The 288,358-nt window shown below is 43.5% G+C and overlaps 4 protein-coding genes, 3 long non-coding RNA genes and 1 pseudogene across 8 annotated transcripts in view; 4 read left to right on the plus strand and 4 right to left on the minus strand.

The window, feature by feature from the left end:
- Positions 1-2,029, minus strand: part of LOC121139171 — a 2,110-nt gene extending 81 nt beyond the window's left edge. The window contains exons 1-2 of the long non-coding RNA XR_005876015.1: positions 1,775-2,029; positions 1-670 (exon numbers count right to left, since the gene is read on the minus strand). The exon at positions 1-670 is cut by the window's left edge and continues 81 nt beyond it. This is a non-coding gene — a long non-coding RNA (uncharacterized LOC121139171). The remainder of the gene's footprint in view (positions 671-1,774) is intronic.
- A 22,895-nt stretch (positions 2,030-24,924) lies between these two features.
- LOC101822670 lies at positions 24,925-27,275 on the plus strand (annotated as a pseudogene).
- A 24,962-nt stretch (positions 27,276-52,237) lies between these two features.
- On the plus strand, positions 52,238-172,523 carry Galnt7 (polypeptide N-acetylgalactosaminyltransferase 7). Of its 2 annotated transcripts, none has more exons than XM_005075156.4 (12): positions 52,238-52,423; positions 116,604-117,064; positions 145,538-145,704; positions 151,064-151,194; positions 151,423-151,502; positions 153,485-153,667; positions 156,427-156,544; positions 158,242-158,364; positions 161,652-161,870; positions 165,470-165,568; positions 166,268-166,396; positions 170,086-172,523. In XM_005075156.4, exons 1-12 carry the CDS (start codon positions 52,298-52,300, stop codon positions 170,221-170,223), a joined length of 1,974 nt encoding a protein of 657 aa, XP_005075213.1. In that variant the 5' UTR covers positions 52,238-52,297; the 3' UTR covers positions 170,224-172,523. The 2 variants fall into 2 exon arrangements, with proteins under 2 accessions (XP_005075213.1, XP_005075212.1); XM_005075155.4 differs by lacking the exon at positions 153,485-153,667 and adding an exon at positions 153,806-153,988.
- A 4,872-nt stretch (positions 172,524-177,395) lies between these two features.
- Positions 177,396-180,048, minus strand: Hmgb2 (high mobility group box 2). Its single transcript, XM_005075154.4, has 5 exons — positions 179,911-180,048; positions 179,321-179,503; positions 178,622-178,767; positions 178,368-178,542; positions 177,396-177,920 (listed from the first exon to the last, which is right to left on the minus strand). The coding sequence occupies exons 2-5, from the start codon at positions 179,468-179,470 to the stop codon at positions 177,759-177,761; spliced, it is 633 nt and encodes a 210-aa protein (XP_005075211.1). The 5' UTR covers positions 179,471-179,503; positions 179,911-180,048; the 3' UTR covers positions 177,396-177,758.
- Positions 180,049-199,076: 19,028 nt separating this feature from the next.
- On the minus strand, positions 199,077-202,434 carry LOC121139149. The gene is made up of 2 exons (XR_005876001.1): positions 202,061-202,434; positions 199,077-199,845 (listed from the first exon to the last, which is right to left on the minus strand). It is a non-coding gene; the product is annotated as an uncharacterized LOC121139149 (long non-coding RNA).
- Positions 202,435-202,629: 195 nt separating this feature from the next.
- Sap30 (Sin3A associated protein 30) lies at positions 202,630-207,641 on the plus strand. The gene is made up of 4 exons (XM_005075153.4): positions 202,630-203,264; positions 204,881-205,006; positions 205,385-205,483; positions 207,319-207,641. Exons 1-4 carry the CDS (start codon positions 202,935-202,937, stop codon positions 207,439-207,441), a joined length of 678 nt encoding a protein of 225 aa, XP_005075210.1. The 5' UTR covers positions 202,630-202,934; the 3' UTR covers positions 207,442-207,641.
- An 8,368-nt stretch (positions 207,642-216,009) lies between these two features.
- Positions 216,010-227,097, minus strand: Scrg1 (stimulator of chondrogenesis 1). Its single transcript, XM_005075152.4, has 3 exons — positions 226,941-227,097; positions 218,973-219,225; positions 216,010-216,236 (listed from the first exon to the last, which is right to left on the minus strand). Exons 2-3 carry the CDS (start codon positions 219,212-219,214, stop codon positions 216,182-216,184), a joined length of 297 nt encoding a protein of 98 aa, XP_005075209.1. The 5' UTR covers positions 219,215-219,225; positions 226,941-227,097; the 3' UTR covers positions 216,010-216,181.
- On the plus strand, positions 221,588-231,192 carry LOC110341846. The gene is made up of 3 exons (XR_002383855.2): positions 221,588-221,631; positions 222,955-223,024; positions 230,949-231,192. It is a non-coding gene; the product is annotated as an uncharacterized LOC110341846 (long non-coding RNA).
- The last annotated feature ends 57,166 nt before the right edge of the window (positions 231,193-288,358 follow it).

The following is a 288,358-nucleotide window of genomic DNA, read 5'->3' on the forward strand; positions in this document are numbered from 1 at the left end:
GTTTACAGGCAAAAGGGAAAAAATTGGTAAATCTGTAGTTTTCATGGCACTAACTTAAGCCTGGCATAGGGGCTTACCTGGAATTCTAGAACTTAGGAAACAGAGGCCGGAGGATTACTGTGAGTGTAAGGCCAGTACCTGGCTGCATAGTACATTCAAAGCCAGTCTGTGCTATAAAGTGGGTTCTGAGCCTTTTCCCTGCCTTAAAGGGTGAAAAGAGTTACTAGAAATAGACAATAGTAAACAAAATAGGCTCACAGTCCTACACCCTGGGAAATCTTTGCTAAGAATTCTGGGTCTAGGGATACAGCTTAGAGCGCATAGACCAGAAACCAATCTATACATTCAATGCTTCCTAATCTTCAATGTTCATACATAATTTTCTACAAAAGTGGCGTCTCACCAGCGGACTGGTGAAGTTCCTTCGGAGAAATGCAAGTGTGGCTTCTCTTCAAACGCCTTCCTGCTGCTCTCCCGGGTCAGACAGGACATTTGCTCTTCATTTTCCTCCGCCCCCACCCCTCCAGGCTTGGTTTGCTTTCACGATACAGAGGCAGTTAAGTCCCGACGACAGGACTGGTTTGTCTGAGCTTGCTCGTGTGACTCAGGCTTTTCACTCAGCCTTGTCCGGGCTGATTTCTGATCTTCTCATCGCTGGGCGCAGCTACTGCTGAGGCACACAAAGAAATCACAAGTAACTGCCCCTCTCTGACTTAGGCCCTGGAGTGGGTGGATCCCTGACCTGCCTGGCACTGCCCCTTCTTGCTTGGGCATTTCTCATACACCTGGTAGTCACTAATTGACAAGATGGTGTAATTCGTATGACCCAACCCTGCCTTCCAGGAGGGGCAGGAAAAGGCAGAGGGGCAACAAAGAGAATGAAAGATAGCCTGGAGAAATTACGAACACAGGATTGTTCCATCCCCTTGAGATTCTAAAAATCTGTGTCTTTCTGGAAGAAAGCTATTCCTTTTTCATGATTCTAGAGGCTGTGTGTTTCTTCCTCAGTGTACTGAAAAGATAGGAATAGAACTTTAAAAAATGGATAATGTGGATTGGCTTCCCCAAATATTCCTCCCAAGATGATCTGAAACAGTCACCAACAGACAGCTGAGTAAGCACGCCATCTCTAGTATCTCACACACGAGTGGAGCTAACAGGCATCCAAGGCCACAGCAGAACTAACTTTCTGTAGTTTTTTTCTAATGGTATGGATTGAACAAAGGCTATAATGCAGAGAGCATGACTATGGCAACAAGGGTGGAATATGAATGAAATTCATTCCTTAGGACACAAACTCAGGCTGGGTAGTTAGTTGCTCATCTTCCTGTTTCCAAAACTTATTTGGCCAAAACAACAACAAAAAACAAACAAACAAAAAATGGTGATGGTGATGATGATGACGGTGGTGGTGACCTACAGAGTTGGTCATCTACAGACCTGAGAGTTGTAGATGATCGATTTGGCTTATGACACATAAATACTTTCAAATGTGAAATACATTGCTTGCAATGGGATTATGTCACAAAAATAAATTATAAGGTGAAAATACTGTAACTTGAACATGGGCCTAGCCCACAGGATCCCATAGCTCGGCAGCTTCACTATGTAACGGACATGAAGAGAATCTGATAGCATATTGTTAGCCCAAGAAACTATCAGCATTGAAAATCAGAACTGTTTGTATTAAATGTGCACCTCTTATGCACTATTGCCAAGTAGAAAAATCAGACCTAGAATTCCCAAGGACTTCGACACCATCTATGCTCCTTACCTCCTGAGAGCAGAGATATCACGGTCCTCAATTTCAATAAGGAATTTATCCTCTTGTAAATTATTTACAAATGCCTGTCACTTTCACAAGTGTGTGGGAAGGCATTGTGACAAGATTTTTCTGTGATGTGCCTTCTGTGCCTTGGTCTGGCTAGTGACATTCTCCAGTGCCGCTGCAGGGAAGCACTCCAGCAGGGAAGGAGGCTGGCAGGTGCCCGGGGAACAGAGGCGGAGCACAGCTGTTTGGCTCTGAAAGCAGCCGATAGGAAGAACACTCCTGCCTGCCACCGGCATCAGCTGGTGTATCTGCTATTCTTGCAGATTCGTCTATAGTGAGGATTCGGGGACTTAAAAAAAAGAAAAACTAAAAACGGTGCTGTGGTTTCTCAGAGTGTCTCCCAGCACACTCCAGTCATAGAAGCCCTTCTTTTCCCGCAGTCAGTCGCTTTCTGGGGCTAAAAAGGAATTTCCTCTAAGCAGAAAAGTCTTTTAGGAGTATTCTTCAAAGATCCTGGAGGCGAATTCATCTGCTAGCAGGAAAGAGGAGTTCAAGGGGCCTTCCGAGGCTACACGTATAGGAAAGTTCCTTAGGCTGTCAACGTGAGGGGAGGTTATCTTAAACAATGCATGAGACCGAGGGCATAAGTTAGAAATCCTACCCAGGAGCCAAAATAATAAAAAAAGCAAAAGAACTGTCAAAGAGTCAAGCTTATTAAGCAAAGGCTCAGAGCACACATTGGAGGTGTGCATGACATGTTACATGAGTATACCTAAGTTTATCGAGCACGTGTGCATACAAGTGAGTGTATGTGAATGCAGGTAGGCTCCCATACGCCAAGCACATGTGTGCAGGTCACAGAACAACCTCAGATGTAAGGTCTTCCATCCACCTCATTCGCAACAGGGCCTGTGGTTTGCTGCTATGTAGCTAGCCTGTGTGCTGGAGATAGCCCTGTCTTTGCCTCCCGTCTTGACATAGGAATGCTGGGATTTCAGACAGGTGCTACCATGCCCAGCTCTATGTGGGTTGTAGGTATCTGAATTCAGGTCCTCAAGCTCTCGTGGTAAAGCCCTTTCCCCACGGAGCCATTTCTGTAGCCCAGTACCTCAACATATCATTCAAGAAAGAGATCTAAAATATTTAATAGCTGCTTGTGTAGCAGAAGGTAGCTAACTGTCCTGGCATGTATTGATGCTAAAAACAACAACAACAACCATAGTGTTCATCTCAACAAGAATAAGATAATTTATTCTGGTGCAAAATTTGAGCGAACATGGCCCAGGAAATACAAAAATACAAAGCTACCTTACCTCAGGTTCCATGTTCCAACATGAAAGGAATTTCAAGGACTTTTTTAATTTAATTTTTTGTAGTAACAGTAACCGAACAAAGAAATTAACAAATCAAGTCAGCTTTACAACACACGGTGGAACCATCACTGAGTTGGTTACAGCAAGATTGAGGAGTCTCTCCTGCAGACCTCAGATGCTACACAACATTCCTGTCTTTCGAGTTGGTAGAAGCTAGTGGTCTGTTAAAACTAACAGATTCCAAAAGGTTTTAAGTATTTAGTCACAGGATGTTAGCTCCAACACAGTTTTTCTGGGAGCTAAAGATAGGTAGTTAGCCTCTAGACCTGCAACATCCCAACTTCTCCACACCAATGCAGTTCTAATCAATGAACCTTTACAGATGTACCTCCTTCTGGGAATACCTGTCCACATTTGTCTGCAGCTTCTGAGTTTCTTGGGACCTGGGACTGTTAGTGTTAAGTTGGAACACTCCTAGCAAACAAGGAGGTTGGTCACCTTAATGTTCAGATGCCAACTACCCCGGCCCACGTGGCCTTAATGACACACACCTGAATTCTCAATGCTGTCATTCTAGGATACAGCCTGGGAGTGAAAAAATGCTCATGTTTTCTCCTACCTATGACAGTTCCCACACCATTTTCTCCACCTAGAAAATCCATTTCTGACCTGGCCAGCAGCTGTCATTTCTTCCAAGAAAACTCTGGGATATTTCATGAACTCAATAGGTATTTTCCTAAAGCTCATTTCTAGGAATCTGTAATTTCTCCTGTATATAGAATTGTGGATGAGGAGTGAGGTAAAATTTCACTTTCAAAGAAGCAAACTTTCTAATCCCAATTTCCTTGTGAATAAAGATTGATGGATGGGCATGCCCCAAGTCTAAATCAAATGAATTTAATAACAGTTGGTGACATTCTCCAGGGAATTGCTAAAGTCACTAAAACCTATTGTTTGCTTGTGTTTGTTTTTTAAGATGTATTTATTTATTTATGTATGGCATGCAGGCCAGAAGAGGACACCAGATTTCCCCACAGATGGCTGTAAGCCACCATGTGGTTTCTGGGAATTGAACTCAGAACCTTTGGAAGAGCAGGCAGTGCTCCCAACCACCGAGCCATCTCTCCAGCGCCAAACCTTTTGGTTATACTTCCAGACTTCCAGGCAAAGTAGAAAAGAGCCTGTATCCCATGACTCTACGTACAACTAAAGCAGACTTGCTATCCCTGCAGGTGTGGGCCAAACCTGCCAATAAGAATTTTTTCTTTAGCCAAAAGAAAAACAAAAACAAAAACAAAGATTGCCCTAAGACTTTAGGTCAATTCATGTTGTCTTTGAGAAAATAATCACTGTACATCCTTGAGTCCTGTAGTTAGTCAAAAAGCCATCATTGAACCCACATCCCTGGGATGACTGAACCAGAACTACAGACCTGGAATTCCTGCCCTCCCTAGGTCCATGACACTGAGCAGAATCCTCCTTGAAATCACAGGATTCAGGAATAGGAACATTCGCTTCCCTTCCTGTGGCAGGGGGTTCAGTTTGTCCAACTACTAGATCCGGCATAAGTGTAAACCGAAGGAGAACCATGCCAGAAATGGGGCGCTCTCGAAGGGACTGCATCAATCAGAACAAAAGGCAAACTCAAAACAGGAAAAGTCAGAGTTGAATTAAGGGTTGATTTACAAAGATCTAGACCAAGCAGAAAGAAACCACAGAAGGCTTTTGTAATCCCTGGAGCTGGCAGAGCAAGCATTGCAAGCCTTCAGTCCAAGTGGTGAAGGGAAGGAGTGGTCACTAGAACACAGAGACAGGGGAGACTGCAGGGTAATGCCACCAGGCAGGAGCCGGAGGTAGCAGCCATCTGTCAAAGAGACAAAGAAGCTGACTATCAACCTCACTCCCTCCAACCTAAGGAAGTCCTATCCTTGGTGCCCAGAGCAAAAGGGAGCAATGCAGAGAAATTCTGGAAAACCAACAGAAGTTGCCCAATTCATGGATACTCCAAATGGAAAAAGTCCACATCATATGGTCATTTCCTTCAGATATACTAAGAAAATTCAATTTATTTAGAATATGAGCATTGCAGCAATTTAGATAATTAATAATAACAGCTAGCTTAAAATCCTTACTTCACCATGAAGCAACAAAGTAATTAGGGTAAGTTACTTCACCCCTCCAAGGCTCATATTTACTTAAGAAACAGGTGTCATAGCAATAATACTTAGGGTTGTTGACCTTCAGCAATACACCCAATATAGTTGATGCTATCAACAAATGTTTACAGTAATTTTTCTGTTATCATTACCACTTTTTAAAAGATTTATTTATTTTGTGTTTGTGTGCATGCTCGTGTGTGTGCATGTGCCTACTAAGGCCAGGAGAGGACATCAGATTCCTGGGAGCTGGAGTGACAGGAAGTTGTGATCTGCTTCATGTGGGTACTAGAACCAACCTCCAGTCCTGTCCAAGAGCAATAGCTGCTCTTAACCACTGAGCCAACTCTTCATACATCTCCTTCATGTCATCTGATATCTTCCTATTAAAGATGCTTCTGCCTCGAAGTGAATAAGGAGAAAGAAAAGGAACCTTTTCATTCCCATTCTTTTTTTTTTTTTTTGTTTTTTTGTTTTTTCGAGACAGGGTTTCTCTGTGGCTTTGGAGGCTGTTCTGGAACTCACCCTGTAGACCAGGCTGGCCTCGAACTCACAGAGATCCACCTGCCTCTGCCTCCCGAGTGCTGGGATAAAAGGCGTGCGCCACCAACGCCCGGCTTCATTCCCATTCTTGTAACACAAGCTCTAATAGGTCTTAATAATAAAAGCTGGGAGTCAGTCTGGGGGCATTGCCATCCCTGACTTCAAGCTCTACTATAGAGCTATAATAATGAAAACAGCTTACTATTGGCATAAAAACAGACAGGTGGATCAATGGAATCGAATTGAAGACCCCTGATATCAACGCACATACCCATGAACACCTTATTTTTGACAAAGATGCTAAAAGTATAATATGAAAAAAAGAAGACGTATTGAACAAACGGTGCTGGCATAACCGGTTGGCTGTCAACATGTAGAAGACTGCAGATAGATCCATGTCTATCGCCATGCACAAAACTCAAGTCCAAATGAATCAAAGACCTCAACATAAATCCAGCCACACTAAAATGGGAAATAAGTTTGAACTCCTAGGCACAGTGCACCACTTCCTAAATAGAACACCAGTAGCACAGACTTTGAGAAAAACAATTAATAAATGTGACTTCCTGAAACTGAGAAGCTTCTGTAAAGAACACAGTCAACAAGACAAAATGGCTCCCTACAGAATGGAAAAAGATCTTCACCAACCCCACATCTGACAGAGGGCTCACTTAGAGTAGAGCATAGCTCTTTGTTTAACTGAGCAGTGATAGGTTATGGGTGTGATTATAAAAGCCAGATTAAAGAATCTGGTCTTTATTGAGGAAACAGTGGGAGGAAGTTGGCAGAAAATTATCAAGTTATTTTTGTAACCGGTGAGGTACCTTAAGGGGACGGTTTTGGCAGTGTGGCATGGAAAATAAAAGAAAGAGGAAGAATAGGAGTTGTTAGTATTTAGGCATTTTTACTGGTCTGTGGAGTTCTGACAAGATGCACCCTCGGCTGCTGCCACCAAGAGCACCACCTGTGCCCTATATTTCCTTTTAAAGGGGCTCTGCCCACCTCCCCTCTCTCTCTCCCTGCCCCCCCTCTCCCTCCCCCCTCTCTCTCTCCCTCCCTCCCTCCCTCCCTCTCCCTCCCTCTCTCTCCCTCTCTCTCCCTCTCCCTGTCCCTCTCCCTCTCCCCCTTCCCACTCTCCCTCTCCCTCCCCCTCTCTCCCTCTCTCTCTCCCCTCCCCTCTCTCCCTCTCCCTCTTTATCTCTCTCTCCCCCTCCCTCCCTCCCTCCCTCCCTCCCTCTCTCTCTCTCTCTCTCTCTCTCTCTCTCTCTCTCTCTCTCTCGATCTCTGTTTCTCCCTCTGTCCTTCTCTCTCTACCTCTCTTTATGCCTCTTTCCTCTTTCTCACTGTTCCTGTGCCCAGAGGCCAGTCTCCCCCGCCCTCCCCTTTCCCCTTTTTACGATCCTTTTCCCTTAATAAAAAGCCTCTCCACTTGAACTCTGCTGCATGGTGTCTTTCTCTCTCAACTGCTTTTTAAAAATCCCAACAGGAGTAGAAATGCTGTTTAAAAGCCAACAGAACACTCCAAGTATGAAATAACAAATGTGTAGGCTACAGCTTCTAGTACAGGGCTATTTTACCCTTGATAGACGTTTGCAGACTCTGGAGTTATCTTTGGCTGGGACACAGGGGAGAATCCTTTGAGATCCATCCGGTAGAGGGCAAGGGTACAGCTAACCATCCATAAGGCATAGGAGAGTGCCCTGTCTCAAGGAACAGACAATTCACACCATCAGTAATGCCAAGGTTGAGAAAACTGGACCTAAATCAAGGAGAAAAAAGCAAATGACAGTTATCACAGTCATTTTCAAGGGAAAAGTGGCAGAGCTTGGTGCGCTGATCAGGTCTGAAGGCAAGAGCTCCGGAATCCATGAATCATAAGTCGCATAATTGACAAAAGTATCATGGCAACGTATTTTTAAAGAAGTCATAGCAAAGGTTGTGAGAGTGGGAGGGAGAGCTGCCTCCACACCCTGCGTTTGCTGTGCACCATGTGGCGGCCAGGGCAAGGGAAAGATGTCCCACTCTCCCCCACCCCCACCCCCAGCGGCCTGAGGCAGGTGAGAGAGCTGATCCTGCTCCTCTCCAACTGCAGCTTGGGCCCTGCCCCTTGCCTGGGCAGCACAGCAGAGCTGACCTTGCCAACGTGTGTGTGTGTGTGTGTGTGTGTGTGTGTGTGTGTGTGTGTGTGTGTGTGTGTGTGTGTGTGTGTGTGTGTGTGTGTGTGTGTGTGTGTGTGTGTGTGCGCGCGCGTGCGCGCGCGCTTGCTGGCCAGAGAACATTCGAGTGAGAGATCTGGTACTGCCCCTCATCTGCCGTGTGGTGGTGTGAGCAAGGAGGAGACGCCCTCCGCTGCCCAGGCACCTCTCACTGCCTGTGGCAGGTGGGAAAAGCTTGCCCCGAGGTCACAAGAATGAGAGAGCCGCCCTACCTTTCACCAGGTGCAGAACTTGGGAGAGCGGACCCTGCACTTAGCCTAGGCAAGGCAGTAGAGTTGACTCTGGTGATGAAGGTGTACCTGAGGGTCTGGGGCTTGCGATCAGAACTGGCCCTGCCCCTTGCTGCTTGCTGCACATGGGGAGCCGGCCCGGGCAGTGTCGGACAGTGCACCTTGGTGTTGAGGATGAGGGAAAACCGGTGGGCTGACCAACCCAGCAACAACCCAGGCCCAGAACCAGGGCCAGGAGTTAGCTTATCCCAACATCCCCCTCATCTGTGATCCGAAGAATGTCAAGGGGTCAGCCCTACAGCCCCAAAGTTGCAAGATCTCCATGTCTCAGGACAACAGGATATCCAAGAGGAGTCCCGCTGACAGCCCAGTATTGATAGTGTAGCAGAAACCAAAGGCCTCGAACCAGACCAATAATGACTCATTACAATAAACCCTTGCAAATAAACATACATGAACCAAACGGCTTACTGTGTTATTCACAGTGTCACACTACAGCTTCCACAATGAGACATGTCTTTTGTGCTTTTTAATTTAATTTAATTTTGTTTTCTCTTGGGGGGGTTGCAAGGGCAGAGGGCGGATGAGAAGGGATGGGGAGGTGAGTGGGATCAAGATGCATGATGGGTAATTCATAAAGAATCAATAAAAAGTAAAAAAAATCCTCTCTATAACTCCATATAAAGCTGTATTATGACAAAAATAAAGAAAAAGAAATCATAGTAAGAAGGGGGAAAGCTTAGTGAATATAGTAACGAATATGTAGCCATTTGTTTGTTTAATCTCTTAATTTCCCGTTCTGAAAAGCAATCTCCTCATCAAACTCGAATGTGATTTGAAGGAGGAAGACAACATTGCTAGCTACACCCCAAGATGCACTCTTTCTACCTGAGGCTGTCCAGTCAGGATCCACCCCTGAGGAGCACTTAGTATGCAGCCAAAGGTAGACATGTGATCCAGGCAAACCAATCAGAGCTCGGCTTCGATTAGAATATTTTCCTTGGAGTAGGACTTTAAAGACAGGCAGGGCAGACTGACAATACAAGGAAGAGTGAGAGAGAATGGGGGAACAGAAACAATTTGACAACATTGAAGCCTCAGATCCAGCTATACCGGAAACACAAGATTTAGACTAAAGCTGGGTGTGGTGGCACACCCCGGCCATCCTACCATTCAGGAAGCTGAGGGAAGAGTCTAAGGCTGGCCAGGATTGCACAGTAAATTGATCAGACTGTATGGTATATAATAGGACCCTAAAAAGGGGGGCCTCTCGAGTTTTCCAGTTAGATCAAGCCAACACCTTTCCCATTTTGTCAAAGTTAGTGTGTGTTGGATTTATGAAGTGGAGAATGGGAAAAATGGAGAAGACGAATTTAATCGAAGAGAGGGTGGGAGGGGCTAGAGAGATAGCTCCATAGATAACAGCACTGGCTGCTCTTCCAGAGGACCTGGGTTCAATTCCCAGCAACCACATAGCAACTCACAACTGTCTGTAACTCCAGTATCCAACGCCCTCACACAGACATGTGTGCAGGAAAAACACAATGCACACAAAATAAAAATAAACTGCTTCTTTAATAAAAGAAACAGAGAAAAGGAAAAGGGATAAATAACACTATAGATGTTTGTAAAAGCCTTAAGGAATCATACTAATTTATATTTACCTAAAATACATGTAATAAGTAAAATTCAAGGACATAGACATGTACACACACACACACACACACACAAAATCTATGAATGTAATTATATAAAGTTAGGCCAATTGTACTGAGAGTGTTCCCCATGAAAGCCATAAAAACCCCCGGCAACAGGCATGAGAAAACTCCTTTTGACTTACAGGTCAGAGAAGCTCAAGTGACTCACAAAACAAATAGACAATTGCTACTGCCCTTGGTTACTACCCAGAAGTTGAAGGTATTTCCATTGCTGAAGACACCACACACTTCAGACACAGGACTCGGGTGATGTAAGCTGGGTCTGACATGAAAGCCACTTCCCTGAGGTCTAGCTTTCACGGTATCAGACAGTGCTGTCAAGCTGCCAAGGGAGGGAGCAACCAATACTTCTACACAGTTGGGACACCAATGAACCACAATGACCAGCATGGCAGGATATCCCTAAAGGTACGTTAGTAGTGCTCTTCGGACTTAAGGCACACTCAACAGGAGGAAATCATTCCAGGTACTGAAGACCTAGTCAACTCTCCGAGGTCAAATGTCATGAATCTTAGAGAAGAACCTACTATTGCCTCTTTCCTATGCCAGCATAATTTCTTCTTTTTTTTCATTTTTTAATTTAAGTTAGAAACAAGCTTGCTTCACATGTCAATCCCAGCTCCCTCTCCCTCCCCTCCTTTCCCACCCCCCCTCACCAGGCCTCCCAGCCTTCCTCCCAATACTCACTCCCTTCCCCAGAGAGAGTGAGGCCCTCCATGGTGGATCTCCTGAGGCTGTCATTTCATCCAGGGCAGGGCCTAAGCCCTCCCCCTAGAGTCTAGGCTGAGAGAGCATCCCTCATTGTGGGATGGGCACCCAAAGTCCATTTGTACGCCAGGGATAAATACTACCCAAGGCTCTACAGATTGCCTAGGCCTCCTCACTGGCACCTACATTCAGGGGGTCTGGATCAATCCCATGCTGGCCTCTCAGCCATCAGTCTGGGGTCCAAGAGCTCCCCCTTGTTCAAGTCAGCTGTTTCTGTGGGTTAAACCAGCCCAGTCTTGACCCCTTTGCTCATCAGTCCTCCCTCTCTGTCACTGGATTCCAGGAGTTCAGTTCAGTGTTTAGCTGTGGGTGTCTGCCTCAGATGGATTAAGGTTCTGTTTCTCAGACTCTTTGGCAGTGGGATTGAAGGTTGGCACTCCCCTAATTCATGTCTAAAATCCATAAATGAGTGAGTACATACCATGTTTGTCTTTTCATGACTGGGTTACCTCACTCAGGATGGTTTCTTCTGGTGCCATCCATTTGCCTGCAAATTTCAAGATTCCATTGTTTTTTTCCGATGAGTAGTACCCCATTGTGTAAATGCACCACATTTTCTCTATCTACTCTTCAGTTGAGGGCATCTAGGTTGCTTCCAGGTTCTGACTATTGCAAATAATGCTGCTATGAATATATTTGGAACAGATGTCCTTTTGGGTATATGCCTAAGAGTGAAATTGCCAGCATAATTTTTAACTGCATTCTAATACTTATCTTTATGCCCACAGATAAGTGTAGCTCTCACCCCTCATCAAAGATACTTCTCTGTGCAGCAAACAAAGACCAGGAAACCACAACTGGTTATAATGCAGACATCAACAATGATCGTGTCCAGACCCAATAGATATACATGTGTGTGTATGTGTGTGTAACATGCATATTTATGCATATATACACATATGTAACTATATATATTACATATATAATATGTAAAATTACTCTTGCACCTAACCCTCAGGGATCATAGTGGAAGAAGAGACAGGAAGATTATAAGGGCCAGAGGGCCAGAAAGTCTGCTGTGGGATTGTGTCTCCTAGAGATGACAGGGACGAGACCATGACACTTCAACAATATGACTGCCTAAACAAGATCTGTACGATGATAAAAATCAATAGACACCCTAACATGGAAGGGGGAAATGTCACAGGGCACCCCCACCCTTAGACAAAGAACTACAGGCAGCTGAGGACTGCCGAGAAAGAGAGAAAAACTAGTCTTTCCCAGGGGTCAGATCAGTGCCCTAACTGGTTACGCAACACCAAGCAGTCTATCCTAAAGTCACTTACATACAAGCAACATTAAACAGATTCAGCATGCACGCCCCCCAACATATAAAATCAAGGAGAATCTTGCCTTCAGTTAGAGAGGAGAACTCAAGAGAGGGGTTGGAGGAAGGGGGCATAGGAAGGTAAGTCTCAGCTAAAAGGGAATAGAGAGATGGCTCAGTTAGTAAACCGTTTGCATTGCAAGCATGACAGCGTCAGTTAAGTCCCCAGAGCCCATGTAAAAAAATCTTAGCACGGTGGTTCACAGTTGTCATACCAGTACTGGAGAGGCAGAGATAAGCAGATCACTGCAGCTTACTGGTCAGTCAATGTAGACCACTAGGCAAGTTTCAGGACAGAGAGAGCATGTCTCAAATAAAATAAAATAAAAGTAAACAAACAAAAGACCAAGGTGGAATGAGGAATAATGTCTGACATTGTCCTCTGACCTCCAATACATAAACGTGTGTGTGTGTGTGTGTGTGTGCGCGCGCGCGCAACACGTACACATAAATAAAGAGTACATTCACACACATAAAAACACATGCATACGCAAACACACATACAAACTCTTAGCTGATAGGTAAAGTATAGAATTAGTTTCGTTACGTGTAACACGTCAGGTGTATAAATTCATTAAGTCGTTGCGGGAGGGCAAACAACTTAAAGGACTGGATGAAATTCAGGGATATATTTTAGAAATCCTTCCTTAGATGTGAGACATAGATACCAGAATAACTGCCAACCTTTAAAACAGGCCAAGGATACAAAGACAGCGTTCTGTCACTTCCTTCTGATGAAATAAAAGGAGCCAGTAGCTGTGGCTTAGGAAATCTGGATTGTTAAACCGAGGTCATTTGGAATTGGTGTTCCCAATAAAGACACACAAGTTCACGTTACTTCTGAGCGGTTTTGAGCTGTTTGCGGCTTTCCCATGTGTGGAACAGCTTGGATTTTATTCAGAGCTCCCCGTCCACGTGTCACTTGTTTGCACATGTGCTTTTTCTGTTTCCCGTCTCGCTCCGCACACAGAATTAATTGATCTCCACAAAACATAGCCCAGGCCTCTCTGCCAGTTGGTCTCTGTTTAGTTTGGCCACCGAGAGCCATTGGCAGGAGTGTAGAGCATAAGAGGCAGAAAGGAGCCTGGGTAAGCCCAGGAGCACCTCCCCTTTGGTCCCTGCCTTGTCTGGTGACTCCGGCAGTGGTGTGTGTCTATCTCCTTAAAGAGCCCAGGATTCTGGGTGAACCCTGCCCTTCATGACTGCTGCCCCCTGTGAACAACCTCAGCTCCAAACGCTGGGAAGACCACCTCCTTTCCTGGCCCTCTGGCCCTACAGTGCTGGCAGCTTCCTGAGTTTACTTATCCTGCTAACCCTTCTCTTCAGCATTTGCGGTTCACCACCTCTGCTCTTCCAACTTGTGAACGGTTCTGCACGCTACCTTCTTTCTGCTAATAACCTAGTTTGGCTTCAGTCTCTTTTTCTTCTCCTGTCTGTAGTCTGACTGATCCATTTTGTTAAGTCCCCAGTGTCCATCATATAGGAGGACAAACAAGGGAATAAAAGGAGTGCCTTAATTTGTAACCCTCCAATTAAAAACAAAATGAATTTAAATAGGATATACAGAAGTGTTATCTACCAATAGTAAATACAGATGCATGAAATGTAGCCCACAAGGAATATGTGCTATAAAGCCATACATAAAAATAAATAAATAAAATATGGCATAGAGGTCAAGGGCCGACACATTTGCAGGCTGCCAGCCAGGCCACCCTCTCCCTCCCAAGGAGAAGGCTTCCAGGGTTCTGCAAGCAGTCACCCTCTGGCAGGTCAGCTCGGGCAAAAGTACCACGCACCAGAGTACAACCTGAACTTTGACCTCCAGCATCTCTCCAGTGGCCACTTCATTCGGGAGACCCTCAAGGCCAACACCACAGTTGATGACATGACAAAGTGCTACCTAGAGAAAGGGCTTTAAGTTCTAGATCATGTGCTCACACAGCTAACGATGTCAGGGCTGCAAAGCCCAAGTGTAGGTGGACTTTTCTGTCCCGTCAGCCATCTCTGTCCCACCAGCAGGCTCCCAAATAACCACACTAATTATATTAGCAATTAAAAATCTCAACAAACAGCTCAGGCTAGTTAGTAACTAGATCTTACAACTTAAAGTAACCCATATTTCTTGTCTACACTCTACCACAAGGTGGTAACTTTTATCAGCAAGGTATATTCATCTTGATTCTCCCCAAATCTCCTCCCAGCGAGCTCTCCCCCTGTCCTTAAATCCCACCTAACCTCTTCCTGTGTAGCTACTGGCAATTTAGCTCCTTATTAAACCAATGAGAGCAAAACAGCTTCACAGTGTGCAAAAACATTGTTCCACAACACCCAGCGGCCACCAGTGGCTACTAAATGGCTTCCTGAGGAATTTGCTCCAGATGGAAGCCCTACCTAGCGTCTGTGATGTGGACCTAGTGGTCAGCTGGAACATTCCACCTGAGATCCTTTTGTGTGTGTGGGGGGGGGGGTGGGGATAGGATCCGAGACAGGGTTTCTCTAGGTAGCCTTGGTCGCACACTCTGTAGACAAGCCTGGTCTCAAACTCACAAGAGATCTGCCTGCCTCTGCTCCCAAGTGCTGGGATTAAAGGCGTGTGCCACCACCGCCCAGGAAACAAACAAACAAAAAAAAAAAAAGCAAACAAAACAAAAAAAGAAGACAACCTGGTCTACAGTCATCTGAGACACTTTAAAGAAAATCACCCAGGCAGCCAGTCCTATCAGTGTTGGCAAGATGACAACTGAACTCATGCTAATGGCCCTCAGTGGTTGCTTCTCTCTGGTGACTGTGTCTGACTCCTTCTCAGACATCCTGGTTTCTGATGACTATGTGTTCTCTCATCTGCCCCCTCTTTTCACAGAGTGTCCAATAATTCCAGAAGTTTCTGCATTTATCCTCTAGCCTCCTCTGTGAACTGGAAACTGAGCTGAGCAGAGGGACTTATTTTAAATGATTGGCTGGAAACTGAGCTGAGCAGAGGGACTTATTTTAAATGATTGGCTGTGGCTTCTCTGGGTCCACTCTGTACCTTTTATTGTGGAAAAGGAAATTCTCATAAGTCTTTGATAATTCTCAAGAAACAAGGGTGATGTTCACCTGTGGAAATGCTGACTGGTCGTATCTTCTATATAGAAGTAATAATCAGATCATAAGACATCAACGGACTAATGAAATGGTTACACTTTCTTAGTCAAGGCAATGTGAATATTGAACATGCTGCTAAATATTAGGGCTGACAGTGTTTTTCTCCTGTGAGTGATTGAAGCAGATGCTAAGTAGTCAGGAAGGGGAACAGAGCCTGGGGACTTTAGGAATAGGTTACACTAGCTGTGCCTTGCACCTACACTGAATATGACAGCTTTGCCAATAGAGAAACCCCAGATCTGTTTTTTTTGTCTTCCTGTTTTAAAAAAGCAGTCTATTGTGGTGATATATAATTATGATTTAACAAAGAGTGCCTGAAGTTTCAGGAAGCAGAGCTAGCCACAGGAGTTAGCTGTAGAACCTAGGCAGCGGTGGTGCACACTTTTAATCCCGGGACTCAGGAGACAGGCAGATGGATCTCTGAGTTCAAGGTCACTCTGGCCTATACAAGACTGAAGAGCAACAGAGCTCACACCTTTAATCCCAGCACTAGGGAGGTGGAGACAGGAGAATAAGCCTAGGAGGAGAAAGGAATGTAAGGAGGAGGGGGCAGGAATTCAGAGCATTTTGCCTCTGAGGATTCCTGGGGACAGGATTGCTATTTTGTCTGGGTAGAGGTAAGATCTACTGGCTTGGCCTCGCTGACCTTCAGCTTGAAGCTCATACCCTAATATCTGTCTCTGGGTTTTTATTTTGTGTGTTACAGTCTATGAGGGTGACCATAAAGTCCAAAAATGAAGATACTAATATGTTGTCAATGATTACATATCGAGAAAGCATTTGTGAAAAGAGGATAGTATAGATATAATTTAAATGGCTCAGAAAAGAGAAGGACTGACATGACAGCAGACATCAAGAGAAGGCTTTAATGGGAGAGTCAAGATTGGGGCTGAAACACACAGAATGGAAAACCGGGGAGGAGAGAGCAGAATCACAGCCGGGGAGCCCCAGCACAGGCAACGGAGCAGGGATAAATGCAGCGTGTAAACAGAGCAGGGATAAGTTCCCTGCTGAAGTGGGGGCATCAATGGGTCCACTGCCTTAAATAATTAAGGGAAGGAAAAGCACAGTAGAGACTTGCTTAGCATATCCAACGCCCTAGGTTCAAGTCCTAGCCTGGGGCGGGGAAATGAATGAATGAATACACCAATTAAGGCTTCACAAAAGGTCATACTGCAGAGGGTCACATTGCAACAGTAAGAAGAACATGTGAAGTCTCCTGGATCCCAGAAACTCCGAAGGGAGGAACGGCTTCCCTTGGAACATGAGGACTGTAGCGCCTTCTTTGTCAAGCTAATGAGACCCCAGATCTGGAGTCTGGAGGCTAGCCTTAGTGCCCTTCCCGTATCTGCTTCTTTAAGCTCTCAATGGTCTCATTGCAGAGGGGTTAATACTAAATAAGAGCCATCTAAAAATACAACGCATTTTGTTATTTTTCACTTTGCTAAGTAGTTTAGATTATTTTCTACATACTAATCTCATGCTAAGCCTAAGATTATAAAGCCAATCTTGTTGTTTTCAATATCCAATTTTTGCCATAATCATATGACTCTGGGTTGCAAAAGAGTAGTCAAAAAGCACATTTTTTTCTTCCAACAATTAGTTCTAGAACATACTGAATTGAGGGTAGCTCTGACATGAGAAAACCAAAGCACAGGAAATGAAGCAATACTTCTGACATACTGTACTAATTGCCTTTAAAAAGCGAAAGCACACATAAACTCAGAAAAGAGGCTGTCATTTGATGTTTGATGTGATTTTTTTGAGGAAATAAATGAAAAGAAACATTAATCTAAAGGTTAGAAATTATTTTAGAACTTCTAAGTGGGTTGGTTTGACAGGTGGCTGATGAAATACAATTCTACATCCCATTTCATATTAAAGTGAATTTGTTTTGTCATGTGTATTGCAATTCGCATTAGGGAAGCTAGTAATCACTCTACTGTTGCCTCCTGTTTGATTGTGAGAAGAACCCGCAGAAGCAGTGTCTGTCTGTGCTCTTATCCAAGGCCAGGAATGAATTGCAGTTGGAACAAACAAAAGACTTAATTATAGCCTTTGAGTGAAAACAGGAATAGTACCCATGGAACTGAAATCTCATCCAGGTCAAATTTTAAAAAGAAAAAGGGAAGAGGATAGCAGAAGCGAAGCTAGAAGGACCTTGAGCATCTGGGAAACAAACGCCAAGCTTTTACCCATCTATAAAACAATCGCTGGAGAAACTGAGTTGACATTTCAAGAAGCCTTGGAAGGGACTTGGAACTAACGCTGAGTCTGTCTTGTTAGTTTTGGTGCTGACAATGCAAATTGTTTCAGTAGCTACAGTCTGCCTAATTTTATGAAATGAAGACATGACTTAAGCATAGTTTACAAGACGTGTGATTTGATGTATGGCGTATGCTGCAGGCAAGGGACATAGAATGGAAAACCCATAGAGATCAACCTTTTAGCAGAAGGCAGGTCAAAAGTCAGCAGAGTCACATAATCATGTCTTTTGGTAAAATGAGCAGGGCGGAGAACAGGAGCACATTAATCCAAAGGGCGTTTTTCAGCTCTGAGCACCAATGTGGCAAGGAAGCTGGCTTAATTGTTACACTTCTGTGCCACAGTGAAGCTGAGCAGACTCCTGACTGTAACGAGGTTTTCAGCTAACCCTTAATTGTGAAGTCATTATAACAACTACTGATGTGTCATCCCTGCTATAATTGCTGTAGGCTCTTCTCAACACCTGCTTTGCATTTACTGTTAGCATTAAAAGACTTAACACGAATGTAAAATGAGACTATCATTTGTCAACTGCATGTATACATTTGTTACAAAGCATTTTTAAGTGTGTGTATGTACACACACACACACACACACACACACACAAAAGCATGGTGGGGATGTGCACCATCTATCTCTTAGCGTTGGGCTCCTGAACAGGTCTCCACGCGTTCTTTTGCAGAAGCCAAAGAACAACAAAGAGAATTCATGCAGTCGACCCCAGAGTGATTTCATTTAAAAATCCTTGCAAGGAAAAGAAAGCAGTTATTTCCACATAGCCATTTTTGTTAGGGAGAGGATTTCTTCACCTTGGTTCCACACCACCCAAAGAGCTTGATCCCTACTATTACTGCTACAGCCAAAATTGCTTTCATGTCAACTTCAGGGCATGCATGTGAACTAGTTGAAGGATCACAGAAGGTGGAGCTCTTGGATGCAGAGGGAGCCTCTCCCCTGATTACCTCTGCTTCCCCATCCTGCCATGGGTACCAGGCTAGAAACGTGAAGAAATGAAATCTGAGAAGCACTTCTTCACATTACATCGTTGGCCTTTATCCACAAGGGTTTAAGCTGAATCTATGAACAGAATTTATAGAAGTGTTTTGCTCAGTACTGATTAAAAGTAGAGGTTTATGGCCCCTGACTGTGGAGTTACAGTTCTTAAAGGCAAAATATTGGCTATTTGTAGCATTGAAGTAATGTATTACCATCAAGGTATTAAAAGTGCATGTATCAGGATGTGGCTATGAGGACCACATAGTTCTAGTCATCTTCTCTGCCCCATCTCTGGGGGGAAAGAATATATATCTTCAGTCTGAACTACACACCCTGAGGCTCATGACAGCATTTGTGGGAAATAACTGTTATATTTTGGCTGGAATGGCCCACAGGACATACAGAGTTACATCAGCCACATACTGGTTGCTACCTTCATGTTGATAGTGTACAACTCATCGTCTTTGGAGGCAAGAACCAGGAATCCTTTTAATGTCAAAATTACCCAGTGGCTCAGCTGGCCTCCTCAACCCTGAAGCCGAAGCCACCGGGCTGTCTAGCTGATGTTTCAATTCTCTCTAACAGAAAGCACAGTGGATTGATGGGCCTTCTGAGTCTGCCTGCAGACAGAGCTACCAACCAGTCCATGTTATCATCTCCTGAGAACAGTTTAGAAAATACACACCTTTAACAATCTAGGAAAAGAAGGGGTGAACATGAACAGCTGTGTGGAGGGGTTACATTAAAGAAAACAGAGGTTTTTAGTGGCTACTGAGCACCCTTGAATTTTTTTTTTTTTTTGGTTTTTCAAGACAGGGTTTCACTGTATTGTTTTGGAGACTGTCGGTCCAGCCTGGCCTCGAACTCACAGAGATCCGCCTACCTCTGCCTCCCGAGTGCTGGGAATAAAGGCATGCGCCACCACTGCCCGGCTGCATCCTTGAATTTTTTAATATTGGTGACAAACAGTAGTATGATGTAGCATCAGTCGTTAAAATCGGATCTACACAGACCCAGCAAATGAGGCCACAGCACAGTTGCTACCTGGAAGCAAATGAACACGGGAATCTTAAGACAGATACTTAAGATGAATAGAAAGTGTTCATAACAGTAAGTTAAGAGAATTCTCTAAATTTCTTTTTAGTCTGTTCCTACTACAGTAGATAAATGGCAGGGGTATATTTTACAGAGACATGAACTCCCAGGATACCTAGGGAATAAGAGAGCTGCCAAAGACTACGTAGCATGGGCACTTTGAATTTTCTAACCATATTACTGCAAGGTTGTTTTAGAGGTCATTTGATATGAAGGCAGGTTTTTTTTTCCTGCACTCCATACGCTGCTAGAGGAAAAAAGAATTCTACAAGATGTTCTGGAATAGGTTTAAGTGTGGGGGGAGGGATGGTGAGCACTGCTTGTTGCTGGCTCTAGCTGACTGAATGTCCTATGGTTTTGCTCCCTTAATGCTACAGGCCAGTAGAGGCTTGGCCCTGCGTATTCCCAGAAGCCAATTGGAAGTCAACAGCTGGCTTTCCAATGGCCTTGATAGCTACTTTCTCTGATCTGTGACTCTGTGATAGATGAGGTATAATTTCTAAGACAGGAATTTTATGGCAAACTCAGGTTAGAAGAGAGAAACAGGTGCTAAGTGATAGAAAGATGTGGAGATCAAGCTATACTTGAAACATCCTTTGAATTTTTTTTCAGTCGAAAGCCAAGAAAGGGGCTTACTTCCTACAAAGGGGAGCTTAGAAGATGAAAATGCAAAATCGTGGATTTTAGACTAAAACTGTCTCTCCGTTCTAGAAAAGGCTTGATTTTTCAGCTTTTGGGAGCCCTTAAAAGAGAGAGAGACCGGCCTTTGACGAAAGGCCTGCGAAGGTTATGAATCGTTAGGACCGAACAGTGTGGCAAAATTCTTTTGCTCTCTGTGAGCAGCGTGGAAAGAGCTATATAATTCTATCTGTGGACTTAAAGGGCACCTAAAGATTTATGACTTAAGATGAATGCAAAATATGAGTCTAGTAACATCTGCCTTTTTGCAGCTACTGGAGGGTCTGATTTACAAAACGCATTTGGTTGGGGGAAACACACGTTGGAATTTATCATCTAGCATAACAGCTCATCTCCCTTTTTATTCCATCCATTTCCTATACCGCTAACAAAAATGCACCGGACTTTACTCAATGACTTGTATTTGGGGGCAGAAGCAGATGCGTGGGCTGGAGAGGTTAGAGGTGAGGAGGCTTCACAGTACTGAATAGTGTCTTTCAGGATGTAATACTGCCTTAGGGCGTTACAAAATGGGCAACTGGAGAAGGCAGATTCCCATTTGGTTTGCTCAGCCAAGTACCGCAATACTTGATGGTTGGCATTGCCAGTACGCATGGGTAACTTTACCACATTTCTCTTGCTTCTGCTCTGATCTTATTTAATATTCCTTCATAACTTTCTCCTCAAAACACAGCTCAGAGATGTTAAAAGAAAATCATATGGGTACATAAATAATTCATATGTACCTGAAGGCATGGAAATCACACAAGACAAAAAAAACAAGTGGTGAGATAGGCGAACAAGAAGTTAAATGTAAATGTTATTGAGGAGCAAAATAAAACAGTGCAGGTCTAACTGAAGAATTCTGAAAACTAATAAAGAATGATACCGCTCTTTTAATGAAGATGTTTGCAACCTCATTCTTTGGTCCACATCATGGTGACCAAACTGATTCATCAGCAGTTGTCTCGAACCTGCATAATAGTGTTTAAGACACAGACCTGCCAGCTCAGTACAAAGAGATTTCCAACTCTACACAGTACTCTTCTTTAGTATTCTGCTCTGATGCCGCCTAGGCTTTTTAGCAACATTCACCAACCCACCTGCAAACCTCAGACAGTGGAGACTTTACCATTGATTCAAAGACAGTGGGCACCTTTGTAAAAGGGATGTGTAGTGCATATTTTGAAGGGGGGAATTTTAACCATGTTAATCATCTTTGGCTTAGGGAATGAAGGATGAAGTGGGTAGCAGCTATAGATTCAAACTCATGCCTGATTCATCAGGTTACAAGTTCATTGTGACACTAAATCCTGGGCCTAAAAGAAGAGACAAAAGCAGAGGAGAGGATGGTGGGAGTGACAGCAGTCTCTTCCCAGCTCTGCAAATGCTCTCTACTGTGCAGGGGCCACCACTGCGTTCAGTCCTGTCAGTCAGGGATGAGAAAGTTCTCAGAGTAGCCTGGGTCTGTAACTGGTATTCTAAGGGAGGATGTCAAATTGTATCCAGGAAAGGGTTATTCTCCTCCACCCACCTCCAAAGGCAGTAAAACACAGGCAATTTGAGAACACAGTCTTTCTGGATAAAGTCCGACTTGCCGTGCCTCCTGCGCAGCCTGTATCCGAGAATGTGGCGAGGTGGTCGAGATTGATGCCACAGAGACCAGTCGATTGCGTTAAGAAAACTTCATGCTCCGCAAATCCGCTTAGGAGAACTTCCCAAGAAAAATGCTTCCCTTCAGAAAAAGCTTCTGCCATCCATACACGCACAAATCTCCAACAGCCCTCTCACACACCTCTCACAGACCTCTCCTTCCTCCTGGCTGGTGGTTAAATCTCTGGCACCAGAATCTGGAACAGCAGGGAGCAGGAAGAAGTAGCTAGCCATGGGGGGGGGATCAAAGTCAGGGTGTTTCAGTGACCAAGCCCTTATCAGGAGCTTATGGCACTGAATTGTTTTCAGTAAACATGTTTTCAGTAAACATGTTTTCAGCCTGCTCCCAGGCTGATGGAGGGGTGGGTTTCCGGCCAGGGTCTGTGATCCCAAAAGTAATTTTGTAAGATCCTTCTGTTAGTTGGCAACATTGAGCAAAGTATCAGAGCATCATTGTGGCACTCTGACCCTGCTGGAGATGCAAGTTTTAGGGTGTATTTTGTTTTTGTTTTTTCCTAGAATGAATGGATTTCTGACCAGGCCATAGAAACTTGAAAGTGTTATAATAGTCTTCAAAGAAAGGTTTAATTATAAAACTACTAAGTCCTTTCTATTGAAAGTGGGATTTTTTTTATCTACATACAACTAGTGTAAAATAAAAAATTGCTCTTGATAAATATAAGAAATATATGTATATCTATATTTTATTTATTTTACATGTGCGTGCACACATATGCTATAGCATGTTTGGAGAAGTCAGAGACCAACTTGCTGGATTCGGCTCTCTTCTTCCACCACGTGTGTCCTGGAGACTGAACTCGGGTCATCAGGCTTGGTGGCAGACACCTTTACCCACTGAGATGTCCTCCTGGCCCTATGTTTTTATGATAGCATTTCATATAACCCAGAGTGCCCTTGAACTCACTCTGTATCAGAGGAAGATCTTCATTTCAGAGTTTTCTGCCTCTACCTATTAAGTGACAGTTTTATAGGTATGTGCCACCATGCCTGGTCTTATGTAGTGCTGGGGATCAAATCGAGGACTTTGTACATGCCAGATAATTACTTTACCAGTGGAGACACATCCTTAGCCCAAGAGAAAAATTCTTAACATAAATTTTCATGAATTTTATTAAAACATCACATGAAGAAAAAATTCTAACCAACTTCCTTATCCTGAAATAGTTTCTTCTTTGCTAATTACATACTAGACCAACCTCTGAGAATATAAAAAAAGTCTACCCTCTCAGCCACATAGCATTCCTTTTACATTTGAAGGTACTTATATACGTATAAAATCCTTATTGTTTTGCCAAAAAAAGTCCCATGATTTTGGGGTTCAGTCCTGGCTTTATATAACCTGGAAATGCTAGTGAGAGTCTAAGCCTGTCTCTTTAATGAAAAAACAGGAAATTACACCCATCTATAGCCATTATGTAGATTAAGCACGTTAATATATGCAGAATGTCTTTCATTAAAGGTATTCCATTAGCATAACTGCTTGCACTGTAGCTTTAAGTCTCGTCTTCGAGCTGAATTGGTTCTCTCTGGATGCAGCCGGGTTTCCCAGTTTGTCTGGCAAATGGTTTTGTTTTCTGCGGGAGTGATAACCTTTGTGTACGTGTGCACCACACACCATTCTTATGCTCTCTCCTGACCACCGCACCTCTTGCAGAATAAAAACAGTCCTCTGTGTTCATTGTCATGCATCACATTCCTTCATTATGAGCATGCAAACATCAACTTGTATGGGAAATAAGGGATCATCTAAGGGAAACTTGCTATTAATTAATTGTGCGAGGGGGGGCGTGCACCATGGTGAGGCTATGGATGTCAGAAGACAATATTTGGGAGTCAATTCTCTTCTTCCACTGGTCCTAGAGATTGACTTGGGACATCAAGCTCAGCAGCAAGGGTCCATACCTGACAAGCCATCTCAGGAGACCATAGCTGTCGATATCATGTTAGAACCCCTCCTTGAGCATAGCCTAGAAACCCCCTTTTCTTTTTTTACTCATTTGTGTCTTACAAGTATTATTCATTTTCTGAGACTACACTGTATAAAACCTTAGAGAAACATTACAAAAGAATTTGGTAATTATTGTTCTGTATGTGACCATGCTTAGCCAAATGTTGCACTCCAAACGGCTTATTGGGATGAATTCTAGTCATTTGTCCTAAGCTTCATGTTTCTAGTACTACAGCCTAACATGGCATTTGGATTTTGGAGAAGTTGCATGAGACTTGTAACTTGTTTTGACCTTGCAACTAATGAAAAACCTCGAGCAAAAAGCACAGGCATAATGTTTTTTTTTAATGCTCATTTTGATCCTCTTAGTATATGTTCCGTTTTAAGTTCTAGGGACATAGCTTTGAATAAGAACAATGAGGCCCCATCTTTCAGAAAATAAAAACAACATAACTTTAAATGGAATCAATAAAGTCTACATTTGCATTTGAATTTTTTAATGATAAAGATAACTCCTATGTTCCTGTCCCGGCTCATTTTTATCAAGAAAACAAATATCAGAGCTGAATGGGATAGTAATACATTGTTTTAAACAATAAACTAGCATTTGTCTTATTAATTTTAACATAAGTTAAATTCAGACAGATGTACCTTAGACTGCCCGCCATGGCCAGCATTCAGCTACTGTGCGTTCTAACAATGCAACATCTGCCCTCCATTTCACCCACCGTATCTCTGCAAACACTGTTAATTGGCACAATTTGGCAACGTTTTTCTCATAGCAACTACTAGAGTTCCCTTTGAAAAGCAAAGCAGAATGGAAACAGAGAAACTGTCTTTGTGTCGCCATTGAGTGTGATATTCAAGGATTGATCCTTGCATATTTCTGGCTACGGTATCATGACACAATAGGCTAGGTTATGACACCAACAAACTCTAAAATCTCAGTGGCTAAATGTGCAGATTTTATTTCTTGCTATGCTTTATTTCTGTAGCAGGTTGGAAGCAAGACTCTGCCTCCAGTAATCACTCAGCATCCGGGCTGGTGGAACAAGCTGCCATCGTAAATATCAGAGGGGAAGATGGATGTGGTGAGAGACAGGTCTTTAGCCATAGAAATCACCTGCCACATTGTGGCACAAGGAAGTCTAACCCTACCATATCCCGAGAAGAGGAGTGTGGGATTTGCAAACTACCACACTGATTACCACACTCCTGTGGTAATCTTTACTAATGACACTCTTTTCCAGAATGACATTCCTTCAAGGTACTCAGCATCTTACTTTGACAATTATGCTAATGTGATCCATTGTCTAATTTATAATAGTGCATTAAATTTAGGAAGTTCTTGGAGTATCTGTCATGTGTCGTCATAAATCTGGAATATATTCTCTAATTAGATACTTCACTCTCCTAATGTCAAAGAAGTAAATCATTTTGCACTTGTAATAGAGGGATTTGGCATAAAATACCTTCTGGATAAGTCCAAAATGATAAGGGTTTTCCACCTAGGGTTCAGTGGCTAAAATGGCATTAATTAATATGAAGAGTGGTTACCAGACAACCTTCGGAATTTCTCTAATTGACTTTCATCTGTAATACGCCTCCTCCGCAGTTTGTGAAGAAAAATGGCAAGACAGTATAGTGGTTCAGTATATTACAATTCAATGGTTTGTTGATGGTGACTTTCATTCGCCTGAACAGACACAATCGCAGAACTTTTGTGAACTCTTTCTCTTAGCGTTGTGTGTGGTATTTCCGGAGGCGGGGGGGGGGGGGGGTCTTGTTAACTGGACCAGTGTCTTTGTAAATCTTAATAAATAACTGTCTGGTCAAGTCTATCATTCATAAAAGTTCAGTTACAAATAGCACTGTTCTTCCTTTGTACTGTGCACATCCAAAGGACCTAATTTTGGTCCTCGTCCCCTGGCTTCTGGCAGACTTTCTGGCTTGTACCTGTTTTGTTTGTATTGATGCTCTATTGGGCGCATATCCGGTAGGAGTGTGTATTTTTCTACTGGTCTTTGTTTCATACAGAAGGCTGCACGGTGCACTCTCCTTGTCCTTGAATGCATTTCAAACGGTCTCTCAGAATTCGCACACAAGGACAATGAAAGTGGTTGGTAATTGTCGATGAAAGCTTTGTAACTTCTACACCATATGAGAAAATAGAATTGTTGAGAACAAAAGCTGGTCCTTCATTCTTCTTTGCATTCCGAGGCGGTTTACAGGAAACTCGGGTACAGCTAAGTATGCTATTCTTCCAACTTAGCAAACACAACGTAAGATAAAACACAATAAAAATTAACAAGATGATCTGACACATGGAGACTTGAGAAGGGGAATTAGTGTCTCCCACAGATGAGCTCCCTTGTTGGTTGTCCAGTATAAAGTGGTCAGCTTAGAACCACACGTACACAAACAATAAAAACAGACCTATCAGGCTGTGTTTTTATGTATTTGCCCATACATATCATATGATATACATATTGTGTAGCAATAATAGGAAGAAGGTGCTATCAGCCTGAGGTGGGGGCACAGAAGGGGTTTGAGGGAGGAAAGAGGAAAGGAGGAGGGAAGGTGATGGAATTCTCATTCAATTAAAAACATGAAAGCGATCCCTAAATTGGCCAAATGAATGAATGAAAGACCGAACCCAGTCACTTCTCAGTGTACTGCAAAGCTCAGCGCTGATACAGGTTGGAAGACTGGACCTCAACTGTAGTGGCTCAGCTGCTCCTTGGTGCCTCGAGGTCACCAGACACGCCAGGCTCGGTGAACCAGTGCCCCGAGCACGGTCCACTAACGGCGCTGGACACTGGTGACAAGGAGTCCCCAGAGCCCCACCTGGGCCTGTGGTACTTCATCGCCACCAAGGAAGAGCTGGCTACCTTCCACCCGGTGGCCAACATCGTCCTCAACATGGCTTCCGGCTCCGCCCCAAGGCCGCTCCAGCTTGGTGCTGCCACCGGCATGAAAAACGGGATCTGTGTGCCCCGGAAATGGACAGACCGCTTGACTGAAGGGAAAGGAAGCACAGGCCTCAGAGCTGAGGGCCGCCCTGACATGAAAACAGACCTCTGCTCCAGCTCATGCCCAGGAGGAACCATGCTGACATAGACAGGCTGGGGCTACCAGCGCTTCCTCCTCTAAAACCGATCTCCACACCCTCCAGAGAAGTGTGCGGAGGACTTCCAGGCTCTGACCTCCTGCTTGGACTTCCTAGTGACTCCCAGGAATGAAGGCTCCTGCCAATTGGCCAGCAAGTGACCCTGACTTCACCTATGTCCTAGACTGAGCTGCGGGGGGAGACGCTGGAGACCCTCCATCCCCACTAAGGATAATAAAGATGGTTTTTTGTCGCGTCTGCTGCGCGGCCTGTGTCCGAGAACGTGCGGAGGGTGTCGGGGATTGACAACACAGAGACTTGTTCAACGATGTAAAGAAAACTTTAAACAGGCTCCAAAAAGGTTCAAGAAAACTTCCTAAGAAAGGCTCCCACCAGAGAAGCTTCTGCTCTCTCCTCTCCCCTGGCTGGTTCTGCTCTGACACCAAAAACTGATCTGGGCGTGGCAGAAGAGGCGGTTAATCTTTGGACAAGGTCGAGGTCAGGGCGGTTTCTGTGGGCAGGCCTTTTCCAGGAACTTATTGCCCCCGGGCATTGTATTGTTTTTAGTAAACATGGTTTTAGTAAACGTTGTCTTACAGCTGCCTACAGCTGGGGTACAGCCGTACCTACTCCTTGTAACTGTAGATGTAAGGTGGAGAGGCCAAGCTTTTGGCCAAAAGTTTTTAGAGATGACTCACAAAATAGAACTTAAATGTAAACAAAAATTTCCATTCTATATACCTTTGTCTTTTTTTTTTTTACTTAATACCAGTACCTCTTTACTGTTACAAATTTTTTTTTTACCCATTTTTTTTTAAGTCAGGGTTTCTCTGTATTGTTTGAGGCTGTCAGTCCAGCCTGGCCTCGAACTCAGAGATGCGCCTGCCTCTGCCTCCCAAGTGTTGGGATTAAAGGCGTGTGCCACCACCGCCCAGCTTGTTACCAATTTTTTTTTCTCTGTATTATTTGGAGGCTGTCTTGGAACTTGCTCTGTAAACCAGGCTGGCCTTGAACTCAAGAGATCTACCTGTCTGTGTCTCCCGAGTACTGGGATTAAAGGCGTGTGTCGCCAATGCCCGGCTATTCAACCATTTTTAATCCAACTTTTAACCCAGGATGTTCCTTCATAAAGGCATGTTGGGATTAAAGGCGTATGCCGCTGGGATTAAAGGCATATGCCGCTGGCAATCTCTTGGATTCCCCTACTTCCTGACCCTAGTATCAGGCTTAGGAGGGGGAAACTCAGAATGTCTAGTTTCTGACTTTTTAATCTCATTGGTGGCAGCCGCTCCCAATGTATTATTGGTGTTATAAAATTTGATGAGCAGGGAGCTGGAGTGACTAACTGGCATCAACATGGGGGGGAATCCTCACCAACGCCCATATTTCCCTTACCTGAGTGTTCAGCAATGGTTGGATCATCTTTATCATGGTGAGCATTCCTAGTATCCGGAGTAGTATTGGAGTCGACATGCCTGATGCACCGTTCGGGGACCCAAATAGGCTTCTCACTTCCTGCAGGGAAAACACAAACAGCCCCTCGGACCCTAGCTAATAGGGGGGTGGCTGCCATTTTCCTGTAATCAAATCCTTCCATCTGACCCATCCCAAGGACTGGGAGGGTTTGTTCCAATGTCTCTCCATAGCAGACAAATTATTACGGTCTACGGTCAAAAAATTTAAAATGTAAAGTATGGTGGATAACTGAATATTGGGGGAGGTAACATACTCCCCCTTTTTTATTTTCTTAAAATACTGTTTGAGAGTGGCATGGGTGCGCTCCACAATAGCCTGTCCCGTGGGGTTGTGAGGAATACCAAAAGAATGGACAATGTGATGTTCCCTGTAAAAGGCAGCAAAGCGATTGTTGGCATAGGCATGGCCATTGTCCGTTTTTAGGGCATCGGGTACGCCCATGTAGGCAAAGGCCTGTAGGCAATGAGAAATAACATCTTTAATCTTCTCTCCTGAGTGGAGAGAGGCAAAAATCAGTTTAGAATACGTATTCACCGAGACATGTATGTATTTTAATTTCCCTGCCTGCGGCAGGTGAGTGACATCCATTTGCCAGAGATGGTTGGCCCTGAGGCCCCGGGGATTTACCCCCTCATTGGGAAAATTATGATAAGGGGCACAATCAGGGCACTGAGAGGTAATCTGTGTCGCTATGGATAAGAGGCACCCAGTGTGAAATTTAATGGAGCGGGCATTTAGATGATACCGCTCATGGAGCTGGTGGGCAAGCTGCTTCTGAGTAAATAAGACCCTAGGGCGGGTCAAGGAGTCAGCAATTTGATTGCCCTGGGCAAGGGGTCCTGGAAGGTTAGTATGTGCACGAATAAATCCCACATAAGCAGGGTGGATGTGCTGCCAAATAAGATGTTGGAGCTGAACTAATAAGGAACGAACCTGGGAGGTTGGAAGAACATGTGGAGAAGTTTCTAAAGGTCTAACAATGTTGGCAACATAAACACTATCAGTATATAAATTAAAGGGCTCTCCCTCAAACATTTGGAAAGCCATCAAGCAAGCAAACAACTCGGCGGCTTGTGTTGACATCTGTCCTATGGGTACCTTCTTCTGTATCTGAGAAGAAACCACCACCGCGAAACCCTTGGAGGAGCCGTCTGTAAAGACTGAGCGAGCTCCAACTAGAGGGTTTTCCTTTAAAATTTTGGGAAAGATCACAGGATGTTGTTTGAAAAAAGACATCAAGGGGCTGTTGGGATATTGGTTATCAAACTGAGCGCCTGTAGATGTAATAAACAGGGTCCACCCATCATGGAAGATCTGTAGATGTTCCACCTCCTCCTTACCATAAGGAAGGATAATTTTATCAGGACTCTTTTTAAAGGTTTGAATGTTAAACTTGTGTGCCTTCCACAACAATTGTAAAATGAGATCATAGTAAGGGGTCACTACCTTCTTAGGGGAGGCTGACAAATGTATCCAATAAATAGGACCAGTCTGTCAAAACACGGCAGTGGGTGAAAAGCTAGATGAAAGTACAACCAGAACAAGGGGCTGCCCATAATCTATACGCCGAAGGTGGGCTTGCTCTATACTTCTTAACAACAATTGTAGGGCTTCCCTGGCCTCTGGGGTAATCTGTCTAGGGGAAGTTGGAGCAGGATCCCCAGGAAGAATATCATAAAGCGCTTTAAGAGCCCCTGTTTTAATAGAAAGAGAAGGGCGAAACCATTGCACCTCTCCCAAAAATCTCTGTCAATTATGAAGTGTTTTTAAATTTGAACAATCGATCTGAAGTCTTTGTGGCCGGAGGCCAGTTTGTTGAATTTGATGACCCAAATAAGTATAAGGGGGTCTCTTTTGGATCTTTTCAGGAGCCAAAATAAATCCTCGGGCCTCCAGAAGCTCCTGTAGCTCTGCAAAGGCTATGTAACATTGTCTTTCTTCGGCCGCGGCCAAAAGAATATCATCCATGTAGTGGATAATGTAAAGGTCAGGGAACTTACGTCTGAGGGGATCTAAACAGGCAGCTACATAAATCTGGCATATAGTTGGACTATTAGCCATCCCTTGGGGGAGTACCACCCATTGGAAGCGAAGGGCAGGCTCCCTAAAGTTAATTGAAGGAAGGCTAAAGGCAAACCGAGGACTATCTTGAGAATGCAAGGGAATAGAAAAGAAGCAATCCTTCAAGTCAATGACAATCAAATGCCAGTCTTTAGGAATGGTCACAGGCACGGGCAAGCCAGGCTGCAGAGCCCCCATAGGCTGCATGGTCGCATTCACAGCCCTCAAGTCTTGTAGTAACCTCCATTTCCCTGAAGATTTTTTTATTACAAATATAGGGGTATTCCAAGGGGACGTGGAAGGAACCAAATGACCTGCCTCCAATTGTTCTTGAACTAGCTGGTGAGCCGCCCTTAGTTTCTCCGCTGGTAAGGGCCACTGTTCCACCCATACCGGATCATCTGATGGCCATGTGATGGGTATGGGGGCTGGCGGCGCAACAGTGACCCTCATCAAAAATGATCAAAACCCTTCCTATCCCCTGGGGCCCTGGTCTCCAAAGGGAGGGAGGCCACAGGGCAAACCTCTCCCTGTTCTAGTTTACCTAGTTCCCCGGGCTCCAGCCCCTCCCTTGCGTCATCTGGGGGCCCCTGCTTTTGGACTTGGTGCCTGGGTGGTAAGGACCACTCCCATTTCTTGCATGAGGTCCCATCCCCAGAGGTTAATAGGGAGGCCAGGCAAAACATATGGCTGGAAAAGCCCTGTGTGGCCCTCAGAGTCTTGCCACTTTAGGATTCTGAGGCTTTTTTGGGGCACAGCCTGTCCTATTCCCTGGAGGGTCACTGTCCCTTCCTCTTTCGGCCAGGCGGGGGGCCAGAATTTATCTGAGAGGACAGAGAAATCTTCCCCAGAATCTAAGACGCCCCTATCTTTAATGTAAGCTGGGGGCGGTTCTCCATAGTGGCTACCCAAAATGCTGCCGGGCCGGTACTTCTAAAACCTTGGTTGCCCCTTTTCTCTGTAATTTTTCTAGCCTCACAAGGAGCTGTAGGGAGAAGGAGTAACTGAGCAATCCGTTCTCCTGCAGGGATGGCAACAACCCCACTGCCCACTGATGTCATTATTTTAATCTCCCCCTCACTATCCTGGTCTATAACACCGGGGTGTACCTGGATGCCTCGAAGAATAGTACTGGACTGTCCCAAGAGTAGTCCGACCGTGCCTGGGGGCAATGGCCCATGCACCCCAGTAGGGAGGGCCTGGATCCCCATTTCCGGTGTTAGGATTGCCCGGGCAGAGGGAGCGAGGTCCAATCCTGCACTCCCCGAGGTGGCTCTAAGGAGGTCTGAGATATGAAGGGGTTGCTCTGGGGGAGAAAATGAGTCCTGCCACTGCCCAGAGCAGGGGTCATTGCCCCGTACACATTGGTTTTGGGGCCCCGGGGGTGGGGCCCTCCTCCCGTTTCCCTGATTATTATTAGCAGGAAGGAAATTTCCCTCCCGGTCAGTTTTAGAGTAGCAGTCATTGGCCCAATGATATCCCCTTCAGCAACGGGAGCATAAACCAGGTCTCTTGAGACCCGTAGTACTATTTTGAGGGCACTCTCTACGGAAGTGTCCCTCCCTACCGTAGCTGAAACATGTTTTTCTCCCTCCCAGAGTGGGTCTTTCTTTCCCCACTTGGGGCCGAATAGCAGCAGCTAACACTTGGCCCTGGATGAAGTTCCCATCAATGTCCCTACAGATCCGGATATAGTCATTTAGACTTTTATTACGATAGGGGCGAAGAGCCTCCTTACAGTACTTATTTGCATTTTCAAATGCCATCTGCTTGATGACTGGCATCACAGGCCCAATGCCCCCAAATATTCTTTCTGCTACCTGACTGAGACGGTCTACGAAGTCTTGAAAAGGTTTGGAGGGTCCTTGAAGGACTTTGGACAGATGATCCCCTCCTTCCTTGGAAGGCAATGCTTTCCAAGCCCCTTGGGCCGCTGCTGCCACTTGGGCATAGACTGCGATGTCATATTGCATTTGTTGCTGAATGGTGGCATATTGACCACTCCCGGTAAGCATCTCCACATTTCTCTGGGGCTGTCCGGCCTGTGTATTTCTTTGGGCTGTCTGGATGCATCTTTCCTGAAACTCACCTCTCCAAATCAAATAATCTCCCCCCGACAGAGCTGCTCTGCAAAGCTGCTGCCAATCGCCAGGTGTCAAATTAAGAGACGCAAAAGATTCCATTAAGGAAAGTGTAAGGGAGCCTGTGCTCCATAATTTAAAGTTGCCTCCTTAAGTTGTTTTATATCCTTAAAATTTAAAGGGTTATGATGCAGAATGACCTGTCCAGAATTGTTCGGGTCTGGAAGTTCCATTACTGGGGCCACCACCGGGCAGCATTGGACCCCTCCTCTGGGTCTTCCCTCCAGGTCCAAGAAGGACTGGGTTTTCTCATAGGAGGAGTCCCTTTTTTCAGAGTATGGGGAAGGGTTTCTCTCCCTGTCCTGTTTTTCCTTAATTCGAATCTTTTTTAGTTCTTTTTTAAGGGCCACGATCTCAGCAAGTAACCGTTCCTTTTCAGACTGTGACAAGTCTGAGTCTGAGCTACTTCCATTTTCTAGGTCTGATAGAGAAGGATATAACCGATTCTGACCGGAGTTCTTCTGTTTGGGTCGCGCCCGGAGATCTCTACCCGTTTTTTTGTTGTTACTAAGAGACTCCCCTTCATCCTCACTAACAATGGAGCCTCTAGTTTCAGTCAGGGTCCCTTTAGATGATTCATCATCACTCTCTGCCCCTGAACTCAAGGAGGCTTGAGTCTCAGTCTCTTGTAATTTTAAAAAAGCCTCTTTTGTGTCCTGAACTACCTGGCGGTGACGAACCTTATCTGTCAAAAGTGCTCCCCTCACTAATCTCCATAAGGAGAATGTCGTAGGGGGTAAGGACTCAGATCCCTCTTTTCGTAAAAGTCTATGAAGATCACGGCGAACCTCCTCCCAATCTGGAATATTTAAGTTTCCCCCAGTAATGAACCATGGACTGGCGCGTTCGATCGATTTTAGAAAGCCTTCTAGGGTTTTAGACTTGACTGCAGTCCCATGTTCTTTAAGTAACTTTTTTAGTTGATACTGCAATGATTCTAGCTTCCCGGAACTATTCCCCATAGTTTCTTAACCCCGTCCACTTACCTCGCTTTCACGATCTCGGTGGGACCTCCAATTGTCGCGTCTGCTGCGCGGCCTGTGTCCGAGAACGTGCGGAGGGTGTCGGGGATTGACAACACAGAGACTTGTTCAACGATGTAAAGAAAACTTTAAACAGGCTCCAAAAAAGGTTCAAGAAAACTTCCTAAGAAAGGCTCCCACCAGAGAAGCTTCTGCTCTCTCCTCTCCCCCTGGCTGGTTCTGCTCTGACACCAAAAACTGATCTGGGCGTGGCAGAAGAGGCGGTTAATCTTTGGACAAGGTCGAGGTCAGGGCGGTTTCTGTGGGCAGGCCTTTTCCAGGAACTTATTGCCCCCGGGCATTGTATTGTTTTTAGTAAACATGGTTTTAGTAAACGTTGTCTTACAGCTGCCTACTCCCAGGCAGAAGGGGAAGTGGGTCTCTGCTCAAGGTCTGGTGTTCCCACAGTTTTTCAATCCTCAAAAAAAAAAACCATGAAAGCTGGGGGTGGGGGGTGGTGGCGCACACTTGTAATCCCAACACTTGGGAGGCAGAGGCAGGCGAATCTCTGAGTTGGAGGCCAGTTTGGTCTATAGAGTTATTTCCAGGATGGCCAGAGCCACACAGAGAAACCCTGTCTGGAAACAACAACAGCAACAACAAAAACAAACAGAGAACACACATTTTTAAACTTTTACAAAAGATAGTACTATATGGCTGGAGTTTTAATCTTGAGATTCTAGTGTTTGGACAGTCCAGAACTTAATTGGTGGAAGAAAGCTTAGGCTATCTTTGTATTAATTGCTGTCACAAAGTCTCCATAAGTTTTGTTGCTTATTACTGAATTTTTGTATTTCTGAATGCTATTTGTTGGAAACATACACTAAATCTCATGGTTTATTCAATGTATTTATTCCCTGTTCCATTATTTCATTTGTGTATAACTCACAGTAAACAATAATTAATGTAATTTAGGACATAAGAAAAATATGATTGAGAAAAATAAGATTATGACCACAGTCAAAGCCATCTCACAGCCACATGGCGACTGTGCACTACTTAGGTTTACACCCAAATCATTCTGCCACCGAGCTATGGCCCATGTGCCTCCAAACTGGTATTTGGGCAAGTAGAGAAAGGACTGGATTGTGCTATATGCTGAAAAACATTGAGTAAGGTTGTGGTGTTATTAAAATTACCTGTAACCCAGTCTTGGGGATCGTAATAAATACAAGTCAAGGTAACTCTGTAAAGCATAAACATATATATTCAGAATACATGGTTTTTAAAAACATTTTCTTGTATCAGGAAGGTGTGAATTCTCATTCACAAAAACTTCCATTTCTTATATTCTTGGTTGTGGACCTGGCCTTTAATGGCTGAGCCATCTCTCCAGCCCCAGAAACTTCCATTTCTACAATCAACTTTTAAAACTCAATCAAGTAAACATTCATGCTTCAAGATTTATATATGTAACACCATGAATCAAATATACTGTCATTTAAAACCATCTGAGGAAAAGAGAAGTGTCATGCAGAATCCTGATTTGTGATGCTGTGGTATCAAAATTAAAGAAGCAAAATAAACCTAAAGTCTCAAAATCAACTGATTAGCTCTGCTCTCCACCATTGATTGACTTGTTTTTGCTATTGAGCATTAAATGACTTGTGAAATCAGACACCATAGATTGCTTTGCAATCATCTATTTGACTTATTCTTAGGAAATAAGGGTATTTCTACTCACTCTGTAGGTAAAATGATGAAATAAACTATCTCCTGTTGACATCATATCTGATTCAGGATGCTCACAGTTCTTGGGTTATGTGACGATTTGATTCAGGTTATACTGACTATTAACCTCCTATTTCCCCAAACTCAGTTGAAAATAGATTCTGATTAGCTTTATAAATCTATCTACACACCCTCACTCTTCCTTCTTCCTGTATTTCTGAAGTATTCTCCAAAACTTTTACTCCTGTTTTTCTTTTCCCATTATAGACTGTCACAAAGAACTTTGGGATATTTATATGAACTCACCCCCCATTGTTTTCCAAACAGAAGAATTCACTGCAGTAAATTTCAGCAATGACTGTTTCAACAAAATTAATGATGTAAGACAGTGTAGCATAAAACTACCTGAAATGTACCCAGAAAAAAGTCATACAATTCTACATTTTAAAATGATAGTTGAACTAATGAGATTTCCAGAGATCTACAAGGATGGCACCAATTGGCAATCTAAGCAATAGTGGAGAGGCTACTTTAAATGCGCTTCCCAGTTAATGAGATTGACTACCTTATATGCCATCCTAGAGCCTTCATCCAGTGACTGATGGAAGCAGAAGCAGACACCAACAGCGAAACACTGAACTGAACTCCTGGAAACCAGTGACAGACAGGGAGGGTGATGAGCAAAGGAGTCAAGACTGGGCTGGTGAAACCCACAAAGACAGCTGACCTGAACAAGGCAGAGCTCATGGACCCCAGACTGATGGCTGAGAGGCCAGCATGGAACTGATCCAGACTCCCTGAAAGTGAGTGTCAGTGAGGAGGCCTCAGCAATCTATGGGGACTCAGGTAGTAGATTAGTATTTATCTCTGGCGTACGAATGGATTTTGGGAGCCCATTCCACATGGAGGCATGCTCTCTCAGCCTAGACACATGAGGGAGGGCCTAGGCCCTGTCCTGGATGATATAACAGACTTTGGAGATCCCCCATGGAGAGCCTCACCCTCCCTGGGGATCAGAGTGGGGATAGGATTGGGGGGCTATGGTGTAGAGGAGGAGGAGAGTGAGAGGGAGCTGGGATTGACATGTGAAGCAAGCTTGTTTCTAATTTAAATAAATAAAAAAGACTTAAAGTTTTAAAAATTGATAGTTGAACAAGACGTTGGTGGCACATGCCTTTAATTCCAGCACTTGGAGGCACAGACAAGTGGATCTCCATGAGTTCAAGGCCAGCCTGGTCTACAATACAAGTTCCAAGACAACCATGACAGTTACACAGAGAAACCCTATCTCACAAAACAAAACAAAGGAAAAAATTGATAATTGAGAATACTAATAAAATGTGATCTCAATTTAAAAAAATAAAAGATGATAATGGCAAAGAAAACTTAAAAAGTAGCATTAATCATTCCACGCAGTTCTCCAGGCTATGAAACACCTTAGTATATTATTTAATTCTCAGTCGAGCAAACTAGTCAATGTTTGCAGAATAACTGCATCACTAAAGCCATGTATGAACAATTAAAGTCATGATAATGTCTCATGTTTTAAATAAAACCAGGAAGCTCTTCATGTTGAAATATGAAAATTGGTGTTCCATTTAAGCTTTGTAAGTGTTCTTACTACTAAGAATGAAAAGCAACCAGAGATTGCAACAGTCTTCCGCAGTTTAGAGACTGCTTGCTTTTCTTTAACCTGTGCTGACAGAACTGTCAAATCACATTACAAATGTCTCTCTTTGACTAAAAGTTTGACCTTTGGAATTTTTTGGAATGCAATTTGCTACTTTTTTTTGACCAAAAGTAGAATTGCCCAAACAGGAAGTGGCTCTTAATGTTTATATTTTTAGTAGGCATACTACTCTGGAAATTTTAGAAGAAATCAAGAGCCTACTGGATTTCAGCTATTTTATTTACAATTGTGTCATTAAAGCAGGGGACAACATAGCAAGTCCTTCAAGGACAGCCTGGGTTACATGAGACTCCTCTAAAAACAAGACAAAGAAGCAAAGAAAAAAAGTAGAACTGTGTCATTAGAAAAAAGATACACGTTATGTATTCCTTTCAGTTTCCTGTAGCAGAAGACCAGCTAAGAGTGGTTTATGGAGTTGTACACATTAGTCCCCTTTCTTCATCTCCCTCGCCATCGCCCTTTTTCCAGTCTGACTGCAAGAGGTGATGCATAAAAGGATACACTGACAAGAACAGAGACAGGGCCCCTCTCTGCTCACATCAGGTCTGGAAGGACACACACACATACACACACACACACACACACACACACACACACACAAGCTTTGGGAGAGGGCTCTTTTACTGGACAAGAATAGAGACAGGGACCCTCTCTGCTCACATCAGGTCTGGAAGGACACACACATACACACACACACACACTCTCTCTCACACACACACACACTCACACACACACACACACACACACACACACACACACAGAGTTTTGGGAGCTGGCTCTCCTTTCTTCCCGAGAGGAGCCTCGCTTGTTTTCACTTTTCAAATGAGAGGAAGAAGGGTTTTAGGAGCTGGAAAGGGTTTAGAAGCAGGGCCATTGCTTTGAGAGGGGTGGGTAAGATATCAGCCTGTACCATGGGAAACCTCAGCAGTTTGGAGGCTTAAGGGCGTTGAAGGTAGGCTCTAGTCTTCACAGGGATCTAGGAGTCCCATCTGACTTGTGACTTTCCTGTGTCACATTTTACTATGGTGAATTTCCTCTCGTATCTATAGTTACCACTTGTCTCTAGGCCTCTCAAAAGCCAGGAACAATGTCTTCAGTTTACGGCCACAGAACAATGACTGAATTATGGTGTGCACACACATATTTTTAAGCAAAAAGTAACTAGGCAACATGAAAGTGAAACTAATTCTGCATCTTTTTCAAATGATAACAACAACATATCCAAACTCTCTTATCTCTGGTTAATACCAGGCCAACTTGGCTGTTTCTGAAAACATTGAGTAGCATGCAAAACACCTAACTGTTGACAATGCACCACTTTGTTTCCTACCAGATCCCTGTAAGCAAGATCTTCCACCTCCTCTCTGGTCACAAGTCTGTGTAATGGGCAAGTAATCAGTCAATATACTGAGTGCACAAGGGTGCCGAGGGCACAGTGGTACATACCCATAACATATGGGAAATTTAATGAAGGAATTTTGAATAAATTGAAGGATAGCATCATGTAAGGAATCATGAGCTTTTCTTTCAGCCTGCTCGCAGGAAAATAATTACACGTGTATTCTTACCAGTATTGGATACCATGAGGAAAGGGGATGCAGTTGGACCCATGTGTATTCTGTGGTGTTTGGTGCTGATGTTCTCCGTGGCTCTTAACACAGAGAAGTTGATGGTCTAAGAAAATTGCCACTGTCTTAAGGACTAAGATATGATTTGGAAACAAAATGTCTGTGACTAAGGTCATCTAGTGAAAGCTTGATTCCCAGGCAGGGTGGTATATGAGGAGATGCTGGAAACTTCTTGGAGAGGAGCCTAGCTTGGAGGCTCGCTGGGGTCTGTTCCATACCCCACTTCTGCTTCCTGTCTGTGTTGAGATGGCATGTTCCTGCCATCTGAGTGTTCTGTGTTACTTCCAGCACATGGTCAACAGAGCCAAGGACCATGCGCTAGGTCTCTGAAACAGTGAGCTAAAGTAAACTACTCCCCATATAATAATGAGTGTTCTTTTCCATCTCTACATAGATTCAGGGATTCAACCAAGGCTGCCAGGTTTGCTGAGCAAGCACCTTTACGTACCGGCCCATCTCACCAGCTCCCCTAATATTGTTTATCTCATGTATTTTGTCATAATGACAAATGTCTGACTAATAGAGCTGGCCTCTAACATCCTTGGCTTGATCCAGGCATGACGGCGGTAGAGCTGTAACCCAGGATGCCTGTCATCCAAGCACTTGCAGCTAGAGGCGGGACGGTCATCCCTGACTGCATAGGATATATAGATAGTTTGAGGCAAGGGCAAGATCAATGAGAACTTGTCAAAGAAAAACAAAAATAGAATAAAATTTCTTGGCTCAGATGTTGCCTACTGTAGAACTCATTCCGGCCATATAGGATTCTATTTATTTTGTCTCAAACATTCTTCATGTTCTTTCTTACTCCGCCTCCTTTCATGGCTAATACCTACCTATCATTTGGTAGTGTCTTCTTGGGGTTCACCCCAAGAGATCGGATGTCATTAAGTACCTCTAGAACTCCTAGACTGAGATCATAAACTTCAGAGAGACTTTGGTCCTCCTGAGTGTGATTGCTGTTTACATAACATGGCTGAAAATACCCGCACCAGACCAATGGTCCTTTCCACAGAGCTGTCCCTGTGAGGACTGTCCCTGGATACGCAGTGGAAAATGCTCAAAGCGTAATGGGCTGGGTCTGCCAGTCTGCCTCTTGGGTGATTTTTCAGCTCACTGACCGGAAGGGGCCAAGAGGTACAACTGTCTGTTGTTTTTCCTGCAGTCCATGCGAGACAGAATCGTTTCTGTTATTTTATTTATGAATTCTAAGCATTACACTTCAGAGCCAAAACAACGGAATTGTACATTTGTGGCTCTCTGTGGTTCCCGTCTAATGAGGTCAGTCAAAATTGAGGCCAAATTCACCGTCTATTATTTATAATTTATATCAACTTCAAAACAGATGGGGCATTATAGGGTAATATACACAGGATACAATCTGTTTAAAGCATGTACTGAGACAGTGTTAGAGAGCATGGTAGAGTATGACATTCCATCCATGTGAAACAGGGTCACATGTTTCAAACATGAGAAACCTGGTGAAAATGTAACATTTTCTAATGCCCTCAAATCCAGAGTTCTTCATCTTCCTATTTCCCCAATCTTCCCCCTTTATCTTGACTAGAATAACACAAAACACTGGAAATTCTTGGGTGTCCTCTCTTCCAATTCCATAATTAAGACACACCCAGATATAGAATCATGTGATGGAATGACAACGCATAGAAACTCAGTGGCACCTTACTTGCAATAGTAGTCTATACAATGTGTTCAAGGTCATCAGTATTCACAAGAGGGCCCATCCCAAAAGCTTGTGGCCAAATGAATGGTAGGTATTCATTATTGGCTGTTGTTTTATGAGACCACATTCAGACTTTGTTGATGGGGGTTTATTCATATTTTTACTTGTTTTAAAAACAGAGGAAAAACAAATCTTATGAATTAACCCACTTGGTGAACCTGCTGAGTCATTTGGCTTAACAAATCCTTAGGTATCACAATGGTTAAATTGTGGACTTCAGCCTGTCCGCTATGGCTTCCCTCCTTTCTTACTACTTGCCTATAAGAATAAGACTTAATCATAATATCCACGAAGCCAGAAATAACCCAGAAACCACATCCGTACTCTCAGACAATCCATAAATCATCTCAAACAAGTTTGTGTTCTAAGGTTTTTCCCAGACTCTAAAATTTCCTCTTCTTCGTAAATGCTTCAGAATCCAAAGCTTGCCGTGTCGTTGACAAGCACAAAGAAGTCCTCATCCAAAATATAAAACAAATCATGTCTGTGGCATCAGGGTTATGATCTCAAACTTGAGTAGTTACATCATTCATTTGACTCATTTAGACTATGCCCAAAATCAAAGCATTCTGAACTTAAAAAAAAAAAATTGTTCCTGGGCATAGATAACTCAATAGTTACGAATGCTTATTGCTCTGCCAGAGGACCAGGTTGTGGTCCCAGCACCCACATCAAGTGGTCCCAAACCACCTGTAACTTTTATTCCAGATCTGGTTTTGGTCATCTGCGTACACATGGTTCACATAAACTCACACAATCAGATATGTGCTTTCAGGCACACACATGCACACAAGCCAATCCGTGTTTAGCTGTTCCAGGGAGCTTGGGAGATAGCTTAGTTACTAAAGTTCTTGCTGGGCAAGGATGAGGACCTGAGTTGGAGCACCTGCACAGAAGCTGGATGCATCGATGCATGCGTGCAATCTGGGTGCTGCATTGGGGAGGGGGAGACAGGATGCTGGGGGATTACTGGAGAGCTAGCCTGGAAGAATAGGGAAGATGGAGGTTCAGTGAGAAAACCTGTTGTGTCAACAAATAAGGTGGATAGAGATTAAGGGAGATCCCAGTGTGGAACACTGGCCTCCACACATACATGCATGCATACACCACACAATCACGCGTGCGCACACGCATACCTTTTTCATATAACATCTAAATTACCAAGTTTTTCAGTAGGAAAAATAGAAATATTCTACATTTCATTAGTGAACTTCTAATGTAATTGGGAGGTTGGGGAGAGGCAGAGAATTGATTTTTTTAAAGGCACGCCACTCTACATGCATAAAACATTTGTGCTTGGAACTTACACAAAAAGACAAATCACGCAATTAGATCCTACGTCATAAAACCAGATGACAGTGGGCAGGAGGTATATCTCAGAAATAGAAGGCTTGCCTAGCATCTACAAGGCTTTGGGTTTAATCTGCAGAATCTCAAAATAAACAGAGAGCAAACAAACAAAAACCTAGAAGCCCAAACAGTCACCATTTGTAATCCCCAAGCCATGCTTAATTGAACTTAAGACACCAAGTAGATGAATACAATGGTTATGAATCAGGTACTCCCAAGCTGTGGAAAAGTTGGGGATAAAAAGATGACTCTTTTTGGGGGGAGGGGCTTCAAAACAGGCTTTCTCTGTATTGTTTTGGAGCCTGTCAAGGCGTGCACCACCAAAGCCCGGCAAAAGATGACTCTTAAGAACCCCAAACACAAATACCTTTAATTATGAGAACTACGTGTATTTCCTTATACATGTATTGCTGTTTAGCACAGAGCTAGATTTAAGCTGATACAAAGTTAGGTTATTGAAGTACAAATATTAAACAATAGTATACTGCAACTTCAACCATGCCTGACAATGCTATAAACAATCCCAAATGAGTGATGCTCAGGGAACACTATCTCAGCTACTTTACCAGCATCTCTGCCACATATGCTATGAGGCTGAAATTAAGGGCATGGTGTAGAGAAAGTATGGTCCCATCCTTTGCCAGTTATGGCCTTTTAGATTGTGTAACCAGGGAAAGCGCTGTTGCGTAATGCTTCCGTTTTCAAGCATATAGATTCAGTGGTATTTATCAGGTATTTACTGCACATAATGATCTTTTCATGGGTAATTTTGAGGAATATGAAAATCTTTTTGAATTACCCCATTGCCTTTCTCTTGAAAACATTTATTTGGGTGAGGGGATGCTGGAGAGAGGGCTCAGTGGTTAAATGCACACTGGCTGCTCTTCCAGAGGACCTGAGTCCAATTCCCAGCACTCACTTGGTGGCTCAAAGCCATGTGTAACCCCAGTTCCAGGGGATCCAGCACCTTCTTCCAGCCTCTGCGGCTACCAAACATTTAAGTGGTGTACAGATATACATGGAGGCAACACACACAAATTCCATCAAAGCCTATAATCTCCAAGGGGCAGGACATTATTTGCTAGTGCTTTGAGACTGTACTTTCCAGGATGCAATAAATGGCCACTAAAGGTTTTTGCTGCAGAAGTGTGATGGAGCTTACATTTTAGAAAAATTCTGGTAGCACTAGAAATTATGGTTTTAAGAAGCAAGAGGGCTGGGTGTAGTGGTACATGCCTTTAATTAGCACTTGAGAGACGCAGGTGGATATCTATGAGTGTGAGGCAGCCTGGTCTACATAGCTCCAGATCAGCCAGAGCTACATAATGAGACCCTGTCTAAGAGGGTAAAAAAGGAAAAGAAACAAAAAAGCAAACAAAAACCTAGAAGCCCAAACAGACACCATTTGTAATTCCCAAACCATGCAGGCTTAATTGAACTTAAGACACTAAGTAGATAAATACAATGGCAATGTGGCAGGTATTCCCAAGCTGTGGAAAAGTTGGGGATAAAAAGATGACTCTTGATGGGTGGTGGTGGCGCACGCCTTTAATCCCAGCACTTGGGAGGCAGAGGCAGGAGGATCTCTGTGAGTTCTAGGCCAGCCTGGTCTACAGAGTGAGTTCCAGGATAGTCTCCAAAACAATACAGAGAAACCCTGTCTCAGAAAACCAAAAAAAAAAAAAAAAAAAAAAAAAGATGACTCTTAAGAACCCCCAAACACAAATATCTTTAATTATGAAAACTACATGCATTTCCTTATACATGTATTGCTGTGGAAACATGATGAAATTAGCAAGGGAGTCTGAATTACAACAGTGTAAACAAGCAAACTGAATGTCAAAGTCCAGACTATTCGGCACCAGAATCTGGAATGGAAGGAAGAAAACGTGGAGATGTCTTAGAAACTTCTTGTGTAGCCACAAAGTGAGTCAGGAGCCTAGGAAGAGCAGGTTCCATGAGAAAATAGAATTCTACCAAGGAAATAATGATATTGAAGCACCAAAGAGGCTTCCAAATGTTCTATGGGACATTTAATGATCAAAACAAAACAAAAATCTGTGCTTGGCTGGAGAGATGGCTCCAGTGGTTAAGAGCACTGGCTGTTCTTCCAGAGGTCCCGGGTTCAATTCCCAGCACCCACATAGCAGTTTGTAACTGCAGCTCCGGGGCTTCTAACCCCCTCACACGGATACGCATGTAGGTAAAACACAGATGAACATAAAAAATCCGTTCTGAAATTCGGGTGTACAGTTACTAACATAAGTGAATCCTAATGAATGTGTTAATTCAGAAAAATATTTAAAACTGAGGAAACAAAGTTGGACTAAACTTTAAATGACGGCCTCAATTTGGAGACAAGAGAATTGCAAAAACAGAAAAAAAAAAAAAAAAAGCAGGACTCCAGGAACCATGTGAAAAAGTTTAGAGAATTTGAATCTGCAATTCAACTAACCTATACTCTTTACAATTTTATTTTTTCCCTTCTGGAGTTTGAGTGTATTTTCTATTTTCCTTATATTTTCAGAGTTTGTTCACTTCTTCAAATGTCTTAAATGTCTTTCTATTGTGTCCCTAGCTGTAACTGTTATTTCTAAAGCACGGTATCTTCTGCTGCTGCCCATGACTCACAGGACACTGGGTGTTTAGGGATTTTCAAATGTCACTTTTTAAATAGACAAGAACAGTACTTTTTTTCAAAGCATGAAGTGATAGGGGTTCTTTTTGTCAGGTATTATTTCTTTGTATGTTTGTCTGTGTACCACATGTGTGCCTGGTGTGTGCAGAGGTCAAGGCCCTGGAACTGGAGTTACAGATGGTCTCAAGCTGTCATGTGGGTGCTGGGAATCCAACTTAAGTCGTCTGGAAGAGCAGTCGGTGTTCTTAACTGCTGAGCCATCTCTCTAGTCCCATGATGTGAGTTGTTCAGGGATAGATTTTATTTGGAGGAGGGGGCACACTCCTTTAATCTTAGCACTCGGGAGGCAGCGGCAGATTTGTGAGTTTGGGACACATCTGCATAGGTAAGCATGCAAAGGTACACAGACATCGTCTCTCACAGAGTTTTATTTAGGCCTGCAAGATGGCTCAGTAGGAAGTGGCACTTGTAGCCGAGTCTGACTTGAACTCAATTCCTGGAACTGAAAGTGGAGAGAAAAGCAACTCCAAGGTGACCACTGATCTCCACGTGCACGCCGTGGTGCACGCGCACACACTCAGTCCTAAATGGAATGTCTTTACTACCCCCTCCCCAAGGCTCAGAGATCTGAGCAGAAAGACTGTAATCACTGGAGGTGGTAGGTGAGTCCCAGGAAACAGCATTTTCCAGGCACGAAACAGCTGATGGACAGAAACTGACTGAGGCGAGCCTGCACAAGTTCACACCAGACCAATGCCAGCACAGAGCAAGGGCACCACGCTCCATCCCTAAGCAAGAAGCTACTTGCAATTGGCAGCTAATGGGAGAGGGAAAAATCAGTTTTCTTAACGGCTATCTCAGCTACACCCCAGGGCGGTCTTACGCTCGGCAGAAAGTGAACTCCATGGCTGTTGTACATTGGCTTTTTATTTATTTAAGAAGTTAGGAGAGGGGGAGAATATATTCAAATACGTTGTACGAAAAAAATTGCAATAAGAAAGCATGGAAGACTAGATTAACTTTTCAGATGCCTGATGACATTGGTCTGGGGCCACGTATAACTAAATGATCGTTTTTAAGGTTTTTCTAGCTGTCGGGTTGGCACTTGTTTTAACTGCAAAAGAGCATGAAGTCATGTATGATAGGACTCCCTAAATCATGGTTTGGATATGTGTACAGAGAAGTTTCTCTTCAAGATACCAGGCAAATAGGTTTTGCTCTCTCGCCTTCAAAGTCTCTGTGGCCTTTTGCAGATCTATCAGGCTTTCCAGTCAGGGGTCAGCTTGGGAACTGCTTTGTTCCTAAATCCATAAGTGCAAAATAAATGATATTCAGGTTAACTCATGTTTGGCCATGGTGCTTAATGTAAAAGCTGGGGAGGGGTAGTCCTTTGCTCAGATTGATCTTGAAGTTCTCTGTTCTATTATCTCATGGATGCATTTTTTTAATTTTAAAACATATTTTGCTGGCATTTTCAGTTGTTTTCATCATATCCATTAAGCCTGGCATCTAACCTGCTATTGTTGCATGGGAGATTTAATTAAATTGTTGAGTAATTGCTTACACGGTTTCTTTAAATAATGTGTTTTGCCAGAGTCTTTAAAAGAGTTGCTTTACAGGTTATTAATTTAACTGCTTACATTCTAGAAGCAAAACAATAAACTAAATTATTTGGAACCACAATTGAGGAAAAAATCAAATCCACCTATGGTTTGACCTAGTGCAATTACTGCGGTTATAATCCCAGTCCATGCTGCTGCCTGCAGTCTTTCACCTGGTTTTTTTTTTTTTTTTTTTTTTTTGGTTTTTATGAGACAGGGTTTCTCTGTATTGCTTTGGAGGCTGTTGGTCCAGCCCGGCCTCGAACTCACAGAGACCCGCCCGCCTCTGCCTCCGAGTGCTGGGATTAAAGGCGTGCGCCACCACCACCCGGCCCACCTGGATTGTTAAAACAGCCTAACTATATAACCTTTGCTTTCAGCTTTTGCCGCTCTGCATGCCGAACCCAGAAGCCAGAGGCTGTGGTCCAACTTAGATATGTTTAATCATGCTACCTCTGCAGCAAGCCTCCTAAGGCTTCCCATCTCACCCACACTGTGTGAGAAGAAACACTCCCGGCCCAGGGCCTTTGCATGTGCTTGCTGTTCCTTGTGCCTGGTGCTAGCTAGCTCTTCCTATTTAGATTTGCCCCAAATCTCCATTCAGGACTTGTTCAAACGTCATCTTCTCAATGAGACCCTCTCCAACTGCTTCAGATGGGAAGCCCTCCCCATGCCCACGCATTTCATATTACATTCCCTCCTTCTGTTTCACTCCATCGTGTCTGTCTTCTGAGACACAAAGTCTGTGAGTTAATCTTCATAGACTCTTGGCACACAAGCGAGGCAGCAGTTTATTTTGGTAACAAAAGTATAATGATTTACACGTGCAGTTTATTATCTGACTCCTGGAGGACAGGGGCTGTTGCTGTACCCCCAGTGTCTAGAACGGTGGCTAACATGATACATGCACAGAAAGTGCTTTGAGTAAATAGAAACAGCTATTACTATACAGTAAAGTGGAAAGGATTCAGTTCGTAAAGAATTGTTTTCTATGGTTTGAGAAACAGACAACATCCCAAAAGGCCAAGTCCTCAAAGGCTGCTCTCTACAAAAGAAATGTGATTAAAATTCAAATTTTGAAATTCTTTGCAATATTCCAAAAGGCACCTGTATCTGAATGACAGTATTTGGAACGCCCTGGAAGAGCAGTCCTTTTGGCTCACGAGTCCCTGGTGTGACTCTCCAAATAGTCATTTAATATAGAGCCATGCGTTCAAATAAAAGAGAGCATATACTTGTCCATTGTTCAGTTGTTAGAAACCAGCAGGAGAAAAGAGGAGATTTCTGTACACCACTGAGACACAGCACAGCATACGAAAGCAGCAGGGCTGAATCAAAGGTAATGAGTTCCTGTCCAGCCTCTAATTCCTGGATTTGGGATAATCTTCCTGCAGAATCTCTCTGCAGTCTGGCTTCAGATTTCTTTATTTATATTCGGCTCTGTTTATCTCCTGTGAAACGTCTAAAAAGGCTTTTAGGAATAGTTCATTACTAGGAATACCCCACTCTGGTTAAAACTAATCAAAAACATTGAAAGGCACTTCTGTGGTTCCCATCAGCTCCTGCAGAAGAACAGAGCACTGACCCTCCCTCCTTTCCCAAGACCCTGAGTATCAGGACTCTGCCCAATATGGTCTAGCCGTATCTCCCATTTTACAAATTCCAAGTGCCAGTTCTCTGGCTCCTTTCCTGACATCGTTTCTTTCTGCTCCTCTCGTAGAAGGGTGGCACTCTGTGTCTAAGAGATTATCAGCATTAACAAGACAGAGGCTGGTTTGTCTTGTAAGTACCAGCTATGCCCATTAAAGCCAGTGAGGTTCGGGGCATAGCTGAATAAGCAAGATCTCTGGAGGATGTGATAATATACTGACAGCTGCTTGAAGCTACCTGTCTGCTTGCTGAGGCAGGCGTTTCTATGCACACACTGTAACAGGATTTACAGTAATACCTTGACAAAGTTCAGTCATGGAGACTTTTTGATCACTTAACCATTCTGCTGAGAACCCGAGTAGAGCAAATCTGTAAAAGGATATTAGAAATTTAAGTCTAGTCAAACCTCCAGCTCCAAATGGCAGGGCGGCTTCTCCAAACCTTCTACTGCAAGTTTCTTCCCGTTCCACCCATTTCATAAAAAAACTTGGTGAGCCGGGTGGTGTGGCACACGCCTTTAATCCCAGCACTCGGGAGGCAGAGGCAGGTGGATTTCTGTGAGTTCGAGACCAGCCTGGTCTATAAGAGTTAGTTCTGGGACAGCCTCCAAAGCCAGAGAAACCCTGTCTCAAAAAACAAACAACAAAAAATTGGTAATTATCAGTACCAGTAAATACAGGCTACTTTTTTGTTTTGAGGGCATTGGGTCCTCAATTAAAGACCATAAGGTTCTGGGCAACGTATATTCATTTCAGCAAGCAGATTGTTAGTTTGAATGAACTATCAGTTTATCTGGGAATGATACTACATACGTTGGTTGGATAAGGTATAGAGCATTGTTCCCTTCTTTCCCAACTCTTTAAATAAGAGAAAAATTGATTTAAAAATACTTTTGCAAACATTCAGAAACAATCGTCTTTTAAGATATTAGTTTATAATATTACAGGATGTGTCCCAAGTTTTCAATGTTTTGCCAGTGAATGCATGAGCTACACGCTCTCTCATCCAATCTCACATTCTGAGGATGTCTTCTGTACAAAGCACTGTCAACATCCTAGGAACGCAATGCTAAATGACAACACAGTGCTTGCCCTTAAAAACTTGTTCTAATTGAGGTGACAGTTGAACAAACACAAAAGCTGAGCTCTTTTCAGAAAGGGACCTTCCTAGTCACTCTTACATGAAGCAGAAATTGCCAATCTAGCAAGGAAGTGGAGGGCCTATGGGAGTAAAAACTGAAATTTGAATGGTGATAGCGTTTTTTGGGGGGCAGGTGCTGTAAGAAGCACCAAGAGTGTTCTAGAAAAAGGAGTGATATGCACAGAGGTCTAGATGTGAGAGAGAACTTGAGCCGTTTGGGAAACAGAAATTGACAAGGCTGTAACTAAAATGGAAAATGGAGGCAAGGAAGTAGGTAAAAAGTCACAGAAGTCTTCAGGGAAAAACCAAGGTGTTCAGGATTAATTCTAAGAGGAACAGAGAGCTAGTGATGGGGTTTCAAAGAGAGACAAAATGTGTTTCAATGACCTCTTTTAAATACATGGCTAAGTTGTGGTCTCTGAATTATAGGTGATCCTAACAGTGTCCCGCTAGGAAGAGGTGGTATTCTATAGTATGAAATCAAAGGGGGCTTTAAATTAGCATTTTAGCCTTCAAAACACTACAGGAGATTGTTAATCTCATCAAATGGCAGCCCTTGACACGTTTCTCATTCCAGATGAGCACAACACAAGAATTATCCATTAATTTTATGAACTAGTCACCTATATTGGGGGGATCTGAATTTAAGTTTAAGTTCTGACTCTTAGTTCGAGCAGCCAAGTAGATTATCAATAAGCAAACAGCAGCTTACCAAATGACACTGTCTACTGTAAGACAATCACTGACCTAATGAAATAAAACCTCCAAAATTTTTTTCTTGCAAGAACAGCTTGTAGGTAAAGCACAATTGAAGCTGAGGGGCGCCTAAGTCCTCTTCTAAGCTCTCTTTTCCCTTTGTGTTTTTGATCCAATTATTTACTCAGTGTTCCACCAAAAATATTAAAGCCCTTCCTACACGTCAGACACAGGGATACAATAAAGTCCACAGATGTGTCTCCAGCATCATGATTTTACTTACAAGCAGAAATTAAGCAATCAAAGCAGAGTAGTGATTATTAGGAAGAAATGGAGTGGAAAGCAGGGTACCTGGCCAATGTCTTGGTGCAGAGGACACATGAGTCTAGAACAAAAGCTTTTCCAACTGACACTGAAGCTTAATGTTAAGGTGAAGAGAAATTCCTGTACAAAGGCCTGAAGTGACATTTAGAAACAGACCTCCAGCTTGGGTACAGTATAAGGGAGCATGCTAGGAGGCCCAGGGGAGCGCAGCCCCAAAGGTGGGCTTAGTTCCTTGTGTGTGTGTGTGTGTGGGGTTCCTCTTCAGCAGAGTTCATGTGGGGGTGGAATTCTGAAAGCATTTCTGTAATAAACATGAGGTGGAGAATACTGTTTGGCAAAGACTGAGTGTGTTGGCAAGATGAGAAAACCTGCTCTGAATTCTAAGAACATCTAACACCAGTCTTGGGCAATACAAAGCTGAAATGACATGAGTTGTTCTGTACAGGCTGCCTGCTCAGAAAGTTTATTTCTTTGCAATTTTACTTCTGAGGCCCTGGCTGGCCTCGGAGGTGAAGGCACCACGTTACCATCCACGTGTGATTTCATACAGTGCTTCTCTTGTTCATACTCTGTTTCTCCCCCGTTAGGTCCTAGTCTCTCTCTTCTTCAGTGAACATTACAGAAGGATGGACAAGTCAGAAACAGCTCAGAGTAACAATCCCTATCTGCAGTAATAGCCGTGGCGTTCACAAGAATTATGCCCATAACCACTAAGACGTACCCCACCGTATTATCTGCACTTTATATTCTCATGTGCACTTGGCCTCAATTAGTCCTTCTGACAATATTGTGAAGTATTATAATCAGGATTTTGGCAGATAAGGGCTCTGGGCTCAGAGAGGCTAAGTGTGACTTTTCTTGACCCAATCATTGAATGTAGCTTCCTTCTCATTTTCTAAAGCGTTCTCTACAAAGGCTGCCTGCCAGCAAATGTGGTGAAAAGCATGTACTTTTAGGTACACTTTCAGTTTCTCTTAAACAATGCTAAGACCTCAGAGGTACATGGGCTTTCACAACCGTATTACCTGTCCATCAATTTCTAATTCTTGACCTTTCATCCTTACTTCAAGTTGTGTGGTGGCAGGGTCTACTCAGAATGCTGACAGCGGAGGGGGGCTCCCATCACTTCAGCCACGAGGACCACTTCGCAACCCTGTATCTGCCCATCTATGCTCACACACATAAAGGCTCAGCTTCCTGTTTTCCTAATAATGGAAAACTATCTCTGACTCGATGAGAGCACACATAGCAATGCTGATCACTCAGGTGAACTAAAAAAACCAAGCTTCACTTGTTTAAAAGCAAAATAGACGCAAACGAGGCAATATTGGGATTAAAAAGGTCACTTTACACCGTCCTAAAACCTGCTATCAAAAAGCATTTGTTCAACAAATTGGGCGGTTTAGGAGTATGGCACACAGTGTTGACTGTGATATCAAGTGATTGACATTTTTGGCACAACGTACAAGAGAGAGGCGTGGAGCTAAACATTCGCCAATACCCTTTCCTGGAAAAATCAGCTGTGAGAGGAGCAACGGGGTATGTGTAAGGCTTTAAAAACCCGAAATCCGCTTTTCCCGGAGTAGGAACTTACAAGTTCATCAATGAGGATGGTATTGCGTTTTAGCTAGTCGACTTGGCTTTCTAATTAGCTCAAGAGAAAAGGTAATGCTCTCTTTCCTAGTGAGCTCCCTTTAGTTCTCTGGTATTTGCACATCTCACCTGGGCCTTTCGGTTGCAAATCCAACCTCCTTAAGGAGCCCTGCGAAAAAACAAGATCAATAAAAAAAAAAAAAAATCCAGCTATAAATCAGCCACGTGGAGCTACCGCTGCTGCAGCGGTAGCTGACTTCCTGGTTTGCTTCCTGCAAGCCTCACGCAGGGGGAGATCGGGCAGTGGGCTTCGGGAAAGGAAGGGCGACCTAAGTCCACCTGACGGGGCGACGGGTGGCAGCATCCCGGGAGGGCACGGGCGTCAAGGGCAGAGGCTTAGCCTACAATCTCTATAAAAGTTTGGGGCTCTGGAAGCTTTAGGAAGCCGAGCCGTAGGGCAAAGGCTCAGATCAGACCTGGGGGGAAAGTGTTAAGTTAGTTCCAAGGTTACTAGGGACTCGCAAGGGGGTTCTCGCGGTCGCGGGGGTGGGGTGGGGAATAAGAGGGGGGTGACTGCGGGCAGGTAGAAAGCGAGCCTGGAGAGCTAGCCCCTCCGGCCGGTCGGAGCTCTGCGGAGGCCGCCAGAGGGGAGGGGGGTGCGGCAGGCAGCAGAGCGCAGAGGCAGGCGCGGGGAGGGGGCGGAGGGGCGAGCCAGGGGAAGGTAAAGCCGAGGGGAGTTCCGGATCTGGAGCCGGAGAGGGCAGGCAGTGGGGAGGGCGGCGGGCGTAGCGATCCGGGTGGGGGAGAAAGGAGGAGGAGGAGGAGGAGGAGGAGGGCCGGGGGAGGGGGAAGAAGGGAGGGGAGAGCGGTGGCGGCGGCGGCGGCTGCGCCGGGCTGTGTGTCTCTCGCCGCCGGAGGAAGATGAGGCTGAAGATCGGGTTCATCTTACGCAGTTTGCTGCTGGTGGGAAGCTTCCTGGGGCTGGTGGTCCTCTGGTCTTCCCTCTCCTCGCGTCCCGACGAGCCGAGCCCGCTGAGCAGGATGAGGGTGAGTGAGTGACCCGCCCGGCCCCCCTCCGGCTGGCAGCGGCGACCTGCAACTTGTTTTGTTTGCGCGCGCGTGTGGCGGGAGCGAGGGGCGGCGGGGTCGCGGCCGCGTGGGCGCCGCAGCTCCGCAGGTGGTGCTGGCCCGGCGCCGGCCGATCGGGGGCGCCCAGCCCCACACCGCGGGGGACCCCCTCGGCCGCCGCCGCCGGCCCGCCCCCCTGGCCGCCCCTTCCTCCCGCGCGTCCCCGCCCCGGGTTCAGCGCCGTCACCCGCGCTGCGGCGCCGGCGGTGGCGGCAGAGGCGGACGCTCTAACGCCGGGACTGCCGGGACGGAATCGCGGGACGGAGTCGGGTCCCGGGAACCGAGGCTGCTCGGTGTCCGCCTCGGAGCCGCGCGACCCTCGCGTTGGCGGCCGGAGGACGCGGGGTTGGTCCCCGCTGCGGCCTGTGGCTCGCGCAGGCCTGAAGGAGGCGAGATGCCGCCGCCGCCGCCGTGGTCCGTTGGAGCAGGCCCCGCGGTGCAGCCTCCTCGGCGTTCCCTGCCCAACCCGGGTGCTCGCCCCCCGGGCGCCCCTAGCCTGTCCGCCTCGGGCTCCAACCCCCGGCGCCGCCTCCCCGCAACTCGCGTGGCCGGGAGCCGGGTGCGATGTGCCGCCGAGGCCTCTCCCGGCACCCGCTGTCCCTTTGATTCCCGGACACGGGGAGAACACGGGTCCCCACCCCGGATCGGCGTCCCCGCACCGGGACGCCAGGGAACCCCCGTCCACCCGCGGCGCTCCCGGGTTGTCCTGCGGATCCGGAGCGGGCTCCTCTCTCCCCGGCCCTGGGCTGGGCTGCTCCGGCCGAGGACCTAACTTGTGCCGGCTCCTGGCTGCCCCTCGCTGCCTGCACCGTGAGCCTGGGAGGCGCGCTCCGCCGGGACGCATCCGTCTGCCGCCCTCGGCGCTGGTGTTAAGCCTTGACAGTGCCTGGCTTTGAGGGTTTAGTCAAGCTGCTTGGAACTTTAGTTACCGGGACCCGGCCACTGCGCTACTGTCACCCAGCAGTTGGCGGCGCGGAACTGCACCGCTCGCACCTCCCCGGCTTGACCCACCCCCCACCCTCGGCCAGACGAACCGTTACAGACCCTTCGAGTTCCTCACTCCCACCCCCCACCAGCCCTCCATGCCCGCTGTCGAGTTCGGGGTCAGACGCAGGAGGGAGGAGTGGAAGACACCGAGGGTTCCGGGACACAGGCTGAGCAGCCGTGGGAGGAGTCTGTAGTCAGGTGCCTTTTGCCAAAGCAGCTTTGCATCTTCGTGATGTACTTTATTAACTTTACTTTTGGAAAGTTAGCGTCAGGGAATTGAGTGTAAAAGCTTGTGACTGTCCTAGAAGACTCCTAGGAGGAGGTTCCACTCATCAGTTGCTGCTTATGTCACAACATCATCTGTAAATTGGAGGACCTGAGGCTCACTTTACCAAAGTGGAGTCCCATCTAAGTCACCTAAATTGATAAAAAACAATTTTTCCTTTTCAGTGTGTTTTGAGTGATGGCTGATTTTTTTAAAATCGTTTCGCTCTTAAAGTGATTTGGTGAGATGAATATTGAAATTTATTTTTTTCTCAAGTCGTCAAATACCGTTTTATATAAAAGCGCTGTGTAGTGCTGGAAATTCTAGCCCCCATTTTTCTGAGAAGGAAATTGAAAATCTGTCGAAGCTAGTAGTATTCAAAATGTCCTGTAGCTCTGACCCTTTTAAATTGGGCCCTGCAAAGTGAGGCCTACCTGTAATCCCAGCGTTTGGGAGGCTGAAGAAGGTCACTCTTGGGCGTATATCAAGTTCAAGGCCAGCTGGGGCTACATGAGATTCTAGTCTCAAGAAGCTGGGCATGTCAGAACATCTTTCTAGATGGCTTATTAGTTTTGATATGTAATAAACTATAGTGCCCACCTGTCTATGAGATGAGCATAGCTTATTTTTTTGTTGTTGTTGTTCGCTGTATTTGATTAGTTTATCAGGGGATCTTATAACGTGCCATTTCTATACTTTGCCAACGATAGACCAAGGTTTACCAGCACAGTAATAAAAAGAATAGAAGCTGCTAATGGATTACCATCAAATAGTAACCTAAGGTGTCAGATGTCATAAGAGTATAAACCAGGGACTGTTACTTCCCTATAATAAAAGCCAACCTAAGGCTTCTTGAGAACCAGTGTTGGGGGGACAGGGAAGTCCAGCTAGGGAGGACTCAGGTGCTTACGACTGGGTTTCCTCTGCCTTGTGCGTTTACATTGGGCCTGCGGACACTTCCATCCATTGTGAGAAACTGCTGCTCTTGGATGTGGTCCATGCATGGCCTCTCCTGATCCCTCCAGAAGGCCTGAGCTAGGCCAGACTGACCTTAGCAAATGAGATGCCCCAGCCACCACCAGCCAGGGCCGCGTCTGTCTTGTACTGCTGCTATTACTGGAACTAAAGAGTCCTTTGAAGATTTCTTTGCTTTCATTTTGCGTAACAAGTGAGGTGAAGACAAAAATCCCCTCTTCCTTCTGAGCCTCTTGCTGTTTCTCTGGGGTGAATGGTATTTAAAATGACCTTACCACTTGCATTTGATTTATTTTATTTTATGTTCTGAGGCAGGATCTCTTGCAGCTCAGGCTGGCCTTGAGCTCTGTATGTAATGAAGATGACCTCGAAGCCTTTGATCTTTCTGACTCTACCTCCTAAGTGCTGGGATCACAGTCATGTGTCACCAGGCTGGGTTTGTGGTGCCCTGGGGAATCTTTGTGCATGGCAGGCATACATTTTGTCAACTGAGCTATATTCACAACTATTATATGATTATTTTTGTTGATATATTCAAACATCTGTGAATGCCTGCTGTATACTGAGTATGGTGCTAACTATTAAGGAAACACTTCTTGCTTGTGGCCAGCAGGGCATAACGAAGGTCAAGCCCACAGGAACCTGGACTAAAGGGACAAGAGACACAAAGAACAAAGAGCAGACAGCAAGACAGGCTTTCTGCAGAATTTTATTTTCTCACAAGGATTCTTATAGTCGGGGGGGCTAGGTGGGAAACGCTGTTGCTTTGAAGTAGGGAGCTTGGTCTCTGCAGGGTATGTTCCAAGGACACAAGTCTGTGGCTGGGGGAGTCTAGACTGCAGGCCTTGAAAGTATGCTGTACAGGAAGATAAGCTGACCCAGAGACATAGAAACTTAGCTAAGTGTTAGTCTCTAAGAATATAGTAGGAATACTAAAATGGCTTTTATTATGTTATCCTTATTTAGGGCCCTCTATAGCTGGCAATATTTTCCAGAGGTCCTATATACCAATGATCGCTCCCAGCAATTATGGGTCTTGCAACCTAGTGAGAAAAACACATGTTAGTCAAGGCTTCACAAATACACAAATACCATTGTGCTCTGGAAGAAACATGAATATGTACTTGTATTATGAAGGAAAGCCTTAGGAGGTAAGAACAGAGAGGTTTGAACATTCGAGTCTTATTTAGTAACCAACTTCTGAGCTGAAATCTAAAGATTTGAACAAGGGTTGTTGTTGAGCTGGGGGTAGGACAGAGCCATCCCCAAAGGAGCCACATATGACAAGTTTCTGGGACACGAGGTAACAAGGATAAGGTGAGAAACTGGAAGGCTAATGTAGGGGAAACATGGAGAGAGTAGACAGAGTGATACTACGCAGGGCTAGATCTTGTGGACCATGCTATGAGTTTGTGTCAGTGGGAAGCTACTGAGGGATGTAGGCAGGAGAAAGGCATGGCGATATTTGTGTTTTGGAAAGATCGTTGTAGCTCCCTGTAGGAAGTATGCATGTGCTTTTGTAGAGCAGAAAACAGGAGTCTCTTGATAATAGCCCGGGTCACATTGTTTATGCAGGTGGCTGTTGAGAGATGAAGTAAATTGATTCAAGAGCAGCTGAAGATGAAAAGGGCACCAGGATTTGGTGAATGGATGTGGAGGGGACAGTTTCAAGAAGTCTACGATGACAACTGTTTGTTCCATTAGGACAAGTTAAGAAGACAAGATTTATACATTCTATTTGTAGTTTATAAGAAGGTCATTTTAAAATGGATATTTTTAAGGTCATCATTTATTAAGATCATTTGTTTAGACTTGGAAAGTGCAGAACATCCTTTTAATTAAATAAAGCAAATTGTTTCAGGGTGACACCATTTCCCCCAGGTGTTACCCCCGACTGTTTGATGTTGAATCGTATAGGCTCTGGAAAGAGAAGTTTGTAGTGGAAATGTTGACAGACAGTTAGCTTTAGAGTTTCTATTCAAATGTTCAGCACTGAGGAGACCTGTGCACAACCTGATCTTTATGTGCATGCGTGCGTGCGTGCGTGCGTGCGTGCGTGCGTGTGTGTGTGTGTGTGTGTGTGTGTGTGTGTGTGTGCGCGCGCGCGCAAAGGTCAAGCCACCTAAATTCAGGGCATTAATGATAGGACCAATTTAGCAGTTATTCCTTTGCAAGAGGATTTATGTGATAAACACGAAGAGAAGATGAAAGAAATCTAGCTCAGTTGAATATTCCTGCTAGATTGGCTAATCTCAGCCATTTCACCTCAGTGGTGATGCGCTTCACCTGGAGACTTTGTCTAAGTACAGATGCCATTTGCTTGAAACTGTCACTTAGCAAAAGCACAAAGCTTTCAGTGGCCTTCTCCTAGTTACCCAGACCACAGGCCTTAGGAGGTCTTTGTTCCCTTGACCCCTCGCCATCTCTTACTGTCCAGCTCCCAGACAGGAAGAAAAACCCCAGGTCATTAAGTCTAAGAAATCCGAGTTCACAGATTACCAAAAACCTGCCCCCTCCCTCACTCTGTGTGTGTGTGGGGGGGGGTGGAGTCAAAGCCTTTTTTTACTTTTTTTTTTTAGCTTCAGAACCCTTCTTGTTCCCTGATCGTAGAGTATCTCTCCTCTCTCCTTGGTGCTGAATTTACGTGAACTGACGATGATGATGGTGGTGATGATGATGATGATGATTTTATCAGATAACAAAAGTGAGGTGCTGCCTCTGTCTGTGGCTTCTCTAGAAGCAGATCCCCTGAATCGCTACATTTGTTGGTTCTGTGGGATTGATTTCTATTGAGTGATTTAGCCGGGTGGGGTAGCACCCCGCTTTCAGCTGTCCCCTCATGTCCCCCTAACTTAGGCTCCATACAGGCTGCTCATAGTATACAAAGTGCAAGTCCACCTTCTCTGCTTGGCAAAAAGAAACTGAAGAAACAAAGCTGCTCCTTAACCCAGTAGCTATGTAACGAGAAAACGGGGCATCTCAAATAGCCGTGTCCCGGAGTGTTTCCCATTGCTGTGATAACACCATGACCAAAAGCAATTTGGCAAGGACAGGGTGTGTTTCGGCTTACACGTTATGGTGAGGGAAGTCAAGGCAGAAACTGAAGTAGGATCTTGGAGAAAGACTGCACTCCGCAGCTGCCTTACTCAGACCCCTAGGATCCGGAGCAGTACCTCTCAGTGGACTGGACACTCCGACACCACATTAATCTGTAGTCAAGAAACCGCCCCATAAACTTGCCTATAGGCCAACCCGATGGACAATGGAGGCTTTTTCTCAGCTGAGGTTCAAGGTCACAGAAAACAGAACAAGCACAAATCTAACCAGCACAAAATGTTTTGTTAGTAACAATGGGTGGAGAAGGCTTATAAATAGGCATTTTGGAGAGCGCACAGTTTTTAGGAAGGAAGGAATGAGAACTGTTGGACAGCAGTTGGATTTGGATCACTTCTCTGTCTGGTAGGCTGGCCATGTGGAATGGGAGATAAGAGGCGGTAGTGTGGATTTCTGTATAAGCTGTGTCATGCCAGCCTGTAGTACATTGGAGAAGGAGAAAGGGACACATCAGGAATGGAAAGCAAAATTTTTAGTTTGAGTCACTAGTGAACAAACTGTTTGCAAATTCTAACTTGGTGGTTATTTTTAAAAAATGGTCAGCAGAATGTGAATAGCTGAGTGCAGGGAAATTATGATCATTTGGCTTCAGAGTGGATAATTGTCTTTGTTCATATTTTGAATGCTAATTCTTACTCCTGAAGATTGAATGTACAGTCTGACAAAAGAAAAGCAGCAAAATAAAGAATTTAGATTTCTAGTGTGCAATTGATGAAGGCCATGAGTGGAGCAATTCTATAATTTTTTTTATTAAGGCACAATAGCGGGTAGGGTGAAAAAGTGGAGTATCTATTAATGTTGACAGATTGCTTTTGTAGGACTCGGGCGGCACCGGTATTGGAATAAGTGGGGATGGGAGCATGGAGATGTGCATGCTGTTAGATCCCAGGAAGATGAGTTGGATCAGGGACGCGCGCGTTGGGGTAGAAATGGGCAGTTTATTAAGGAGGGAAAAAGCCACTCTTCGCGGTTGCAGTGGTTTGGTGAACTGGGACGGACGGACGGACCCTCAGAAGCCCCGCCCCATGTCACTTCTGACCCTTGGCGTTGTCTACACAGCAAAACACCCGAGGGTGTGTGTTGTCGGCCCCCCATTCTCCCCCCCCCCCCTCCGTCCTGTTCGTTGTCTGTAGCTCAGGTGGGGAAGCAGTTCCAGTGTTTCTCTGCCAAGTACCTGTCTTTTCTCGTATGTCAATCCCGATATTCTTTTTCCACACCCCTAGTCTCCTGCTATAGTATTATAAACGTGGTCCTCATCCAATAGTTGTTTCTTACAGTTTTTAGTCTTTACTAAATGTTATCCATTGCTACAGGGGCTGGCGATGAAGATGTTTTTAAGTCTTGACCTGATAGCCACACAGAAATGTCCATAATAAATTAGAGATGTGTGTGTGTGTATGTTAGAGAGAGAGAGAGAGAGAGAGAGAGAGAGAGAGAGAGAGAGAGAGAGAGAGAGAGAGAGAGATTTAGGCCTCTAAGTACCTCCCAACCCCCAGCTTCCCATTTGCTCAAAATGATGTGTTGTGGCCTTGCTGCTGGATTGTCCTCTGGAGACAGAAATGACAAGGACATTGGGCCTTCCCTAAGCGACATGAGCTGTGTGGCTGTGACTGTGTAGCAGTCACAAAAAAGGAGGTCTTTAACGGCCTTAGTAGGTTAGTGAGAGTTAGGAGGGGAAACAGAGAGCATAGCATTTAGATAGCAGTAGACCGTCCGCGGAGGCCAGGTAGAGAGGCGAGGAAGGGATAGAGTGACAGGATCTGGTGAGACCAGAAAGCAGTTCATTTTTTATTGGTGACCAGTGGTTGCATGTGATTGGAGAAGTGAGTTCTGACCACGTTGTAAAGGGAATTAAACGAGAGGCTAAGGAACTGGGTGGGATTTTATTGGTTTGACCTTTGAAGTAAGCTTGGGAGGCTTTTGGAGTGAGATGGAAGTGATAGTAAACGTTTGCATATCAACTCCCGTTCAATTATTTTCTCTGGATACTTGAAATACTTGCTAACTGTCAGCTAAGAGCTTTCCATTACTTCCTTACTCTAGGCATTGGTCATACTGTACAGTATGAAGTAGTAACAACAGTAGTGGCTAACACGTATTGAATTCTTTGGATCAGGTGAATATTCTCTATGATGTGATAATTGTGACAGCCTTTGGATGCCAATTCAGTATAACCCGGCTTTATAGACGAAGCTGCCCCAGTTATTCGGGATCATTACCTTAGCAAGCAAGGGTCAGAGTTAATGCTGTGTCTGCCAGTCAGCGGTTTCATCGCTGTGACGAAACACCTGAGCTAAACAAGGAGGAGAGATTTCTTTTGGTTCACCGTTTCAGAGGTTTCAGTGTCATGGGACGGAAAACAGGTGGGAAGACTAGCTCACGCTGGGTCAAGGAAGCCGGGGTGCTGTGATACAGGTAGGGTCAGGCCCAAGATATGGCCCCCAACGGCATGCTACCCCTGCCCTGCTCCTCCTACCTAGGTGCTACCTCCTAGTTTTACCGTCCCCCAGTGCTGCCTTAATATTGTGCATTTGACAGGGAATTCAGGATTCACAGAGTTCCCCAGTTTATCAGTTGCCAGCCAACTCCTATACACAGGAGCCTATGGAGACACCCCATACCTGAACCTCAACCTGGACCCTTCACCCCTGACTTTAACGTCTTCAGATGGAGCATATGCACAGTGTGGTGTGCAAACTACAGCGTGATCACGTCAGACAAACACCCTGACACCTGGTTAGAGAAAACAATGCCGAAGCCTGAGACGTGGCATTTAAGCCTGTCTTGTGAATCCCAGGCAAGAGTGTTCCAGGCAGAGGGACACACAGTGCAAAATCGCCAAGTCTGGAACGAAGCTGGAGTGTTTGAGAAACAGCTGGAGCGTCCCTTTGAGGGAGTACAGTCCTTGATGGACTTAGAGGTGCAGTCAGAGCCCTGGCCTGGAGTGTACATCATGTGGTCCGTTGTTAGAGTGGCTGCTTATTTCAGTTTGTATTCTTTGTCCTTCAGCCATTACTACCCTTTCACTCTCAAGTGTCCTGAGTTGCAGGGAAAATGGATGAGGATCTCACTCACCAGATGCGGTGTTAGATAAATGGAATCTTACACACACACACACACACACACACACACACACACACACACACACACACGCTGCAACAGATTTGCAGGCCAGATGTAAACAACTGTAGCGACTGAGATGAGAACTCTATTAGCTGACCCGACTCGGGCTTGTGGGATCACAGAGAAACAGCTTCCACTTTAATTGGGGTGGATGTCAGCAGTGTGCTTGTTTTGTAAAGGGACAAGTTGAGAGTATGACCAAGGATCAGTGTGTGTAAAAACGTGAAAGATCTGGAGACCATAGAAGAATGAACAAATCTGAGCCCTGAAAGACTGAATGATATGTGTTGTTACAGCTGATGGATAAGGAAGAATCTGGAAAGAGTGTAAGCTAAACGCCAGTATGAGATAATCTTCTCTAGAGGCGGGGCACAGAGACTGAACACAAGGTGAGACTGTGGGAGTAGCATTGCTCTAGAGTGGATGCTTGATGAAATGAGAGGATGCCAGTGAATTGGAGACCACATCTGGAAGTGTAGAAAAGATAATTGAAGGGTCATCAGCAGATTCATCGGCCACTGTATTGACATGAGCCTGGTTAAGAAAAACACGCCAATGGCGGGGAAAGTGTTGCTCCCAGGATACCAGCCCTGTCCCGTCTCAGCCATGAGAGGGAGGGTCTGTGCAACATCAGGAGCAGATCTCGGTAAATGGTATGACTTGAAAACTGGTTCACATGAAGAAGTTCAAGTGGTAAATAGTTCATCCTGGGAAGTACATAGAGGACATGGAGTATTATTGGAAACCTGCTCCTTACAGTCGTAGAGGAACATAATGGTTGTATCTAATCTGTCTCCCCCTGCACGCTGTTGTGTACATATAGACATGTGTGCATTTTAGGTTGATGTGTAGTCTGTTATTGTGATTGCATGGTAATGCATATACTATCATAATATATATTACGCATTTTGTGCTTTGCAGCCAGAACTACTCTGACTTAACACTGTCTAAAATTTTTTAAGTTAGAAAAGAAAGTTTAATGCCAAGAATATAGGTCAAGTGTTAGTTTCTCAAACTTTTGTTTGGCTGCTGTGTTTTTTTTTGGGGGGGCAGAATAGAAACACTGGACTCAGCATTTCAGCAATCTGGGTTTCTTATTATTAATTTTTGAGATTATAACATAGCAATCTGCTTTTGAAAGATGGGATTTACCGTTTCATTCTGATTTAGTCCTGGGAGCTTGAAGGCAGCAGACAACTTGAACTGCAGCTGCCCAGGGTTTAGGAAGTCCTCTGGAAGGAGGAAGAACTAACGCGAAGTTACTTCATTTGCTGCGAATTCTGAATATTTCAACCTGAGGAATGTTCTGCTTGCTGCCCCGTTGTACTCTGCCCCCACCCCGCCTCCCCAGCTGCCTCACCCTCATAGTGCTCTCTCACATCACCCGGAGAAGCATTGGACATGCCAACAGGGAAACTGGTTTCAGCTCACCGAATACAAGAACCAGAACCCCGAAACTTGAAGGAACAAAATTAGCTTTGCATCATCTAACTGGGTTTATAGCTTTGCTGCAGAGTAGCCATGCTTCTCAAATCTAGAAGGTACAATTAACTGCAGTATTATATCAATACCAGCTAGTCTGTTAATAGGCAGCTCAGCAAAGCAATTGGAATATGTTATTATGGAGAATTTTTTTAACTGCTGAATTAAAATTAAATCATACACTACCGGGAACCATTCTGTAAGAGAATAGAGTGCTAATCATTTTTTTCATCTTTTAATTTTTATTGATTCTCTAGGTTTCAGGATACATTTGGCCTCAAGAGGCATGATACTCTCTTCAATAGCAAGCCTACACATTTAAACAATTGTCTGGCTTAGGTGTAATTTTAGCATTTGTAGAATTTTTTTAAAGTATGTGTATGTGAGCTCGAGTGCTCAAGTGCCTGACTGTTTTCATGTTTATTACATGTGTTCCTAGTTCCCATGAGGCCAGACAAGGGCATCAGATCCCTAGGTACTGTAGTTACAGGTGGTTGGGTGTTGGGAAGTGAACTCTGGTCCTCTACAAGAGCAACAACCTCTCTTAACTACTGAGCAGTCTCTTTAGGCCTCCATTTGTATTACTTTTAGGAAATTATTTTAAAATATGGCATAGCGTTTACATACTGACTTACACACTGCGTATGCTTTACCTAAGGGATGGTATTAAATGAGCAGTCACAGAGAAGCTGCCTGAGTACGTTTTGTTGGGGTGACATAGGACTAACCAGGGAAGAGAGTCTCGGTGGCAGGCTCTGTAGATCAGGTAGACATATAGGTATGTCTTTTGGGGGTTATCTTGATTGTCCTAATTAGCAGTTCTCAACCTGTAGATTGCAACCTCCTTAGGGGTCCCACATCAGATCCTGCTCATCAGATATTTACATGATATTCACAACAATAGCAAACTTAACCGTTGTGAAGTAGCAACCAAATAATTATATGGTTGAAGGGGTCACCACCACATGAGGAACTGTATTAAAGGGTCACAGCCTTAGGAAGGTTGAGAGCTGAGCCACCATCTTAATTGATAAGGGAAGAACCCAGCCTAAAAGCGGGCCATCCGGTCCCCTGGGTTTGGTTCTTGACTCGTGTGGGAATGGAGAAAGCAGGCTGAGCCTTCATGCCCTCATTCTCGCTGCTCTCCACTGTGGCTGTGCTGTCCTAACTGTTTCAGGTTCCTGCTGCCTTGACTTCTCTGCTATGATGGACTCTCCCCTGGGACTGTGAGCTAAAATTAACCCTTTCTCCCCTGAGACATTCTTTATCAGGGTTCTTCATCGCAGCAACAGAAACAAAGCTAGAGCTCTACCAAACTTCCTTTTGGCCATTCATGAGTGTGCAGCATTTCTGTTTACTGGACTGTTTGCATCCTCCTTTGATGTCTGATTTTCCTTTCAGTAAAAACACCAAAAAGGAAGCAAAAAAGGGAGAAGGGAGGAAGAAAAAAGACAACACCGAAAACATTAGACATTCCCTTTAATGATAGAAAGGTTTGCAGTTAGCTTACAGGTGTGAAGTCCTGCACCCCCACCCCCACCATTGCTCCCCCAGGAGTCCTTTATTTAAAACTAACCCGTTGATCCTGGCTATTAAAGCACAACAGTAGTATCAAACTCTTAGAGTAGCAAAAGAGGCACTTGGAGATGGTTTTGCAGAATTTTAGGAATTAACGATTGTAAAGAAGTATCTTTGTACTTGTCTGAGAATTTACATTTTGATATATTCCTTTAAAAGACTAAGTAATTTTTTTAGTACAGACTAATAAGGTGCAGTTACATGTTGTAAAGAATCGTCCTAAGATGTGTGCTTGCAGCGCACCAGAAGTCTTCACTAATTAACATTTACTGTTGCACTCTACATCAAAAAAAAAAGTTGGATTCGATGTAAATATTTTATAGACATTTTAAGAAGATTTTACCTTTTATGTGTTGTATGTGTGAACCTGTGCATGTGTATACACAGATATATGTGGGTACCGAGGAGGCCAGAGGAGGTTATCGGATCCTCCAAAGCTGGACCTACCACAGTTGTGAGCAGCCCATAAGAACTAAACTTCAGTTCTCTGTACGAGCTGCAAGTGCTCTTAATTGACAGGTTAGCATTTTTGTTGGCATCTACTGTCTCACAGACAATGCAGGCATATAACTCTGGGATGGAGCAGACTAGCAGTCCACGGAAGAGAACTGGGCAGGTGTGTGTGTGTGCAGATGCCTGGAGGATGTCAGGTATAGGGCACGACAAGGGGAACATGAGATCAAATCCTTATTCTTTTAGGTTTGTAGTTTGTCGTCAGTTACACAATTTTTTTACAATCCAGTGAGGTTAAGTCAACTAAGAAATTGTATTTGCTTGATGCTGCTGTGAAATGTGTATTTGTGAGTGATTTTTTTTTTCCTAGAAAAATGTACCCTACAGTATTTTATTTCGTGCTGGAATTATTTGTCAGCAGCAACCTGTATATATACAAAATGTGCACTCTGTGTGGCCATTGTTTTAAGACAGGATTTTGTGGATCATGCTGATCTGAACCCCAATGATGGTCTTGAATGCTGGTCCTCCTGCCTGTAACTCTTGAGTACTGAGATTACAGGCATGCCACCACACCTGCTTTCTATAGTGCTGGAGACTGAACCTGGGGCTTCCCACTGGTAGGCAGCCATTGTAGGAACTCAGCCCCAGGGCCAGGCCCAGCTCCAGGGCCAGCCCCAGCCCTAGCCCCAGCCCCAGGGCCAGCCCCAGCCCCAGCCCCAGGGCCAGCCCCAGCCCCAGCCCCAGCCCCAGCCCCAGGGCCAGCCCCAGCCCCAGGGCCAGCCCCAGGAGATGGGTTTTACTGTGCTGACTTGCAATGGCTGAAATGGGTACACAGCCTCTGCAATATGTTCCTGTGGAAAATTCAGTAGGTTGCCAGCAACTTTTGTTAGATAATTTGATTATGCTTCTTAAAACCCAGCTAATCCTACAGAATTAATATTTTAATCTCTAATACAGTGAGGTAAGCTATGCAAGTCTTAGTATTTGTTTCCTTTACAATCTGTTTGAAAGGTTTTACATCTTTCTTTCGAAAGAATCCATTTAAAATGCCCTGTTCAGACATCTACTAATTCTTGCCAGAATGATTTAAAATGAATAAAAAGTCCATTAGATTTTTGGCAAATATGTTCTCAAATTATGATGTAGAATAAATGACTACAGAGTGCTTTTTAGAGTAGTGGAATAGAAATGACTGAAATGTTCCTAATTTATTCATTACAATTTCTCTACTGTGGGAGATGTTCAGTTTTTTTTAAACTAAAAGATCACGAAGACTGGGGACTTTGATAAGTTGAAATCAACAATTTTATTTTAGCTTTTAAACTGTGGATTGCTAGCGTAAGGAAATGCAGATGTGTAGTTTAATTAACTGTGGTTCCTTGTATAATGGCCTGAGAGGAAATTCTAAGCCCGTGTCTGTCTGAGAAGGCTGGAGGAAGATGTTTCTATAGTGGTTGGCAATTAAATTTGCCTATTGTCCTGAGAAATGATGATGGTAAAGAAAAAATGCGTTTAGCAAATAATTTCCTAAAATTCTGTCTTCGAAAAGAGGGTAGTTTTTAAATACTAGTATTTTATGGATTGTTAACTACTATTCCTTTTGCTTTGTTTTGTTTTCTCACAATGCTTATTCATGGCCTATTATTTATCTAAATTATTTATTTATTTAATGTCCAGTGTGCAATTTCTCCTCCCTCCACTCCTCTCAGTCCCTTCCCTCACCCCCACTCTGCCCACGCCCATCCACACCTCTTCCATTTCTACTCAGAAAAGGGCAGATCTCCCATAGATATCAATAAAGCATTTGGCATATCAAGTTGCAGTAAGACTAAGCACCTTCCCTTGTGTTAAGACTAGTCAGGGCAACCCAATGTGAGGAGTAGGTTCCCAAAAGCCAGTAGAAGAGTCAGAGTCAGCTCCTGCTCCCAATGTTAGGAGTCCCACAAGAAGATCAAGTTACACAACTGTCACATATCTGCAGAGTGCCCAGGTCAGTCCCATGCATGCTCCCTAGTTGCTGGTTCAGTCTCTGTGAGCCCAGGTTAGTTGATTCTGTGGGTTTTCTAATGGTGTCCTCCAGCCCTCTGGCTCCTCTAATCCTTTCTCCCCTCTTCTGCAGGATTCCCTGAACTCTGCCTAATGCTTGGCTGTGGGTCTCTGCATCTGTTTTCACCAGTTGCTGGATGAAGCCTCTCTGATGACAATTGGGCTAGGCACCAGTCTAGTCACAGGAGATGGCCAGTTCACTCCTATTCTTATAGCCAACATTTAGACTCAAAACATAGCACACTTAACACTTATGTCTTAAAATAAATGTAGAATACATGAAAGCACAGTACAATTCTGAAGGGTAGTATCAATCTGTAGGGACAAAAGTACCACACCCTTCCCCAGACCTCGTTGCGTTCTTAGCTTGAGAGAAGAATTGATGGACCATGGAGTGTCAGTCGGAGTACTCACGTGTCTTGTGGTTAGTCTCGGTAGTTTTCCAATGTTATACTTGAAAATTGGAAGCGATTTCAATAAACACAGGTTCATTTTGTTTTCCATTCATTACTACCACAGAAACAATGCAGGCTATTCCCCTGGCTCCACTGAAGAAAATCCCAGCCAGAGTGTAATGAATAGATTCACTGTAGTACAATCATGGTTCATAAGAGATGGTTATATCATCCTTGACTTCTATTCAGTTAACTGGTTATGCTAAGCAAAAAGTGAATGGTAAAATCTCTCTAGGGCTGAGGAAATGGTTCAGTAGGGAAGTACTTTCAGGGCAATTATGAGGTTTTGGGTTTGGATCCCCAGAACCCACGGAAAACCAAGTCTGGCAAAGCCCACATTAGTCCTTAATCCCAGTTCTCTCGTGGTGAGGCGAGAGGCTGATGGAAGGCCTGCGAAGCTTGAGCTAGCTAGCAGGGGATTGTCTCAAGTCAGGTACAAGGCAAGGAGGACACGTGGTACTGTCCTCTGACCTCCATGTGACACTCTGACCTCCATGTGACCCTCTGACCTCCCTGTGACCCTTGTGTGTTGATACAAGCTTATGCTCTTTCCCTCCCTCCTCCTCCACCTACACACACACACACACACACACACACACACACACACACACACACACACCTGTACATTGGCAGTAATCACATTCTAAAGATAAAGTGAATGGCTTGAAACATTCCTTGTCATTTACATCTACTTGTAGCTTGTATGACAGGTACTTGTACTTAAAGGAAGTATATCTCACACATACTCACATAAGGGATAAGCCCTTTTTTGAAATATAGGGAAGATAATACGTATGTATTCAGTGCAGTTTTTGTTTTCTAATGGGTTGAAATACCTTTCCTGTTGGTCCCTCAGTAAACACGAAAACAACTGACATTTGTTTACCTAGTTCTTTGTTTCCACCCCTGGACAGATGATTTGTTTCTCTGATTATCCTGGCCTTTGTTGAGTGCTTGGTTAGTTTCTTGGGGTCCCAGTGTGTGTTAGATGTGAGAGGGAGACAGTCCTTCAAGGTCAGGCACTGGGCGAAGGTGTGCAGTCAGAACGGTACAAAGTCCAAACCTGCCACTGTCATCCAGTGTGACTCTGGGCACGGAGCCCGGCAGGCTACTTCTAAATGCCAAGCAGGCAGAGAAGTAACATCTTCGGATTATACCCAGTTCTCTCTCTTCTACCTGATTCTTTTTAATTAGAGATACCCGAACCTTATAACTCTGCTTATGAGCCAGTGCTAATGAGAGAATGACATTTCATTTCTAAAATTGAGGATAATGAGCCTCTTAGAGTTTTGCTGTGTGTAATCTCTGCATCTCCTTCACACTCCACTCATCTGACATGCCCCACTTAAAAAAAAAGACGCAAAACCCAGTAGTCTTAGGAGGTCTCTGTATCCTGTGAAATGCCACAGATTTGCAAGGCGCGAGTGAGTGAGTGACAGGAGTCTAGCATCAACTAGGAATGGCGGAACAATGGGAGGTGGGTTTTTTTTTCCTTCACACAAATTCTTTTTGTCAGAGAACTGGATTTTCCTGGGTTGACAAGGGTTTAATTTTATACTGCCTCGCATATGCAGCAATGAAAATCAAATCAAATTTAAATTTCTAAGTAGACTGTCTTCCTGATAATATTTTTAAAAGCTGACTTAGAATAGTACTGTTGGATCTTAGCTGTCCCCGCATTCTGGGGGCTGATCGCTGTGGTTGAACCTGCTTCTTTCTTACTGTCCGCCTCTTGTCACAGTTTCACTTAGGAACACCTGTTTTTTTTCCCGAGACATGGTTTCTCTGTGGAGCCCTGGCTGGCCTGGAACACACTCTGTAGACCAGGCTGGCCTCTAACTCACAGAGACCTGACTGCCTCCGCCTCTGCCTCCTTTGTGCTGGGATTTAAAGGTGTGGGCCACCCCTTTCCAGCTGGGAACTACTTTTCAAAGGGTGCGGAAAGATCAGTGAATACACATTGTCTCGTTAAGTCGAGTTCCTGACTTATTAATAGTGTCTCCCCCTTCATTTATCTGAGCTGCTTATTTCCAGACCCGTGAGTCAGTACTGGTATTTGAGGTCTTTATTTAGGATATTGAACATGTACGTTTAAACACGTATTGGTTGTAGACACCCCAGAAAGCGCAAACCAGAACAAAACCATACTGCTTTGGTCTGTGTGGAAGCAAAACACAAGACATTTCCTGCCCTTGATGGAAGCCGCCAGCATCTTACCTGTTCTGAACAGATGGGTTGATTGGCTTCTCATCCCTGCCTTGGGAAAGCATGCTGTGGGTGCATAGCCCCTTTCCTTGTGGTTCCTTCTGGGACCCTGAAAGGACAGCCTCTTGGACCGACGTTTAGCTCACTGCTAAGGCTGCCGATCAGTGGCAGGCAAGTTCATTTCGAAGAGTGTAAGCATTTTGGGCATTGTGACTTAGGATTTCTGTTTCCTATAGTTAGTTCCCTGACAGAAATCTCCGATCCTATAAAAATTGATTCTCTATTTATTTGATTTTCTCCTATTGCTAAATGCTTCCAGTCCCAGACAGCCTAATGATTTAAATGTGCTTGATATGCGGCCAAAGGGGCCTACAGCTCAGGAACACTGAATTTGTAATGTTACACGAGTTCCCAGGTTGTCTAATGGAGGTTCAGTTGTGTCTGCTAGGCAGGTTCCTTATTTCCTGGTGCGGGCCTTGCAGCCATCTCTTGGTTTTGCTGCTGGTGAACTGTATCTGTTTCTCTTATGGGAACTATATGCTATTCAAGCAAGAAGGACGAGCTCTGTGGAGGTTCAAGAGTCATAGCGGTGTTATGCTCCGTGGAGGTTCAAGAGTCATGACGGTTTTATGCTCCGTGGAGGTTCAAGAGTCATAGCGGTGTCGTGCTTTGAGAGTCGCATGGCTTTCTAGTGACTTTCTCATCACCGTTGTGCAGAGATTTTCAAAACCTCAAGCATGTCCATAATTAAGTCAAGCTGTCCCTCAGGTGATTACATCTAGCGTGGTGATAGGGGACTTTTAGGGTAGGGCAGGAGAATGATCTCTCAGACGCTGACAGGAGAGTGTGTGCCACTCCAAAGCAGGAGGGCTTTGTTGCACAGCACGAAGGGCTAGTCTGCTGTGGATTTTTGTTGATGATGATGTTGCTTTGGCCTTCTTTTTTCTTGCAGTGGTGCTTGACTGTGTAGCGAAGGCTGGCCTGGAACGGTATCCTCCTGCAGCAGCCTCCCAAGTAAACACTAGCTTTCAAGGCTGTCTCATCACAGCCTTAGGCCAGCCATTTGAATGGGAGTTGGAATGTAGGAAGATGGGGGGGGGGTCTATTATTCATGCATTTTTTTCCTCTTGAAAGAAAAATAATAGGGCCAGTAATTAGGAAGATTAACCATCATGAAGAAACCATGTATGTTTAACTTCCCTTACAAGCTGACAGATGGTGGATAAAAAAAGCTGATGTCAAGTGTAACATAGACTCTCGTGGGGTTAAAATGTGGCAGAGCCCCTGTTAATAACTTTATCAGCTCACCTTAGTTATTGATCTTCTCTGAGCTTTCTTTCCCCATCTACAGAGAAGATGAAAACATCGCTTTATAGCAAGGCCCTTTTTAAATTTTGTTTATTGCTGAAAGCAAGCAAAAAAAAAAAACCTTAACATTACCTGAAGAACTGTGCAAAGACAGTTATCATTGACTAGATGGTGCACTGCATTCCTTGCACAAAGATACTTACGTGTCAGCATACGTCACAGTATATAACCTGCTCTATGGATTGCCTTGTAGAAAATGTTTTCCTTCAGGATGTGATTCTTTCTTAAACGAACCCTCTTTAAATGCCAGTTTTGCATTGATGAGCTTTGAAAGGAAGAGAACATTAAAAAAAGAAAAGAGAATGGAAGGAAGGAGGAGGGGGAGAGGAAAGAAGAAAGAAAAGAAATGCCTGTATGTTGGGGGCCACATTGACTAAACCAACACATACGTACCACACTTTCAAAAGTATTTTCATCTGCCCTTGTAAAAATGCTTAGGCACGACTCCAAAGTTTATAGAACTTAAAGGATTTCATGACTTGCTAGAACTTGGTGCTTGCTGACCAAACCAGCAGCCAAGCAGATGAAGGAAAAGGGAAGTGATGGAGGGCGAGCTGGGGGAGCCAGTGTGTGGAAGGTACTGACCTCACATTCTCTTCCTCCCTTTTCACCCAGCACAGGCCACAGGGGACTTTGATTTGGGTTCTTATAAGACTTCAAAGCTGCTAAGCCTCTGCCCAGTGACTTGGCGCTGAGATGGGAGTCACTGCAGTTGGGTCAGCTATGAGGCTGAGTGCATGACTGTCCTTTTTATTTAGTCTGAGTCCATTGCCCCTCTTCCCTTTCTGCTGAGTTAACTTCAGCTACTAGGATTTTGTGCAACGTTTCCCTCTATAGTGTGAGCATTTAAAAACAAAACTGATGTCGTTGTGTAGCCGGCTACACTGACTCCACTACACAGCAGCGGGGCTGTCTTCAAAGGCTTTCTCACATGTATGTATGTGTGTATATGTGTGTGTGTGTGTGTGTATTTATTTATTGTCTTCAGAGTCTTATTTGTTTGTGGTACTAGCTCGAACCCGAGGTCATGTGCATGTTAAGCAACCCTCTACAGCTAGGCCATCTCTCTGGCTCCTTCTGGGACTATACGTCTCGTTTTAAACTCTAGTCAGCACACTTTCTGCGCCCTATCACAGATCAGCCGCTTCCCACTCAAGCCAGTTGGTAGCCTGAAAACTGAGATCATCAAGTACTATTAGTTTATCTTTTGCTTTCTTTTTGTTTTTTTTTTTGTTTGTTTGCTTGTTTTTTGTTTTTCAAGACAGTTTCTCTGTGTTTTGTAGACCATCCCAGCCTCGAACTCACAGAGATCCGGCTGCCTCTGCCTCTCGAGTGCTGGGATTAAAGGCCTGCGCCACTTCGGACTGTCAGGGGGCATCTTTTACTTCTTAACAGTACTATCTGCTAGACATGTTTATATACTCAGTGTTTTATTCTAACATTTTACTAGTGCAGGATTTTGTATTCAAGGTGGTGAAACCACATGCCCTAGACCCTACAATAATAAGATTAGAATTCAAAAGCAGAGTTCACCTTCTCAGGAAGGATTTGATATCACCAAGTAGGACTTCCTCAACCATTTTCTGTGAGCCAAGATCTGTTAGGCTCACATGTGCTGTTTTATTTAAAAGAGAGTCCTTGAGCCACTAAGGTTGAAAAATACTGCCTGTCATGTTACCCCGTCAGATACATAGCATACATTGACTGGTGTGTTAGCATCCGTGGAGATTTGTACAGCAAAGGACCTTCAGCACCGGAGCGCAGCGTCCATCCACTCTTTACAGAATACCTTGTCTTCTTTAAAGGAGTTATGTCTCCTGGAAGGATAGCTTGCTGATACCCACAGTAGTTGCAGGTTACCTAGGTGATGTTGTCAGCAGCTGGTGCTGTGTGGACAGATGGCCTCTCTAGGGAGGAGTCTAGATTCATTGGCCGATGAACTCTCTGCTTTTAGGACTCTCTCATGTCTATATTCATGGATGCCATTCCATCTTATAACTTCCTCAGTGCACTCAGGGTCTGCCTCTTTTCTGGCGTTGTCTCTGTTAACTGTACACCGTAGGGATGTATCTGCTCTCAGATAGGCTCCCAGGTGGCTCATGACGATACCTACTGTAACCCTGTCAGCAGGGAGTGTTTCCAGACTTGTCCCTAAGCTCCCAGAGGGCAGACATGTGCTGTCTAAGCTACCTTGCAGGTCATCTGCTGACTAGTCCCTGGCAGAGGGAGCCTCGAGCCTTGGTATGACTTTTGTCTACTTAACAGATACTCACTGTCTCCTTGGTCATACATCTGTGGTGAGAACTATGGTTCATTATTTTTTATTTTTATTATTTATTTATGTGTTTATTTTATTCACTGAGGGAAGGACACATTGAAGAGAAAACCCAGAGCCTCCAAACTCCAGAATGTTGAGCATGTGTCCAGTGAACTATGCCTGTGGCTGCTGAGATTTTTAAAAATTTATTATTTTGTGGGCATGTGTGTGCGTGTGTGTGCGTCTGCCTGCCTGCCTGTCTGATTTCCTGTCTTTGGGCTTCACTGGAGGTGAATGCTCTTAATCTTCAAGCGTCAAGAACTCATATATCCACCTTACACTGCTCTCAGCAGTTACTATGTCCCCTATGTTGTATTTCATTTGCATATCACTCATTGAGACTGCTCTGTTCATTTTAAAATAATTTCAGTTTGGTTGTTTATCCCCATTTACAGAAGGTATTTCACAGTTGAGAGGAAAGCCTCCTGATCGGTTAATAGGTTTCTTAGAATAGTCACTTTTGTGTGTCACTTCTGGTTTGCCCTATTGCCACCACAGTTCATGCAAGCTCAGGGTTTGTATTCAGCAGTTTCATTTGTATAAGAAGCCTCAATGAAGTCTGGTTCCTTGACTTTGGTTGGAAGTCAAGTGGTTTCAAGTATGACCCATCTTAGATTTCTGTTCCTGTAAAAGTAGGGAGATGTCTAATTCAAAGCACAGGAATATAGTAGAGCCCCAAACCAACTGACACATTGACAAGCATTTTCAAGCATGGTAAGCCAGAGACCTGCAGTGCATATTACATGGGAAAAGTTTTCTGCATTGGCAAAATTGAAGTATTAGTCTAATAACATTTGCCCTGCAAACAACACCTTTTTCTTTTGGAAACTACCTGCAGTAATCATGGATGCTCCTTCCTGTCTCCGAGTAAGCTTTGTGTACAAAATTAGCATCATTTGTCTTTGATGCCTTTGCTCAGTGTTCAGTGTACACACGTGCCTCTGAAGTCTGACACTGCCTGATGGGAAGCATTAGTTCCACCAGCACCCTAGCCTTTCCTGTGGAAATAGATGCTGGACTGACGTAGATTCAGTTGTCAGTTGGCTTGGTTGATGTGTTAATGGTAAGGGACGATAACTAAGTATTTGAGGCCTATATAAACTAGAATATAGGTCTGGATACTGTCAAGAAATCCAAAACATTAGCTTTTTTTCCACTCTCCTAAGACTCTAATTGATAAGGGCTGCTCTTCACAGTCCTATACGATGTCACAAGGATCCATGCCCATTACCTCTTATTCTGGCCTTCCTACAGTTCTACTCCCCTAATGAGCCAAGATTTCACTTTTGTCTTAGTTCCTTCTCTGTGGCTGTGACGAGACACCCCAGGATGAAGGCAACTTATAGAAAGAAGGGTTTATTTAGGGCTTATAATTCTGTAGGGGTAGGAGCCCATCACCATCATGCCGGGAAGCATGGCAACAGGCAGGCAGGCAAGGCATTGGGACAGCAGCTGGGAACTCACATCCTGATCCACAGACAGGAAGCAGAGAGCACACTGGGGATGGCAGGAGGCTTTTGAAGCCTTCGAGTCCACTCAGTGACACATCTCCCCCAAGACCACGCCTCCTAATCCTTCCCAAACAATTCACCAGCTGGAGACCAAGTATTTGAGCCTGTGGGGGCCGTTGTCACTCAGACCACCACAAGTGTTTTGTTCTCATTTTTCAGTGGGAGGAAGTCAGCAAGGGAAGTTTGCTGCTTCACCTAAAGGCATCACTTTTAACAGATTTCATTAGTGAAAATGTAGGCACGGGAGGAAACTGGGACTAGAACTTCATTCTGGTGACCACATAGGGTTGGTAAAAGACTGTCCACCCCCTCTGCTGTTGACCTGCAGGGGATTGTGGAAATGGCCATTGGAGATAAAAGCAATCGGTGTAAACTTTCGTAGAAGCAAGCCCATACACAAAATTCCAGCATGGGGAGGGGAGACGGGCACAAAGTTCCAACCCTAGTAGAGGACTTATTGGCAATTGATAGCAATTGGGTGTGGCAGAGTCAGTTTTCCTTAAGGGTGTGGCCTCTGATATGGAGATCACAGTTCAATAGATGTTCACACACCCTATAACGCCCAATAGTATAGGGAGAGCATAACTTAGACACAGTAGGTTTTAAAAATATGAGCATACAGCGTTGGTTCAGTAGGGAAGTAGGGCCCAATGGGAAGAGCTGGGAGAAGAGAGTGAATTGCTTAAGACACATTGGGCAAAATTCTCAAAGAAGTGAAAAAAATTAAAGTTTTTATGTGAAAAAATCAGGCTGGCAGAATGGCTCCGCTGTTAAAGGAGTGGATTTGGAGGAGGGAGTGAGTATGATCAATTTATAATATATGAAATTATCAAGTGATTAACAAAAATATTTTTAAAAGAGGAGCTTTACGTCATGTGGGATATATTGATGCACTGGGAGAAAACCTACAAACTATTGAGGAAACACAGAGTGAGTCTACGAGCAAGCATCCTAGACCTGAGGCAGTAGAGACAAGAGACCGTGGATGGATGGAGGGCTTCCTGTTGTGGCTCCAGAAGCCGTAAGGCTGGTTTGGGTGGTGGAAATGGGGTTGAACGAATGCCGGAGATTGGCCACTCCAGCTGCAGTGGCCAGCTGTCTTTAGCACAAGGACAGGAATCAACTTCTTCTACAAGATTCTCTGCCTTCCTGTCTCGGGGCTCCTGCTCCTGACAGGGCAGATTGACAAAGGAGAAATGCTTGAGAAGTTCCAAAACCAGTTTCCCAAAGCAGAGCCAGCAAAGGCGGGGGTTCAGGGTTAGTAACTGGCACATTACCAGGTTAGGGATTTCCTTGGAAAGATTTGTGCTATTATTATTTTTTTCATTGAACAGTATTGTGAGAGAAATCTGAGGGGTAGACTTGGACTGGAGTAATAGGAGCAGGAGGGTGTCCTCCATCTTGACAGGAGTAGACTGCCCTCTCCAAGAGCTGTTTCTTTGCATCTGAACACAACAGTGGTCCATTCACGCTTGTATTACATCTTCAGTGAGCCTTTCCATGGAAGAAAGCATAAATTCCAGCCTTCTATTTGTGGCTTAAGGATGCAGCCTATTGTTTCCTCTTTCCTTGAGGAAATTTCTAGGAGCTTTTATTGTATTAAAGATTTGTATTTTTAGCCAGGCAGTGGTGGCACACACTTTTAATCAGGCGACTGTATCTCTAAGTTCGAGTCCTTCATAGTCTACAGAATGAGTTTCAAGACAGCCAGAGCTACACAGAGAAACCCTGTCTGAAAAAATCGTGTGTGTGTGTGTGTGTGTGTGTGTGAGTGTTCTACCTATGTGTATGTATTATGTGTATGTGTGCGCATCTGCTTGTTTTGGTGCTGTGTTAAGGTCTTTTTTTTTTTTTTTTTTTTTTTTTTTGGTTTTTCGAGACAGGGTTTCTCTGTGGCTTTGGAGGCTGTCCTGGAACTAGCTCTTGTAGAGCAGGCTGGTCTTAAACTCACAGAGATCCTCCTGCCTCTGCCTCCCGAGTGCTGGGATTAAAGGCGTGTGCCACCAATGCCCGGCTGTGTTAAGGTCTTGAGGATGTAAAGTTGACTACCCTGTCCCCAGGGAGACCACGATCTAGTTTCACTACAAGCTAAATGTGAAGGTATTAATACTATTTTGTGTGAGGTTAAAATAGAATTTTCCACTGGGAAGTAGAAAATGGAAAGTTCTTGGAAGAGAGTCAACCTTTAAACTCATCTACCAAAGTAGAGCGTGGCCAGCCCGACAGAGAAGTGTATGTAGGTATGCTTGTGTAGAGGATGATGGAGAGGATGGGGAGAGAAACCAGAATCTAGCAATGTACTGCAAATGGGAAATAATCTGTTAAAAGGACACCCATGTAGCACCAGTTCTTATTTAGTAGTGTATTCATTCGTCCTAAAAATCTGGTGTTTTGATTTTAAGGTGTTCACATTTCAGAGATGTGAGCATTATCCTTGCCTTTGTGAGTCATATGATACTGTCCACCGTTGCTGCCACTATTGACCAGTAGATGTGTCATTAGCACCAGCTGTTTAACTGCCAAACTCCCAGACAAGGTACAACTATAGGGGAAGGAAGCCTCTAATCTCATCAGAATCCAGTCTCCGGAGGGGACGTGAAGGAGACTTCCTAGGTGAGACAAAAGATAATACAGTGAGGGTTCAACTGAAACAGACAGACAGACTCAGGGGACCTTCTCATTCCTATCACCTGCTACCCATTAGCATCCCTAACGCTTGTCTGAGTTCATGTAATAAATGCCATTTTCATTAAGCTAGCTTGCATGGGTTCTGTAACGGGCGCCAGATGTTCTGGAGGACATAAGTTCGTATTTTAACCTAAAGGAATTCAGTATTGTAGATACTTCATGTGTTAGGCAAAAAGGGAGACTTTTGAGCCGGACACTTGAAACTGTATATAAGGTCACTGTGCAGTTGCCTTGTGGACTCGTGTGTCTTATGTCTCCTCCAACGGCGGCTGTTTCTTATTTCTTTTATTTCTGAGGTATGACACAAAGAAAGATGAGGCATGTCTCTATGCCAGAGTAAAATTTATTTTTGTGTAATTTTGTTACCATATCTGACTTCCGGATCATCTTTTTTTGACAAAAAGAGTCTTTGATTGTGATCTGTATTATGAGAGAAATTTCTGTGTAGTTAAATAAGCCAGACAACAATGGAAGAGAAAAGGGGGAATTATTAATGTCCCAGATTGTTGCTCTTTAAATAATATAGTTAATGAGTAGTACAGTTGCATTCACCCAAAACTCAAACTTTATTTTTTTCCTAGTATTGTAAAGTGTCATTTTTTGCCACCGTTCTAAAGGATGCGCATCTAATACATTTGAATAAATTTTCATTTATCAATGAAGCATCCGAGTAGTTTATACAATAGGAAGCTAGACTGCCAGGGAAGGCTAAGTATGTTCAGCAGCTGACAGTAATAGTAATTTATTGGATTTTTTTTTCTGTCAGTTTTCAGTATACATTTTGCTCATATGGTTAGTGAAAGCAATTAGTCTTTAGTTTTCTCCTTTTCTGTTTATAAATAGATTAAAAGTCCTTTTGATAGTCAAGGAACCAATTAAATATTTCCTTAATGGTTCAACTAATTACTCCATGATCATTATTTATTTCACTGTGCTTGCTTAAGGTACAGAAAAGTAAAAAGCACTAAGAGATAATAGAGCGCCAAGGAGATTAATGGTATAAACTAATTGGGGTTCTTACTGTCGGGTTTAATGTAACATGTTAATATACAGCACTTACAGGAGGTGTGGTTTGAACATGCCTTGGGTTGTTTAAAGGGAAAATTTAGTTTTAAATAGACACTTTACTTATCAACTTGGAAAGTCAGTCTCATTGCCTGAGGGCTAGTTTCTAACCACATTGCAACTTTTAAAAAATATTTGGAAAGCTGCTGGGATCTTTTTTGCCAGTTATTCCCCATTTATAGAAATACTCTGGGTTTGAATGTAAACTGAGGAATTTATTATGTTCAGGAAAAAAGGGAAAGATGATGTTCACAGATAATACATAAAACTATTAGTTGTCTTGAACTCAAGCCCTTGTTTTGAGAGGTGGTTTGATGTACGCCCTTGATTAGTCTTGACTATTTTGCCTTATAGGAAGTTAGTTTAATGTGGTTTGCAGCTACAGAAACATACGAGTATGAATTTTGGAAATGTCCTCTGTACTTTTTATTGCTACTCAAGAAATCAATAGAAGGATTTGTAAACCTAAAATCTTTTGGCTTGGTTTTCTTTAGCTAAATTTCCATTTGGAATCAGTGGGTAAGTGGCAGGTGTTAATTTCCAGTGCTGGCTTAATAATAACTCAGTTTGTTCATTAGATTGTATTTCATATACAAGAAGTATTTATAAAGTCATTTATTTGCTTTAATTTCAAGACGAAAGTACAAAATCTGCCTGTGGGATTTGGAGTTAGTATTGAAGATCGGGCTTGATGAAGTGCCCCTAATTATCTGTCATGGCTCTTATACTGTTCATTATTTTTTTCTTGTTCATCCTCCTCTTTAAGCATTTGTGACAACTTCCCGTGTTGCTAAGTTTAATTATTTCTTAGAAGATGCAGAGCCTGTCCATAAAAACAGTATAGTCCTTTGAAGATTGAAGATGCTAAATCTACCTTCGTTTCACCTTTGGGACAGTTCTTGAACCTAATCCCTTCCATGCATTCAAATGCTTGAGTGACTGTCTAATTTCTCCAGAATCTTGGGCCTGTTGTGTAAAGGAACCTTAGTGGCATCGAATTCAACCTTCCCCTGGTGCCTTCAATACCTGAGTGTAACCCACAAACATGTTTTCTTCTCGAGGACAGTAGAATCTTCTAGTTTGTTAGCTTCAACTGTCAGCTCGACACAGCCCAAAGTTATCTAAGCTGGTCTCAAATGAGGGAGTTGCCTTAATCAGATTGGCCTGTAGGTGTGACTGTGCATTCTCTTGATCGACTGGGGTAATTGATGTAGGAGTGCCCAGTGGGTGGCACCAACCCTGGGCAGATGGGTGTGGGCTCTATAAAAAAAATGGCTGAGGTAGAACCTGGGAGAGAACTAATAAGCAGCAATCATCCATAGTTTCTGTTTCAATTCCCTGCCCTGTGGGAGTTCTTGCCCTGATATCTCTCGGGGATTGGCTGTAATCTGTAATATGAAATAAGTTCTTTCCCCCTTAAGTTACTTTGGGTCGTGGTGTTTTTCATACCAACAGATACCTACTTTATTAAAATTATGTATATATACATATGCATATATTTATGTGTGTGTGTATGTGTGTGTCTGTGTGTTTGTGTGGGTTTGTGCACTTGAGTGCAGTGTCTGAGGGGACCGGAAGAGGCCCTTTCCCCCTTGAGCTGGAGTTAACAGGTGGCTGTGAGCCTTACACCATGGCTGCTGGGAACTCAGGTCCTCTGCAAGAGCAGTGTATACTTTTGGAACTGAGGCATCCCTCAAGCTCCTCCAAAATTAATGAGGAAAATCAGTGTATATCATGATGTGCTGGCATTGATTGATTGACACTTTAAAGCCTAAAACTTAAATGTGCCTTAGTAATATTTGTTCTATAGTCAAGAATAGCCACCTTTAAGTTAATATGGACACAATAATCCTGTATGCTGCCTTTATTTACTATCGGATGTGGTAAATTAAAGCTATTTGGTAATTCCCCAACTAACAGGGGGAAAACTCTTAACACTTAGGCAATGGGAAAGCACTAGTTTCCTTGTTCAGATTTTAATAGTGAAAGGATTTAGTATTGAAATGTATTTGAGTTGTTTAAAATGGAAATGCTTCATATGCTCCTTAAGATCTGCGGAAAGGTCTTGGAATTGGAGCCTCGATCATCGGTATGATTTGGTATGAAGATAACCCATGTTTGGTTATCATGAGGACAAAGTAGTTTTGCGTTAAGGGTGCAGTGGTGTAGTGGCTGACCTAACCGGAGCCAATCCCTTCCCGCTGTTTGCTTTGTTACATAAGTGCTGTCTTTATTAACTTCTCTTGTTTAACCAGCAGGCTTATTCATGTAGAGATGAGTCCTTTGCCGAGACATCTGGAGGTCCATTTAAAAGTTTGATGTGTTTCAGAGAAGGTGAAGTTTTTAGATGACCTTATCCTCTTCCTTCCCGCCTGCCTCTTCCCCCTCCCCTCTTTCCTTTCTGGGTTTTTCCCGGTAGGGAAACAGAATGAACAGCCGTTTGGGCCTGTAAGGGTGCTGATGGCACAACTCTAACTCCATCCATGCTAGACCAGAACATTCTGGAAACCGGCAATTCCAGATTCACCACTAAACTGTATCACCACCACCCCCCTTTGTTAAATAAAAGAGAGCTGTTCTACGGGGGTTTCTGTAACCCGGATTGCTTAAAATAAATTTCTATTTCATCGAGATAGTGATGTATAGGACTGTTGGAATATGTCCTCTTTAAGAAATGGAAAGAAGCCCATGTCTATGAAGGCACAGGAAAGGCTAGGGATGGACTTGATAAACCCTGGTAAAACTGATTCATCCTTTCATTAATTCAGCAATAAGGACAAAAAGGAGCTTCTTTCAGTGTGTGTTGTGAACGAGTGTTTGATGGCCTGACTGGTAAAGGCTTTGCCCCTAAGTCTGACAGCCCGTTCCCTCCTGCCAACCCCCTCCAGCTTTGCCCAGCACACACAAACAAATACATTAAATGTCATTGTCCTCAAGTCTTATGTAGGAAAGAGATTAAAAATGTGTGCTTTGGTGACAATCAGAGGTGTTTCTGCTGTGTTAGGTAATTAGACAAGATGAGGTTCCATTACACTTCCTAATTGGTGAACAACAAGCTGTCACCATAGTTCATAGTCTAGGATTGTTTGAGCCACAGTATCAACACGTGGGAGAAAGACAGAAATAGTGTTCTTATTGCTAGTCTAGCTTTGCTGCCTAAACTCCACTCAAGGTCTTGCCCAAGTCCAGACCCAGATGCTCCGGCTCTACTTACAGAGAAGTGGCGGTCCCGAGAGGAAAATTGGTGGAAGATGACTTTGGGCCCAGGTAGTTCTCAATTTGATCCAGCTGTTTCTCTTAGAGCATGCTATTTAAGTGGCCAGAACCTCACCTCATCTGTGCAGTGGAAACTGCTACCTCTACAGGGCAGCCTTGAAGGCTAGGGTGTGTATCATATTTGGTCCTCGTGTCCTCCTATGTCTTACTTTTCTATTGCAATGCTAAAACACCAATTCAGCATCTGTAGAAGGAAGGGTCTCTTTGGAATGTTCAGTTCCAGAAGGATGGAATGTGGCAGGAAGCAAGGCGACAGACCGGCAGGCAGGGTGCTGGGACAGTAGCTGGGAGCTCAAAAAGGCCACACCCCCTAATCTCACACAAACAGCCATCGACTGAAAACCACATTTTTAAGTACCTGAGACTTACGGGGGGGGGGGCATCTCATTCAAACTACCAGGACCTGAGAGGGTGATTCAGCCTATTTTTACCTGGATTTACCTTCCTTAAAACCATTTGCCTAGTGAGGAAGATTGGGGACAAGGACACTTCATAAAACCATGAGCAGGCTCTCATGGTAGTTCAAACATTTCTTGTGGCCTTAAACAGATTCAGAGTATTTATTTGAGAGCCATTACAAATCGAAACAAAATTCTCATGACTGCCCAATTTCTATTACCGCCTAAGTTGGCAGAAGCCGTTTGTTATACTGATTCTTTTTTTTTAACCTTTTTTTTTTAAATTTTAAATTAGAAACAAGCTTGCTTCACATGTCAATCCCAGTTTCCTCTCTCTTCCCTCCTCCCCCACCCCCTCAGCCCCACCAACCCCCCACCCTATCCCAGCTCCACTCTCCAGGGAGGGTGAGACCCTTCATGGGGGATCGCCAAAGTCTGTCATATCGTCCCGGGGCAGGGGCTAGGCCCTCCCTATGTGTCCAGGCTGAGAGAGCATGCCTCCATGTAGTATAGGCTCCCAAAGTCCATTTGGATGCCAGGGATTAATACTGATCTACTGCCTGAGGCCCCAAAGGATGCTGAGACCTCCTCACTGACACCCACGTTCAGGGGGTCTGGATCAGTCCCATGCTGGCCTCTCAGCTATCAGTCTGGGGTCCATGAGCTCTCCCTTGTTCAGGTCAACTGTTTCTGTGAGTTTCACTAGCCCGATCTTGACATCTTTGCTCATCGCTCCTCCCTCTCTGCAACTGGCTTCCAGGAGTTCAGTTCAGTGTCTAGCTGTGGGTGTCTGCCTCTGCTTCCATCAGCCACTGGATGGAGGCTCTAGGATGGCATACAAGGTAGTCATTAGTCACATTATCAGGGAACGGCATTTAAGGTAGCCTCTCCCACACTTGATTCTTGATGATTCTCAAGCCTGAAAGCTCTTCAGGAAATATCTTTACTTGTTCTAATCCAGTGTTTCACAATCATATAGAAACAAAGTCTTTATTAGTATGATAGCCTGTGAATAATTGATTTGTTGAAATACCTAATACGTCAGAACTTGCCTGCCAGAGACCATTGTGTAGCACCTCAAACAATGCTGGGAAGCTACAGAGAAAGAGGTGAAAGGATTTTAATGGTGGTGATTTAGGTAATTACCGTAGTCTGAGGATAACTAGTGTGTGCTGGGGAGGAGAGGAGAAAACTACTCTCATTCATGTGGTCACAAAAGACCCTAGGAAGGGTATGACGCAAACAAAACCCTGCATCATCATGCAAGTGAAAGGCCCACAGATGCACTGGGGATGATGGAACCCTGTGGGCTGACAGGAAGAGCATCAGAGGAGTTCATTCTCTTTAGACCCGTCCTTTGAGGAAAGGAGTTAGAGTAAGATCCAGTATATGTGCAAGAGTGCTTCCTAAAGCCGGGCGTTGGTGGCACACGCCTTTAATCCCAGCACTCGGGAGGCAGAGGCAGGCGGATCTCTGTGAGTTCGAGACCAGCCTGGACTACCAAGCGAGTTCCAGGACAGCCTCCAAAGCCACAGAGAAACCCTGTCTCGAAAAACCAAAAAAAAAAAAAAAAAAAAAAAAAGAGTACTTCCTAGTCAAACTTTTGAGACGTAGGAATTCTTACTGATCATCGAGTGCTAGATACTGTGCCCGGTAGGCACCAAGGGCCACAGACACAGGAACAGGCACATTTGGAGTGGACTAAGTCAGAGGAGAGAGGCAACATTTAGGGAGTTGGGTAGTACACATGTGTAGTATATGAAGTTAAGCAGCTACTTAAGTTCACATCTCAGGTATGTCATTTGTTTGTTTTTTAACTTGGGGCAAATTGTTTAACCTTCGTGTTTGAACATTAGGCAACATCGTTGGCTTATCAATATATGCTAAGTTCCTAGCTAGAATAGTTCCTAGGCATGGAAGCCATTGTAAAAAACATGGTGGTGATCATGGTGGTAATAATACCTATCCTATTTCTTTAGTTGTTATGGTGCTGTCTACTGTAATGTAACCTAGTGCCATGGTTCAGTCTAGATGCCCCAGTGCCTTATTATCTTGTATGTGGGACTGCACCTTGCTGATGAGCTCCTCATGTCTTCATATGTTAGCTCCATCCCTACCCAACAAAGACTGAAACATGCCTCGTCTCCTCATGTCATCATGTTTGCAGCATCCCTACCCAACAAAGAAAAGATTGTAACATATCTCATCTCTTTTCTATCCATTAATTACCATCACCACCACCACCACCACCCAGCCGCCACCCAGAAAAAAAGGGTTCTTGAGGATTAATACTCCTCATTGTCTTCTCTTCTGAGTGGTGATGTGACAATAGGACTGAATGCAGGATAGTGTAAGTCAGATTCTGCAGTGAGCGTTTTCCGGGTTCAGTCAGATGGGAGCCGCAGTCTTGTCCTGATGCTGGAATATCATAGCAGTGGCCTTAGGACTCTTAGAGTTTTGCCGTGTTCTTTCACAAAAGGCAAATTTTTCTGAACTTGTTTTCATACATTATTGGCTTCTAGTCTTTAGAAACTGCCAGTCTGTTGTAGAGAGACAGGATGATAGCAGTTGCTACAAACGCTTAAAGAATCCGTTCCTCGCTCAACCTTTAGACAAAGGAGAGTTTATAAAGTCAAGGAAAGTAGTAACACGGTGTCAGTGCACCGGAGAAGCCGTTTAGCTAGCCAATTACACACTAGCTTCAGCGCCAGCCCTCTGGAATTAACCTAATTGTGTTCTTTTGAAAGTCAGTCACCTTTTGCACATGACAATTTTATGCCAGCAGAAAGAAAATGTCAGGTCTTTCTATTGCAGAGAACCACTTTTCCTCTAGATTGTCTGAAGCAAAACGGCGGCTATTCCGATGAGTCTGTTTAGAACCATATTCGGTCATCTGCATATATCACACCGATGTTGCACTCGAAGGCCTCCTTGCTCTGAGACAGTGCTTTCTGAACCCTACGGGGCAGCTCTTCAGAAGCAGATAAGTACCCAGTTGATGCACAGATATCAGAGAACTGGCAGCCTCCCTCACCTCATTTCTGGATGCCAGGTGCAGGACCGTTAATTTAGTTGGTTGGCTAGCACATGTTTCCCTTGTCTTTGCTAATAGCTGTTTTATTTGTCTTTCTTAAACTCTGTGCCTCTCAGGTCTTCGGGATATGCGAGGGAGTAGGAAGTGGATATGTTCTCACGGAGACTGTGGCCCCACATAGATTTCGCAAGAGTTAGTTTTTTTCCAATTTTTCAGTGATAAGATCCTATAGTCCTGAAATTCTGTATCAGAGATTGTGTTGTGTGTTGCTTTTTATTTCCGTGAGACCTGAGTAGTAATACGAATGCAGCAGTGTTAGAGCAGCATTTCAACAACATATACTTCTCAAATGCCACTTTTGAACTCCAGCTTACGTGAAATTTATCGCAGGAGGGAAAGAAGGGACATTTGTGGAGCAGGCACTGTGTGCTCTAGTGACGGTGCTGGCTGATCACACAGGCACTTCATGCTAAGCATTCAAGACTGGAATGGTGCTCCTCACTCGGAATTCTATTTGATCAGACTTGTAATGGTGTTGTAAATCATTGTTTGGCTTTGCTTTGTTTCACCGTCTATGAAGTTCAAAGTTTTACCTGTCTTTAGTCATGTATGAGACCCCTTAGAATGCTTCTGCCCTTGTACTTGCTATTGAACCTAGCCGGTCTTGTGCAGGCGAAGCACGTACTCTACCACGGAGCCGTCTCCTCGTCTCTGGAAGACATTGTGTAGCTTCCTCCCTTCTTTCCAGCCCAGCGTTGTGGAGTATGTATTATACTGCATGTCTTTAGGTATAATCACCTCATCCCCTCAGTATAATGAGATAGTAAATCGATGAATGAACTATTTACAAGCTTGGCCAGACTCACACAGGTGGGAAATAAAAGTCAGATATAAATATAGATTCAGATTTCATCGTACTTGCTGATCCTGTTGCGTTTTGCTGCCTATAGGAGATAAAAAACGAAAACTTTAAGTGCTTTGAGAAGGTTTGCAGCTATTTGTATGACTAGAATGTAATCTGTTTTAAGCAGAGAAGTAGGTTATATGCTATTTCTACATTGAGCCCAACCCGCCTGTTTTCCATCTGTAGGCTTCAGTTCAACTCTGTATTAACATTAAGGAAAATGCCAGCTCCCATTTAGAGCAGGTGACCAACAGGTAGAACCAGAGAGGACAGCTCAGAAAGAATAACTGCCTATATTTTAGTAGCTGCAGATTGTGTCCTACCACTTCCCATGCTAATTAGCTTGGAGCAAACTATTAGTGCTTCAACCCGATTGTCTAGAACCTCACAAATAGTTCTAGATCGTCTCTCATTAGGATATTCTTACCATGGCATTGCCTTTGTAGAACGGCGAGGACCCTTTGGTCTCTGTGCTTCTTAATGGGTTTTGAAGTTTGAGAACGGTGACAACTATCTTAAGTGTATTCTCATTACAGTGTCAAGTCTTCCCCAAAGAAAACTCTGAAGTCTGTCTGTGTGTCGTGTAGCATGAAGTCTGGTTTGTGTGAAAGGAGCCAAACTGGGTTAGATAAGTGATAACACGGACTTCTCTTTTTCCTGGTGACTACTGCTGTTTCAGAGCAATCTTGATAGCATATATTATTTTTATTTTACCAAAGGGAAACACATGCATAGTTTTAGAAATGGGAAGGCAAGTGGTATTTGAATCGCTTTCTCTGGATCTTTCCCAGTGTCTAGCTCATGGCTAAAGAAGGGAACTCAAAGCAGGGTAAGTGAGACTTTTCCAGAAGAGAAGTGTGTGTTACTGAGGGTCTGGTTCTACCACAGGCATTGAGGAAGCGGAAACCACGATCAGTACGAAGTTAGGGAAGTTAGAAGTTCCTGAACTTGGAGGACATTGGAAGGAGCTGGCAAAGCTGATTACCGTTATGTCTCACAAAGGTCATAGAGCCAAGTGAGGAGGCCTCGGCAGTATATGGGGCTTTAGGTAGTAGATCAGTATTTATCCCTGGCACACAAATGGACTTTGGGTGCCCATCCCACAATGAGAGATGCTCTCTCAGCCCTGACACGTGGGGGAGGGCCTAGGCCCTGCCTCAGATGAAATGACAGACTCTGGAGATCCCCCATGGAGGGCCTCACCCTCCCTGGAGAGTGGAGTGGGTATTGGGTGGGAGGCAGGGGAGGAAAGGAGGGAGAGGGAGCTGGTATTGACATATGAAGCAAGCTTGTTTCTAATTTAAATAAAAAAAGATTTTAAAAAAAGGTCATAGAACCAAACATCACAACACATTAAAGAAAAGAGAGCGCTGACCTCCTAATTTGGATATACCTCTGTTGAATCACTAATTCCACTCTTCTGCTTTTTCCTTATCCAGTTAAGGGTCCACTTCCATTGTGGTCCAGCTCAAATGATTTCTTTTCTTGCCCATTTCTAGCAACTGTTTGACTACACAACCTGAGTTGTGATACTGTTGGATCATGGACAGCGCTTGTGGTTCAGACTCGGTGTTGCCTGATGCCCACGACTTTAATTAACATTGAGTGAGAACATGCGCTTGTTTTTGCTCTGTGGCAGCCCTGTGAGGGGCTCTCCTTTCTCGCTTAGATACGTTCCCTGTCCCTTTAAGGCAAGACATTATTTTGGCTCACGGTTTTAGAAGTTCATGATTTCAGCGCCTTTTGGGGCAAAGGGATACAGAGTAAGTTAGACAAAACAAAATCAGGGCTGAGCTCCACGTGCAGAGGCAGGTTCTCAGCGGCTTGTCTTGGTCAGCAAGTTCCCACCTCCAAAACAGTGGCATCGGTTAAGGGACAAATCAGGAGAAAGTGGTGAGGTATTGAGCCTCTTGTGGCTACTTCTGTCTTAAACCGTAATGCCGTCATTACTGCAAATTCTTTTCTTATCTCTCCCTGCAAATCTATTTATAATGATACCCTCTTGATTACTTTATCTAGTGACTTTGACTCATTCTTTAGATTTTTGCTCAATTTTATTTGCCAGAAACAAGTACAAACACCCCAGCCTTCTTCCGGTTTCCACATCCAGATAATATTGTCTTCCAGCCCTTTGCTTTCATTGTGTTTGTATTTTTAATGTGAAGTGAATCTTTTATAGGTAGTGCTCCCTTTTAATACCGAGACTTCTGAATTCATTTTACTGTGTGAAAGGCAGGTCCCCACCTTCTCCCATCATTGTTCTTCTGTCTCAGAATATTGTCACCCGATGATGTGATTGTTCACTTCCCAGCTATAAGAGGAAAAGTTTGCTGAGTCTGCAGCAAGGCATCTGGTTCTCAACCTCCCTGATGCTGTGACCCTTAACACAGTCCCTAATGTTGTGGTGACCCCCAACCGGAAAATCGTTTTTTGTTGCTACTTCATAACCGTAATTTTGCTACTGTTGTGAATTGTAATAACTATCATGCAGGATATCTGACATGTGATCCCTGTGAAAGGGTTCTTTGACCCCCTCCACCCCCCCCAGTGATCCACTTTAAAAGATCATTCACTCTCTAAAGGGGTCGCGTCCCATGTGTTGACAACCACTGCAGCAGGGGTTTGACCAAGACGGGCTCCATCTCCCAGCTGTTCTTCAGTTTTCCCCGCCCGGGCACGAGGAGTAAAACCTTAGTTTGCTCCCAGATCTTGTTTTCACAGCCTTCTAGAGCCACAGTTGAAAACTGCAGTACTTGCTGATTCTGGAACTCACATCTTCACTGGACGTTGTGTGGAATTCCTTGGAGCCAAAGGAACCTAATCACTTAGCTAGATTTCACTCACAATATCACAGCAAGGCTTCCACTCACCAGGTACCTGCCAGTACCTGCCACGACTTCCAAGTCTCCCAAGCTGCTCCCTGTATCTCTGGCAATCTGACCCAGCCTCCATCTCTGCCTCCATTCATGTGTAACCAGGCCGTCTGTTTGCCACACTCTGTTTCCTGTCCCTTCCCCTCCTTCCTTGGCTTCTCTTATCGACACAGAAGGTTTCTGGCCTCTGTTGCCTCTGGCTCAGACCACAGATAGGGGCCTAGCAACTCAAGACGTACTTATTTAATTATGCTTAGGTAGACACATCGAAGCTCGCTTATGACAGGTTCAAGCCAGAAGAATGAGTGCTTGTTTTCTGGCAGGAAACATGCCAGAAAACCCATGCTGTGGATTCACCGTGGGCATGGAGCCAGTGTTTGAGGGAGATAGAATTTCAGCCTCCAGAAACTCACCGTCGTCAGCTGCTTCAAGCTACGAGAAACATGGTCGCCTTTTGCATAATCTCGGGCAGCAACCAAGCAGAATGGAAAGCATATTTATTTATTTATTTGTTTGTTTGTTTGTTTTCACATATGGGCTATATTAGTCTCATCCTTAATTCTTCAACAAAAAATTTAAATGTTACACATTAAATGGTTTCTATAGAAAACACTTCGTTGTAATTCGATTCCAGTACAATCTAGTAGAATCATAAAATAAATTCTGGTCCTAAGTGTAATTTCAACTTTACCAGCATTCACATTTAGATTTCTAAAAGCCAGGTAGACCAATTTTAGCATCTTACTGAACCCACTGTGTTCAGTGATACATCACAGTCTTTAAATGAGATGTTTCACATTCTTTTCTCTTTGAAGTCTGATGTGCGCTGACAGTGATAGCACATCCGTACACTAGGCATCTGTGAGGTCACCTTATTTCTAGAGCTTGTGTCGTCTTTTACTGTGTCCTGTTTTGAACCTCCACCTCCACAGAATTCACTGAAGTGAAAATCTCTGGAGGAGCATGGACATGTGTGCATTTTGAGAACAGTACCCAGGGCATTCAGACAAGCATCTCCTAATTAAAAACTACTGAGATAGTACAGTTTCTTCATCTTCAATATGACTGAACACCTCCAGCTTTAATACTACTGCATGGAGATTAATAATTCAGACTATAGCCTTCCAGAGAGAAACCTGCTGTGTTGTTTACTGTACACCACAGTTATTTCTGACACTGAATAAGAAAACCAGGGCAAGAATTTGTGCAGTTGTTTCTACAACAAGGGTTAGGCATAAGAATGTTTTTCAGGTTAATCCTTGGAAGTCTAAGAAAATTAAATGTGTCCTCACATGTGTCCCAACACACGAACATTGCATACATAGTTTTCTTAGCTGAATTTTCACTGTGATGATCATGGCTGGGCAGATTTTTCTGGGTTCTTCCATTGTCTTGATTTGATACCTTGTCCGACAGGCCTGGTAATCCAGTCGTTTTTGGAAACTCCTTAAGAAAATACTGTATCAAAATAGCATTTAAATGACCTGAATAAGGACAATACCAATAGACATGCTAAAATGGAAGGTGTACGGGCGTGCGTGCGTGCGTGCGTGCGTGCGTGCGCGTGTGTGTGTGTGTGTGTGTGTGTGTGTGTGTACATAATTAACAAAACAGAAGCCATGAATTTGAAAGAGAGCAAGGAGTACATGCGAGGGTTTAGAGGAAGGAAAGGGAAGGGGAAATGAGGCTTTATATAATTATATGTATAATTGTTTTTTAAAAATTGATGGCTAAAAAAAAAGTCGATAACTAACTCTCTAAATAAAAATCCAATAAATTGTTTTAGAAAAGTTAACAACAACAAATAATCAAGAGCTGTTGAAGTCACTTTAATGGATTTCTGGATACCATGAATTAACAGCCTACCATTTTTTTCAAGCTCCAGACCTTCAGGTTAACATTTCATGTTTAAGTAATGACAAAACTGCTGGAACCCATCCGGCGTCATGGCTGCCTACTCTGGGATTTTTAAGGGAATTCTTTGCAAGGTGAGTCACAATAGCTGTTCTTACCCATGGAGCTGAGAAGGGCCACACACATGCTCACTGAAAGGCAACAAACCTCAGAAAGGTCATCCAAAGGTCATTCAAAGATTATCCTGGACAGATTGAAAATATGGAGGTAGAGGTTTGCTTTTTAACACTAACTTTGTGACCAGTGAAGACATTCATGCCTATACTGACAAGAATAGCTATGTATTACTAATTGTGTATGAAACGATTCAAGTTTGATTATCCAGGTAAGCCAAGTGACTCTAACAACTGAATATTTTCATGATTCTTTATACCCATGTTTATGAAATACCAGTTAAGTGTATAGAAGTGTCAAGTAAAGCTTCTTTACCAGTCATTAGGATGGGTATGTGGTTTCTATTTAGAAGATGTTCTGGTTTGGATGATCCAGACTAACTCCCTTGAAAATGAAGAGTTCACCCTAAAAGAGGAAGAGATTAAGAAGCTGGGCTGGGTAGCCGAGGTTCCTTCCAGTGGTGGCCACCACTGTCTCTCACTCACTCTGCTGTCCTTTTTGTCTTTGGCTGTAACGACTCTTGCTAGAATGTAGTTATGTGGTACAATGCGATAATCTGCTGTAATAAAATGATAGCGGTGTGTTGACACGTATCTTCAGGCTTTACCAACCCAGTATAACAAAGGCAATACAAGTATGACTTCAGTGTTTCCATGCGTCCTGTGAACCACATGGCATTATGTACAGAATAATCATTTCTTCAAAAGTAGGATTCTTGGAGATGAAGAGCCAAAAATTTTTAATAGATTTTATGACAAATACTAATATTTGTAAACCACTTTCTCACGTGTGTTCTGTTTAGGAAATGATTGATGTGGGCAAATGGCTATAATGCACAGTGGGGACATGTTGCCCGACTCCTAGTTTACTAAATACCCAAGGAAAAATAGGCAGGTTTATATTTTATCAGTAGTATCACGGCCACCAGATGGCTAAAATGGAAGGCTTTGTTTTTTAATAGCCTTGTCTTAAACAAGGAAAGATGAATATACCTCTTTTTACATTCTCCTGTCTAGCTTTTCCTCTTCTCACATAGGACAATGTTTCTATTGTGAAACTAAAACTGATGGACCTGATCCTGAACTCTGGGTGCTATTCAGGTAGCATTAGTGAAAGCCAGCTAGCTCCCCTGGAACCTGGGTTTCCTCAAAGCTACTTTGTTATGGTGGCTGTTGGGCTTATAAGGGATTGCTAGCCCAGACAGTTGGAGAACTGGGTTAGAAGTACACATCCACATTAATGTTTGGGGAACTGCTCAGGCAACAAGGTAACCACCACTAAGGCTCCTGCGCTGTGATAAATAGTATGGACAGTGACACGTTGTCTATAAGAGTCCTAGAGAGATATTTTTATTATGTGTTATGCTTTGCTATTAAGGGATGCCATTTGCACATATTCTGAGAACTGTAATTTGATGACTATATGGTGATTATGTCTGAGTAATTTTATAGGTCTGTGAACTAAAAATGCTATAAAAATTCAGTCTTATGAAATTAAAGATTAAATTACAAAAATACTGCTACAGATAAATATTGAAAAAACTGACATGCATACAGCATAGCCTATCTAGTCATTTTCTGTCCATTATGCTTATACCAACTTTAGTTTTAAAAGTCTTATTTTCTCTCCTGGAGTAAATTATATGAACACCTTTTCCCATTATTACTCGAAAGGTTTCCTTGCAATTTCTTCTACCACATTTGATTTTAGACTGGGGGCTTTTAGGTAAACTTAAATGGACTTTTCCATCACACATATCTGAAAAGATCCCTGCAATCTAATGTATCTTTCACTTGATGAAGTTAATGTAGGGGTTTTTCTGTTGCTCCAGGCAAATTTGATAAAGCCCACCCAAGCAAGGGTCAGTTTGTCTCCAGGTTTGGTTTTTTGAAACAGGATGCCGCGCAGCCCAGGCTGGCCTCATTTTCTGTATAGCTGAGGCTGGCCTTGACCTCTCGATCCTCCTGCTCCTGCTTCCCAAGTGTTAGGATTACAGATGTGCTCTCAGAACGCAGCCGTCTGTGTTGTAATAGCCCTCTCAGCCTTTGCTTTCTGATGGCCTTGGCTTTATTTTGAGAAGTCATTAGCGTGTGCTTTAGTGGAGATCACATTGTTAAGGTCACAGGAGCTCCCAGTCTCTTGTCTCTAACTTGCCTGCCCCTTGGGACACAGAGTGTGTTATAGAAGGAAGGTCAGGATCTCAGTGTGATTAAATCAAGCCCACTAAATCAAGCCCACGGGGACTACGAGAACACCGGATTTTAAGAAGTCTTTGTACAGAAAAGGGATTGAAAGACTCAGCTCTGCCCTGGGGAAAAGTTAAGTGCTTGGGGCCTACATACAGTGGACACCAACAGAGCTCTTCCACCCACTGGTCTAAATCTGGGTTCCCAGGCCTGGCAGAATCAGATTACTGGTTTTTGGCACCAAGCCATTGTAGGACGCTTTGATGGAAAGCCTGTCGCTCCTGTCTTCATTTTACTCCCAGACTTAACAGCCTTATGGATTTCTTTTTGAAATGAGACTCTTTCGAACTCCAGTAGTTGGACAGCATTTCCCACAATGTTCCTCAGTACCTCTCAAATAGCAGAGGCAGTATCAACTCATCCTGGCACACAGCCCATGGTTGTATTTCAGGAACACATCCACTCACTGCCGTGGTGATGGCCATATGCCAGTTTGTGTAGCCAAGTTGTGGTTTGGGCGTGTGGACTCATTCCTTTCTGTAACCCTCTCGTAATCTGACTCCTTTTACTCCACTGGAATCCAAGCCGAGGGCAGATGTCGTGGCTTTGATTGCTCCTAATTCTAGGGCCAGCAGAGTTCGAAACTCTGTAGGTGCACAGAAAAAGTTGAAGCGGTTCTGAATGAATTCCCTGCCTCTCTGCTTTACTACCTTGGACCCTTTCAAATCCTAGAAGTGACTGGACTAACTCAGAGCTGCCCATTGCCAACCAAGAGACCTGGTTCAGGATACAGGACCCCATCCAGTGCAAGGAAGTTTCAGAGTACATATAAAAACCACTGTTGTTGGCTATAGAATACCTTTCTTATTTTTTCTGTAGCTGCCAAATGTGGAAGTCTGTAACTTTGCTTCCTCTTCATATTGATAGGAACATTTCTCATAGTCTTCCAGCAGAAGTCTGCTGTATTGGAACAACAATGGATTAAGCTGTTTTCTGAAATTAGGAGATTTGCAGTCTTTTGTTCTTACAGAATAAACTGTAAAAAACTGAGAAAAAAAACCCACCGTTGTTTGGAAACTGCTCTAGTAGCTAGGATTGGACTAGATGATACCAGTTTCTTTCTGCAAACATTCAGCTCCTAGAAACTGGCTTTAATCCAAACTATAATGTTATCTCTATAATGTGTCCACTCCAGTTTATTGTTCCAAACTCCAGTTGACATGAAAACTTTCTTCCTAAAAAGTGCACAACTAAACATAAATCTTACAGATCGTCAAGCATCTCAAAGTAGAATGTAAATGAAATATTTTATACAAAAATGCAAATGCTTAAAGCTCTTACGCGTGTAATTCTTGCTTGTCGAGATTTCAGGAAGGTGTTTGATATCAAAGATGTCTAGGCCCAAACCCTGGCTTTCTCATTTACAAATGACATTTTCCTAGACAAATTATTTCACCAGCTAAACTCCACTGCCTTCATGTATAAAAGCTATAGTTGTCAAGAAGATTTTTGTAAGATAATTATGTATGAAAGTGCCTAATAGCATAGGTTCACTTGGTATTTGGTAAACTCTTGGCATTTGGTTCCTCTATTTGACAAGTGTGTGATGGGCGTGTTCCCCAGCTGTTTGGTTGTGAGGGTTTCTGACTGAGGTTGCCATGCCTCCCGGTCTTGTGAATGTGTTTCTTGCATACTGTCTTGATTGTGTATTTGCATACATTTATCTATGGGATATCTGATTCTCATCGTTGGTCACATTTTCGTATCTGTGAGCCACTTTGAAAACACTAAAAGGAAGGCATGGCCAGTTAGCCCAGTTACAGAGGATTGTACCGTTATGGAGAAAAAAAGATCCATACAAATTGTGTAGGTGACACTCTCTCCTGGATTGATTTTTCATGTGCCACAGTCAACTAGAGTCATTACCCATTTTACATATGTGCCTCTGGTAGTTGGGACAAGTGTGTCAATGAGAATAGCTTGGTATACTAACCTGTTACTACTGTAAGAAAGATGCTCAACCCGGAAATTATGCATCTGTTATGATTTGAATATGAAGAGTCCCCTGTGCTTGCACACTTGGTCCTTAGCTGGTGCCCCTGTTTTGGGAAGTTGTAGCATCTTTAACACTACAGCCAAAGTTATCAGAAAGGGGTTGGTATAGGTGCGCCTTGAAAGCGCTATCTGCTCTGGTTCCTGCCTGAACTCTCTGTTTCCATGGAAAGGTAAAGGGCCAATGCTGAATGCTTCTGCTGCCATGGACCAAGCCCTGGGCTATGCCTTTCACACCATCATGTAGCCTGAAACCCTCAGCCTGAAGAATTCCTCCCCTCTGTAAATTGCTTCTGTTAGGTATTTGATCACAGCAGTAAAAGCTATGCAGCCTCCTACCCTCTTCTGTCAGAAAACATAAATTTCACTTCACATGGTAAAAGCCATTAATTTATCCAGTTAGTACCTCATACATTTTTAATATCTGTGAGAGATAGAGCTGTGTATTTTAGTTTGCATATTTTAATGTGTTTTGAGATGTAGTCTCTATGTGTGGCCCAGGATGGCCTGGGACTTGTGACATCCTCCCTCCTCAGTTTCCCTAAATGTTGGTTTTACTAGAATTACCACAAAATAAATTTCTGTTAATCCGCCAACAAGTACACAAATTACTCTGAATAGCTTTCATACTTAAATTGGGATTAGAGACTGTGTTTCTCCAAGGACTCGCGGTTTGCCTTGCACATTTCTTTGATGGTAAGGGGTGGTTTTGCTATTTATGATTTTCCTTAAACATCTTTAAGACATACAGGAATATGATGTTGGATTCTTATCAACTTCTGTGCAGATTTGGAGAGGTCAAGATACTTTTCAAGCCTGCCACCACTCTGCAAGTTATTAAAGGGTGGTTTGATAAACTTAATTTGTAGATGAAAACAATGTGGAGGGTCCTGAAAGGTGTTTGTAAAATACTGTCATAAACCATGGGACTCCAAAGAGTTCTCTGATTGGATTTCTTAATAACTTTAATTTCCCCTTGGCATCAGGAGACAAGGCAAGACAGATTAAATTTCAGTATTTCAGACTGTTCATTATGTGAGTTGAATTGCTTTAAAATTTAAATGGTAGTACAAAAACCCTGCTCACCTTAAATCTTACACAGTTGCTTCCTGTAAGGCAGAAGTCATTTCACTTGGGGTGACACATGGCTTCTGGTGCTCAAAATAATAAGCTTTACTTGATTTCCCCAGGCTTGTTTAAAAAAAAACCTTTTTAAATTATAAGATTGAGTGGGTGGTTTTATTCCTGTTACTATTCTAATGGAATGAAAGTGAGGAGGAATAGAATCTAATGGAATAAAGGTCTCTGAAAAGCAAAAGGTTTCCAAAAAGGATTTTAGAAATTATTATTTGGGATAACAAGCTAGTGTAACATCTAAACTTCTCCCTCATTATCCTGTATGTTTTGCCATGGAAACAACATCCAGCAGTGGCTACCGAGGAGTGTGTGTGCGCTTTTTAAAGGCTGTTCCATCCCTGTACACCAGAAGGAACAATTGGGTGGCTTTCTCCACCAGAGTTTTTTGTTTCTGTAGTTCAACCATTACTATTCACACGATGTTGAGCATAGAGAAATTAGCTATGTTGTCTAAATAACAACAGGGAAATAGGAATTCTACTCAGTTCATTTTAGAATGAAGATTTAAATGTCTTAAAGATAAGTATTCTTTCCAGTGTTGGTACTTTCCAGGGCCACCAGCCATTCATTCACTCTTACTTTATCCAGCAGCATTCTCTTCCTCTCCCTCTCCCTCTCCCTCTCCCTCTTCCTCTCTTCTCTCTCTCCCTCTCCCTCTCCCCCCCACCCCATATGTCCCTGCAGTTTCCAGCTTCTCAACTGGACTAGGAGAGCGTGCCTCATGTAGTATTCACAGCTCTCTTCAACCAGCCACCACTTCCAATGAATGCTCGCTCGTTTTCATTGTCTTGTGTTTTATTTATTTTCAGCAATGTTCTGTGCTGAAGATATAGAAATATAGTCAGAAATGGACAGGCGTAACCTTTTTCTTTGTGACATTGTTCTCTGGCTCAAGAAAAGTTAACATGAATAGAATAATTAATTAGTGCTAAGATAAAGTGTTCAAATAGAATAGAGCCATTAGCCAGACCAGTACAGAGAGACATAATCAGTCCTTTGGTGAAAACTAATAAGTAAATGAAATAAGAATTTGTTCTTTCTTTAAAACTAATGGGATAACCACCATTAGAAAACTACATTCTATGATTGCTTGACTGGTAGTCTTGAGCTCTTTCTATTTTTGTGCCAAGTCTGTAACACAGAGTCTCCAGCAAGTTCAACATGCTGTCACTGAACTAAACCTTTTCCACTTGGAAAATGCTCTGTGATTTACTGAGAACATTAAGATTTCAATGTCAAGTTATTAATATTTAAACTTTCTCTGAAAAGTTAAAAAGTAGTAGATATGGCCAATTTTTAAGCTCTACTCTGACTTAATGCTAAGTTGCTGTGATGTGTAGTTTATGACACAGGCAAAGACGTAAAGCAATTACAGTTACCTCGGTACTATGTAATTCTGTTTTATTCAGCTCTCCGGCACTTTAGTTCCTGCTGTTCGGAGGGACTGATCTAAAAAGATGTGCTTACATTTTATTATGGCTTTAGAAAGGAGCTGGGAACTTTGTTCTCGTTTCTTTAATCTCTGCAGTGGTTTCCTCCTTGAGCAGTAAAAGCACGATGTTTGGTGTGTGTGTGTGTGTGTGTGTGTGTGTGTGTGTGTGTGTGTGTGTGTGTACGAGCATGTGCGTGCACGCTTCGTTTTTTTTATTTCCCTTTGGTCACAAGCCGTTATCTTTACACAGTACAACAAAGATGAATTAGGAAGGTAAACTCTCGGAGGCATTGCAAGTCTTGGTGCTGAGTTTGGCTTCCTGTGCACAGTCCGGGATCCATTACAGTTCCCAGAGTGGAGCTTCTCCCCAGCGTCCCAAGACTCAGGGTCTGTGGCCCCTCAGTGACATGTGCAGGAATGCAGCATTTGTTTCACTAGAAGGATCTTGACATTGGTAAATAATCTATGCCCCCAGACTTATGGTTGATACTCATTTAAAGTCAGCAGTTTTGTGAAATTATGGGTCTAAAGCAGGGAAGGCAGACTTTCTATTCCAAATGCTTCCTTGGAATTTTAAATACCTGCACCTGGTTAACTGGTGACTTTTACATAAGATTATCTCACTGGATCCTCTTTGACAGCTCCACAGAGTTGGACACACTATCACCTCCATTTACCAAAGAATCATCTGCTATTTACCTGGAATGACATAGCCAAACAATGGAAGACGGAGGTGGGACAAGGATTTGTGACAACCACATTAGAGCCAAGATGAGTCCCTTTCTATCATCCATCGCCATCGTTGTCTTAAATAAAATTGCTGCTAAGGTTGCAGCAACACGTTGTTATTGGTAAAAATCTGCTAGTTTCTGGCCCTGAATCTTTTCTGAAAATAGAATAGTTTTTTTTTCCCTTACAGGATTTAAAAACAAATCCCAAATCCTAACCTCAGAACTTGCCTAAATCAGTTCTCAGAACTATCCCTACTTAGTTTCCCAAGGTTAAGCAACCATTGTGTTTTAATAAAAGATGAGCCCTTTAACAGCCATCTAATGAATAATTTCGAGAATCCCTGTCATCAATACTGATAGGAGTCAGCAAGCATCCACACAGGTGTCTGTCTTCCGCATTGAGCCCCACTCATTAGACTCCCCACCCCTTTTAAAAAGTGCCATATCCTGTTTTTTTTTTTAAAGATTTATCTTATTTTTAATTATGTGTTAGTGTCTGTGTTTGGGTGTGTGCGTGGGAGTGGGAGTGCCTGCCAAAGCCAGGAGAGGGCGTCCAGTCCCCCGGAGCTGGAGTTACAGGCGGTTGTGAACTGTCATGTGGGTGCTGAGACCTGAATTCAGGTCCTCTGCAAAAGCAGTACTGCTCTCTGAACCACTGGCATCTCCTCTACTTCCCTGCTTCGTTCTAACATATTAAATGTTCAATAAATTTGATGAATAAGTAGTACTTGAGAAATAAGTTTTTTATCAGTAAACCTTGAGTTATATATAATACCTTTCATATAAAACGTCTCTAACTCTGATGTAACTGTCTAGTAATTAAAATACTGTTTCTTTTATTTAAAATAGCTGGATACCACATTTTATAGTGTTTTTCCTTTAGGAATTAATTCCTTTATTTCACTTTTGGAATAAACCTGCGTCTCATAAAGAAAACCCCATGCTTTTCAAAGTTTGACAAGCTAATTGGTCATCATAATCACCTGGAAAGCTTGTTTCAATTTTTTTTTCCTGTAAGCTTTTTAAAGAAAAAATTGCTTTAAGTTCCCATCAGACTGTATTGTTCTGACTACCACGGTGAGCTGGCCTTTTGTGAAGGTCAGCGTTACCTCGTCAAATATAAATACGTTACAATTACTTCTGAAAAGTCAGGGTAAATACTTAATTCCTCCCTTTTACTACCAAGTTTCAACTAGGTCTTGCCAATCAGAGTTTTCAGTGGCGTTTTCTTTCCAACAGCCAGAGCCACCTACCTTATAATTTCTGCCTCTGACCTAAAATTGCCCAAAGGAGACTCAGTTCCCTTTGGTGGGCGACAGTATTTAGTAACTACGATCTGAGTATTCAGCGTACCTCATCTATTTGTATCATTGCTTCTAGGCTCTTCCAGTGTGCCTAGCAAGGACATGTGTTTGGTTCTTTTTCTCATGAATTCACATTGAGACTCCTAATTGAAATGTAATGTTAATTTTTAATCATATTTGCATCCCATGGACAATTTTACTTCTAACTAATGAATTGGTTTATTCAGTTTGAAAGTATAATGTTGACATTGTTAGTGCTAAGAATAAAACAATGAACAGAGCTTTAAGGTTTCTTTATGGTTTTGTTTAAAACAAAACAAAACATGTCTCTGGGCTGGGGGTGTAGCTCAGTTGGCAGAATGCATAGCGCCTTCCAGCACTGTGCAAGCTAAGCAGTGGAGGTGGTGGGACTTCAGGCACTGTGCAAGCTTGATCCCTCCATGTTGGGTGTCTCCAGCATGTGATGTCTTCAACAGTGGGATCTTCCCATCAAGTTCTGAAGGATGACCAAGAGCAATTATGGCCTGTAAGTCTGTATCGGGAGGTCTGTAGGACCACAGGCCTCTTGGTGTTTTAACCTTTACTTCCATGAAAGCAATGTCTTGAGGAAAACTGAACTGATGGTAGATGTAAAGTGAAGAACCAAGAATTTACCATCGTTTAACACAAAATTTGTGTTTTCATTTAAGACACTGTGCTCTGCACCTTGGATTTCTGCTTCCGAATGCCTCGGTATCACACGGTGAACTCTCTTTCTGCGCTTGCTGCGCTTGGTGTTTGATGTTTGAATGATTAATAGCTTACTTCACAACATCCCTCTATTTTTAGGCTTTTGAAAAAATTACTTAAAGAGATGAGAAGGAGGGTCAGGAAGAGTTCAAAGTCATCCTCAGCCTAGACCACAGGACATTTTGTTTGTGAACAGAGAAATGCATGAGGGTGTTGTTGCTTTTGAGTTTTATTGTTAGTTAGTTTGTTTTTTGTGGTGGTAGTTGTTTTTAATGCTGCCTAATCTTCTTAAATAAAAAAAAGGGGGTGGGATTCCGACCTTGCTCTGTCTGTGAACCTTGAGCCAAATGCTCCCTTGCTGGGCCCTTGAGCCCTCCTAATTGTTCATAGAATTGCTCTATTTTGGTCCTTGAATTTTGTAGGATGATCTTTTTTGGCAATAAATTGTACAGTCTACTGTGACAAAGAACTTCCTGGGGGAGAGGGTACTAGGGTTATTACATAGTCTTTCTAACAGGCCAGTTTTCTTCTGGATAAACAATTTTTAAAACAAGCTCAATAGTAAGCTTAGTAATTTAAGAGTTGTATAAGTATATTCAATATGGAAAATTAGGGAAGCTGAGCTAAAAGAAAATCAAATACTTGTAACTTACCGCTGGAGAAAGCATCGAACTTCTCTTCCTTCTGTTGACTTACTGTTTGTTGCGTATTTGGGGCCACATAGTATCAGCATTATGTGTAACCAGTGTATGTATTCTACCCTTAAAGTTAACAAAGACTTTTAGCAAAAATATTTTTGCTTCAATTTTTAAAAGTGATGTACTCTTCAGCTGTGTTAATTGTAGCATAATGTCTTGACTGTTCCATCCCCCCCTTTTTTTTTTTTTTTTTTTTTTTTTTTTTTGGTTTTTCGAGACAGGGTTTCTCTGTGGCTTTGGAGGCTGTCCTGGAACGAGCTCTGTAGAGCAGGCTGGTCTGGAACTCACAGAGATCCGCCTGCCTCTGCCTCCCAAGTGCTGGGATTAAAGGCGTGTGCCACCACCAACTGGCGACTGTTCCGTTCCTTTGGTGAACATTTATGCATAATGACACTTCTGAAATTAGATTTACCTTCCAAAAATGCACTTCGAGGTCTAAGATTTTATAGTCAAGAGGATTCAAGAGAGTAGAACAGTTAAGAAATGAGCCCTGAAGCTGGTGACCTTGTGTTTGATGCGGGTCTTTACTGCTTCTTGATAAGGCTTTCAGAGTGCCATTTATGAAGATTTATGGTATCTCAGTCAAGGGGTTCCTGGCAGGGATGAAGAGATAGGTGTTGGCTCTTGGGATGTAGGTCAGTGGGCAGAGCCACTTGCCTAGCGTGATCATGGTCCTGGCTTTCAGCAGGCATGCTCGCACACGCACACTCAGAAGGTTGAGTGATGTAACAGCGCTTGTTGCATTGCCTCTTCTTGACCCTGCTGCCTTATGGACCTGGCTTGATTCCTGAGGAATGGATGATGTGAATCCTGTTGCTCTTAAAATGCCCGAGTTTCCTGGAACAAACACTCCAACTGTGTGTAAGGTATCCTAGAAAGAAGTGTAAGTGCAATAAAATAGAAATATTGCTTTCCTATACCACCTAAAAGGTGGTAGTTGGCAAGGTTAAGAAAAAGAAATTAATTTAAAATGTACTGCAGCAAAATTTAAATGTTCTGATAATCTAAACAGAACCTGTTTACTTCCTAGGAAATCAGGCATTAAAAATCACCCTGAATCATTCTCTGTAAAAGCTGTGTCTGGTTTTGTTTTAGCTTGCTGCTGTTTTGAGATGGTCTCAGGTAGCTCAGGCTGCCTTTCAAGTTTCAGTCCTCCTGCCTCTGCCTCCTGAAAGCTGCCATTAGAGTGCTGTGTCCCTACACCCTGCAGACGCCTGTCATAGCATGTCCCCTCGCTGGTCAGCTCCCCATTGGGTTTTGGCTCCCCTGGATTTTTCACAGGGACCAAAGAATAGACCGCTGCCTGCATTTGGAGACAAGTATTCTGTAGAGTTTTTGGTTGGTTGGATGATTTGGGTTTTTATCTTTTGGGGGGTCAGGGGTCCTTTTGTTTCTCCGAATGGATACATTTTGCATTACAGGGGGAAAATAAGCAGAACTCGTGTTTGTTTGTTTGTTTTAATTACTTCTTTTATGTGCCTTGGTGTGAAGGTGTACATACCCTAGAACTGGAATTACACACACACACACACACACACACACACACACACACACACACACACACACACACAGTTGTGACCTACCATGTGGGTGCTGAGAACTGAACCCAGGTCCTCTGGATAGTACACTCAGTGCTCTTAACCCCTGATCCATCTCTCCAGGCCCCAGAACTCCAGTCTTAAGCACAGTTAGCCTGTCCTAGGAAGCAGCAAGCCCTTCAGGATAATGTAACGATCTTTCACCATCTTTGAGGAACCAAGTATTTGATGAGTTCTCTGTTCGAGTAGATGATGAGTGAAGCCAGAGTCATGGGCACACCTCTAGCCTCAGCTTCCTTCCGGTCATAAAAAGACATGGGTATTTTTTAGCTGTGGTTTGACAGTTCAAAATCCAATGTTCGGAACAGCCAGCTTAACATAGGACAAGAAACACTTTAGTCTTTAGTTTTGAGAAAGACTGATTTACTTCTTTGTGCAAAATTGCTGGAAATGTTTCCTCCTCCCCTTGTTTCGAGCGCTGTCAAGAGAAATTATAACCTAACACACTGGAGGGGCAAAGAAGCTTTGACGAGGCACATTGCATTCATTGTTCAGTGGCACGGTCGACTCTTTCTCTGGCGTGAGTGGATGCCAAAGCCAGACTTTATAATGTAATTAAAAATAGATGCAAGATAAATCAGTGATGTGCTAATTGGCTTTTAAAGGCTCCGAAAATTAATTATTTGTGTAAATTTCTCAGCTTCTAGAAAGTGTAAGTCATTCTTAACAGTTTTGGGTTTTTTTGGTTTTGGTTTTGGTTTTTTGAAATGCCTTGACCTTGTTGTTAAATGGTTATAAAAATGAGGATTCGGTGTTGGCGCAGGCCTTTAATCCTAGCACTCGGGAGGCAGAGGCAGGTGGAGCTCTGTGAGTTCGAGGCCAGCCTGGTTTACAGAGCGAGTTCCAGGACAGCAAGGGCTGTTACACAGAGAAATCCTGTCTCGAAAAACAGACAAACAGAGGGTTCAAATCTGATCAGGCACTCGTGCTGTGAAAAGGCTTTTGCTCTGGTTGGGGAAGGAAAACCTAACATGAAAGGCGGTTAGGGGGTTGAAAAGCACCGAGGAGAAATGAGGGAATTAACAAGGGGATTAACATCGCAGCAGGTGGGAGCGCAGATCTGTGTAGATGACACTGAGACACAACCTGGAGAGAAGAGGCGGAAACTGGACTTAGCTGTGCTGCTGACTGAGGTTGGCCTGAGAGACCGGCAGGAACCCTTGTCATTTTAAACAAATAAGCACAGAGGACTGAGCTTGCCTGAAGCCCCTGGGACCCTGGGTGGTCGTCTCCTTAGCTGTGTCCCTCTCTGCCACTCAGGTAGTCTCCAGCCTGGTTTTTCCAGGGCGGTATTCATAAGCCACGCGTCCATCGGTTCCAATGAACCTTTCGTTTTTGGAATAACTCCTTTGTTGGCCTGTGATTGCTAGGAGGTGCTTAAAAGGTGGTGTTGTCTACATATACAGGGTGTAGAGTTAGCTTGTATTTGCATCCAGGATGGAGCTGAATGCTGCTTGTAAAATGCTTGTCCTAGGGCAAGGGTCAGCTTGAATGCCTCTATTTCACAGTGTAGAGTAACAGAGCAGGGCTCAACCTGGACACCACAATCGTGCCCATACTTGTTAGGCCCTTTGGACACTCGTTTCTTGAGATTATCTCACACGGTCTGTCTTCTCTAGCATTTTGTTTTCTTAGCTCTCCAAACGCATCCTCATTATCCTCCGTGGTTGCTACACTGGAGCAGTCACTACCCATCTGCTTCGATTGGATGTGTACCGCTGGCGTGGTTCCACTCTCCAAGGGTGAAGCCTGGACCCCCTGACTGCTAAGGGGTCTCTTCCCCTCCCAGCTGCCTTGTTGCCTTTCATCATTACCCAGACACTCTATCCCCACCTTCTCTCCTGTCTCATACCAGTAAACCCACCCACCCTTCCATCTTGTGGCCCAAGACTACAGCTTTCCCTGCCGGAGGCCCTGCTTCCTTAGGTCCTGATTCCTCCCTACCTACAGGTAGAGTACCTGCCATAATGGAAAACTAAAATACATAATAGGAGAGATTTTAAAAAAAGATGCTTCGTGTGTTTTTTAATGTTGAATCTATACTAACTTGAAGGCCACAGGACACTTGGGACAAACTTAGAATAATTGGCCAAGCATTTCCTCCTGAGACCAGGCCTGTTGAGAGTTGAAAAGAAAAAAAAAAAGTCAAGACATTTATGTCATAAACAACCTGTTCTACATTCAGACGTATCGGTCTCACCTAATTATCTTTCTGTGTCATGCTCCCCTAAAACAGGTCCCAGTCATAACATGGTAGTAAGCTTTGGTCGGCTTCAGAATGACAGGTCTGCCCTACTCAATGAAGTATTTTCTTCCTTGGAGTGATTTTCTGCCCCCCCCCGATTTTCAAGAGGAGTTTACTTACACACCAATCGAAATGTACTTGTAGTTAAGTTCCCGTTGCAGGCTTTGTTCTGGGGCAGTTGTGAACCCCAGCCTTCAGGGCAGAGCCAGGAAGCACTAAGCAAAGACTGCATTATCCATGTAGTCCCTGCCATGGGGGAGCATTGTAGTCTGTTCTAGAATTTCTTCCCAGAGGGACAATAGAACATTGCTCTTTTAGTTTTCAAGAGGACATTAAGCATTCTCTCCCAACACAGTTGCCATGTTTGACTTCCTTCTACTCTAACTGGGTAAAGTGTTTCCTAAATGTTGTAAGGAAAATTGAGGATTCTGTTGGTTTCATAATTTGTCTATGAGACTTTCTGGGAGATTGTAAGTCAATATGTAGCTTCCCTGGACCTTCCAGATGGGAAGGGAGATTAAGGGCTAAATTGTCTGCTTGCCTTTCAGTGATACTAAATTATAAAATCGAGTGTTGTACTGGAAATAAGAGTCACAGGACGGACGGGGACACACACACACACACACACACAGGGGAATATGGTCTCCAGGGATAAATGCTAGGAATAGACTTCCAGAAGATGAGTTAGGAAGTGGAGTACAGGAGCAATCTTACTGAGTAATTCTAGGTAAGAATAGAGTTGATTAGCACAAGCTTAAACCAAGCTCTAACACATGATTCGAGTGGGCTGAACGGATGTGGCCTCATCTCCATCAATTCAGCCTTAAGTACATCCTCCTTTGAGTACCTGATGAAATGCCTTGATTGTTCTTCTGAAGCATCTATTCAACAGGGTTAATTTCTCTTCTTTCTAAGCTGTGTGGTCTTAAAATGTATACTTCCTCTTCTCATGTGCATACTTAATGTATATCCTTGCATACATTATTCATGTGTTTTAAACTCTTCACAGCTATTTCGTCTTAAAATCCCATTGCTTTGTTTTAATTTTCTTCCACCAGTCTCTTCACTTTTTCCAAGCATCTTTCTTACTTTTTAGACAGCTCATTCTGTCTAAAATAATCTGATGAGATTTACTATAAAATATTGGCAACTTTATTAAACTATTCTATGTTTCTATAAAGTGAAAATTCTACTTAGGAGCTTTCCTTGAAGATTCGAGAGACACTTGGCTTCTTCATGCAGAGTTAAAAAAAAATCTATGCTACAGCCTTCAATGGTTTCTAAAAAATATTGCAATTCTCTTTTGCTACCTTGAGTGAGGTTTTTTAATGACATTTGTATGCCTTGTATTTATAGCCTTACTCTAAAAGTCTGTGTTCTTGGTGCTAAAACGTCAGCATAAACTGACAAATATAATTTGATAACATCTTTTGAAATGTATTGTAAAATGATTGGTTGATCATTTATCTAATACTTGTTTCTTTTACTCCTAAAACTCATTTGAAATCAGCTAGCTAGTTAATATTAAATATTCACAGTAATGTCTTTCAACATGTGTGTTTGTGATTCATCTTGGGAATTAGAGCATGAATTGTCATGCAGTCCCTGAAGGTAAAATTATTGGAGTTTATAAATATTTTTAAATTGTTTGTATTCCATAAGCTTCTTGAGTATTTTTATTTTATTTTCAGTTGTTTAGACAGTGTTTTTCTGTGTAACTACTCTGGCTGTCCTAGAACTTGCTCTTTAGAGCTGGATGGCCTGGAACTCACAGAGATCAGCACCTCAGCCAGGAGTGCTAGTGTTAAGGACATATACCCCCACCACCACCAGCAGCAGAACTGCTGGCTAGCTTCCTGATTAGGTTTCCTTGATAATAACTTTGATCTTGGTCATTTAGGTCGTATTGATGGAGCACATTTTAAATCATAGCGCTTGGGAGGCTGAGGCCAGTGGATCTCTATTTAGAGTTCAAGGCCGATCTGATCTACATATGGAGCTCCAGGACAGTCAGAGCTCCAAAGTCTCAAAAAGTACAGTCTTATGAATAAAGGCAGAGGGTTTTTGTTGTTAAAATGTCAATGTGTTACTTGTGGTTTTCCTATCAAAAGATTAGCCATATTTTAGTATTTTATTTTCTCACATCTTTTTTTTAATTCCCTCTTGAATATTACCTCAGAGTTTTCTGGTTAACTTATAATCTCTAGAGGTGCTATTACTGTTTGCAAATATAAAATTTAGCAGGGTGTCACAAAATTGTGAGAGAAGTTAGTCTAAAAAACTAAGACTGGCATCAGTAGATTTACTTTCTCTCGTTTAAATAAAGTACTAATTTTTTTCCTGTGAAGCACCAAAATTTCAGTTGCAGAGATTTATCCAAAGCTGAACAAAATAGGAAACTTTAAAAAGGATTATTCAAATTTTAGATGTGTGGGGAAGACCCACTTAGAGTTGTCTCATTTAGATTCCCAAGGCTCTAGCTTAAAACAAGCAAGCATAAGATAATGTATCCACCGTCAGTTTAGATCCCAGGAAGTACTGTAATAACAGACCATCCACAGCTAGATGGTCTCCATGTACTCAGCCCTCGAGCAAGCACGCACTGGAAACCTGCTGTCGCCAGGCCTTGGGACTCACAGGTAAACACAGTTTTCTGCCTGACCAGGAAGAAACATGTAAATAGATACTAAAGCAATGAAGAATGATGGAAGTATGCCCAGGTCCCTGGGGAGAGTCATGGAGAACAGTTTCTGCCAGTTTATTCCTTAGTCTAAGTTGCTGGTTTGAATGACTGTGTGCTTATTGGAAATTTATTTACAGAACAGAATATTACAGATTGCAGAGTTAATATGAAGGGTTTAGCGGTAATCTCCTTTCAAGCTATAATTTTAATGTTGAAAATTAAAAGTTTAAATTACGAAGAACTCCACAACTTGATACTTTAAACATAACTTTTTTAAAAAGTTCAATTTTAGCTGAACATAGTGGCACATGCCTTTAATTCCAGCACTCAGGAGCCAGAGGCAGGTGGATCTCTGTGAGTTCTGTATAATGTGTGTTCCAGGCCAGTCAGAGTTATGTAGTGAGACTGTGGTTTTGTTTATTTATTTTGATTTTTGTTTTTAAAGCATAACTTTCATGAATTTAAACTACTTTAGTTTTCATTTGGATATACTAAACTTTGCTTAGAATTATAGTGTATAGTGTAGATTTGTGACCCATCCTGCTTATATTACTTCCAGATATACTTGCAAGCAAGGCCCAATCACTGAAATAATCTGAAATCCCAAAAGATCAAGCTTAAAACTTGAATTTAAAAAAAAACTATGACATAGTAGCACATGCCTATAACCCCAGCACTTGAATGTAGAAGAATTAGAAGTTCAAGGTTATCCTTAACTACATAGCAAGTTCAAGGCTAGCCTGAACCATGTCTCAGAAACCACCACCACCACCAACAAAAACACAAAGTAATATTCTTGTATTTCTAAAGGCTTTACTGTTGATGTTAATATAAGCTGTTATCTCTGAAATATTTTAAATAAATACATGTTTTGTAAATAAATGTATATTTGTCCATTAGGATTGAATTCTGATAAAGATAAAATAATCTTTTGCCAGTTCAAAAGTAATTTTCCTAAAACCCAAAGGAAGAGTTGCCGTCCCCCACACACAAAGTATCACAGTGTCCATGACATGAGGGAGAGTGTCAAAATCCTACTAAGGTGTCTCTTCAACGAGAGATGGCTCTGAGAACTGAGCATCGCCTGCATTCCTATAAAGCTGGAATAGAGTCATGCATAATTATTATCAACAGATAGAACAGATAGAAATGTCAGATATCGTGTGTGTGTGTGTGTGTGTGTATGTATGTGTATGTGTGTGTGTATGTGTATGTGTGTGTATGTGTGTGTGTGTATGTGTATGTATGTGTATGTGTGTTTGTACCTGTGAATGTGTATGGGTATACATGGGCGTATGCATATGTGCACTTGAGTGTGGAGACTAGAGGCTCATGACAAGTTTCTTCCTTGAATGCTCCCCACCATTATTTTTCTAAGATCTATTTATTTGTATAGTATGTGTATGAATGTTTTGCTTGCCGGGAGTGCTGGATTGCCCTGGATCTAGTTATATTGTCAGCTATTATAAGCTGCCATGTGGTTGCTAGGAACTGACCCAGGTCTTCTGCAAGAGCCCCAAGTACTCTTAACCTCTGAGCCATCGCTCCCTCCCCCCCCTTTATTTTTTTAGGAACCTAAAATGCATCATTTTGGCTGCGGTGGCTGACCAGTAAGCTTAGGCCTTTATGTTTATGAGGTGAGCGTTTTATCCACTGAGCCGTTTCCCAGGCCCGATGTCAGGCCTGATGGGTTTTTGTTTGGGTGGTTTTGTACCAAAGTCAAAAAAACTTGCTTAACCCTGCTTAGTTTCGTGGATGGTTTTAAATGCTTAGAGAGAGCATCGGTTTTTGCACTCAGAGCATCCAGGACTCATTATTATCTAGAGGAAAAGCCTTGGGTAGATTTGGAGCTCCTGGGATGTCTGCACTCTTGTCATTTGTTAAGTGGGAATCTAGTGTCCCGAAGGAGGTAGCTAAGAAATGTTTGGATCAGACATCAGAAAATGATGATAATTTTAGACAACTTTAGTGATCATCACTCCACTAGCTGATTATGGAAAAATAATGGACATTTTCCTACTGAGAATAGTGTTTTCAGTATATTTTATTTTTTCGTAAAGTCAGGAAAATCACAAAATTATCTTATCCTAACAATGAGAAAGAAACTGTTAAAGCCTTTAAATGTGCCATCCTGGGCTGTTTTGTTGTTGACGTGTGATGGATTACTCAGGTTACTTGAGAAAATGATCGTGTCAGTGCAGATGGATACCTCATTTAAGGACAACAAATGAAGCTGGGCTAATCACACAGGCCTGTAATTTCAGTGGCACTAGAGGCTGAGGGAGAAGGATTACAATTCAAGGCCTACCTGGTCTCCTGAGTGAGTTCCAGGCTCTGCTTGGGCAACTTAGTGAGACTGTATCTCAAAAAAAAAAAGAAAAACAAAACAAAACCAGGATCTCAGTGGTGGAGAACTTACCTAGCACGGGCAAGGTGCTAGGTTTAGTCCCTTGTCTTTTTTTTTTTTTTTTATTACTTTAATTTTAAATAGCTTGTTTCACATGTCAATCCCAGGTCCCTCTCCCTCCCCTCCTCCTGCACCCTCCCCACCAATCCTCCCCAGCTTCCCACCCTAGCCAAGTCTGGGTTTTCGAGACAGGGTTTCTCTGTATTGCTTTGGAGGCTGTCGTAGAACTCGCTCTTGCTCTGTAGACCAGGCTAGCCTCGAACTCACAGAGATCCACCTGCCTCTGCCTCCGGATTGCTGGGATTAAAGGTGTGCGCCACCAACGCCTGGAATCTGGTTCCTTTAAAATAACAAAAGTACACCCTGCTAAGGGAGTCCGTTTCTTTCCGTAAATGACTCCTCTTGTCATGATGTCATCCTTTATCTTACTACGTCACACCCAAAGATTGTATGGAATTTTTGTATTCACATAAATGAACTGAACCTAGAAGCACACCTCAGTTCTGCCCTAGTCCCCCACATAGACATTGCCATGGCAAAGTGTCCTCCTGGTTCAAGAGTTTTAAAATGTTTGGAAGTAGGGTCATTCCCTGCCAGACATGATGTCCTAGAGCAGTGGTTCTCAACCTTCCTAACACTGTGACCCTGTAATACGGTTTCTCAAGTTGTGGTGACCCCCCAACCATTAACTTATTTCGTTGCCGCCTCAGAACTGTAATTTTGTTGCTGTGATGAATCATAATGTAAATATCTGATGTGCAGAATATAGACCCAGAGATTGAGAACCACCGCCCTGAGATCTCCACTTAACCTTGGATTTATCAATGGTAAGCCCCGATTAAGCACAGATTATCCCCTTCGCACGTATGTGCACACACACACACACACACACACTATCTGGTGTCCAGCGGGGTCACAACTTGCAGTGCCACCAACCGTCAGTGCTCTTAAGGAGAAACACTGGCTGGTCTGGTCAGCATATTATCAGATGGGTTATAGAGTCCAGCTGTGTTAAACAGCTGTACAGGCTGAGCATTCTCCCCCCACTCACATCCTGCCACATGTGGATTAGAGACAGAGCGGCCCTGCCAACAAGCATACTGTTTCATTTAGAAGTGGTTACATCTCTTAGACTTTGACAGCCTCCTTGTCACTTTCTCTCCTTGTTTCTTCTGGTGTGAGTGGTGGGTGCCGCCCAAGAAAGAATGGGGGGTTTTCCAGGTAAAGGGTTGGACTTTTTGTTTTTGGTTTTTCCCCTTTGGTGTATGTACTTGCCTGTTTTGGTTAAGAGAGTTTTAAATCACTAAAATGTATCAGTTCTGTGGCTCATAAAGAACGTTACTGTTGAGCAGTGGCCATTTTCTTTAAACTGTTGTTTCCCAATGGGCCATGTGACTAAACACAAGCTCATTCCCGGGACCTATGATTTCACACCCACTCCGGACGACTGTTATTTGCTCTAAAGACCGTTTTTATAATCCTTTTAGATTAGTGTCATCTCTACTAAGGCGTGGTCATCCTGGAAAAATGGCACACATAAAAAGGATTTGGAGGTTTGTGGCAGGGAGCATTTTAAAAATGTAGAGACTACTCTGACCTCCGTTCTTTTTTACATTACCCTCTGGTGCTTTTATTTCTCTGTTCTTTTCCACCTTTGTGAATGTAACCATCCTACAAACCTACCTTCTGGGTCGCTCTGCGCTCCTAGTCAACAGTGATTCATTGACTTTGGCTGCACAGTAAGTCAGCCACTATTATAGTACCATGAGTCATGGAGGCTTCTGCCTCTCATTTACTCCCTGGAAGATGGAGTGCACAGCTTTGCTTCTCAAGGGAGTTAAGAATTACACTGCTTTAAAGCCCTGAGCTCTCGGAATCATCTAACCTTAAGAGTTGACATGATTTTTCCTAATTGATGTGGGGTTTGACAGACTATTTTAGTATTTGGTTCTACCTTCACAGTTAATGACATACGGGCTTTGAGAAGCCAGTAGATTCAATTTTTCTGGCACTGTTATATATCGTTAGAGCACACTATCATGCAGAGAGTATAGTTATGTCCCCAGTGAATTCATAAGATACTGCCAGTAAAGGTCAGCCTGCTGATCTCAGCCTGTGGGTTCCAATTCTATATCCTCCATTCTCTGTCTTTTCCTTTTCTTCTCTGTCTCTTACTACAAAAGCACATATTTTAGGATTCATTTATTCAGTAAATTTTTATTGAGGAATTCCATACAAAGACAGATACTGAAGATATAGTAGACATAGCCTTTGTCCCTTCACCAAACTTCCAGTCAAGTACAGGGGTTGAGGGACCTAATCCAGCCTCCTAACTGTCTTTGCATATAAAGTTATTGAGCGTAATTATTCCCATGTATTTACGTACCTATGACTGCTTTCACACTACAATAACTTGAATAGCTGGAAGAGAGACCCTGTAGTTTGCAAAGTAAAAGAAAAAAAAGTAGTGTGACTCTTAGATAAACTTACCTAGCCCCTGCTTCTTAGGTAATAATAGAGACATTATCTAAATGCAGCCTGGAGTGTAGATAATTCTTGTCAGTACTGTTAGAGAATGTCTACTGAGAACTGCGACCACAGGTAAAATAGAAGCGACCACAGTTAACCCTTGTGAGGGAGAAATGATGAGGGGAGGCTGTGAGAGCGTGAAGGAGGAAGCATGAGCATGGTATGAGGCTCAGGAACAGAGCTTCTTCAGCCCGTCAGAGTGCAGAGTGTAATTCTGCTCGGCACTGAATCTGGTCCCAGATAATTTGGTCAGCTCCTTCTGTATGATGATGACCATGCCTCATTCATGAGGTTACACAAGCTCATGTATGAGAAGCATTTGGAACACAAATGTTCACAATCATCCAGTCATCACTGGTACTCCTGTCATAATAATCTTCCCTAAAGAGGATTGGCCAAAATTAAGTAAATCACAGTGAGGATAATGGAAGCAGTCAAATTCAGTAGCTACCCAGGTGACAGAATTGACAGGAAATCATGAGGGACTGGATGTCAGTAGAACAGATAAAATAAAACAAGAAGTTGACATGAAACGTAGCTTTGGACTTCATCAGTCCAATAGAGGGTGGGTATCCCAGGGTCTGAGGTAGGGAAGGCTGCAATGAAACTTATGTGAGGCAAAGGGCAGGTTCTGTTAGAGATAATGCCGATAAATGGAAAGGTCCAGAAAACAGTTGTGTACATTATCTGGAAATCAGAAGTGCGGTGTGGCCTGGGGAAGTGGACAGAAGAAACATCAATGTAAAACTGGTCACTGAGCTTGGAAGAAAGTGAGGTAACCAGAGACAAAGACAGAACACACTTCTTATAGAACCCTAAAGAACACTAACAGCTTTGATCTGACAAAGAACCAAGTCAAAGAAAAAAATCAAAAGATCAAAACAACTTTTAGTGGAGGACACATGAAGTCAGACTCCACCTCTAGTCCATATTCTTCTGATTCTGGTTAGGTAAGTGCCTTATGTAGGGTTTCTATCGCTGTGAAGAGACACTATGACCACAGCAGCTCTTATAAGGAAAACACCTAATTGGGGTGACTTGCCTACAATTCAGAAGTTCAGTCTATTGTCATGGTGAGGAGCATGGCAGCCCACAGGCAGACATGGTGCTGGCTACATCTTCATCAGAAGGCAACAGGAAGTGGTCTGTGAAACTGGGAGGTATCTTGAGCATAGGAGACCTCAAAACCAACCCTCACAGTGACATACTTCCTTCAACATGGCCACACCTCCTAATAGTACCACTCCCTATGAGATTGTGGGGGCCAATTACATTCAAACTACCACAGTAAGTTAGTGTGTGGCATGTCTCTCCTGACTACTCATTCGTATCCAATGCCATTTCCTTTCCCAGCTTCTACCAACTGATAATATGAACATTGGAAGGGAGAGAAGTCTGCCTTCTTCTTAAATTTGGTTCACTATCAATAACTTTGTTCTCACACCCTGCAGTGTTTTCTAATGATTTCTGTTTGATTCATCTACAACACTGTATGCATTTGGAAAGAGCCAGGAAACAGATTAGAGAAAGTGGCACTCCGCTCATTGAACCACACGTTGGCTTCAATACTTGCCCCTCTGTTGCAGACTTAGTGGTACTTGGGGTGCATTCTTCTTATGATTGGCTGATCCTGAGGCACTCCCCTATCCCTCATGAACATTTTTGGCCAGGTGATCTTCTAGTTACTTACTTTTATTGTTTTAAGTTAGTGTGTAAAAGTAATGAGTTTCATTGTGGCATTTCTGTGCATCTGCGTGTGTGTGCAAGGGAGAGATCTTTCTGTGCATCTGCGTGTGTGTGCAAGGGAGAGATCTTTCTGTGCATCTGCGTGTGTGTGCAAGGGAGAGATCTTTCTGTGCTTCTGCGTGTGTGTGCAAGGGAGAGATCTTTCTGTGCATCTGCGTGTGTGTGCAAGGGAGAGATCTTTCTGTGCTTCTGCGTGTGTGTGCAAGGGAGAGATCTTTCTGTGCTTCTGTGTGTGTGTGCAAGGGAGAGATCTTTCTGTGCTTCTGCGTGTGTGTGCAAGGGAGAGCTCATACTTTGTTTTCCCATGTTCCCCTTTCCCACTGCCCTCCCCATGTCCCCTGCCAGCCTCTGGCTGCCACCCATCCCCACAGTTCCCCTCTTCTGCCTCCTTGCATTGCCCTTTCTTTTTCCAGTTGTTTGCCTCTGGCATTATAGGACTCCAAAGTTAGATTTAAGCGTAGTCTCTTCTACACAGCCATGGGCTCAGACACCTGATCCAAAAGCCGTATCTTCTGGAAGAAGGACATCACATTTATGCAATCAAGATATATGGCATCTTATATTTCATGTCTTGGGGACACCTGTGTGAAACTTTAAGGTGACCCCAAATAATGACTAGTGTATTTCACCCAGGTCTAGTTTGTACACTTTTGTTTTCTTTGGGCCATTTTACACTATTTACAAAGGATTCTTGTCCACTGAAATGGAAATTGGGTATAATAGAATACATTTGATTGCAGCCCTGTGTAAGCTAGTGTTCTTGACATTTTTTTTTTTTTTGGTTTTACGAGACAGGGTTTCTCTGTATTGTTTTGGAGGCTGTTGGTCTAGCCTGGCCTCGAACTCACAGAGATCCGCCTGCCTCTGCCTCCCGAGTGCTGGGATTAAAGGCGTGCACCACCACCGCCCGGCTGTGTTCTTGACATTTATGTACTTGTCGTTCTTTGAGTTTATCCTTGAAAGCACTGTAACATGTTACAGGCTCTTGTTAGTAGAATAACTAATGTCTACATTCCATATTAAAATCACTTGCTTTATAAACACATGTGTGTTCATATGCATCTCTGGAGAAATTCATAAGCAGTTGGTAGCTGTGATTTCCGTTACAGAAGGAAAGATAGTGAATCTTGCTTCTCGTTGTGTGCCTTTTGGATATGTAGCTTATTGGGTACTATAATATTACTCAAATAAATGGATAATTTTTAAATAAATCATGTTGAATTCTGTAAAGTCAATTCTTGTCATTCCTTACCTAGATTCCCATGTGGAATAACTACAGAAATTTCTGTCTCGTGAATTGCAAGTAGGTAGCAGCCTATACATACGGTTATACCCGGGGCTCTCATGTATTCTTTACAATGAAGTCTTGAACTTTAAATCTCGGGGTCATGTAATTTAAACATTTAAGGGGTGCTGAGCTAGCTCTGTTATTGACCTGCTAGGGAATGTTGTAATTGAAGCGTGGAGTGACTGGGCAGACAAGTTGGCCTACTTGCAGTTCACAGGGAGCCTTGTGTTACCCAGCTGCGCCGGCTCTATACCTCCTGTGCCCAATTACAGCTAATACTCTGCCTTTAAGCTAGTAGCTCTCAGTAGCTTTCAGGCTTAGGTGCATATTACAACCTGGGGTGCTTTCAAAACTCCGCATGCCCAGACCAATTAAATCACAGTGCCCGAGAGCGGGCACTTTAGTATTCTTTAAGGTCCCCTGAGACGGTGCTTTGTGAAAAGTACAGCAGTGACTTGGCAAAAGGTTAACATAGTCTACCTCAGAAGCAATAAATAGCACTGAGGGTTTCTGGCTGAAAGATCTGTGTAGGTGAAGAGGGTCCAAACTGAAGAGATAGCATCAAATATTCTTAATTGTCTTTATCATATTACCTGGATGTGGCAAAGTCAAGTACAGAGAGAAGTTTAAAGGCCATGGTGGCTTGGTTATAGTTATTTGTTTGGTTCGTTTGTGTAGTTATCCAGCCAAACTCTGAGTGAGTAGAAAATGCTGAGTTGGGACCAAATGCATACGTTTACCTTGCTCCTCTGCCGTTTTGGACACAAAGCCAGTTGGCTGATATGTGACATCCATCCGATATCATAGCTACCATACGGCTGTATTGCTAACGAAAGTCCTATTTGTCGTCTGTCAACTACGTGAAAACCACGGCTGTACCGTAAGACCAATTAAGTATCTGTCTCAGTCGTTGCGAAAACTTTTAGAGAGTTAAATTTATGAAGAGACAAGTAAAAATGTGTTCATTTATTTTGAAATAATAAGGTGAGAAAATAGCCTGTTTGATCCAATCTGAAAGATGTCTTTCAGTGCAGCGTTCTGATTAATGGTATCCTGTTTGCACTTCACATTTTAAAATGTTTTGTCATTGTCAGCCTTTTCTTGAACATGAAAGTTTGTGTCATGAATTCTGCTGTGGTTGGATTGCCTTCATGTACTTATTGTATATCCCCTCCCTCTTGTATAGGAAGACAGAGATGTCAATAACCCTCTGCCTAACCGAGGAGGCAATGGATTAGCTCCTGGGGATGACAGATTCAAGCCTGTGGTACCATGGCCTCATGTTGAAGGAGTAGAAGTGGACTTAGAGTCTATTAGAAGAAAAAACAAGGCCAAAAATGAACAGGAGCGTCATGCTGGAGGAGATTCCCAGAAAGACATAATACAGAGGCAATTCCTCACATTTAAGCCTCAGACTTTCACCTACCATGATCCTGTGCTACGCCCGGGGGTCCTCGGTAACTTTGAACCCAAAGAACCCGAGCCCCATGGAGTGGTTGGTGGCCCTGGAGAGAAAGCCAAACCATTGGTTCTGGGACCAGAATACAAGCAAGCAGTTCAAGCCAGCATTAAGGAGTTCGGATTTAACATGGTGGCAAGTGACATGATCTCGCTGGATCGCAGCGTCAATGACTTACGCCAAGAAGAGTAAGCACACTTTGTCTTCTTTCTAAACTTGGGGCAGCTACTGGTTTTATAGATCCTTCGGCTCAGGGAGGTTGTTAGGGATGATGAAATTATCTGTGTCTTTGTTTCAGGGAAAAAAAGGACCCTTGTTCAGTGAAATGGTCAGAAGGAGGAGGTCCTTCATATTGAAGATAGGAAGTGTTAATTTCTGGGATCTCCTACATTGGTGGTAGTCAAAACATGACCCCCAGACTAGCACCAGTCTATGAGTATTTTGTTTCCAATCCACAAAACATAAGTAAACTTGCACCAGAATGAAAATACACTATACTACTAAACAATCTGTGTATTAAGTAGCACGACCTGTGTGCTTCCATTCTGGGACAAGAATGTTTATCATCTGTGAAACAGTAGCAAATACTGATGCTGCGTCCGACATAATCAAGTCCATAACTGAATTTGTGCTTCCCATGACTTTTTCCCCTCCATAGTGAAACAGAAATCGAAACAGTTGAGTGTATGCAAGAGGGGTATGCAGAGAAAACTCTGGCCTACACTTTTAAACTCTTTCCATGTGTTGCAGTTTTCAAGTGAAGGATTTTCAGCTCTTAGCTTTTGATAGACAGTGATTATTGAGTGAATTCAAAGCTTTCTCTTCCAGTTTATTCAATAATTGTTTCGACTACTGTGGGATCTAAGTAGCTTTCATGAATGTGAATGCAAATTTAATTCACTATGACTAGAAAACTCTTTAATGGTATTCCTGATGTGCTGTTACTGTAATCTTTATTTTAAAAGGTTAACACAGCGGGTGCCCACATCACTATATCCACCCACAACCATGCATGCATGAACCAGCATTCTTTATGACTGTATGATAAAATTCCCAGTACAGTGCCATTCCTTAGATTTTGACATTCATACACTTTGTATTTAGACTGAGACGTGATGAATGAAATATGGAAAGAAAAAAGTGGAAAGGGAGGAACAGCTCTGGGATGGTGAGAGACATCCATCTTATTCAGAGAGGCATCAGCGTCTCATGGGGGCTATGAAGGGAGAGTCATAGGACGGTTTGTTCCTACTGGAGCCTGAGTCATAAGATTGCCAGATTCAACAGCTCAAAATACAGTCTACTTAGTTTAAGTCTGAATTGCAGATACATAATTAAAAACTTTAGAATAAATTGTTGTCAAACACAGACTTATCTTTTTTTTCTTATTGGAAATCCAAATGTAACTGGGCATCCCCTATTTTATCTGGCAACCCTCCCAGCCAGGTGTGAAGATGGGTGTGACAGAGCTTGTACCTGCCATGTAAATGCTCTTTAGCTCTGGTCCCAGGATCTTCAGGAAGCTTGAGTGTGTTCCTGTTATCTGAACACAGCGCTCATCTGTGTACGCCAGTGGTCTGTGTGTTCTAATGCCACTGTTGGGGGAACGAGGCTAGGGGGAGGGGGAAAGTGTCCATCATTTGTTGTCTTTCTCCTGCATGCCAGCTTGTCCTGGTATTCTGGAACTGCTAGAACAGTCCTCACAACTGCCCTGTGAGAGAAGTCTCACCTGTGCATATAACACCTAAGGCTCAGAATCATCTAAACCCAACAAAGTAGCAAAGGTAAGACTCACCAGTAGGCGTTTGTGTGTGACAGTATGTACTATGCATTTTTTTAAATTCGTGGTTTAAGACACAGGTGTAAGCATAGTTAATTTCTATTAAAAACACGTGGTAAAAATCACATCACATACAGTCCATAGAAGAGAGGCTTTTGGTTGCCACCACCAAAGGCATGTCTGATCACTCTCAGAACTGTTTTTTTTTATCGCCACCACCATTGTCTCTCTCCATCAGCCATGTCTCTCCTGAAATCGTGCAAAAGCTTGCCAGCTGCTCCCTCTATTTCTGTTATTGCCTGCTATTCACAGAGCGACCCGTGTGATTCTTTAGAAGCCCAAGTAAGGTTATTCTCTGCCTTTCCCTTGAACTTGACATAGCACAAACTTGTAACTTGCAGCAGCCCTTGCTCTGTGACTCGGCTGCAGCCCCCCTTTTGATAGCATGTTTCTCACCATGGCTCCTGCCTGTGTGGGCATCTCAAGACTTGTGTACGTGCCTCCTTCACTTGCTTTCTCCCCCTTAGCACTGCTGGGTTCTTCCCGTTCTTTATCTCCTACTGAGTGGGACCTCTCTGCCCTTGGCATCTGATTTGTAATGCCGAGTTCTAGTCCGTTCATTCTCCATGGCCACTTGGCTTACACTACTCATCAACTCTCAAAATTAGATGCCGGCTACTTTAGTTAATTGGCTTTCTTTCTTATCAGATGGTAAACAGAGGTTGAGAACTTTGTTTCCTTCACTAGGTACTTCTAGGTCAGTAGGGCCAAGGCAGTAAATATGTCCTGAGGGAATGAGTGAATGAATGAATGAATGAATGGAGTCTGCCAGAGTTCTGCCCCCAGCTTTGTTAGCAGAGATGAGATCTTTGATCTGCCATTTACCTTCTCTAACTTTAGCTTTTAATTCTTAACAATAGGTTTGACAGTATTGATCTGTCAGGGCTGGGATTAGAATTTAATGGCATAGTAAACCTAAGGTCTTTCCCTACAGTAGGTAAAACCTCAAGTATTATTGGCTCATTTGAGTGCTGTGGAGATTTCCCAGGACCTTGTCATCACATTTGAATGTGTTCAGTCACTGTTTAACCTCGATAATCTCCATCACTCTTCGGGGGACATTAATGTCACTACTGCATGATCTAACTATTTTCCCTCTATCTGCAATGTCCTTTCCTGTCCATCTTCACGCCTTCCATAGGCCAATTGTTTCCCATATTCTGTTCTCTTGCACAGCTGCAACAGAACCTAGAAATAACATGTGCTTTCTTTTCATGTATCATTCCTATTAAGCATCGCCGTTGCCCATCAAGTAAGATTCTCTGACATTCTATCTTTATGTCTGCTCCTGAGCCTTTCCTTGAAGTTTTTTAGTAATGATACTCCCTTCTTTGAAACCATATTTCAAAAGACTTAATATAATTACCATTAGGAACATCTTAACTGAATGCAATTTATTTTTGACTGACCCTTTTCACACATATACAGACACACACACACACACACACACACACACACACGTCAGAGCTGGGGAGATAGTTCAGGGACCAGAGTGGGTCCCTGACACTGGTGTAAAAGTCAAGCCGCTGTGGCAGCCTGCCTATAATCCCAGCACTTAAAGGGCAGAGACAGGAAACAGCAGGAGCAGGCAACTAGCCAGACTAGAACTGGTGAGCTCTGGGTTCAGCAAGAGAGATCCTGTCTTAATGTCCCGTTTTGGTGATGGAGAGCAACTGGAGAAGAAATGCAAACTTCTAGCTTCCACATAGACATGTGAATACCACATACAAGCAAGAACCACCCCTTCAAAAAAAAAAGTAATAGCTTTTACTCCTCTTTGAACACTTAAGACTTTAATGTAAAGTAACAAATGGTTTCGTAGATTTATGTTAGAATGTCAACTATCTTAAGAGCTTTCTCTAAAATGCAGTTTAAAATAAGAACAACCCCCTGGTTTTGCGTGTGATCCGGTGTGCCTATTTGTGCTTTTATGCTTTTACCGACAGCATGTTAACAACACGCACATTGCATACACCACCCTCTTGCACCCCCCATAGAGAATGTGCTTGCACCCCTTTCGTCGGAGACTGTTGGGTGTGGCTGATGCTCCGCAGCTGTACCCTTGCCTGTGTCATTCACATACGGGAGCCACGTGCAAAGCTTAGCAACCTGCTTCGGGTTGTTGGTCCAGCTGTGACATCCAACACTGTGGTTAATTTGCTCATTCTTGTGGCTGTTCCAGGGACTTCTCTGATGAATGTTCCGTACCCAAGCTGCCCAGTTGCCCTCGTGACTCATGGGTGTAATGCTTTGAATTGTGTGCACTGGCTTGGTAATTTACTGGCTGTTGATAACTTACTAAGAGGCTGACGGTATTTGGAGTGAACTGGAGCCTCCATCATTTTTTTTCAAACACTTGAGCCAAGAATGACCTTTCTTGCCTTCACGTTTATTTTTAACAATGAAGTATAATTTATTGTAATTCAATAAGTCTAAACTGGTATACAACTGATACATCCAGTTAGCCGGCCAGGGGATCCGACAATGAGAAAATAGTCTCTGTCCCCGGGAGGCCTACCATCTGTCGTCAGGGAAAAAGGAAAGAGTGTCCGGTAAGTGCTCGAACGGGGAGGGAGCAGTTAGTACAGGATTCAGGAAGAGGACACTGAGGAAGACCCCTGGAAACGGGTAGAATATTATGAGGAGGAAGGTACAGTAAATCACACGAAGGAGTGGTCCGATTTTCTTGAATCAGAAAGTATTTGGAAAACAACAACGAACAGAGCTGGTACCATAGGGAAGGCATTGGCAGTCTGTAATACCGTTCACAAAGTTTGTCTTGAGCTTGGAAGTCAGAGGCTGATGAAGAAAACTTTAAGACTGCTAGACCAGTGTCTAGGATGGATCTGGGGGTGGAAACCGGTTAGGGGGTTAGTGGTCGCAGACCTCAATAGAGGTTGCAGAACCAGAAAAACGGAGACAGAAGAAAACTCAGTGGGTCTTGGCAGGTGATGGATTGAAGGAAGAATCAAAGGTAAATTCATGACTAGCAAGCCCCGTAACATAAAAAATCAGCGCCCGCTACAGATAGAATTGGCTAAAACAAGCTTTTCTGCCCAAAGCCCATTTGCCTAAACTAGTTTATTCCCTGGCTTTAGTGAATCATGTAGCCAGCCAGCAAGAGGAACTCGTCTCTGTGAAGTGGAAAGTTCTGCTTGTGGTTAAGATAAAGTATCTTCTAATAAAGTTTGGGATTTGCTTTCCATTGCCGTGAACTGCTAATGCAGACACATGAAAAAGAATTCTGTCCCTTTTCTGTTCAAGAAGGCAACTAGTCAGAGGTATAGAATGAATCCAAGCTGGTTTTGTTTCAAGGAAATGAATTAAACATTTTGACTTGAGCAAATTCTTCTCCTTCTAATATTTAACCTTACCTCCCACTTACCAGCTTTTGCATCCCAGTGTATAAAGCTATCTTAGTTGCATTCACAAGCTGTAATAATAGATGTAAAGTGCCTTGAAAACTCTAAGAGCTACAGAAAATTTAATACGGTTGTTAATAACGTCCTTAGTTCTTAAACTTCTGCGGAACATGGAGGAGCTTTGAAAATATTTAACAATTATCTCTGTACCTTATACATAAGAATTCCTCTCTTACCAGATTTCAAAATAAATACTGATTTTATGCTCTAATTTTATATTTAAGGTGAAATATGATGGTAAGACTTTTCTCATTCTTTATTCACATTAAAGCTTCTCTTTTAATGACAGACTATGGACACCCCCATGGAGGGCCTCACCCTCCCTGGGGAAACGAAGAGGTATGGGGGGGTTTGGAGGGAGGGCTTGAGAGGAGGGGAGGGAAAGGGAGAGGGATCTGGGATTGACATGTGAAGCAACCTTGTTTCTAATTTAAATTTAAAATTAAAATTAGAAAAATAAATAAATCAAAAAAAATAATTTATAGATGATGAAAAAAAAAAAGGCTTCTCTTCTAGATCTACCTGTTTTTCTAAGATACAGTAATGCAATTTGGGAAATGGTTCGTATTTGAGAAATGTCAGTTCATTGAAACACTATCTAGCTTTCTTTTTGACTTCTCGAGGCATGATCTCAAGTAGTGAGCCAGACCCTTGAATCTTCTTTCCTTGTGCTGGGCTGTGGGATACGTCTATGCCCAGCCTTGTGATGTTGTTTTTAATTTCAGTTTCCGTTTACCATGACTCATAAGTTTCAGTTAGAGCAAACTAAAATTTGGAGCCACTCGTAAAAAAAATTAAAACATATATTTGAGTGATATATGTCTCATACTGGATGGTTCATGTACATGAATCACATTTCAGTACTCTGCCCCAGTTTGTATTATCAGAATATGTAATGGGTCTTTGTGAACTCCTGAATATGTGATGGGTTTCTATCAGAATATATGATGGGTCTACACTAAGAATAATTTGTAACTCACAACCCTTTTCTCTAATGAACTCGAAAACATGTCTCATTTGCAAATTTTAGTTTGGCAGTCTTTGATCTAACATATAAGTCTAACATATAGCAAGTTCATCTAAAAGGAGTTAGAGGTGAGCTGTGGTGGGTATTTTTCTTCTTGGAATCCCAAAGGTACTTTCTAACTAACTAGCTGGACATTTTTCACTCTTGGAAACTTCCAGTGTGTTTAGGGATTTTCCAGATTAACTTTGAAAATCAGTTCTGCTCTGCTGCCCTGCTTCTTGTTTCTCCAGTAAACACGCACACAAAGGGACACACAGGGACACACATGCCCTCGGGAATCCATCCATCCATATATTCCACCCCCCCACCCCCCCCACCCCCGGCTGTGGCCACAGAGCTGCCTTCTGTCTCAGGTCTGGCTAGCAGCCGCAGGTGTGTTTAAGCAAACCTGAGTTGTCACAGAAATCAAAAGGTGGTCTCAAGTCACCCTTATTCCCATACACTGAAGAGGGCACCAAATTCACAGCCTGAGGCTGCAGAGACTAGAGACGGTGGCAACGTGTTGCTCCAAGCTCCCATCCCCAGAGCACCAGAAATCTTAAACCCCCCCTGCCTTTCCCTTGATGCGCGCTGCGGGCTCACTTCTTCAAGTGGTGATAACTCTTCTACTGCTGAGACCTCATTCTGTCCACAAGCCTCTTCCCTTTGCAGGTGGCCGCCAAGTGGCTGTTCCAGGAGAGGTGGCTGTTTCTTCCAGTTCATAGCCTCATCTCATTCGGTCCCCTGTCTTATGGCATCACCCAGGGTGTCTGGTGAAGTTAGGAACGCCCATTGCTCAGATTGGCTCTTCCCAACCCTCTGCTCCCCAGCAGGGGTTTAGACTAGTTTTCTTGAAAGCAGTTAAAGATATTTACGGTGGGACTGGAGCAGTGGCTCAGCAACTAAGAGCAATTGTTCTTGTAGAAGACTCTGGTTTGGTTCCCAGTACCCACAAGGTAACTAACAAACGTGTAACTCCAGTCCCAGAGTATCCAACACCCTCTTTTCATCTCCATGGCACGACACACGTGTGGTACACAGACTTACCTGCAGGCAAAACACACACATAGAAATTTTTTAAATCTTTGAAAAATTATGTGTGGTGGCATTGCTAGGTATCCTTTGCCATTCCACTTCAGTGACAGACTCTCAGGTAAACATTGGTTTTGGTTTGGGTTTTTCTTTTTTTCCTTGTCTGACTAAGTTTCCTATTCTGGAGAGATTGTTAGAAGGTAAAATGCTTGCTTTGAATTATGAAGACTGAGTTAGAGCCCCTGCACCCACGTAAGTGCTGGATATACCACATATCCAGACATAAACACATGCCCATAACTCTAGTTCTGGGCTCCGAGGGAAACAGGCAGATCCCAGGGACTTGTTGCCTGGTCAGGGAGCTTTGGGTTCAGTGGGAGATGCTGTTTCAAAAGATAACGTGGAAAGCAACAGAAGACATCTGATGTTGACCTCAGACTTCCACATGTACATTTGCATAATACACACAACTTTAAAAAGAAAACCAAGTATGTTTCCTGCCTATCAGAAACACCAACGGGGACCCCGAGGGGTGTCCCCGAGGGACTCTTTTTGTACCTGCTCTTTCTAGAATGTCTCAGTCTGGAAGGCTGTCAATCTCTGCAAAGTAATTAGCCTTTGGCTTCGGCTCAAAGGTCAGTTCCTTGGAAGGAGGAGCACTTCTAATAGATGCAGACATTCCAGCCTTGTAAAGGACTACAGTGTGGAAACCCTAAGCAAATAGGAAGTGTTGGGCTGTCCTCCACGGCTTAGCATGGTTCCTCTGGGAACTTGCTGGCAGAGACTGAGCAGCAGCCAGAACCACTAGACAAAGCCGGTTTACAGCGTGTGATCTTGATTACGTGTGGGCTCTGTGTGTTTGGTAAATAAGGAAGTGGCATCGAGTTAGTATAGAGGACCTGGGGATTCCGAGGTTTCCTCCTGGAGGTTACTATCTGGTGATTTAGGGGCAGGCCCTCGTGGTTTAAGAGGTGGACATCGTGTAGCTATGAAGACCTTAAGGAAAAAGCCTTCTTTTTTGTGATGCCTTGTGGCTTCCAGACCCACTGAATTTGGCATGATGTTAGGCTGTCTAGGGAAACTTCAAGTGCATCCAGCAAAGCTGAAAGGGAGTTGATTGATGCGTAATGCCATCCTTGGATTGGGCTTTCCATTTTCCTTAAGTGTGCACTACTAGAACCTAATGTCTCCCAAACAAGGGAACACAAGCCTGTGGGTTCTAAGGCTGCAAAGCACGGACTGTGGCGTGAAGCGCAAGCGTCTGGGGTGTGATGGTTGTTTGCTTTTCGCTTTCCTTCAGGATTTGCTCCCACAGCCGGAAAGCCAGGGTTTCTAAGTGGTCCACTCCTGGCCCTCTTATGTCCTCAAGTCCTAAGTGTGAGTCATCTGATTTTATTCTGGTTTACCTTAAATCTGTTGTCTTGGTGCATGAAAATCTGCCTGGGAATGTGTGCGTGCCATTCTACCGGAAGTACTTGGCTGTAAAGAACAGTCAAAGCCAAACCACTGAGCAAATGCCATCGTATGGTATAGCTGTTAAAGGGAGGCATTTTCCTCATTGGGAAACAGTCATTTTGTGGAAGTGACTCCCCGTCACAAATAAGGAAAAGGAAGATCCCCTCCCTCTGCATTTATTCTAGACACACAGCTCTCATTCTGAAAAACAGCAGGCATTGTCCTTGGGCCCACACTCAGGAGCCACTCAGGGCAGTTTAGGGAGAGGGCTCACTGTTGCCAGGCAGGCTGTAAGACCCTGTGGTGACATCCTTGCCCCTACACTAATGGCTGTTTTTGTTCTTGTTTTTAAAGATCAGCGTTGGAGGAGGGACAATTTGTTAAAGTAGTTGAATCAGATTAAAGTCAATTAGGATGCTTTCTCTGTCTCAAGAGTAAGTGTGAGGCTGAATCCCAGAGGCGAAGGCAAGCTGTTGGAGAGACCTGGAGGCGGAACCAGCGCCATTTTCTTCAGTAGGGATTGTGGAAGCAGTAGCGTGTACAGTGTCTATATCCCAAGTGCGCTTTGAATAAGTTAATTATCTTTGCTCACTGGAAGCTAAATGTGTAAAAGATGGGTTATAGCATCAGCAGGATAGTTGTTTTGTCATTCCTACAATATATAAAGTAAATGTGCTAAAAGGTTTAAAAAAACAAATGCTCAGCACCAAAGCCAAGCTAATTACCCAAGTTGCAGTCATATAAATAACATACTTTAATTACATTTCAGCAATACCTTTTAGTGTGTCACGGGAAAATGGCCCATAGCTGTTTCTTCCTCACTGAATCATGTGGGAGATTCCATCTTCAAAGTGTAGCTAACACTAGGGAGGAAAATCACATTTTTAATGACCTAGTAACTTATTTTAGAGTGAGCAGTGTCATTTCAATCAAAGGGGAAAATATCTGCCCTTTGTTCAGAATAGAAAGTCCCGGTGAGAAAATCAAAAACTAGGATGAAGGGCTCTGGAGGAAGATTTGGGAGTCTCTACGGCACATTCCTAAGGCCCTGGAGATGAGCAACTGCCAGTGTAAAGAGAGTTGTGAGCCTCACTGAATGGAGAAGACAATCTCAGCCGCTCATCTTCCTGTAAGGCAAGAGCGCCTCCCAGAGCCCAGCACTACTGAGCTGCAGGCCCTTGGCCTCCTCGAAGGAAGATGTTTTCCATGGGATTGGAGTGGGGGTGGACTGAAAGCTTTTGGTGATGTCCGTAAAGCACAATGATTAAAGAAAGAACCAATAGGTCTTTGTTTAATCAGCTCCCCTATGCGCTCATTACTAAGAATTAGAATAACACTAGCTTTCCTTCTATTGCAAATTTCTGAACATCAGGAAATTTAATTATCCACCATAATTATTAGATTCTAACCAAACTACCCCAAAATCCTATTTATACTTTTCCAACTTTGTATCCTCCTGCCTCAGCCTTTGTTTTTTTGTTTGTTTGTTTTGTTTTGTTTTTTGTTGTTGTTTGTTTGTTTTTGTTTTTTGTTTTTATTAAAATAAATTTTGTCTTAGAAACATGCATTCATGCTTCACATGTCAATCCCAGCTCCCTCTCCCACCCCTCCTCCCTAGTCCCTCCCCCTGCCCCTCACCCCAGCCCCACACAATTCCCCAGTGAGGGTGATGCCCTCCTTGGGGGGATCTCCAGAGTCTGTCATTTCATCCAGGACCTAGGCCCTTCCCCATGTGTCCAGGCTGAGAGAGCATCCCTCCATGTGGAATGGGCTCCCAAAGTTCATTTGTATGCCATGGTAAACACTGATCTACTACCCAAGGCCCCAGAGATTTCTGAGGCCTCCTCACTGATTCTACATTCATGGAGTCTGGATCAGTCCCCTGTTGGCCTCTCACACTTTATTGTAATAGTTAATATTTGCTAGTGATTACTTTTGGAATTCAGGAATTTAACAAGATACCCAAAAGTATCCACAGTTCCTGAAGCTTAAAGATGGTAGTAGGATAAATATACTAAGTATTTATATGATGTCAACTTCTTATGAGACATTATTTCTGTGACCTAAATTCTAAACTTTGAATTCATGGCCTCAGGACCCTGGGTAGCTTATTCTATCCAAGGCTTTCTCTTTATAGCAAGTTAGTGAATATAAAAGGGGATATATTTTGCCATATGTATTATAGACAGACAGAAAATAATTTAAGTTTTTTAGAACCAGATTTTCAGCAGGAAACTTCAACTGGGTGGCATCATTTGCTCTTTTCATCCCAAGTTGCATTCTGATTTCAAAAGGAAAACATTTGTTGTACAGTTCCTAAGTAGTAAGGTTGCAGGCGCTCTGGTCCCAGACATGATCCTGTGGGACAATGCCAACCCTACAAGGTGGTGAAATCATTCTTTCCTCCCCACCAGTGGCCATCACGGGGTGAGATATGTGGGCACACACCTTGTGACATTATGGATCGGGTTTGTTAGGGTAAACTATGTGATTTCCCAGGGCTCTTCTTTGAACCCATTTCCTTATTTGTAAGAAGAGGAAGCAGTAGGCGCGTTCTCTGTGTTTCATCCACATGATCCTGCAGCTCCCCTCTGTGACGGTCTTTTTAGAAAACTCCGGACTTGCATTCTTTTCATCTTCTTGGAACCCTTGCTCCTTAAGCCATTCTAGAACTCACTGCCCTAGATGATCATCAGAAATCTCGCCCATATCAAAATGAACTCCTCTTCCTGTGTTCACATTCTCCATTAGCTTTCCTACCATGTTTCTCCGGATTCTGAAGCTGAAGAACCAGGGAGCTGGTGTTCGGCTGTCAATTGCTCAAGGTTGCTACAGTTTTCTCCCTTAGTGTTTGTTGCTTTTTCCTGTATTCTCGGAGATCTCAATGGGGGAGGGTTGGCAGTAGACGGGCTTTGGGCCACTGCTTGGTATCACAGCTCTCGTTGGAAGGTAGCAATGGGTGAGTGTCTAGTATGTAGACTGGGCAGCATCCTAGCTGAGACAGGGAATGCGCTGAGTTCTTCCCAGCATGCTAGCAATTTGCGCTCGTTTGGTAGAACGTGCACTCCAGTGCCTAGCCACTCGGCACTGTGTCCAGTTTGGCAGAGAAAGCATCAGTCTGGCAGCAAAGAGACCAGGTTCACCTTTCTTTCGTTTCCCCAAAGTAGGCAAGGGATCAGGACAGATTAGCTGAGAAGACAGTCAGTCACCAGTTGATACTGCCAAGCTCAACCCTGCTTGCATCTCCAGGATACAGGCCTGTTAGGGAAGCCTTTGTGTACACCAGCTCCCAGGATGGAGAAAGACCCCTTTGCTCCGTAAGTGAGAAGTGACTCGTTATCTAGCCCTTCTCCATGTCTAGCAGCAACCGCTGTCTGGTGAACATTTGTCATGGTCTTTTACCATGCATTTATACATGCCTGATTTTTAGGGCATAAGAACTAATTCTGTGTGCTGAGAAGGGGTCATTATCACTTATGTTTCCTTGTGTTTAAGCTCATCAGTCTTCCCTACGTGATGTCTGCCTAGAATACACAAAGCACCAAAATAGACCAGCTATTTACAGCCGTGATAGTGGTGTAAGCACCAAAATAGACCAGCTATTTATAGCCGTGATAGTGGTGTAAGCACCAAAATAGACCAGCTATTTATAGCCGTGATAGTGGTGTAAGCACCAAAATAGACCAGCTATTTATAGCCGTGATAGTGGTGTAAGCACCAAAATAGACCAGCTATTTATAGCCGTGATAGTGGTGTAAGCACCAAAATAGACCAGCTATTTATAGCCGTGATAGTGGTGTAAGCACCAAAATAGACCAGCTATTTATAGCCGTGATAGTGGTGTAAGCACCAAAATAGACCAGCTATTTATAGCCGTGATAGTGGTGTAAGCACCAAAATAGACCAGCTATTTATAGCCGTGATAGTGGTGTAAGGCTGCTTCTTCTCTGTCTTGCTCTCCTTTTCTCTCCTCTCAAGCGAGATGATATGGCCTTGAATTCCTTCCATGCTCCTATTCCTAGGGTTTCCTCTTTTGTCTGTTTGTTGCCTTCTTCTTCCTCTGAATCCACATCTTTGCTTTTATTCCACTTCTCAAATGCTCCGGATTATACAGTCTAGTCTCCATAGGAACCATGCAGAAGAGTCAATGTCACATGGTGGCTTTCAGTGGGTATCTGGGCACTTTCAGAATATTCCCACACAGTATCTTTCATAAGTCTCTGTAGACCAGCCTAGCCTCGAACACACAGAGATCTGCCTGCCTCTGCTTCCCGAGTGCTGGGATTACAGGCGTGCACCACCAACGCCCTCATATGTCATAGATTCATAGACGGTTAGAAGCTAAGGTGGCCAAGAAATCTTTCCATGTTATCATTACACACTGGGAATCTCCAAGTGACCACCAAAGTGTAGGTGGCTGCCCAGAAAGAATCCAAATTCTCTAGGATCTTTCACCAAACCAGCTGCCCCCCCCCCACACACAAAAGATGGGGAAAGTGTTTGTGAGAGTAGTTTCATGTGTGATTTTTGTGGCACATTCACAAAGCTCTTCTATAGTAATAACTGGAGGAGCAGTGATGAAGAAGAAAATATTAAGAGGCTAAGTGGGTAAAAGCACTTGCCACCAAGCCTGATTCCCCGAGCGTTATCCCTGGGAGCTGCATGGTATGAGGGTAGAACCAGCTCCCACAAGTTGTTCTCTGACCACACATGTACATACGTACCCCAGCCCTTACACACACATGCATCATACACTCACATAATGCAAAAGCCAAACAAATGCAATAAAAATGTTTTGAAAGCTTTACAAGATGCTAATGAGATCCATTGCTTTGTATACTCATGTAAGAAATGAGTTGAAAGTTTTTAACGTAAAAGCAAAGGAAATATGATAGCAATCCCAACCTGACTGCAGAAAATAAAGTTTAGGCATAAAAAAACAGTAACAGTGTATGTTTAAGGACTTCTGCTTAAACTTAAGTTGGAGAACTCAAATCAAGAAGAGGACAGAAAGGGACCCTCAAGAGCAGGGACTAAGAGGAGAGTTCTAAGGGACTAAGAGGAGAGTTCTAAGGTACTGGGGCCAGCCTAACCATCATGCCACACCTGTCACCTAGATTCCAGGTTCTTAGCTGTGAGTCACATATGGGGTCACATAACTAAATATAGGAGTTGTGAAAAATGAGCAGTAACAGCAAAAAAAAAAAAAAGGTTCTGAACATGCAGCAACCAAAAATTAATTCAGAATGAGTCAGTGCAGAACGAGCCCCAGGTGTTTCTGCAGCAGCATGCTCCCATTTTGTGTCGTGGGGCTCCACTGAAGCCTTGGTTCTGTGGATCTAGACACACAATATGCACACGTAACATTGTATACACCATTGTGCAGTGTAGGGCCCACAGAGACTGCCTGGAACACTCGGCTGTGATTGGAGATCAAGTATATGGTGACCTATGATATTTAACAATACATATGATTTCCCCCTTTCTTAGAAATACAATTAAGCCGCAGAAAACAAAGACAGTATTTTTCTATTGTCATTTATCAACATGTAAATACCAAATTACTGAGTCTTTGGATGGATTGCATTCAAATGTTTTGATTTTTTTAATGCTGTTCCGTGCTGGGAGAGTGCCTGCATGGGGACCCAAGTTCAAGTCCCAAGAACAGGAAAGAGAAACTGACTGTTGGAGTTTGAGTTACAGGCGAGTTTCCTAATAAAAAGAAATTCAATCGATTTTTGTTTAGGGATTAGGATAGAATTTCCAACAATCTCTGAACTGTCACTACCGGCCTGCATGTTTGTGTTAAGCAGAGTTCTCAGCCTTGGCAACTGTAAAATCAATAGGATAGGTGTGGAGCCATGTGCCTCTAACCCCGGGACTGGGGAGCCAGAGGCAGGCAGATACCTGGGATAAAGAAGTTAGACAGCAAAACCCTGCCTTAAACGAAACTAAACAGGATCTTGCAGAGCAGCAACCCTTTGCAGCAGAATGCCAACTTGGCAATCTGAGCCTGAGATCAGGGTACTTGGGGTTCGTACCTTGCAGCATCCCATGGAGATCCAAAGACAGCAATCAGGGACAGTTGTAATAAAGAGCCCAAAAGGTGTCCATTCCAGTAGTAACAGGAGTCCCACTGGTTGGAGAACGTGATGGTTAGGGACCATCTTTTCCCTAGGTCACAGAGCAGGGGCTTTTGCTTGTGATAAGACCCCTCTCCCGCTCATTGTGTAGCACTCACCCTTGTCCGATGTGTGCTAACCTCAGCCTCACCTTTCATCCTGCCAGCTCAGGAGAGGAGGGATGCTGAGACAAGGAGAAGACACAGTCCTGCACACCAACAGAGGGCAAAGAAATGCCTGCTTCTCTGTCTTTGAGAGTCCTGCACACCAACAGAGGGCAAAGAAATGCCTGCTTCTCTGTCTTTGAGAGTCCTGCACACCAACAGAGGGCAAAGAAATGCCTGCTTCTCTGTCTTTGAGAGTCCTGCACACCAACAGAGGGCAAAGAAATGCCTGCTTCTCTGTCTTTGAGAGGCCAGTCTAATTTGCATCAAAGGGAGTGAAGAAAAATGCATCATGGGTGTAGGGCTTAGTATTTCAGTGATATTAAATAAATGCTTCTTAGTAAAGAACACCTTTGCCATTTCTGAAAACCTAACCTATAATCTAGCTCTATAGTCCTTTTGGCTAAGCATCTTTGTAGGCTAACCTAGCATCTAGTAAAGAGAACACATTGTCCTTGCGAGGGTAGGTTGTCATAAAACAGGCTAATTTCTCTCTGACTGCTTCTTGGTTACTGCTGTTGCTAAGTGGCGAGGCCGCCCTCCTCATCCCTTGCTGTTCATTTGGCAGCTCGAGCTTGCAGGGCATTTTTGTATGAGCATGACTCGCCCTGACTTCTTTTAAATGAGTCTTTTGGTTATTCTCTGGCACACTGTAGATTTTATCAGAGCATACATTTCATTTTAATTGAGAAGATGTAACTCCATCTCTGTCTTTTACATTTTGTATTTGCCTGTGGGATGGAAATTCGTCTGTTAGGCACACTTCCCCTGACAGTGAGCAGTCCAAGAGCAGCAAATTCCATAGGTGACCCCAACTCCTGTTCCCCCCTCATTATGATACTAGGAGTTGAACCCATAGCCTTGTGTATGGTAAGAATGTGGCCCCACCTCCCAGGACATGGTTTTTACTAAGTTGCCCAAACTGGCCTTTATCTTACTCGGTAGCCAAGACGAATCTTCAGCTTCCCAAATATCTGTGATTGCAAGCCTATACCACCTAGTTTGGCTTTGGAGTTGACTTTTTAATAATTGCCTTTGTTAATGAAATGTCATTTTTGTGTCTCTGCATTTTGATATATAGTCAGTTCATTACAGGTCTGCTCTATAGTGACGGAACACTGTCTTCCAATACTGAACTATTGTTCCAAGGTGTCTTAGTTAGGGTTTATTGCTGTGAAGATACCATGACTACAGCAATTCTTATAAAGGAAAACATCTAATTGGCTCCAGTTCAGAGCTTTAGTCCATTATTGCCATGGTGAGAAACATGGTGGCCCACAGACCTGGTGCTGGAGAGGTGACGAAGTAGTCTACATCTTCAGGGAGCCATACTGGGCATAGCTTGAGCATGTGAGACCTCAAAGACCACCCCCACAGCGACACACTTCCATCAACAAGGCCATGCCTCCTAAGAGTGCCACTCCCTATGGGCCAAGCATTCAAACACATGAGTGTCTGGGGGCTACCACCCAATGACAAAATACAGGGTTAGGCTTTGCAAACTCCTGGTCACGACCTTCTCCAGTATTTAATTTTATTTTATGTATGTGACTGCTTTAAAACACCTCCCACTCCTTCTTTGAATATTGTTGAGTATTTGACAGAAATCATGACCATGGAGCCATAACTCAGGCCTACACAAACCTTACAGGACAAGATTTTTTCTGTAAGGCACAGCATGAAATCTTTATGCTTCAAAATGCCAGATAGCACTTTGGTATTACACGTGGAGCCATTTTAAACAACAAAATCTGCAACAAAAAGCATACAAATAATGGGGTATTAAGTAGTCTATAGCAAGGATACATTTTCTGTACAAAAGCAGAGACAATGAGAACATCATCTTGTCAGCCCGTCAGGTGGCTCCAGGTTCCGTCCTCACTGTGGACAAAGACTGAATAATAAAAATCCTCTAATATAGTAAATATTTTTATTTGGTAATTTATGCCAAAATAAAATCTGATAATGGATTATAGAAATGCCAAGAGTGAAAACGGGTAGAATATCAGTATTTCCATATAAGGAACAGAAACAAATTGGCTGGTTATTATTATTACTCCTGTATTTCGTCTTTCTTTTCTTCTGTCCCACACCTTTCTTCACTTTATTCCCATCTCCTTTTACAGATGTCTCTCTGCTAAAATGGGCTTGGGAAGGAAGCTGGAGTCCTGCCAAGCTGTACTTCCCAGAGGCTGCTGCAGTCCGGGACATGAGCGATGGAACTCTGGCAGCTTTCTGCACTGTTTGGAATATTTATTAGATTTGGTGCTGCCGCAGTGTAGTCTCTGTTGATTAGCCTATCTAATCAGCGTTCCAGAGGTGCTGATGACTGTGTCAACGTAACAGTGCCCTCCTCCTCCCCTGTATGAGAACATACCTTTGCTAACAGATGGCTGCCCTATTCAGTCTGCTCGGTTATCTTGTTAACTGGCCTCGATTTTTATCTGGCATTTTAATAGCTTTAGATTGTATCGCCCCCTCCTGCTCAAGAGAAAGAAATGAATTCCATGTAGCACATAAGCAAAAGAACGTTCTACCAATTTGTCACTTCAGTCTTGGCCTCAAAGAAATGTTACACAGAGGTCAGCAGACGGTGAAGTCTGCCTCTAGGAATGCAGGCAACAATTTGAAGTCTTGTGGCTTGTGTGATATGGAGAGCTTCATTCCTGGGGTGAGAAAGATCTGGTACAGGAGACACGTATGTAGAAGGAGATTTTTCCATCTATTTTGATCCCACTGAGCCCCACAGTCACTTAATGAAGTAACCATTCTGAGACATAGCATCAGTTACAGTTGTTTAGCCAATGGCTTAGGCTTCTTACTGGCTAGCTGTCTCTTAGTTACTAACCCATTTCTATTCATCTGTGTATCTCCACCTAACCTTGTCTTAACCAAAGAATGCCTGGGCTTCCTATCTTCCCGGCAGCTATATGATGTCTGTCTTTTGTCTTTCTTTTCCCTATCTCTTTGTTTGAAATTCCCACCTAGCTAAATTCTGCCTGTCCATTGGCCAAAACAGCTTTATTCATCAACCAATAAAAGCAACACGTATTTGCAGCATACAGAAGGATATCCCCATCACATGTGTTTTGTGTTTTTTTTTTTAACCTATGACAGTAAGCCTTACAAGTGTCTGTGCTCTCAGAGGAAAGACGTCACAGATAGACACCAACTTCAGAAAGTGTTCCATTCAGTATCCAAAGGATCCAGCCAAATTACCCATCACTCTTAAGTTTCAGAGACTGAAAAAACAAAGGCCACATTTGTTTTACATGTTTAGGGAAATTACAATACAGGAGAATTGATGTTCGACATTGTGGTATCTTCAGTTCTGAAGAAACTTCCAAAAAGACCTCTTTCCGTGAAGGTTTCCGTGCCTCAGTTAGCCACCACCAAACAGAAAAGATGGTTACCAAGAAGCAGTGTTTGATTCCATTTTTGTATGTTTAGAATCTTTTTTGTAAGCTCTTGTAGGTCTTATGTGGAAAATGGAGATTCCCTACCCTGCCCTGATCCTCATCTGCTTCTAAATAATCACGTAGAGGCTTATATTAATTATTAATGCTCAACCAATAGCTCAGGCTTACTACTGGCTAACTCTTACATTTAAATTAACCCATATTTCTGTCTATGTTTTGCCACGTGTGTGAAGGCTTGTTACCTCATTTTCTACATGTTTGTTTGGTGACTGGCTGGCATGTCCCTCAGTCCCTCCTCATCTGAGTTCTCAGTTTGCTTGCTCCACCTAACCTTATCCTGCGTGGCTACTGGCCAAACAGCTTTTATTATTAACCAATGAGAGGACTACATACTCACAGTGTAGAAACAGATCATCCCGCAGCATCCTCCCCCTCCTCTGCATGATTTCCCACGCTCCACCTAGTACTGGCTGTGGGACTGTACATCTGCTCCCATCAGTTGCTGGATGAAGTCTCCCTGATCTCTTTGATGAAGATTCTGCTAGACTCCGATCCCAGAACGCTGCAGGCAAGACAAACTGTAGGTCGAAGATTTTGTCACTAGATTGGTGTCCCAATACCTACACTTGAGGCCTTGCCTGACTACAAAAGATGGCTGGTTCAGGCTCTGTGTCCCCCATATATCAGGAGTCTTTGCTAGGGTTATTCTTGTAGATTCAATGGGGTTTCCACTGCACTAGGTTTCCACTTGTCCCCCAAAGTGCCCCCCAATTCCAGTTGTTTCTGCCAGTATTTTCTCTTTCCCTCCCCTGGTGTCTGACCCCCCTCCTATTCACAACTCCACCTGTCCCGAGTCCACCCTTGAAGAAATCTATTCTGTTTCTGCTTCCCATTGTTTCCCCTTCCCAGAGAGATCTTTGCTGCCCCAGCCCCCTTACACCCTCCTTGTTACTTAGCCTCTCTGGGTCTGTGGACTGTAACACGGTTATCCTTTACTTCATAGCTAATATCCAATTATGAGTGAGTACATACCGTTGTATTTCTGGGTCTGGGTTACCTCACTTAGAATGATATTTTTCTAGTTCCATCCATTTGCCTTCAAATTTCATGATGTCATTGTTTTTAGCAGCCGAGTAATATTCCATGTGTATCATATTATCCATTCTTCGGTTGAGGGACATCTAGGTTGTTTCTGGTTTCTGACTATTATGAATAAAGCTGCTATGAACATAGAGAGCAAATGTCCTTGTAGAAAGGAACATCCTTTGGATATATGCCCAGGAGTGGTATAGTTGGATCTTGAAATAAATTGATTCCTAATTTTCTGAAAAACCACTATGCCCTATTCATTTCCAAAGTGGTTGTACAGGTTTGTACTCTCACCAGCTTTGGAAGAATGTTCCCCTTACTCCACATCCTCTCCAGCATGAGCTGTGACTTGGGTTTTTGATCTTAGCCATTCTGGCAGATGTTAGATGGTATCTCTGAGTCATTTTGATTTGCATTTCCTTGATGGCTAAGGATGCTGAACATTTCTTTAAGTGTTTCTCAGTCATTTGAGATTCCTCTATTGAGAATTCTTTTTAGATCTGTACCCCCTTTTTTAATTGGATTATTTAGTTTGTTGATGTCTACTTTCTTGAGCTCTTTAAATGTTTGTTTTCTTTGAAGCACTATTTTCTTTTCTGCATACTAGGCATTCCTCTCCCTGGTTGGCCACAATTCATTTTGTTGGTTCTTTATTTTTGGAACATTTGGAACCATTTCTAGTTTCTCACTACTGTAAAAAATGTGATGGACAAGCCTGGGATGCAGTCTTTGTGCCCATTATTAATTATCTCAGTAGACGTCAAAGAACTGATGGCCATCTTTTGACTCAGTGGTATTTTTCAAATCTGGGGTCTCTGTCCATCGCGTTCCGGTTCCATGTTGCGTCTACATCATACAAAGTGGATTTGTTTGTCCTTTTCCCTTATTCCTTCCTTCCTTTCTGTTTGATAACAATCTCCTTCACATATTGGCTTATCTAAAATTCTATTCAAAATTCAGGGACTTTGAGGAGAAAACGCAAGTCCAGATCTACTCTTCCATGTGGCAGCAACAGCAGTTCACTCGTAATGTGGGCGAGCGTTAAGTCCTTGGGTCCCCTGTGAGGTTTTCAGTGACCTAGAATGTTTTCCAAAATCTTCAGCTTGAACCTTCATGGTACCTGCCTGCTTCAGAGTGAGAATTTACACACTGTCTCAGTGTATAGCATCCCATGAATGAAATAAGCTGCTTGATAACTAGCATCAACTCAAAGTGACTTGGCTTCAGAGGACATTCTGCAAAATTCCTGCAATGTAAAAGAAAAGTAAAGATAAGAAGCAGAGATGTACCTTAGCAGAGTCTTTTTTTTTTCCAGACAGGGTTTCTCTGTGTTGTTTTGGAGCCTGTCCTGGCTCGGTAGACCAGGCTGGTCTCGAACTCACAGAGATCCACCTGTCTCTGCCTCCCAAGTGCCCTTAGCAGAGTCTTACCTCCCAAGACATAAGCTCTGAGTTCAGTCCCTAGTGCCACATAATACTGGTGTGGTAGCATAAGGCTTTAATCTCAGCACTCCAGTGGTAGAGGCCGGAGGATTAGAAGTTCAAGACCAGCCTGGGATACATATGACCAGGTCTTGGGGGACCTGGAGGTAGGGAACAAACGTGTAAAAACTCAATGCAAGAAAAGAGGTAGACTCATGACTTCTTCAAACAGTATTATTAGATTTTCCCTTCTTTAATATTTATTTAATATTCCATATGTATCTGTTATGCTACATGTTAAGTGAACTACCTGGACCCTAGTACTTTTAGGAATATAAGTCACTAAACGCAGTTAAAATAGTCTCGTTAGCTGCAGAAGCTGACTGTTCTGTGAGTTAATAAAGGCTAGCCATTGTGTATTATGTGCTCTTCTCAACATCTGTAACCAAAATTTTGCAATAGAGTCTTTGAAAACTGATGTAGTGCACCCCTTCATTTTGCAGTTGGGGTCATTAGTATGAGTCATGATGTAAGAATCCATAACTAAACATTACACTGCGTGCCAGCTAACAATTCTGTGTTGGGAAATTAACCACAAACACCAACCTAAAGTTCCCATATCACCCCGTAAGCATCTACGTCTTCCTCAGCCATTAACAGGGTCGAAATGCACTTTTGGAAATGCAGGTCCTCCATGTGGCGGATGGGGTTTCCTTATTGTAATTAGAGCACCAGGAAGGCGTCTCATGGCTCAGAGTGAGGAAATGGGAAGTGGGAGATGACTCAGTAAACATCTGAAGGAATGTTTGCAAAGTGCGATCTTCACGTCCCTGTCCAACTTCACTTCCCGACCTGTTCTCTGCACAGCTGTTCTTAATGACTTGGTATAATAATGCCATTGTCACCGCTGAAGCCTTCATAAAAATATAGCCCAGCGAAGCTCATTGCTGTATGTACCTGCCATAAGGAGACCTCACGTTAAAACATACGTACAAACATACATAATACATATCTGGACTTCACATCAAGAACATTAAACACAGACCTAACCAGGTTTAAGTCTAGGAAATTCTAGTCAAACTTACAAACTGATATAGAGTAAAGATGCACCTTTGGCAGAATTCGGGGTCACACTATTTGTGGTGGATTCTTAGTGAGCAGTGCTCTAGAATTGTATGTACTGTCCGAGCCCTTAACTAGCTCACCGATGCAAACCCTGCTTTATTACCATTGATAATGAACACAGGTGTGTTCATCCTTAGCTCCTCTTCGTGGTTGATGTTTTAACCCAAATATATTGGTGTTTGATAAGCTGGCATCTCTGTAAAATTAGACTATCGCCGGGCGTTGGTGGTGCCCGCCTTTAATCCCAGCACTCGGGAGACAGAGGCAGGCAGATCTCTGTGAGTTCGAGACCAGCCTGGTCTGCAAGAGCTAGTTCCAGAACAGCCTCCAAAGCCACAGAGAAACCCTATCTCGAAAAGCCAAAAAAAACCAAAAAAACAAAAAACAAAAATTAGACTATCACATGTAAGCTCATACGTGGATTGAGAGTCCAGCATAGCTATAAACATATGGCTTGCTCTGTGAAATGTTCTTTTTTTTTTCTTTCCCAGGGAGTTTTGAAGAAATATACAAGAACATATGTCCTGTCCTAGAACTTACTGCCAGACTTTTTTCTTAATTGTGGTTTGAGATTTCAGATCATTAGCTGGACGCATCTGCCTGAGTATGCTTTTCTTTAAGTAAAAGAAAGGAGAAAAACTTTGAAGGCAGATATCCCAAAAATATAATTCAGCATTATTAGTTTTTTTAAGAAAAAAAAACTTTTAATATCCTCAACCCTTAAAGCCAGGCAGAAACTCTCCACACCAGATGCAGTCATTTTTGTTAGTAGCTATGCATTCCTTGTGTGTGGGTGAAAATATGGGATTCATTTTCCTATTTGCTTTATAAGTTTGTATTTGTGAGTGATGCTTATTAAATTTACGTTTTGGGGGAAAGAACTTTAAAAAGCTAGAACTAAGGGATTCATTTTTAAACTCACTGCTGTCATGAACTGACCGGGCAGGACATATAACCCAGTAGTCTCAATTCCTGTATGTAGAAAATGAATGATAAAAGCATCTCACTACCTTGCAAGATTACCAGAAAACTTGGATGAGATAATATATGCGGGAAAGAGTGAAAGCTATTAGAAACACATTTCCTGTGTGGGGTCAAATGAGCTGTGTACTTGATGTGAGAAGCACCAGCTGTCAGGCTCAAACATTTTCCACTCTGTGAGATTATTAACACCCTCAGACTCTTCCCACTGAGTTCCGAGACCCCAAGCCTGTTGGACAGCTGCTTGGTAATGGACGCTCTAAAATTCCTCATGGGCACCTGTGTTTCTGCCTTGTGTTCAGTGCAGTGCCGTCAGTCAGTTAGTGTCCTTTGCCTCCAGCCTGTGTGTCTCTGATGCCACCAGCGTCATCAACAGAGAGGCGTACATAGGTAACCACGCTTGCCCTCAGTCAGATGCACAGGTCTCTCCTGTCTTCCTGCGCAGTCCTCAAGAATCCCAGCTCCTCTTCCTGATTGGCTTGCTGGACACTTTAACAGAGCAGGGGCACCAGCTGGGTGGCTGGGGTGGAGCTGTTCTCATGCTTGGAGGTCCCTGACCCAGGTTGCTGCAGAGAATGCAAGCTGGGTTCTCCAAAGACGACGTCACATCTGACTTTTGAGGGGCTGTGAATTCTAACCCTACCGTGAATGTGACTCTGGATGGGGAGCTGAGGGAACGGAAGGATGGCATCATGACTAGTGACTGGGCAGCTGTATCACTCTGTGGGGTGACAGGACGCTGACTGCCTCACAGAGAGAATGGAAACGGACACATACAGGACCTTTTCTGCTTTTCATTGTATTTATCATTGGGGGCTCTGTGTGTGAGAGGGGGCATGGGCGTGCGTGCTGCACTTCATGTGGAGAGAAGAGAGGAGCTGTGAGGGTGTCTCTCTCCTTCCACCTTCATGCGGGCTCTGGGAATCCTCTGTACTTGCTGTGCTGTTGTGCTGGCCCGTGTCCCAATCAGCAGAGGTCCCAGTGCTCTGGACAGGCGACTGTTGCTCTGGGTTGTATAGCTGCAGAAGGCTATGGCTGTTTTTGACTGTAGTTTCTGTAGCTCTTAGTCTGCCATTCAGCCTGGAAAGGTTCTAGGAAACCTGGTTTACTCAAACAGCCCCCTCCCCTCTAATCCAGTGATGGTTTGAACATGAGCTAACCCTCCAAACCCCAACTCGGCCCCAGAACAAGACTTGAGTCCTGGTAATTGATGTCGTAATCTTGCTGGAGTTGGGGAACGTGCCTTCACGACAGACAACTGTCATTTATTGAGAGAGAGCTGATCTGAGGGGCAGGGCCAAAGCTCCCCACTGGCTTTACCTTCATACTTACTCTGGCTTCCTTCCAACTGTGGTACCATGTAGTAGACTCAAACAAGAGTTACTGTTGGCCACTGTACTTTCTCCGTTACTTAGTTTTCATATGACAGGTGATATACTTGACATTTTTCCCAGGCACAGCCATTAATTCTATGTACATTGACCTGATTTTCAATCTCCCCAAGAATGTAAGATTTATTATTCTCCCTGTCAATAATATCTGACTGATTAGCAGAGAAAAATGGATGGTGTTCTGTGATATCAGGCAACACTGGAAAAGAAGAGTAGATCTGAAAACATTTTTGAAATCAAATCAACAAATAAATGAGTATTGAATTGTCATAATCATGAAATGATTGCTATTTGGGCAGAACTGAGCTTAGCTTTTCTAATTTTCATTTTGCAGATAATAGGACGAGGGAGTTCTATTACTACAGACTGGATTTTGCCCTTCAAGGGAGGACTGACTAATAAGAACATTCGGGAAAAGTAATTAGTGTCTAGCAGTGAAGGAAAAGGCCACAAGCTCTTCATGGATGGATGTCTGAGAAAATGATTAGACTAAAATCAAACTGGAACTCAATTCCATTGTGCCTAGTCAAAAGAAATACTCTATTATTAAGAAAGGGCCAGTCTATATGGAGGCTAGAATAGGGAACCAAAGACACAATGATCACTAGCCCAGCCAGCTGTCGTTTAGAGAGCGATTGACCCTGAGTCATCCAGAAAGTCAGCTCAGTAGACCTTGCTGTGTCCAAGGAAGGCACCTTCAAAATGGTGACAGCAACCATTCTCACAGTCTACACTGGTCACAGGATCTGATTTTAGGTAGTTTTAGTGGTGACAAGACTACAAAACTTAAGGGCTTTTTTTTTCTCTTAAAATCTCAAATTATGTACTAATTAGATATCTACTTTGAAATATTTCTAATTTAGTTAACATATGTAACTCTCTAATGCTAATGTTCATCTATACAACGTGTTTTTAGGACTTACAAAGTGGTACCACCTGGAGAGGCCATCTCTAGCTCATCTTTCTGTAACTTTACCAGGAAGCTCTCCAATGTCAAATTGTAAGAGAAAATAGAAAACTTAGTTTACTGATTGGCTAGTGAAACTCTCTGAAGTTTTATTCTATGAACACATATACCTAACGAGCTGAAATGTAGTAAAAAAAAAATACTAAGGTTAACATGTTAGTTGTGGTAGTTACTTCAAAACAAATCTTTTGAACTAGCTAATCTAAAACAGGTAGGCCAAGAGGTCCTGTTGGATTGTCTCATGGAAACCAAGATCACGCAGGACATGTGAGAGTCATTGGAGATTCAGAACCAGGAGGGGGTAACTAAAGTGAAGCCATGTGTGTGTTAAGCATTCATACGCTTATCTGCACTTACTCTTATTTTTCACTTCTCCAAGAACAGCTTCTCTGTGTCAAACCTTTGTCTCACCATGGAAGTATAAATAGAAATTAAAGTCACTGGAGCTCAAAGTCCAAAATGAAAGACTCTAGCTGGCCCAGCCGGGACAAATGTTCCCTGCTAGTCCATTCTGCTGGCCCAGAGATGATGCTATATGGTCTCCTGCTGAGGCATTGCTAAGGAGACAGAACCATGTGGTGTGGCTGCTTTAAGCAGACACTCTAAACATGTATCCCAACATAATGCTCCCCTAAAATGGAGATTCTGTGTGAAATACAAATGCAAATAAATCAATTATTCGGGCATAGTATATGGTTTTAAATATGAGGGAAAAATAGACATACTATGTTTTTTTCCCTCATTGTAGGAAAAGAACTACATATTATAAAATTGAGTGTGAGCGTGTGTGTGTGTGTGTTTGCGCGAACGTGCGTGCATGCGTGCGTGCACGCGTGCAGGTGCATGTTTAATGGCCTGAAGAAGTTGGCTTTCTCCTTCTAGCACGTGGGTCCTAGGGATCAAACTTATCTAGCTCCTCATTCAGCGCTTCCAGCCATTAAGTCAGGAATCCAGTCCCAGCCTTCAAAGTCCACACGGGACCAGATACTGAGGAACTTAGCAGATGACTTCAAGTGGAAGTCTCATCACTCACCAGAGACACTGAAGAAAAGGGGAGGGATTTGAGGAGCAAATGTTTTCCAAAAGGGAGAGAGAGGAAGTTTGGTTCTAGAGACTTGACACTGATGTTAGACACAAAGACTCACCTTCACTAAATGGCAGCATGGGTCTGTGAAAAGAAGCCAACTCAAGCTCATACCTTTGTCTGAAAGCAGACACACGCTTACCCAGTTCACCAGGAGACCGTGATACCCAGTCATCTCAGCTTGGAAGGATAGTTTTGTAACGTCTTCAGACCTCTGTGATCAGAAGCACAGTTTGAGTGGCAGTGCTGTAGTGAAGTCGAGATGGATTTCTCACCACTCAGAGACAACATGTAGCTTTAACACAATACAAGATCTTACCGGTAGCTCTGCAGACAGTAGATGAAGAGATAGTGAGCATACTGAGCCAGTTTTCAACACAGCAAGCTGGGAGGGATGCTTACACACAACACAGAGATGATAAACCCATCCCAGAGATCAGGTCCTGCTAGAGTCAGCATCTAAGTCAATGTAGGAAATGCAATTACGTGTAAACCCAGAATGGGAGACACTGGCCTTGATAGTAATTTAGGGAGGAAAGTTCTAGGGATTTGGGAACTAGAATATGGTAAGATTACAAACCACAAAACAAAACTATAGGGCTCATGTAATTTTGGTTGAACTTAAGAAAGAATTTGACCTAAACGCTGCACCCTTTAGTGGATGAAGAATTGTTAATTCTTTCCCAGGACCCACACTGATAAAATTCATATCCAGAGAGTGGTAATAAGGAAGTTACGTTATTGAGTTTTTGGTGTTAAGTTCGGTATTTTTCTGCATCTGATACATTTGAAGGAGTAGCACTTACATTCTTGGGTGCTAACTCTGTATCACGCAACCCAAGTTGCACAGACACCACAGACTTGGTCAAAGGCCACTCCCCCCAGTCTGTTGTTCAGTTTAATGGCTAGAACTCTCATTTCATTGAAAATGGCACATTCCTTTAATCCCAGCAGAGGCAGGTAGACCTCTGTGAGTTTGAGACCAGCCTAGTTCCCGGATAGCCAGGGTTGTACAAAGAAACCCTGTCCCAATGCCCCCCCCGCCCCAAAAAGAAAATAGATATTTCTAAATGCTGTTGAATTTTATGTCTACATTGCTAATAGTTCGAGAATTTGGTGTAATTTCCATTTTAGGCAGATTCTAAGCATTTTCTCTTCCTTTAATTATTTAAATAAACAATATTTTCAGATGCAGCCTGGAAAAGCTCCATATTTATTTTTCAATGGAAAGAGGTAATTAATAAAAAAGTCATTGTTTCTCAAATTATGGGTTTAATTCCCCCTGCTAAATTTAGACTTCCTGCAGAATTAACAGACGAGAGTCTAAAGTTAGTCCTTATCAAAATAAAGACTTTGAATGACTAATCTAGAAATAAGTTGCAGCTCCTAAAGGGTGAAAGCACGTAACATCCGCACGCAAATACACAAGAGCGCACATATTGTACCGTAGATTAATGACAGTACATGTAAATCACAGCAACTTACAACCTAAAACTGTTGGCTTTTCAAAGTCTACTTAGCTACATGATATCTATTGGTTATCTAATTACAAGGTTTTTAAATGATTGTATTATAATTAGGAGTGTGCGTGTCTGTGTCTATGTGTGTTATGTGTGGCACACGGTGTGGGTGCCTGTTGGAGGCCAGATCCTTTGGAAATGCAGTAGGTCCAGACAATGTTGGAGCCGTACCCATTTACTAGTAAATTTTCCAAAGACTCCCCTGTGTCCCTGGTTAGCCTGCTTGATTTTTTTCTGAATATTTTTTATTGTCATATTAGACAACAGAATAAATCTCTCGCACCTAAAAGCTCAAGTTTCTAAAAGGAAAATACAGTGATATCTGTGTCGTAGAAAAAAAGCTGACAGCTGTAATAATATCTTTAGCATCCTCAGCATTGATTCATAAGTTATTTCTCTTATTACACAGTGTGCTGGTACCATGGAGCTGTATCTAAGAGTAGCTTTAAACACCAGCTTCTCTCTCTGATCTTACGTTTCTGCTGAGATCCAGAGCGCTTCCTACTGTTTCCTTAGATGAGCCAATAATATTTAATCCAATCAGAAAATTCAATCACAGAGACTTTGAAGCCAAGTGTTCTAGAGTCCCTCTAAATACATATGATGAAATTTTCTTTTTACAGATGCAAGTACTGGCATTATGATGAGAACCTGCTCACTTCCAGCGTCGTCATTGTCTTCCATAATGAAGGATGGTCAACCCTCATGAGGACAGTGCACAGTGTCATCAAAAGGACACCAAGGAAGTATTTAGCAGAAATTGTGCTAATTGATGATTTCAGCAATAAAGGTAATAATGGCTATAGACTTGACAACTTTGGCTATAATTCTGGCTAGAAATTAAGTCAATTATAAGTATTGCTAACATGTTATATCAAAATAATTAAGTTTTTAAAAATGAAGGGGATCTACCGATGTGTTACTATATTGTCACTGTACCAAGCACTATATATGTATGTCATTTTGTTTGGTCCTAACAGTAACTTTTACAATATTGTAATTATCTTTATTTTATACAGGGGGCTCAGAGAAACCTCATGACTTCCCAGCAATCACAGCGGTAGCAATTAACTGCTAGATCCAAATCCATGAGTCTGAGACTCTTCACGCATTGTCAGATGCTCTACCAAGTCTGTGGGACTTGGATGTCACAAAAAAAAAAAAAAAAGAGCTATAGGGATAACTCACTGAAAGACTGAAAAACAGGATCATGTATATTTTGCAATGTCACCTGAAGTTCTAGCCATAGCTCTCAGACTGAAACCCATGAACCTACAGTAGTCAGACTTGATTTTACCCTTGAACAACGACGCAAATTTTGAATTTGGCCTGAAAATGGGAGTGTGTTAGTTACTTTTCCAGTCGCTGTGACAAAGCACCCGACGAAGGTGCCTTAAGAACAGGGTCATTTTGGATCAGAATTTGAGAAAAAGGACGGAGATAAATGTTGGTGTTCCGCCCATTTTCTCCTTTTATTCGGTCAAGGACCCACATGGTGGGATGCTGCCTCCTGCATTCAGAGCTGGATCACATGGGAAACTCTTTTGTCCATTCATCTTTACTTGCAAACGTTCATTGCAATGGTCTGGTTAGAGGCTTCTGGTGTCTGCTACACCATTGGTGCTGGGACCTCTCTGGGACTCCTCTTGGTTATCCTGCTATTGCCCTGAGTCATGGAGATCCTGCAGCTTTGGGTCTACAGGTCTGGTCCCATGAAGGTTTTTTTGTTTTGTTTTGTTTTATGTTTTTAAGAGGAGAAAGAGAGAACGTGTGGGGACCCTTGTACCCCAAGCTAGCCTTGAATTCTCTGTGTAGCTGAGGATAACCTTCCTGTTCCTACCTTCATGCCTCCGCCTCCCGAGCACGGTCATCACAGCCTGCACCTGGCTAGCTCTTCGTGCTTTTAAAGGAAGCGGTTACAGGCAAGTGTTGCATCATCTTGGTTCAGCATAGCAAGAGAGTGATCAAGTGGTGTTTTTCGAGAGAAGTGAATTTATTGTTAAAGTTAATTGTGAATAATTTCTTTCAGTACGTTATTTTCCGCTAAATACATAGTCTTAGTTACAGAAATAGGAGATCTTGTCGTAGCCCAGATCCTAAGTCAACATGCAAATGAAAATGGCCTGTTGCTTCTTCAATGCAAATCTGCATGTTTATTTATTTCTGCTTGTCACGAAACAGTTGATGTGTTTTGAACTGACTGAAGAGCTCAACTACTCAGTAAGAACATTCGACAAACGAGATTCACATTTTTCTGTATAAGGCGTGACCACCAAATCTGATGTTAGGGTTGAAGATGGGACATTGGGCGCCATGAAAATACCTTTCAGAATAGCTTCCTAAATCGAGCTTCCTCCAGAGTGCAATTCAAAACTCTCCAAGTCTGGGCAAACTTTTGCTGCTTTTTCAAGGACGTGACCAGAATGTTAATGTGCTCACAATTGCTAGCACTAGAAAAAAAGGAAAATTAATTATTTATTTCCTTCTCTCACTTTTTTTGCAGCTGATAGCTTCTTTCAATTAATAATTTTTAATCACTCTAGATGTATAGCTTTAAATTTTCAGTAAATTAAATATATTGAACTGAGATTTCTTACCTTGGCTGCAGTTTTCTATGACAGAAATGCTTTTATCAAAAATATGCCTTTTTTGCCAGGGTGGTGGTGGTACACGCCTTTAATCCCAGCACTCAGGAGGCAGAGGCAGGCAGATAGATAGGTCTCTGTGAGTTTGAAACCAGCCTGGTCTACAAAGCTATTTCCAGGACAAGCTCCAAAGCCACAGAGAAACCCTGTCTTGAAACCCATGAACTTACACACAGGCAAGCAAACACTCCTACAGTAATTTTTAAGTCTATAAAAAAATCTCAATCTACAAAAATACTTTCTAAACTCTCCTGCCTTGGTAATGATTGTGGGAACTTTATTATTAATATTTAACCCACATTATAAAAGGAATAGATACTTACCATCCTGAAATAACTTTTTGGCCCCAAAACGGAAGGGGACCCTGCTGCCTGAGGTGTCTGTGGATCTCACTCTTCTCTAGCTGTTAGTGTGTCTCATAACTCTGACACTCAGGCAGGCCCTGTTTACCTCACAGTAGCTGGAAGCTTAAACTCTCCTGGAACTGGAGTTCAGAAGGTCCGTAATTAGTGTTCCCAGTCTCAAAACAACATTAAGATCTTCTGCTGCTAACTTCAGGAAAATTGTAGTATTTGGTTAATCAGGCCTGAATAAAAACTTGGCTTGCATCTTGCCCCAATAAAAAGTAAACCTTGAAGTTATGATTTTTATTTTAGAGGCAAAAATAATACAAAATCCCTTAAAGGATCTTACTACTCCTTTTTTTTGAGATGTATTTATTATAAATACAGTTTCTGCCTGCGTGTATGCCTTGCGGTTCAGAAGAGGGCACCAGATCTCATTACAGATACGGTTGTGAGCCACCTGGTGGCTGCTGGGAATTGAACTCAGGACCTCTGGAAGAGCAGCCAATGTTCTTAACCGCTGAGCCCTCTCTCCAGCCCCATAACTACTCTTCATAACCATTAGACATCCGGAAATGACCGTGTTCTCTCTTAGCCAGATTTGGGGCCTTTAAAAGATCAGGCTCCTCCCCCACGCTGTGTGTCTTCGGAGGAGGCTAAAGCAGTGGCGTCAGATGGAACAGCCCCCAGCCGCTTAAGGGTCTGAAGCAGCCCAGGGTTTTCTCTGTCCTGCCTTAGAGTTCTGCTGCAGCTCGGTCCTACATTAGGGTCTCCATAAGGTTTTCTCAGTCCTACACTAGGGTCTGCAGCAGCCCAGGGTTTCCCATCCCACTGGATCTGGTTCCGGGCATCCCTGTCTCTGCTTCTCACATGACACACCTACACAGTAGCGTCATCTGGAGAAAGCAGCAGACGGGAACACTAGTGGACTTACGGCTACTGCTCACAAGCGACCCACGGTCTTTCTGCACGAGCCCGGGCCATGGACTGTTACAAACCCAGCCTGGCCTACCCGGTTTGTAAAAAGGCAATATTCACCTAGAAAGTGGCAGAGGGTGCTTTGAGGTCCAAATACAGTCAGTCTAGCACAGTGTGAGATCTCAAAGAAGTCGTTTGTCTTGATTGAGAGTCTAAATTTGAAAGAACAGGTCACTCACTTCTGTACAGTAAGATGGATTTAAGTTTATGTTTTTAAGAAACATGTTCCAAAGACAGCCCTAATGGAATTACGAAAGACTGCAGGGAATAGTAACATAGGACTGTACCAAGCCTTGAAAGAAAGACAAGACTTCTTTTACAAAGAAAAAAACAACCGATTTTGAAAGGGAAAATCCCCAGGTGGTGTCAATGTATGCCTTAAATCTCAGCACTCAGGAGGCAGAGATCAGTCTGGCCTACAGATAGAGTTCTAGGACAGCCAGCGCTATAAAGAGAAACCCTGCCTCAAAAAAAAAAAAAAAAAAAAACCACACACACACAAAAAGGGAAATTACTAAATATTTTGGCAAGAAAATATACTTAAGCATGAAAAATTTATGTGTAAGATTCATTAAAAGTTGGTGCCAAAGTGTGTGTGTGTGTGACATCTTAATTCTGAAAACCCACATGGGTGGGTATCTTGTTGGTAATAAACTCCCTGGTGTGGTGATGCCCATCTCTATTAGCAGTGCTTAGGAGGCCGAGGCTGGGGGATCAAGGGTTTGAGTTGAGCTGTGGAGGGATGAGCACTGGCTGTACTTCCGGAGGGTTACAGCTTGATTCCCGGCAACCACATGGCTCCCAGCCACTTGTAACTCCCGTCCTGAGGGATAAGGTGCTGTCTTCTGACCTACAAGCGAGTTCCAGGACACCCAAGCTTTACAGAAAAACCCTGTCTCAAAAAAAGGAAAAAAAAATAGTTCCGGGCCAGCCTCAGCTACATAGTGAATTTGAGGCCAGCCTTGGCTATATGACCTCTATCTTGAAACAAACAGAAACGTTTTAAAAGTCTCCTAAAACAAGCAAACTATTAAATAGATGGTTTAGCATATTCATTTACCACCAGCTCATATCTTAATACAGCATTTTTTTTGTACTGATGAGCCAGATTTTTTAACAATTTTTAGGACAATTTCTGCGTCCTTGGGAAGCATCTCAGCAGGATCGGGAGCTTGTTCTAGCTGGCGAGCCAATTTCCTGGCCTCACAGTGGTAAACAAAAGCTGTTATTTTCCAATGGGAAGCCAAGGTGCAAACTTTGCCAGTTGTGCCTGGGTTTCATAGCCTAGAATTTACTCTACTAAATTACAAACATATATGTGTATGTAATTATCATAATTGTAATTTAATTATACACATACGTGTAATGTTAAGCTACAGACGAAAACGGGTCTTGTGATTGTTGCAGGCCAACGTGGTGGCTAGCCTTAGTCACGGCAAGACTGCAGTTTTCAGTACCTATTTTGGTGGGAGAACGGTGACCCAGAAACAGAGCGTTCAACAGCCTATGCTCCGTGTAGACTCCAGGCAGTCATAACAGAACCACCCCTTCTTTTTATTTTATTTATTTATTTATTTATTTATTTATTTAGTTAGTTAGTTAGTTAGTTAGTTAGTTAGTTTGGTTTCTCCGTGTAGCCCTGGCTGTCCTGGAACTCACTCTGTAGACTAGGGCTGTCCTCAAACTCGCAGAGATCCTCCTGCCTCTGCCTCTCAAGTGCTGGGATTAAAGGCGTGCGCCACCACCACCCAGCTGAATCACTTCTTTCAAATGCAAAATGCTGTATATTTTTTCTCTTTAAGTTTTGCATCTGACATTTGTAAATTTTAATATTCCTTCCATCTTTCCAGGGTTGCTTGGTAATTTTTATGCTACCCAATCCTCTGTGGATATATTAAACTTCCATCTTAACCTGTAACACATTTTGCCTTCCGTCTTCCTTTGGTGTGATGTCAGAGGACTGAACCCAGGCCTCATTAACACTGCACGCGTGTTTTACCACTGACCTGCACCCGAAGCCCTTACCTTCCATCGTAACTGGTTCATGGTTGGTCTGATTCATGTAAGATTAGTGACTGCACAGCATGTCTGTACCCAATCTTTATTTCTCGAGAGAGGAAAAAAAAAGTCCCTATGTAAAAGTCTACAATATTGGCTATGGCTTTTTTTTTTTAATTCACAGAGCACTTAAAAGGAAAACTGGATGACTACATAAAACAGTGGAATGGCCTCGTAAAGGTGTTTCGAAATGAGAGAAGAGAGGGTTTGATTCAAGCTCGAAGCATTGGTGCGCAGAAGGCTAAACTTGGACAGGTAGGAAGTGGGTACCCTTTACGGTGCCAGCACGTCTTTGTTTTTGAATTATCCTTCAGTTCTGTTTTGGTTCTGTTTTATGAAATGAGAATGTTGGTTTGAACGGATAAGTTATATGGCAAAATTGACTAAGATGCTAATTTGCATTAGCATGTAATTTTGGACTGTGTGTGATATATGATGTACCACGTGTGAGGACTATTCTTTCACCTGCCTCTTTTTTTTAAGGTTTTGGTATACCTTGATGCCCACTGTGAGGTGGCAGTTAACTGGTATGCGCCACTTGTAGCTCCCATATCTAAGGACAGGTAACATCACCTTGCTTTTTTTTCTTTCCTAGTTGAACAGTAAACCTTGTCCTAGAAGGACAAACACTATTCTCCTCTGTCATTCCCCATTCCATCTAGTTTGCCAGGTGTTGTGTGAGACATGTTTTCCTTGAGCTGTTTGCCCCCTGGGTGGAGCTAGATGGATGCTTTGGGCTATGCAGATGTAGCCAGCCTGTATTTGGAAAAGCTAGTGTCCCCTTGCACAGTTGTCTTGGTATTCTGTTGAGACTTTCTCAAAGAGTAGTGTCAATTCCTCCCTTAAAGCTGAATAAAGGCTCTGAAAATTTGAAGAAGCATGCCTTAAAATTAAACCTTGAGACTTCTTATGGCCTATTAAATGATTACATGATTAAATGATTTAGATGATAAGGGCCCGCTATTACTAAGTTCAAGTCTTCCGGTTCCTATGAAAACCTCCAGTTAGAAATAGGCAACCGCCGGGTGGTGGTGGCGCACGCCTTTAATCCCAGCACTCGGGAGGCAGAGGCGGGCGGATCTCTGTGAGTTCGAGGCTGAGCTGGACCGATAGCCTCCAAAAGAATACAGAGAAACCCTGTCTCGTAAAAACCAAAAAAAGAAAAAAAGAAAAAAAAAAGAAAAAGAAATAGGCAACCATGGAAGACAGCCATCACCATTAATATACAGAAATATCTAAAACACCAAAAGACAGCATCAGTCCCTAGCTCCAAAAGCTTTTGTAACTTCCTATCCAGAATTCTAGTTGACAGTCTAGGTGAATGCAGCATATTCTTGTGGCAAAAAGCATGGGTCAGAGGAAGAATTAATTGGGAGACTTCTCATCAGATTGAAAGGGAAGGCCCATCATAAACACTACTCAAAGCGCTGTCTGGCTTAATCGCCACAGCAGCCCTAACAGGTAGAGATGATTAGCTACACTTTGCAAAAACAGTACTAAGCCTAAGAAAAAATGAATTTGCCACATGTGATATTTAATAGACTGTTAGACAGATCTCAGTGTTCCATTACATTTTCGCACTTATTTTAAATTGTGAAAAGAACGTGGCGAGAGGAAAGATAACTAACCAGGTAGCCAGCCACTGTCTCCAGGGCAATGTGGAAGTCTTCCCAGCATCAAGGCTTCCGAAGGTTCCAGTGGGGACTCTGTGTATCACACGGTGGCCCTCCTGGGAGCTCATGTTCAGGAGAGAAGGAAGCTCTCTTCTAGAATCCACTTCCCACAGATTTTTGTTTCTCTGTGCTCTCCATTTTGGGAGGCCCATTCTCAACCCTTTCTGTTACGATGAGCAGAGTTCTGGGTCATCATAACAGCAGCTCCACATCCAATTGGTTACTCAGTGCTAGCATTTTACAAAACCCAAATGCAAGGATTTTTTTTCCCTTCTATCCTCCATATTCTTAGTTTATTCCTTAAATTCCTTAACAGATACTATAGCATCTTTCTTGGCTTTCTTTTTTTTTTTAATGAAATAAAATACAGAAGGTGAGGTTTTAGTTTGGTTAAGGGAGTTGTTTTGCTTTGTAATTAAAGGAGGGAAGGAAATTACATGAAAGCAGAGAAGGACATGTTCATAATAACTGCTTCCAAAGAATCAGCGAAAAGTTGAAGGAAGCTGTCCATGGGTGTGCACACGCAAAACCTTAGAGACATTTTCAGCGGGGGACACAGAAAATAACAGGCAGAAAAATCTCATCAACGCTGCAGAGTTACTATGAGAGCCGCCAGTAACACCAAGTAGAAGAGAGAAAACGCTTAGCAAACTCAGTGGCGTGGCTCTTGGCCCCAGGTTGGACAGCTCGGATAAACTCCCTTCCCGTATGCTGACACGGGCCTTGGCTTTCCCGAGACCTTATTTTACTCTATGCCCCCAGTTAGAAAATAGTTTCCTAATGCAAAGTGAAACCAGCTACAGAAGTTAGGCATGCTGTACTAGTCAGTGTGGGGTTCTTAAATGCGTTTTCATTTTCTGTAAATGTTTCAGAGCAACATGTACTGTGCCTCTAATAGATTACATAAACGGGAATGATTATTCCATTGAACCACAGCAAGGTGGGGATGAAGATGGTTTTGCCAGAGGGGCCTGGGACTGGAGTATGCTATGGAAACGTATTCCACTAAACCACAAGGAAAAGGCCAAAAGAAAACATAAAACTGAACCTTATCGGTAAAGATTATTACTTTATTTTTTTATGTTGAATGTTTACCTGAGTCCTTTTTTTTCCTTTCCCTATGAACTCGTAAAAATATGTGGGTCCATACATACGTTTCCATTTGATCTTGCTGCGTCATCATTACAACACAGAACCATTTGCACTGTGCCGATTATAGATGTCATAAATGGCAACACATATGAAATTATACCCCAAGGGGGCGGTGATGAAGATGGGTATGCTCGAGGTGCATGGGATTGGAGTATGCTCTGGAAACGGGTGCCTCTGACCTCTCGCGAGAAGAGACTGAGAAAGACAAAAACTGAACCGTATCGGTAATCACTAAATCCCTTACCTACCTCCTCCCTTTTCTCTGGTTGCTGCTAATCTATTAACCGCTTGCCACGCTGAAAACTCGCTGCAAGAACTGGAGCCGTCGCCTCAGTCCTGACAGCTTCAAGGCTTTGAATTCACATTGGCTCCTGTAACAGCTTTTACCCTAAATGCAAGCCCCACTAATGTGAATTATGCTCTTTCATTGGGGAAAGGATGTGAAAGGCGCTAGTAACTTGAAGCATTAGCAGGAAAGAAGGAAACAGCCTTTTCCTGCTGGCCGAGGAGACCAAACGGCAGAGTGTATTCTATCCATTAATATGCAGACTGCTGATAGCTCAGGACTTGTGATTTGCACCTTGAAGTCTTGGGTGCAGTCTTGGCAGTGAACGACACTAGCAAGAGATTTTCAGGTTCTCCCTTTTGTTTTATATGCTAAAGCTCTGATGCAAATTTTGTATCAATGAAATGTGATGAATACTAATACACGACTTGAGAAAACGTGTAGAATCCTTTGTTGCTTGGTTCTCAAAACAATGTTTGATTAGGAGAAAATTCCATCCTCAAATCAGCTTCTGTCCCTTCTTGCGGATCCTTCAAATAGAAGGATTGATTGTACTATCTTTTAATTGGAACGTGTACAGTCTTTCAAAAAGTGACCCCCAAATGAAATGCCAATGTAATCACGTCCATTGTATGTTTACTATTTATTTATTTATTTTCTTTGCCCCATGGTTCTGCTTTTATTCTTTCTCCCTGTCACACTGCTCATGTCAGACCTTGGTGAAGTGCTTTCCTGTCGTGGATTTGGACGTGTTGTGATCAGGACACTGAATGGCAAACATGAGGAAATTACAGGGCTTCAGGCTTTTCCGGGACAGCTTCCAAATTCTCATTCAAAAACTTAAGGTTCAGGATGATGCAGGAATCTGTTGCTGACCTGCTTAAGCTCACAGATCACCTAGGAGACAAAGCAAGGGTTCCTGTATGTCCAACCGTTCCTTCCAGAAAGGCATGTTTTAAAAAAGTCAACTAGGAAAATTTGCAGGGGGTCAGTTTAGTTGGCTAAGTTATGAATATGTAAAAGCAGCGTCTTCAAGTATGTGTGGAGACGAATGGGATGTGTTAGAACAACAAGGTACAATCATAGCGAGACAATATTAAATGGCAGCCAAGTAAATGTGACCTTGAAAGTGTAACCACAGTGTACCAGCTTAGTGATTTAGGCAGCGTGTTTTAAGAAAGGCATAAGTGAACAGCTCTTGGTGGGATTTTCTGTACTAAAAATATTAACCTGACTCATTATCTGTTCAACATATGTTTGTTGGCTGTTGACTCTGCACGAGCCACTATTTTAGAGGACAATGACCTTTTCAAAATATGTTCCCTTGTTGACATGGCGACACCTGCTGTTAATCCCAGCACCAGGAAAGCAGAGGCAGGTGGGCCCTTGTTAGGCCAGGGTTAGCTGGGTCTACACAGCAAGTTTCTGGTCAAGCAAAACAATATAGTGAGTCCCCGTGTCAAAACTAAACATACAAATAGTTAAGTATGTGCTTGTGGAATTTATACTGTAGTGAGTGGTACACAAATTGCACACACACCCACACACACACACATTTTCAAGGCGGAATCAGTGGGAATCGGTGATAGACAAATGTTAGTGTGAATGAGGAAGAAGGAATTGTAGCAGTATCGAGTTCCCAAATGCTTAAGAATCATAACACATTAAGTAGTAAGAAGGACTGCCCGGAATTCGGTGAAAGTATTCTGCCATCATTTCTTCCATAGCGGAAGTGGCTGGAAAAGTTACAGGATGTTTTTTTTCTCTTTCTCCTAAAATGCCCTGAACTTAAGAGCTGTGCAAGAAGTCCATGGGGCGCTCTCTGGTACTCTCACCCCCTGGCACAGTGAAAGCTGATGCCCCATGCCCTGTTTCTTATGTCATTCCGGCACTACCTTTGCAAACTCGGGATGAGCCACGCTGTTCTTAGGTGATTTACACCATTATTTGGCGAGGCCTTGAGCTATAAAATTAAAAGATGGCAGACTGCTTCCATGGTGTATAGTTTCTCTCGTCCCAGAACGACTCGTAAATCATTGAAGGAGCAATCAATAGACAATGTCCAGATGGTTCTGTGTTTCGGGAGAGAAAGAGAAATTTTTATCTTAATTACAAAGAAATGCTTAAATCAACAAAAGAACCAAGGCGCCCTCTAGTGGTGAAACAACACCGTAGTGTAAAGAAGTTTTTCAGAAGTTTTGGTAAATTTACACAGACCACATTCTTTTATGAAGGATTTACAGTTTCTTAATGTTTGGCCATCAGTCTTGTCTGTCCTGTGCATTCTTGAGCTGTGTTCCCAAAGGCTGTCTGTCTGTGGGTGAAGGGAGAGTGGAGCTTTGTTTCTATAGTTACTGCATCCGTGTCTTTTCTCAGGTCTCCAGCGATGGCTGGTGGATTATTTGCCATTGAGAGAGAGTTCTTCTTCGAACTGGGTCTCTATGATCCTGGTCTCCAGATTTGGGGTGGCGAGAACTTTGAAATCTCATACAAGGTAACATTTCACTCAAACAGATGCTGTTTTCTAACCAGGTTTTGGGGCGAGTTGTTTGTTGCCAGTGGTGGGGAAGCTGGGGGAGAGAGTGGTGGGGTCTATGTCTGTGTCTGTGTAGCTCTGGCTGTCCTCAAACTCCATATGTAGACCTTGAGCTCACAAATGTCCTTTGTGTCTTAAAAACCACCATGCCCTGCCTCATGTGTACTTACTAGTTATCCAACTTTTATGACTTTCAAATAAAGCTAGGTTTTTTCCAAGAAAATATATATAATGAATTTCCAAATTATTATGAATGTCTCAGTAAAGCATATCTCTTAAGATAATAAAGTAAAATGATCGCTTGTCTACAGAACTCAGCCCAGAATCATGACCAACAAGCTTCAGAAATGGAAGTAGCCTCTCTCCTACTCCCAGGCTTTCTGGTCATTGGAGCCTTGGGTTGCAGCAGCCCTTTGAAGGACTGCATGTTGACTGTCTGCTGCCATAGGCATCGTCGATTGCTTAGGACACGGTGATAGAAGACAGGGCATCCACACAGTGACTGACATCCTCCTGCTGGCAGTGGAGGTATCCTGCTTGGTCCAACGCTGCCTCGGGCCTGTCCCATTTTCAGAGATCCGGACGGGGGAGAGATAACAGTTTGTCAGCGGTCCCCTGCCTCTTGCCTTAAATGCAGTGTATTTAAGTATTGTGAGGGTTAGGCTAGGACAACTCATCCCTGCTGTTGAATAAACTTATAGATTAGAGAGATTTGTAAATGTATAACGTAGTAAACCCATATAAAAAGGCAGAGGCGTTCAGTTGGTAGGTTGAAGAAAATGCCGCCATGATGGAGGAGGAATTGAGATGCATGATTACAATAAGCAGAGGTAAATGGAGGCGAGCAGGCCTCTTAAGTGTGTAGGATGAGGGAAGGTGCAAGGTTGTGGGTGTGAAGGGCGCATGAGCAAATGCAGAAGCAGTTGGGTAGCATGAAGAAGCATGATTAAGAAAGACATGTGGGCTGGAGCGATGGTTCAGTGGTTAAGAGCACTGACTGCTCTTCCAGAGGACCTGGGTTTGGTTCCCAGCACCCACATGACAGCTCACAGCTGTCTGTAACTCCAGTTGCATAAAAACAAAGAAAAGAAAAAGAAAGGCACTTAAGAAAAAGTGGGCAGGTACTATAAACCGTACTAAAGCGTCTTCAACGCTGAGCTAAGAAATTGCCCACTCCCTTGTTTGGTAAGCAGGTGGCCATCACCGAAGACACTAAGCAAGAGGATAACATGACCCGAAGCTGCCGTAATCTCTTGCTATAAATAAGGATAGAGTTAAGTAGGGAGGAGTTGAAGGTGATGAGGCCAGTCAGGAGGTCACTACAGTGATCACCCAAGTGGGAGACAGATTAGCACCAGAGACAACAGGTAATGTTAGGATTGAAGGATTTACGTTACTTTGGAAGGGTTATAGAGAAAGGACTCCTGGATCTACAAGTACACAGGAGGCAGCTCATTAACAGTGACTCGTTATATACATTACCACTGCCTTCCTTGCTGTTACGTGTGTTCCTAAAGTAACTGATGGTTTTAGAATTCGATTAGCGTAGAATCCATTATGTCTCATTTACAATTTACATTTACAGAATAAATTTTTGGTTATTTATTTTTTGCATTTCTAATCACTTTCACAATATACATTTTTTTTCTTCATAGATCTGGCAGTGCGGTGGGAAATTATTATTTGTCCCTTGTTCTCGCGTTGGACACATCTACCGTCTTGAGGGCTGGCAAGGAAACCCTCCCCCCCTTTATGTGGGGTCTTCTCCAACTCTTAAGGTGAGCTTTTGTGGCTGCTAAAAGGGGAAAGGAAGAGATCTAACATTCATGTAGCACTTCACTCTCTGATCATTGGCCGGGGTAAAGCTCTTAAGCAATCATGCAGGCTTTTCGCTGTGAGCCAAGGCTAGACTTACTCGTGAAACATCTTACTGTTCTTTCATGTTCTTCATTTTAGCCCTATTCCTTTTCATGTGTGTTTTGACAAGAAGAGAGTGGTGTATTTATGATGTATAATGATGTTTGATACACATACATTGTGGAATGGTTAAAGTCAATTAATTTATATACTATATATCATACTAACCAATGCTTTTTTATTGATTGTAGTAACTAATGCACAGAGATCCTATGTTAGAAATTTTGTCCAAACATCTTCCCATTTCCCAGCCTCGGGTACCTACTACTTCATTATGTTTCTATGCATTGATTTCTTTTCCATCCTACCTGTGAGCGAGCACAGGTTTCTCTTTCTGTGCCTAGTTTATTTCACTTACCTTAGAGTCTTGTGTGTTGTTGCAAGTGACAGAATTTCCTTTTTTTAAGATTGGGCATTATATTGTGCATATCACATTTTCTTTATCCATATCCCAGTTGACAGACACTTAGGTTGATTCCAAATATTAGCCATTGTGAATAATGCTTGAAAATTCTGCACAGAAATTCAAGCATCTCATTGTGAATAAGGAATATTCACAGACTGGAGTTGCCAGGTCACAGAATTGTTCTTTTTTTTTTCTTTCTTTTTTGTTTTTTGTTTTTGTTTTTGTTTGTTTTTTGACAGTCCTGGCTGTCCTGGAGCTCATTCCGTAGAAGGCTGGCCTGGAACTCACAGGGCTCCTCCTGCCTCTGCCTTCCTTGTGCTGGGATTGAAGACGTATGCCACCATCGCCCCGCTTCTCTTTTCATTTTATTGGAGGAACCTCCATACTGATTTCCATATGACTGTAATAATTGTATTCCTACCAACTGTTTGAAAGGATTCCATTTTATCTATACCCTCCCAGCCACTTTTATCTCTTCGACAGTAGCTGCTCCAGCAGATGTGAGGTGATGCTGCATTACGGTTTTAACTCGCATTCCCTGCGGGATCACTGATGCCGAGCATCTTGGCAGGTGCTGGCAGCCATTTGTCTCCTTTGGAGACGTGTGTCAGGTGATTTGCCCAATTTAAAAATCAGGTTATCTGCGTCCCTACTATTGAGTTGCCTTGCGTTTTTCCTACACTGCAGGTGTTAACTCCTTAACAGTGTGTTGTTTGCAGGTGCGTTCTCTCCCTGAGGCGTGTCTCTGCAGCTGACTGTCTCTCTCTCCCTGAGGCGTGTCTCTGCAGCTGACTGTCTCTCTCTCCCTGAGGCGTGTCTCTGCAGCTGACTGTCTTTTTAGTTTCCTTCATTTACAGGTTTTTTGGGTTTTTTTGTTTTTGTTTTTTTTTTGTTTGTTTTGTTTTGGGTTTTTTTTTTTTTTTTTTTTTTTTGGTTTTTACGAGACACCGTTTCTCTGTATTGTTTTGGAGGCTATGGGTCCAGCCCGGCCTCGAACTCACAGAGATCCGCCTGCCTCTGCCTCCCGAGTGCTGGGATTAAAGGCGTGCGCCACCACCGCCCGGCCTCATTTACAGTTCTTTATTTTAGTGGAGGTGGGGGGTCCAGGGGCCTTATGACGCGCATGCGGAGGTTGGAGGTCAGCTTATGAGACTCAGTTCTCTGCTTCCACTATGTGGAGTCCACCAAGTCAGTCCCAGAGACCAGACGCCAAGCCTGGAGGCCAGTGCCTTCCCCCCAATGAGCCTCCAATTTTTCAATATTTATGAAAATTATAATTGGTGTTTTGTAGATCACCTTGGGGAGTGTGGTGCTACCAAAACAAAAAGAGTCAAACAAAAAAATTAGTACTCTTGAGGAACCTCTGATATTAGTCTTCCCACCCATGAACACGGGATGTTTCCATGTTTGTCTCTTCTTAAAATTACTTTCAGTATTTTAGATCTTTCACTTTCTTGTTAAATTTATTCCTAAAGATTTCTCTTGGTTTATTTGGTATGGTTACCTGTTCCCACTTTAGTAACTATCTTTTATCCTAGAAAAAAAATGAATCTAAGATTAAGTGTGCCTACTCTTGATGTAAAAGAGAGGTCAGTAATTATGATCAACAAACCATAGTTAGCCTTCTGGGACCCCGACCACAGCTGTCACTCTATAGCAGGCCTAAAGAATTACCTAGACACGAAACTGATTCCCTGTGTCAGTGTGATGGGTGTGAGTGTGTGTGTGTGTGTGTGTGTGTGTGTGTGTGTGTGTGTGCTCACATGTGTAAGGATACACATGGGCCCAAGACTAACATTCCTCCATGGCTTTCCACCTTATTCACTGAGGCAGGGTCTCTCACCCGATCCCCAAAACTTGCCTGTACAGCTAGTCTAACTAGCCAACTCACTCCAGGGATCTCTATTTTACCTTCCTCGAAAGTGCTAGAATTACAGGTAGGCTGCCATTCCCTCCTGTCTGTCATTTGCATGCATTCTAGAGATCCGAACTCTGGAATGGCAAGTGCCTGATCTCCTGAACCATCTTCTGAGCCTCTCACACCTTCTCTATGGAGAAAATGATGGTCCGTGGTGAAGAGGACCCCAGGGGACTGGAGAGAATAATGCCAGACCAATCATATATTCACACCGTATTCGCTAGCTCTGTCAAGCTCTGCAAGCTTACTTTTTGTCAGTTACGACAGTGTCAATTTACCTTATCGGTCAATAGCTGCTTTTCCTCCATGTGAACCACCTGCGGAAGGCGTACAGTTAATTTGAGGTTACAATAAAATGATTCTATTATAGTCAGGAAAGATTCAGAGTCAGCTGCAGAGCAATTCCTTGTAATGATAGTTTCTAAAATGAGATTTTTCCCTATACGTATCAGTAACACAGTTCTAAGAGAAAGCAATGAGACAAGGAGGAACACCACTGTCCACCCAGGCTCTCAGAGACCCCGTCTGGCCTTCACCCTCTTCATCTGTTATCAGAATAGAATGCGTTATTTTAGAATTTATGATCTTCCAGCTCAAGGATTTTATGTACATCACTTTTTAAATGAATATACATACATGGCATTTCTGTACTTAGAAAAAGACATATTAGGGTTATTAGCTCACTTTATTTTCATTGTTTAGTAAATGTCAAGTCTTCTAAATGAATTCACTCTATGTGCTCGTATTCTGTATATCTAAGGTAGGTTGTTTATGCCATTACAGTTATTTCTACATCCCATAATGACTATTTTTTCTCTTCACAGAATTATGTCAGAGTTGTAGAAGTCTGGTGGGACGAGTACAAAGACTACTTCTACGCCAGCCGTCCTGAGTCAAGGGCACTGCCATATGGGGACATATCTGAGCTGAAGAAATTTCGAGAAGACCACAACTGCAAAAGCTTCAAATGGTTTATGGAAGAAATAGCTTATGACATCACTGCCCACTACCCTTTGCCACCCAAAAATGTTGAGTGGGGAGAAGTAAGTATCAGCCAATATTTGGATATCAAAATGTGTATTTTTGGAGTCGGTGTGTGGAAGAAGGCAAAGAAAAATGGAAAGGTGTTCGAGAAAGCAGGAATACTTGCAGAAATGTTTGACTAAAAACCTCCTGGCAGCATTCACTATCCTCTACCAAGTCATCAGAGCAGCCCTGACCATCAGGCCACCCTGTCCCCTCCCAGCCATTAAGCATGTGGCTGTCCGTGAACACTCCCCATCTCCGGAACCCACCCTGTCCCTGTCTTGGCTACTTCCAGTTTCACTTGCTGCTCTCATCTTGAAGATCCTGAACCCTGAAAATCATTTCTCTATCCTTCTCCATTTCATCAAAGCCACACAGGTCTCTCATGTTTCCATGGGTTCCCACTACACCCCACACCGCCCCCCTTCCCAGCATCCCGGTTCTGGGCCTCTACCCTCATTTGCTCTACTGGGCTAATGTAGAGACCAATGCACACGATATTCGCCCAGCATTTGTCAAATGAATTGGGCAGTGGTAATAAAAAAGGCATTGATCGGATGGCCATGTCCTACTCTTCTGACTTGCCTCCGTGGCATCATTTCTGGTTGTACTCACACTTGTGGCTTACAGTGCTGCCTCAGAAGTAACTGAGCATGCTGTCAGCTTTCAAAACGTTGCATGTGCCTTTGTTAACTTATACATTCGGTATATACCACTGAAGGCCTAGTGTGTACCAGTCTGGGCAAAAACATTCACGCTGGTGGGGGTGGGGAGAGAAAGATCATGACCAGATGGTAATGACTACAAAGGAAATGAGCACCAGGGGCCATCTTGGGGAGGCTTTCTGAGGACGTAACATTTAATCTGAAATCTGGAGGATAAAGACCTAGAGCCAAGAAAGAGCACTAGTAACAGAGAAAATGGTGAATTCAAAGTTCGGAAGCTGCATTAGTTCCTTTTCTGTTGCTGTGATAAAATAGCATCGCTAGGGACATTCATAAAAGAAAGAGTTTACTTGTGCTTATGGTTTTAAGGGCGAGAATCCGTCAAAAACGAGCATGTGCAGGAATGGCAACTTACTTGGCAGCTGGAGTAGCGAGCTGGGAGCTCACATCTTGAACTGCGAGCACAGAGCAGTGAGAGAACTGGAGATGGCATGAGTCTTTACTCTCTCAAACCCACCTCCAGTGAACACTTCCTCCAGAGGCCACACCTCCTAAGCCTCTCCAAACAGTGCCCCCTCCCCCCCCCCGCTGGGGACAGAGTGCAAATACATAAGCCTCTGGGGGACATTCTCATTCAAACCACCACAAAAATACCATGCACATTTGAGAAGCAGACTAGAAGAAATTTGGTGAGGTGGGATTGCAGACATGGGACTTAGAGTCTCACTAAGAGTGGTGAGAGGCCCGTGGAGGATTTAAAACAGAAAGGCAATGAGATTTGGCTTCTGTTTTGGTTTGAATTGCCTTCGGGGAGTGTTTGGAATAGAAATAAGGATGGGTAGGAGAGTTTGATGAAAATAATGGACGAAGTTGACAAGAGTAAAGGTGGAGAGCATGGACATAGCTAAGGCACACTATTTCTAAGTCACCGATGTGTCTTACTACAGTCTGTCCTAAACACAGTAAGCAGTCAGCGTGGCTTTGGAAGTGCAACTCGGGTCATGTCACCTCTCCTCAAAAAAACCTCCAGTGGCACCAGTTGTTTGGGTGAAGGCAAAACCCTTCCTGTCCCTCAGTCCTCTCTCTCTTCTCCTGCCCTGCTTACCTTACTCTCCTTCAGCCCTACAGCTCCACGTCACACTCCCTGCTTCCCCTTCCTCAGCCCACAATGCCTTCCTTTGGACGTCCGAGGGCACGCTGACGTAGACCTCTGTCAAGTTGCTCCCCGTCTGTCCTTCATGAACTCTACCCTCCGACACCCTCCCTAGCCCCTTCCTCCGTGTTCTCTCTTTCCTCCCCGCCCCTGTGGCCTGTATTACTTAGTAACACAGTAGATAGCTCATTTGTCCATTGTAAAGAGAAGCTTTTTCCTTGAGAGGAGCCTTCCCGCCAGCCTGGTTCTAGAGCCGCATCAGTCCCAAATAAACACACAGGAGGCTATATTAATTAGGTAGCTGTTGGCCTTGCTTGTTTCTTACTGGCTAGCTCTGACTTAAGTAATTACCCCATAATTGTTAATCTAAGTATTTCTCTTACCGGAGAAGTTTCTGGGCTTCCTACCCCATGGCGGTTACATCTTGCCCTCTTGTGTTTCTCCTACCCAGAGTCCTTCTGGACTCCTAGTCCCTCCTATCTAGATTCCCTATTGGCCAGACAGTGCTTTATTGACAAATGCACAGGACTTCCCCAACAGTCCATTACGTGTTTTGCTTCTTTTCTGCCTTTCTTTTGCTGTAAACTGGGATTGAAGCAGGTATATGTATTTCATCCACTTACGTATCAGAGACAGTAACATGCTTGCCGCATGGTAGGTACCCACCTAGTATTTCATGGATGAATAAATACATGCATGCAGGAAGAAATGGATTAATGAGGCCCCACCCAGTTACCCTTTCTCTTCTAAATACATCTTCAGAGGAATGTGTCCAGTGCTGGCATTTCCCTTACTTCATTTCCATGATCCATTGCAGTCATCTGCTGAACATTCCAGAGGAAATCCCTATTTAAAAGACGGCCCCTGGCCGGGCGGTGGTGGCGCACACCTTTAATCCCAGCACTCGGGAGGCAGAGGCAGGCGGATCTCTGTGAGTTTGATGCCGGGCTGGACCAACAGCCTCCAAAACAATACAGAGAAACCCTGTCTCATAAAAACCAAAAAAAAAAAGATGGCCCCTGGGAAGTCTGAGTTTGCCCCAGGCAGTAGAGGCTGTTTCATCTGCACACTTACCCCCTCTACTGACCAGCACACCCTTCTGTCCCCCATATCTTGATGGTCCTGAGACTATGACTTGTTCATCTTTGTGTATTCTAAAGGTCTTCCCCTAGTCAGTATCTACAGAAGCAAGCACTTTATCCAATACTACAGTGGCATTTTGAAAGTAGTTTCTTTAGCTCAGAATTGCATTCCAAACATGGAAACCTGTGTTTGCTTTTGCTTCCATTATTAGTTAGAGGAGAGAGAGCCACACTGCCATGATCTTTGTACTGAGAAGCCACAAGGCAGCTACCACAAAAGTGCCACATAGCCTCCGAGAGAGGGACTCAGAAAGCAGGGTCTGTTCTAGATCCCTAAAGCTGGTGTCTGTCCCACTGTAGTAGTTATATAGCCTTCCTCCCTTCTCATTCACGCGCACGCTCTGGTCCAGACATGTTTTCTTAGGCTGTCTTCTATTTTGTTTCTTCTGTGGTGTCTTCTCGCACATGCGAGCTAGTGCCCTTAAGTGGAATGAGCTCATTTCACTGTTGGCTTCAGCTCCTGATTTCAAAGATGATGGTGCCGCTGCTAAAACACAGGTAAAGGATACCGACACCGGGGACAGCCCAGGGACAGCCTGGCACTACAGCAGTGAACCTCTGTGACTTGTACATTGAGCTTGAGAGTCTTTTACCCTGGTGTCAGTTTATCACAAACCACACTGTTTCCTGTGTGTTGGCTCTCTTCGTACCTTTAGATCCGCGGCTTGGAGACTGCATACTGTATTGATAGCATGGGGAAAACCAACGGAGGCTTCGTTGAGCTAGGACCCTGCCACAGGATGGGCGGGAACCAGGTACGTCTCCTCAGGACTGGTCACCCCTGAGAGCCACCAGACTTGATCACAGATGGAGAGGGTTTAGCTTGATTGTTAATTTATTAATTTTGTCTCGATTACATGAAAAACATTCCGTGAAAGCTGACTGCTTAAACATTTCACTTAAATAGGGAGTATTGTCCGTGTTGGTTTTCACGTAAGACTGTAGAAATGTCTGCACAGCAGTAACAATATATTCATATGGGAACATACACCAATCATGACTAGTAAGCCTAACCTCTGCGGTTTTACAAATGTAGTTTAGTAAGCCTCACTTTTTCTTAATAAACTGAGGTACTACTACCAGTACCGTATATTTTACGCATATATTTTCTTCCTTCTTTATATAGATACTTTTCATGTGTCTAATTTCAGTTGTAAAACACTATTAGGTCTACTTCTACCTTTTAATTTTCTTATTGTTGGTACATGACAAATTAGTGTTAATTACCTTTTCTGTATATTATTGGTTAAAGAGTAAAGGGTGTGATTAAAGTGTTAATAGCGGTCTTCACTAATTTCAAAATGAGTATAGTTCTTGTCTGAGGACTAATAGCTCCCAACATGCACAAAAATTGTAGAACGATTCAGTTTAATTATAGCAGTTAAGTTTCTTTCTTTTTTTTAAATCATCTGTTGGCAAGAAAGTCATCTCTACCTTATTTGTTTGTTCAATAGCTTTTCCGAATCAATGAAGTAAATCAGCTCATGCAATATGACCAATGTTTGACAAAGGGGCCCGATGGATCCAAAGTCATGATTACACACTGCCACCTCAATGAATTTAAGGAGTGGCAGTACTTCAAGGTAAGGGGTGTCCCGGCTCCTGGGGTAACGTATGCAGTCCGGTTGTCAGTAACAAATAGCACGTAGGACACAGACGGATCAATTTTGAAGACCAAATGTTCCTGTTCGTGACTTGGATATTCTGTATTAGTTATTTGTGCAGGTTTGCTTGGGCTCTGGATGAATCACTGTTCTATAATAAGGCGTCACTTATGTTTTCTGGAGCAATGATATCCTACAGTGAGACCACCGTGATGGGCATGGTGCTAATTTCAGAAACTCAAGAATGCCAGGAAGCAGTCACCACCATTGTTTTCAGATCAAAATCCAGTGTTAAAAATGTAAATGAGTCATTCACTAAAATATCAGCAGTATTCTTAGACTATACAAAAGGAAAGGGTTGACTGCTCATGCTGTCCAGCAGATGGCAATAGACATGGGCAAATAAGGATTGGATCCCCTGCCTCTATGCTAACTCATCCTCTGCTAACTCAACAGGAAGTGGTGATTGTTTGAAAGACCTGGCTTATTCTTAGGACCCTACTGGCTCTTAGGCTGCCTTTCTGTTTCAGCTGTTTATATTTAAAGCTTTCCGGCAAGATTCAAACATACTCATGGATTAATGTCTAATTTTCTTTTTTTATTGAAAATACATTTTCCCCCTTACATAATGGATCTTAATGACACTTTCCCTTCCCTCTAGTCCTCCCAGATCCTCCCCACCTCCCCTCCCATCCAGATCCACCCCCTTTCTGTCTCTTATTAGAAAACAAACAGGCTTCTAAGGGACAATAATATAACAGAACAACAACAAAATAGAGACCCTATCACATCGAAGTCTGACAAGACAGACTAAAAGATGGCACGAGAGTCACTAGTTCACACACTCAGGAGTGTGTGATTTTTCAAAGTGTCCATCTGGATAAATCAAGGATTTTTTGTTTGTTTGTTTGTTTTTGCTTTTTTATGAACGGTAACATTAGCAAAGCCTTTTCAAACTGAAAGGAACCAACCAGAGAAACCCTCAGTTCTGTTCATCTAATATTTACTATGCCACTCCTGTTGTGAAGGCATTGTTCCTTATGTAGTAATACTCCTAGGCACCATCTTTCATGCCAATTGCCAAATGTTATTTTATTTTTTACTGTTGTGATTTGTATAGTTTGTGTGATATTTGGGAAGAGGGACACTCTCAACCTAAGGCATATATGCAGAGGTCAGAGGACAGCTCTATGGAATTAGGTCTCTCCTTCAACCTCTAAGTGGGTCTCGGGGATCAAACTCAGGTCTTGAGGTTTGGAAATGCAGTTAAAAATAAGCATAGTGCTATCAGAAAGGAAAAAAAAAAGAGGAGAGTGGAAGTAACCGTTTCTGATGAGTTTTCATAGAGAAAAACTAGGTCAGCAGTGGTCCAGCATGAGGATTTGTACAGAACCCTAAGAACTGCGTGTAGGTCACTCCTAATCTGAACTGGCGCTTTTCTGAAGTAGCTGTAGCAAACAGTGGAGACTTGTAGGAAAATTATCTGGAAAGGATTGTCAAGTATAGGTTGATGAGAAAATCAGCTTGAACAGAGTTCTCAGACTTTCTGGCTTCCTCATTCCCCTGAAACACTTAAGGATCATTGAAACTCACTCAGCACAGTTGTGCCAGCATCCCAAATCTTGTGAGGTGAAGGTAGGGAAGTTGTGAATTTGAAGCCACAATATTGAGACCCTGTTTCTTTTTTCATTCTTCTTCTTTTTTTTTTTTTTAATGATATATCGGAACTGAAGTTTCCCCTCCCTCCTCTAAACAACAATAGAAAGATACTAGCACTTCCCCCAAGCAGGTTTCATGTAGGTTATTACTAAAACTTTCTGGAATTTGAAATTGGAAGAATTTATAACCTTTTTATGTTTCAAATTATGCTAAGTACTAAATTAATACTATTCAGTAAGTTATAAAGATTTCCCAAATGAAATGTTCCATTGTACAATACGCAAAAAAAAAATCAGAAATACAAGGTTTCGTTAGAGAAGTCTTTAAATTGTATCAAGTCTTCATAGTGGTGGAAAGTTTTTCAAACTTCTGATTTTTGCTTGAAAACTAGAACCAACACTGTCAAGTATTTTTTTCGTTTATTTGTTTTGGAGTTTTTGTTTTTGCTGTTATTTTTCTTATAGTGACAGCCATTATCCAAGTTTGAATGACCATAGTTTGTTGGATTGCTTGAGTAAAAATGACAAGGTATGGGAAAAGTAGGTAGTTATTCCTTTCTCAAGATTCCACTGTGCTCTATCATGCAGAACTTGATTCGTATTTTCTCTCTCATATCAGTGCTTTTTTAAAGGAAGGGTCAAAGATTAATACACTTGACACACAACGGTGGCACACGCCTTTAATCCTAACACTTGGTAGGCAGAAGCAGGCGGATCTCTGAGGTCAGCCTGATCTACAGAGTGAGTTCCAGGACAGCCAGGGGCTGCACAAAGAAACACTGTCTCCAACCCCCTCCCCACAAAAAAAAAGAAGAGAGGAGGAGAAGCAGGAGGAGGAGGAGAAGAAGAGGAGGAGGAGGAGGAGGAGGAGGAGGAGGAGGAGGAGGAGGAGGAGGAGGAGGAGGAGGAGAAGAAGAAGAAGAAGAAGAAGAAGAAGAAGAAGAAGAAGAAGAAGAAGAAGAAGAAGAAGAAGAAGAAGAAGAAGAAAAGAAGAAGGAGAAGGAGGAGAAGAAGAAAAAGAAGAAGAGGAGGAGGAGGAGAAGGAGGAGGAGGAGGAGGAGGAGGAGGAGGAGGAGGAGGAGGAGGAGGAGGAGGAGGAGGAGGAGGAGAAGAAGAAGAAGAAGAAGAAGAAGAAGAAGAAGAAGAAGAAGAAGAAGAAGAAGAAGAAGACGACGACGACGACGACGACGACGACGACGACGACGACAAATAGCCTTTACCCCCTTCCTTGTGAGCATCCTTACATCAAAGTGTGGTTTGTCCTGTGTCACTGCTTGATGGATGCTGAGGCCTGAGCGCTTTCATCTGTTACTTTTGTTCCAATAGAACAAATGTCAGTACAGTACAAGGAAAAGTGAATTCATTCTTTTGCATTTTGAAAATAAGTTTTGCTAAACACACCCAATCTTGGATAGTCTGAGGGCCTTTCTTTGAAAAGCTTTGAGCTGAACTGAAGAGACATACAGCTTACGATGGAGACTGTATTAGAGCAGGAGAGGCGGGGGTGAGGAATCCTAAGCCGTGGAGAACTGATATGAGGGAGAGGCTTATAGTTTCCTTGGGACTGGAAAGCTGGTATTGTCTTTAGCCAGAGTAAGAACCAAAGACAGCCGGGCGTTGGTGGTGCACGCCTTTAATCCCAGCACTCGGGAGGTAGAGGCAGGCGGATCTCTGTGAGTTCAAGGCCAGGCTGGACCGACAGCCTCCAAAACAGGGAAACCCTGTCTCGTAAAAACAAACAAACAAACAAACAAAAAAAAAAGAACCAAAGACAAACGTTCGGAGGGGAAGATAACCGAACTAAAATTTGTGTGTATTGAATTGGACATACCAGCAGTATATAGTGACATAACTATGAAAGGAAGAGCTTAGAAAACAGACATTCAAGGTCTGATGTGTGCTTGTCCAGTGAGCTTGAATAGCCTTCTGTGGCATGCCAAGTAATAGCTTCTGATGTCCAGGATATCAGAGTCCAAATTTCAAACTTCCTTTCCCTCCCGTGTTTTCCAGAGCCTGCACAGGTTCACTCACATCCCTTCAGGAAAGTGCTTAGATCGATCAGATGTCCTGCACCAAGTGTTCATCTCCAGCTGTGACTCCAGTAAAACGACTCAGAAGTGGGAAATGAACAACATCCACAGTGTTTAAAGAGTCCACGGAAACCAACACTCTACCTACTGACAAGTACACGTAGAGAGGACTGCGAACCGCCTGGAACCTGCTGCAAGCACTATTATTGATTCTGTACAGCTCCAAACCTGGAACCTCTGATCGGATGGAAAGACGTTGATAAACTGTGATTTTCACAATAACATCATCTGCAGTTACTGTTTACAAAACTGCTTTTACCTTAAACTCCGTAGATGTTTACATCACTTTTCTTTTGTTTTAAGATGACGTTGGTAATTTGTGCCTTTAACTCGGTTTTCAGAACAGAGTTAAAGCATATGTTGTCTTCTTTGGGAATACACTCAGGGGTCTGAAAGGCAGTTTGGTTTTTGTTGTTGTTGTTCTTGTTTTTTAACACACTTGAAAAAAAAAAGGTTGGAGTAACCAGACTTTCGTATATGACTTGGTGGTTATCAACCTGTTGTGTCTTTATTTAATTTTACATCTTTCTGAAGCACTGCCACAGGTCGTTAGCCAAGGTGGCCTTCCTTCAGTCATGCTGCTTGTTTGAAAGGTGAATTTCCACACATTTAGTGCCTCTTTCATTTTTCAGTATATTTTTGAGAGCTTATATAGAAATTTATATGATGGTAACAATGGATGGACTGTCACCTGTATGGGCCATACTTCTGTCACTTAGAAATGAATTTCTGGGCTGCCATTGATATGAAGTTGAATGATGTGTGGCTGGAAGAAAAATGACAATGGGGACCATCTCAAGGCCATTCCATAGGGCTTGAAGATTCTGTGGCATTAACCCCATGCCCTCTGCTCGCACCAACTTCTAGGCTAGCAAAGGGTCTTCCCAGTAAAGAAAACTTCTAGGCTAGCAAAGGGGTCTTCCCACTAAAGAAAACTTCTAGGCTAGCAAAGGGTCTTCCCACTAAAGAAACATCGCCCACCCACCTACATTTTACATCTACATTCCCCGGTATCTATAGAAAACTAGAAATACTTCTCAGTTTAAAACTTGAAAGGGCCTGAGGTAACGGGGATGACAACACAATCAAATCTAGTGTCAACAATTAAAGGTTAGATCTGAGGTAAGAATTCCCAAGCCCTTGTTGGATATAAAGCCTTAGAAAACTGTAGTGCAGCCTAAGCTGTGAAACCAAGATGAGCTGACACTTGTCTTCATCCAAATGAAATGCCATGCACATTGTTTTTTAATTTAAGAAAATTAGCGTCTGAGAACACAGATCGTCAACAAATGTGAACTACGTTCTTTTGAGTTAGGTGTTAGTTCTGTAGGGTTCCTTAATTTCTTTTTTAGGAAAGGTTTTTGTTTTTTATTTACCAGTGAAAAGATTTAATTTAAACACATTATTACCTACTTTAAGAGAACCAAATGTTGCAAATTTTAATTTCTAAGAAATCTTCTCTTACCCAATATTAAAATGTCTGCATTGAGTGCCAAAAAGAACAGCCATGTGATAGGATGGGGCAGGTAAATTAAACATTTTTGATCTTGCAATCACGGTATCATTATAATGAAAGAAATTCACAAACTACTGCCAGAAGGAAATATTTTTAATTAGAGCTTTAAAATGAACAACCAAAAAAAAAAAAGCCTATATTTGTTCAGAAGAAAAGTCTACAATTTGTTTTCTTCCAGCCTTAGGTCTTCCGTTTGGACCGTGAGAACTAAGCTCCCTGAGTAGAGCTTTAGCTGTAATTTTGAATTGTCAGCTTGTATTTTGCTACTGGTCTGTGATCAACTATTTAAACTTTCATTCATCTCTAGGGGTGTTTAAAGATAATTGCAAGTCAATCGACCACAAAGAGGAAAGAGAGAAAACTGGTCATTACTTGTGTTTGAAACTGACCCTAGTGTCCATGGTGAATAGATGCTAACCTTGAATCTATGCATAGGCTGAAAAAGGTGGCACATGAACTGTGCGTGTAATTTTATGGGTAAATCAATCTGTTTTTAGTACAATTCCTTAGGATACTGTATGAACGTGATTCTATATATTGAAATCAGAAATCTTACCACACACGAAAACATCAGAAGCTGCCGCCATAATGACTATTTTGTACTTTTGGCTGCTTTGGAAATAATCCCCATATCCTTGCTTTGTAAGTTGATATCACTATGCATTTCTACACATTTTATAAATTTGATTTATGCAGATTTTGATACACTGTATGTTTCTGTAGAAATTGTAAAAATACTCAAAATTTTATTAGGGTAAACTTGAGAAGCTTATGTATATCTTAATTCTGGGTTGCTTGTTTTTTAGGTGAGAAAAAAATAAAATACTGTATTTTAATCCATAGCTTTTTAGTACTTGTAATCATTTCTACACTTAAAATTACACAATTAAAAATTACTTGGGCTTTTTATTCATAGGATATAGGGTTAACATCTGAAATAATACAGACTATAGTTATTAGATGAATGTGTACCTGAGTGTTTTTTTAGGATTCTGCTGTATGTGCTAGATACCTACCTGTAGAATGGGTACATGAAGATTTCTTTTTACAGACTTTTGGGTTTCTTATCTCCAGCACTTTTGTTAAGTCATGTACCTAATGATAAACTACAATGGGTATCTTTCTTGGCAGTGTCTACTACTATGAAATTACCAATGACAGCAAAAATATTTTCAGTCAAAAGCAATACAGAAAGAAGCCAAGAGAATGGAAGTCTATCAAAACAAAACTAGAAATAGTCCATAGGATTTTGCAAGACAAACCATATCAAAAGGTGATATGGATGCAAACACTCAAAATTAAGTGTCCACTTATATAGACTGTCTCACAAGGACCATGGAATGTTTTTAATTTCTAAACAGAATATGATTGTGGATAGCCCTCACATAAAAGCAAGGCATATAACGTGGGAACCCAGAGACAGCTGACCTGCTGGGAGCTCACGGACTCTGGACCAACAGCTAGGGAGCCTGCACGGGACCAACCTAGGTCCTCTGCTTGTGAATGGCAGTTATGTAGCTTTCTCTATTTATAAGGCTCCTACCGGTGGGATCAGGACCTGTCCCTGGAGCCTGAGCTGCATTTGGGGAACTTATTTCCCATGCTGGATTGCTTCAGCCAACCTTGATGCAGGGGGAGGAGCTTGGCCCTGCCTCAACTTGATATGCCATGCTTTGTTGATGCCCATAGGAGGCCTGCCCCTTTCTGAGTGGAGTTAAGAAGGAGATGGGAGACTGTAGTTGGTATATAAAATAAATGAAAAAATTCAATATAAGAAAATTATAAACATTGCCAAAGTCCTGTAATATGAAGCCAACACCAACAGCTCCAAATAAGGAAAGGTGTGGTGCACACCTTTAATCTCAGCAGTTAAGAGCACTGGCTGCTCTTCCAGAGGTCCTGGGTTCAATTCCCAGCACCCAGATGACAGCTCACAGCTGTCTGTAACTCCATTTCCAGATCTGGCACCCTCACACATACAGGCAAAATATCAATCAATGCACATAAAAATTTTTAAATCTTTTTAAGGAATAAGAGACAAACACAAGGTGAACCCCATGTTTACCATGTCTGTCTACCTAAGAGATGAAGAATGGAGAGCAAGAGTACTAATCTGCTGAAGTGAGAGACAGTGGCAGTCTGCCATTGCAGGATGAAGAAAAGCTTAGTGCCTAAATGTGTTTTGTTCTTTTGTTTTCGTTGTTGGGGGGGGGTGGGTCTCAGGGTCTCACTATATAGCTTCCAAAAGCTATATAGTGAACAGCCTCCAAAAGTCACAGAGAAACCCTGTCTCGAAAGGGGGGGAAAAAGCAACTAAGATATACAGCAAATTGCACACATTAAATCATTTGTTCATATTGAGTTTCCTGTTAGAGTTAAGGTTAAAAGTCCTGTGCAGAATGTCATGTTATCTGAGATTGGCCTCAATCTTATTATGTGTAGTACAAGATGACTTTGAACTTCTAATCCTTCCACATCCATCGGTGACCCAAGAGTTAGGATTCCAAGTGTGTCCTACCACATCTACTTTAAATTTTACCAAGAGGCTATGTGCTTTGTCTACAGTATTAAGCCAATAAAGAACAGAGCTGTTTCCACATCTAAGCTCCTCACTACCACCTAACTTCTTTTAGTCTTGAAAAAAGAAATTTTACTCTTAACTCCAGTTCAAGGTATCCAAAGCCTCAAGTGCCAGCCACTCACATAGACATAGCTACAGACACTCTCCATTTAAAGAAAAAAATAAATCAAAATAAAACCTGGAAGCTAAAAACAGATCTTTTAAAACATAAGTCCAGTCGGGTGTTGGTGGTACACACCTTTAATCCCAGTACTTGAGAGGCAGAACTGGGTGGATCTCTATGAGTTCGAGGCCAGCCTGGTGGTCTACAGAGTGAGTTCCAGCACAGCCTCCAAAACAATAGAGAAACCCAGTCTCGAAAAACCAAAAAAAAAAGTCCATATCTCTGTTGACAACTTTCCTATGGCTCCTAACATATTGCAATGAGGAGTAAGCAAAAACAATGTATTTTAACGTAACTCTGATAAATAGTCAGGTTTTGGGTAATGTGGAAAAGCAAAGAAGTCATATAATATGGTAAAGTTTATTATGTTACCTGATCTAGAAAGCAACTACAGACTGGGTGTGGTGACACACCCCTTAAATGCTATCTTATCACTCAGGAGGTAGTCTCTGGAACTTGAAGCCAGGCTGGCCTAGTGTACAGACTAGCCAGGGCTACATACAGAGACACTGTCTGTGTAAGCCTGGTTGTCCTGGAACTTGTAGATGAGTCTGGCGTTAAACTCAAGAGATCCAGCCTCTGGGCAGGTACTACCAGGCCATTGGGAAGTCAGATTTAATAAGTATTTATTTACTACTTACAGTAATACTCTTTAGACATATTTTTTTGTTTTTTGGCTATTGAGGTAAAGGTACTCACTGTCAACCAAGCTTGACAGCTGAGATTCGATCCCAAAGTACCACGTGGTAAAAAGAAAACCAATTCCTACAAATTGGTCATTTACAAGCATCCTATGCCTTTGTGCGCACACTTAAAAATGTGTTTGTGAATGACCATTACATATGGAGCTCAGAAACATTTCTCAGGAGTACATTCTGGGAACTGAACTCAGACCATTAGGCTCTGGCAACAAGTGTTCTTATCAAGTGACCAATCTTCCCACCCTTTTTTTTTTTTAAAGAAACCAAAGGCTGCTGGGTGTTGGTGGCACACGCCTTTATTCCCAGCACTGGGAGACAGAGGCAGGCAGATGTCTGTGAGTTGGAGGTCAGCCTGGTCTACAGAGCGAGTTCCAGGACAGCCTCCAAAGCCACAGAGAAAACCTGTCTCGAAAAACCAAAAAAAGAAACCAAAGAACAATTGTTTTTGGTCTTTGGCTGAGATAGGCTTCAAAGTTACTATTATTGACTATATTCAAATAAATCTGTCCATTAAGAAAGTGTGTCAGGGCTGAAAAGATGGCTCTGAAGTTAAGAGCACTTAGCTGTTCCTCCACAGGTCCCAAGTTCAATCCCCCGCAACCATATGGTGGCCCACCACCATCTATGAGATCTGATGTCTAATTCTGGTGTACATGCAGTGTAAAAAAAACTAGTTGTTTTAGAAAATATACATGTGAGATATATAACAAAGAATTTGAAAACTATTATAGTGATGAAACAGAGCAGGTACTGCAAAACTCTTGCTATGGCATATACTATACTACTACTTAGAGCAGGCTTGAGTTAAGAAAGCACTAGAGCAGTTTCTAAGTAAATGCAACTGGAAGTTAAATCCAGACCAGTACAGCACGTACCTAGCATTCATAAGGCCCTGGATTCAATCTCTAGTATTGCCAAAATAAATAAAAGGTTTGGATTATTCCAGGTTGCAAATCCTATATCTATACTAAAACCAGTTATTCCTTCAACTTGATGTTAAGAACGGCTGGGTGGTAGTACCAGGACCTACTACCCCAAGCACATGAACTGGCTTTTTGGAACCCACTCCCTATGGTGGGATACCTTGCTCAGTCTTGATACAGGAAGGAGCTTGGTCCTGCCTCAAGTTGATGGACTCCCCAAGGCCTTACCCCTTTTGAAGAGTGGATGGGGGGAGGGGAGATGGGAAGAGGTAAGGGAGAAGAAACTGGTGCTAGCACATAAAGTAAAAAAAAAATAGCCACAGCAATGTTCTTCAAGTGGTGTAGGGAGCTACAATGATAGAGAAAGAACACTGTTAAAGAGGGGAAAACTTTAGTGAACTTAAATGACATCCTATTCAATGGGAGAGTATACAAACATTTCTTTAAAAAGCAGCTGCTGCTGTAAGTAACTTGTATTACTGATTTGTCATAGATGTGCATACACACAATTATGCTCACTCCTGATTGTTAATCTTGAGAACCCACAGTTGAAAAGGGATAATTTACTAAACTAGCCAGGTGGTGCGGCACTCTCCTTTACTCCCAGCACTTGGGATGCAAAGGCAGAGATCTTTGAGCTCAAGGCCAGCCTGCTAGAGTTCCAGGAGAGCCAACAGAGAAACCGTCTTGGGGGGAAAAAAACAAAAAGCAATACTATGTACCCTTGTATTTTGTACCACAGGAGCATTTACCTTCTTTGCAGGCTGTCTCCCTACAGTCAGGGTAGGCTGAGTGACAATCCTGCATCTACCTCTAACACTGGGATCACATGTGTGCCACTCACACCCAGACTGGTATGGCTGACCTTTAACATCTACACACACTTGCAAGTAGCAGCTGGTCCAGGACAAAGCCTACCTACTTCGTATCCTTATCCAAATCATGCCCTAACTTTCAGAACTTTAAATTTTGGTACAATGAGGTAAGACCAGACCTATCCACCTCAAACCTCAGCAAACCTAACTGTAAAACCCCTCACCTCAATATCTAATACATTATCCAAAAATCATCTAACACCTGAAAAGATCAACATGCACCCCATGTGAATGGATAATTTTTACACTTATAATTAGCATAGTCATAGAAACGTCTTATGTCCCTACTGCTTAGCTGTAGATAATAATTGTGCCGTAACTTAGGGTCAAAAGTAAGTAGTCCTTTTCTCCAAACAAACAAGGGAGAAATAAACAAATTGGTCAACACAAAGCTTAACTGGGGAAAACACCTGACTGGACCCAATCTGCATTTAAGGGGAAATTAATATATTAATTCAAACACAATGCAAGTAATATACATTATTTTATTACAAATTTTTTTAAAAAACAAAAGAAAATGCAACATCCTAAAAAAATTTACTGGTAATACAAATTCCTATGAAGTTTGCTGTGCTACCATAAGAAATTAAAGAAACCATTAAATATTTAGGAACATTCAACATCAAAAGCTTTAAATCTAACTGTACGTTGTAGCCCCTGAAAAAGCTACAAACTTTTTTTAAAAAAGTATTTTCTCTACAAAGAATTTTATCAGCTATACAAAAATCTGTACAGTTTTTATACTGAAGCTAATGTTGAGCTGCACTTGAATTTCACATTCTTAGCAAAATAGTTGCCTGAGCACATACACTCCACACATTTTAGGACAGCCATTTATTCTTCATCCTCCTCTTCTTCCTCATCATCTTCATCTTCTTCCTCCTCCTCCTCTTCTTCCTCATCTTCTGGTTCATTCTTCTTCTTTGACCCTGTTGGCCTACCAGGACCCTTCTTTCCTGCCTCACTTTTGCCCTTGGCACGGTATGCAGCAATATCCTGAAATATGTCAAAGCAAGATCAGCATCCGGTGGCATTGCTCAAGTGTGGAAAACCACTTAATTGTAAACAACCTAAAACTGACCAGCCTCCACACTAGTTGGTATTCAGACTACCATGAGTGCATTTGTTCCTTTTAGGCTTTAGAAAGCAAATCAGATAAATGAAGGAGAGCTGCCTCAATCAGCTAGTACTTCTACTGACTTGGCAGTCTCCTTACCATCTTACACTTTTAGATGTGTAAAACAATCTACATAATTTTGGGTGTGTAGGCAGGATTTACAAGGGACACAAGCACTTAGCCAAAATAAAGTTGAACTTGTCTGTAGTGCTAAAGTTTCATTAGGCCCTTCCAAACACTGACCACTGCATAAATTCCAAGTTTCTACAGCTCACGGGTACGCATGTAAACAGGAAGCATCTTAACAACGTAAAGAGGCACCACACCTTCTCATACTTCTCCTTTAGTTTGGCTGCTCTCTGCTCATAGGGTTGTTTATCTTTGGCAGACTGTTCAGACCACATCTCACCCAACTTTTTTGCAGTATCTCCAATAGACAGGCCTGGGTGTTCACTTTTGATCTTTGGGCGATGTTCAGAGCAAAACAGGAAGAAGGCAGACCTGAAAGGAGGCAATAGAGTTAAGTGGAGACAGGAGGCAAAGGCAAGAGGCAGTTTGGCTCATTTGGAGATCAACTTACGGTGGTCTTTTTGGAGCGTTAGGATCTTTTTTCTTGCCTTTCTTATCACCTTTGGGAGGAACATAATTCTTCATCTCCCTGTCATAACGAGCTTTGTCGCTCTTGGCCAAATCTTCAAACTTCGACTTTTCCTTTGCAGACATGGTCTGGGGGGGGGGAGAAATCAGGTAAATCAGCGAAAAATGTAAGCTCTTAGCCGCCCCTAATAAATAAATCAAATAAATAAATAAATGAATAGTCCAGCAAAAATCAACTCTTGGTCACGTTATTAAATTTAAAAAAAGATGAGTGAGTGAGCCGGCTCATTTTTTAAGCTGTTAGCCGTATATACACTAATAGACGAGCAAAGCAGGTAAAGTTTTGAGCTCCCGGCCCAACACACAAACGTAAACAAGCAAACGAAGACCAACGCTGCGGGGTGAAGCGCCCGATTGTCTTTTAAAGCTCCCGGGCGTCGTAATACATAAACAATAAACAAGTTTCCACTTTCCATCTAGAGCGCCCTCCCAGCTCTGGGAAACCCAACTCCGGCTCCAACTGGGAAACAGTTTCTCCCCGCCCCCCAAGTCACCGGAGCGTGCTGAGCCCGAGCTTCCTGGTACCCCCGCCGGCGGAGGGGAGGGGTGGCCCGCCAAAAGCACCCCGGAAACGGCGCCGGCAGGCTGGGAATGCGGCCCGCCCTCCTCCCGCCCTCCCCACCTTCCATCTCTCGGAGCACTTCTTGGAGAACTCGGCGAAGTTGACGGACGAGTCGGGGTGCTTCTTCTTGTGCTCCTCGCGGCACGTCTGCACGAAGAAGGCGTACGAGGACATCTTGCCCCGCGGCTTGTTGGGGTCTCCCTTGCCCATGCTGACCGGCGGCGGCGGCGGGGCGGCGGATACCTGCCGACGAGAGAGCCGGGGTCGCCGCGGCCCGCGGGGGAGGGGCCGGGGGAGGGAGCGCTGGGCCCCGCTCCGCTTCCCGCCCAAACCCGGGGGCCGCCGCCTCCTTCCCCCCGCCCGGGCCCAGGCCCGAGCCGCCGCCGCCGCCGCCGACAGACAAGCGCCTGCCACGCCGCCGGCCCCCACGTTCAAGTCTTCTCGAGTAAAACTAGGAAAGTGTAGAACCCAACCGCGGCCCGGCCAAGGGCTGCCCGCCCGACCTCCCCAGCCCCGGCCGCGGCCCCGACCCCGGCTGCGGCCCCGACCCCGGCCCTCAGCCGCGGCGCACAGGCCCGGCAGGCGTCTCCTTCCCTTGTCCGCCGCAAGGCCCGGGCGGCCGAGCCCGAGGGCTCCCGGCCGGCTCCTACCTGGCGCGAGCGCTTCCCTCCGAGCCCGACGAAGATGCTTCCTCCCCCGAGCTCCGGCGACGACTGGCTCCTCGCTAACGCAAGCCTCAGCCTCTTGTTTTGCAGACTTCTCCGCGCCACGGCAACTTGACGAGTCCCAGGGCAGGCCACGCCCCCTGCTCGCTGATTGGCTGCCGGGATTATTCAAACCTGGAGAGTCCCCGCCCTCCCGGGCCGGCGGTTTCTGATTGGTCGGGGTCCGGCCCGGTCCGTCCCTCCGGCCCCTGCCTAGCAGGTTCGGTGGGTCTCCCAGGTCGTTAACTCCCAGACCCGTTGGAACCGGTCTAGAGAGGAATGTACTGCTCGACCGTGATTGGCGGCGGGAAAAGCGTTTGAAAAATGGCGGGCCGGCCGCTGATTGGACGGGACTGTAAACAGGGGTGTGGCCGGCCCGAGGGGAACGGCCCCGCCAGATTTAAAACTATGCGGGGCGGCTCGCCCGCGTTTGCTCGGGTGGAAAAGATGGCGGCGGGCCCGGCCGGCCCTGAGCTGACTGGAGAGGCGCGGGCTCCCGCCGCCTCCGGCAGCCGCTGCTGGGATGTCGTCACACTGCCGCGCCGCCTCGCACCGCGGCCTCCCGGGAGCTCGGCTAGGGACTGACGGAATAAGAGCGGGGTGACGGTTGGGAGCCGAGCCAGTCCGCGCCGGAGGTGGAACCCGTGCGTGCGTGGCCGACCGGAGCCTCGGGCGGACGGAGGCCGGCTCCAGCCCGCTAGTCCCGGGCGTCCTCCCCCGCCGAGCCACCTGAGACGAGCGCGTTCGCCGCACCGCACCCCAGCGCCTCACGGGCGCGCGCTGCTCTCCTTGCCGGGCGAGCTGCCTTGCCCAAGGAGGGAGAGCTCGGCGCTAGCCCGCCGTGTCTGCCCGGGCTCGGCGCCGTGAACGCTCGCTCTCCTTGCCCCTGGCCCTTTTCAGGGATTGAAAGCTCTGCTTGCACTTGCGGGGCTGCCCTCCTGTGGGGTTCCTGTCTGATGCTCACCCTCAATAGTGCCTGCCTCAGGGCCTTCTCTACCGTACTTTCAGTCGGAAATGCGACTTGGGAGCTACGCTTCCCTTGGGAATGGGTGACTGCAGCACTGCGAGCATACGCAGTGCCAGCAAGCTGGTCACCGTGCTGGCTTCTGCTTCACAGCGATGAAAATAAGGGGCCGGCTCCTAGGGAGGGTGTGTTGTCCCGTTTTTTACTTGTGTCTGGGTTTTGGAGGGGAGGTGTTTGGGGGTTTTGACTTTTTGGTTCTTGGTGTTTTTTGTTTTGTTTGGTTTTTCGAGACAGGGTTTCTCTGTATTGTTTTGGAGGCTGTCCTGAAACTCTGTAGACCAGGCTGGTCTCAAACTCACAGAGATCCTCCTGCCTCTGCCTCCTGAGTGCTGCTGGGATTAAAGGTGTGCGCCACCAACGCCCGGTGATTCTTCGTTTTGGGTTTTTGTTTGTTTTTTGGAGACAGAGTTTCTCTGTATTGTTTTGCAGCCTGTGGTGGAACTTGCTCTGTAGACAAGGCTGGCTTCGAACTCACAGATCCGCCTATCTCTGCCTCCGGAGTGCTAAGATTAAAGGTGTGCAGTGCACCACCAACGCCCAGCTTGGTTTTTTTTGTTTGTTTGTTTTTTGTTTTGTTTTTGTTTTTTGAAACGGTTTTTCTGTATTGCTTTGGAGACTGTCTTGGTACCCGCTCTGTAGACCAGTCTGGCCTCGAACTCAGAGATCCGCCTATCTCTGCCTCGCAAGTGCTGGGATTAAAGGCTTGGGCCACCAACCCCATCCCATCCCCCCATCCCCCCATCCCCCCCCCCGCCAGACTGGTTCTTGTTTTTGTTTTTTTGTTTGTTTGTTTTAAGGCAGGGTTTTCCAGCCTAAACCAGACTGGCCTGGGACTCAGAGATCTACCTGGCTCCGCTTCCCAAGTGCTGGGAATTAAAGGCATATGCCACTATGCCTGGCTCAGGTCCCAGAATTTCAGGAGTTCAAATGCTTTACAAAACTTTGGTGTCTGCCTGAAATCTTACATCTAATGACAGTTGCAATTAATCTATAAAGCACACACAAAAAAAATCCAAGTTAACCAAACCTAAGTACATTATCCCAATAGCAATCAACGTAAGTAAGATCACTAATTAGATCATGTTTTTAAATTTTCTGTGGTTTTCTAAAGAGAATCCATAGACTGAATCTATAGGGGATTTATTAAAATAGTTTACAGGCTGTGATCTAATTAGTCCATCGATGGCTATCTACCAGTGAAGTTTCAGGAAACAAGTTTAGATCACAAGGCTGAGTGTCTCAGCTGATCTTCAAGATTTGCAGAACCCTGAAGAAGTAGGCTCTAATGCCAGTGAAGGGACTTGCTGGGGAGAGCCAGAGCAAGCGAGGCTGCCAGTAGAAGGTGCAATCTGAACTAAAAGTGGATCTTTACACCTCAGAGATCCCGGATAAAAGTGGGTCTTCCCACATAAAATAATTAAGAAAAAGCCCCACAGGTGTATCCAGCTACTTGGGGTTTAGTTAATTCCTGATGTAGTCGACAACCAAGAATAGCCATCACGTGTGGTTTAGTATATCTTTTTAAAGACAAAAGTGTTGCCATGCATGGTGGTGGCCCACTCCTTTAATCCCAGCACTCAGGAGACAGGCGAATCACTGTGAGTTGGAGGGCAGCCTGGTCTACAGAGTGAGTTGCCTCCAAAGCTACAGAGAAATCCTGTCTAAAAAACTATGTCATGAAATACATTGTACTTATATAAAAATTGGGCATTCAAGAAATGCTGGTTAATTATGTCAAGCATTGAGTTTAGCAGTTATCTTTGCTCTCAGAAAATTTAATATAGAGACAAAAATAACAGTACATTGCCGGGCATTGGTGGCACACGCCTTTAATCCCAGCATTCAGGAGGCAGAGTCATGTGGATCTCTTTAAGTTCGGGGCCAGCCTGGTCTACAGAGAGAGTTCCAGGACAACCTCCAAAGCTACAGAGAAACCCTGTCTCAAAAATCCAAAATAACAGTATATAATGATAAAACATAATCACCTTACTAATGAAAGTGTAAGGAAAGAGTACTATTCGAGTAGTTGTAGAGAAAGTATTTATTTTAGATTTTTGAGACAGGGTTTCTCTGTAGCTTTGGAGGCAACTCACTCTAGACCAGGCTGGCCTCAAACTCACAGAAATCCACCTGCCTCTGCCTCCCTCCCGAGTACTGGGATTAAAGGTGTGCGCCACCACAACCTGGATAGAAAGTATTTATTAAGCAGAGGAAGGGAGGGGCTAAGGAACAAAGAACTCTGAGAAAGCAATTATAAGTACAGTAATACTGGATCTACAAATGAGGTCACAGAATTTAGAAATTGATTCACTAGCCGCGCGTTGGTGGTGCATGCCTTTAATCCCAGCACTCGGGAGGCAGAGTCAGGTGGATCTCTGAGTTCGAGACCAGCCTGGTCTACAAGAGCTAGTTCAGGACACCCTCCAAAGCTACTGAGAAACCCTGCCTGTCTCAAAAAAAAAAATTGATTCACTAACATTCTTTTCTGGTGATACAAGTCTTTAATCCTAGCACTCAGGAGGCAGAAGCAGGTAGAGCTCTAAATTTGAACCTAGCTTAGTCTACAAAGCAAATTCCAGAACAGCCAGGACTGTGTAGAGAGAACCTGTCTTAAAAAATAAAAACAAAGAAAAATGTTAACAAACAGAAGCTCCAAGATTCATTTACCAACAACCCTGCTTAAGGAAAATTATCCTGGGTCCCCAAGAGGAAAAAACAAATGCCCATGAGGGTAATTACTGTACACTTTTACTTTTTAAGCATGGGTGTATGTGTACACATTTCATATATGTGGAGGTTTCCATGGATGTCGGGGACAGTCTTCCTTGATTTGCTTTCCCCCTTCTTTGGGTAGTCTATTAACTGAGCCCAGAGCTCCCGGTACAGCTAGTCTACCTAGGCAGCTCTCTCTGGGGATAGATCCCGTCTCCACCTTCCAAAGACAGGGATTGTCATAACCCCACTCAGCGTTTAAGTGGTTTCTGCAGATCTGAAACTCCAGTCCTCATGTTCAAGTGCCGTATTCACTGAGTCCTCTCCAGACCCAGTAGTGCCTGCTTCCCTTCCCCAAACCATTATATCTATCCTCTGTCTATCTTGATGATGCTGGATATGAACCTAGGGCCACCTTCTAGGCGAGTGCTTCACCACAGAGCTACAGCCCAGTCAACTTACTTTTTTTTTTTAATGTTTCTGAGAGTTCACCTGCACATATGTGCATCATATGTATTCCTGGTGCCCTGGAGGACAGAAGGGCCGTTGAATCCTCAGGAACTGAAGTTACAGAAGTTGTGGGTGTTGTGAACAGAACCTGGGTTCCCTGTAAGAGCAGCATGTACTATGAAGTGCTGAGTCATCTCTCCAGCTGACCCTGTAAGTTTTTATGGTGTGGGATTAAAATGACAATAATAGCAAAAGAATAAGAGAGAGAAAATTTTGCAAATGTCTTTGTTCAGAAAGGTAAAAGTAAAAATTTGCATTAACTTATAAGCCAAATTCTTTATGCTTTGCTTCAAGTGCTAGTTATATGTGCACATACATATGTGCATATACAAAAATGTATTCCCTCGTACGTAGAATCTCAAGCCTTAGTTTATGCTAACAATCAGGTGACTAATGATTACTAAGCATGTAAAAATATATTCACATTGTTATTACAGAAATACAAAGTAAAACCCAATAGATACCACTCACTTCTTACTAAGATGACTATAATTTAAAAAGGTAGGTTATTGCGGAATATTATTTTAAGATGTGTTATATTCATGCTGTGGAACATTTGTCTAATGATGCAAAGATGTGTTGCATTCTTTTATGTTGCACTGTAAAGCTGTGTTACTTTGCCTGTCTAAAACACCTGAATGGCCAATAGCAAGGCAGGATAAAGGATAGGAAGGGCTGGCAGGCAGAGAAAATAAAAGAGGAAGAGAAATCTGAGAAGAGGATGGAAAGATGGAGGAGGAGCAGGAGAACACGAGAGGAGGACACTCATGGCCAGCCACCCAGCCACACTGCCAGTCATGGAGGAAGAGTGAAAGTAAGATTACAGAAGTAAGAAAAAGCAAACCCGGCGTTGGTGGCACACGCCTTTAATCCCAGCACTGAGGAGGCAGAGGCAGGCAGATCTCTGTGGGTTCGAGGCCAGCCTGGTCTACAAGAGCTCGTTCCAGGACAACCTCCAAAGCCACAGAGAAACCCTGTCTCAAAAAAAAAAAAAAAAAAAAAGGAAAAAGGAAAAAGAAAAGTTGGCTAGGAATAAGCCAAGCAAAAGCTGGGCATTTATAAGGAAGAATGAGCCTCTGCGTGTGATTTATTTGAGAGCTGGGTAGTAAAGTCCCTAAAAGATTAAAAGAGTAAGAGTAAAAACACAACCAGCTACAGTAGGTAATAGGAGTGTTGGAAAACACATGGAGAAATTAGATCCCTATTGTTATTTGTGAGACTTTAAAATGGTTAGTCGTCATGGAAAAGTTTGGCAGATTCTCAGGTTTAGATATACCTCAGCACCTACCCAAAGTAGATAAAAATCAGTGTCCGCAAAAAGACAAGGCAGCCATGATAGCTCATGCCTTGAATTCCAGCACAAAGGAAGCAGAGATAGGCAAATCTGTTAGTTCAAGGACAGCCAGGAGTACACAATGAAATACTGTCTCAAATAAATAAAATATTTAAAGCAGCATTATTTGTAATAACAGCATCCCCAAACAGGAAACAATCCAAATGTCTACTAACTGTACATAGATAATCAAAAATACAGCACATCTATGTGCTGGTGTGCAATTCATCAAATAAAAAGGAATAAACACTGAGCCTAGTTATTAACATTATGCTAAGAGAAAGTGGTCAGAAACAAAACCTAACTTTTGTTATGATTCTGACTACATGGTATTTCTAGAAAAAAAGGAAAATGTGCAGAAACAGAAGGCAGAAGAGTGGCTGCCCCCGGGTTTAGGAAGCAACAGGGACTGATGGCCTGCACAGTGGAGCTCTTTCAGGCAATAGAAGTGTTAAAACTATGTGATAAAGGTTGGGTAACTTTATAAATTACTCAAAATAATTAAACCAAACAGTTTCAAATGGAGGGAATTTATATTATATAAATTATACGTTAATAAAGCTGTTTCTTAGAAAGCCCATTACTTGTTTTCCTTTTGTAGAACACGGCATTCAAAATGGTCAAGGGGGTATGCATAGATCTCCCTGGGAAGGGAAAATAGATTTTGAGGGTAGACTGGGAGCCAGTGGGGATGGGAACAGAAGGAATCAAGTTGGGGGATGGAGGGAGAGAATACTTGGAGAGACTTCTAGAAGTAAGGGTACTTGGGGGCAATGTAGAAACCTAGTACAGTGGAACCTCCTTGGAATCTATGAGGGTGACTCTAGTAAAGACTCCTAGGAATAGGGGATAAGGAACCTGAAGCAGCCATCTCTATAATCAAACAAGGCTTTCAGTTTGGAACTGAAACATCAACCCAACCACAAAACTTTCAATCTACAATTTGTCCTGCCTAAAAAATGTGCTAGAGTAATGGAGGCACAGAACTTGTAGGGAGTGGCCAACCAATGACTGTTTCAACTTGAGGCCCTAGCCATGAGAGGGAGCCCACACCTGACACGACCTGAATTGCCAGGAAGCAGAGGTTGGATAGCCAAAACATCTAGAATAGAACCAACATGACTATCCAAAAGCAAAATTGATGAAGTGATTCCTAGTGATATTCTGGTATACTCATAGATGGGTGCCTAGCCTAATAGTCATCAGAAAGGTTTCACCCAGCTACTAATGGGAGCAGATGCCAAGACTCACTGCCACAATCAAACATTAGGCAGAGCTCAGGGAACCCCAAAGAAGAGGGAGAGGAAGAATTGTAGGGCCCAGAGGGCTCATAAAGGATCACAGAGGCTAGAGGGACATTCACAGACCCTATATGGGTCTGAGCTAGGTCCTCTGCATATGTTATGGTTGTGTAGCTTGAAACTTTTATAGAATTCCTAATGGGGGGGTGGGGGTGTATGTCTCTGACTCTTTTGCCTGTTCTTGGGACCCTTTTCCTCCTCCTGGTTGTCTCATGCAGTTTTTATATGAGGGTCTGTACCTAGTCCTATTGTATCTTGTTAGACCATGTTTGGTGGATATCTATATGTGTGTGCATGCTTATGTGTGCCTGTGCCACAGAATGTGTGGCAGTCGGAGGGTGTAGTGTCTGTCTCGCCTTCCGCTTTAAGGATCACTCTTTTGTTGTTTGACACTATGTGAGCCAAACTAGCTAACCCAAAAGCTCTCAGAAATTCTTCTGTCTTCAATAACCATGTCACCACTAGAGTGCTGGGATTACAGACATGCACTACCATGCCCAGCTTCTTATGGGTCCTATGAAGTGACTCTCAACCTGTGGGTGAAGACACACACCCTGCATATCAGATGCTTACACTGCGGTTCATAACAGTGGCAAATTACAGCCAGGAAGTGGCAACGAAAATAATTTTACGGTTGGAGTCACCACAACATGAGGAACTGTTTTAAAGGTTCCAAGCATTAGGAAGGTTGGGAACCACTGGTTCTGGGGATCCCATGTTTGTATGGCAAGGGTTTTACCCTGAGCCATTTCCACAGGCCTAGAGAAGTTTTATCTATTCTTTACAGGTGTTTCCAATTAAAATATTAATATATATTATAGTAATAAAACAAATACTGATTTCATATTGAGGGACTGGAGAAAAGAGTCAGTGCTTATAGGAGGACCTCCACTTGATTCCCAGAACCCACATGGTGGGTCACAAAAATAGGTAGCTTTAGTTCCAGGAAATCGAATGTCCTCTTCTGAGTCCATGGGCACCAGGCACACACAATGGTGTTTTGCCTGCATTCATGTCTGTGTGAGGGTGTCAGATCCCCTGGAACTGGAGTTATAGACAGTTGTGAGCTGCCATGTGAGTGCTGGGAATTGAACCCTGATTCTTTGGAAAAGTAGCTAGTGCTCTTAACTGCTAAACCATCACTCCAGCATCCCTAGGCACACATGGTACAGAGACACACACATGTGAGCAAAATAGTCATAGACATCAATAAATCTATTTTTAAATTTAAAAAAGCAATACTATTGGTTTATGTCAAGCAAAGGTCACTTTAAATTTGATGACTTAAAATTGTAAAGGCTGGTTTAAAACAAAAACTTGTCAAGTGGGAAGTTTCATATTTACAACTTTATTTTCTAATTATATTAGTGTACTTAGCAGTTTGGCTGTACTAAGAAATATATTCACAAACTATGAAATTTTTAGGTGTAGTTTACAAATTGTCCTAGAATTCTATACAGGGTAACTTCATTTATGATTTATTAAAGTTTATCTGAGGGCCAGGTAGTGGTGGCTCACGCCTTTAACCTCAGCACTAGTGAGGCAGAGGCAGGTAGATCTCTTTTGAGTTCCAGGCCAGCCTGGTCTACAAAGCTACACAGAGAAACCCTATCTCAAAAATAAAACAAAACAAAGCAAAACAAACAAACAAAAAACTTGCCTGGGGATTCAGAATGCAAAGCCAGCCTCAACTACAGAGATCAGGCAGTGGTGACAGACACCATTAATCCCAGCAGTCAGAATGCTAGGAGGTGGTGGTACACACCTTTAATCCTAGGACAAGAGGTAGATAGATCTCTGTGAGTCCAAAGCTATCCAGATCTACACAAGATTGATCCAGTCCTAAAGAGAAACAGCTCACACAAAGATGATCTCAGCACCTGGGATCACACGCCTTTAATCCCAGCACTAGAGGGCATAAGAGATGGGAGCAGGGTCTTCAGTATTCAATATCAGGATTCATTCTCCAGCCACATTGAGGATAGGAAGACACTGAAGTCTCAGGGTTCTCCAGCCATGCTGAGTAGAGGCAGCAGTCTGAGGTTTGGTGGAGCCAGGATTGTCACTCAGTCTGAGGTAGAGTGACAGCTAGTGATCAGCTGCTTTGCATTTCTGATCTTCAGCTTGAAGTTTGAAGCCCAATGTCTGTCTCTGGGTCTTTTAACTTTTGTGATACAGCCGGGGATTCAGCTTTGCATGCAGGAGGTCCTAGATTCAATTTAAAAATTAAAAAGTTTTAAAAACTGCCCTCAAAATCCAAGAATAAAAGCTAGTAGTATAGTTCCATACAAATGTATGTGGTATGGACAATATTTAACCAAAGAGTCTGTATTTATCAAGCTTTATATAACCTAGTTATTACACAGATCTTTCTTCTCCACTCATTGCCCTGTCCAAGCCCCCAACTCCAGCAGGCACTCTCTGGGAACCCACAAGTTATTCCAGCCAGTGAAGCATGTAGGCTAACCCTCTCCTGCTCCTCCAAATTCAATCCAAATGCTTCGTCCTTCCTTCTCCACTTCTCCATCTCCAGTGAATGACACAGTCCCCTCCTCTTTTTTTTTTTTTTTTTTTTTTTTTTTTTTGGTTTTTCGAGACAGGGTTTCTCTGTGGCTTTGGAGGCTGTCCTGGAACTCACTTTGTAGACCAGGCTGGCCTCAAACTCACAGAGATCCGCCTGCCTCTGCCTCCCAAGTGCTGGGATTAAAGGCGTGCGCCACCAACGCCCAGCAGTGTTCCCCTCCTTACTTCCCTCCCCTGACTCATTACTTTGTCCCAGCCCCCAAATTCTTCAGTCAACCCCTGGGAACACCCGGGGCACTTTAGCCAGGAAAGCTCAGAGGCTAACAGATCTTCACCTCTCCTTCCAGTCTTCCAAGTTCAAACCCCCAGTCTCACCCCTAGCTCAGTAGCAGACCCTCTGCTGTGACCCCTCCTCACTCTTGTCCCCATTCCCAGGGGACTAACCAGATGCTGGTGGAACACCCTGCTTTTTTCTCCCTCCTGTGGACCCCCTCAGACTCCCACCCCACCTAGTCCACCCTCATTTCTAAGTGTCAGCTCCAATACATAGAAACACATTTTATCTGTAACCCCCAGTGGCCACAGCTATCAGGGTCCAAGAATTCCTTACCAGGCAACACACCACCACACTATCCTAAGAACTAGAGAGGACACTAGAAACCAGCCAGCAAAGACAGATATCAGCATTGAGAATTACAATCTTTCCAGTCCCGGATACCTAGATGCCAGTGTAAAAATACAATGAATAACAAGACATATCTCTATTAGAACCCAGCAAACCTATCGCAGCAGGCCCTGAGTATTACAACATAGCTGAAACACAAGACAAAGACCTTAAAATAGCTTTTGTGACTAAGATAGAGGTCCTTGATGGGGAAATGAATAAATCCCTTAAATCTATGAAAACACAAACAGTAGAAGGAAATGAAAGTTCAAGACCTGAAAGTGGGAACAGAATAAAGAAAATTCAAACTGGGGGAAATCTGCAAATGAAAAATTTAGGAACTCAAACAGGAAACTTAGAGGTAAGCCTCACCAACAGAATACAAGAGATAGAAGACAGAATCTCAGGAATTGAGGACAAGATGGAAGAAATGGACACATCAGTCAAAGAAAATCTTAAATTTTAAAAAATCCTGGCACAAAACATCCAGGAAATCTAGGACAAAAGCCAAATCTAAGAATAATAGGAATAAAGGAAGGGGAAGAAACCCAGGTTACAGGCACAGAAAATATTGTCAGCAAAATCATAGAAGAAAAATTCCCTAACTGAAAGAAGGAGATACCTACCAAAGTACAAGAAGCATACAGAACACCAAATAGACTGGACCAGAAAAGAAAGTCCACAATAGAACACTGTCAGCACAGGCTCTAAGATCAGCAACTAATAAATGGGACCTAAACACGTTGAAAACCTGCTCAGCAAAGGACAACATTATTTGGACAAAGTAGTAGCCTGCAGATGGGAAAAGATTGTTTTACCAACTGCACATCTGTTTGGATATTAGAGGGCTAATATCCAAAATATATAAAGAACTCAAAAAGATAGATATAAAAAAGCCAAATAACCCAATTAAACAGGCAATTCTCAAAAGAGGAAATTCAAATAGCTGAGAAACACTAAGAAATGTTCAACATCCTTAGCCATCAGGGAAATGTGAATTAAAACTACTTTGCGATTTCATGTTACATCTGTCAGAATCATTAAGATCAATAACAGCCGGGCGTTGGTGGCACACGCCTTTAATCCCAGCACTCGGGAGGCAGAGGCAGGTGGATCTCTGTGAGTTCGAGGCCAGCCTGGTCTACAGAGCGAGTTCCAGGACAGCCTCCAAAGCCACAGAGAAACCTTGTCTCGAAAAATCAAAAAAAAAAAAAAAAAGATCAATAACACAAGTGACAGCTCATGATGACAAGGATGTGGAGTAGGGAGAACACTGTTCCATTGCTGGTGAGAGTGCAAACTTGTACAACCACTGTGGAAATGAATGTAGTGGTTCCACAGGAAGATAGGAATTGATCTAGTCAAGATTCAAATATACTTCTCTTGGGCATATACCCAAAGGATGCTCCACTCAAACAAGGAGACACTTGTTCAACCTTGGATCATTGCTGGTCTATTCAAAATAGCCAGAAACTGGAAATAACCTAGATGTGCCTCAACAGATGAATAAAGAAAATGTACTACATTGCAATCCAGCCACAAACCCTTTGGTCTACAGTGGTGCCCTGTCTGTAAGATACAGTAGTGCAAAGACAGCATACAGCTTGTGGGGGTATCCAGCCAACATTTGATTTGACTTAAGGCCTATTCCTTGAGATGGAACCCATAACCCGCATTGCTTGGTGACCAAAAATCTGAGACCAGATAGCCCAAGGACCTAGGGGAAAACCAAATATTACTATTCTTTAAAAAAAAATTGTAGCACTGAGATAAAATGACTCCTAATGACAATCAGCTCTACTCATAGATCAGTGCCCTGCTCAGCCGCCATCAGAGAAGTTTCCTCCAGCAGATAGGAACAACTACAGAGACCCACATCCAGACATTATGCAGAGACTAAGACACCTTGGACCACTCAGCCCTAATTGAGATGTTTCCATCAAACCCCTCCCCTTAGGGCTCAGGAAACGCTGCAGAAAAGGAGGCAGAGAGAATGCAAGAACCAGAGGGGATGAAGGACACCAAGAAATCAAGGCCTCTAAGTCTATGTGAGCAAAGCCCTCATGAACTCATAGAGACTCAGGCACCATGCGCAGGGCCCGGGTGGGTTTGCACCTCTGTTTATATGTTATGGTTTCCAATTTGTGTTTTTTATGGGATTCCCGGAATGTGTGAATGAGTGGGTCTCTGATTCTGTGCCTTCTCTTGCGCATTTTTCCTTCTCTTTGTTCTGTTCAATTCTAATGGGTCAGTTTAGATTTTTTTTTAATTTTTTAAGATTTTATTATTATCCTTTAGAAGCCTATTTGTCTTCTAATGAGAGACAGAGAAGGAGTAGATCCAGATGGAAGGGAAGGTGAGGAGTAGAGATGGTGAGGAAGCCATATTCAGGATATAGTATGGGAGAGAGAAACTAAAACCTACTTTCAATAAACAGAAACAAACAAACAAAACCCCTAATTATCTCTCACAGCCAGAGCTGCCTCTGGTGCTATGTAACCATCACTGCAGCATCCCCAGAAAAGAATGCACTCCAGGCCTCCAAAGACGACATCTTATGTCTACACCATGTGAGATGACCCTGGGCACTATACATGCTGACTTAGAAGAGAGGAGCTCCATGAAAGAGCTAACAGCACACAGAAACAGTGACAAGACAGTTGAGGGCAAACAGTCCAAAGTGACACATGTACGAAGGCACACTTGAGATTTTATAATCTGGTCAGCTCGACATCCACTTAGTAACAGAATGACACACAGTATCAATCATCTAGCAAAGGACCATGTTTGCTTTGTATTGTGTTAAGCACTGCTGGGCGTTGGTGGCGCAGGCCTTTAATCCCAGCACTCGGGAGGCAGAGGCAGGCAGATCTCTGTGAGTTCGAGGCCAGGCTAGACCAACAGCCTCCAAAACAATTACAGAGAAACCCTGTCTCGTAAAACCAAAAAAAACCAAAAAACAAAAAAAAAATTAAACCAACATTTGCTCACTGGAGCCCCTTGTAAAAACACTGGGGAGACAGGGTAAGTGGACTGTTACCACCTATGTTTCCTAGGAATCAGCTGAGCACTTGCCCAAGACCAAAGCATTATATAGTCTTGCTTCAATTAAGAAAGCAAAACTCACTTTAGCCAGGCGGTGGTGGTGGTGCACGCCTTTAATGCCAGCACTCAGAAGGCAGAGGCAGGCGGATCTCTGCGAGTTCGAGGCCAGCCTGCTCTACAAGAGCTAGTTCCAGAACAGCCTCCAAAGCCACAGAGAAACCCTGTCTCGAAAAAAAAAAAACAAAAAAAAGAAAACAACTCACTTTAAAAATTTCAGAGACTATAATGACCTTGATTATTGGTGGAATCAGGACAAAAGAACTGGAAGGGTCAAAGGAAAAGGAGGAGGAAGCTACTGTTACTCATAGCTAACTCTTAGTTGTCGATAGTTAGCTGTTAAGGTTAGGAAGCAACAGCCACTCTCCGAGCACTAGGAAAGGCAAAATGAAACACTGGTATCCAGACCCACAAATCTGGGGCTCCTGAGGTTAGTGGACCGTAACTGTGTCTGCAGACCGCCTCTGGCAGTTGCTTTGCTGGTAGCCCGTGGTGGTCACCCTGTCTCTGCCACTGGCGGCAGGGGTGGGGGTGGGGGGGTTGGGGGCGGGGGGGGCGGGGGGCGGGGGGCGGGGGCGGGGGGCGGGGGGTGGGGTGGGCCAAGGTGGAAGAGCAGGGCATGGCTGGGACTGCCGGAGCCACAAGCCGGGAAGTGTCGCCTGTTCTCCACTTGCCTTTTATTCTCCTATCATCAGAAATGACCTGGAAAGCAACTGACCAGAGAGTCTGGGAAACGCTTTTGCGGACACCAGCAGTCCTACAAGGCTAGACCGGAAGTGACTGAACAGCGACCAGCACAAACAACTGACCCGAGACAGAGTTTAAATCCCAAGCAACCTGATCCTGAGTCTGTGCTTCTAACTGCGGTCACAGGCAGACACTGTGGTGCGCTCCAACAACGGAATGGCTGACAACCCATGCTGGTTGGCAGCAGAGAAGATTTCAAGAATTTATTTCACTAAATAGTCTATGAAGGTGAAGTTTCCACTCTGTGCTCTATTGGATGTAGAACGAATGATGCCTAAACAAAACAGAAGATGAAGCAGAAAAAAGAGCCCAACGCTCTCCCTCGCAGACTGGCCACGTTCCCCGGGGAAGGATTCCAGCTGGCTTCTCTGAAATCATGTGCCCACACACTCAATAAGTATTTTAGCTAAGGGGCAGGTATAAGGTGAATAAGGGGGTGGAAATGCCCTTTGGGACCCCGAGACAAGGATTTTGGTGCAGACAGTTTATCTAAGGGAGTCAGGAAACACCCGTGGAAGGTGGGGAAGCTAGACAAAGAGGGGGAAGGCAGTCAATAAAGGGTGTGCCGTCGAGCCAGCTACCACTGCTAATGACCTGAACACAGTCTCACGGGAAAGCGCTGGGAACAGGAGCCTCAGAGCGATCCCCCCCCCCCAAGAGCTAAGAGAGACTGATTATCTGTGTAACAAATCTTTTACTGGCTGCCAGCAAGAGGGAGTTCGTTCTTAAACATCTCCAAATGGCTCTGACCTGCGGCAGGGAGCTGCCTTCTTTCACTGAGGAGTCCTGCCCCCCCACGCCCCCCACGTGCTCCCTTCCCCCCCCCCCCCACAGGGGAGAGGCTTAGGCATGGGTAAGGAGCAACCTGGCTGCCACTCTCAGTTTATCGGATAAAAATGTCCTCTGCCTAATAAACCTTATGAATTTCAAAAGAATGAAAACCTCTGAGGAGCTCTTAGCTCTTAGCCCAGCTAAGAATGCTCTTAATTATATATTTAATAACCATCCTCTCCTTCCTACTTTTAAAAGTACTTTGATTAGCTGGGTGTTGGTAGCACATGCCTTTAATCCCAGCACTTGGGAGGCATATGCAGGTGGATCACTGTGAGTTCGAGGCCAGCCTGGTCTACAAGAGCTAGTTCCAGGACAGGCTCCAAAGCTACACAGAGAAACCATGTCTTGAAAAAACAAACCAAACCAAAACAAAGTTCTTTGATTATATAAAATGTTGGTAGAGAATTCAGCACAAATGACAATGGTGTTCTCAGAATCAAAGGAGAAAGGCAGGAAAGTCAGAAATCTTGCCCTGGCAGTATCTCCTTACTGAATCAACAAGAACAGTTTCTCAAAGTTCAGGGTAGTAACTCAGAGGCAGTGATTGCCTAGCATAAGCAATGTCCTGAGTCTAAACAGAAGAACTGGGGGAAAAAAAAAGAATACCTTCTCCTAAGTCTTGTTATGGTGAAAAAAAAGTGTTATAACACTTTCAGACAAGTGTTGGGTATTTTGCCTGCATATAAATCTGTGCACTGCATGCAAATCTGGTACCCTCAGAGACTAGAAGGGGGCATCAGACCCCCAGGAACTAAAGTTACAGACTATCGTACATCACCTTGTGGCTGTTGGGAATCCAACTCAGGTTCTGGAAGGACAATAAGCGTTCTTCATCATGGAGCCGTCTCACCGGCCCCTGACTTGTAACCTACTAAAGAGCCATTTTTTCCTCCTTGGTATAGCATAGCAACCCTAAGACAAGCCATTTTACTTCTAGAGTACATTATTTCAAGATACTAACTCACCAGAAATTAGGTCTAGTAGATGTAACTTTACTTTCTAGATTCCCCTTTATCTATACTAAGCATGGGTTTTCTCTCAGGTAGTAGGCTAATGTTTGGCGCTTAACAAAGTCGGTCCTGCAATACCACTGAGTCCTCTATCTTCCTGGCTCCGCTACACATTCTAGTAATCAAATTGCTACGGGGGGGGGGGGGTCTGACCCTGTGGCAAACTTCAGTCCAACTGCACAGGATCTCCTTTGTAATTGTCACGGAAATTGCTCGGATGCCATAACATGCGTTCCGTATGCCTAGAAGCAGCCCAGGCGGACCTCACCACGGAGGCAGTACTTTCAGAACACATCATCACACACAGAATCCCAAGTGGGGCCTGGACTTTGAGCAGTCGGAAGGTGACCTTCAGTTCATCCCGGAAGCATTTTGCCCTGAAAAGTCTGTGTTGTAGCTTGTGGTAGGAGAGGCAGTCTCACAGCTTTCTACTCTTTTTCCTCAGCACCTGCTTCCTCCTGTCCCTTCTAACATCTTCAGCAAGGAGCTGCTCAGCTGCACTGTTATACATTCCGCCCTCCTTGCCACATTTGCAAAGGTCTCAGAAAGCACATATTCAACACGTTGCCACTGTTTCCTTTGCTCCCATGTCTTACTGTAAATCGGACCAAAATTGACAGTAAGACCCATACTGAATGCTTTGACACTTTGACTCTCTTCCAACAACATTGGGCCTTCCTCACGCCTCACCAGTGGTGTAAGCAAGGGTGGCTTTTCGTACAGAGTCAGCACCATGTGTAAACCACTAACAGCACTCTGGGACATTTCTAAGCATCCCTCCAAACGTTTTCTGTCTTTACATGTTACCAAGTTCTAAAATACCTTCTGTATTTTCAAGCATAGTGGCAGCAATGACCAAGTCCCCCAGGAATGCCTTTCGGGAGGAGCCCACCTCCTAATAATGGAGGCTACGGACCCTATGAAGGGAAACTCTTTAGAAGGCAAGCATTGACTATGCTCTGGTGAGAGCCTATGACATCACAATGGTGGGAGCCATTCCACAACAATATAGGAAGCAAAAGAAACACAACAGGGCCGTCATGTTCTTTTTCCAACAGACCACTGGCAAGGGAACTAATTTTGTCAGGGCAGTGTCCTGGTGGCCTCTCACTGGTCTCCATATGCTGAAGGTGTGCTAACAATCACCACACTGGAGACTAAGCTTCCAGTACCTAAATCTTGAGAGGCAAACCACATCTGAACCAGAGCATCAAACTTCATTCAACTCTCCTTGCACTTGTTTTCAAGATAAGGAGAACGTCTCTGAAATGCTCTGAATATCGACTTCACATAATGAGCATTACAATTCTAAGTGGCATATTACAGTCAATTGTATATGCCTGCCATGACCATAAAGCTATGTCAGAATGCTCCAAAAAGTAAATTATATAGAGAACTGTTAACAACATCGTAGCATGGATTTTCTTAAAGTTGCATTGGGGATCTTCAATATAAAACCACATTTGTTATGGCACTGGAAAGATGATTTGTCAAGAAGTAGGACACCCACAGGTAAACACTGAACTGAACTCCTAGGAAACAGTTGCAGAGAGGGAGGAATGATGAGCAAAGAAGTCAAGACCAGGCTGGTGAAATCCACAGAAACAGCTGACCTGAACAAGGGGGGAGCTCATGGACCCTGGAATGATGGCTGAGAGGCCAGATTGGGACTGATTCAGACCCCCTGGGCATGGGTGTCAGTGAGGAGGCCTCAGAAATCTATGGGGCCTCGGGTAGTAGATCAGTATTTATCCCTGGCATACAAATGGACTTTGGGAGCCCATCCCACATGGAGGGATGTTCTCTCAGCCTGGACACATGGGGGAGGACCTAGGCCCTGCCAGGGATAAGACTTTGGAGATCTCCCATGGAGGGCCTCACCCTCCCTGGAAAGTGGAGGGGGAAATAGGGTGGAGGTTGGGGAGTTGTTGGGGGTGGGGGAGGAGGGAAGGGAGAGGGAGCTAGGATTGACATGTGAAGGAAGCTTGTTTCTAAGTTAAATTAAAAAAAAAAAGGAAGAAAAAACAAGTTTCTCCTGAGCTCGGGCTACTAGAATGCTATGCAGAAATGTTTAAGGGGGACTCATTTCAATGTAATTGAATTGTAAGTTGGAAGATATGATGATTAGTATTGATGGTCAACTTGATAGGATGTAGACTTACCAAGAGGACAAACCTGTGATGGATTACCTAGATTAGTTAGGCTCAGGACAGGCCTGTAAGGTATTATCTAAAGTCGATATTGAATGAGAAGACCCACCTGTAGATGGTACTATTCTAAGGTCTGTAGATGGTACTATTTTAAGGTCTGTAGATGGTACTATTCTAAGGTCTGGGCCCGCCGGGCGTTGGTGGCACATGCCTTTAATCCCAGCACTCGGGAGGCAGAGGCAGGCGGATCTCTGTGAGTTCGAGGCCAGCCTGTTCTACAGAGCAAGTTCCAGGACAGCCTCCAAAGCCACAGAGAAACCCTGTCTCGAAAAACCAAAAAAAAAAAAAAAAAGGTCTGGGCCCTGGGCCGGAGAAAAAAGGAGAGAGTAAACTGAGCACAAGTATTCATGGTGTCCTTCTTCCTGAGTTCAGAAGCACTGAATTGAGCACCCTCTGGATCCTGTTGCCATGGCTTCCCTACCCTCAAGCATTTCCTCTATAACAGTAAGCCAAAACAAACCTCTACTTCTGTCTTTGTCCCTGTTCTATTGTGGTGACGAGACACATGACCAAGGCAACTCTTGCAAAGGAAAGCATTTAATTGGGAGCCAGCTTGCAGTTTCCAAGAGTTAGTCCATTATCATCATGTCGGAGAGCATGCAGGCAGGCATGGTGCTGGAGCAGCAGCTGAGAACTTTACATCCTGATCGACAGGCAGCAGGCTGACACTGCTTGAGGTTTTGAAACCTCAAAGTCATCTCCTAGTGACACACCTCCTCCTACACCTACTAATCCTTTCCAAATAATTCACCTAGGGACTAAGCCTGCAAATAGATGACCCTGTGTGGGTATCTTGAGTGTATGTGTGTCTGTTCACCTTATGTATGCAATGCCTGGGGAGGCCAGAAGAGGGCGCTGAATACCTTGAAACCGGAGTTACAGATGGTTGTGGGCCCTCGCTTGGACGCTAGGAATTGAACCCAGGACCTCTGCAAGAGCAGCTAATACTCTCAACTACTGAGCCATATTTTGAGCCCTGGTCCTGGTGTGTGTGTGTGTGTGTGTGTGTGTGTGTGTGTGTGTGTGTGTGTGTGTGTGTGTAAGAAAGAAAGAGATGCAGGCATTCCATTTGTGGCTGAGCACTCCACCAACACTTATTATATGCAGACTCTGGTCACCCACCATTTAGGACTGACAACAAGTGAAATTGAAAGAGCTTTTGTACTACAAAGAAAAGTTAGGCAGTCTTTTACAGGGAAAAAAAGCATCTGACAGAAAATGCATGTCTGAAATATATAAGGAACTAAAAAAAAATCTAAAACCCAGTAAACAAATATAGTTTTTTTTTCAAATGGGATATGGAACTGAACAGAGCTCTCAAAAGATGAAATGCAAATGGCTAAGAAATATTTTTTAACGTGGGCACCCTCCTTAGCCCCAGAAATACAAATGAAGATACTTTGAGATTTCATCTTAGCCCTGTCAGAATGGCTTAAGATTACGAAAACAAAAGTCAGCAGATGCTGGAGAGAATGTGGGGAGAGATGATCCTTCACGCACTGTTGGTGAAATGTCAACTGGTGCAGCCACTGTGGAAATCATTGTAGAGGGTCCTCAGGAAAGTTAGAAATAGACCTATGGTGGAAAGCAGTGCAGTTGGAGGAGCAGCGAAGTCTGGAGATGAAATCTGAGGACAGGATGGCTCCTTTGGTCTGAGTGGAAGGCAGAGCCTATGGCTGGCTGCTTTGCTTCACTGCTCTTCAGGCAAACATTTCCAAATCATAACAAAACGTCCCCGCAACGAGCCAGATATGTCACTCCTGCGCATGTACTCCAAGGACTCTGTTTTCTGCCATACGGACCACATGTTCACCCATGCTCATTTAGCCTCTAGGACATGGGAACGGCCCAAACATTCACCAGCTGATGAGAGACGATGAAAATGTGGTGCCTATACACAATTCTATTCAGCTGTAAAGAAAAGTGAACTCATGAAATTGGCAGGTACAAGGATGGAGCTGGAAAACGTTATCCCGAGCGAAGTAACCCAGACCCAGGAAGACAAACACTGTTGGGTTCTCACTCACATTCACATCTTAGCATCAGACCTTCAGATGTGTGCATTTAATTTGGGGCCCTGGGGATTTTAAGTTACATTAAACTTCTTTTTTAAATTGACACTGTTTTGTGACAGTTAGCCACAAATAATTTTAGAGCCAGAGCAAATTCCAGCATTAGGTGGCTTCATATCGGTGGGAACGAAATCATGGTAGAAGCCACAGATGGAGCTGAGCAAAACGTTAAACTGTAGGTCGAATCAAGATGCACGTGTTGTTTCAATATAGGCAGTACTGGCACAGGAAGGTATAGCAATTCTCTTATGTGATGGTCACCATGACCAAAAGCAACTTGGGGAAAGGGTTTATCTGGCTTGCACATTACAGTCTATCATAAAGGGAATCCAGGACAGAAACCGAAGCAGAGACCACAGAGAAGTACTACTTACTGGTTTGCCTCCCCTAGCATCCTCAACCTCCTTTTTCTTTTTGTTTGTTTTTTGAGACAGGGTTTCTCTGTGTAACATTCCAGACTGTTCTGAAACTCACTCTGTAGACCAGGCTGGCCTCGAACTCACAGAGATCCTCCTGTCTCTGCCTCCCCAAGTGCTGGGATTAAAGACATGAGCCACCAGCACCCGGCTTCAGTTTCAGCTAACTTTCTTACACAGCCCAGGCCATTTCCACACGGGCAGTACCACCCATGGTGGCCTGGACCCTCCCATATCAATCAACAACCAAGAAAACAGCCCACAGAAATGCCCATAGACCAATCCGATGGAGGTGATTCCTCACCCGAGATGCCTCCTTCCGGGTGTGTTTAGGTCCGAGTCAGGCTGACTAATCTTAGCACCAACACTTAAGAACTTAGGAAGAGCAAAGCTGAGCATTTGTTAGAGGGTTGGGCTTCTGACGGCATTAAGGGTAGAAGTCATAGAGGGTCTTTCTTGCACTGGGGCTGCAGTTTAGTTGTGGGGCATTCACTAAGCATCCACAAAGCTCTGGGCTCAATTCTCGGCACCGCAATAAAAAGTAAGTCACTCGCCACAGGGCACGAACCATAGCCCCACGGTGGGAGTATGAATTAGAATATCATCTGCATGCCTGCAGAGTCCTCAGGCACTAATTAGTTAAGGACTTGTAGCACCAGAGAGAAGGAGACGAAGCTGCTCTGTAGGAGCATAATTCAAATTATTTTATAATTATTTCTTTCAAATAAAATGCAAGTCGATCAAAGATAATGAATGAAAGAGGAGTCAGGTGTGGGCATCATCACCAGAAACGACAGACAAGTGAAACAGACTTACTAAACATAGTCTAAGACTCACTGTCCTTGCTAGGTGTACTGAAGAAAAAGTCAAACTTCTAAATTTTGTCAGAGGACTGGGAAATTGGTGACATTTAAAATGACAAGAATTATAAGACTAAGAAGTGTAACAAAACCCAAAAACTATGGGTGAATTTTAGAGCAGATTGGGCACACCTAAATAGAGAATGTATGACTAATGTCAGGTTAAAAGAACCCAAAGGAAATTTAAAACAAAACAAAGCCACTGAAGATAAGGTACGAAACGCAAAGGGTACAGTCGGAGGCCTAATGTGTACTGAACTGGGGTCCCCGAGATGGAAGAGATGACATAGGAAGGCATGAGATCCTAGAATTTTCTAACATTTGATTAAACATGTTAACTTATAATTTAACAACTACGACATAAAAACTACCATTTTTAATAATAAAAACCTGCTCACTAATTTTCACGGTTACATCCGAGATTGGAAATTCCCCAGGTAACACCGGCAGCTTTGAGTTTCTCCGTAAATCTGATAGCAAATCGGCTATGTCTAAAGGGGCTCTCTTTCACAACTCCTCTTCCTGAAATACATTATTTTCGTTTGGGCAGAGGAGGGATGGCTGAACTGTCCAGTAAATTAGCGGAGGTGCGGGGCTGGCACGGCCACGCCCCTCCTTCCACCCCGCCCACCACAGGCTCGGGCAGGAATCCACGCCTACGAGAGCGCAAACACGTACCCAGGCGCGCGCCCGCCCGCCCGCGACCCACACGAGCACACGTGTACGCGTGTGTAGGACTCAGGGCACGGCCAAGTTTCTGAGGAGCAGTCCTGCAGACCTGGTGGCCGGCCGTGGGGCTCCTTGGAACGATCTCACCCCGCCATCCGTCTGCGAGGAACTCGAGGGACAGGCGGTGCCTGTCAACCGGCTGGCACACGGGCGTGCCTAGGACCTGCCACGCTCCCCAAGTCCGCTGCGGCGTGGAGATGGAGATCCGGACCCCAACTGAGCGCCAGATCGCCCGAGTGTTCTCCACAAACACGGAAGAGCCCACGAACTTTTCCTCACTTACTCCCTAGCACCCCACGCACACACACACACGCACACACACACACGCACACTGGCTGTCTGAACACTAACTTTACGGAATAACAGGCGCTAAAGGCAGCCCTTGCCCGGAGGAGATAAAAGAGGCGAGGAAATACAGTAATGCCTGACCTCACACTCGGATTTGCCCGGTGCTTGGAATGGAAAAAAAAACCTCATGGGTGGCTGGCCGCGCGGTGCACGCTGGGAATAGTAGTTCGTCCAGCCCGTCGGACACGTAATCAGAACGGAGCGCCAGTCGGCTCGGAGAACTACTATTCCCGTGGGGCCGCGCGGCATCGGAGAGGCGGGGCCGGAGGCGGGGCGCCTCACTCGCGCAGGTCCTGGGGCTGGAAGGAGGCGGTGGAGCGGCGGTCCAACTGCTGAAAGTCTCCATGTGACAGTGAGTGGGGTCCCCTTCCTAGGAGCCGCCCCACTCCCGATCGCAGTCCCAGGAAGCCGCCACTATTCCAGCGCCGACAGACCGGCAGGCCCGGGACTCTGGGCGTCGGACCGTGCCGCCGCCACACTTGGGGTGCGGAGGGAACGGCCGCCCCGGGGAAGGAGGCGGAGCGGCGCGGCGAGCGGGGCTCTGTGGCGGCGCCGGCGCCCCCGAGCTGGCAGACATGAACGGCTTCACTCCGGAGGAGATGAGCCGCGGCGGGGACGCGGCCGCCGCCGTGGCCGCGGTGGTCGCCGCTGCAGCAGCAGCCGCTGCCGCCGCCGCCGCCTCGGCGGGGAACGGGAACGCGGCGGGCGGCGGGGCAGAGGTACCGGGTGCCGGTGCGGTGTCGGCTGCCGGCCCCCCCGGAGCCGTCGGGCCGGGCCTCGGGCAACTCTGTTGTCTGCGGGAGGACGGCGAGCGGTGCGGGCGCGCGGCTGGCAACGCCAGCTTCAGCAAGAGGATCCAGAAGAGCATCTCGCAGAAGAAGGTGAAGATCGAGCTGGATAAGAGTGTAAGTGGGCAGTGGGACTGCCCTGCCCTGCCCCTGCCCCTGCCCCTGCCCCTGCCCCTGCCCCTGCCCCTGCCCGCTCAGCCCGGTTGTTGGCGGGGGGGATTCACGAGTCGTCCGGACTGGGCTTGCAGGTGGGGGCTCGTGGGTTCTCGGATGGAAACAAAGTCGCTGCAACTCCGGCCACCTCCCCCAGCCAGCGCGCGCTCGCGCAGTGGTGCGGGTCGTCCCCTCCGCCCCTACCCCGACTCCCGCTGCCTCGCCTCTCTCCCACGCCAGGCTTCCCTCTTCCTCCTTCGCTGAGATCTGGAAACGAAACAAAGGGAACCGCGTTCCCGAGAGCCCAGAGTAGTTTTCTTGTGCCGGGCAGCCCCTTCTCTGGAATGGAGGCGCCTTTGTTTTGCTGCCCGAGCCAGCGTCTGACCCCGGGGAGTAGCTCCGCTCCTTTAGGGAAAGTAGAGTCTTGGGAGGAACCCACGTCGCAGAGAAGGGAAATCTTCCTCCTCCCCACCCCCTCGGTGTTGTTTCTCTTGAACACGGAGAGGGAAGCCGAGAGAGCTCACCAGTGCCTTACTGGGGGGAGGTGGTTGTAAACCGTGTTTGCGGTGTCAGCTCTTCGGGCAGCTGCTCCGAACCGAGGCTGCAAATAAGCCTCGGTGGTTTTACAGCCCTCTTGGCAGCCATCGGGATTTCTTTTTTTTTTTTTTCCGTCTTCACGCACGTTTGCTCTTTGGGCCAGCTATGAGGTTTCAGAGAGCTCCTTTGCTACTTTTCAGAGCTCTGGCTGGTGGCAAATTGAAGAAGATACATAGCTTCCACACATCCTGTATATTTTTAACTTGCTCTTAGCGTAGAAGTCAATTTAAAAGGCCCTTAATTGTCGCCTTAAAGGGGGGAAGGGGAGACTGTCAATCAGCTCAGTGTTTCCAATCGCTCCTTATGTAACTCTCAAATGCCTGTGTAATTAAATTGTTTGAAAAAGTTTATTTGTGTTTCTGTTTAAGCAGATTTTCAGTAGGGCCCATGAGAAACGTTGCAAGTGAATGTGAATAGTTTCCGTTTGCTTTCATTGAAAACACAATACAGATACATACATTCATTTAATTCTCACAAAGAAATGTTGGTACTTGAAATTTAAACATGAATTTAATAGCGCGTTTGTAAAAAATGCAGTTGTGTCTGTGTAGAATTTGACTACCTAATTAGAAACATTGGGAAGCATATATTTAACATTAATATAATTTGCTGCTCTCAAACTAGAGAAAATACTATCAGGTACAAAATTGTGGACAACATCACCTCTTCCCTTGTGGAGTCAAAATCAGCAGGAGCTAACTTATTTAGGTCACCCTCAATGCAATTTGATGACAAAACCCAGAGGGTTGAAATTTCTCTTCCTCTGTCTGCTCCCCTCTCCCTCCCCTCCCCCACGAACAGTTTTCCCAGGCTGCTAAGGTTAGAGCCGGGTAACCCGTTTTAAGATTGGAAAGGAACGTTACATTGTCTAAACAGTGGCAGGCTTAGACTCTATGTTCAGTCGCTCATCTGGGCCTATGCATTTTACTAACGCGGAATTGCATTCTTCTGTACTCACCGCCCTCGGAACTTTTCTGTTTCAGGCAAGACACCTTTACATTTGTGATTATCATAAAAACTTAATTCAGAGTGTCCGAAACAGAAGAAAGAGGAAAGGGAGTGACGATGATGGAGGAGACTCACCTGTTCAGGATATCGACACTCCAGAGGTAGAGCAAAGTTGTGTTATGTTAAATGTAAATCATAAGCATGCTGGCAATTCCAAAGTCTTTATGTAAATATTTGGGCTAAGTTTTAAACATTCAAAGCATCTGACAAATCTCAAAATTAAATACAACCATTTAACATGTATTTATACTACTATTAAGTCTCAGGTGACAATTCTTATAGCCCTTGACATATGACTTCCTTTTTTTTTTCCTCTAAAAGCTTCCACTATGTATCCCCCAAAGGTGGAACTAATAAACTCTAGATCTGATTATGTAAAAGAAATTGTTATTGTGCTGAAGTGGATGTTCCCTTGCCTTCCAGATCAGTGGTAACTTTTCAGCAGAGTGAACTAATTTATATCTTAATTTTTTTTCTAGGTTGATTTGTACCAATTACAAGTAAATACACTTAGAAGATATAAAAGACACTTCAAGCTTCCAACTAGACCAGGTCTTAATAAAGCACAACTCGTTGAGGTATATATAATTTTTATGCTGTGTAAACAAACCTGTTCACACCAACAAGAGGTCACTAAATGATGATGAAATAGATAAATGTGGTATGTATAGCAGTATATTACATACAGGAAAGTCAAAGTTAATGGGTCTATCATGGTCTTAATACAGTGGTTTAGAAACAACTGTCTGCCGCCTAGAAAATCCATTTACAGCATCTTTTCATTGTGATTTTTCAGAGTATTCAGGGAGAAATTTTTATCATTTCAGAAATCTGTTTTAAGTTTCTAATTGTTCAGTGGCTATTTATTGAACACCTAATTGAGACATAGCAAATAAATAAGCTTACAAGCATTTATTAGAATTTAGTTTTCAAAGCTTCTATGGGATGGGCCTACAGATGATCCTGAAGCAGGACTCCCCAACTTTCTAGTTTTCCTTTCAGGTCGTCGTTGTTTTTAAGTAGAGGGTGCTTTCTTTATATCGAGATCTTATCCAACCTTTTACTTAAAGTTTGTTTTGTATAGGGCTTTGGTTCCTTCAGAGTGCTGTGGAAGTTAGCTCTGTATGTGTGTGTGTTTTCAAGAAGTAATAGAGCCACAAAATCTGTGCGCTTTAACATATTTACAGATTTAAATAATTATACTTTATATCTAAAGTAACATTTTCCACTAAATAGACAGAAATCTCTCTCTGTCTCAGTGTGTTTACACGCGCTTCCTCATAATCTTCAGCTTGACTTGAGTAGTTAGCCTACATTCCTAATGTGCATATTAAATAAAAGATAAATGCAAGTTGCAGATCTTTGTAGAAAGTTCTTTAACATTAAAATTCAGTATGCTAACTAGCCAAATTTTCTCCTCTATTTCTTGCCTAGGCAACAAAAATATAATTTTTCTTTAAATCTATTTAAAGATCTAGTCCTTTTACTGTGGCATACTATATAAACATAAAGACATCCTGTACTAGGATGAAATACACTAGACATTAGTGAAGTATGGTCGCCCCTTTCTGTAACAGAGAGGAACCAAGAACTGATGCAAGCTTTGCATTATATAACATCATATAGTATATAACTCAAATCTCAAACCTTTAAAACTGGTCTTCTGAAAACAGTTGGATTAGTTCAGAGTTATTTTCTGTTCTAGAAAAACAGGCAGTCTTCTGGAATCTGAGTGCACACATTAGCAGCTCAGTTCCTTGTTGGTGTTGGTAATATGGCATGTATGTTTGATTTCTGGCATGAAAAGACAGGGAAGCAGTCCTCTTGATCTTTCCAGCTCCTTTAGTTTTCCCTTCTTAAATCTTACTCAGAAAATTTTGCTGAAACTTATGGAGAGTGAATGCCAATTGCACCAAAACTATTTATGGTATCATATTTTGTTACCAAGGGTTTTTGTTGTTGTTTTGTTTACTTTATGTTAATCTTTTCCTGTGAATACAGAGTGAACTCTCCTTCATGTGATGCCTGTCGACTTTTCTGTTTTACGTCATTGTTATTTAATGTTTAAGAACATGTACTTTAAAGTTGTTAAAGGGAAAAACACTTATAACCAGTGCATACATTAATACTTATAACCAGTGGACTAAAGGGAGTAAAATACTTAGAATTAGAGCATATTAATTGAGTAAACTAAAGGATCCTTTGAAATCAAACTGTCTTTTTTTTTCAAACTGTCTTTTTTTTATAATATTTTGGTTTTTTCTGTGCTTTGGGGCTTGTTCATACTTTGCTAAAACAGCTTATTTTTAAAAGACTATCTCTTGTGGTCACATAACACTTTGACAAAACAGTGCCTTTTACTTAGCTCACAGAATCTGCTACATCTAACGTTTAATTTGTTTTTTATTTGTAGATAGTTGGTTGCCACTTTCGGTCTATTCCAGTGAATGAAAAAGACACCCTAACATATTTCATCTACTCAGTGAAGAATGACAAGAACAAATCTGATCTCAAGGTCGACAGTGGCGTTCACTAGGAGAGATGGCATTCACACTAGCACGTAGATGTATGGCTGTAAAGAATGTTTTACTGTTTTTCATATGTAGAAATGTTCTTGGGTATTTTTTCTACAGAGGATTTTCTTTTGTTTGTTTTTGATTCTAATAATTTGTTGGAAACTCATATAAACTGAGCTTCCTAAATTAAAACTATTTTAAATAAAGGCTATTACTATTATAATTGCTTCAGTGTATTTATTTTGTGAAACTTCGTTTTTATTTTAAGCTTTCAGGGATTGGTATTAAGGTCTCAGGTAAAGATCCTTAGTTTGTAAATTTTTCTTGAAAATTCCAAGTAATTAAAGGTAAAGGAGAAATAACAGATAAAACCCATTTGCTTTCCCTAGGCCAATTTGATTTGTAAGTAAGCATTCTTTTTGTTTTTTTCTGTGTGTGTGTGTGTGTGTGTGTGTGGTAGGGGTGAGGGGAGGGCTGTTGGTTTTGAGACAGGTATCTCTGGCTGTCCTGGAACTCAGAGATCCACCTGCCTCTGCCTCCCAAGTTTTCAGACTAAAGGCAAGCTCTACTTCAGTACTGCAGACAGTATTTTTTTTTTTTGAGACAGGATTTCTCTGTATTGCTCTGGAGCCTGTCCTGGAACTTGCTCTGTAGACCAGGCTGGCTTGGAATTCAGAGATCCCCCTGCCCCTGCCTCCTGAGTGCTGGGATTAAAGGCATGTGCCACTACTGCCCATCCAACTAGCAATATTTTTTAAAGTACTTTACAATGTATGTTTAGCAGATTTGAAAATTAGACTTCCACTGATTCTCAACTACTTTTAAATTTCCCTTTTGTATTATTATTATTCTTTGAAGGCATATGAAGAAAAACAGGTGCCTCTCTCTTTCCAAAGACACCTGACATTTCCTGCAAAGGTAAGCACAGCGCTTGCTCAGAGTGAGAATAAGAACTCATGGAAAATGACTCACATTCTATAATGTTTGCTTTGCAAATTCAAACCTTGTTAATTAAACTGCTGTGGGGTGAATGTTTATAATCAGCCCTCTAGAGGCTGAGGCAGGAGGATCAAGAGTTAGAGGTCATTCTGGCTGCAGGGCAAACCTTGCTTCAACAAAACGAACCAAGTCTGAGGTTAGAGAAGTCTGCATGTGTAATGAGCTCTTTGTGTAAGGGTTGGGGTTGCTTTATATTTTCCTACGTTTAATTATCTGTCAGTGTTTTATCTTTTTTTGTTTTGTTTTTTCCAAGATAGGGTTTCTCTGTGGCTTTGGAGGCTGTCCTGGAGCTAGCTCTTGTAGAACAGGCTGGTCTCGAACTCACAGAGATCCACCTGCCTCTGCCTCTGGGATTAAAGGCCATACGCTGCCTTTTTTTTTAAATGTTTTATCATTTTTAACATCTATTTCTCTTGGAATTTTATTGCTTGGGTAAATGCTCAGCATAACAAATCAGATTTGTAGCTTGTCACATCAAAAACAAAAACAGCTCCAGGAAAAATGTTCTAAGAATGGTTGCAAACTTTAGGCTGGAAATGGATAAGACTGCTAATACAGCTCACAGTTCCTCAAGGTTGACATTTGGACGCATGATAGTTGGCTATGGGAGGCTGTCCTGGGTTGTAGGAGGATGAGCACACACAGTTCATGACATTTACCTGATAAGTACCAGTAGCTCTGAGATGCAACAATGATAGTTACCTCTAGACACCGCCAAAGGTCCCCAGGTGCCAAAACATTGGCCACCAGCTGAGAATCACTGACAGTTAAAGAACTGTGTCTGCAGTACTGACTAGTAGGGGTAAGTTTACTTATTCTCAAGTGCTCATTATAGTCACGACTACAAAACAAAGTAACTGGCATTTGGTTCTTGGCACCATCTAAAATTCCTTAGAATATTATTGGTGAGCAGAAGCTACGATTCTAGGCATCTTGGAAACTTTATTTGCAGTGTCCCAGAGACTTCTGAAACAATTTTTTTTCTTAGCTGTATGAAAATGAACCACATACCTGCAAGATGTCAATGTTTATTTGAAAATAACGTTTTCAAATAACCTAATCTCATAAAGATTTCATTTTTTAATAAACCAGCTATGTCATAGTTTTCCCTGTAAAAGTTTTTCTTGTGAAAAGAGCTTGGAATGTATTTGATTAAAGTATCCTTATGAACTCATAACTAGCAATTTAGTGGTTCTTCTCCTTCCCTCCCCAAACAGGGTTTCTCTGTAGCTTTGGAACCCATCCTGGAACTCACTCTATAGATCAGGCTGGCCTTGAATTCACAGAGATCCACTTCCCTCTGCCTCCCAAGTACTAGAGTTAAAGGCACCACTGCTGCCCAGAACAATTAAGTTTCTTATACTTATTTGCGTAATAAAATTGTAAAATAACCCTGAAGAATAGGGCTCTGAATGGTGATTAATCAACGAAAGTAAAGCAATTAAATCCTTGTTAAGCATATTACAGAAGCTTTTTAAGCTAGGGTGCATGTGTGCCTGTGAGTTGGGTGTAGTGTACATACAGAGGTCCGAGGACAACTTTGGGAGCCAGTTCTCAACCTACTGAGGCAGGGTCTTTTTCTGTTGTAGCATGGTGTATTCCAGCTAGCTGGCCCCAGGCTTCTGGGAGATTCCCCTATCTCTATTTCCTATCTTGCTGTAGAGGCCCTGGGATTGCAGGTGCTCACATCTACTTTTTTACATGAGTTCAGGGACTCAAACTCAAGCCATAGGGCTCATTGGTCTAGCATGTTCACACACTGAGCCATTTCCTAGGCCCTTGCCCGATCAATTTAAAACATTAAAAGAGTGGATCTTTTACATTGAAAACTTGCCTCCCCAAGGTTGAGTACCCACTGAGGTGTAGTATAAAGGTTTCTATAAAGTTTTATTCCTGTGCTATTGAGTTTTTAATGTTATATATTCACTAGTAATTTCTTATTTGTCTCTAAATAAAGAGTAGATGGAAACTCATCTTTACATGGGTACAGGTTTCTTTTAAACAGTATCAAGAGAATAATCCAAATTTGCCATAAGAGTTGGGTAAGGAAAGAGTATTAAATTTGTAGAGGGACTTTAAAAATTATTTAGGAACCAAAACAAATTAAGAAAAGGCAACGATTTATTTTTTAAAAATTCCCATATTGGTATGTAATTTTTTTCATTGAAGGGAAATTTACATAATACACAAAGTACATAATTTGGTGATATTCAGTGTATTTACAATATTATGCAACTGCCATACCTAATTTCATGTTTGTTTTTTTAATCACCCTCCAAAAACAGTCATACACAGTCCTCTCATTGCATCTATTAGCACTGAGTTTCAACTTTTGGCTAGTATGATAATGCTACTTGGGGGCTGGAGACATGGCTCAGAGGTTAAGAGCACTGACTGCTCTTCCAGAGGTCATGAGTTCAATTCCCAGCAACCACATGGTGGCTCACAACCATCTACAAATCATTCTGGTACGTAGGCAGTATATGTAATAAATAAATAAATAACTCTTAAAAAAAACGAGAGATAATGATAATGTAGAAACATTACTGAACTGGCTATAGATACATTTCTTTATTTCTGCTGAGTTTACACCTAACAGTAAAATTGCTAACTCAGAATAATTCTCTATTTAACTTTTTGACGTACTGTCAAAAGTTTCCAGGTTGCTGGGACATTGATGACATTATTGACATAATGGCTGAAAATTTGCTAGCACTTACATACACTGTCTGTCTGTCTCTGTCTCCCTGTCTGTCTGTCTCTCCCTCCCTCCTTCCTCCCTCTCTTTGAGACAGAGTTCCTCTATCATGTAGCTCTTGTTGTCCTGGAATTCAATACATAGATCAGTCTGCCCCAAGTGCTGAGAGTAAAGGTTTGTACTACCACACCTGGCCTGTGCTTTTCCCCATAACTGAAGCCATGCTACTGGATGTGAAGTAGTATCTGACTGTAGCTTCGATTTATATGATCTCAATTTTTTATTTACTTTTATTTATTTATTTATTTATGTGCATTGTTGTACTTCCTTGTCTATCTGTGAACCCACATGCGTGTATGTAGGTGTCCTCAGGGGCCAGAAGAGGGCATAGGGTCCCCTGGAACTGGAGTTGCAGGCAGGTGTGAGCCAGTGTCTGGGTGCTGGGAATTGAACCCCGGATCCTGGAAAGAACAAGTGTTCTTAACTGCCAAACCATAGTTTTAGCCTCTGATTTACATACAAACTTATCAATGATATGGAACTTTTTTTTTCCCGAGACAGGGTTTCTCTGTGGCTTTGGAGGCTGTCCTGGAACTTGCTCTGTAGACCAGGCAGGCCTCGAACTCACAGAGATCCGCCTGCCTCTGCATCCCGAGTGCTGGGATTATAGGCATACGCCACCAACACCCGGCTATATAGTGAGCATTTTTAAAAGATTTTTAAAATTTTATTTTGTATACAGTGTTCTGCCTGCATGTAATACTGTCTTCAGGTCAGAAGAGGGCGCCAGATCTCATTACAGGTGGTTGTGAGCCACTGTGTGGGTGCTGGGAATTGAACTCAGGACCTCTGAAAGAGCAGCCAGTGCTCTTAACCACTGAGCCATCTCTCCAGCCGGATATAGAATATTTTATATATAGGGTTTACTTTTGGTGTCAAGCTTGACTCCATTTCTAAATAGAACATGGTGATGAATAATGCTCTTTTTATGGTTAACCAGCTGTTGAAGCATCATTTTGAGAAGATAGCCAGTTCAGTAATGTTTCTACATTATCATTATCTCTCTTTTTTAAGAGTTATTTATTTATTACATTTGTTTTGTTTGTTTGATTGTTTTTTAAATTTTTTATTATATATTTAAATTAGAAGCAAGCTTGCTTCACATGTCAGTCCCAGCTCTCTCTCCCTCCCCTCCACACCCGCTCTCCCCCTCAGCCCCCCCAGCCCCCCACCCAATCCCCACTCTGTTCCCCACGGAGGGTAAGGCCCTCCATGGGGGATCTCTAGAGTCTGTCATTTCATTCCAGGGAGGGCCTAGGCCCTCCCCAAAGTATCCAGGCTGAGAGAGCATCCCTTATTGTGGGATAGGCTCACAAAGTCCATTTGCATGCCAGGGAAAAATACTGATCCACTACCCAAGACTCCATAGATTGCCTAGGCCTCTTCACTGACACCCACATTCAGGGGGTCTGGCTCAGTCCCATGCTGGCCTCTCAGCCATCAGTCTGGGGTCCAAGAGCTCCCCCTTGTTCAGTCAACTGTCTTTGTGGGTTTTACCAGCCCAGTCTTGACCCCTTTGCTCATCAGTCACTCTTTGTCACTGGGTTCCAAGAATTCAGTTCAGTGTTTAGCTGTGGGTGTCTTTGCTTTAGGTTTTAAAGATCAAGAGAGAGAGAGATGGTTTTATAATATATTCAGTTAATGTCATTGAATTTCTTTTTCAGATAGTATTTTTTCCTTATGTTTAATAAATATTCACATGCATATATGTTTATGCAACACTTACAAGCCTACGTTCCCTAGGAGACCAGAATAGGGTATCAGATTATCCGGAGCTGAGGTGCAGATGATTGTGAGCCATCTTATGGTTGCTAGGACTCAAACCCAGGTCCTCTGAAAAAACAGCAAGTGCTTGTAACTGCTAAGCCATCTCTCTCCAGACCTCTTTTTTTCTTTTCTTTTTCTGTTGTTTATTTTGTAATAGTACAACTGAGGATGACCTTGAACTTCTGCGTCTCCTGCCTCTACCTCCTGAGGGCTGAGATGACTGGTGTGGGCCACCCCGTCTTCCGGTTTACTCAAATGGTGTCCTTTTCATCAGGTTTTGATTGAGGTAAGGAAATGTTATTTAAAGGGCTTCCTGCTTCACATCGCCCCTCATTCTGATGTGCCACTTTTTTTTGTTGTTGTTTTTTTTTTTGTTTTTGGAGACAGGGTTTCTCTGTGGCTTTGGAGGCTGTCCTGGAACTAGCTCTTGTAAACCAGGCTGGCCTCAAACTCACAGAGATCCGCCTGTCTCTGCCTCCCAAGTGCTGGGATTAAAGGCATGTGGCACCACCGCTCCAATGTGCCACTTCTATAGACAATGGATTATTAATGTCTACCTGTCAGAAAAAAAAACACAGAAAATGGAAGACATGGTGATATTTTGTCTGTGATCTAATAAAAAAATGCTTGCCTGAAGATCAGAGTGCAGAGCTAGCCACACTAGTTAGCCATACAGTCCAGGCAGTGGTGGCACACACCTTTAATCCCAGCAGAGGCAGATGGATCCCTGTGAGTTCAAGGCCACCCTGAGCTACACGAAATTGATCCAGTCTGAAAGAGAAACAGGGCTCACACAAAAGCGATCCCAGCACTTGGGATCCCACACCTTTAATCCTAGCACTAGGGAGGTGGAGATAGGAGAGATATGGCTGGGCAGAGAGAGGAGTGTAAGGCGGGCGGAGACACGAGCTCACTGCAGTCTGAGGAACAGTACAGTCTGAGGATGCTGTCTGAGGACAGGCTCGCCCCTATGGTCTGAGCGTTAGTAGACATGAGAACTCTCTAGTGGCCGGTCACTTTGCTTCTCCGATCTTCACATTAACCCCAATATCCGACTTTAGGTTTTTATTATTAAGAACAATTAGAATTCATGCTATATAAACAATTACTGATGATTTTCTTTATTTAGCTGTCTGATGTACTGGTCCAGAAAGTAGGTAAGTCTTCCCTTGTTGAGTCTGGTTTTATTGCTAGTTCAGTCAGTGAAGAAAGGCCAATTAAAAATCACATGCTATTTAGATAACTGATTTACTTTTTTTGGTTGTGAGCCTAGCCTTTAACGGCTGAGCCATCTCTCCAGCCCACTGATTTACTTTTTTTACAGTAGAATTTCATCATGCATTTTAATGATGTCATGATATTTGCAAACATATTCTGACAGTTATATGTAAAGACTCTTTAAGAGGAACAGAATTGAGGTTACCTCAAAGTTGTTTGACTCACTCTGGTAACACTTCTTACTATTCTGGATGGGTCTCAGAAACAGGACCTCCAAGGTAGTTGTCAATGAAAAGTGCTACTGTTTTGTCACAAGATGGTATCTCCTAAGCTGCCTTCAAGAGACTGCGTCTCAAACTTTCCCTGGCAGTCCTGTTTCCCTATAGCAGGCTTCATGTTTATGAAAAACTTTTTCAAGATGACAGCTTTGTTAGAACACATGTTTAGAGAAGACGTGTCTATCTTATTCATTACTAATAGCCCAGGAATCTTAATAATGGCTAGCACCTAGCCAGCATGTAGTATGGTTTTTTTGTTTTGTTTTGTTTTGTTTTGTTTTTCGAGACAGGGTTTTTCTGTATTATTTTGGAGGCTGTCCTGGAACTTGCTCTGTAGACCAGGCTGGCCTCGAACTCACAGTGATCCACCTGCCTCTGCCTCCCAAGTGCTGGGATTAAAGGCAAGCACCAACAACACCAGACATATGTTTGTATATAATGGAAATTTCTGAAATTAACTTTCTTGGTTATTGTGAGTCAACACTTACATTTTAAAATGTAAGGCTAAAACCCAAAGTTGTCTCCTCACAATTAGAAAATGTCCTTTTTTTTCTTTTTCTTTCTTTCTTTCTTTTTTTTTTAAATAAGGTCTCATGTAGCCCAGGCTGGACTCAAGCTTACTACATAGCCACCCCTTCTCAGTGCTGGGACTGAAGGTATGTACCACTATATTCCTGTTGTGGAATATTAAGATGTGTTACATTTGTTTATACTGTGGAATATTTGTTTAATGATGCAAAGACATGTTACATTTGTCTGATTAAATAAAATTCACCTGAGGTCAGGAGGTTGAGTCAGCAACTAGCTGGCAGGAAGTGGTAAGGAGGAACCATGTATTGCTAGGATTCATAAGTGGAGCCTGAACAGAGGACACCCCCTTTTTCCGGGATCCTGAGCTAGGAGGGAAGGTTAGCTACTTGCTATTCAGCCTCTTTGAGTGAGCAGAATTTCAGCTCAACCTCTGAATCCTGAGTTCTATCGAGGGAGAGAGATCTAGAGAAAGTTCCCTTTAGTTGGTGCCTGAGGGAACGGAATTCCAGCCTGGCTGCAGCCAATGTGAGGGAATAGCTGTTGGTAGCTGTGGAGTTGTAAATGCCGATTAGGACAGAGGTTGATTAAGGGGCAACCCCTGAATTTAATGCCAAACAACACTTTCCAGTCTATGTAGAACTGGGATTCAAACCCAAGCCTCCGCATGCGGTCATGTATCTATCAACAGAATCACACTCCAGATCTCCCTGCAAAAGTGCACTTTTTCATCCAAAAAAAAAAATATATATATATATACTTCGGGAAATACATCATGGTCTTAATGATACAAATGTGTGTTTGAATGGTGTTCAAAATTAAAAAATGCACTTAAAGATGGGTTCTCCTTTTCCTTGTTAATGCAAAACGTGTAACTTCCAGCAAGCTCATTTTGTTATCTGGCTCTCTCTCCGAATCAGCCTTCTGGTTATCTGCGCATTAGGGGACAGAACTCTTACTGAATGCAGTGAACCCCTCCTAAATAAAAGTCCTCTAGCCAAACATTTTAAACAGTGCCAACAAACGTCCACAGAGACAAGTGGAGTGGAAATAACTTTTATTGCTGTGTTAGCCAGGTTTACTCGGGGGCGAGTGAGACTTTGTACAAGCTGTGCTTTTGTACACACTATGGGAAATCGGAACTGTAGCTACACGGATGCAGTTAGTGGGAACTGGGGAACGCCCCGAGTTCTCTGGAATGCGTGGCGATCCTCAGTGACTGTTGCAGGGGATCACAAAGGAGATCTTCGGTCCAAAGAAGACATCTCTGAAAGAAAGAACACAGTTAACGCAGCTGAAAACTAAGGCATAGGTTAGACCTTTCTGGGCTGAAAACGGAAGGTATTTTCCAGGGTTTCAGGTACGACTATTCATTGCAGGCAAATCAAATACAAAAAGATGTGTAGAAGGACTTCCCACAGGAACCACAAAGACCAAAAGGTAACTGTTTTATTTCACCCCCTCACCACTGATGTTATGCTATTATTTGTCTATGAATAAAAGGAAAACATAGATAATTTCAAAACCTTATATAAAAGAGTTCACTTTGATGTGATGGGTTATGTAGTTTAAATTTAGGCTAAGAGACAGGTCAGTAGATATTTCTTAGAAAACCACTAAAATTTAAAGTACTTATATTTATTTAAAATATATTTCAATTTTACTAAATTCTTATATATTATATTTTTTATTATATTTAATCTAAATGTCTCAGCTTCCTAGATGTTGTGCATATAAAAGTGTCCTAAAGGCCGGGCTGTGGTGGCGCACGCCTTTAATCCCAGCACTCGGGAGGCAGAGGCAGGCAGATCTCTGTGAGTTCGAGGCTGGGCTGGATCGACAGCCTCCAAAACAATACAGAGAAACCCTGTCTCGTAAAAACCAAAAAAAAAAAAAAAAAAGTGTCCTAAAAGCTAGTCTTATCTTTTGGGGTAGAAAAGCTGGTTTAAGTTACCATGAAAAAAATGCATGGAATAGTATAAAATTGTATATACAGAGTAGTATGATTCTGACTTAATAGAAATACACTTTGCAAAGTGATTCTGTTGCTACTGGAAAAAAAGCTCAAAGTTGAGGAGAAATGATGTCAGTATATTTACACTTCTGTTTCAATGCCTTAATAGTCATAATCACAAAGTTGTATCAGAAAATAAATATAAGCTCACTGCAGTAAATTGGCTTAATAATCCAATAAAAAATTTAATATTGATTGGCATTTAATTTCTACAGTTTAGAAATGTGTTTCATGGGGTTAATTAACACACATTTTTTTTAAGTTTTTTTAAAAAAGATTTATTTATGCGTTATATATACAGTGTTCTTTCTGCCTGCATTCTGAAGAGGGCACCAGATCTCATTACAGATGATTACGAGCCTCCATATCAGTGCTGGGATTTGAACTCAGGACCGGAAAAACAGCCAGTGCTCTTAATCTCTGAGCCATCTCTCCAGCCCCGACACACATTCTTGCACCATGTAATACAGTGCTTCTGGAATATCATTGTGCTTAAGAAACACCTGAGGGCTTGTTGAACTCTAATGACTGAGCCTGCCCTGCACAGCTGATTCAGCCAGTCTGCACTGGGGTCCGAGGGCACTGAACAGGCACTGCTTTGGAAACCTCACTTTGGGGACCAACTGGGTCTGTATCAGGTTTTTGTCTCCACAGTAACTTTAGCTAGTTATGTGAGGTATCACCCAACACTTCCATCTGCCTTCCCTTGGGAAGAGATTTATATTTGCCTTTTCTACCTTATAGTTTGCCTAGAAGCATGAAACAGTATTAAATGTCCAAGATCATAGTATTTGAAATAATCCTTAATCAAAGGAAAATAATCTTAAAATCAAGAGCTAAAACTTGATTAAACCTCTCATTGTTTATTTTTTTACTTAACAAACACAATTTTCCAAAATGTAAATTGTTTTAAACATATTTAATTTCCAATTAATTTACTTATGGATCTGAAAGATCCTCCCATGGCACTTAACAACATTTCCTGTTCTAGTTACTTACTTGATACTCTTCCTTAACTCGTTTAATCTAAAAAATATTTATCAGTTCTCAAATTAGTTACAATGTCCACTCTGAGGTTTATTTATGTTACCAACAGATGTTTGTTATTGTTGTAAGAATTGAACGTAGAATTTATCAGGTTAAGGTATTATTTTTCACATTTTTATTTAGGCTTTGTTTTTGTGACAGTCTCCTTGTGTAGCCCAGACTAGCCTCCAACTCCAACCTTCTCACCTGTGTGACTCTACCAAAGTTATTCAACAAGAACACCACACACTTGGATGGTTCTGAAAACAGCTGGGATTTGAGTTTACTTAAGAGCGTAATTAATCTCAGCAAACCCATCTGAAGCTGCTCTAAGCCAGGTACTGGTCCCTCATGCTGTGAACCCAGCACTTAGGAGGCTGAGGGAGGAGGATTCAATGAGTGTTCAAGGTCTATGTAACAAGTTCCAGCCAGCTTGAGCTATAGTCGAGATCTTGCCTAAACAAACAAACAAACAAACAAATAGACAAACAACAACAAAAAGGAAGAAGACGGTAACTGAACCGTGAGTCTATTGAGTGGATGAAATTTATTTATTAATACCTATGAAGGATTTAATTACCATCATTGGCATATAATAAACCTTCATTGAATGTTGCATTTCTACAACAATCAGAATCAAAAACTGAAATAATATGTCCCTGGGTTGTTATTAAAATCATGATAAAACAAAATAATTGAAACAACCCTATAAATAAATATGAATAGCACTGAATATGTTAAAGTTGGTCATACTGTGTTATATACATTTGTGTAAATTTTTCAAAGTCCTTGTTTTAAAGATATGTGTAGAGAAATCATTGGCAAATTTATCTTCATATCAGTGCTGCAAGGTGGAAATACCTATTTATAAATCATTTGGAAACATGTCAAACAATAAAAGATGATCTCTTAAGAGGCTTTTCTACAAATGTAGCAATACACTTTGAAATGTCATGTCCTTACTTTGGGCAACAGAGCAATTCGCTGAAATTGCAGTAACAGATCATCTCACATCCTTTACCATCCCAGAAATGATGCTGGATGTTTGTGTCGATCAGCGTCAGGTCGGTTCTGCCCTCTGGAAGGTTGTGACAGTTACGATCTTTTAGCATCTTTCTGTAGCAAGAAAGGCGACTTGAAGGCATGGCTTGGGCTCCTAGCAGCAGAGTTAGCCCGAGGGTGGCAAGCACCACAAATTTCATCATGGCTTTTGTTCCTGAGATAGAATAACAAACAAAATAGGTCAGCATTTGTCTCTTAAAAGGTGGGCTTCATCTGAGCATAAAGTTTTGCAGTATGAGGGGGATTATTCTTTTTGTTTCTCACAGTGTAACTTTCTGACCATTTACATTTTTCCCTATTTTTTTTAAGACAGAGTTTCTCTGTGTAACAGAGTCCTGGCTGTCCTGAAACTCACTCTGTAAACCAGGCTGGCCTCAAACTCACAGAGATCCGCCTGCCTCTGCCGCCTGAATGCTGGGATTAAAGGCATGTGCCACCAAAGTCTGGCTGTTGAGTCTCTTTTCATACAATGATTTTTTTTTTCTGGTGTGTTTTCTTTGGTGAAGAATAATGTTCTAGTGGCTGCTGAGATGACACTGCAGGTTAAAGTGCTTGTCACCAACTCTGATAACCTGAGTTCAATCCCTGGGACGGATCTACTGGAAGGAGAGAACTGACTCTTGCAAGTTGGGTTCTGGCAGCTCCACACTCAAAACAAACAAATAAATAAGTGTAATTACATTTCAGGACAGTGACAGCACATGCCTTTAATCCCAGCACTCGGGAAGCAGAGGCAGGTGGATCTCTGAGTTTGAAGTCAGCCTGGTCTACAGAGGGAATTCCAGGACAACCAGAGCTACACAGAGAAACTCTGTCTTGAAAAACAAAACAAATGACATTTGATTCTGTTGTTCATCTAAAAAAAATAAATCAATTGGATTGTGGCTGGTCATAGTTGTGCATGCCTGTAATTGCAATACTAGGAGGGCTAAGGTAGATCAATACATTAAAGCTAGCCTATGTGTGCTATGTATAGCAAGTTCTAGGCCAAGAAAACACAGTGAAATCCGGTCTTTAAGAAAAGTGTGATAAAACATTTTTACACGGTTTTTCAATCCCTTAATTTTTAACAAAGTATAGGCACCAATAAAGGAGAGAAAAAAGGAGGCAGAGGAAGAATAAATAAATAATAAATAAATGGGTTGCTTAGCATGCCCTCTTCTTTGGCAACATGATGCAAACCAGAGTCACTTGGGAGGGAGCCTCAGTCAAGGAAATGTGTCCTTCAGAATGACCTGTAGGTACACCTGAGTGGCATTTTCTTGATTATTAATTGGTGCGGAGGGCCCAGCCTATTGTGAGCAGTAACCCCTCCCCTCCCTTGCAGGTCCAGGGTAACATAGGGAAGACTGTGGAATGTGGGGCTGAGACAAGCCAATAAGCAGTATTCCCAGGAGGCTCTGCTTTGGTTCCTGCTTGTAGGTTTCTGCCTTGAGTTCCCGCCCTGACTTCCCTCAGGGAGGAACTGTTATCCGGATGAAATAAACCCTTTCTGACCTAAGTTGCTTCTGGTGATGGTGTTCACCGCAGTACATTCCATTTAAACAAGTAAAAAGAACTCCGGTTGCCTTTCCCAGTTGATGAATCAGCTTTGTACAAGAAAAGAACTTCCCTTGCGATCTCTCTACCTTTGTACTAGTCCCAACAACTGTCTTTGCTATAAACTGTCTGTGTATTTCTAGAATACGTTTATCAGTGCTTTGAGACAGGTGAGATGGAAGCCACTTCCCTGAGAAGCTCTCAGAGAAAGAAGAATGTTGAATGTGTGGCCCAACCCTCCCGGTCTCCAAGGAAAAGCTGGGTGCCAGATCTTTTTGCCTATTTATTCTGTGTTTTGGCTGAGGACAGAGCAACAGTGATGTTTTCTTTGTAGCTGTGAATGACAAGCACAGCCAAAGCCAGTCCATTTGATCATACTAAGAACAGATGCAAGGTTTCTACATGGTCTGACTCTTGCCTTCCCCTAAGAAATGTGCTTTGGGTTTTCTTCCTGCTCTGTGATTAACAACTTCATGTAGGGAGAGATCTAGGTACCTGTGATGCTGACCATGCCCGTTTGGGCGTGGCCACAGGTGTGCACAGGACTGAGGAGAGAGGAGCACTTTCTCTTTTGGGGTTCCTGTTGGGTCTCGAAAGGCTGCAGAGACTAACCTAGGTTTTCGGTTTCTCTTGTAAGTCATTCCCCACAATAAGTAACCAACAACATCCTTATCCCGTGCGCTGTTGTACTTCCTCAATAAATTCACGTTGCTTTGTTTTGTGTAGCTCCCTGGGAACTTGCACATACTGGCTCTATCAGCATTCTGAGCAACAAAGACAGAAGCCAGCTCCTGTAATAGGACCAGGAAAAGTTAGGATACTAGCTGCGTGGTCCAGTTCCTTCCTTTACTGTTGGGGAAGTCCTGTTATTTGCCTGTTATTTGTCAATAAAGCACTGTCTGGCCAATAGGAAACCTAGATAGTAGGGACTAGGAGTCGAGGAGGATTCTGGGAAGGAGAAACACAGGAGAGTCGAGATGTAACGCCATTGGGGTAGGAAGCCCGGAAACCTCTCTCTCCGGTAAGAAACATACTTAGATTAACAATTATGGGGTAATTGCTTAAAGCAGAGCTAGCCAGGAAGAAACCAGCAAGGCCAACAGCTTCATAATTAATACAGCGTCTTGTGTGTTTATTTGGGACTGATACGGCTCTAGAACCAGGCTGGCGGGAAAGCGGCTCTGGAACCAGGCTGTCGGGATGGCTCCTTCACAAAGAAAAAGCTTCTCTTAACACTTTACTCTTTGGGGAAAAGCTGAGCTGGGGCCTCCCTCCTGGCTGCACATCACACTGTGCTAGGGTGGAGACTGTGGTGAGAGTGTGTGTGTCTCCACCTTTCCTACAGGGTCTTTTTTTAATGTGGTGTGCATCACCGAGGGTATAAGAGCCTCTCTGTGGATTGCAGGATTTCTTACAAAGAGGAAATTAACCCAGGATTGCTGTTAAATTGGTGTGTCTGTGAGGAAGAGCAAGGTCCTCTCAGTGTGACATCTTGGTGACATCACTGTCACTTGTGTTTCCATGGTTTGGTCTTGCCTTTTGGGGTGTGTTTGGACATTTTACTAGTGAGTTTGGTATTCTGGCGTATGACCTCCAGCCGCCATGCGATGATGGAATAGAAATGTAGACTGAAACCATGGATGCTGTCCCTGTCTCTCAGCTCCGGGCCCTGGGTTTTCCTTCCCTGAGCTGCAGCCTAGGGTCTGTCTTCAGGAGTAGTGAGGAACATGATAGGGCTCTTCTCTTTTGTCTCAGGGACCAGTGTCCTTCCTGACTCAACTTCCATTATCTCCACAAATATTTGTTTCACATCCGGACACACACACACACACACACACACACACACTCATACACACACACATATACACACACTCATACACACACATATACACACACTCATACACACACATATACACACACTCATACACACACACACACACATGCGCGCACACACACTTTGTTTTGTTTTGTATTGTTTCTATAGAACAGGTAAATTTGGCTCCTGTTACTCCATATTGAGCAGAAACAAAAACTCTACAGTGCTCCCACCGTGTGAACCCATCTTTAGAGGGGTGTGAAGGGGATACCCACATCTTACAGATCCTAAATATCAGCTGTATTCCTCCTTAGTAATTTCAGTACTTAGGCTGAATTATCCTAGTAATGCTGTGCCTATTGCCCTCCTTTGATTGGGCTATAGTCCCTCCAGTTCCTGTCACTCACATAAGATTAGTGGCAATTGGATGGATCCCAAAATATAAATAGGAAACATTAAAGTCTGCACAATAAGCCATTCAGGCTGCTCTTTTTACTTCTAGCATAATCGTTTTCTTTTTTGTTCTAGATGAAATATAGCCACTGAAATGTAACCCAGGATTGTTTTCTTCAAGACCTGATCTTCATATCTTTGTCGGGTAACTGTAGATTCTGACAGATCAAGAGCAAGCTAGCAAGGTTGTTCACAGGAAGTACAGCCAACACTGAGAATGGGAAGAAGTCACATTAATATAGTCCCTGAATAACTGTGTCAGAGAAAGGAAAAGAGAAGCAAGCTAGTTTATCTTGTTTAACCTGACAAACATTTTTAGTGTTTCCTTTATAACAAGAACTGTTAGAAGAACCAAGAATACCAGATGAATTCAGGAAAGCGAAAATAATAAGGGTAGGCTTTTTTTTTTTTTTTTTTTTTTTTTGGTTTTTCGAGACAGGGTTTCTCTGTATTGTTTTCAAGGCTGTTGGTCCAGCCTGGCCTCGAACTCACAGGGATCCGCCTACCTCTGCCTCCCGAGTGCTGGGATTAAAGGCGTGCACCACCATTGCCCGGCAATAAGGGTAGGCTTTACCAGTAACTTCACACAGTGAGTGAGTGCGTGAGTGAGTATTGATAATAACAAGACATCACTTAGTTGAAGTCACAGATCTTGTCGTACAATTAAACATGAGAGCTCTGGAAACACAGAACTCGGGGGCTAGCTGTGAGGATGATTGTGACAGACCGTAGAAAGCTTCTCTGAAGATGCAAATGGGGGCTGGTGAGATGGGTCAGTGGGTAAGAACGCTTGCCATCAAGTGCTATGGGGACAGATGACCTGACCTGAGTTTTATCCCCAGGACCCACATATTGACACAAAGAAAGAATTGGCTTCTATAAGTTATCCTTGGATGTCTATGTAGAATACACACACACACACACACACACACACACACACACCCCTACCTTTTTGAGAAAAAAAACAGGGAATTTTGTTGTTGGTGGTATTTGTTGTGTTGTATTTTGTTTGCATTTTCAAGGTAGGGCTTCTCTGGGTAGCCCTGGCTTTCTCAAAATTCAGTCTGTAGACCAGGTTGGCCTCTTACTCAGAGATCTGCCTGCCTCTGCCTCGTGAGTACTGGGATTAGAATTTTATAGAACTTCAAGAATAATACTGTGGCGATAATTAAATTTGGGATGACTATAAACTTCTCTGTCTTAGGGTTTCTATTGCTGTGAAGAGACACCATGACCACAGCAACTCTTGTAAGGGAAAACATTTAATTGGGTTGGCTTACACTTTCAGAGGGTCAGCCCATTTTTGTGGTAGGCAGACATGGTGCTGGAGAAGGAGCTGAGAGTCCTTCATCTTGCAGTCAACAGGAAGCGGCCTGTCTCACTGGGAGTAGTTTGACCATAGGACACCTCAACGCTCACCCCAATAGTGACACACTTCCTCCAACAAGACCACATCTACTCTAAAAAGGCACACCTTCTAATAGTGCCACTCCCTTTGGGAGCCATTTTCCTTCAAAGCACCCCACTATGATCTTAAAAAGTCAAGGTCAGGACTAGAAATGTGAGAGTAAAAAGGATATTTATTGATAGCATGATAGCCATGCACCTGACAAGGAGAGAATGTAGACCAGGAAGAGGCGAGAGGCATTCTGAGGTGGTGTGAGGTTTGAAGAGGAGATGCCAGCCTCATGAAGGCAAGGACTGAGCATAAGAACATTTTTTAAATCACTCCAGCATCTTGACTCAGAAAAAAATGGAAACATTTACTTAAGGAATGAGCAAATAAGTTTCTGGAAAAACAGGTATATTGCCATACCATGTCCCTCATGTCTATGCCAGAGCACAAAGTAGTGTTTCTGGCCAAGGCTTAGTCTACAGCAATGGAAATTTCCATGCCTGGCTAGCACCTATGGTAGGCTTCTTTTTAATTTTTTAAAACACTTCATAAATTACATGTTGTAACTAAAGCCTTCTCCTCACTTACTTAGATAAGTACCTTTCTTTTTTTTTTTTTTTTTTTTTGGTCTTTTGAGACAGGGTTTCTCTGTGGCTTTGGAGCCTGTCCTGGAGCTTGCTCTGTAGACCAGGCTGTAGACCAGGCTGGCTTAGAACTCACAGATATCTGCCTGGAGTACTGTTGTGTGCCACCAACGTCTGGCCAGATAAGTAGTTTTAATTCTTCATAACAAATGGAAAAATGTACAGGCTGGTTTGTTCCCTGGGTATATTTGTCATTTTTTTAAACCAAAAAATATCAACCATTATTCTTGGAAAACCATCAAAACTTAATTTTTTTACGAATGCCAGCCAAAGCGAGAAGACTGGTCATTTTGAAGGAAATTGCTCTCCAGTTTTTCCTCTTTAAGTCATGCACACACACTTAAAATTCTTCCTGGAGAACATTCAACTTGCAAGAAAGGCCAGTGAAAGACTGTAGCTCTGAAGGGACAGGAGAACCTTTGAGATTGGTTATGCACTGGTTTACAAAAAAACAAAACAAAACAAAAAAACCCTCAATTTGATGACCTTAGTATTGTTGCTAATGTTGTATGATAACACTTATATCCCAATATTGGTATACTTAGAAATTTACACACACCCATCATACCCTTTATCAGAAAAAAAAATCACTGCGGTGGATGAAGAATTACAAAGAAGGCATTTCCACATAAGCACTAAACCATCGCACTGCCATCTGGGAGTTGCAAAGTTTAGTTCTGTGAGAGGTTTTGGCAAGCTTTTGAATGGCTGCAGTTAAACGAGGATGTGAAAGGCAAAACTAAACCATTCAATGGCCAAAACTAACAGGGAGATGGAGTTGAAGTATTGGGATGGTTGTGGTGCAGTGTTCATCCAGGCAGCTGATGTCAGTTCTGGGAACCAGTGTTCAGAGCAGTGGAATAAAACAGAGCTGATGAATTAGGCTGAAAGAACAGCCCATTTCAGATGTCTGTCAACAACCTACAAGAGAGAAGCAAGTCTGCGAAACCATGGACAACCCCCGTCCCCAATGTTTGACACTTGAAATTCCTAAACCATAGTTGGGAGTTATTAAAATCGTTGTTTTAGTTGTGCTCTCTTGGACACTGAAAACAATAACAACAACAGACAATTTTTAAAATGCTCACCTTTTGTTATCGTCTGTCTTAGAGGTAGGTTCTGCTAGGACAGTCTGAAGTGAAATATCTCAAAAGCATATGCAAAGGAACAGGAATGGTACAGAAATGGATAAGCCTTTCCAAAATTCTTGTACCACACGTGGCAGCCTAGACCCTGAAGATGCCTTCACTCTTGGCAAAGCAGTCTACATAATCACCAAAGGAGATCTGCCTTTGGGCTTCTCAGAGCATGCTACAAGCTGATGATGTTAGTGCCCAATCTTGCATCATTTTAATTTTTTTCTGACCACAATAACTCATCAGAGGAGAAAAGGACCAACAGTGGGAAAGCTTGCCACAGCCTGTGCAAGTAACTGAGTCAAGAAATCTTACAGAGGTGTTTTTCTAAGTCCTGAAGGGAGAGTCTCTTCATCTCAGCCAGCACAGACTCAGTGCTGTGTTCCATGGTGAGAACACCAAGGATGCAGTCAGTGAATTCCCTCTTTGTGTCACACGTTGCTACCAGTTTCTTTTCAGGAACCATAGTTTCTAAAAGCAAAACTGCTTGCTTTCTTTGACATTGCAATTAGCTTCATGTAGAGAACCGACAGAGCAAATCTTACATACTTCAACACCCACACATAAGTTCTGAGGGGCAGGGGGGATAGAGTCAATTTGCACATTAAATGAAAGACCATAAGCAATCCATCTCTTCCTGAACATTTGGTCAAATGACTTTCCCAGTCAAGGACCCTCATTTGCTTCCCTGTTTGGATCAGATTCTTTTGCCTTATCTCGGGACCCATCTCTTTGCAAGTGCATGCACCATTTCCTTGGAGAACTTCTCAGTCTCCATGTCTTTCCCATCTATTTAGCACATGCATATGTTTCTGCTCCAGCCTACAGCAGCAGTTTAAGAGAGAATAAATGATGCAAAACATTTGCATAGAGAAAAATCCATACCTTTTCTTTCTTTTCAGTCTTATTGGCAGAAAGACCTTCTTGAGTGCTCCAGCTGCCTGGGTAGTCTGGGCGAAGGAGGAGAGGGGAGGCAGTGGGAGGAGGTTCCTTACAAATGGACCTCTGTCTGCCTTGTCCCTGCCTGAGATTGACAGTCTCTGCTCTAGCCAGAAAGGAGGGGAGACAGGGAGTGGAAAGAGACAAGAACTGCCTCTCTTGGACTCTTCCAAAGCAGAATGAACTAAACAGTTTCTTCACAGAGGGAAATAACTAGTCTATACAAGAACCTCAGTGGTGCAGAGTCTTGGGCAATAAAATTTGAAACCTTGGGGATTTAAACAGAACACAGAGTGGCTTTTACTGTAAGAGAAGTTTGGGGGTGGGTGGAGGGAGGAAAAGAGAAGAGGCAGAGGATGTGTCCCCTAGGAAAAAAGGTGAGGGGGCTCTTTTTTGATCCTTCACGGTGTCCCTCAACATTTATATAACTCATGACATTTTAATAAAAGATATTTTCAGATTCATGGTTCATTCTTCCACCATTTACCCATTTGATGAAAGCAAAGATAAATAAATCAACAGAAAATTATTTTGGGTCTCAGAAAACACACACACACACACACACACACACGGAATTGACCATATTTTGAACAAACAGTAAAATTCTAGACATTCTAACCTCTATTTAACTATCTTTTGGTTAGTTTGTTTGTTGAGATAGGGTCTCACTGTGTGTATGCCCTGGTTGGTCTTGACCTTACTATGTAGACCACACTGCCTCAAACTTGCCTCAACTTGGCAGTGATACTCCTGCCTGTCTCCTGAGTACTGGGATTGCAGGCACATACCACCACACTCAACTCTCATTTAGGCCTTTTAAACTCAATCAGGAGCAGTGTTAGGAACTAGAAACACTATAGCAAAATAGGCATTATGTGGGAAGAGAACAGAGGAAAGGTCATCCCAGGTTATGTGCTGATATATTATTTATGATCTAACAAACGAGATCAGTTTGCAAAGCCAGCCTCACTAAACTATAGAAGCCAGGTGGTGTTGGCACACACTTTTAATCCCACCACTTGGGAGGTAGAGGTAGATGGATCTCTGTTAGTTCAAGGCCACACTGAACTACACGAAATTTATGTAGATCTAAAGATAAATAGCTCACACGAAGATGATCTCAGCCCTTGGAGTCACACGCCTTTAATCCCAGCATTAGGGAGGTATAAATAGCAAAGGGTCTCATGTGGAGATGGATTCTCCAGCCACGTTGAGGAGACACAGCAGTCTGAGGCTTGGTGAGAGCTTGTGGAGACAGGATCACCACTTTCAGCCTGTGGGAGAGGTAAGAGCAAGTGTCATGGCTGCTTTGCTTTTCTGATCTTCAGTGGCTTTATTAGATCATAAACAATGTATCACCACAAGGTAATCTTAACAAAAGCACGATGGTGAAGGATAGAGCAACAACTTTGGGTATGACAAGTAACTTTGTATGACTGAAACCAGAGGTCTTGGAAATGAAATTACAGGGATGGGAAGGCATAAGTGATCGAAATACCTCCAATAACAAATATCATGCTCTAGTTACTTTCTGTTGTTGGGATGAACTGCCCTGACAAAAATCACCTCAGGAGAAGAAGGGTTCTTTTCAGTCACCAGTTGTGGATTCAGTCCATAAGAACAGTCAAGGCAGCAGGAACCTCAAACAGGCGGTCACATCACATCCACAGTCCAGAACAGAAAGAAAGGGCACACACGTGCTCATTTGGTTGCTTGCTTGTGTTCAACTTGGTTTCTCCACTCTTGAATAGTTCAAGACCCTCTGCCTAGGGAATGGTGCCACCCAAGGTAGACTGTGTCTTCTTACATCAAGTAACCAAAGATAATTATACGCACATATGCCCACAGTCCAACCCTATGTAGACAATTCCCAACTGAGATTCTTTTCCTGGGAGAATGTAATTGTGTCTGTTGGGGAACAGAACTGTAGCAGTAATCCATAAGAGAAAACAGATAAAACTGAATTAGCAATAAAGGGGAAACTGAATCACTCAGTTAGCGATTATGTTATGTTTAAGACAGGGCTAGTTGAAGAAGAGAACATTTAGCTTTCAAAGGCTTGGGCTTTGCTGAATTGTGCTGTCATTTATCTGGAAAAAGAATCCAAAAGGGAGAGCTGTTATTCAAACAGGAAAACAAATACAAGAGTTTTGGCTAAAGCAGGAGTGGGAAGACAGAAATTAGTTACTTGGTAAATGTTGAGTTAAGGAGCATTTGGGAATGTTTAATTGGTGGTTGGACAGACCTGGGGCTCAGGAAAAAGTCTGGCCAGAGAATTAAAGTTTACTAATAACCAACTAAATGTCAAATATATGACTTGTAGAGTTTTCAACTAATTGAAAGCTGGAGTGATGGTTGTGCTGCCTAAAGCTTACTATGTTTTGTGGTACACTCATTGCATGTGAGAATATAGCTCCCCTGTTTATGACCCTCAGAAATGGCTTCTGTTACAGCATATCTTAGCATGTGAGGACGTATCAGAGAAGTTAGATAAGTTTCCCAGTCAGAAAACAACAGGATCAGTGCAGTTCTTGTGTCTTCACTTTTCACTGTTATTCTAGAATGCCTCTCAAAATAGATTATAGAGGGAAGAATAGTGCTAGGACCAGAATCTTAAGGGTCGTCAGCCTCCAAGGGACAGGGTAGACAGCTGAGATTAAAATTAACAAGGGGCAGCCAAGAAGTGCTCTGAAAATTAGAAGCATGGTGGAAGTCCAAAGGATGAATATATCAATAAGAATGAGGGTGGCTCTCAACAGTAGCTCTGGGGAAGCTACACGTGCCCACCCTGATACAGAGGTAGGTCAAGAGAAGCAAGGTTCTGGTGGACCAGTATTTATCTGCTGGGATGCTTAGTTTTGTAGATCTTACACAATGTACTGTCGCCTGGAGAGTCTCAATGAGGGATTATATGCATTAGGTTTAGGCTGAGGGCATATCTGTGAAGAATTGTATAAATTAAGCTAATTGGTATGGAAAGATCTAGCCCACTGTGGGAGGTACCATCCCCTAGGCAAAGGATCTCAAATTGTGTAAGAGCAGAGAAATCAAACTGAGTGCAAGTAAGCAAGTAAGCAAGCAAGCAAGTATGTGTTCATTTCTCTTTGCTGTAGATGTGATGTGACTTGCTGTTGGAGCTTTTGGTCTTGACTTCCCCACAACAATGGACTGTAGCTTGGAATTGTAAACTAGAATAAATCCTAATTTTCTCTAAATTTCCTTTCTCTCTCTCTCTCTCTCCCTCTCCCTCCCTCCTTCCCTCCCTCCTTCTTTTCCTCCCTCCCTCCCTTCCTTCCTTTCTCTTTTACATTGGATCAATTTCGTGTAGCCCAGGATGATCTTGAACTCACAGAGATCCTCCTGTCTCTCGAATGCTGGTATTAAAAGTGTGTACCACCACTGCCTGGCCTCTATGGCTAACTAGTGGCTAGCTCCTTACTCTGATCTTCAGGCAAGCTTCATTTGTTAAAGCACAAACAAAATATCACCACAGATGATTCCAAAGTAAAACAATACTTCAGGTAGAACTCAAACAATTGCATTAAAAGAACTTGCATTACATTTGAAAAGTGTTCTAATCTGTATTTCTTAAAAAACAACAACCAGTCAGGAGCACACCTTTAATCCCAGAACTCAGGAGGCAGAGGCAGGTGGACAGCCCCCAAAGCAACACAAAGAACTCTGTCTTGAAAAACCAAAACCAACCAAACAAAAAATCATAACAACCATAAAATCCTTGCAACCAGAAGTCTCAGAATTATCTCAGTTAGAAGTAATTTCAGACATCATAAATCTTAGGCTGGTGGGGGTGGGGGGGCTGGTGGGGAGGTGGGGGTGGAATCAGAGCATCTCTCAACCCTCCCTCTGATGCCTACCTGGGGGCTCATGCATATGCCCTGATCCTGAACCCGCTTGTCTATTCCACAATTGACCTCTTTTTCTCGTATCCTTCAGACTCTGGTCCCTCTGGGATCTCTGAGGTTGGGGCCCATGGAAAAGCAGCCAGTGGTTTCTCCCAGCAGAGAGGAAGAACTTGTCCTGCATGAGCATCCTTGACAAAAGGAGACACAGGATCACCTCAGAAACTTAAAGCTAATTCACAAGATGTCTTTGAAATAAGTAGCTACCGTCTGCATACTGTCTAAACTACATCACGGTCTCATCAGTTAAAAAGAAACACGCTGTTGAATTCACCAAATTGTTTTTGTTTTGTTTTGTTGCTTAAAACTATTCAAAATTCTCCCTCAAGATTTCTGTATAACCTGGGACAGTTGTGCCTAGAATGGTTTGTGCAACTAGGTTAAACAACGGAATCTTTATTTCTCAAACCTAGCTTCGTGCCACCAGAAGTAAAAGCTAATGAAAGCAGACTGCCCCAGGAGTCTCCGGTGAGGTCCTGGAAGGGAATGCAGAATTACCACGTCCCCAGTGGAGCAAGATGACAGTGCCAGGAAGAAAAATGCTTTTAAGAGACACAGTTACACTGGGATACAACTTCAGCAGTGTCGTGTCCTGGGAGCTGCCTGCTGTGGTTAATGGTGGCAGGAGAGTCTGTTCCTTAGAATAGTAAGCCTGAGCCCTCTTTCCCCTGGGAAGAGAGAGTATGGTGTCCTCTGCGCTTCTTCTCAGAAGTTATACCTACAGGTCACTCACTATTCAAAATGGTGAGAAATAATGTCAGAAGTGGGCGTCAAGAGAGTGTGTGGTGGCGGCGGTGGCACACGCATTTAGTCCCAGAATTTGGGAGGCAGAGGCAGGAGCTCCTCTGAGTTTGAAGCCAGCCTGGTCTACAGAGTGAGTTCCAGGACAGCCAGGGATACACAGAGAAACCTTGTCTTTGAAAAACTGAAAACTAAAAATAAAATAAAAGAAAGGTGTGCCAAGGAGAAGTATCTATTTTTCAGACTCCATGGAACACGTAGAATGAATGATAATATTAGGGTGAGGATACACTCTGATTGGAGACCCAAAAGGAAACCTAACAACAATTTTTTAGTCTCCCAGTAGGAGATGATGTTCCAGATCCCAGCGTTGTGTGTGGTTTGTCAGAAAACCCTAGTCACTTAACGAACCAAAATTGGTGGAATGATTAAGTGTCCTGTGACAGGCCCCAAGTTATTGTCCTAATCATCTAAGATTGTTGTACATGCATCTGCTCGGTTGGCAAAGTTAAGAATAATGGTATCACAAATGAGCTGAGAAAGAAATCAGAGAAACATCACCCTTTACAATAGCCACAAACATAAAATATCTTGGGGTAATGTTAACCAAACAAGTGAAAGACCTTACAACAAGAATTTTGAGTTTCTAAAGAAAGAAATTAAAGAAGATACCAGAAAACGGAAAAATCTCCCATGCTCTTGGATAGGTAGGATCAACATAGTAAAAATGGCAATCTTGCCCCAAAGCAATCTACAGATTCAGTGTAATCCCCATCAAAATACTGGCACAATTCTTCACAGACCTTGAAAGAACAATACTCAACTTTATATGGAAAAGCAAAAGACCCAGGATAGCCAAAACAACCCTGTACAATAAAGGAACTTCCGGAGGGATCACCATTCCTGATTTCAAGCTCTATTTTAGAGCTACAGTCCTGAAACATTTTGGTATTGGCACAAAAATAGACAGGTAGACCAATGGAATCAAATTGAAAACGTTGTATTAACCCACATATGTACGAACACTTGTACAGCCACTTTGGAAATCAGTATGGAGATTCCTCAGGAAAATGGAAATCAGTCTACCACAAGACCCAGCAATTCCACTCTTAGGCATATACCCAAAAGATGCCCATTCATATAACAAGGATGTCTGTTCTGCTACGTTCAAAGCAGCATTATTTGTAATAGCCAGAACCTAGAAGCAACCAAAATGCCCCTCAACTGAAGAGTGGATAGAGAAAATGTGGTACATTTACATAATGGAGTACTATTCAGCAGAAAAAAATGGAATCTTGAAATTTGCAGGCAAATGGAAGGCACTAGAAGAAACCATACTGAGTGAGGTAACCCAGTCACAAAAAGACAAACATGGTATGTACTCACTCATATATGGATTTTAAACATAGAGAAAAGTATTACCAGCCTACAATCCACACTTCCAGAGAGGCTAGGAAACAAAGAGGACCCTAAGAGAGACATACATGGTTCCCTGGAGAAGGAGAAAGGGACAAGATCTCCTGAGCAAATTGGGAGCATGGGAGGAGGGGAGAGTGAGTTAGGAGAAAGAGAAGGGGAGAAAAGAAGGGGGAGGAAAACATGAGGGACCAGGAAGATTGAGTTGGGGGAAGGACAGAGTAGAGCAAGAAAAGAGCTACCTTAATAGAGGAAGCCATTGCAGGTGTAAAGAGAAATCTGGCACTAGGGAAATGTCCAAAGATATGCTAGGATAACTCCAGCTAAGAAGGTAAGCAATAGGAAAGAGGCTATCTTAAATACCCTTCCCCTATAATGAGATTGATGACTATCTTAGATGCCATCCTAGAGCCTCCATCCAGTGGCTGATGGAAGCAGAGGCAGAGACCACAGGTAAACACTGAACTGAACTCCTGGAATCCAGTTATAGAGAGGGAGGAGTGATGAGCAAAGGGGTCAAGACCAGGCTGGGGAAACCGACAGAAACAGCTGACCTGAACAAGGGGGAGCTCATGGACCCCAGACTGACATCTGGGAAACCAGCATAGGACTGATCCAGGCCCACCGTGTGTGGGTGTCGGTTAGGAGGCCTGGGCAGTCTGTGGGGTCCCTGGTAATGGAACTGCATTTATACTTAGTGTACAAAAGGACATTAGGAGCCCATTTCCCAGAGAGGGATACTCTTAGCCTACACACACACGGGGGGGGGGAAGGACCTAGACCCGCTCCAAATGATGTGTCAGACTTTGATGACCCCTCATAGAAGGCCTCACTCTTTCTATGGAGCAGAAGAGGGATGGGATGGGGGCTGGTGAGGGGCATGGAAGAATGTGAGGGGGAGGGAGTAGGATTGATATATAAAATGAGATTGTTTCTAATTTAAAAAGGAAAAAAAGAATAATGGTATCACACTAGTTCTAACAGCATTGGCTGTTGTCAATAAATGTGCTCAAAGCTCTACCCCCATTGTGTTTCATATGAGCAGGTTACTTTCATGGTGGAGTTTTCAGATGGGAGGGAACTGGTTTCAAAGGGATTATGCAACTTGGCCAGGTTCATACATTATAAAATCATGGAACTCAAGCTGGAAATAATGGCAAACGCATGCTCTTCAACAATTTACCTCAGTAAAGAGAAAAATGAATAGAGTGAGTGATTGAAGAATACAAAATAATACGGGCTGGAGAGTTGGCTTCATGGCTAAGAGCACTGGCTACTCTTGTGGAAGAACCGGATTCAGTTCCCAGCACCCACAAGGCAGCTCCCAGCTGTCTGCGACTGCAGGCCCAGGGAATCAGATGCCCTCTTCTGACCGTGGGGCACCAGGTATGAGTATGGTGCATAGACATACATGCAAGCAAAATGCTCACACAAAATAAAATAAATATAATAAAGACAATATCCTCCTCAGAGCTGTCACTCATAATTTGAGTATGAATGGACCAGACATTGCTTTCTGAGAGTCACAGAGCCATCCGCTCTCTTGTTAGCACCTCCTCGGGCTGTTTTCTGTTAATACTTGGTTTGCAATGATTTCTTAAATCAATTCAATTGCATTTTCTACAAGTCAGACGTGGAAAATTGCCAGAATGTCAGCTCTTCCTAAATGACTGCAATTTGAGGAGTAAAATTACAGTGTCAGGCATTCGGTATGTATTTGCTGACAGGATTGGTGTTATGCTGTCACTAACAGAGGTCCAGCTGTTGGTCACTTCTCAAGGCCCCCTCCAAAGAAAAAGCCCAGGCATGCCTACTGAACACCAACCACAGTTAAGTCTCAGTTTTTCTTGTGAAATGTGGGATCAAAGAATGATTTTTATAGTCCCTTTTGTTTCCTGCTTTATGAGTGTCTGATACTCGATATATTAAAAGAAAACTTTATTTTGAGACAGCTTGTAGTCCTGGCTGTCCAGGTGCTCTCCGTGTAGACCAGGCTGGCCTCAAACTTAGATATCTGCCTGCCTCTGCCTCCCAAGCACTGGGATTAGAGGCTCGCACCGCAGTGCCCGGCTCAATATCTTTTTTCCTTTAATTTCACTTTTTATTGATTCTTTGTGGATTTCACACCATGGACCTTCATCCCAGTCAACTCCTGTCCCTTCATGTCTGCCCTCTGTCCTTGATACCCACCCCAAGACAAAATAAAATGTAAAAGAAGAAAAGAAAAATCTCACTGTGGAAGCTGCAATGTGACACGGGGAGTCACACAGTATACCCTTTAGTCCATACATCTTACTCGAAAGTGTTCGTTGTAAGGGGTCGTTGGTCTGGTTCCAGGCTGCTGGTCTCTGCTACACTTTCGATGCTGAATCCTTAGCAGAGCTCCTCTTGGACATCCTGTTGTTATCCTGTGTCATGGAGATCCTGTAGCTTTGGACTGCAGGCCAGGCCCCTTCACAGGCCCCAGCAGATCACAGATGGGGTGGATGCAGGGGCGGTCTGGTTCTGGGCCTGGGGGTGTTTGCACGATTGGTCATCCCAACATCTCTTCCTCATCCTCCACACCAGGGTGAGCTCTCCAGTACAGCTCAGGCTCGCTGTCCCTATGCAGGAAGCAGCAGGGAGCAGGGCCGATTCTACTGCTTTCAAGCCCTTGGGGTCAGCTCACCTACACCTATACCTCGTCTGCTCTGCTGCCCAGGCACACAGGGGTCACTCTGCCGGGTGGGCTACGGCTGGTGAGAGGCAGGGCCAGCTCTCTTGTTCTCATGGCCGCAGGGACAACTCTCCCACCTACAACAGGTGGTGCTGTGGGGGTCTCCTCCCCCTCACCCATGCCGCAATATGGTAGATGAGGGATGGGACCAGATCGTTCATGACCCCCTCACCCGCACCCCTGTCAACAGGGTCAGCTCTGCTGTGCCTCCCAAGCGAGGCGCAGGGCCAGCTCTCCCGGCTGCCACAGGCGATGAGGAGTGTGTAGGGGGTGGGGGGCATCTTCCCCTCAATCACACCACTCTGTGGCAGATGAGGGCCCAGGTCAGGTCTCTCACTCTCACGCCCTCAGGGCCTAGCTTGCCTTCACCTGGACCAACAGGGTCAGCTCTGTCCTGCTGTCCACACGAGGTGAAGGACTTACTCTCTCAAATGCTGCAGCTGGTGAGGGGCATGGCCGGTTCTCTCTGGAGTCACAACCAGTAAGGAGTGGAAGCCCTATCCTTTAGGTCTTTGGTGGTAACAGGAGTCATGGACATCACCACGGAAGCTGTGCCAGGGTCATGGACCCAGACCTGGCTCTTGGCAGCAGTCCAGGCCCAGACATCACCATGGCCCTGGGTGACAAGCAGGCCACCCACCTCAACCCATTCCTCACAGCCCATTCCTCTTTGGATCTGCCTCTCTCCACAGGACATGAACCTTTCTGTCTCTCTCACTCTCCCATACCCCATCATAGATTTCTTCACTGTAATGGCACCAGGTGGGCTCGTGTTGTCTCTTCCCGACCTGGAACAGAGATCCCTGGGTGAACATATACATCTTTGTCTCCTGCTCAGTGTTCACAGTGCTGGGCGGGCTCCTGCTGTCCTCTCCCGGCTCCCTGGGCTTAGTATCTTTACATTTTTTTTAATTCGAAAATTTTAAAGGTTTAGTTATTTTATTTTTCCCGCGCATGAGTGTTTTGCCTGCGGATGTGTACGTATATCACATGTACGTGTGCAGAGCCCTCAGGGGGGTCAGAATAAGGTGGACTCCCTTGAACTGGCAATATGGTTGGTTGTGAGTCTCTGTGTGGGTGCCAGGAACAGAATGTGGGTCCCCAGCTAGAGCAACAGGTGCTTTTAATGGCGGAGCCATTTCTCCAGCCTTCCTTTAAGCTTTAATATGGCTTTATACTTACGGAAGCTATCTCCACCAAACGGTAAGTGACACCAGTGTCCAAAGGAGAAGAGCAAAGCCAAGACTTTTGGGAAACGGGTGGTTGGGGATTTCATAGGAGTCGGGGTGAGGTCACTGCTTTGTGTCGATCGTCAGGGTTATTAAAGGACAGAAATCTGCAGCCCTGCTCGCTGGCTGGTTCGAGGATTGCTTCTGACTCAGCTCTTCCACACTGGCCTCTGTGTGCTGTGGCAACCTGGCCAGCATGTTGATGCAGAGGGCATCTTGTGCCATCAAGAATGCTTTGCTGCACGCCTCCCCTCAGCCCAGACACCCTCCTCCACACCTGTAGCCTGGATCCCAAGATCCACTGCCAGGTGGAGTTTAGATACCTGAGTGATGTGAATCACCTGATCTTGGAAGAGGCAGCCAGGGTCATCGCAGAGGCCAATATGGCAGACAGGGGAGCTTTGCTCCTGGCCATTCCTGGAAGAAGCTTCAGTTTTCCCTTCCAGTGTGAGAAGCCCTATGAACGGAATGCACATTTCTTCAGATGTGACAGCTTTTACTTCTCATCCTCAAGCCCGAGTTTCATACCCAGCTCCTTCTTTGAGCATTTAATGCTATGTATAGGTCAAGGTGCACCCTGCCTGTGACATGAGTTAATAGAAGACCCAGAGACTGCTGTTGGGGTTCAAACTTCAGGCTGAAGATCAGAAAAGCAAAGCAGCTGGCCACCAGCTCTTTCCTCTACCTCAGGCTGAAAGGACTGATCCACGAGCTCTTCATCAAGCCTCAAATTGCTGCCTCTCCTCAGCGTGACTGGAGAATCCTGAGACATCAACGTCTCCCTATCCTCCTTGATACTGAGCCTTCCTATCTTCAACGTGGCTGGAGAAATAATGCCTGATACTGAGACCTTGCTCCTGTCTTATGTACCTCTCTAACGCTGGGATTAGAGGCATATGATCCCAGGTGCTGAGATCATCTTTGTGTGAGCTGTTTCTCCTTAGGACTGGATTGATCTTGTGTAGATCTGGGTGGCCTTGAACTCACAGAGATCATCTACCTCTTAATACCGAGTCCTAGGATTAAAGGTGTGTACCATCACCTCCTAGATTCTGGCTGCTGGGACTAAAGGTGTGTGCCTGGCCTCTATGGCTTGTGGTTGACTTTGCGTTCTGAATCCTCAGGCAAGCTTTAATAGATCATAAAGAATATATCACTACACCTGCCTTCACAGTTTCCTGTGCTGACTGTGGATTTGCCAAATGGAGGAACTGTTACCAGAAGGCTCTTGAACTTCCCAGGCCATGGTCCAAAAACTCAGATCAAATTCTAGAAGCCTGCTTGAGGAATGAGGTCAGAAGGATTCTGTACAGCTTCTCATATTTACGGCTGTGGGGTGGCCGATGGAAGCTCAGTGGTGTTCTCCCAGCACCATCATCACCAGCAGCGCCACTCAGGCACTAGTTGTGGACTCTGGGGTCAGGCTTCTGCACTCCTGTCACCCTGGTGTAGGTCATCATCACAATATCTTAAACCTGGTGCTGGGGACAATGGGACCTGTAACTCTGACATGATGTTCCCTTCCTCCAAACAGCTAACAGCCACTTAATTCATGTTGTCCTGCCAGGGCACATGATGATCTAGCTGGGTTTCTTGCCCATGTTTGTGATGATACTCAACCCACCAGAACAGGAGTGGCTCAGTGGGGTGTCCCTGCTGGTCAACTTGCTCAGGGTCCGTGTCCTTTTAGAGGAAAGTTAACCCATGCCTGTACAGATCAGTAGAGACGGGTGCTCTGCTGCTGGAATGTTCCCTGACATCTGCCAAGTATCTGTACCTGGGTAAGTGAGTACCTACCCAGCCCTGGTCCTGGATGGCCACCATGTGCTACTCTCTTCTGTGTTTGTCTCCCTGCATGGCCTGAAGCTATCCATCAGCAGGCATGAAGGGTTTCCTTTTGGCCTGCTGAGATTGCTCAGTGGGTGACAGAGCTATGCCAAACCCAATTATCTGAGTCTGATATTGGGGCTTACATCATGGAAGGAGAGAAACAACTCTCAAAATTGTCCTTTGAGAGCTCAGCCCAATGATCGGCTGTGGGTCACTGCATCTGTTTCCACCAGTTACTCGAGATAGCTGCTATGGTGATGATTAGGGTAGTTACCAATCTTATTAAAGGGGAAGACCCCTTTAGGCACCTTCTCCACTATTGTTAGGATCCTTATCTGGGGTCATCCTTGTGAATTCCTGGGAATTTCTCCAGCACCAGGTTTCTCCCTAACCCCATATTGACTCCCTCTATCAAGATACCTCTTTCATTACTCTCTCCCTCTGTCCTTCCTCCAACTCGGCCTTCTTGATCACTAATGTTTCCATCCCCTAGCCCCTCTTCTACCCCCTCCCAGTTTACCCAGGAGATCTTAGCTATGTTCTCTTCCTGGGGCCCTCCATGTATGTCTCTCAGGGTTATCCCTTTTACTTAGCTTCTCTGGGTAGGTAAAAATCCCTCTGTGGACTGCAGCCTGGTTTTCCTTTGCTTTACATCTAATATCCACTTATAAGTGAGTGAGGAAGGAAGGATCATATGAACAAAGGGGTTAAGAGCACGATGGGGAAAACCATAGAGACAGTTGACTTGAGCTAGCTGCAGAAACTTCATGGAACCGAACTAAGACCTCTGAATGTGGGTGACAGTTCTGTGGCTTGATCTGCTGGGGGAGACACTTGCAGTGGGACTAGAACCTATCCCAGGTGCATGAACTGGCTTTTTGGAGCCCATTCCCTGTGGTGGGATGTCTTGCTCACTCTTGATACAGGAGGCAGGGTCTTCGTCCTGCCCCAACTTGGTATGCCAGATTTTGTTGAAAAATTTTTCTAAATAAAAAAGAAAAGAAAAAAGACCTGTCCTCTGACTTCCACACATGTACCAGGGTGTGCAGGCACTGGCATGTGCCCATAAATAAACAAAATGTGATGAAATATTCTTAAAAGAATTACCCATCCATGTCATTGACTTGGTCATAGTTGACTTCATTATCAGCAACCGCTACAAGAATTTCTGGATCTCAGGCCTCACTTGGCTCCTCAAGAGCATGCGGACAAGAAGAAGTAGCAGGTGAACATAAAGTTGCTCATCTGTGGTCCTTGTGCATTCAGTGACAAGAGTGGGGCCAACCATAGCCTGCCTGGTGGTCAGGCTGAGGGCTAAGGGCTATACTGCCATCCCCGTGCTGTATGACACTAAAGGTCTTGATTGTCAGGAAGGCTGTATTCCAGATACATTAATGAGGAGCTCTGATTTTATAAGTACCTGGGGCTGGAGGGCTGACTCAGACTGTCATTCCTTTTGGACATGTGAGACTATGTGACAAGATGCTGGCCTTGTACACATGCATAGCCATTGACAGCAAGGGTACCTTCTTCACAGGCCTCAATGGTTTTCAAGTACAGCCCCAGGGCTATCTAAAGAAGCCATGAACTTTGCTCAGGAGTGTCAGAAATGTCTCGCAAGGCACGCTGCCCAGACTATGGTATTTTAGGGCTCGCTCATAGCCAGTAGGAGGTGATGATGGTGGCTATTCCTACAAGACGACAATTGGAGGTTAGGGCTGAGCACCGTAGGACAATTTACTACTTCTGCTCCTTTTAGAATAGCAACACATGGGGATGAATAAGACTTTTCTCTAAGTTTTCAGTCATCTTTGGGAGCTTGACCTCTCCCTAGAGCAGGATCGGGATCCTAGACATCTGAGATAACTGCTCTGCTCCATACCCATTTCTCAGCCACTTGGACCTCACGTATCTGAAAACCCCACTACTCATGACCTGAAGTCAAGGGGTAGCCTTGCCTTTCTCTAGAATTATCTTTTCTTCCCTACACTGCCCTGGGACTTCTACCTGCTAGACTTGCACACAACACCATGCTTTACGTCTTAGCTACTTTTCTACTCTCTTAATAACATCATGATCAAGGCAACGTCTAAAAGTAAGTGATTCGCTGGGCTTATGGTTTTAGAGGGTGAGAGTCCATGATGGCTCAGCAAAGGTGTGGTGACAGGGCAGCTGAGAGCTTACATCTTGATCCAAAAGCAGGAGGCAGAGAGAGAGATAGAGATGATAGAGAGATAGATAGATAGATAGATAGATAGAGTATTGAGAATGGTGTGAATCATTTTGACACCTCAAAGCCTGCCTACAGTGACACAGCTGTTCCAACCAGGCCATCCTTCCTAATCCTAAACAGTTTTTCCAGGCCAGGACCAAACACTCAAACATTTGAACCTATAGGAGCTATTCTCATTCAAACCACCATACTTTGTCAGATACCATAGTCATCCTCACTGCCAGCATTTGGACAATGACCTTAAGGTCAAGAACTTAAGGCTAGCTGGGAGGTGGTGGCACACGCTTGTAAACCCAGCATCAGGTGGATCTCTGTGAGCTCGTGGCCAGCCTGGTCTACAAAGAGAGTTCCAGGACAGCCAGAGCTGTTGCACAGAGAAACCTTGTCTTAAAACAAAACAAAACAAAACAAAACAAAAAGCAAGCAAGCAAGCAAACAGACAAGAACTTAAAGCCAAGAACTTGGGCTTAACCCAAAGCCTTTTCACAGCATGGACATGAGGTTCTCACAGCCTGCCTCCTTTACATTAATGTACTCTCTGGCTTTGCCCTCAAAAACCATTAATGTCTATTTGAAGCCTATGGAGCTTGCCAGCTTTGGCCTCTGCCTTCGCCACTGTGCTATTGCTGTGAGGAGACAAAGCAATAGAAGGTGGGGAGCACAGTGCAAAACCCCAAGGCCCACCCCCAAAGACAAACTTCCCCCAGCAAGGCCACACTTCCTAAATCCTTCTAAGCAGTCCACCAACTCGGGAGCAAACATTCACATACATGAGTCTATGGGGCCATCCTCACTCAAACCCACAGCCTCTATTTGGGTAAGAGCTTCTTACAGCTTGAAAATACTCATCCTCGGAAGCTGACCCTTAGGCATCCCCAGTGGTGGGGAGGTAAGGCAGAGGCGGGTGAGAATAGGGAGGGGCGGCTGCCGGGTGTGTGCGGGGTGTGTGCGTATTCAGACTCTGGGTTGTAAGTAGTGGCTTCTCACCCAAGCCCCAGCCCGGGTGCCCAACCTTTCCCAGGAATGGAATGAAAGAGGAGCAAGGGCAGCTAGACCAGGCCACAGAGGCTGAGTGGGGAGCAAGCCAGCTTTAGGTAATTGCAGGGAGGGCTAGCTCTAGGGAGATATTGTCCTGATGGGGAATCACTCATGCACCCATGAGGAACTGGACCTGACTGATTCTAGGAGGGGAGGGAAGGGGAACCGACAGTCTGTAGTGGGATTGAAGAATTGGACTCCCTGTTTCTCCTAAGAGCCAGAGGCCTTGCTGTGGTTTTCTGTTATGACCCCACTTGGGTTGCATGTCCTAGCTATGTGCTGCTGGGTGGTTGGCAATAAGGGACTTCTTAGAGACTTGTCATGACTGGAAGTTATAGGACACTTTGTGTAACACAGCAACCTTCTCCCCACTAATTAAGTCTTTCTCTGTCTGTCTCTCCCATTCTCCCCACCACCACCATCTCTCTCTCTAACTTTTTCTTCCCCTCCTTCCCCCACTTTTCCTCCCTCCCCTTCTTCCCCCTTCTTTGGGTATATGATGGTTATGGTGGTGGTGGTTGTGGTGGTGATGGTAGGGTTTTGGCTTCCTCCACCTAACTTGGTTCCTTTGTTCCCTTTATTCTAGGTATCACTGTCTCCAGGACCTTCCCATCACTGGAGATTTGGTCCATGCAAATTTCCTTGGCCTGAAAAGGTAGCAAAGGCTCCAAGATATCCGTGCTTGGACAACTTGAGAAGGCATTCAGTGCATTCAGTGCTGTGGCTAGCAGCCAGGCCTCAAAGTCTCAGCTCTGACCCCTCCACAGAAGTATTCCATTCCAGGGACATGGGATGAGGAATGTGTCTGCCATGGGATGAGGAATATATATGCTACATGAGAAAGCAGTAGACTGCCCATGAGTCTTAGTTCCAGCACAGATTGAGGAACATTGTTAGTAGTCTATGGTTGTTAGAAAATAGTTTGGTGAAATTAAAAATTCATCCTTATTGAGTTTTTTCTAAATTAAGACTACAAAGAAACAGCCTGACCTAGATAAAAGTCTCTGTTAGAAAACAATAAATAATGGCATTTAAAATCAACCACTACAAGCATTCCTATGAGAGTCTGTAACTAGCCAGGGGCATGCTATTGCTTTCCAATGTTCTGGCATTACTGAATCACACCCTATCAGGTAGATGAGTGAGCCGAGCAAGAATAATTGCCATGACTCACAGTGAAGTCGCCTACCTAAGAAACCTAAGAGGATCAACACAGGACCCACTCAGAACATTATGTGAGTTGCCCCAATATTGTACATGTTCCTGTAAAGAGTTTTGTTTTCCCCAAAGTGGCTCATATATTCAGTGTAATCCCAAAAAATAAGTTAAGCGAAATAAAAATAAAGATGTTTACCATAGTATGAGTCTAGAATGTTCTCCAGCTGCCTGGGAGTTAAAAGATTGGCGTGGGATGTCACTGGGGAAGGGTGAGCCTGTAAGAAGTGAGGTCTACTTGGAGGAAGTTAGATCACTAGATCCAAGTCCGTGGAGGGGATATTGCAGCCCTCCTCTCCTGTGCTCCCTGGCTGTCACACACTAAGCAGGCTCCACCACGCTCTCCTGTCGTGATGTTTGCAAAGGAACAGGTTCCCAACAGTTATAGCCAAATGCAAGAGCCAAATAAACTTCACCCTTCTTCGTGCTGATTTATTTGGATGTTTGGCGCTGACACGAATGGCTGACTAAGACAATGCAGTACACATTTATATGTGGGCTTTGCGTAGAATAGGTTTTCAAGTAAGTAACCAATGTAATTTCCCATTTATTTATCAAGTGGGTTGAAATTGTTGACTTTACATGACTTCTTGAATATAGCAATTAAGGAAAAAATGAACAGGTCATTTAATAGAGCTGTGCAGAACCAAGTATGGTCTTTTTAAGTAAAAGGAGAAGCAAAGTAACCATAACTATTTTATGGAACAAGAGAATTTTAAGTATAGGGTAATTCAGTCCTATTTCCATTTAATGCTGTTTGAAAAAATGAGCAGATTGGTGGTCTGCCAAGATCATTTCTTTTGCATTGCAAACGGAAATTGATGCGTATTAAATTAGCTGCAAAATTGCTCTCACTAGTAAAACTTATTAGAGATTTCAAGTTCTTTACCCCTGGTACTGAAATGAATAAATGCTATACTAAAATCTAAATAAAAGTATTTGTACATTGGAATAATAAATTCAACAAGACAAAGACTACGTCTGTATGTACATACGAATAAGAGAAGACATAAAGGGACAAGAAGGAAAAGGAAGCGACAGAAATCCTTTCCTTACATAGCTCACCTCTAATTCAGGGAGTGAATTACTTTTAGTATAATCCAGTTAAAACATAACTGGCTGTCCAGTCATGTTGTGCATATGCATTAGAGCATCAAATATGTTCCCTGAAATCTAAAACACGCTAACACTTTGGCAAGAAGAAAAGACTACTCCCCCTTTTGGCTGTTTTGTTTGATTTCCTATGACAGTTTTATGTAGTCCAGGCTGGGCTAGAGCTCTCACAGTAGCTTCCACTGGCCTTGAACTCCTGGCCCTCTTGCCAGCATGTCCTGAGTGTGTACACCACCATTCCTGGCTTAAACAACAGCAGCAACAAAAAACCATCCCTTTCCTATAATACCTTCTATTAAATGGCAGCTTTGCTTTTGCCTTTACGGTTCTAGAACTGTAAAGGAGCTCTCTAGAGAGGGCTCCTTTTTAGGCTATGGAGGGACAGATTAACAAAAATTTGCCTCAGAATGTGGCCAGCTTACAGAATGGTCACTATATGTATGGTCTCTCTGTGATGTGTGGTGGCCTAGTGGGATCCAAGCATAAACACCTTAGCATCAGAAAGCCTCAAGGGCATTGCATGGTGTTGTGGGATAATGAAAGCCGAATGGCCAATAGCTAGGCAGGAGAGAATGGGGGTATTTCCAGGGATACAGAGAACTCAGGGAGGAAGAAAGGCAGAAAGACGCCCGCAAGAAGCAGAGCAAGTCAGACACGCAGCATTAAGAGGAGGTAAAAATCCACGGGACAGAACACAGATGAATAAAAACAGGTAAATTTAAGTTATAAGAGCTAGTAGGACAAGCCTATGCTAGAGGACAAGATTTCATAATTAATAAAAAGTGTCTGTGTGGTTATTTAGGGGCTGGTGATTCATAGAAAGTCTGACAAGAAAGCTTGCTACAAAAATGGTTTGTTCTGTGTCTTCATTAATCTTGTGTCTGGGACTTGCAGCTTAAGTTACTTTAATATAAAAATACCAGAAAAGAAGGGTCATGTGTCAGTGAGAGGGAGGGCTTAAGAATGTCACAATGGTTCAACGTGCTTCACTCTCCATGGAAATCAAGACTTTTAAGTATCGAAATAAATCTAAAAGCATTTCAGCCAGTGCAGGTAATTTTTCCCCCTTGTACTAAAAGCTTCTGAGCATTGATAACCTGCCTCACTCTAACAAGGGAGCTAGTTTTCCAAGAATCCTAGAAGGTGCTGATGACTTAGTTTAGACTAAGGAGTTCAGGAGAGAGTTTCTGACATTCTAACTCTCACTGAAGCTGACTAGACTGCGATGCATTAGCTAGGAGCTTGAAAAGCACAGTGCATCCATTTTAATAGACAACATTAGAAGGGGACAGGGTATCTTCCCCAACCTCATCGCTTTCATGTGTGCTGGGGAAGAGGCGGACAAATGTCCAGTTACCTCCACTACTGGACAGTCTCTGTGTTTTGTCTTTCTTCCCCTCCACGGCTCTCTCCTTGGTTCCCACAACACTTCATTAATGCTGTGTTTCGGTCCCTATGCCAGACTTAGCTAATTCTCAAACGGAAAGAAATTAGATATTTTAAAGAGTATTAACTATGCTGTTATAGGATGACTAGAGACGCTCATCTCTAGGTAAGGAACACTATAGCTTCGCAAACATTGTTTCTTCCCTGTATCACCTTGTTGTACCAAAGTAACCTTACCAAGGGCCTGGGAGCTTCCAGAGGGATGGGGATAAAGACAGACATGTCCTTCACACTTGAGCCTCACTACAGACACAGTCCTGACTTGAGATGCCCCAAAGAGAAAGACGGAGACAGGCTCAGTGCCAGGACCTTGAGGTTTATGGGGGACAGCTTGTTCTAGGTACTGTGTGTGGCTGTGGTTTGGAACCCAGTTATACCTGGCCTCCGTGGCAAAGCAGTCGTGTTTGGAAAACAGTAGATGATTGTGTGAGTCCAATAAACTGTCATGCTGGGCTTCCATGTGCTCAGAGCAACTGCTGCCTGCACAGGCTCTGAAACAGCAAAGGTGCCCTTGTAGCAGGACACTGGGTTCTGTCAGAACCAACTTAGAACGGTGTCACTGTGTAGACATGATTGTGACTGGAACGTGTGGGCTGAGCGATGTCAGTCACACAAACACAAACACAACGTTTCAATTGGCCTATCCGCTCTTCTCAGAGGGACACTGAGACAAGACTACTGCTTCAGGAAAGAGTAAGTTTCCAGAACTTCCGGTCAGCTTCAAGGGTGAGCATTCTTTAAGAAAAAAGACATTGGACTGCCTCCATTGTCGAGGTGGACAGGCTCAAAAAAGGTCACCGTAAAACTAAGGAGAGATGGCCCGAATTTGAGTTCATATTATGTTTAATATGCTAGTTCAAGGTGAAGCTCCAAGAGACTTTTTTTTTGGACTGAGTTGAGTACAAAGCCTGTACATGCACGCATGTGCGTGTGTGTGTGTGTGTGTGTGTGTGTGTGTGTGTGTGTGTGTGTGTGTGTGTGTGAGTTTTGCTGGGACTTGAACCCAGGGCTTTGTGCATGATAATTCTATGTTCTGTCAATGAACTACAACTACATTTCTAGTCCTGAAACCTTTCCTTCATTAAAAAAGAAAACTAAATATCTCAAAAGACAGGATCCCAGGGAACACTTGGCAAATGCTTTCCAGATGGTAGACATACAGGTGCTTCGTAAACATTTGCTGAAAGAAGGCATTTCTGGCTTATCACTGTTTTTGCAAAGTCTCTGAAAACCTGACAGTCATGAGCCAGTGAATTTCCTTAGGACTGCTTACAGGACCGTGGCTGAGGGAATGCTTGCAGAAGCATGAACGTTTTAGCAGTGGTTACACCACTGAAGAGACCAGCTCTCCCCTCCCCAGTAACCGTGCGCTGAGTATGAGCAGTGGGTCCATGAGCTTCTCTCTGGTTCATGACAGGCTGTTAGTGGGCCTGACCTTGTGCAGTTAATGGGGTGACTGAGGACCCTTCACTAAGTGTGGTAGGCCCATCCTCAGAAGGAAATGATAAGTAGCATTTCACTTGGAAATTAGGTGAAATCCATACTTTCCCGAATTGACCAGCCTGAGCTGAGTTTCAGCCCCCCCCCCCATTTCTGCATTGCCTGATGAGAAGGTGACACGCCATGCAGTCAGCAGCCTCTATGGTGCATACATTTTTATAAATAAATGGAATGGGTTTCTATTAGCCAATCAATCCATACAGACTTTAAATAGTTCACTTCTGTTACTTAACTAAACTCAACTATGTGCCATAAATCTGCCTATACTTTTTGTTTGTTTGTTTTTGTTTTTCAAGACAGGGTTTCTCTGTGGCTTTGGATGTTGTCGTGGAACTCGCTCTGTAGACCAGGCTGGCCTCGAACTCACAGAGACCCACCTGCCTCTGCCTCCTGAGTGCTGGGATTAAAGGCCTGTGCCACCAATGCCCGGTGAATTTGCTTACACTTTACTCTGTCTTGTAAAATGTTTGCTAAACCATCCTGATATTTTCTAAGTCATTACTGAAGTTTTGGAGTGACTTGATGTTGTATTGTATCTGATAAGTTTCCATTAACACGAAGGCTGAAGAACGGCCTTTTGTTCCTGGGGGCTGAGAGGAATGCTGCCCGTATGGCTGATCACTGGAAGCAGCCTTTGAGTGGGGCTAAAGCGTGAAGACTAAAAACCTCACCAGAGAGCCAGGGCTGCACCGGGGTGAGACTCCAGATCAGGAGTTTCCTTCTGGGTCCTAATCAAGTACTCAGTCCCCATCTTTCTGTGTCACTGACAGATCTGTACAAAGGCTCAGAGGGCTTCAGTCTAAGGAAATTCCCAGGCAGCTGAGATTGTGGCTCTGGGACCCAGGACACTATATACTCCTGCTGACACACATCCACAATCTCCTATTATACACTCCTGCAGACACACATACACAATTTCTTACTATATACTCCTTCTGACACACATCCACAATTTCCTACTATATACTCCTGCAGACACACATACACAATTTCCTACTATATACTCCTGCAGACACACATCCACAACTTCCTACTATACACTCCTGCAGGCAGGCATCCACAATCTCCTACTATACCCTCCTGCAGACACACATACACAATTTCCTACTATACACTCCTTCTGACACACATACACAATTTCCTACTATACACTCCTGCAGACACACATCCACAATTTCCTATTATACACTCCTGCTGACACACATACACAATTTCCTACTATACACTCCTGCAGACACACATCCACAACTTCCTACTATACACTCCTGCAGACAGGCATCCACAATTTCCTACTATATAATCCTGCAGACACACATCCACAATTTACTACTATACCCTCCTGCAGACACACATCCACAATTTCTTACTATATATTCCTGTAGACACGTATATACAGTTTTCCTGAGGTTGACTCCATGAGTTGCATCTCAGAAAAGCAGGCCCTGACATCACAAGGCAACCACGTTCAGTTGCTCCATTTCCTGGAGCCTACAGCTGGCAAAATGCCTAGGACAAGATGTACTCAGTTCTAGCCCAAAGCAACCTTATTAAGAGAAGCAGATGGCCCACCTGAGGTGAGAAAATTACTTTCTTGTGGGGAAAGGCGGGTCGTTTGCTCATTTCTTCTCTTGGGAGGTGGGAAAGTAGGGGAGCAAAATCAATAAAACACATTACAAATGCATCCCACAGATGAATAGAATAATTGTGGCTGAACATGACTATGGGAGGCATCCCCCTGCCTCCAGGCATGTGGGAGGCATTTGTCACACATGTATTAAAGTGTTCCAAGATCTTGAAGACCATTCCATCAGAACAGTCAGTAATAACCAACAGGTAACTAAGGAGACCAACCATTGGTAATTCCCACCAAATGGAAATAGTGAGGTGAAAAGCCTGTGGTGGTTCACTTATAAGCCCATAAAATTCAGGAAAATGACCCGGCCTGTGGTGAAGTCAGAGCTGTGCTCCATCTGCAGAGGTGGCCTTTGCAGGGGTGCAGGAGCAGCTACATCTACTCAGGAGATGGAGAGATAGGCACAAGCGATCTGATTTGGGTTTTCTCCCCATGCCCTGCTTATATGATGCTGTCTGCTGACCCCAGGACTTCATGTGCATCGGGTAAGCACCCTGCTCACTTACCTGGACCCGAGCTTGGCAGCAAGAGTGTCTTGCTGATTTTCTAATACTTTCCATAATAGAGGGAAACTTCTTAGAGTTTCTTGTGTCTAGGTCACCCAGGAACCACATTTCATCAGAAGGCTGTTCAATCATAGTGGAACACACCCCAAAACTATCTAATTCTTTTGCTTTGAATCTTCATTCATAAGATTGGTATTTACGAATTAGGAATCCTATGTACCTAGCTGGTGAGTAGACTACATCTTTGCCTAAGGACACAAGTTTGGAGGTTACTAGAAAAGCTTATTGTGCATATGTTACCAACAAATAAACCTGAATTTTTCAGTGCTTTAATTAATTAATACATTTGTTATTATGTACTTACCTGCCTCAGTTTAAGTATGAATATCAGAGGGTGACTTAATTCTCTCCTTTCTTCATGTGGGTCCTGGGGATTGAACTTGTCAAGCTAGGCAGCAAGCATTCTTACCCACTGAGCCATCTTGCCAGCTTAAACAAACCGATTTACACCTTGTTTAATACATCAGTTTCTTCGGGGTTGGCTAGTACAAGTTAAACCTGCTGCCTAATCACCTGGAAATGCAGGTGATATCCTCTCCAACACTGACCATTTTTTTTCATCTTGCTATCCCATGACTCTCCATCCCAGAATCCCAAGACCATTTTCCTTGGCTCTCGTTTCTCTCTTTAAATACGGCACAGATCATCCCAGAAAGGTATCCTCCTACTGGCTTCTAAAAAACCATCGAAGATCATCCTGAATTATCTTCATGACTCATTATGGTGCCTCATCTCCCTGGCTCTTCAGAAACAGTTACATTTTATAGACTCTGATCATATACAGTGTGGCCAAATTGCAGCCCTACAAGTTTTCAGCAGCGGTCACCATTGTCCTCCAGACCTTGAGAGAGTGAGCTGTGGGCAGCTTACCTAATTATGCATAAGGCACCCATAAATGAGGAAAAGGGTGAAGAAGGATCATGCTATGGCTGTAGCACCTACCCAGAGCCCCTCGTCGCCTTGACCATGCCGCTCAGAAAGGGATCCTGACGATTACATGAAGTGCGGAGAGCTCACATCCACAAGAGTAGAGCTACCGTGACTCCGATTCTGCTGTCGGCTGTGTGTTTGCTGTGGTTGTGGGTGAGCGTTCTCATGTGCCTGCTTTTCCACCATTGGAGAGAATGCCTTTGGGTGGTTTGCCCTGGTGTTTTGTCGCTGAGCCTTTCAAAGCCATAACAGCAACACTTGAAGTCCTCTCACTTGGTTGTCATGCTCCTTGGAAATAAATGGTGACATTGAACTACCCTGCAGATATTGCACACCTGTCCATTAGAGATCATCTTTAACTGGCTTTTTGATGACTGTGCTCAATGTTTTTTGTTTGTTTGTTTGTTTTGTCAATTTGGCATAATCTCAGGTCGTCTGGAAAAAGGGCCTATGCATTGAGAAAATGCTTCCACAAGGTTGGCCAATAGGCAAGTCTGCTGGGCATTTTCTTGATTAATGATTGATATGGGTGGACCCTGCCCACTGTGGGCAGTGCCGGTGCCACCCCGAGGCAGGTGGTCCTGGGTTGTATAAGAACTCGAGCTGAGGATGCTGTGGAAAGCAAGTCAGTAAGCAGCATTCCCCTGTAGTTCTAGCCTCCAGCATCTGTCCTGACTTCCCACGATGATGTCCGTGACATGCAAGCAGATGAATCCTTTCCTTCCCAAGTTGTTTGGTCATGGTATTTATCACAGCAATATGAACACAAACGAGGACAGTGACCAGTAATATATCCTGACTGTTTACAGAAATGGATGAAAGTAATAGGGACCCACCTAGAGAACCGCATCCCAGATATTGTCCTGTATCCCTGGAAGAGAGTGGATGATCTTGAGATGGCAGCTGGAGTCAGGAAGTTAAGCCGGGGCCAGCAAAACAGAACATCAGAATCACGTGTTAACATCCCCTTTCCCGAGTTTAGAGACTTGACAGACGTACTAATAGTGACTCTAAATGTCTTCTCCAAATACTTCATCAACAAACTAAAATTGTTCTCTACAACTGAGATTTATGAAAGTGAGGTGGCAAGATGGCTTTTGCAATTCAGGATGTTTATTGCTCTTGGGGCTGTGGCTAACCTTTGTGAGGCAAGGTTTCGGTCGGGTAGAGATGGAGTAACTGGAACAGAGACACATTATGTAATTGTTCTTCTCCTTTCTTCTGTTCCTGCCTCAAGCTCTACACCAGCTTAACAGATTTAATGTGAGTGTCTCACACTATGAAAGTTCTCCATTTACTTACAGAGCATGGTCACAGATCACCAAAGACATTTATTTGAAATGTATATGAAAGAGTCACACAAAGACATCTTACTAACCTTCTCTTTAAAGAGAAAGATGTGGAATTTTTTGCTGACCTTTTATCATTGGGTGTGTGTGTGTGTGTGTGTGCACGCGCGCGTGTGCGTGTCTGTGTGCATGCATGTGTATGGGCACGAGTGCGTGTCTGTGTGCATGCATGTGTGTGAGCATGAGTGCGTGTCTGTGTGCATACATGTGTGTGTGCACCAGTGCGTGTCTGTGTGCATGCATGTATGTGTGCACGAGTGCGTGTCAGTGTGCATGCATGTGTGTGAGCATGAGTGCGTGTCTGTGTGCATGCATGTGTGTGTGCACGCGCACGTGTGTCTGTGTGTGAGTGCAGGTGTGTAAGTGCCACGTGCGTGTCTGGAGGTGAGAGGACAGCCTCAGGTGTCACTTCTTACCCACCACCTTGCTCGAGAACAGCATTTCTTGCTGTTCACCATGTACATGGGGATAGCTGGCCCCAGACTAACTTCCTGACTCCAGCTGCCATCTCATCACGGGACCATTGGGATTTGAAGCTTGAGCTTGTCTTCATCCCTGTTCTACTGCTGGCAAGAGACACCCTGACCAAGGCAACTCTTACGAAGGAAAGTATTTAATTGGCAGCTTGCTTGTTCCATTATCATCTTGACAGGGGCCATGGTGGATCGTGGGCAGACATGGTGCTGGGGAAGAAGCTGAGAGTTCTACATCCTGAGTTGCAGGCAGCAGGGAGGGAGAAAATGGGCCTGGCAGAGGCTTTGGAAACCCGGAAGCCCGCCCACGGTGATACACTTCCTTCCACATCTTCCTAATCTGGCAGTTCTCAATCCTGAGGGTCATGACCCCTTTGGGGTCGGCGCATCGGATATTTACATTATATTTCATAACAGTAGCAAAATTACAGTAGTGAAGTAGCAACGAAATCATTGTATGGTTGGGAGTCACCCCAACATGAGGAACTGTACCCGGGGATCGAAGCATTGGGAAGCTTGAGAAACCCTGCCCTAAATTTCTTCAAACCTGGTGACTAAGTATTGAAATACGAGAGCCTATAGGGGGGTCATCGTTTTTAAGTTTTACTTTATGTGCGTTGGTGTGATGGTGTCCGATTCCCTGGAACTGAGATACTGACAGGGGTGAGCTGCAATGTGGGTGCTGGGAATTGAACCCCGGTTCTCTGGAAGGGCAGTCAGTGCTCCTAACCTCCGGGGCGTCTCTCCGGCCCCCAGGGGTCATTCTTAACTCAAACTGCCACAGCCGTTGTGAGTGGCTTGTGTGGGTCCTGTGTGTCTGCACTCAGGTCGTTTCCCTGGTCCACACTGAGCCGTTTCAGTCCCTTCCGACGGATGACGCAGCCTCTCTTCCTTTATTTCTCACTGCAAGTTGGTGACAGGTATCACTTCTCTTAGGTTGTGGGTAGGGTGGAGGCTCGGGGAAATCGAGTCACCTGTTGAGGGTGGAAGAGGACACTGAGCGTTTAAAACAAAGGGGCTAGCCGGGCGTTGGTGGCGCACGCCTTTAATCCCAGCACTCGGGAGGCAGAGGCAGGTGGATCACTGTGAGTTCGAGACCAGCCTGGTCTACCGAGCGAGTTCCAGGACAGCCTCCAAACCCACAGGGAAACCCTGTCTCGAAAAACCAAACCAAACCAAACCAAAAAACAAAAACAAACAAACAAACAAACAAAACAAAGGGGCTGTCCTCTGGCGGGTGTCTTATAGAAACACGCCGTCATACCAAGGACGTCAGTGTTAGTGTCTCCAAAGCCGAAGCTCCTTCCGTGTCCCCAACAAGAGGGCCGAGGAGCTGCGCGGTACTTTAGAATGCCACCAGCAAGGCGGTGCAGGAGAAACGTTTTCCCGAGAAAATTCAGCTTAGCTGGGCCCACGAGTTCCGGCTGTCCACGTTCGACAAGCACATTCATGAAAGATGAGTAAGAAAAACACTACGTCTCCTCGGCCAGGGAGGCAAGGCTGATAGTTAGTCATAATCAGTCATTTGTATCGCTCCTAGGCTCTGCACAGCAGCCGAGTGCCTAACAGACTGTTATTTATTTATTTATTTATTTATTTATTTATTTATTTATTTATTTATAGATTCGTGTTGGAGCATCCGAGGGTAGTCTCCGTGCCAAACAGGAGACTTGGTGTCTTCTCAGCGCAAACGAGTCATGCAGGGACAGCAGCAGACTCACTGCCACCCGACACCTCTGTGTTCTGGGACTGTTTCGTGATGAGTTCTACCACCTGTCATGACCTCAGCTGCTTACCACCGTTGCCCCGACTCCCGGAGGCGTGTGAGGCTCCGAGTCCCCTGCCACTCTTGCTCCCATGGCGGGCGGGTGGATATACAGCCCGACGGCGCTGCTCTTGTCGCTTCACACCTCTGTCTCAAAAAGAAAGCCAAACTTTAGAAATCCCGCCTTTAATCCCAGCACCCAGGAGGAGGCAGGGGCAGGCAGATCTCCATGAGTTCGAGGACAGCCTGGTCTACAGAGTGAGTTCCAGGACAGCTTCCAAAACAATACAGAGAAACCCTGTCTTGAAAAACAAACAAACAAACAAACAAACAAACAAACAAAAAAGATAGAGGGAGAAATTCCGGTCAGTCTCCAGGCTTCTTGGGCCTGGCCATAGACTCAAGTTCTTGCTTTGTGCTTTTGTTTTTTAATTTGTTTTATTTCTTATTATTAATTGCACTGAAAGTGTATTATTGAGATCTATCGTACACTGTAGTCTTGCTTTATATTAAAAAAAAACAGGAAGAAAGCGAAAATAGCCTTAGAACTCATTTCTCTGAGTAAAAAGCACTAGGGTTTTAAGTTGTTGTCGAGCGCCACCTGCTGTTTATACTAAACAGCGGCTCTGGGGGGGGGAAAGGCCTGCACTAGACTAACCCATTGACTGTCTTACCACGGGAAAAGAACCACGGCCATTGTTCAAACATCTGTCTGGTTCTATACAGGACTTAAAACAGTAGCTGCATCTGTATTTCTTAAATCCCAGGTTCGTCCTTTTCCCAACATGTCCCCACCGTCTCTTGAGCCTACAAAAGAATTGAGCCAAAGTGATGGCCCCTGAGGAATACCTTTGTCCTTAATACTGCCCCACCGCTGGACTAGTAACTCATCTTGGCCTCTCAACTACTTTCTGTCTGTGTCTACACAAGATCTGCTCTCTCTCTCTCTCTCTCTCTCTCTCTCTCTCTCTCTCTCTCTCTCTCTCTCTCTCTCTCTCTCTCTCTCTCTCTCTGTTTTTCCAGACAGGGTTTCTCTGTATTGCTTTGGAGCCCGTCCTGGAACTCCCTCTGTAGACCAGGCTGGCCTCGAACTCACGGAGATCCACCTGCCTCTGCCTCCTGAGTGCTGGGGTTAAAGGTGTGCACCACCAACGCCCAGCTCCACTCTACATCCCTTGACCAGTGTGAGTTGCCATATAAACAATTTGGTGGCGACAATTGGCACCGATAATGAAAATTACAGGGCAGTGAGTAACTCATTCAATTTATATTGAATTATTTTTCTAAATTATTCATTCACCCCTTGCCTTTGCTTCACTTGCTTGTGGATGAAAAGGCAGAGGATGCATCTCGGCCCTGGTTGGCTTTGAGCTGGGCTTCCTTTGGTCCACAGGGTATGTCCGGAGTGACTATGTGCCATGTGTAAGTTTGATTAGGGCCTGATTTGCCCTTGACAATCTCCACCGGGACAGCACACCCCAGAGGGGTGACTGCTGCTTCATCCCTAACTTCTGGAAGATGTCATGAGGCACTGAGCTAAACCCTAACAGTTAAGTCGGGCCCATCAGTCACGGCTGACCAATGGTCAACAAGTCACCTCATGAAATGAATAGACATTCTGTGGCTTTTAAATCTTTTGTTTGAGTTTTTAAAATTTTTATGTGTATGGGTGTTTTGCCTGAATGTATGTCTGGGCATCAGCTGCGTGCGGTGCCTGAGGAAGCCAAAAGAGGGGTCAGATCCCCTGGAACTGGAGTTACGGATGGTTGTTGCCCGCCAGGGGTGGGGGACTGGGGATGGGAAGCAACTTGGGAACTGAACCCAGACCCTCTGTACGAGCAGCCTGTGAGCCATTGACCAGTCCCTACATGTTTGTTTTTAATGTTTCGCAGCTGCTTCTAGTTTTCCAGGATTTAGAAGGCGTCAGGTGTGGTAGAAGGAGACGCATAAGAATCTATGGTTTTATCCGTTATTTACGCGTACGGCTCAAAGTGTGCCATGCTGCGTAACCATGGCCACCTGCTTTCTTATCCTTTCGTCTTGTGAAACTGAAATTCTGTAGGCATTAAAAAGTCACCTCCAGCACTGGCCAAGTTCCGCCTTCACTGATTCCTCTATCAATGTAACGTTCTCACGCTCTGTACAGTGCTACGTAGTAGCTCTCTTCTTGTGGCTGATTTATTTAACATCATGCCCCCTAAGCGCACTCATGTTGCAGTGTATTTGGTGGAGAATCATACTGTTCTAGGTATGTACTGTATTTTGTTTGTGCTTCCTCCTCTTAGCAACTATGAGCGATATTGCTGTGAACACAACTACATAGAACTCAGTTCAAGTCCCCGCTCTCAATTCTTTGGCGTAGTCACCCAGAGATGGGATTGCCAGATCCTATGGTAATTACGTCTTTACTGTTTGGAGGGACAGCCCTGTTTTCTAAGACTCGACCCTTTTCCATTCCCACCGGCAATGCTTCCCCCCATCTCCCTCCAACCTGTTATCTGTTTCTCTTATGAGTCATCCTGATCCGTGGGAGGTGCTGTCTCATCGTGGTTTGACTGAGGATTTTTTTTTCCTGAAACAATGGCTGGCTGAGTTTGAACACAAGTCTGGCTGATTCCAAAACCTGTGGAAACTACCAGAGAAAAAGGACACTGCCTCTAGGATGGTGTATTGTTTGACTCGTTTGAGAATGGACCGTGGGTGAGATTCTTACCATTTCATTCCCTTTACCCAGACCTCCTTTTTCTCGTTGTAAAACTACTTTTTAAGTCTGATGTAGTCGTACATGACTGTAAGCACACTGCTTGGGAGGGAATGGTGACAGAGTCAGAAGTTCAGGGTCAGCCTGGGCTACATGAAATCTTATCTCTCCAAAACCAAAATCAAAACTAGAATTGATAAATCATTTACTACCCTTTAATATACCATACAATGGTGTTATTTATAATGCTTACAATATAAATGTCTCTCCTAAAAGTTTTAAGACAGAAAACATGTTATCTGCTATAATTCCTATTTATAGTGCCTGGGAGACTAAAGAAAAAAAAAGAAGTATTTAAGTGAGTGTGTGAGGGAGCATTATCTGGGGAAATAAGCAAACCAGAGAGGGACAAGGAGAATAGGGGAAGGGAATAATTGAGAACAAAGTACAAAGACATATATGTTTTAACATGTCACAATTAGCCTACTACTCTGTACACTAACCAAAAATAAATAGGTACTAATTTTTTTAAATTAAAAATGAATGGATAGGAGAAATAGAAGAGCATTTCTGGAGGCTTGCTGCTGTATTTTAGTAGTATGGCCAGTAGAGGTCAGAGATGAGTTTTTAAACATCAGCAAATCATTTCATATCTGTATTTACACAAGAATCCGTTCTTTTTAGGCGTCACATTTGGTGTGGATCATGGAAAGGATTTACAGAGAACCAATGCTTCAGACTGGCTTCCACTTTGTATGTGACCTGGTCTTGGAGGGAGGGAGGCAGGAGGAGGGAGGAAAAAAGGAAGAAGAGAGGGACAGAAGGAAGGAAGGAAGAAGGGAAGGGAAAGGAAACAGGAATTTTATTTCTTTAAGCTGGACCAGAAATTCTTGCTTGTAAATGAAAATTACATTCACTAATACAACCAGAGAAGGCAATAAATAAGTGCAAAGCTATGAACCTATATTAACAGCATCTCCCAGTTTGTGTGTGTCTCTCTGTGTGTAGATATAGCAGGCTGGGTAGCTAATATTGATCATTAACTTGCCCAGATCTGGCACTACCTAGGAGACATACCTTTGAACACGTCTATGAGAGTGCTTTCGGGGGGGGGAAGGGGGAGGGTAACTGAGATAGTATGATCCACTCACAATGCGGGGGTGACCAGCTGTGTCACATCTGCCACCATGCCTGCCTGCCATGATGGACTGTACCCTGGAGCCAAAATAAACCACTCCTTCCATGTGTTGCATTTTTTAAATGTGTTTGGTCCTGGCAACGACAAAAGTAGTAAATGCATCTGTAAATATATTTTGCTAACACTTTCCTCTTCCTTTTTACAGCAACAAAATAAATGGTGAATTGAGGGTCACAAACCATGATTCTGCCTTAATGTGGCTGATTCTCTCTGGCTTGGTAGCTGTGCCTAAATGTCACAGTATATAGCAACATATAGGGAGGGCCTTAAGGAATAATGGCAATGGATCAGAAATAGGTCATTTTCTTTTGATTGTGTGTTTTGGTTGATCAACTAGAATAAATATTTGAGAAGTCAAAGGAAATTTGCTTTTGTTCCTGGCTTCACATGCACGAGGCATTGTGATACGCTCTTTTACACACTATCTCACTCCTTGAAGGGAACAAAGTCAAGACAGCATCTAGGAATTTGTGGACACGTTCATCCACTGTAGGAATCTTGAACGAATAATGCCTGAGCAAGTAAGGAGTTGTTGGAAGAGTGTTTGTTTTGAAGAGTTTTGATACATTGCATTTTCTCCACAGAACTAAATCCAGTTAAACTTCAGGATTTGTGTAGGTTTACGTTCAGCAATCTTTTGGTTTTAGTGCATCGGGTGTCCTTTGGGGGAGACACTGAACAGTCTTCCCTACTGGGGATCGCTGAAATGTGAGATGGAGAACTCTAAATCAGGGAGGTGTTGATTCTGTACCTCTGGAAAGTGGTCTACACATGAACTATTAGAGACTCCCCATCTCCCAATTCACAAGTCATATAGTATATATAGGAGGCCGTTGTGAGCTAGTTGTCTATGGCGCCCATTGGGGAAGGGCATGGGGGAGGGGTGCTCCACTGAGTATCATGAATTGCGGTGCTAGCTTTGTCTGAAAGAGCGGATTGACGAAGCCGGCCAACAATCTCAGAATGACGCGTGCGTACTCATGTTCTCCCTCAGCGGATGCAGTGGGCCTCCAGGCTGGAGAATCCTGTTGTACTGGAACATTAGAGATGCTGGCTTGAACTTAGTGTTGCTTAAGAGCAAGAGAGCGTAGTTTTGCTCAAGCGCCGAGGCAGTTGCCAGGAAAATGTAAGGGTCGATTCTTTTGTGGAGGAGAAAAAAGCAAATTCTTCATCCGTGTTTTTAGTGTGGGGTGGACAGGGTAAGATGAAAATCACCCCTGCGCTAGTTCCCTGGAAGAGCTCACAGAGCATCAGACCTCAGAAGCAGAGAACATTGCTTTCTCTCTCCGACTCCTTCTTAGTGCTTTAGGCAGCTGTCGGACACATAATATATAAATTGCAGTCATCACCCAGGATGAAAAGATGCCAAGTGTACACGAACAAATTAGAGGTTCTTAGTCAAATCCAACAAATATATACTTGATAATGGCTCTGGCTAAAATATATTTTTATGTATTTTTTTAAAAGTATGTTCACATTTGCCTGTGGTTAGCGAGGATTAAGCTTGCCAAACTTTAATGTGGTACAAATGCCATGTTCAAGACGAAGTAAGTAGACTGTTAGAGGTTCTGGCAAATCAAAAGCAGTATCAACAGCTGTGGCTTTCAAACACTTTTAAGGCTAAAATAATATAATCATGCAGGGTTGATGTGGGCACTGACTCTCATTTATTTTCAAATAGAATGCGATCATTGGTCATTTACCAGGTGTTATAGGATTTGATTAGATATGATAAAAGCCAGAAGGCAAGTAGATTGAGAACCCAATTAATTCATTAGTTAATTAATTAAAGATTTGAGGAACTACTGTGTTCAAAGTCATATGCTTAGTGCAAACTATAATCACTTCATGCACCGTCCCAGTCAGTGAAAGGATTAATTTGCATTTTCTCTCTTTCCATGTGTCACTACTAGTAGACATATTTTTTTTAATGTCAAGATAAAGGAGAACTTAGAGAAATAATGAAGACTGACAGTGATTCCATATTGTTGAAAAATTGGCCTCTGAATGGTGGAATTCAATGTTATAGTTCTGGCCACTTGACATCAAAACACATTTGAGAAATGACTAAAGATCCACAGTTTATCTGACAACTTGAAGTAGCAGGGTTTTGTCATAAATATGACCAGGTATGGTATACATTGTATTTTGTGAGTGTAGTGTATGTGTGTACAAGCAGGCCTGTGTATACACTTGAATAGGATAGAAGTTGACATTGGATGTCTCTATTGCCCTTCACTGGGTCTCTCACAGGACTTGGAGCTCACCTTTGGTTACACTGGATCTGCCTGTCTTGGCCCTTGGCTTCAGATGCAAATGCTGTACCCAGCTTTTATGCAGGGAAATACATTACCCACTGAGCCATATCCTCAGCCATCATGGCTTTCCATTTTATATTTTGAAAGTCAAAAGCATTTACCATAGTTACCATCCTATACAGTTTAAAATTGCCTCCTCAATAAATTTCAGAATAAGAAGGAGGGTGGGGAGACGCTTACTAACAATTATCTAATGTCCAGGTTTTTGTGTATGTAAGAATTTACTCAGTTTTGACTGGATGTGGTGGTACATGCCTTTAATTCCAGTACTTGGGAAGCAGAGGCAGGTGGGTCTCTGTGAGTTCGTGACCAGCATAGTCTACATGAGTTCCAGGATAGCCAGAGGAGTATGTAGAGACCTTGTTTCAAAAAGAGTTGTTTTAACTCAGTTTTATAAAAGAAAATATGTGAGTCTGACTTTTGATGCTGGCGTTGGTTTCCATTGCCCTCAAGGATGCAGAGACTCACATTTCACTAGCTTTCACAGAAATACTGGAGAGAAACTGGCTTGATTTTCACACACTAAACTGGTTGAAAAGAGAAACACCTAGATTATGATTGTAGTAATTGCATACTTAAAAGCTGAAAACATACACATATACATACAAGTAACATTTTATAGATTGAGCAGGTTGTACTTATGTATGTAGTAATGTATATATATGTATATATGTTCATATATACATATGAGTTCATTTCATAGAAATTAAATGATATTCCGAAGAAATCTTGAGGTACTTAGCCTTCTGAGTACTTTAACTAGTCTTCATTTATAAGTTTAATGTGTAAATTTGTTTATTTTAAAACAGGGTATTGCTCTCAACCCAGGCAGGCCTGCAACTCACTTTGTAAGCTAGGTTAGCTAGAACTTACAGTGTGTGTGTGTGTGTGTGTGTGTGTGTGTGTGTGTATACATGCATGTATGTAACAACAAATAATGAAAAGAGAGGCCATGAATTTGAAAAAGAGCAAAAAGAGAGATATATGGGAAGTATTAGAGAAAGGGAAGGGAGAAATGATGTAATTATACTATAATCTCAAAAAGTAAAAGAAATATTTTTTAAAAAATGACTTACTTAGTTTCAGTATTTTCACAAGGTACATGATAAAGTTGGTTCCTTACCAACACTCTTGTCTAGTAAAAGTCCCTTACTAATGTTTCTTAATGCAGTGATGATACTCAACCCAAGATTTAAGTTTCTATTAGATGTCCAAATTACTTTTCTCCTAAAAGCTAATAGTGTAACTGACCCTGTGGATGTTTTGTACCCAATCCTCTTGCTCATTTATTGATTATACTGTTTGCTGTTGTAGCACTTATGTTTTAAATCATATGTAGTCTAGATGTTATAATTTCTAGACATTAATCTCCTGCCAGATGAATGGCTGGTAAAGATTTTGTCCTGTTTTGTAGGCCATCTCTTCACTCCAACAATTGTTGACTTTGCCGAGAATCTTTTGGGTTTGATTCAATCCCATTTATCAATCGGGCTATTACTTCCTCAGCCATTGGAATCCTGTCCAGGAAGATATTACCTAAGCTTACATCTTGAAGTGTTTCCCTTACCTTTTCCTCCAGTAGTTTCAAAGCTTCCGGGTTTTACCTACAGGTCTTTCATCCATTTTGAGTTAATTTTTATGCGGGATGAGAGATAAGAATCTAGTTTCACCCATCTGTATGTTTCTCCAGCACCAACTGTTTAAGAAACTGTCTGTTCTTGACATCTTTATAGGGAACCCTATGGGTTTGTCTCTCCATCTACCACTCTAGACAATGGGGTTGGCTGTCTGTTTCCACCCCGGTACGTGTCTGTTGTCCGTTGTTGTTCCTATGGCTTTGTGGTATTACTTGAAATTGGGCATTCTGATACCTCCAGTGTCGCTTTTGTTGCTCAGGATTGCTTTGGTTATTTGGAGTCTTTCGTGCATCCATATAAACTTTAGGGTTCCCCCACTTCATTTTGTGTAAAGAAATTCCTGACTTTTAGTAGAAGTGAAAGAATGTCCCAGAGAAGAGGTACTTCACCTTCTGAGGACTTTAGCTAGCCTGCATACATAACTTCAAGATGGAAACTCGTTTGTTTTAAAATAGGGTCTCACCTCTTAACCCAGGGCAGGCCTAGAACTCACAGCAATGCCCCTGCCTTGGTCTGAGTCTCTTACCTCAGCTTACAAGTGCTGAGATAACAGATGAGTGCTACCTACCTGACCTAATTTGTATGGTTGATGAAAAAAAAAATAGGTTGCTAAAAACATGAAATGTTTGGTAATCCTGGAAAACTTTACTTTGAACACTACTAATAAGAAAGTTTTCTACTCACATATTTCTTGTTAATGAGATACTTTCATCCATTTAATTGGCCTTTATTTGGGTACTGTCCTCATTACAGTGTTTTGCTCTGACACGGATGGAGCCTTAGCACACAGTGAGTTTCTAGTGGTGATAACGCTGAAGGAAAAACTTTAGCAGCCACTGAAACCAGACATCCAAGCACAAACTATATAGTTTTACTTAGCTGCATGACATCTCAGTTTTAGAAGAATAAAAAAATATGCTGTTTTCTCAAAAGGAAAAAAAGAGTGGTATAAGAATAAACAGAGGAACAGCTCACTCTACTGCAAAGACATCCCTCATTTTCTATCAAGGTCTCACTACAAAATTAGCATACATACATACTATATGTAGTATATATTGTTTATATGTATTTTGTACATATATACCTATAGTTCCTACTAATGTATGTACCTGATTAACAGCAAATTAAGCAGGGCTTGATGCTGTAATCTGACAGTCTTAGCAGTTGGGAGTTGATCAGAATTGTGAGTTCAAGACCCCTCCCTCCCCAGGTTTTAATTGCTGCATACAGAATTATTAGTATGACCAACTTCTGATTGGTTTTCCTATAAAGAAATCAGCTAAAGTGTGTACAGAAACTCCATAAACAGTATTCCAGTCTTTCAAAATTTTTTTCTATTTTGAAACACTCCTTAGCCTAAGAATTTATCAGACATTTGCAAGTAGGTGTGATCATGAATGCCTGTAAACCCATCTGTAGCAGGAATAATAAAAACCCAGAGACACATATTGGGGTTTAACCTGAAGATCAGAGAAGCAAAGCAGCCAGCCAGTAGCTCTTACCTCAGAGATCCTGTCTTCCCTGTGACTGGAAACTGAATCTAACATGAGACCCTTTGATTCTTCCTTTTAGAGCTCTCTAGTGCTGGGATCAAAGGTGTGAGCTCTGTTTCTCTTTTAGACTGATTCACTCTCATGTAGCCCAGGGTGGGCTTGAGCTCAGACAGATTCATCTGCCTCTGTCTCCTGAGTCCTGGGATTAAAGGTGTGTACTACCATACCACCGCCCAGCTTCTACGGCTGTCTAGTATGGCTGGCGTTATATTCTGATATTCAGTGGCTTTATTAAATCATAAAAAATAAATCACCACATCCATCAGTGAGGTGGATAGCCAGAGCTACATAGAAAGGCCCTGCCACAAAACAAAGCAAAAAAACAAAAACCAAAACCAAAAAAACCCAGCAACAATTAGTTATTCAGACACTTGTAAAAGAGGGCTTGACTTTGATAGGGTTTCTGATCAATATTTTCAACCATAGATGGATTTTTACAAGCAAAATGACATTTCAGTTAAGCATGGCATTATTAAATATTAATATTGGGAAAAAGGTGATTAGTATAACTTCTATAAATGATACACAATCTAGGAAAGGTGTCCTATCCTAATGATGAAAATGTCTAAAGCAGTTCTCATCATATCCTTACATTTTAAGAGTCTGGGCTAGTGACTGAAGCCTGTAAGCTTTCATTCTGCAGTGCAATTCTGTCTTCTCAAACAGCGGCTGTGGTGGCTCCTGCCTATAATCCCAGCACTGGGACACAGCGGCGGAGGATCAGCAGTTCAGGGTCATCTTCAGCTGAACTGGGAGATCAGAGCTAGCCTGAGTGGCATGAGACAAATACAAACAAACAACAACATCACAACAAAGCCCACGTGGTTCTGTGTCTCTCACACACCTGCCACATCTTACCTTGTTTCCCCTAAGGATAAAAGCTTTCTGTGTCTCTCTGTCCAGAAGGTCTTATGCTGTTAGCCCTCTGTAGCGTTCATTCCAATGTCCTCGTGAAGTATTTTGACTCTGCACAAAAGGAAGGCCAGTCACTTCTCTGAGCTTTCCAGTGCTAATCTACGGAAACTTCACTCTTTTCCTTCTTCCTCTACTCTTGCCTGATGCTTTCCCATCTGTCCCTGGACCCCAGATTCTTCTCCTGGACCTAAAAGTGTGTTTCCGCTAAGGGCCATAATTATACAAATAGATATAATTGTGAACTTGCTGTGAAGCCAGTGGTCTAGGAACTTCAGATGTAAAGCATGCGCTCCTTCTGGAGTCAAGCTTTTAACACTCCTGCCGCCAGATCTATGCCGTCAGCCCCATACTGTGGGACTGAGACCCCAGTATAAAAAGATCTTCTTGAGTAAGTTTCTTAGATTTGGCAAAGAAATATGCAAGAATCCTGGTTAAATTTGAATTTCTAATAAAAATGAGAAAAAAGTTAGTATATGCCCATAGCGGAGTCTAGTGGGTACATTGGAAGTACTTACGTAAAAAAGTGTTCACTGTTGATCTGAAATTTAAATGATCTGGGATTGCTGGACTTTATCTGGCAAGGCAGCCTGGGAGACTGTGTTCCATCTGCGGAAGTGAGGTTCAAAATTTCCATTTTTTTTCCTTTATTTTTGCTTTCTGGCTACCATGAGGTGAAGCATAAAGCCTCTTCAGCTAGGTACCGTTACCACGGCAAGACACCTCACCACTGGCCCAAGAGTTCTAAGGCTAACCAACCACCACGGTCAGAAACAACAGAAACCGAGAGTGACCAGAAACCCTTCCCATTCCCAAGTACGTCACTTCGGATGTTATCTGCTGCTGTAATGAAATGTAATTAAAAGCTGCCATAGTACAAGTCACCAGACTCTGCCCTTTTCCTCATCCACAGAGCCTACCACAAAGGCTCCAGTCTTGAGATGACGACCTCTTCCAGCGGGCCTGCACAGGCTCAGAGACAGCTCTATGTGAAGAGACACCTGTCAATAACCAGGCACCCAGCTGGGCAGGAAGGATGTGGGCTGAATTTAGTTTTTCCCCCCTTGCCGGGCTTGCACAGGCTGGGCAGATTGCAGGCATTCTCGATAGACTGTTGTCTAGAGCAGCTGTTGAAAATTGAAGACTATTTCTTTCCTGTGTCTGGTTTTAGTCACCTGCTCTCTGGGTGTCTTGGTGCCTTCTCCCAGCTTGAACTGACTTACTATCCCGTAGATCTTCTGCTGTAAAAATTATTCTACTTTGTTTCTTCTCATTTCCCTCCTCAACAAGGCAAGCAAACGCAAATCAGTTTCTTAGGGCCTCCTAGACGCAAATCAGTTTCTTAGGGCCTCCTAGACACAAGAGTCTGGTTGTACCTTCCTGGGGAAGGCAGCTGGTGCACAGGGGCCAGGGAAGACTTTGTCTTCTTCAGGGGTCAATGACTCTACCTGCCTCTTGAGATTTATATTATAACTCAGTCCTCAAGGTGAAAAGGGAACACACAAAGAATCTACAATACAAACATACCCGATGGCACCGGGCACAACGGCTCCCCTTGAAATCCTAGCACTTTGGAGGCTGGGGCAAGAGGACCACAAATTCCAGGTTAGCTTGTGTGTTTGAAGCTAGCCTGGGCTACATGGCAAGACCCTGACTCACAAGACAAAATGAAACAAGAAATTGAGTGTACATTTCTAAGTGTACTCTCTAAACCCATATGAGTTCAGAGTCAGAATTTAGTGGAAATAATATGAGATTTAGAATAAACCAGATCTTGGTTAAATTTAGTTCTATCCTTGCTACCTATGTGACGTTGGGGAAAGTCCCTAATTCTCATTCCTCTGTTTAGGAGAAGGAGACGTAAATTGCTGAGATTTACAGTGGTTTTCTAGAACTGCCATAGCAAAGTATTATGACATCTATAAGCTAAGAGGCTTAAATGAGACATCTATTGTCTCACGGATCTAGAAGCTAAAAGTTTAAAATTGTGGAGTCAGTAGTCTGGTTTCCTCTGATAACCACATGCTTCCGTGTTCCAATTTCTCCTTTTTCTAAGGATGCTAGTCACACTGAATTAGGGCCCATCTTATAACTTCATCTCAATATAGCCCTTTCTGTAACAAGCCTACCCCCCAAATAATGTCACACTCTGATTCCTTTTTGGGGGGGGCATAATTGAACTAAGAACACAGCAATGAAAGAATTAAATTAGATAACTCTTGGGATAGAAGTGTTTAATGGATTCACAAAGACAAATACTGCATTCTCTCTCTTGTGTAGACTGTAGTCTCTAAGTGTCAGATCTAGGTGGGAGTATATATAACTAAGGGCCAAGACACTAGGAAGGGGTCCTGAGATTGGGGGAAAGGAGACTTTGAGGGAGGGAGGGAGTGAAGAAAACAATAGAACAGCAGAAGGGAGAATACTAGGGGTGAAAGAATGTTGGGGGATGGGTTGGGAGGTAGGTAGGACAACTTGTATTTTCATAAATACAAGTTCATATGAAAATACCACATGAAGACCTATTGCTATATAAACGAATTTAAAGATGCAAACAAATCCATCTTAATTTAATGAAACATTTGTTATTTATTTTGTGTGGGGCAGGGTGCTGTACACATGTGGAGGTCAGAGGATAACTTAGGAGAGTTAGTTCTCTCCTTTTATCATGTGGGTTCTAGGGACTGAACTCACGTCACCAAGCTTGACAGCAAGCACCTTCACCCTCTGAGCCATCTCGCTGACCCTAAAAGCAAACCAAAAGAAGTGCTTAATAATTAGTACTGTTATCAGCTGGGCGGTGTTGGCACACGCCTTTAATCCCAGCACTTGGGAGGCAGAGGCAGGTGGATCTCTGTGAGTTTGAGGCCAGTCTGGCCTATAGAGCAAGTTCCAGGACAGGCAAGGCTACACAGAGAAACCCTGTCTTGAAAAACAAGAAGAAAGAAAGAAAGAAAGAAAGAAAGAAAGAAAGAAGGAAGGAAGGAAGGAAGGAAGGAAGGAAGGAAAAGAAAATAGTACTATTATGGTTTTGTCTTCTGATTCTTTGGAATGGTCACATGAATCCTGATCTACTTCCGGGAATTAAGGAATATGATGAGAAGGCATTCTTGGAAGATACAAAGTTGAAAATATAAATACTTGAAAATGTCACACAATGCACTACAAAGGAAGAGCATTTTTACTTTGATATATGTCTGCATAAAGTGGGTAGAAAGAGCAGGGACATGGAATAGGTATTGAAAAGGGGAGACAGAATTTAAAGATACAGGGTGACCAATTTTCAATAAGCATTCCATTTTACTTCACTTTGGAAACAGTCTGAGAGAATGAGGAAATCAGAGTTTACCCTTGAATGATATAATTTATGCCAGAAACAGAATTAGTTAAAGGGCCATTGAAGAATCAACCATTTAATTTTGATGACAGAAAACTCAAGCTGTAATTATACCACAAATAGCATTACTTGGAAAATGCTTGTTGGAGTAACCTTTTTGAACCTCTTCGGGATCTAAAAGTGATACATTTTCCATGGCGCCTTTGACTTTAGTGTATTATGTGAGGAGCAATTCTCACCGTTCATAAAACTAGAAAAGAGAAAATTACATTTGTTAGCTTGCGAACAGAGACATTTCTTTTGATCTTGAACTTTTCCCTTCAGGATATCCTCCACGGCAGCCAGTAACTAAGACAGAACAATGGAATGCCGTTCTTCGAGGAGATGAAGGGTTGTTCTTAAGAATCTGGTCTCCATTAAGAATAGAGAAAGAGGAAATGTGTTTGACTTGCCGAAGTAAGACTCTAGACTACATCCAAATACTCTCTGGGTATGTTGGTAATCAGTAAAATACATGTTCAAGAGACAGTAAGCAAGACCATTCCTAAGATTTTTAAAAGTTATGGCCGATAGTACAAAGCTAGCAGTCCCCAGAGAGCACAAGACCTTTCAAATACTCAACCTGGCACGTGAGATTCACACGACTCTCCCTGTTTTTCCATTAGTACGTGCTCTTACATTTTCCTAAGTGATCTGCTATTTCTGGAATATTGGAGTACTATTACTCAATTCAATAAAATACCTTTTTTCAAATAGGTTGTTGAATTAGATTAAATTGGTCAATTGGAATGTTGACTTTGTATTCCTTATAACGGTCAGACGGTAAAAGCATGATGATTATAACACATGACATTATAATATTCTCACTTAAAGATTTCTATTAGTCAAGAAAAGGAAAAACAGAAAGTGAAAGTTTCTGGTAATCATTTAGACTGAAGGCCTAAACCCTGACTCGGAAGGAAAGCCTAGATTTCTTTGAGAATGAAACTCTTGCCCTTCCCACCCTCAGTGGCTGGTTCTAGGAAGTGTCACTGTGTCTTCTGTGTGGCCGCCAGAGGAGTCTTGAGAAGCCTTTTAATGATGGCTGAAGAAACAGCTGTATTCTACATGCCCATTGCCTCAGTTGAACCAGGGTAGCAGATACAGGGCTCAAATCTCTCACTCTGTCTAAGAAGACAATTTTAATGAACATTTCTAGGAGATCTAAAACCAGCTATCAGATAAGGGTTTCTTTTTTCCTTCTTTTTTTAGGAGACAGGGTCTTGCTATGTTTCCCAAGTAAGCCACAAAGAATTGCCCTGCCTTAGTTTTCTAAGTAGCTAGGATTATAAGCATATACCACCACACCTGATTTAAACGAACCCATTATCCAAAGTGTCTCTGTATCCAAACTTGACCAGATTCCCTCATAACAAGAATGGAAATGTTCAAAGTAAAGAACATATGCAAGAAAACAACATAATACTTAGATTTCTAGTCTTACTGGCTAAATAATGTAAGAGCTCTCTTACTCTAAAAGATATGCTGAATACAAATATATGACATCTACTTTAGAGTGTGAATGAAGATAGGCAATGCCATGGAAGCTCCTGCTTAACCAGCATGGCTTACTGGATTTACTTCTTAGTAAGTTTGGTTAACAATGACTTTGGGCTTTAATGACCATGCACGCGTGATTGACAAGTCTTTGGGCCTAAGAGGGACATAAAACCCTCAAATAAAGAACCCTTGAATGACTATAATCTGTGAGAGGGGAGGAATGAAGGAGCTCACCTTTTTCCCAAAGCAAAACTTATAAGAAACATTCAGCAGGTCTGGAGAAACGACTCAGTGGCTAAGAGCACTGGCTGCTCTTCCAGAGGACTGGGGTTCAATCCGGAGGACTGGGGTTCAATTCCCAGCACCCACATGGCAGCTCACACCTGTCTGTAACTCCAGTTCCAGGGGATCTGATGCCTTCATACCCATACACATAAAATACAGTTAAATAAATTATTAGAAATCAATTAATTAATTGAAAGAAACATCCATCTTTGGCTTAACCTGCTGGAAGAGGGAGAAGGAATGGGAAACCTAGGTTCAGGCCGCCCTCACCAAAACTCTTAAAGAAAATAGTACCATAAGTTGTCTCCTGCTCTCAACATTCCTTAGCTGCCCATAGTTCTGTTCTGAGGGCTAGATCACTGTGAAATTTCCCCTTCCCATGCTAATGTGTCTGTTGGTGCTGTCCTTGTTCAGGTCTCGTTTAGGGGGCCATGTTGCTGAGACTTCACGGACGTAGTCTCTCTGACATTTCTAGGAGACACAGTTTCACAGAGGACTTCCTATTTGGCTCTGAAGGCTTTCGGTCCTCTCTTCTGAGATGTTCCTTGAACGCTGGGTGCAGGGGTTGAGTTGTGGATGGATCAGCTGGGGCTGGACACCACGTAATCACTTGTTGGTTGCAATTGATCAGCTGCGGTTTCTGTAATGGTCTCCCTCTGTCTCAGTGAAGTTTCTTTGTTGAGGGGTGAGGACCACAGTTATCTGTGGTTAATAAGGGTACACACTTAGAATGTAGTAAGGGATTCATATTGGCTTAGTGAAGTGGAAGTAGTAGGTTCTCCTCCAAGATCCGTGACTTCCCTAGCCTCAGGTGGTTGGGAAGGCAGTCCCCAGATTGTTTAAACAATATCAAACCATGGGCTGGAGAGATGGCTCAGAGGTGAAGGGCACTGGCTGCTCTTCCAGGGGTCCTGGGTTCAATTCCCAGCAACCACATGATGGCTCACAGCCATCTGTAGTGAGATCTGGTGCCCTCTTCCGGCCTTCAGGGATAGATGCAGACAGAACACTGTATGCATAGTAAATAAATAAATAAATCCATCAATCTTTAAGAAGAAAACAAAAACAAAGCAAAACAAAAAACACTATCAAACCGTATACATATAAGTACAATTATACAGACTGAGCAGTATGTATTTGTATTTATACATTTACTATATATATGTGTGTGTGTATACATACAAAATTTCTATTTATATATTTAGGCCTCTCTGTATGTGTGTGTGTATAAGAGAGAGAGAGAAGGAGAGAGAGAGAGAGAGAGAGAGAGAGAGAGAGAGAGAGAGAGAGAGAGAGAGAGAGAGAATAATTTAAAAAAAGAAGCCCGAAAACCATAAATCTGAGAGAAAAATGGGCATGTACGTGATATATGTGGGAAGGGTAAGAGGGAAGAAAAGGGAAGGGGAAAACGACTTAATCACATTTTATTTTATTTTTATTTTTTTGGTTTTTTCGAGACAGGGTTTCTCTGTGGCTTTGGAGGCTGTCCTGGAACTAGTTCTTGTAGACCAGGCTGGCCTCGAACTCACAGAGATCCGCCTGCCTCTGCCTCCCAAGTGCTGGGATTAAAGGCGTGCGCCACCAACGCCCAGCCTTAATCATATTTTAATTTCTTATATTTTTTTCTTTCTTTCTTTTTATTTACTTATTTATCATCTATTTATTTATTTATTTTGGGGCTTTTGAGATGGGGTTTCTCTGTGTGGCCTTTGCTGTCCTGGAACTTGCCTTGTAAACTACGCTGGCTTTGAACTCACAGAGTTCTGGGATTAAAGGCACGCACCCCCACTGCCTGGTTTAAAACAGTTTTTAAAAGTCTCAAGCTGCTGTTCTTAGGAAGAGTAATTCAAAGCCTTCTCTAGAGAGATCCATTTCCAACCCAGGCTTTGCAGGCTCTCTATAGACAAAATCCCACCTCAAGTGTGCTCCCACTTATAAACCTTAAAATATCTGAAGAGTCCAGAATCATCATAACAATTAGATCCTGCTTCATACGTGTCTGTAAAATAAGCATATTTGGAACTATTAAAGACAAAAGGCAAACAGAGCCAAAGGATTTAGCAAGAGAAAATGTTCAGGATGTCAAAAGCCAGGGCCAGCATTCTGCTAGCAGGCCAGAAGGCACCCCAAGTTACTTGTGGAGAATTCCTTCTCATATTGGCTGAGCTTCAAAGGAGTGAGTGGGGTTGTGGGTGTTTCTGGCCTTCCACTGTAGGCTACTGAGCAATGCAAGTTTAAATCTGCATTACAAATGAAGCTGAGCCAGGGAAGCCAAATGAGCAGTTTCAAAAGGGCAGAGAGAAGGAGCATGAAGGGGAAGCAAGACTAAGCCAGCACACACAGAAAAGGGCGCTGTGATATTCCCCAAGTCAAAATAGCCCACATACAAACCATTGCTTACACTCCTCTTCCTAGACAGGTTTGTGGTTGGGAGCTGGCTGGGGCGATATTCGGGAACACCGCTCTGCCTACCAAGAGATCCAGTGAAAGAACTCTAACTTCTGAAGGAAAAATTTGAATCCTGAACCGGGCTGGGCCTTAATAGCTGCTATTAAACCTGGCACCACAGATGTTTAACTGGGCTTGGCTGCCCCAGAACGTCTGTCCTCTGTTATGTGGGTGTTGCAGACAAGGTTTGCGGAGTCTTTCTTAGCTGATTACTGTCGAAAAGAGACGAACAGAAAGATCCTGGCAGCACAGTTCGTCCTTACTGTTTCCTTTTGTACAGGTTTAGAGTCTTGTCAGGACTGTAGGTAACACATCACTCTGCCAAGAGGAATGCCGGGCTCACGTGCTGCCTTCTTTCGCCTACCCGCAACTGCTCGAGATTTTCTGAGTCTGAGGGAATGAAATTGCCAAATAAACATCTAAACCCAGAGTGTGTCAGCTTCAGAGAACTTCAGCAGGGCAAGGCAGTAAACTCAGAAGCACGAGTCGTCCTTAACTACATTGTAAGTTGCAGCTCAGCCTAGGCTACATGAAACCCTTGTTACAAAACCCACATGCAACCGGTGAGACGGCTTGCTGGGTAAAAAGGCTGCCAAGCAAGCCTGACGATGAGTTTATCCCTTGGAGACCATGAAAGGTAGGGCCAACTTCGAGAGGCTGTTCTTTGGCCTCTACATGAAATCTTGAGGCACAATTGTACCTGCCACATTCTCACACGTATTGCACACATGCACCAGTAACAAAGTAAAATTCTAATACACACAAATCAATAAAAATGACTAATCCCAGACAGAAATTAGTTGTCTACTAAACGCCACCTCTGAGGCGAATCTTGATGGGGACATCTGCATTAGGTGATATTTGTGGTGTTATGAAAAAAATATTCTACTTGAATAGGAAGAGTTTAGAACAAGTCTTCTTTCCCTTTTCCCCTCCCTGATCATTTCTTGTCTCTAGGAATTGGTCTTTGCAAATCACCTCCTCCATCCACTCAGCGCGCCAGCCCCTCCATGGCCCTCAGATGCAGCCTTGCCTTTCGGTTCCAGGAAGAGCGCGGTGCCTCCTCTGTGTTTCAGCTCTATCCCTGTTAGGTGTAACAGGGGATTCATTGTAGCCAGCGACAGCTGTAGAAAGGATAGAAATAGGCAGCGGCCGCACAGAAAAGCAAGAACCCTTCCCGTTTTGTCCTGTGAATAAAAACAGGGCCACTTTTGAGCGTATACTAATTTTTAAGCTCCTTGCTCTGTGCGGGGTAGCTGGGAATCTCTGGGCACTGTGTGAGGACCCAAACGGCCCTGCTGTCGAGGGTGGTGGTCTCTGTTGGTGCAGATGAAGAGTAATCTCCCCCAGAGTTAAGTAAGGAACTGTTTCCCTAACAGCGTAGTAGAGTAGGTGAGGATTTCCCTTTTACAGATGCTAGGAATCATGAAAGAGTAACTTGCATTCATATTCTAGTTTTCTTCCTAATTGTTTGATTTAATTCAGTTGTTTCTTTCTTTTGGTTTGCCTTTTTTTTTTTTTTAATGTTTTTTGTTTCCTGGAACTTGCTCTGTAGACTAGGCTGGCCTTGAACCCAGAGATCCCCTGCTCCTGTCTCCTGAATGTTGGAATTAAAGGTGTGTACCGCCACCACCTGGCAAGGTGTTTTTTTGACAATTTTATACTTGTACATAATGTTTGATCACGGTCGCCTCCACTGCTCTCTCATGTTCCCCTTCTTCCTCCTAACTGCTCCTCCTTCTACTGTCAAGGCTTCCTTTGTGTGTGACGCAGAGGTTAACTAGGCCTGATTCCATGGGCATAGGTAGGGAGTTAATCACCGGCATATGGACACTTACCGGTGGCTACTGAGGAAATGGATTCAGACACCCACCTCTCTCTCTCTCTCTCTCTCTCTCTCTCTCTCTCTCTCTCTCTCTCTCTCTCTCTCTCTCTCTCCTACCTTTAGGAGCTATCTTTTACTTAGCAGAGAAAAGCAATTTCTTTAGACTTATACAGAACTTTTTTTAAGGATAGTATTTACAACAGTGTTCAAATTCTGAGGGGTATATTTGGAAAAAGAAAACACTAAATAACTTTAGGAATAAGTAAGCTAAAGCAGAGCAGGTTCCTTGACAGCCGGACTTGTGAGATCCTTTAATATGTTAATGGGTATTGTGGCATGCCCAGAATAAAGTACATTTCTAGATTTCTTTAACCAGCAAAACACAGTCATGGAAATAAAAACTTCACCTTGTTCCTGAATGTGCGTCTTCCAGTGCCGCTCTACTCCAGGAATTATCTGACTCTGTACATGATAAAGATACTGTCTCCCAAACTGGGTGTGGCGGCACATACCTATACTCCCAACATTCCTGAGGCAGATATGGGAAGACTGTGAGTTCTAAGCCAACCTACATCACCTCATGAGACTCCGTCTCACAAAGAAATCCGAGGGGCCACCAAGATGTTTGGAGAATAGCAATGCCTTCACCAAGCATGACTGACTCAGTTGATGTCCAGGACCCACATGGTAGAAGGAGAGAGCCAACTGCTGAAAGCTGTCCTCTGACCTCTTTCTGCTTGCTGTAGTTCAAGTGTACCCACACAAATACACACTCGAGTGCAAGTGTGTGTGCGTGCACACACTCAATGATATTAACATAACAAATAAATAGATGTCTTTTAAAAGAGAAAGGAAAGAAGCAAGAACTATTCTTACCTGCAAACCCTCACCATGCCCTCTGCTTTGTGATAAAGGAACCAAGACTCAGAAGTCACATTTTGTGCCTGTCAGTTGGCTTCCTCTTAGAATATTCTAGAAGGAGACTCCGTGGCAGGCTGAGACATCAGGGTTGCCCTGATTCTTCAGGTCACTCTCAGGATGGTCTCCCACTGCCACAGACACCTCCTAGCTTGCTCCCGGGACCTTGCTTTGAGAGTTCTGAGGTGCATTGGCCCTGGGGTAGTACCCAGTCACCCAGAACCAAGCGATGGCTTTGTAGTACCCTAACCCTGACACCTGGGTCCCGGATCTAGGTGGCCCCAATCCAATTTTAACTTCAGATGGCTTCAGCCTGGTCCCTGAGAGTAGAACCTGCTTCCATTCACGTGTGTTCTCATAGTATCTGCCTTCATTTTCTCATCCGTAACTCAGCCCCCCCCCCCCAGCCAAGTTCTTGGGTTGAGACGTCTACGCAGCCTCAGTTTTTCTGACTGGATCTCAGGGTCCCTGTATGAGAACCTCTGTGCTCAGGGTGTGACCCAGACCGGCAGGAGAATGTGAAGAGTGGAGAAGGAGGCAAAGGAGGGCAAGTCTGGGATTCTTTCCTTGTGCCTGCAGTAGTATTTCCAACTGGAGCCAGGGAGGCAAACCCAGAGAGATTTGATTTCAAGGATTTCACAGCATCCCTTGAGGCCATAGGTGGCAATCTTGAATATCCTACATTAGAAGTATGAATTGCTTTCTAATTCAAGGAACCATTTACTGGGAGACATTCCCAAGAAAGTTTAGAAAGAAAAACAAAAATAAACAAAAAAGCACAATACCAAAAACCAGAATGCCAGCACTGGAAACTGCTCCCACAGCATTGTCTTTGCTGAATGTGGAAGCCACGGTGGCGGAAAGGAAGCAGTGTAACGTGGGAAAGGATTTAAGTGGAGAGCAAAGCACAAAGGACATGTTCTGAACGGAATCGCCAAAGATACGTCTACAAATACTTGGTTAAAACAAAAATAACCTGCTCTCCTCCTCTCAAACGTGACTGCTTGTCGCAGTCATCTGGAGCACTTCAAATTACAGACTGCAAAGTTTGACCCCAGGCGAGAGTACTCTGCCTCTGAGCTTGGGATCATAAAATTGATTTTTTTTTCTTTAAACCTCCTCGTGTGATCAAGGGATTCTGATGATCAACAGGTTTCGGATCTATTGTTATACGGAATGAAGTTCAGCTTTTCATTTCTCTCCATTAGAAGTATGCACTTGGAGCAGCGCCGCGATGACAGTCCCTACCTTGGCAGGGGGCAGGGAGAGAAACACTGGGCAGGGAAAGACAAAAGAGGAGGCATCTTCCCCAGGAGGCTGGTTTCTGAAGGGCTTTTGATCATCCTCCACCCAATGTCAGGGCCAATCACATATCCTCAGCCTGGCAAAGCCGCTCTGAACGATGCCGCACATCTCTGGGTGCAGGGGATGGCTCCAAGGTATGTCCTGGTGTCAGGGTACAGAGCGTGACAGTCAACAGTCACAAAGCTGTTGCTTAGGTTTGTTACCTTTCTGTGATTCCAAGACACAGTGACCGGGCCCCTAACTTCACGATACAGCCAACTGTGTCCATACATTGCTGCCAAGAGAGTGTGTAGGCATTGGAAAAAATGGACCTAATGTAAGCACCCAGTCAAAGGGAGCCGTGAGAGGGACCCTCTCAGCCAATGTCAGCCAACACTAGCCACGGTCAGATTTCTTGCCGTGTGACTTAGAAGTAAAATTCAGAGCAAAGGGTGGCCTTAGTGTATTCTTCAGAGACTCATGTGAAGACAGTAAGAAAGGGTTACCCAGGGGACCTGTCACCAAACCTCCCCAAAATGAGGAAACCATTGGCTTCTGTCAAGGGACAGGATGTGAAATCTGCCCATTAAAACTTTGCTGCAACAAATACCTTCATGCTGTGTCATTACAGAGAAAGAAAAATCAAATAAAGCAGGGTCCCTGACCCAGGCGTGGCAGTGGAGGAACTGAAATGAACCAGAGACACTCGACTTAGCAGTATTTAAAATAAATAAATAAACAATACATTCAAGCAAACTAGATTAATTCCCCCATTGTTTTACCAAGGAGAAAACAGCGACTTGCTTTCTCATTGATCCGGTTGGCCAAACTCCCTGTGGTGTCCAGCTTGGGTAATACCACTGGGTTCCTTAGTGTTAACTCTGTGTCCTGGATCTGATCAGGACACTCCCCAGGCGTGTGTGGCTTTTCAACCATGGAATCTGTTGACACGAAAACTCCTCAGCGCTTTGGGTGACTCCAGTGCACTCTCGTTATTGTACCCCTTCGTTATTTCCACATTGCACAGGAATCCATCACTTCTGCCTGAGTTATGTGCTGTTCGGGATGGATGCCGATACCACCCACTCAGCAAGGGCAACCTCAGCTTCTTGAACTCACAGAACCTATTGTTCTGTTCCTTTCTTACCCGATGCTGTCCCCGATGCTGTCCCCGCAGCCCTGTGCCTCCAGCTGGGAGGGCAGGGAAATGACTCCCTAGGGAGCCATTGATCATGGTAATAAACGCTCTGAGTTTTACTAAGTTCCATCAAAGCTCACCTATCCGCCAAAGTCAAACAATTGTTCTCCGTGCACCCCTTTCCCCCTTCTGTTTGCATAAACACAAATATGGTATATTAAAGTTCATAAACCACTGGTGTTTGTGAAATTAGTAAACTTGATAAAAAAAAACTGTGTGAGTTCGTTTATGAAGATGTGTTTTCAGGAGAGCAGGAGTCCTACTGATGCCCTGGCTGAGCCCCCAATTGTAATACTCCACACAATACAGCTGTCTGTACATTTAGTTCCATTCTCTTCAGCTTTCAGCTGGGACTCTTGGGCGTGATGACTTTAATTGCTGTTTGCTCACTTAGGCATCTCCCAAGACTTTAAAATATTAGTTAAGAGTCTAAGCCTTGGCCGGGCGTTGGTGGCGCACACCTTTAATCCCAGCACTCGGGAGGCAGAGGCAGGTGGATCTCTGTAAATTCGAGACCAGCCTGGACTACCAAGGGAGTTCCAGGACAGCCTCCAAAGCCACAGAGAAACCCTGTCTCGAAAAAACCAAAAAAAAAAAAAAAAAAAAAAAAAAAAAAAAGAGTCTAAGCCTTGTTTGGCTTTGTACAGTCCTCAAGTCCTTTGGTGCTCATACACCCAAATTAACTGGGAACCCTCACTGTTCAGTAACGAGGATGGAGTTCCTTTTCTACTACCCCAGAAAGATACGACAGGGAGCATGTCCTTACACTGACATCAACTCCTGCTTTCACTGATTTCATCACAGTCTAGGTTTTCAGATGACTTCTACTTTAGAAAAGAAGCCAATGTGACCCCAGCTTCCCAGGGCAGAGTGGCATTTTATTCAATCGTCTTAGCATAGTTTACTATGGATGGCTCTCAAACAACACACACATTCTCTCTCTGTCTCTCTCTCACACACAGTCACACACTCATACACACACTCGTATATGCACATACACTCACAAGACTTAGGGAGAGGGACACTGAGGACAAAGCAAGGCGATTCAGGCATCCTTTCCTTGTTTTAAACCTTCATTTACTCAACAGCATATTGAAGAAAGCACACAGTATCTATTGTAATGCAATAAGTCATGGACAAAAGAAGACGCAAATATTTAGCCACAGATGTCATCAAATAAGAGAAATTTTGTAATAATGGCTAATAATTTAGCATCTGGAGTTTAAAGGATGCCTTGTTAAGAAAAACAAAAGAATTTGTTAATTCACAGACTCAACAGCTCACATTGTGGTTTTTTTTTTTTTACTGACCAACCAAACATCCAATTAGAATGATAATCTGTTAGGGTCATACATTTGCTGAGAAGAGAAAGCAAAGGTTACAATGGAAGCTAGAATCGCCAAAGGCTTACTTTGTTGAGTTAGTGCGTGATGTCCCACTAACAAGCTGCTAACTGTCCACCCCTTTACACATGAAAGGCAAACAGCTTAGTGGCTGGAGAGATGGCTCAGTGGTTAAGAGCACTGGCTCCTTCTAGAAGACCCGGGTTTAATTCCCAGGGACCACATGACAGCTCATAACCATCTGTAACTGCAGTCCCAGGGGGGTGGGACATCCTCTTCTGACCTTCATGGGCACTGCACACACATAGGGAATAGATGTTCATGCAGGCAAGAGTCCCTTATACATAACGAAATAAAGAAATAAAAATTTAAAAAGACGAAGCGGTGGTTCTTCCAGCAGCATCAGGTAAACAGGCCGGCTTCCCGGCCTGTGCTCCAGTGCCTGCAGATCGCCTGGTACCTGCACAGAGCTCCCAATCCCAGCGGGAGCCAAGCACCCCAGACTCCGGATCTTCGCTCCTACCAACGAGACCAGGAAAGGGGAGGAGGCTGGGAGTCCAAGGAAGCAGCTGTTCCTCGGACAGCATCAGGTAAACAGGCCGGCTTCCTGGCCTGTGTTCCAGTGCCTGCAGATCGCCTGGGACCTGCACAGAGCTCCCAATCCCGGCGGGAGCCAAGCACCCAGACCCCAGGTCTTCTCTCCCACCAACGAGACCAGGAAACCAGAGGACCCAAGGAGACCAGGGGAGTAGCTGTTCTGGATCAAGTACAACAGGACCCAGCAGAGGGTCCAGGGGACCAGGTAAGAGGATAAGCGCCCCAGATTCCTGTTCTTCTTCTCCACCCACGGGACCAGCATTCAGACAAGGAATAGAAGAACCACCAGATTATTGGACTTGCTAGCACCCACCAAAGGGAACTCTGGTCCCCAGACCAGTAAGGGGCTCTTTCTGCACCCACTAGAAGAAGAGATGGGAAAGAGACAATACAAAAACACAGTCAGCAACAGAAAAACAAATATGACACCGCCAGATTCTAGAGACTCCACACCAGCAAGACCCCAACATTCCAATGCGGACGAAGCAGAAGAGAACGACCTTAAAAGCACTTTCATGAAAATGATAGAGGCCCTAAAAGAGGATATTGGAAAATCCCTCAAAGAAATGGAAGAAAAAACAAACCAAAAAATGCAAGAATTGGAAGAAAAAACAAACCAAAAAAGGCAGAAAATGGAAGAAGAGATGAAGCAAAAAATGCAAGAAAGGGAAGAAAAAACAAAGCAAAAAATGCAAGAATTAGAAGAAGAATCGTACCAAAAAAGGCAGGAAATGGAAGAAGAAACAAAGCAAAAAATGCAAGAAATGGTAGAAAAAACAAAGCAAAAAATGAAAAAATGGAAGAAGAAACAAACCAAAAAAGGCAGGAAATGGAAGAAGAAACAAAGCACAAAATGCGAGAAATAGAACAAAAAACAAACCAAAAAATGCAAGAAATGGAAGAAAGAACAAACCAAAAAATTCATAAAAGGCAACAAACAGACGAACAGATAAACAGAAAATTGCAAGAAGCAATGCAAACACTGCAAGGGTTGAAAACTGAAATAGAGTCATTAAAAAAAACACAATCTGAAGAAAGGCAGAAAATAGAAAAGCTGGACAAACAGACAGGCACTACCAATACAAGCATTACCAACAGAATAGAAGAGATGGAAGAGAGAATCTCAAGTGTTGAAGATACGCTAGGAGAAATGGATTTATCAACCAAAGAAAACCTTAAATCCAACAAATCCTTAACACAAAACATCCAGGAAATATGGGACACCATGAAAAGACCAAACCTAAGAATAATAGGTATAGAAGAAGGAGAAGAAATCCAGCTCAAAGGGGCAGAAGGCATATTCAACAAAATCATAGAAGAAAACTTTCCCAACCTTAAGAAAGACATGCCAATGAAGGTACAAGAAGCCTACAGAACACCAAATAGAGTGGACCACAAAAAAAATCCTCTCGCCACATAATAATCAAGACCCCAAACATACAGAATAAAGAAAGAATATTAAGAGCAGCTAAGGAAAAAGGTCAAGTAACATATAAAGGCAGACCTATCAGAATTACACCTGATTTCTCCATGGAAACGCTGAAAGCCAGAAGGTCCTGGATAGATATTCTACCTACACTAAGAGACCACGGATGCCAGCCCAGACTACTATACCCGGCAAAGCTCTCAATCACTATAGACGGAGAAAACAAGATATTCCATGACAAAACTAGATTCAAGCAATATGTGTCCACTAACCCAGCCCTACAGAAAATTTTGGAAGGAAAACTCCAACCCAAGGAAGCTAACTACAACCAGAAACACATAAGCATTAGAGAATCTCTCTCTACCAACAGCCAAAAGAACAAAGGGGTGAAACTCCACACATAATTCCACCAACAACAACCATCGCAAATCGAAGAAGGATGAGCAATCATTGGTCATTAATATCCCTCAATATTAATGGCCTTAACTCACCCATAAAAAGACACAGACTAGCAGATTGGATTCGAAGACAGAACCCTTCCTTCTGCTGCATACAGGAAACACACCTCACCCTTAAAGACAGACATTACCTGAGAATTAAAGGTTGGGAAAAAATTTTTCAATCGAATGGACCCAAGAAACAAGCCGGGGTAGCAATCCTAATATCTAACAAACTAGACTTTAAAATAAAATCAATCAAAAGAGATGAAGGAGGTCATTACATACTCATCACAGGTGAAACCCACCAAGATGAAGTGTCTATCCTGAACATCTATGCCCCAAATACAAAGGCATCCACATTCGTTAAAGAAACATTATTAGAACTTAAATCTCATCTAAAGCCCCACACAGTTATAGTGGGAGATTTCAACACACCACTCTCACCACTAGACAGGAATACCAAACAGAAACTCAACAAAGAAGCAAAAGGGCTAATAGAAGTAATGACCCAACTGGGATTAACAGATATCTATAGAACATTTCATCCACATAAAAAAGAATATACCTTCTTCTCACCACCACATGGAACCTTCTCAAAAATCGACCACATACTTGGCAACATATCAAACCTCAGCAGCTACAAAAAAATTGGAATAACTCCATGCATCTTATCAGACCACCATGCTTTAAAATTAGAATTCAACAACAACACAAATTGCAGAAAACCTACAAACTCATGGAAATTGAATAATGCTCAACTGCACCATCCCTGGGTCAAAGAGGAAATAAAAAAAGAAATTAAAGACTTCCTCGAATTCAATGAGAATGAAGACACAACATACCCAAACCTATGGGACACTTTGAAAGCAGTGCTACGGGAGAAGTTCATAGCGCTAAATGCTCACATGAAGAAACAGGAGAACAGTTATACCAGAGAATTAACATCACAGCTGAAAGCTCTAGAACACAAAGAAGCACACTCCCCCAGGAGGAGTAGACGCCAGGAAATAATCAAATTGAGGGCTGAAATCAATAAAGTAGAAACCAGGAAAACAATACAAAGAATCAACGCAACGAAGAGTTGGTTCTTTGAGAAAATCAACAAGATAGACAAACCTTTGTCCAAACTTACCAAACAGCAGAGAGTGAACATGCAAATTAACAAAATTAGAAATGAAAAGGGGGACATAACAACAGACTCTGAGGAAATCCAGAGAATCATTAGGTCATACTTTGAAAACCTGTACTCCACAAAATTCGAAAATTTAAAGGAAATGGATGACTTCCTGGACAGCTATCAATTGCCAAAACTAAATCAAGAACAGATAAGCAATTTAAATAGACCTATAACCCCTATGGAAATAGAAGCTGTCATCAAAAGTCTCCCAACCAAAAAAAGCCCAGGTCCAGATGGCCTCAGTGCAGAATTCTACCAGAAATTCAAAGAACAGCTTATACCAATTCTTCCCAAAGTGTTCCACACAATAGAAGCAGAAGGGTCTTTGCCAAACTCTTTCTATGAGGCTTCAATAACCTTGATCCCCAAGCCACACAAAGACACAACTAAGAAAGAGAACTTCAGACCAATATCCCTCATGAACATTGATGCAAAAATACTCAATAAAATACTGGCAAATCGGATCCAAGAACACATCAAAACAATCATTCACCACGATCAAGTAGGTTTCATCCCAGGAATGCAGGGATGGTTCAACATACGAAATGCCATCAACGTAATCCACCATATAAACAAGCTGAAAAACAAAAATCACATGATCATCTCACTAGATGCTGAAAAAGCCTTTGACAAAATCCAACACCCCTTCATGATAAAGGTCTTGGAGAGATCTGGGATAACAGGGACATACTTAAACATAATAAAAGCTATATACAGTAAACCAACAGCCAACATCAAACTAAATGGACAGAAACTCAACGCAATTCCTCTAAAATCAGGAACAAAACAAGGCTGTCCACTCTCTCCATACCTTATCAACATGGTACTTGAAGTTCTAGCTATTGCCATACGACAACAAAGGGGGATCAAGGGGATACAAATTGGGAAGGAAGAGGTCAAACTTTCACTGTTTGCAGTCGATATGATAGTTTACATCAATGACCCAAAGAACTCTACCAGGGAACTCTTACAGCTGATTAACACCTTCAGCAAAGTGGCAGGCTACAAGATCAACTCAAGAAAATCAGTAGCCATACTATATACAGATGATAAAAGGGCTGAAAGAGAAATCAGAGAAACATCACCCCTTGGTTAAGTACTGAGCTGAACTCAAGAAAGCCAGTAACAGAGAGGGAGGACTGATGATCAAAGGGATTAAGACTGGGCTGGTTTAACCCCCAGAAACAGCTGACCAGACAAAGGTTAACTCTTGAATCCCAGGCATTAGCCTGGGAAGCCAGCATGGGACTGATCAAGACCCCCTGAATCTGGGTGTCAGTGAAGAGGCCTAGGGAATCTACTGAGCCTTGGGCAGCAGATCAGTACCCATCCCAAGTATACACACGGACTTTGGACTCCCATAGAACAATGTGAGGTGCACTCTCACCCTGAACTCTTGGGGAAGGGTCTAGGCCCTGCCCTATATGAAATGACACACTATGCACACCCCCATGGAGGGCTTCACCCTCCCTGGAGAAATGAGGGGATAACGGGGGGGGGGAGGGCACGGGAGGAAGGGAGGGAATGGGAGAGGGACCTGGAACTGACTTGTGAAGCAACCTTGTTTCTTATCTAAATTTAAACTGGAAAATAAAATTAAAAAAAAAATTTAAAAAGACACACTGTCTAGATAAGGTCTCTGCTTCTCTATATTTTCTTTGTGTGTGTGTGTGTGTGCATGTTGGAGCTTGATGCTGGATTTGTTTGTTTGTTTGTTTGGGAGAATCTCACTATACAGGGTTGGCCAGCCTTTAGCTCGCTATGTAGACCAAGCTGGCTTCAAACTCACAAAGATTCACCTGCCTCTGCCTCCTGAGAGCTGGGACTAAAGGCATGCGCCACCATGTTTGGCACTGAGGTTGGGTCTCATGTAAGAAAGGCTGACCAGATCACCGTGTATAGCTGAGGCTGATCTCAAATGCTTCAATCCTTCTGCCTTCTGAAGAGCTGAGATATACTGCCTCTAGCTGTGTGTGTGTGTGTGTGTGTGTGTGTGTGTGTGTATGTGTGTGTGTGTGTGTGTGTGTGTGTGTGTGATGCTCATCTTAACTGAAGGGGAAAAATACAATGTAAAGACATAGAATGCTAATCAACCATGCCAGCCTGCATTAGAAAATGATCCAAACATTGTTTTAAATTAATTTTGCCTCTGTTGAAAACCTGCTGTTATAATATGGATCTGAAGTGCCCCTCAGTGCTTCATGAGTTGAAGGCTTGGCTCCCTGCTGGTGGTGCCCGGAGGGGTTGGGAAATTGAGGCTAATTGGAGGAGTGGATTGTTTGAAGTATTCCTTTGGAGGATGGATGAGGTCCCAGCCCCATCTTCTTGTCTTTGCCTCCTAACCACACGAGCTGAGTGGTCCCTGCCACCATGTGCTACACTTCACCATGTACCGCATCATTGTAGACCCAGAGGCAACAGAGAAAAACAAACTGCCGACTGAAACCTCCAAAACCATGGCCCCAAATAACCCTTTCCTTCTTACTAGTTGATCATCTTAAGGATTTTGCCACAGTGACAGAACAATAACTGGCCTGCTAGGCCACGTCATTTCAAGGGACATGAAAACTGTATCAACATGACGACCTGGTTTGATAAAAATCGTTCCTGTGTAGACCCAGTTCTCAAGGGAAGAAGGGTAACAAAGGGTTACAAAAGGGACCTTTTTGTGCTTTTGTAAGAGAATCTGAAGTCTATAACTAAATCTTGCAGGAAAATAGCTGTTATTTTGGCTGGGGAGATGGCACGGCAGATGAGCGCATTTTCGTTCAGTCTGGAGAGCTTGTGTTTGGATCTCTTGCACTCACGAGTCCAGGTGTGGCTGTGCATGCCTGCAATCCCAGTGCCTGGGGCGGGGGAGTGTTGAGGCAGGAGACTCGCTAGGGTTTGTTGACCGGCTCGCTACCTTAACAGAAAAATAGAAAGCTCTAGGTTCAGTGAGTGACCCTGTGTCGAGGAGATGAGGTGGAAAGAGATGGAGCACTGATGTCACCCGCTGGCACCAATGTGTGCCAGGCTGTGCTCACCTGCAGACGTTTGTACATTCGTGTGCACTCACACAGAAGAAAAAACAGTCGTTATATCCCTATTACTTGAAACTCTAAAGTTTGATCAAAGAGCAGAGTGTTTAAAATAATCAACCCGAGGAATACGTTGTCAATCAGTGTCTAATATATTATTGTAGGCTTCTTTTTTTTTTTTTTTTTGGTTTTTTTTTGGTTTTTTTTTTTCCGAGACAGGGTTTCTCTGTGGCTTTGGAGGCTGTCCTGGAACTCCCTTGGTAGTCCAGGCTGGTCTCGAACTTACAGAGATCCGCCTGCCTCTGCCTCCCGAGTGCTGGGATTAAAGGCGTGTACCACCAACGCCCGGCTTGTAGGCTTCTTTTTGTTTTGTTTTGTTTTCTTTTTTTTTTTTCCAAGATGAGGTTTCTCTGTGACTTTGGAGGCTGTTCTGGAACTAGCTCTGTAGACCAGGCTGGTCTCAAACTCACAGAGATCCACCTGCCTCTGCCTCCGTAGTGCTGTGATTAAAGGCATGCACCACCACCGCCCGGCTCGTAGGCTTCTTAATAGTAAAATATTCAAAGGAAACATTAGAATAGCACCTTCTGCTAGCAGCATTCTAAATGTTTACAGAAGTTATTTCTGTCAGAGTTCGATTTTCCAATATCTCCCCCCCCTTTTTTTTTTGTTTTGAGAGGATCTTGTTACGTAGCCCAGACGGTCTCTGAATTCATGAACATCTTGTCTCAGCCTCTTGAGTAGTAGATTAGATGTGCATACAACCAAACCTGGCTTCTTCTCTGTTTTAAAAGCAGTTTCAATTTTAGCTTCAATGGTTACTGCTGGATTTTAATGTCTTACCTAACTCTTACTAAAGATACTTTGCTGTGCTTAAGTCTATAAAATGTTGGAGACACCTTAACAGTTGCAAACTAATATTTATATAGACAGTGGCTGTTGTTTGTTTATTGGAATTCTTCCTCTTCCTCGGTTCCTAGGTGGTTTCCTAGACACTGCTGCAATTAGAAGCAGCTGTGGGCGACCCCCAGCCAATAGTAGGTGTACATGTTGGCCTTTCTTCTGTCCCTAGAATAATCCCCATGGGTGATTCTCCATGCCCTTTGTTTCCTCTTCTGCCAGATTAATGCAAATGAACTCAGGATCACTGAAACCACGCGTTCAGTTTCTGTTTTCCCCTGCTAGTAAGTGGTAGACCTACACATGGGTTGGTTGGCTTGTTTATTTGTTTCTACCATGCTGTGGTTTAGGCTATCGGTTTTCAACACGCTTACCCTAAAGAATTCTATTCCTAACGTTCTCCTTTGACATAATATATGTAGGTAAAGGAGGGGAGGTTTGCATTCCCATTTTTTACTAGTTTTTTCTTACTTCTTACTCTGGGGTAAGTGACAAGGTAAGGTGGGGCTGTTGCTGGGGGAATGGATATGACTTTAATGTGGGTTATTGGGAGTCTGGGATTTTGTCAAAATGGTGCTCTAGTTACATTATTGCTGTAATGAAAACATCCTGACCAAAAACAATTTAGGCATGGGATGCATGCCTTTAACCCCAGCACTTGGAAGACACAGGCAAATAGATCTTTGTGGATTGAAGCCAGCCTGGTTTATATAGTGAGTTACAGGATGGATAGGAAAACATAGGAGGCCCTGTCTTTAAAAAAAAATAGGGGAAAAAAAGGAAAGAAATAAAAGAATTTAGGGAGGAAAGGATTTGTTTGGTTTATACTTCCAGTCATAGCCTATCACTGAGGAGAGTCAGCATAGTAACTCAATCAGGGACTTGAAGTAGAAATCACAGAGGAATGATTCATGCTGGTTCACATGCCAGGACTACTCGCCCAGAGATTGGTGCTGGCCAGGGCGGGCTGGGCTCTCCTATGTCAATCAAGACAATCCCCCAATCCCTGTCAGCTGGCCAACCCAATCGAGGCAGTCCTACATTTGAGATTCTCTTCTAAACTGTGTCAAGCTGACAGTTAAGGCTGACTCAGACACTTGACAAATTTGAATTTTGTTGCACGCCAGAAAGATTGCTTTTGTAGCACATACTGTTGAGGATATGAAAGTGAATATGACATATTTTGTCTTCCAGAAATCACAAACAAAAAGCAACTTCAAGTATGAGGCAGCAGCGTTGGGTGTAGATGGACGTGAAAGGAAAGGGGTGCTCTGGGGCTACAGCTACTTGGCTTGAACCCTGAATTCAACCCTCAGCACTGAATAATGACATCTATAACCTGAGAACTCAGGAGGTGGAAGCGGGAGGATCAGGAATTCAAGGCCATCCTTGGCTGCACATCCAGTTGAAAGGCAGACTGGAGTACTCGAGACTCTGTCTCAAAACAAACAAACAAACAGGTGGATAAATAAATAAATGAAGGAGTATTTTAACTTCTTAGTGTTGCCTCAACAGAAATTTATTCCCTCACAGTCCTGGAGACTAGTAGACAAGACAAGTGTGCTAGCAGGGTAGTGGTCCTTCTGGGGCCTCCAGGGAAACATCTTTGCTTCTTGCAGATTCTGGGAGCTGCTAGCAATGCTGCCATTCCTTGGTGGATCCACCACTCCTGTTTCTGTTTCTGTCTACATCCGACCTTCTCTTCTGTATATGGACCTGAATTTCCCTCTCCTTACAAGGATACTGACCATAATGAGCTTAGCAGTCACCATAATCTTCTATGGCCTCATCTTAATTTGATTCCATCTTAAATGGCCCCTTTCCAAAGTAAGGATACCTTCACAGGTCCTAGATAGACATGAATTTGGAGGGAACACTTTTCACCTAACTATTGGTATCATCCCTAAGGAAGATGGCCAAAGGATGTTTCCTAGAGATGATGGCTGAGTTGCATCTTGAAGGGTGAAAGAAAATGAAGAAGAAATGGGATGTCTCTACCTAAGCATGTGGGATCCTGGAAAGCAGGTTGAAGATACCTTTACTCAAGAACTCCACTGTGCTATTCATTTCACCAAAGCCCAAGTTCATCGTCAAGCACTTTCGCCTTTTTGCTATAACAAGGTATCCTTTACGTATCTGATCCGACTTTGTTCTCAGCTGTGAGATACTGACAGCCACGCCCTAAATATGTATCA

Source organism: Mesocricetus auratus, unplaced genomic scaffold (assembly GCF_017639785.1).
Source record: "Mesocricetus auratus isolate SY011 unplaced genomic scaffold, BCM_Maur_2.0 Super-Scaffold_6731, whole genome shotgun sequence".
Lineage (NCBI taxonomy): Eukaryota > Metazoa > Chordata > Mammalia > Rodentia > Cricetidae > Mesocricetus > Mesocricetus auratus.

Coding starts and splice junctions, on each gene's coding strand:
- Galnt7 (XM_005075156.4), top strand. CDS start 52,298: ATGAGGCTGAAGATCGGGTTCATCTTACGCAGTTTGCTGCTGGTGGGA. Junction 151,503..153,484: donor GCTCCCATATCTAAGGACAG/GTAACATCACCT, acceptor TAAATGTTTCAG/AGCAACATGTACTGTGCCTC. Junction 161,871..165,469: donor AAAATGTTGAGTGGGGAGAA/GTAAGTATCAGC, acceptor TCGTACCTTTAG/ATCCGCGGCTTGGAGACTGC.
- Hmgb2 (XM_005075154.4), bottom strand. CDS start 179,470: ATGGGCAAGGGAGACCCCAACAAGCCGCGGGGCAAGATGTCCTCGTAC. Junction 178,543..178,621: donor AACGCTCCAAAAAGACCACC/GTAAGTTGATCT, acceptor GCCTCCTTTCAG/GTCTGCCTTCTTCCTGTTTT. Junction 177,921..178,367: donor TAAAGGAGAAGTATGAGAAG/GTGTGGTGCCTC, acceptor GACATATTTCAG/GATATTGCTGCATACCGTGC.
- Sap30 (XM_005075153.4), top strand. CDS start 202,935: ATGAACGGCTTCACTCCGGAGGAGATGAGCCGCGGCGGGGACGCGGCC. Junction 203,265..204,880: donor AGATCGAGCTGGATAAGAGT/GTAAGTGGGCAG, acceptor TTTCTGTTTCAG/GCAAGACACCTTTACATTTG. Junction 205,484..207,318: donor ATAAAGCACAACTCGTTGAG/GTATATATAATT, acceptor TTTTATTTGTAG/ATAGTTGGTTGCCACTTTCG.
- Scrg1 (XM_005075152.4), bottom strand. CDS start 219,214: ATGATGAAATTTGTGGTGCTTGCCACCCTCGGGCTAACTCTGCTGCTA. Junction 216,237..218,972: donor GAATTGCTCTGTTGCCCAAA/GTAAGGACATGA, acceptor TCTTTCTTTCAG/AGATGTCTTCTTTGGACCGA.